This window comes from Tachypleus tridentatus, chromosome 12 (assembly GCF_004210375.1).
Source record: "Tachypleus tridentatus isolate NWPU-2018 chromosome 12, ASM421037v1, whole genome shotgun sequence".
NCBI classification, from domain to species: domain Eukaryota; kingdom Metazoa; phylum Arthropoda; class Merostomata; order Xiphosura; family Limulidae; genus Tachypleus; species Tachypleus tridentatus.
The window spans coordinates 85,358,386-85,646,743 of NC_134836.1; the positions used below are offsets into that span (position 1 = coordinate 85,358,386).

General features: G+C 33.1%; 3 protein-coding genes across 16 annotated transcripts in view; 2 read left to right on the forward strand and 1 right to left on the reverse strand.

Annotated features, from left to right (window-relative positions):
• Nucleotides 1–3,468: 3,468 nt before the first annotated feature.
• LOC143233873 (5'-AMP-activated protein kinase subunit gamma-1-like) lies at nucleotides 3,469–174,675 on the reverse strand. 12 transcript variants are annotated; one of them, XM_076470710.1, is made up of 19 exons: nucleotides 174,367–174,675; nucleotides 149,935–150,110; nucleotides 118,209–118,736; nucleotides 117,825–117,858; nucleotides 73,378–73,496; nucleotides 58,356–58,401; nucleotides 57,155–57,258; nucleotides 49,503–49,536; nucleotides 47,385–47,432; nucleotides 47,000–47,058; nucleotides 44,085–44,130; nucleotides 43,511–43,562; nucleotides 42,573–42,699; nucleotides 34,240–34,320; nucleotides 25,638–25,760; nucleotides 24,863–24,934; nucleotides 19,618–19,692; nucleotides 8,856–8,949; nucleotides 3,469–6,007 (listed from the first exon to the last, which is right to left on the reverse strand). In XM_076470710.1, exons 2-19 carry the CDS (start codon nucleotides 150,073–150,075, stop codon nucleotides 5,946–5,948), a joined length of 1,845 nt encoding a protein of 614 aa, XP_076326825.1. In that variant the 5' UTR covers nucleotides 150,076–150,110; nucleotides 174,367–174,675; the 3' UTR covers nucleotides 3,469–5,945. The 12 variants fall into 12 exon arrangements, 11 of the variants coding, with proteins under 11 accessions (XP_076326825.1, XP_076326824.1, XP_076326826.1 ...); XM_076470709.1 differs by lacking the exon at nucleotides 174,367–174,675 and adding an exon at nucleotides 162,653–162,993; XR_013018369.1 differs by lacking the exons at nucleotides 3,469–6,007; nucleotides 174,367–174,675 and adding exons at nucleotides 21,165–21,379; nucleotides 162,653–162,991 and having other exon boundaries at nucleotides 8,909–8,949.
• A 5,870-nt stretch (nucleotides 174,676–180,545) lies between these two features.
• Nucleotides 180,546–226,139, forward strand: LOC143233876 (serine/threonine-protein kinase 17B-like). Of its 3 annotated transcripts, XM_076470721.1 has the most exons (9): nucleotides 180,562–180,866; nucleotides 181,471–181,560; nucleotides 188,285–188,433; nucleotides 215,657–215,869; nucleotides 216,109–216,247; nucleotides 220,164–220,293; nucleotides 222,519–222,567; nucleotides 223,590–223,769; nucleotides 224,533–226,139. In XM_076470721.1, exons 3-9 carry the CDS (start codon nucleotides 188,312–188,314, stop codon nucleotides 224,975–224,977), a joined length of 1,278 nt encoding a protein of 425 aa, XP_076326836.1. In that variant the 5' UTR covers nucleotides 180,562–180,866; nucleotides 181,471–181,560; nucleotides 188,285–188,311; the 3' UTR covers nucleotides 224,978–226,139. The 3 variants fall into 3 exon arrangements, with proteins under 3 accessions (XP_076326835.1, XP_076326836.1, XP_076326837.1); XM_076470720.1 differs by lacking the exon at nucleotides 181,471–181,560 and having other exon boundaries at nucleotides 180,546–180,866; XM_076470722.1 differs by lacking the exons at nucleotides 180,562–180,866; nucleotides 181,471–181,560 and adding an exon at nucleotides 190,229–190,342 and having other exon boundaries at nucleotides 188,295–188,433.
• Nucleotides 226,140–287,687: 61,548 nt separating this feature from the next.
• Nucleotides 287,688–288,358, forward strand: part of LOC143235456 (basic helix-loop-helix transcription factor scleraxis-like) — a 3,043-nt gene continuing 2,372 nt past the window's right edge. The window contains exon 1 of the mRNA XM_076473650.1: nucleotides 287,688–288,358. This exon is cut by the window's right edge and continues 410 nt beyond it. Within this exon, the coding sequence (XP_076329765.1) occupies nucleotides 288,202–288,358 (157 nt within the window). The 5' untranslated portion in view covers nucleotides 287,688–288,201.

The following is a 288,358-nucleotide window of genomic DNA, read 5'->3' on the forward strand; positions in this document are numbered from 1 at the left end:
CTTGGGCTATTCTTTTACCAACGAATAGTGGGATTGACCGTCACATTATAACGCCCCCACGGCTGAAAGGGCAAGCTTGTTTGGCGCGACGGGGATGCGAACCCGCGACCCTAGGATTACGAGTCGTAACCTCAACACGCTTGGCCATGCCAGGCCTAGGTTGCGTAAATAGACAAATTAAGGAAATACATAAAAAAGGCATTTCTTACCATGGCTCTTAAGGATCTCGAGGCCTTCATCAACAAGTTTGTTGAGGGGTTGCCAACTCTACCTGTGCACTAAATTAGATTAAGGGATATCTTATCTCTTACAAAAGTAACTCCAATGGCAACATGGTTTGAGACTGTCACAAAATTAAGGAAGGAACCAGAGGTAGTAGTAACTGTAACTGTAAACGTTTAATCTAAGTACATAAAATTTAGTAAATAGTTCTACATGATATCTGGAGAGCTCTTTGCATACATTTACGGATATTTGACGCGTATTCACTCAACTCGACCATTTCAATTCATATCTAACTTCACTGAGCTGCCAACAAACAAAATGTAGACCACAATGTAGTTAGAACTACGTTCTCTCTGTATTGGAATCATCCGTACTACATTCTTCAATTTGCATTGACCAATTTTCACATTAATGTTTTAAAAGAAGCATCCATACTAGAACTGCATCCGTAAGCTGTTCTTTCTGAAGATCTGAACACTTAATCATGCTATTCTACTATGAGTAAAGTTACCTACCGTAAGGTTCTGCATTGATCTTGAAGAAATGATTTTAATCATTTAGTGTATCCATGCTTAAAGTCTCAACATGCACTAAGACTATCGATCAGCATTTGTGTGTTCCAAACCGAGGCAGTGCCATATACTTAAGTCACATGCCTCCAACCCCATTATCCAACATGTAATTATCCTTTTCATATTTTTAAGGTTCATAAAACTGCAGTAGTAGTCAATCCGTATGATGAACTTTTACCATGCAAGTAGTATCAGTAGTTCTTTCTTCCTTGTATAGCATCTGCATTTAGGATCTGTAAATATAGGAATAGTATATGTATTTACATGCAGTACTTCACCTAATGGAATTGGAACAGTTATCACAGTGATTACATATCCATGACAGTACTTTAGCTTCCACATTTGCGTGCTTCTACGATAGGAATGTTTACTTACATTGCTCACTCCATCTGAAATGCATCTCTACTTTAGTGAGAGAGCTGATAATTGTACAGCAATCTTGGAGAAGTCTACCAAGATTTAATGTCAATATGACGCAAAACAAAGACATTTCAAGTTTTGTAGGAGATTGGGAATTGTCTTGTATCACTATGCTCTCTGCAGTCAATAGGTACTTAATCCATATTAAAGGATGATGAACTCCAACCTCGACTTTAGTAAAAGAGCCGATAATTGTGACTTTGGAGGAGTTTACCAGGATTTAATACTAACATAATGTAAAACAAAAAAAATTCTTGCTTTGTCAGAGATTGAGAATTGTCTTGTATCAATAGATACATATTAAAGTATGATAAAGAACGTAAACCTCAATGTACATTAGTGCACACTTTCCTGGTTTCAGCTTTTTTATGCTTTAAAGTAACATGCTTGGATTTTTAGCAGCAAACTCAAATGTGCAGCCAAACACCAGGACATTGTTGACAAAGAGTACGACTTGCCATGTAGGACATATAAAGTCCAAAAATGTTAAACAATGATTTGAAACAATTATCTAATAGGAGTAGAAAGGCATCAATGAGTAACTGCATTCACCCATTTAAAATTAACCTATACCTTTGGTATACCTTCCTTATTCCTAACAAGCACCATTAGGGATGACTACTCCCCTAATATTGTGTATAGCAGTGAAAACAATAGGACAAGGGGGAATAAACTCAAATTTTAGCAGCATAGGAGTTGTGTACAGTTTATACAGTTCTACTTTTGGAAGAAGGTGGTTGGCTTTGGGGATTAGCTGCCTTCAAGGACGGTCTTCGCAGAAAATTTGAGTTCTAAACCTTGTCACAAAAGAAAGTATATCTAGTAGAATGATAATAGCTTTTACACTTATGTGATACTTCATTTTCTCACCAGAGTCTCTTAACCCTCTTGTTAGAGAGACGTTGGAGCATACGTCACAACGTTTCAAAGACTTACATTCAAAATTTAATTAAACTACTATATTATTATTGTATACACACAAACTTGGCAAAACATAGTTAATAAATCAAATGCTAATATGATAAAAGTTTTAAGTTCTGAAGTTTATAAGAAAATAATTTTAAAAATTCTCAATTTATTTTAATATGAGAATTATAACTTTTGTTCTCTAACTAAGGGATAACCCTTCTCTAATTTATCTCCCTCTCTGAAGTACGGAATTTAATACTCATTAAATTGCTCATTATAATACTGTTAAGGCAAAGTCTAACTTTGATAGCCTTCAATCTTATTTGTTTACAGTCATAACCTAGAAAATTGTCATTATTGTTTGTACACAAAACTACACAAAGGATTATTTGTACTCTGCCCACCACAAATACTGAAACCTGGTTTCTTGCGGTGGAAGTCCGAAAACATCTCTCTGTGCCACAATTAAAAACTACCCAGGCACAGCTCTATATATCTGTTTGTTAATTTCATAAATCCTTAAAATTATGCAAAATATTTTGCCTAAAAAACTTCATAGTTTTTTTAATGTTTATTCATCTTTGTATTATTTTTAAGACATAAATAATATGTAAAATTCACGTGAGTTGATATTTACAACTAACTACAATCAATACATTGTTGACTCTTTATGTTGATTTAAATACTAAAACGTTTTTTACTGTAAAAACTTGTGAACTGGATGATAATAGCACCAGTATTCAAAATGTTGTACCTGTACTAAAAACTAATCTTACTGCAAAAGCTGAAATTGTAATAAAACGTGCTTTATCAATAGGTAAACTCAAAACGAGACTAATTATTGATTGATTCACTGATCCAGTAGGGAAGAAATGGTCAGTGTCTACCTGAATAAGGAGAGTTTTTATGCAGCATTTTAGATAAAAGGTTGTTTAGCATTTGACACATGTCTATTCTGTTATTTAGCCTATTATTACTCACTAAATCCATGTTCACTTTGTAATTATCCTAAAAAAAAATGGCCTATTATAAAGTGCATCTGTCTAAGATTTCTGTAAAAATAAATTTACCCTGAAAATACCACACTACTAACAAAACTTTAATATTATATTAAGTAAGTGACAATGTTTTACATTTCACTTTTGAAATCACATTTTCTGTTGTTAAGGTTATTATTTTACATTTTAGTTCAAAATAACTATACTGTTGGTCAACTAAAAGAAATGTTATCTAAAAATGAAAATAAAGGTAGGGAGAGAATAAATGGTTCTTGCATACTGGTTTTGCCATAAGATCAAAAACTGTCAAAGATTCCTAATGTTCAAAACCAAACAAAGAAAAATAATTTGTCAACCTTTTTTTAATATTGCATGGGGTATACAAAATGAGTGTATTTTTAAATACATGTCACAAAAACAAAACATGTAATACAATACACTTAACTATAAATGGCATAAGTTTAGTACATTTCTATCATTTATCACTGAAAGTTCAAATTATTTAAAAGTGGCTAATGCATAACTATGTATGTATGTATAGAAACACACATACCCGTACACACACAAAATGCTTCAAATTGCTTATTTTTCAGTTATTACCAATTTACAATTTAAATTTTTTATATAGCTGTATTATACAATATAACTGTATTCTCTGGCACATTAATTGATTTCCAAAATGTTACAAACGTTAGGATTTATACTATAAAGATTTACATTTCAGCTCATCATTAAATAGTAAAATCTTGTGCCTATTTCATAATTTTGGGTTATTCAAGAATGGCTTGTGCAAGTTTCATTTATGAAAAATTAAAATTAAATCATGACATTTAAAGTATGTTACAATAAATATTTTGATTAATGATTTCAATATTTAAAAAAAATGTTAGATAATACTATTACAGGGATTTTAAGCAAGACCCCCCTCAAAAAAAAGTTAAAAGTTAGAAAGTTAAAATTTTGCAGGAACCTGAAATTCTCAAACTTTTCCAAATTACAAAAAAAACAACAACATATAATCATTTTGTACAGTTAAGAATAAAAAAATTCCACGTGGAAATGGCAATATGGCTTTACAAGATGCATGAATGTTTCATTACCACTTTTGGCATTACTATGATGCATAATTAAAATATATTACAACTGAAACTATTATTTATGAAAAACTTAAGGTAAACATCCAAGAAATAACCATACATAGAATTAAAAGGTAATAATGTAAGTTACCTAAAGAATTAATAGAGGATATGTTTATTTCTAAAGTAGATTGCAACTATCCTAGTAAGCAGTCCACTCAAAGAAAATTCCCCTCTCATACTAATATAATTTTTGGCTTCAATAACAGTTTTCCAAATACTTGTTACATATTTTAGCTTAACTAAGTAATGCTTATTGTTTGAAAAATCCGTTTTTAATTTACAAATTTATTCATTATGTAGTTTCTTTGCAAAATGTATAATCTTTTGATATTAACTGATTTTCTTACATTTTCCATTACTTTTGAAAATATATATTATATAGATATACACACACACACTTTGCAAAATATTTCAAATACAAAATTAGATAATAGTCCTTGTTAATAAGTTTTACCTACTTAACTAATCAAAACCCCATAGAATTGTTTCTTAACTTAACAATCTGAAAATTTTACAGTTTGCCAACACCTTAATAACAATTTTTATCCATTCCAATTGCTATAGTGTAAACAGACAGCAATCCAAATACACTAAGGTAATTAAAATGTTACTTTATAGATAATTCTCTTTCTTCATAACAAAATCAAAATAATCTAAGTATATAAAAAAACGAAAGTTAATGATACAAACATTCTTTTGTTGTATATATCATGTTCTATATTCAACTCACCAATAAACAAATTACCCTTGCTGACTACACATGCAACGCAAATTTACAAAACACGTACTTGCAATTCTTTGAATCTCAGTAATGATTGAGGGAAAAACAAGTCTTTTTACTTTTATGTTTTATGGTAGATTCTGTTAGAAACTTTTAAATAGTCTTGAATCTTTAGGCAGTGTGCTGACATGTTGAATAATTTCTATGTACTACTACTCCTTTCTGTCTAGTTTTAAACTTTGTGCTGATGAAAAATCCAGCACAGACATTTTTGAAACACTACCATTTCAGAGAAGGCAGAAACAGTATATATGGAATTATTCAAATAAAATTTTAAAGAACCTTGCATACAAATCATCATTTCTCTAGAGAAACAGGTTTCTCAGTCTGCTGCATTAAATATGAAAATAAATTTTACAAATTGAAAATCTAAATTTAGTTTCTGTTATCTTAATTATAATTATCATCATAACTTTGATTTAACTAATTTCAGTTTTTAATTCATTAAGAACCAGCTTTCAAATATACTAACATTTTCAAAAGGAAAAACTTTAAAAAATCACAACTTCTTTATGAAATAATTACTTGTCAAATGAATAAAATACTTCTACTTTATACACACACATGTACACAGACATAGAAACAAATACTATGAACATACATCAGAAATCTTGTAATACTATGTTAAAGCTGCAGCAAGACAAAAATTTAATTTTGATATAATTTTGCTACCTCTGAAGTACTAATCAATTGACCTTATTTACAATTAAATGACAAATGTCAGTAACTAAGAAACATCCATCAATGGTACCCCTTAATTCACAATGACTAACATTTTTCATGAACAATTCATTGGCAAAGCCATCATAAATTTTATTTTAAGAAACAACTTTTCACAATTAAAGAAAATTGTCGTCTTTTAATTTTTCAAGTCTTGAATATTCTACTAACTACGACTTGATTATTCATATGTTGAGGAACCTTTCTTGAATAGGTGTTCCTCTTTCGTTGGTTTATCTTCACCTGCAAAAATGAAATGGATGAATAAATTTTTCTTTATGACATTAATTCATACTGCAGTTGAGAGGGAAGATATCATCCTAAACAAAACTATCCATTATCTTCTCTTTCCCATAATAAGCTACTCTTTATCACCAGACTACATGCGTGTTCATGTCATTTGTAAATCCTATACATGTATTTTGGCTTTTTAAGAATGTCTAAAGTACACAATAAACATGACTTAATTTGGTCATATTATTATGATATTTGCCACCTTTAAGTTTAAATTTTGAGATAATGAAAATGTGAATCAACAACTCCTGTATGTTAAAATTGGATGATACTACCCCTTTAATGTACTGAATGTTTTTCATAGCTTGTGAAACTAATTACAAGACAGATACAGACACAGTCATTTCGATTTTTTATATTTTATATTTCTTATATATAACAAGCTAGCTAACTCCCCAAAATAATCTTCCAATGAACATTTACTTCTCTAAAAAATATTTTTGAATTTCTTTTATACTTAGACAACAAAAACAAGTTTGTTGATATTTTAATGTTTTACATTAGTAATTACATTTCGAGCTGCCACATATAAAGAATCTTTAAATAACAAATTTAACCATTATAAAAACTGCACATTAGCAGTTGTTTGTACTTAATGGATTTTGTTTTTACAGCCTTGTCCATGTTTTAATTATTATATAATTATAAAAATGTTTGCTGTGTTTAAATGTTTGTGCAAAGCTACACTAATGACATTGTGTGAATAATACCTAATTTCATCAAACAGGCAGATTAAAGAAAAGGCAACTAGTTAACAGTACCCACGTCTAACTCTCTAGCTTCTCTAGTCTGACCAAATAATGGGATTTAACTGCTCCCTTTATAATGCAACATTTTCTACTTCTAATGTAATTAAAACTTTCACAGAACATGCCTTTAAACTACAGCAGTCCTAGTACTGATCAACTATTGTTCTAGGTCCAGGATTCAAGTGAAGGACATGGTGACTGTGTGATAACAGTAGTTTCTTTGTTTGTTGTTAAGCACAAAGATACATAATGGGCTGTTTGTGTTGTGCTTAGTCCAGATTATGGCATTATAAGTCTTCAGACATACTGCTGACCTACTGGGGGGAAATTTTTTTTGAAAGCAAACTTTATTATGGCATGATATTTTAACAAGATTACTATGGTCATCAAAGTGATATCAACAAAAATGTCCCTGTGCATACAATTCTAATAAGTAAAGAAGTATGCACAAAAACACACATTAAGGTATAACACAGAAATTATTGGTAGGAATCAAGGAGAAACAGTAAAGATATATCTGTTATTTGATGCAATAACTACACTTTGGCCCATCTAAACCATCCTTTTTTGAGGTCACAATAAAATGGAATATTCATACTGAGAAGCATTTTTCTATAGGTAGTTTTCTGGATATCACATCTCACTGAACATCTGTAAAATGTCCAAACTAATCCACTTGAGGTATGCTGGTCACCGTTTAACCATCTTAAAATGAAATGATTTTGCTTGTGAAGTCACTGAGAAGACTTTAAAAATGCAAAGTATTGTTCCACCTGTCTAAACACAAACAAGATAAAAGTCCCTTTATTGTTAAATATACAAGGAAAACTACAAACAACTGAGCCAATACTAGATAAGTTAGTGGATTTTGATATAAAGGCAGCAGAAATGTTCAGTTAACTACAAAATGCTTTTTTGAAAGTAGGATCTTTCAGTTGATAACCTGTAAGCCAAGTAAATGATAACTGTTCTATTCGAAAAGTGTATTATATGCACTGCTGTATTTTAGAGGTTGTGGTCACATATGTGAAGAAGAAAATGATAAGAATTTCTTTAGAACAGTTTGGAAGCTGTTTCTATTTAAAAGAAAATAATATAAGTGATACAGTCTCTTCAAGGGCATTCAACAATAACAGCAACCTAAAAGAACAGGTAAAGTGTACCACTTGGAAAAATGCATTTGTCAAACTAAACAAAGCATTTACTATATTTCATTGTATAAACTGCTTTAAAGTTTATATTAAAACAACTGTGTGCAATAAACTCACTTCACTGCATGATTTGTCTACCTCAGACAATATCTTGTTCTGGTGAGCATTCCTTCTATACTTTAAAGCTTGTCAACAACAGGCTCCACAGCACCACGATGACAGGAATTTGATGGTACTGTCAGTTTAATCTAAATGAGTGAAATTGATCTAGCAAGAATGTTATTCATGATTTTTTTTTTCTGGAATCTCTTTGCTGTTTTGCTTTTCAGTCAAGATAGTTTCTCACTTTTCCCTTACATAATGTTTTCACAGTGTGCAGTATATGGGAATATGCCACGTGGAACATTAAAAAAATTGAATTTAGAGAAACTGATGAAAGTAGTCATACCACATTAGAGAACAGTTTCTGCACTTAAATTAACAATAAAGGTAAGAACACAGGCTGACTTCAATTTCACCACCATATTACATTTGCAAAAAGACCTTTTCTGCAGGAAAATACAGAAACAGAATATTGAACAGTTGGCTGATCCAATAAGCTGGAATTTTATCTATAGTAAAAACTTGAATTTTTGAAATAAATATTTTATTACTTGGTGGGATATCTAACTTAACAGGCCCCACTAAAAAAAAAAGAATTAGTTTTCACAAATAATTATTTTTTGGAAAAATATAGAAATGAAATAGATAATGATAAGATGGAGAACGAATTGGAGATTTTTCTATTTTGTATGTTAAAACTTCTTTTTTCTGATAAATAATTTATTATTTAATGGAATAATTAACTCAGTACATTCCATTAAAAATTAAGGTTTCTCAAAATTATTTTAACCATACCTGCTGGTTGGAGTACAAGGAATTTCAAAATGTCTGAAAGAGAAATCACACCCACAACATGATCACCAGAGTCCACAACCACCAACCTGTGAACCTATAAATGAAACATTTAAAATACTGGTATTTCGATAAAAGATTTAAAGCTTTCTTCCAAATTATAGAATCATAAAACAAACAAACAAAATATATACATAGTCATATGTTAATTAATCAGCACATACAGAAATATATTAACAAATTACATTGTTAATCCTTCCTTATGGATGAAACATACAGGTTTCAGTAATTCAGTAAGTTTTCAAATAAAATGGAAGCCATTGTTATGAGAAGCACAGAGGTTTTCAAAATCAAAACTCAACCTATGTCCTAATTATTTTGAGCTTTTAGTATGAATTATACTTAAGTTTACATTCCAGTCTGTTATCAGTATACTATTCAATTAGTATTAAGGGTGGAAAAAACTATGCACAATGAGTAATTTGTTCTATATGACAAGAGATAACTCAAACCATAAAGCATAAACTAATTTAGAACTACAGATTTCATGTAAAGCTACTACAGGGCTACCTGAGCATACTGTTCCTAATTTTAAAATAACATTATAGAAAAGATGGCTAGTTAAAAGCACCAACCAATAATTCTTAAACAACTGGCTAAAAATAAACTAACTTCCAGAAAGCTTTAACATAAATTCCTATGACCTTTATAAAAAAAACCTGTATGGTTCTATGACATCAAGCAAACGCAAACTAACATGGCAGGGGTTTAGTTTAGAGAGAGAGAGACCAGAAGATTTCTCTCTCCAACTGGGGCGTTCAGGAACGTTGTGGTTTCTCTTCGTCCCCTTTCGTGGAAGGTTATTGAGTTTATCTGGGGTTTTTTGTTTTTCTTTTATTTTAACTCTTTTTGGGTGAAGGAGTGAAGTTAGTCATAATTATTATTATTCATGAGCGAGTCAAAGGTAGCTCCAAAGAAAACAGCCAGAACTCGTCCTGAAAGGCAGATGACATAGTAAATGTGAACATAAACGCGAAATGAAATGACAAGATTCAGGGCATGGCAATAAAGTTGCCTTGGCTGGGATCTAAAGATCCAATGCCTAAGATTTTGCTGTGGGGGGAAACGGGAGTGCCCCGAGGAAAACCCACTTTCACAGGACAGGTGCCAAAAGATTTACCTGTCCTGTGCCCGAGACCTGAAAAAGAAAATACATAATATTTACGCAAGGTTTGCCCTTTAAGTACTTTGTTGTGTGATTTGTGATTCCTGAAATATGTTGTATGGTGAAATAAATTTGGTTGGTGCACTAGTTAATTTATAGAGTGATGCCGTTAGTTTGTTTCTGTGTTCTGCATTTAAATAGTATTTGTGTGACATTTCTGTTAGTCTGTTTCTTAACGTTGGGAAGTTACTGATTTGATGTATATAATTTACTGGAGTGTATGATGGTAGTCTGAATGCAGATCTTAGTATTTTGTTTTGTTGAACTTGGATTTTCTGGAGTGTGTTATCTGACATATTATATGTGACTTGACATCCATACTCTGTTAGCTAATGGATGTAAGCCTTGTATATTTGGATAATGGTTTTTGGTGAGCATTTTGAGTGTTTGCTGGTTAGAGTCATTAAGTGTGAAATGCATTTTCTAATTGATGAGTGTATGCTGTTAACATGTTTTTTCCATGTTAGTTTTGTGTCGAAAGTGATACCAAGGAATGTGATGTGTTTGCTCATGTTAATGGGCGTATTTCTGAGTGATAATTTTACTTTTTCTACAGTTTTTCTTTGTGTTTTTAGTTTCCTGTAGAAGGTGATTGCTTGTGTTTTGGTTGGATTTAAAACTACTCTCCACTTGTTACTCCAGTTCGAGACATTGTTAAGTGATTCTTGCATGCAAGACATGGCCATTACTGGGTTTCTGGCGATTCTCCAGATAGCAATGTCATCTGCATATTGTGAATCATGAGTGTATGTTAAATTGGGGAAAGGTATGTCGCTGACAAAAATAATATACAATAGTGGAGAAAGGACTGATCCATGTAAAGCTACTAAAGGGCTACCTGAGCATACTGTTCCTAATTTTAAAATAACATTATAGGAAAGATGGCTAGTTAAAAGCACCAACCAATAATTCTTAAACAACTGGCTAAAAATAAACTAACTTCCAGAAAGCTTTAACATAAATTCCTATGACCTTTATAAAAAAAACCTGTATGGTTCTATGACATCAAGCAAACGCAAACTAACATGGCAGGGGTTTAGTTTAGAGAGAGAGAGACCAGAAGATTTCTCTCTCCAACTGGGGCGTTCAGGAACGTTGTGGTTTCTCTTCGTCCCCTTTCGTGGAAGGTTATTGAGTTTATCTGGGGTTTTTGTTTTTCTTTTATTTTAACTCTTTTTGGGTGAAGGAGTGAAGTTAGTCATAATTATTATTATTCATGAGCGAGTCAAAGGTAGCTCCAAAGAAAACAGCCAGAACTCGTCCTGAAAGGCAGATGACATAGTAAATGTGAACATAAACGCGAAATGAAATGACAAGATTCAGGGCATGGCAATAAAGTTGCCTTGGCTGGGATCTAAAGATCCAATGCCTAAGATTTTGCTGTGGGGGGAAACGGGAGTGCCCCGAGGAAAACCCACTTTCACAGGACAGGTGCCAAAAAGATTTACCTGTCCTGTGCCCGAGACCTGAAAAAGAAAATACATAATATTTACGCAAGGTTTGCCCTTTAAGTACTTTGTTGTGTGATTTGTGATTCCTGAAATATGTTGTATGGTGAAATAAATTTGGTTGGTGCACTAGTTAATTTATAGAGTGATGCCGTTAGTTTGTTTCTGTGTTCTGCATTTAAATAGTATTTGTGTGACATTTCTGTTAGTCTGTTTCTTAACGTTGGGAAGTTACTGATTTGATGTATATAATTTACTGGAGTGTATGATGGTAGTCTGAATGCAGATCTTAGTATTTTGTTTTGTTGAACTTGGATTTTCTGGAGTGTGTTATCTGACATATTATATGTGACTTGACATCCATACTCTGTTAGCTAATGGATGTAAGCCTTGTATATTTGGATAATGGTTTTTGGTGAGCATTTTGAGTGTTTGCTGGTTAGAGTCATTAAGTGTGAAATGCATTTTCTAATTGATGAGTGTATGCTGTTAACATGTTTTTTCCATGTTAGTTTTGTGTCGAAAGTGATACCAAGGAATGTGATGTGTTTGCTCATGTTAATGGGCGTATTTCTGAGTGATAATTTTACTTTTTCTACAGTTTTTCTTTGTCTTTTTAGTTTCCTGTAGAAGGTGATTGCTTGTGTTTTGGTTGAATTTAAAACTACTCTCCACTTGTTACTCCAGTTCGAGACATTGTTAAGTGATTCTTGCATGCAAGACATGGCCATTACTGGGTTTCTGGTGATTCTCCAGATAGCAATGTCATCTGCATATTGTGAATTATGAGTGTATGTTAAATTGGGGAAAGGTATGTCGCTGACAAAAATAATATACAATAGTGGAGAAAGGACTGATCCATGTAAAGCTACTAAAGGGCTACCTGAGCATACTGTTCCTAATTTTAAAATAACATTATAGGAAAGATGGCTAGTTAAAAGCACCAACCAATAATTCTTAAACAACTGGCTAAAAATAAACTAACTTCCAGAATGCTTTAACATAAATTCCTACGAACTTTATAAAAAAAACAACTAATTTTTTAGAAACAAGTACTTATATGGTTCTATGACATCAAGCTCTTTCACAGAATGATCATATACATATTCCACCCCACTTGTATCATGGTGTTACATATGAAAAATTGCATTATCATGTTCAAATTTGAAACTTGATTTTTAGTCACTGAAAGAGCAGCATTATCATAAATTTGTCAGAATAGTATAATATACTGTCTGGTTCATTACAAGCTCACTTTATTTTTCTTATTTCAAAAACTGAATCATATTTAAATTGGTTTTTGTCATGATGGATAAAAGTGATATTTGTCTAAGTTTCTTGTATGAGTTCAAGCCTGGTCATAGTGCAGTGACAGCAGCTTGTAATATCAGTCATGAGTTTGATGATGGCACAGTTAATAATTGTGCAGCACAGAGTCGATTTTGGTCTGGTGAAACAAGCCTTCAAAATGAGCCTTGGGGCTGCCTTCAGACAGCCATTAATGAAGAATTGAAGGCCTTAATTGAATCAGATACTTACCAAACCATGAGAGAACTTGCTGATAAACTTAATGTTCATTATTCAACAGTTTCCCAAACTCCTGAAACAATTATCAAGGTGAAAAAGCTTGATAGATGGGTACCTCATGGTTGAAAAAAAACCCCAAAAAAAACAAAAACAAAAAAAGTTTAAATTTGCTCATCACTCCTCACTCACAACAAAAACAACCTGTTTCTCTATAGAATTAATTACCTGTCATGACAAATGGATTCTTTAGAACAGTTGAAATGATCCAGACAGTACCTTGACTATGAAGAAGTACCAAACACACATGCTAAAATTAGCTTTTCACCCTAAGAAGCTTATGATTAATGTTTGACTGTTGTCAGCAGGAGTTATCCATTATTTATTCTTAAACTGAAAAGAAATAATCATAGCAGAGAAATATTGTTGTGAACTTAAAATTATGTATCAAAAAATGTCATGGAAACATCCAGCAGTAGTCAATTACAGTGGACCCATACTGCTTCATGACAATGCTTAACATCATGTTTCACATGTTACTATCCACAAACTAAATGAACTTCATTGTGAAACTTCACCTGATTTATCATATTTACCAGACCTTTCCCCTACAGATTATCACATTTTAAAACATTTAGACAATTTTTAAATGAAAAATTTTTGCATATCAAAGGTCAATTGAAAGTGCCTTCAAATACTTTATTGCATCAAAGAATATCCAATTCTATAAAGAAGGCATTTATAAACTTACAACTCCTTGCAAGAAGTGTATCGAGTCTAAAGGAGCTTACTTTTATTAAATAAATTAAACAATAAAAAAATGTACTTGTTTCACATTTTCCTTTAAAAATTTAACATTTAATACACAACAGCCTGGATGATTCTCTAACTTAACATCATTTTGTCATAAATAACACTTGCTAAAAAAAGAGGTGGTTGGGATTATTAAAATTTTACAAACGTAGAATGGTTTATTTCTATTAAAATGTTCTTTTTTATGTCTAAAGACAGAATGACTGGCCTTACCATAACTGGCTGCAGACAGCAAAAGACAGTAGGAGACAAGAGTTTGTGGATTTAAGCACTTAACTCCTAAATGCCAATTGATCCTTTGAAGCTGCAATTGAATGATGCCTGATAATGGATTATCTTCAATGCTTCTGGGAGCTATGACCATAGACATTTTCCATTATGACTTAATGATAATGACAAAGACTAGTAGTGGACAAAACATTTTAACATGTAATGCAAACCTTTCCAAGGTACAAATTTGTTCTCAGTTCCACAGGGTATTTAGGTCAGAATAAAATATAACAGAATAATTGTTTTTGTACTGAATCTTTCATAGTGTAAATCTAAATCCAGGGTCTCCTTGAATCTACTAAAATTCTGTCATATTCTACCAACATTATATAATATACAGACAAGATCTGTATTTTCTGTTCAATTTTTTGGGGAAAAATATTGCCAAAATGGCACCATTAACATATAAATGCAAGTGTGCCAAGTATAGAGTATGTGTAAAATGCAGTTATGATGGTAAAAGCATAGAAGAGAAAATGAAATGTATAATGGATCATCAGCCTGGTTCAAAGGTACAAAAGTACAATGCAATTATGTTGAGATTCCAGGTTCTTCTATGACTGAGGGAAACAAGACTTCCTCATACAAGCCACAGATGTATAAAATTCAAAAACTGAGTGAGCTAACAACAGCATTTTCTATGAATCATTCATATTATTTCTATTTTCAAAGCAGCCAAGTTCAACAAGGAACATCTGTTGAAGAAAGCTAAATAAGATATACTCCATATTGCATACAGATGGTTTATTTTTTGTCAAAAATTTGCAAAAGCATTTTCTCAGCAGATACAAATCAACTTATAAACATGGTGCTGATTGATTACCAAAAATGCAGTGGTAAGAGTGATATTATGTCCAGCTTAAACTTTTGTCTTGACATTTGCAGAATTCAAAAGATGCTGAGTGGAGGTTCACTACAAATAAAATGTGTTGATGGCTTTGTTATGAGAAACCTCCAAGAAGGAAAATGTACACAACTGTATGGAATCATTACAGCGTGTTGGCATCTGGGTAAGATTTGGTAAAAGTATAAAGCTAAATTGTGAAATACTATACTTCCATTGTGCCAGAAGCAGCAAGATTCAGGTTGTCTCTATTAAATATTCAATTACTTTCATGGGGTGAGTATAACACTGAAATCAGAAGTGCATCAATTACATTGCTAAAAATCACCTGGAAAAGGTTTTAGAATTGATGCACAGATCATATGTGGAAAACTGTCATGAAACAATATGTAGGAGAATGTTTTTCAAACTGGCAAATGCTTTAATCTCCAATGACATGAAAGCTATAACTGATATCGAGTATGGAACTGGGATTTTGTTGAATGAATCGTTTTATTGTCTGGTTTCCATCATTGATACAATCAATCCAGGTATATGGGATGAGTACAGAAATAAAATGCTTGTTGTGACTAAACTTGTGACATATCATTTGGATAATAAAGCAGCACACTGCAGTGGTGATAGGTCAGAATATGATCCCATTGTATAAATTATACTTTAAATAAAAGTAGTGTTCACCAAAACTTGTCAAATTTCCTTTGCTTTCTTGGATGATTTGAAGGAAAAGGTTTTTGCATATCATCATCACATGCTTGATTATATTCATAACAAAATGAAATTGTACATGGGGTATCAAATTTGTGTACTCAATCAACAGGCAGAAATTTCAAAGATAAAAAAAGCAAGGCTTTGTGGGAAACAGTATATACAGTGTACCCTTTAATGGATTAGAAGATGAAGTTTAACCCATTATCATAAGAAAAGTATGGAGTATTTTGGAAAGTGAAAACTGAGTTAGCATGGTACAACATTTGAAATACTTCCAACTATGAATTGAAATGCAGATGTTGCATATGGAAGGATCACACATCTAGTGGGGATTCAAAGAGGGATTATTCTGGGGTACTCTCAATTTTTGAAGCTTTACTTACAGAGTTGCATAAAAATTTTCTGCATATCAAAAACGTAATTATCTAAAGTGATAGTGCAAAGGTGTATCAAATGTATGAGCTTATTGTTGGAATACTACAACTTAACGGAACAAGTCTAATAAAAATTGTGCAGTGTATCCATACAGATATGCAGAATTATATATGTAAAAATGGTTGGTATGGATAAAGAAAGCACTATGTAGAGGAGCAAACAATGTTTTGACACTTCTTCGGTTATTGTCAGGTTCACAATGAAAGTCGAAATGTTGTTCACTCCTCTACATAGTGCTTTCTCTACCCAAACCAGCCATTTTTACATATATAATTTTCTCTACAGTGGGTTTTCTTGTCATCACAGATATGTAGAATGATAAGAGTTTGATGCTTATTTTGCTTTACAATGGCCCATGATTTTAAATATGTGAACATGGGAAACAACGTTATATCTCCAACACAGTTATTTACAGTGTTGAGTGCAATGGGAGGTTCAGGAAATGATGTCCAAGTCTTGTATACATTCAATTGTGAACAATAAGCAGTTTAAGAGCAAGCTAATAAAAAAAGTACAAATTTCTTCAAGACGCCTTTTACTTGGCAAAATGGTATAATTTTTGAAGAAGATGGAAAGGCTCATGCCCAAGAATATTCCAGATTACCATTGGTGCAGTAGTTCAACTGAAGCCAGATGTAGTTGCAGAAAATGGATACAAAATGGAAGTTCAACATCAAAGAGAATTCGAACTAGAGGATGAGCATCCAGAACAAACTTGACCTAAATTAGAGAATACTGATGATGACAGTACAGCAATCATTAATGGGCAATGCATCCATGGCAAATATTTAATTCTTGATATGCAGGACATATGTAAAGATATTGAAGACAAAGAACTTAAATTTACTAATGTGAATGATATGGATGATACTGATGATAAGAAAAGCAATGCAAGTGATGAAAAAGATGCATCATTATCCTAAGAAATTAGCACCCCTTTTACAAAGATTATACAAGTTCCATCAGCTGAAATATGACACCAACATTTCTGGCAGATGAAAAGAAGGGGATGACAAAGAAACTCCAGATCTTGTGATGTCCACTGACATTACTGTTTGCATAGTTTGTAACAGGAAATTTTCCTCACTGGCATTTTGGGAAAGTCATAAATGCAAAGGACCATCAGATCAACATGATGCCATATAATTTGCAGTGTTAGAGGCAGTGAGACAACTGGATGGAGGTTCTGTTGGTAGTTTAGGTAATAATTTTGTTCTTCAATATGAAAAGTGATATGAATCTTTTCAGACAGGTTGGGCAATAAGGGGTGTTCAGAGAAAAACTCGTGGAGAAAAAATATTTATCATCATCATACAGATGATGTGAATCAAAGGTATGATGGTATGAAATGTAAGTGATAAAAAAGGGTCCTGGCCACGTGCTTGAGAAGTTGATAATGAAATACCCTCCTGCACTGAATCTTCCATCTGAAAGAGATTCGACTGGCAATCAGCACTTTCACTGCAACAGGAAAAAATATAAAATAAAAAAGCAGCAAATGGCCAACTTTCAACTTGTTCAAGTTTCTCAAATGTGCTTCCAAATATCGCCAAGGATATTCTTGATGCAAATCTGCACCAAGGGCATACTATGCAGTGGTCCTTGAAAATATTTTTTGCTATTCTATTTTAGTACTAAAAGCCCAATTTCACTCTTCCAATTCCATAGTTAATGTTCTGCAATTGGCACACATATCAGGAAATTTTGATACCTTGAGATGCATTATGTGTTAAGTATCATTGCAAACATTTTGGCTTTGATCTGTACTAATTTTATTATTGTCATATAGTAATGATGTCATTGCCTGTTTAAAATTAATGTATTGTATAGTACTAGAACTATGGATTGCTTTACTTTTGTGGAAAATGGGGTTAAAGTGCTGATTTAATCCCTCTTTCTTCTTTTTCAAGAAATGTCTTCCAACTTATTTATATACAAGTACTTAGTTTAGCAAGCTACTTACCAAAAATCTAAATATGCTACTTCAATTTAGGAAAAGGTTAAGTGCAATACTCCAAGATGTTTAACTAGTGGTTTAAAGTACATAGAACAAACCACAATTTTTGTTTTTTTACACCTAAGGTATAATTTATATACATTTAAAAGGTGTAAAAAATTGTGGTTTGTTCTATATACTTTAAACCACTAGCTAAATAAACTATATCATCTATTTTACATAATGGTGTATCCTCACATAAATACTGTAAATCCAGCAACTGGATAAGGTAAACATCTGGGAGTATTGCACTTAACCTTTTCATAAATTGAAGTAGCATATTTATTAAAATGGTCTGTTCAAATGCAAGTTTCCCTAATTGCATTTGAACAGACCATTTTAATAAACATTCATTTGCTACTGCTAAAATTACTATCTTAGAAAAAAAATGTCATGTTAACTTATTAACAGAAAGAGCAGGTAATTTCATTTTGAAAGAACAAAAAAAACAACAAACAAACAAAAACCAAAAAAAAACAACTGTGATTTTAGGCCAGATTTTCAAAATAAAACTCCAGAATCTTTATGTGTAAATTTATGTGTTAGATGTTTATTTCAGATTGATAACATTAAACAAATTAAAAAAAGAAAAAAAAAAGAGAAGGATTAACTTTAAAAGCTTCTGTGAAAACTTAGATTATGAGTTTGACAAGTCCACTAATATTTTGAAATTTATAATACAATAGTCATTTTAATAAAATAGTACAAAACAAATATTTGTCAAGGCTCTTTTTATATCTCTAAAGGCTAAGTGTGACTGTCTTCCCACAAATGGCTGCAGACAGAGAAAAGCAGTAAAAAAAAAAAAAAAAAAAAAAAGAGACGTTACGAACTTAAGCACTCAACTCCTAATCCCCTACCATACAATTGTATTTGCCCGGCATGGCTAGATAGGTTAAGGCATTCAACTTGTAATCTGAGGGTCACGAGTTCAAAACCCTGTTGCATCAAACATGCTCGCCCTTTCAGCCGTGGGGGCATTATAATGTGACAGTCAATCCCACTATTCTTTGGTAAAAGAGTAGCCAAAGAGTTGGCAGTGGGTGGTGATGACTAGCTGCCTTCCCTCTAGTCTTACACTGCAAAATTAAGGACAGCTAACATAGATAGCCTTCGAGTAGCTTTACGAGAAATTAAAAAAAAATAAACAACTGCATTTGGATTATATCTGATAGATGGAATATCACTAATGATTTGGAAGCTATGATCACAGGCATCCTCCATTATGACTTAGTGATAATTACAAGGACTGATAATAGAAAATTTGTTTTTATTTCAATGTAAACATTTTGGCTTTGACTTGTGTGTGTGCAGGGGGACTTGGTATACAACTGTAACATACATCATGAATATCACAATTTTATTCTTATTATTATATTTTATAGCTGTAAATTCAGGAGTCGTTTGGTGCTGTTAATTTTTAAATTTATATATTCATTCACTATGTTGTGCTTTGTTTTATTAAATTCACTGATTCCTAGAGAAGCTAGTTAAACTCATACCTCAGCTTGTACTATCCTTTCTAGTACAGCTTCAAGTGTGTCATCTACTTTGCACTTTAAAACTCCTTCAAACCACTGAAAAAGTGATAAAAACACTTCCATATGTAAACATAGAGAATTAAACAGAAACATTCTGAAAAAATAAATCAGATATATAACACAAATTATCTGATAAGAAGCAGCAACAAAATAACTTTGCATTACATTTGAAAGTGAAGAAAATTTCACAAACGTGAAGTAAATGTAATATAAACATTATAATACTCAAACCATTTGAATGTAACACACTAATCTTTATGACAGGACTAACTACAGACATGTGTAATAAAAAAGAGATTGCAAATATACTAACAATTTTGGTTTACATAGCATTTTCTTCAGTCAAAACCAAATACTTCAAAATTTTAAAAAATTAGGCAACTCGGAAAGACTAGACTACTGTTGCTAAAAGTGAAAATCTCAATATAAATGTGAAACTAAAACAGACAAGAAAGTATCACTTGGTGTAATAACCTAAAGTGACAACTCATGTAATCTAGGTTATGTTATTAATACCATTATTAATAAAAAGATAGATAAAACCATTATTTTTAAAATAAAAAGATCTACTTCTTGCAATTCTAATAATTGTATCTATGTTAAAATATGCAGTATATTGTGAATGCTATATTGGTCAGACTAAAAATATATGCTGTAGAATGAATCAACTCAAGTTTCACATTAAAATCCCACATCAGTGTCTATTAAGATGTTCTGAACATTCTTACTATTGTACATTAAGTACCCATGGGATATTACAGGAACCTTTCATTTTCCACTTTGATCTTGTGATAATAAACAACAACAAAAAATAATATGGAAAATTATTTAATAAATATTTAGTTATGTTTCATTTACACATTGTTTTCATAGACTTTGAATAAAATTAATTTATGTATTTGTTAAAAAGTATTATGCATTATATTTAGATTGGCTGAATAAAAGAAAAAGCTATACAATTACATGCAACTAACTACAGATATGAAAAATACAATATTTAAGTCTTTTAAGATTTATATATTATTGCACTTGAGAAGATCACTCTTCCTTATATAAAACTCTTTCAGAATTCGGTACAATTAGATGTATATTCCAAATATGAAGTATCTCCAGATGTATATATCAAAGATATATACACATACATAATTAAAATGAGTTTTGATATAATTATATAAATAACATACAGTAATATATGATAGTATAAGTTACACAAATTAGAAATACATTTTCTAATTAATGAATACAGGAATTGAGTGTGTTACATTGAAACTATTTCTCAACCATACCACATTATTACAGTTCATGTTACCACATCCATTCATGCATCATTCAATAACCTAACATCTTGACAACAGCCTGTGGCTAATATGTCCATAGCATACCTTTCTTTCCTACATACTTTCTACAGCCATTTACAATAAGTGTTTCAACAATTCATCCAAAAAATTACAGGCATCAGATATCTAATGACTTTAATAGGATGTTTTCATATGGAATATTATGAATACCTAAATTTTTTTCCAGCTGTTTGAGGTATGACACGGTTGAACACACATCTTGTAGAAACAATACCTTTACATGCCTTTTATCACTTTTCAAGATGGAGAATTCTTCTTTATTATATTAAGCACTGTTGCCTGGGTTATGTAGATGGCTTTTGTCATTGACTCTTATGCTTCTGGACTTTAATCTGTTAAAAGATGCTACACTCTGCTTACCACAGCTGGAAAATGAGTTATTGCAGATCTTACTATGGATAGTTTTGGTGACCCATGGAAGATGATCAGTATTTCATTTCCAATACTCTTAAGTACAATGGATATCACCCCCTTAAAAAGTCTAAACCTCCAAACTGAAGACATTTATGATTCAAGCATATAAATTGTGTCTGAAGAACCATAATATACCTTTCTCAAAGCAATCTAATTTTGGTGGCCTCAAACTACTTATAAAATGGCAAACAATGAAAAAATGTAGTTCTGATACATTATTTTCTACCCAGATCTTATAATGGTTGTGGGTGTCACATGATCTGTTGATCTGCACATTTAAAGTAGTTTTAAAACAAGACACTCAATCTTGTATATCTTAAATGTATAGTCTATAAATTCATCACTCAAAATGCTATATATAAACTTGTTTCTGATCCCTATTTAAGCAGATAAGCACAAGAAAAATTACACAATTTTGCTTAGCTCTTTCAGCATGGGCTCCAACTTAGGTTTCAACCTCAATCACTTTGTGATTGTTACAGTTTTTTATGCTATAATTTAAATTAATAAGTGTAACTTTACAAAATTTTGCAAATTATCAGTACATGTTATTAAGTTTTTGTATGCAAAATATATTTACTTTATTAAGCTTTAACATCTTTTATGTAACATTTTCCTCTTGCCTTTTTATTTCTTTTTGTATGTTGACTATTCATCATGCAAAGTAATTTTGAGCTTAAGATTAAAAATACTTTTATGAATGAGAAAATTTTCATATTTTACATGTAAAATCTTTATAACCTTCATATAATTATCACAAACATTTTTAGAAAGAACTTTATATTTTATCTGTTATTTTCACTACTGGATCTCTGTACGGGTTGGGAGGATTTAGCCAACCTAGTAACAACCATAAAAAAATTAGAAAATAAATATAAATTATGCTTTTTCATTCTAAAATAACTACAGATTTCAACTCTAAAACACATATGTTTAGTCTAAATAGTTTATATCTTATAACCCTTTACATTTATATATTTTTTATTATACTGACCTTTAAGCCTTGCCTGGCCAACATTAAAGATGAAATGACATAGCACATGCACACTCATGTTACCATATCCAAGAATATACTGGCCTTTACAAAGTCATGCATCTTGGGTGTGTTTTATTAGGTTAGTATTTTGAACAATTCAATTATAGTACTGCTGCTTGCCATAGGTTGCTAAGTCTTATCAAATTTTGCCTGTGAAGGACGTGAAACAAAATATTTTTCAGCCTTTATACATACATCCTGAAATAACCAAAAACCACTACTATATCAATAGCACAGAGGTCTACTAAAGTTTATCAAGTTCAGTAACTAAGTTTTATTTAGGTCTAAAAAAGTATATGAGTGAGTAAATGCGGCAATGTCTTAACAAATAGAAAAGATAGGAGGTTCTTATTTTATATACTAGCTTGGCAATATTGGTAACTGCTAATTCAAATGAAACTACAGACTTTGTTTTGGACATCACAAACCTCTAATTTAAACCAATGCTGCATTCAGCATAACACAATACACCAAAACTGATATTTAGGTGCATTTTTTAATATTTAATTTTAAATCAAGAAACTAATGCATAATAACGAAATATGGATTATAATCTACAATTTCATACCAAACTTACTCAACAATTCATAAAATAATAGTTGTGAAAAATTTTGAATGCGAGTCAACAAACAGAATGACACGGCCTTTGCCCCGTGTTGATATGGAAAACCCTTTTTATGATTGGTCATGGGTCAAAGGCCATGCCATCACACTTTTTGACTTGGATTCAAAATTTTATTGAACTACTATTTTATAATTTTATATTAAGTTTGGAATCAAGTTGTAGATTATAATTCAAACTTTAATATCATACAGAAGTTAATTTCTTAATCTAAAAGTAAATATTTAAAGAACCCATCTGAATATAAATCCTAGTGAGTCATTTGATATGTTGAATGCAACACTGGTTAAAATTAAATATATGCAATGTCAAAATACAAAATCTATAGTTTTGTACAAATTAGGAATTCAATCACAAATATTAACACACTAGAATATTAAATAAGAAAAACTCATTTTGCTGAGATATGGCTTGTGTATTGAATTAAACACAGTGGCTCCATTCACCTCTTTCCATTTTTAAAATTGTCCCTTATATACTCTTACTACAATATATGACATGTGAATAACCAATCCACAGCTCAGAATGTTTGCCTAGTGGTTTTCTCAATGATTTTAATCTGTGAAAAGACTAAATTACCATGTTATTTTGATCCATTATCTCAAGGTGGTAGGTTGTGTCTTCAGTCTGCTTAAATTTTCATACTTCTTAGACCTAAATAGAGCTTATTTAATAAGCTTAATAAATTATAGTGGAATACTAAGGTATCAGTATAGTTATTTATGACTTTTTGGTTATTAAACTGTATATAAAAACTTTTAAAACATTGTTCGATATCCTCCATATACAAAATTTTAAAAGGCCTAGAAATGTATGTCCAGCAGCAACCAAGTTCAAATGTTGTAGCTAGAAGAGATACTTGTTTGCTTTACTTTAGTTTTCTTAAAATGTAGAACAATAAAAAAAAATTTCATAACTAATTTCTAAATAGTAATGATCTCTCTCTCTCTCTCTCTCTCTCTCTATATATATATATATATATATATATGCATAACATAATAATTTGTTATTGTATAATACAAAATAGTAGTCCACTAAAACAGAGCCAATACTAGATCAGTTTTGTATTATTGGAGATAGTGACACGAGAGCAAATGTGCCACCTCAGTGCAAGTTAATGTTAGCTAGGCACAACTAGAAGGTCAATATAATAAAAAATAAATATACATGAATATATAACGTTGAGACTTAAGCTACTTATACTAAAGTTTTCTAGTTTTGTGTTATAATAGGAAGTCATTCTAGCATGAAGAAACAACAATTTATATTTCTTTCCTAATTTTTATGACAGTTATGATGTCAGTCAGATGAGAAACCCCACATAGGGTACAGAAAATAACAAAATATAAAATTTTACTGAAAACAAACGTTTCAAATGTATTTAGGAGGTTTTAGAAATTACACAAATAATATTTGAGACCTTGGAGACAAAGAATAGTCATTTAATCATAATATGAAATCACTTTGCATTGGACTAGTGGCCAAAAAGACTATTTATATATTTTCAAACAAACCTTTAGTAAAAATATTTCATTAAAAAATTACGATTTTTTGTGTCCAAAAATTGTAACCTTTATTAAAAGTCTGCCAGATTTTGTAAAGGTACATATTTTGTATATAAAATTTACAGGGTAATATTTAACATATGCAAATGTGTACATAAACTCATGTATAATACACTGAGCCCATTGCAAAAGTATTAATGGAATAATAAATATAGATATTAAACCTGTACAAAATTCTGTTAATTCAAACAAAAGCTGACACATTACACACCTGAACTCTATGTTCCAGTGCCTTCTTTACAGTAACATCCAAATTATTGTAAGTCTTCTCAGCAGCCAGATTCTATATAAATATTATTTTTCTTACATTTAGGAATTTAAACAGTATAATGCATCACAACAGTAGTGTTTAATATCCAATTTCTTTACAGAACACAAAAAATATATGATGTTAAAATTAGATTTAAGATATGGTCAATTTAATTGGTTTTGGAAATAGCAGAAAGATTTATATCATGCTCTTATTCAACAGTAAGTGTACATTGTTTACTCTATTTGGTCATTGAGTAATACAAGTTTAACGAAATCTACATACATGACTAAACATTTTATAATGATTGTTAAAATAACTTTACTTGTTTGCCTGGCACAAGAGACTACATTTTATGACATCTTTCACAGAATAAATTCAGCTTCTAATCAAAGAAGTATTGTTAATATTTTACAATACATATATGGACAAACATAGTTAAAATAAAAAAAAAATCACCTAATGTTTTGTACTGCTTTCATTTTATTAATTTTCAAAAAACTTCTTTCACATATCACAGGATATTCTTCATTTTTAGAAACATCAGCATCTTTTAAATAAAACTTAATATAATCCTAACCACAATACTTGGATCAATTAACTGCATTCATAAGAGATGAAATTAATGTAAGCTGAAGCAAATTATATTAAAAAATCACTGAAATTCTATTGTCACTACATCTAGTGTATATTAAATGGTGCTCATAAAAATAGTAAAAACAAAAAATACACTAACAATGACATCAAACTTTGCATATATATCCACCACTTTCCCCTGTTCATCCTCTACAGGTAAAGCTGAAACCCGTCTCTCTATGAATTGGTTCAATGCCAGAATAACTGGAGTGCTCACTTTGATCTAAACCAAACAAGTTATTTTAATGATATAAAAAATTATAATTCAATTCCAATAGAATTGGTTATTCTTCATAAAGACAGTATGTAAATGAAAACAATACTAAAACAGAACTATTTATTTTTATTTTGAAGATAAATTTTACTTCCACATATGGAAATAAAAAGTTCAAATATAGGCTTAGAACATTAAATAATTTGTAAATAGGCTATCTATACGGTACTCAACCTTCTGATAAATAAGTGTAAAAGGTTATATTTCTTTTGTAACAACAGCATTACAATTAATTTATCTTCCAAACCTCTTTAGATTTGAAACATTGTTCTCTGCTTATCAATAAGTGTTAATACCTATACCAGCCATTCTGAGATACATTTTTATTTCAAGTGAGTTTCTTCTTCATCAAGAATTCATGGAAACTGTAACAGATTCACTAATGTATATTTATTTTAATATGTATGTTTGTTTACTTCAATATATATTTAGAAATATATGTAACTTGTATTGTTAAATGTGTATTGTGCAAGTCCTACCTTTTTCTGAATTTGTAGATTCTCGAGAGCAAGAACTAACAATGTACTAAATGTGTACATACTACTGGTGATTACCAGCATTGTTGCCAAGTAAATTTTTGAGAATCTCACCTAAAGATCATAAACTAATACACTAAAAGACAAAATAATATTGTTAGTTAGCTACAGTTAGCATACTACAAGGCTTGGAAGCTATAATTGTGACAAACACTTATTAATCGGAAAACTATGGATATTTGGCCAGGAATGTGAAGTTTTCATGAAAGTTTTGCTCAACACCATTTGTCTATTTTGCATCACATGATGTTTCAAGCATCTTCAGTGCCAAACGATAATCTGTATTAGTTAGAAGCTGCCCTAGCCAAATCACCTTTGTGGAATGAGAATCTTGTACATTTAAAAATAGTACTTGTTGTAACTTCGGATTTCTTCCAGATTCCATTATATGCAGTTTTATCCGAATACATAACAATGTTCTATGGCTTACTGTTTAATCATGTATTACATCATTAATGATGTAATCCTTTAAATGTATTTTCATGTAGGAGTGTTAGATCCCGATTGTAATCAGATTTAAATGCTGCGTGTAGTGATACAGTATTGTATAAAGGAAGTGAGCATCCACATGCTGGATGAGACCCATGCGAGATTAAAACTGTTACAAAAACTATTGTCGTTATCACAAAACAGATACAAGAAACATTCAAGATTTGTATTGTCCCCCCCTTTTTTGTATTCAAACTACAACTATAATCGCCCCACAGTCGGTAAGCAACTGTTTAAGTTTTGTTGATCATAAACAAAAAATATTGATTTTTGTACAAATTTCCCCGATTCACTACGTGGGTTTGGATCTAATAACAGAATTTGCAATTTTGTTTGTAAATGATACTTTTGTGTTCAAAGAACTGTAATCTGAGAAAGTACGTGTCGATACTATTCTGAATTCTTCATAGATTGGCATGTTTTCAATTCAATTCTGAATTTATGTTTATTGCACTTTGATATGTTTTATGTAGCCTTTATGTGTTTTATATATAAACTGCAGGAAGATATGTTGTTCTTGCTAACTAGACCAAGTTGTGTATCATGCTACTAAAATGTTTTGTCATATTGTATACTTTCAATTATTATTTTTCTTTGTTATAGTTGACTATAACGGTTGTTATAGTTATTACTTAGCACTTGATATTTAATAAAAAGATCAGTAATACAACACTTGGCTTGAGTTATTGGATCAGAATACAACACACAACACTGTGGGCAATTACAAGGAACATTTACAAATTTTGAATATTATGAACCATTCAACTTCAAATAATTTACTAGGGATGTTAGTATTTGTAGGACGACATTAGGTATCTGTCGTCTTCTGTGAAAAGTAAGCTTATAAACCAAATTAGGCCAAACAAGAATACAGCTGGTTAACATTCCCATCAAGTGAAGTGCATCTGTGTATCAACACAGAATTAACTTGAATCTTTTATGAACAGTCCAGGTTCATGACTAACAATTCCAGACAAAATTGAACACTGAGATGTAAAAGTTATTATTTGTAACAAGTATATGTAAGAACTATTATTGTGAATTGTATTGTTGTTTCTATATTAAACTATATTTGTCTTAATAAAGAAAATCATGTGTATCAATCTTGTTGGAAAATATCACTGATCTGACATATTCAATTAACTTCTAAATTAAAATTTTCAGCTATTTGAAAGTGTAACACATCATGTTGGTAACATAATAAACCATAGACTCATCCAAGATAAATTATAATACATAACACAAATAAAATATATTTTTTTACCTTTTTAGGTTTAAGCAATCCTATAAGTATTACTTTCAAGCCCAAGTAGTGATACAACGAAAGAAAATTTAAAATAACTTTAAAAACTCAAAAGTGCAAATAAAATAGGCACATTGCATTAAGTGCAACAATCATTAAACACAGGAAGAATAGACAGCTAAGTTTTAAATTAACTTAACATGGCAATTTGTATTGTACAAGAAATTATCAATTGCATAAAAATATATGTACAATATTACCATTTTTTTTTCATGACAAAAAAATATAAACATAAAAATTAACACATGCAAGGTACCAGTTTTTATTTAACCTGGAATAAAAGTGGTTACATTTTCAAATACTTTTATGAAAAGATTTACTTCTAGTCTTGGTTAAGTAAATAATATCATACAATTTCTACTCTTATAGTAAGTTAGTTAGGGCAGTTTGTTTGTATTAGAGCAAAAACATGTTAGGCTATCTGCTGTGTTCATTAGGGGAATTGAAGCCTTGATCCCAACAAGTGCATAGACTTACTGCTGTCCTAGTTACTTATGAAAACCAGTTTAAAGCAATACTTAATAAAATGATAAAACACAATCAAGACATTTTAAATGCAATTTTAGGTATTTTATTCTCAAAATCTTGCATGTATGCAATGATTAGAGAATATAAAAATTCACGTCTACTATTCACACTGATAACATTGTTTGTCAAAACTGGATGCACAATTTTTTTTTAATACTTAAACTTTTGTTTTCTTTACATGTAAGAATTATGTTGAGAGTAGATGTTCCATGAAAGTTTAGGTCACAGTGGAATCTAAAGTTTTGTGAAATACAATACATCAATTTACAAATGCCAAATTGAGTGAATTAGAAAATTAATTAACTTAATGTCAGTTTCAGTCAGTTAGAGAGTCTGTTCATCAGAAAGTTTTTCAGTGTGCATGTTTGTTATGCATCAATTAGAAAGAAAGTTTGTAAATAACTGACTAAACTTATTTGTGACTCAGGCATATTAGGTTTAGGAATTTCTATTCAAATGTTATTTTTGATGTTACATTTACCAGTGGACATAGCCTGTACAGACTGCAACTTAAGAAATAAATTACTTCATTATTATGGAAACACTTTGCATTGTTTTTACCATATAACTTGGAAAAATCTAATTATTGATAGAACACTATGAAGAGAATATTTGCATTTTGTACTGGATGACAAAACTTAACACTTTTAATGTATATTAAAGCATATTCACATGCAATAATCTATTATTTAGTTTAATGAGCAAAAAAAAATAATAATGCTTTCTGATAAACTGATCTACATAGAGTGAAAAAAAAACCAAAACCAACTACACAGCAGGAAGCTCCATTACCAATACTTTATAATGGCACTAAGGTTCTTTCCTGACTGTATTAAACTATTCATAGTGTAACTATAGTCCTACCTGCCTATTAATTCTTCTCTAAACAATTTTAAAACAAGTGAGAAAAAAAACAACTTTTCTCTTCCTAACCAGCATATTTCAGATGTTCCAACACTTATCTGAACATCACAAACAAATTGAGTAAGCACCTTATACATCCATTGTGATGTGACTGCTAAGTTGCATCATACACTGTATTATAAGTTTAGACAAGATGATTGTACAAAATGCAAGTAGAAAACTTGTATGTTATTAATACATGTTGCGTGTTTAATGATATATATCATGTAATAATTCTATACCAACAGCACATCTGAAAGAAATACACCAGGTTAATTCTTCAAATTTCTTATAGCATCAGACACTAGAACAAAATTGAATAATCATACTACTCTATATTTATGGTTATTATAGTGTTTAATCTATACTTTAACAAATAACATTACTAAATCATACCAATAAACAAACAAGGCAGACTATGAAAACTTTTTGAAACTCAAACATGCATAACAAGAGAAATGTTTAAGTAAGATGTTAGTAGTGTACTATTTTCATATGTTTGTGAGTTGATGAGGTACTGCAAACTGGTACATAGTACTATCTTCACATTGATTACAACAAATTCATTTAATGAAGATATAAAAATGTTTTATAGAAATAAATTATTTTTATTAATTTACTTAAGATTTGATATACAACATCAGTTACATACAGTTTCCACTAAAGATAATTTTCAATGCACAAATAAGGGTGAACGATGTAAGTGCCATGATATGTAAAAAAAAAAAGAAGAAAAAATGCTATTCTGATCTAAATGCATTCACAATATTCAACAAAACAAGTTGTTGAAATAATTTTTTTACAAGCACAAACTTTTAGCTCTGTCATCCCTTAACAGATTCTATATCTAATCACAATTTGACTCAGGGGTCAAACCCTTTCAACTGATGTATTTGACCATATGTAAGGTCTCGCAGATTAATTTATTCTGATCCTCCCTTAAAGAACTTCAATGTGAAAGACTGGTATTGATCCTGATCTACTAAATCAGGTACACCTGTGCCACAACTGGTATTGCTGGCATATAGCTAATAGAAAACAAAATGAAGGACTTTTAGATTAATTTACTTTATAACATGCCTAAAAGCAATTGGAGATTCCTTTTTTTAATTTATTTATTTCCAACAATACATATGGACACTGTTGCATTTTAAGAAATTAGTTTTACTCTATCATTTTGATCTGAACTTGCAACTAACTTGTATTATTATTGAATCATTTATAAGAAATAACTGCCCCTCACCTGATCAGTTTGCTTAAATACAAGAGTTTAAAAATAAATATACAGTAAACATTAGAAATTTGTAGTTGTTTAGTTGTGCAACTATTTATTTGGTGGAGGGTAAGCCCTTGTGTATTGATTGCTGACAGTTTGCAGATGTACTCTGTAGCAATTGAGAGTTGCAATGCTCATATGTAAGGTAAAATGCAACTTTCATTCCTGTTTGTACAGATTTTATCTGCATCTAGAATGTTATAACAGTATAAGCTCAAAACGATACAGTGCACTAAACCTGCAGATTTAAGGATAATTTAGAGATGTAGCTTGGGGAAGATTGTGTTATTATGGGTGGATTGAGGGGGGGGGAACAACAGATAAAGAACGTAACACAGTAAATGGATAGAACTGGAAAAAGACTGTTTTGGAGGAGGCTGAAAATGAAATTTCTGGACTTACAAGAGTGAATAATAGTAAAAAAAATTAAGGTTACAGAAACAGATTCAGAAGAATTCAGGTACCAGTACCTAACATTTTCAAATCTTTGGTTGTTTGTAACAAAGAAAGAGTTGATCAAAAAGCTTCTATAGACAGGGATAGTATACACATTTTTGTTTATAGTGGAGAATATAGAAAAACAAAACTAGAATTTATTTATTTGGTGTTTAGTGTAAGACATTATGGAGCATATCAACAGGTCAATTCTTGCATGACCTCAAGATAATTATACTTTTAATATATGTAGAAGTATATATAGGGACTGCTTGGTTGGTTTGGTGTTTTATGATGCAAAGCAACTAGGCTATCTGTGCCAAACATCCTGTAAAAAGTTAAAATTAAAGTTAAATTATTAAAATTCATAAAAGGAAATTAAGGTAAAACAAGGCAAAGTTTAATTTTTGAATTAAAAATATACATAGCATTAAATCCAATTTTTACATCTAGTCTACAGAGAAAAACTATAGTAATACAACTTGAAAAGGACTTTCTGTGGCATAATTGTAATTATCATAACTCACCAGGAAGACTAACAGGTAAGTTCAATAACTACTGTTAGTCACCTGAAGTTGGTCTTTCCAGTCCTATTTGAGTTATTTGATGTTATGGCCAATTACAGAAAGTAAAGTAATACAAGTTTTAAAGACTTTTAGCAAAATTTTAATTATTATAACTTGCGAGGATGACTAACGAGTAGTTCAAACAGCAACGTTAGTCACCCAAAGTTGGCCTTTCCTGACCTGATTTCGATTTATTTGATGTTATGACCATTTTCTAATTTCAAATTGAACTAGATGGACTTTCATTCTTAAAAGAGAATCACATTAAAAAGATATAATGTATAAATTAAAAAACTTGGATAGCATTAAAAATATTAATGGCCTTTAAAAAACTAAAAACATTTATAAGGTGGACAGTGTCGCCATCACCAATAACACTGTCTAACGTTATGGATAAACCTTGAAACAGAACGTGTTTAAAATGGTGTCGTCGTTGAGAGTTGTAATGATGGCAAGACAGTAAAATGTGGCTTATCGTGACCTGAGTGTTACACAGACAACGCATTGGTGCATCAGTCCCAGATAAAAGAAAATGATGAGTTAAGAAATTGTAACCAATGTGTAGTCTAGTTAGAACAACTTCCTCTTTCTGATATTTATGGAAGCAAGGCAGCCAAAGTCCAATAGGAGGTTTTATTTGGAAAAGCTTGTTTTCACATTGCTCACTCCAAGTCAACTGCCAACTGGCATAAAGCCAAGCCCTGAATACAGGACCACAGTCCATGTATGTAACAGGCACAGTAGTGACAGTGCCAGAGCAGATAGATTTAGCTGTGGTGGTGGCGAGTTCGTTCCCGTAAATACCAACATAGCATGGTATCTAGAAAAACTGGATAGAAGTAGATGTTATAGAGAAATGGGCCAGTCGGTTTTGAATACTGGCAAGAACAGGGTGTGAACTAACATGCAGCGATTCCAGGGCCAGTGAAGAACTAAGTGAGTCAGTATAAATAGTGCAGTTTAAGTACTGCTCAACTTCTATGTGATCCACAGCAAGAGAAATGGAATACAGTTCAGCAATGAACACATATGCTGTAGAGAGGATTCTGTGCACAACCACCAAACCACAACAAACCCACACAGTCACCTGGTTTCAAACCATTTGTATAAATAGGAGTGGAAGGATGGCTCATGAGATGTCCAGCAAATAACAGACAGTATTTCCAATCGGGAGTGTCTGCTTTTCTCAGATGATTTAAAGATAGGTCACATTTGGGGACTGTAATAAGCCATGGTGGGATGGGCTGACTGGTGGATACAGCATTGTTATCCAAGAACAGACCCAATTCATCCAACTGCACCTGGATACGAAGGCCAAAAGGAACAATGATAAATCATCTGTTCTGAAAAATCATGGCCCACTAAGGAAGGAAAACACAATCCCAGGTGGGATGCTTTGGTAAGGAATGAAGTTTCGAAGCATATAGTAAAGACAGTTGCAAGAAGCAGAGGTGCAAAGAAGGTTCACAAGGCTGTGTATAAGCTCTGAGCCAGGGAAGTGCGGAAAGCCCCAGTGCAGAGCCAAAGTCCCTGATGGTGAACAGGTGCTCTTGTACATTTGACCTGTGGCTGCCAGATGTGTGGTATAAAGGTCAGCTTATGGTCAAAGATAAGCCCCAGGAACTTTGTCTAAGGGACCATAGGCAGCACAACTTCACCAATAAGAAGTTCAGTATATGGACTGAAATAAGTATGTTCTCATTTCAGGAGTGCTTCCTTGGGCTACATGCAAAGTTAATTACTTAACAGAATCCAAAACTTAAATGAAATACCAGGGATATTCTTAGAACCACAGATAGAATTGTTGGGTACCTAGGAGAGCTGTTAAAAGTAGGGATAAGTTATACAATAGAGAAGTGTTCACTTATGTAGATTAGGTAGTAGGATGTTTGGTGAAGATCTAAAGATATTCATTAAAAGTAATTTAAATGGTCAAAAATTGGGAATAAACAAATTGTAAGATAATAGCTTGGGCAATGAGATGTGTGGAAATAGATTTAGAACAAAACAAGTTAAGTAATGATTTTAAAACCAAGTGCCAGATTTATTTGCTGATGATATTAATTTTGCCCTAATCTCTTGGGTATCTCTTGTTGTACCGAGAATGTTGAGGTAATACAAAATGAGTTGGATCAATTGATGTGTTTGATAAATACTTGGCAAATGATCGTTATTATTTAGTAAAGTATAATATGTATTATGGAAAGCCTTCATATATGTGTGGTACGATTTGGACGTAACAGCCTTATAATGAAGTTTATCACAATGGAACTTGGTTGTTTTAAAATTTTATGAATTTTTAACTTTAAAACAAGAAATTCTTCAGATGTTAATAATAATTTATCTAGAATCTAAAGTCACCAGTATCAAACATTAAAAAAAAAATACATACTGTGGCAATATTATCATAAGTTCCAACTTTTAGTTCTCTCAGAGTTTTTCTCAGGTAGCTTGGTTTTGGAAGCTCAGAAAACTATCAAATATAGAGAAACGCACTGTAATGTAAGTATACTTAAAACATATAGTAGATTTATGTACTTTAACACTGTATGAAGAAGCATTTCTGAAACACATATACACCTGTGACAAAATACAATTGCTTCTAGTAATAAGTTATTATATTAATCAATTTATGTTCATAATGGAGTTAACTTTAATAGTGTGATATTAGTCACAGAGAGCACACAAATAATTCTAGCATCTAACTATGCAGTAACATCTGTTGCCCCACATGAACCCACACGACGATCACTGATGTTTAAATGGAACTTAATGGGACAAACTACATTCACACCATCCACACTGTGAAACTGTAACGATGAAAAATTTACAAGTTTAGCGACATCACCAAAGTTCATACAAGCAAACACACACATATATTCAAATCAAAGGCCCATAGAAGACAATTGTACACAAAAACCATATTGTTACAGGTACGAGCATGAAATTATGGCTTAACAGACATATCAATTCAACGCAGGATTGTGGTAAGATAGAAACAATGAATTAAGACCTATACTACATATCCTATGCATTCCAACTCTTACATTATCAAATCAAGACAATCTTTGAAAGTTTCCAAAGGATAAACAAATCAATACCTTGTTCAACCAGCAGGTACATGGGAAGACCCTAATTGAAATTCCAAAGCCTCCAGTGTCTATTGTAAGAAATCCCAAGTGATTGTAACCATGCTAACCTCAGAGTGAATCTATTTATAGGTATTCTTAGTCAGTTGTTCTTATGAGTTTGGTTGACAATGATGGCATAATTATAATGTAACAAAACTGTGAAGACATATAACATGTATGAAGGCAATAAAACAAAACACTCAAATATACAAATGCATTATCTCAATGGTAAATATCAACTTTCATATAATCACGTATTATGCATGAGAGAACTAATTGTCTATGGGGATGAACATGTGTGCGAGTTGGTTTTTGGATTATTCCCCAATCTGGATCAAATCAGATTCATTTGAAAGGGCATAAAACTTAAATATTGTCAGGCTTTAGATTCAAACAATGAAATTGAGCTAGCTGTGGCTACATTCCCACCTAAATCACCCAATTTATTAAACTGTATATTATTCACAAGAATTATTGTTCAACAGCAGGATGAGATTATGCACGGCACTTTCCAAATAGCTGGCTTTCCTAGTTGGAAGTCCTCTGTTATAATGACTTGAGTCTCCCACCAGTATCATCACTTTCCTCACCAGACCATCTCTGCTTGGCATAGTGTCAATGATTTTTGCCAGTTTCCAGCATCCTCTTGGGTGTTCTTCCTCTTTGAGTAGAACTATATCACCAACTTTAGGTTTTTATGTTTGGTTGTTCATTTTTGATGCATCTGAAGATTTAGCAGATACTCTTTGTGCTACTGCTGCCAGAATCTTTCTGAGAGATATTGTTCTTTCTTCCATCTTTTTCTGGTATACAGATCTTCACAAACAAACTCTCCTGAGGGAGGAATCACTGGCTCAGTCTTGGGAGTGAGCAGATGATTTGGGATGATCGGAATTTGACCTAGTTGAGATTTTCCACTGATAAGGTGCGACTGTTTACAATTGCCATCATCTCACAGAAAAAACTTCACAGTGATGAGCTGTCAAGTCTTCCAGTGGCATTGCAAAGAAGACCTGTAAGGATGCTTCGAATCGATCGAATCTGTCTCTCCCAAATGCCACCCATGTAGCTAGATTGGGGAACATGCTGAACAAATTCAGATCCATGGCTGATCAGAAAGTTCTTGAGTTTACCTTTCTCACATTCTTCCATGAGTTTGGCAAATTCTCTGTGGGCTCCAGTGAAGTTGCTTCCTTGGTTGGAATGCAGTCAATGCACTTTCCCCCTCAATGCAATGAAGCACTCAAACTATTGACAAATGCATCCATGCTCATGTTGTTTAGCATCTTCACATGGACAGCGCGTGATGCCATGCATGTGAAGATTAGGCCATACTTCTTTAATTCTTTATGACCTTCCTTCACAATGAATAGGCTGAAGCAGTCAAAGCTGGTGAAATGGAAGGGAGGAGTTGATCCTCTTCTTTCTTCTGGCAGGTCTGCCATCTTCTGCATTTGGCACTCTCTCTGTAAGTGACGGCAGTTCACGCATTTATATATCATGAAGGAGACAGCAGCTGTACAGCCTACAATCCAAAACCCATTGAAACAGAGCTCACTGACTGTGAATCTTCGACCCTGATAGCCAGTCCTCTCGTAGTGGTGTTGGATGATGTGCTCTGTTATATGGTTGCATCTGGAAAGGATGACTGGATGCTTCACTCCAAAGTCAAGATCTGCCCTGTTGAGGCAGCCCCCAATCCGAATTAATCCATCTTGAGCAATAAATGGATCAGGTTTGCAGATGGAATTGTTTCTTTTCAGTGTCCCTTTGGGGTCCTGCAGGGTTTGCAGCTCCTCATAGAAATGGTCTTCTTGTACCATACACAGTATTGCATGCTCTGCTGTTTACTTCCTGATGGAAGTGTCTACTGTTGAGGCAGTCCATTTCCATTGGATGACTTTCAGGAGAGTTGATACTGCTATTACCAATTTTGACCATCAAGAGAATCTCTCAAAGCATGCGAGAAGGGAGAAACCCTTTTGGGCTGAAGAGAAGAGCACACTACATCCTTTCTCAATTTGGGGTCATTTAGTGCTAGATTTTGAGCCTCTGAAGTTGGCTTGACATCACCCTTTTTCCCATAAAAAGGAAGGTCCCACAAGTTAGTTACCACCACATAGATCATGTATTATTTGACCGTGTGATGCATGGTCGACCAGACTTTGATCTGTTTGAATATAGTTCCATTGCTGATGGACCATGGCTTCTCCGATGGGTTGGACTTAGTTTACCACAAATATGTGAAAGCGATGCATGTTACTGTTGATGTAGCCAAGCACGAACTTTGAATCAATCCAAAAGTACTCTTCTACATTTTCCCAGGTGAGCTCACACTTGAGGAGTTTGCTAACTTTTGTGGACCCCACAGCTGTTTGGAACTCTAGTCTAAAGATGGTGACGAGCTTCAGTGGTGCCACTCTCGTATTTCCCATCAGAAGTGAACAGTGCACATAACCATGTTAATCAATGAGCCTTAGGTATGAGCACTTACCATACAAAGAGGTGCTGGCATCTGAGAAGTGATGTATCTCACAATGTGTGACACTGCCAAAGTTCTCTGGCTTGTAGCTTGTAGTTTATTTTAACCTGGGTCAGATGATAGAGTTCGAATCTCCATTGCTCCCACCTTAGATGCAAATCGTCACTGAGAGGGCTATTTCATTCAGCAGTATCTCTGCACATTTGTTGCAGGATCTGTTTTATGATCAAAAAGAATGAGGCAAGAAACCCCAATTGGTCATATACAGAGGCTCCTGTAGAAAAGATGCCTCATCATGTCAAGGGTCAATCAATGAGGGTCATTTGGAATTGAAGCAGATCAGACTCTACATGCCACCGTATGCACAACACTCTCTCCAGTGGGGTCCCTTCCTCTGGTAGATCAAAGTTTTCCATTTTTGGTGCCCTGTATGTAGGGGAAATTGAGTCTAGAGCCTCTTGTTTGCTAGATAAGAACTTGTGCATATGGATGTTTCTCTTTGCACAGATTTTTTTGGGTCTATTTTTATTAGATGGATGGCTTTGATGACAGTTTTCACACTTTTTAGGCCATCATCCACATAAAAGTCTTCTTGAATGAAGCAAGCAGCATGAGGGCTTTCTACTGTGTTGTCATAGGCCAGCTGCCCAAGATGGCACAGGCAGGTAATGACACTGCTCCAAAAAGGTGCACCTTCATTAAGTAGTCCACCACATCCCTGGACAAATCTTCAGTCCACAGGAACCTCAAAAAATCTGTCTTCTTTCTGGGCCCAGAACTGGTGGAACATTTTCTCAATGTCACAGGTGAAGACTACGGTTTATTCTGGGAATCGACAGAGCACTCCAACCAAGCTGTTTATCAGATCTGGGTCCTTGAGAAGATGGCTGTTCAACAACTGTCCTTGAAACTTCGCTGCACAGTCAAAGATGACCCAAATCTTACTTGGTTTTTGGGGAATGTACCAAGCCATTTTTTCAGAAATTTCTGGGTCTGGAGCTCTCTCGGCATCCCTGCTGTGAATTCTGTTGTTCATGAATGAAGCATAATCTGAGAGGTACCTTTGAAAACCTTCTCTGAAGATGGTTCAAGCGATTCAGGGCTGTTGTTCTATTGTTCAGAAGTTTAGGCCTCTCCTTGACAGGTAATGGCATTTCATAATACCCTTCTTCATTTTGATGGATGTACTGACCTATGATCTTCTTGAATTTCAAGTCATCCTGTGAGAATAGTTGATCTCTTTATGCAAGGACATCATTGAAATCTGACTCATAGGTCCTGTTGATTTTCACGAGGGGTGCACATTTCTACCCGTATGGATGTCTTGTACACGCAGTGGACTTCACGTTTGGTGCTCCCTCCATGTGCCACTTGGAATACCTCTGGGATTTTTCTCACAAGTATTCTGTGAGAAACTCCTATCATGTCTCCCAAGTCCTCTACCAGGTCTATGTGTCCTACAATGCTCCATCCCAATTCAGTCTCTATGGCATTTGGCTGGTAGGCCTCACCCGTAATAAAGTTCTTCAGGGCCAAAGCTTATGGACAGTTGTACCCAATCAGAAAGCCAATCTCACAGTCTTGCAGTAGTGCAATTTTGTGTGCTATTCCACAAAGGTGGGGCAAAGATCTAGTTGTTTTGGGGATTGAAATATGTGACACGCTCAGAGGGATGTAGTTCCTGGAGTAGGCAGTTGGCAAAAACACCTTTGTGGAAGAGTGCATACCACATACCATCAGGTTCTGGACTTGGAGGCAGCTGACCCTTTGGTTCTTAGATGTCATCATTGTAAGGCTCAAAGTTGTTGATTCTGATTGAGCTCCAAGTCCATCCACTGTGTCTTTCAGAATGAAGGTGGTATTGGACTGCATGTCCAAGAGTGCATAAAAATGTGTTCCCCGATTGTGTCATGTGCACTAGCAACAAAGACAGGCACAATCATTGAGCAGGTACAGGTTCATTCCTGGACATTAAAACATTACAGCACACTGCACTCCGAGTTCCTACCCTAACTTGGCTTCTGCCAGTGTCTCGTTATCTGACTGGGGTGTCCTTTATCTCACTAGACATTGTCTTGCAGTGAAGACTTGTTGGGTATTTCTTGTTGCATTTTTGGCAAATGTGCTTCTGGTGGCATTTTTGTGCTAAGTGTCCTGCTGTGAAACAACATCCACAGCATAGGCCACTTTATAATGTGTCCTCTTTTTTAGACAAGGCTTTGTTGGAGAAAGGCCTGCCTTTTACCATAAAGTGGCTTTTACTGCCACAGTTGAGGCAGGTTTCATGCTGCATTGCTTTTATGTGTGTGTCAGTTGTTGATACAAAAACTTTGGCAGCCATAGTCTGTTTCCCTCTTTGATTTGATGGCTGATCTCTGTTGGTCCTCAAAGATCCTAGTGAGGCGATGAGATCACAGTCCATCTCTGCTTCACTCATCATAAATTTTGCAAACTGGTGAAATAATGGGTATTCATGATTGATGTTATTTTTTGTATACATAACCTTCAGCCATCTTGTCACGACCAAATCTGGTAGTTTTATAAGAAGCTTCTGGTTCTCTCTGCTGTCTTTCAGGATGTCCAGATTTTTCATTTCAGCCATGGCTGCTTTGCACTGATTCAAGAAATCTGAGAACTTCTGAAGTCCTTCTCCATCTCTTCCTGTGATCTTGGGCCATTTGTCTAGCTTGTTTCTGAATACCTCAATTACAACAATGGATTGCCATATCGTTCTTCCAGGACTGCCTCAGCTTGCTGGAAGGCATTCTCTGAACTGAGCATGAGATAACCATTGATTGCATCTCTTGCTGCTCTGCTGACCTATCTCTTTATGTAATGTATTTTCTCTGCATTGCTCACCTTCTTTGTTTCAATAAGGGACTGGAATGCCATGTTCCTGTCGTTAGGTCACCTATGAATACTGAGGGTTCAGGACATAGGAGATGACAGAGGCTGACTTTTGCAGCCAATGCCTCAGCTAGTTTCATGATGTTTGTCTGTTCTATGCAGGAATGTAAGGTGTGTGCAGACACGGTTGTTAGTGTTCTCTCATTGTTATTTTGTTCCATATTTTGGCTTGCTGAATCAAGAGGGATAACACATGCAGCTGTTTTTGACCCAGTGTCTGTAGGAAGAACAATTTGGAATTAATCTTGGTTGCTGTCAGTTCTTCTGCATACACATGATATCTGCCGTCCTGCATGTACAGTAATTTTTGGATCCTTCATTGTTCCAATGCCTATCTTTTCCTTTTCATCAGAGATTCTGCTTCAGCTCTTCTCTTTGTTTCCTTGAGCTCCAGTGTGTTCAATTCATCTTCCCTCATTTCAGCCTCTCTTGCCTCCAGCTCATCTCTGTGGGCAGCCTCATTGGCTGCCACCCCTATCATCTTCATGGTGATTGAGGTTCTTGTCGAGCTCCTTGATGATGTGGATGAAACTGATTTCTGACAGCAAAGAGATTTGGGGCCTTGTCATTACAGGAGGATAGTCTCATCAGAAATATCCTGTGTAGGAGATCTCTATCACCTTGTAATTGGTCAATGCTTCTTCTAAGATTAAGATCTGAATTATCAATCAATTTTCTAACGTTGTTATAGACATTTTTCAACTTTGAAAATTCTGTTTCCAGTTCAGTTTTCATCTGTTGCATGGTAGTTATTTTACACACACTCTCTAGCTTGGTTTCACATTCTTTTAAAAATTGCAGCTTCCAAAACTTCTTTGTGTGCTCTTGTTCTTTGAGTGCTCTCATTTTCAAGGTTGGATTGCGATATCTCTTGCGAATGTCTGAAATCTCTGGCTTAAGTGTTGTGATGTCTATTTCCATGCTATCAACAGTCTTTTCTTGATTTTTCTGTTATTTGTTCTGTTTCCTCCATCACATCCACTGTGAGTTCTACGTGGAGTTGTCTTGGTTCTTATACATCTGTCGCTCAAGTAGGACTCGAGTCAGTTGACACGATGGCCACACTCATGCAGTTCCTATTTTTCTGTATTTGAAGGGTGTCTCAATTACCACAAGTCATAATGAATCCTAAATGAATCCATAATGTTGACCCATATGAACCCACACGATGATCACTGATGTTTATATGGAACTTAATGTGATGAACTACATTCACACCATCCACACTGTGAAACTGTAACGATCAACAATTAATAAGTTTAGCAACATCGCCAAAGTTCATATAAGCAAACACACACACACATATATTCGAATTACAGGCCATAGAAGACAATTGTACACAAAAACCATATTGTTACAGGTACGAGCATGAAATTACGACTTAACAGACATATCAGTTCAACACAGGATTGTGGTAAGATAGAAACAATGAATTAAGACTTATACTAAATATCCTATACATTCCAACTCTTACATTATCACATCAAGACAATCTTTGAAAGTTTCAAAAGGATAAACAAATCAATACCTTGTTCAACCAGCAGGTACATGGGAAGACCCTAATTGAAATTCCAAAGCCTCCAGTGTCTATTGTAAGAAATCCCACATGATTGTGACCATGTTAACCTCAGAGTGAATCTATTTATAGGTATTTTTAGTCAGGTATTCTTATATGCTTGGTTGACAATGATGGCATAATTATAAAGTAAGAAAGCTGTGAAGACATACAACACGCATGTAGGTAATATAACAAAACACTCAAAATACAATGCATGCATTTTCTCAAGGGTAAATATCAACTTTCATATATTCAAGTATTAAGCATGAGAGAACTAATTGTCTATGGAGATGAACATGTGCTTGATTGAGTTTCCGGATCATTCCCCAATCCTGATGAAAACCAATTCGTTTGGAAGGGCATAAAACTCAAATTTTATTAGGATCTAGATTCAAAAAATGAAATTGAGCTAGCTGTGGCTACAACATCTATAACAGAAACTTGTAATTTTCAAACATTCCGAAAGAACAAAACACTACTAGAACAAATTTTCTTAAGTTACTAAAATTAGATATAAGAACTTATCAAATTATCCAATGTAATAAAAGAATTAAAAGTTCAGAAAATAATTTCACAAGGTCTTAAGCATACATATAATTACGAAAATCATTTGTTCCATATAAATACAAATGTTCAATGTTACTTACATAGAGATAGAGGAACTTGAGGATTCGTTTGTGAGTTAGGATGTACAACACATTTCCAGTAAGGGGATTTATCACAGGTAAACGATGAACCTTCCCATGAATAAGAGTTTTGATGGCTTCAAATAAACTATGTTAAAGTGGATTCTTTATTTTAAAAATTAAACAACAATCAAAATTACTACAATCATGATTTGAAAATTGAAATGGAACTGACTGATATAATAGTTACAAATATACTACAAATTGTTTAAAATGTCAAACTATGATTTGAAGTAGAGTTTGAGATGTTTGAAACTACACAATTTGAAAATAAATTCCTTAAAAACAATATTGGAATGTGTATTTTTCATATTATTCTTATGTGATAAAGTGAAAATATGCAAATGAATTTTGAACAAATTAAACATATTTGAAGTTAAATCAAAGTAATGTAAAATGATAAAAAACAGATTTGTATGTATTTGAATATCCATTTAGTGCAGTCGCTTTAATGTAAGCTTATCAGTGAAACAAAAAACACATGCTCACATCATAATTATTTTAAACAGTTTTAATCAGTTACTAAATCTTAACTTCTTAAACAACAGTAACAATGACTATTGTTTGATCCAGTTTTCATAATTCATTACCTTCAACATTCTTAAAATATATCTTAAGATTTCAGCAACAGGACTTTGGCAAGTTTGTATCAATATGTGCACTTTCATAGGAAAAAATAACACCACAGTCAATATGCCAATCATAGGCATCACACTTTGTAAAATATATTTTAAATTGTTGCAAACTGTAGGACTAGTTTGAATTAAATATTTAGTTCTATAACTGAAATTCAGATGTCTAAAAATACAGCTCTATAGAATTATCAAAACTGAGAAAGAAAGAGAGACTGTATGTGCACAGCTTCCATTTATGCATATTAACTACAATTACAAACATACCTTGCATCAGGTCCAATACTAACTAATGGCTTGATCTTGGTCTTCAATACATCTGAAAATTATTTATATAATAAAAATGTTTATAACAGTCACAAATAACAAAATAACCTTCTTGAACTTGCAAAAGATGTCAAAACATAGTATGTTCCAAGATTGTTACACAACTAATCCCACATATCAAATTTAATTTAGTGAATTCAAAATATTGTATTCACACACACTTATTACAGAAACTTCTATGTAAAATCACAACTAGAAATTTTTTTAGCTTGGAATATTTTTATTAGTTATTTACACATACATGTAAACTTTGGTATAAATTCATACTTGAAACAAACAGTTACAAATGGTTCACCTGTAATGACACTAAATCAGTTTTTACTTTAGAAATCATTCAATGGTTTAAAAGTTTTTAATTAAACAGCAAAAATTGTAGTGCTATATATGGTGTTACCCATCCTGGTTTAGGCTGGGACTACTATAATTATGCATGTATAAATTTTCCACAATTAAGCCTAGTTCTTTGCAATATTTCACTTACTTGCACTTATTTTTGTGCTAAATTTCAACTTACTTCTCCAAGTCTCTAATTTGTGTTCTTCTAGTTCATCCATATGAACCTGTAGTTCATATATAAAATGTAGATTTAACACAGATAATAATAAAGTTAGATCTTTATTTCACACAATGATATATATATTTTTATTTTTACAAAGAAAAATGTATTTGTCACATCCAATTTCCAAACAATCTTTTTGTAAGCTATCAACATTATCTGATAACATGCTACACCAATTCTTTATTAATAAAAGTCTGTATCCTAACAAGTATATTCCCGATTACCTATCATCACTAAATAATCAAGATTTACATTATTCTTTTCGATGTACGACACTTTTGACATACATTTTATTACAGACCATGCTTTATATTACCAGATTCTCCTACATTACAATTATATGTGCCTAAACAAAAATCTTCAGAGTAAATCAGTTGCAGATCTAACTTCATTTTAGTTAATACCTTTGTCTTTGGATCAACAATCTTGTATGTGTAGGCTTCACTCACTGCATTTGAATTTACAGGTTAAATTTCAATTTTATGTTTCTTTCCAATGTTATTATATAAAAAATTCAGTTACAAATCTTTAGCACATATAAATTTACTCTTGTAACAGTTTCTTTGGGCAGATTATTTCAACTTATCACGTGAAAATACTTAAGACCAGCCCAACGTTAGTCTATTTCTTCCTTAACACTTCTGCATCCTTGTACACTGTTGTTATTTGTAGGACCTAAGTTTAAAAATGATATTCAAAGTGAAATGATTTGCTAACAGCACTTGGACTAACAAAAATAAACTTGCATACTTTATTTGCTAATTGATCAAATAACTTAACATACACAATCACTGATCCAAATACTCCACTGAGTTAAACTGACTATTCAATGTTCATAAACACGCTGTCCCACTACCGAGCCAATTCATACATTGTAATCCTTGGTTTAGTTTTGTTATTTCTCTTTATCAATACATCATTACAACCTGGAGTTCCCTCTAGCAAACAAATTGCAACATTAGAGATATAACTTAAAACTTACATAAAGAAATTGAAAAAATCAAAACTTCCTGAGGAAAATAAAATCCTTTCCAATGAGTATTATTAACAACATACTAGCATACACAGAGAAAACATAGTTTTAATAGACTTATCTGCAATGTATCAAAAGAAAAGATGCTGTTAATAATACTGATAGACATGTGATGTTAGTGAAGAAACTGATAAGTCCTTTTCAAGGAACTTGAATCCAGAGATAGATACACTTATCATATTTTAAAAATCAAAATGAACATTGCAAGAATTCTCTGATTTAAGGACAGTATATTGTCTTTAATTACATATAATGTAGCTACTGAATTATGTCCCAGATGCAAATTATGGTATACTGAGTTTACCACTAAATGGCTGAAAGCAGTTGTACAAGAACAAACATTTCTTAATTATGAAGAAGTCTTATATAAAAGATCACCCATTCCGACACTGATTCGTGATGATGAGAAACATACTTGAAATGAAAATGTATTCTCAAGATGGTTGGTATTGGTAGTAAAACTTTAATTAAAATAAAGTATGGAACAACGTTTTGACCTTCTTAGGTCATCTTCAGGTTAACAAAGAGAGCCTACAAACTTGAAGATGACCTAAGAAGATCGAAACATTGTTCTATAATTTATTTTAATTAAAGTTTTAATACCCATACCAACTATCTTAAGAATACATTCCAAGAATGTTTAACGTTCTATCCAAATATAGTGATGACAAGTGTATGTAAAAAAAAGATACTGTTGATCTACAGACCAAAACCTGAAATGAGAGAAACTAGTTTAGCAATTGGTTTACTGTTAAAAACTTAACTTTGTCTTCTCATTGTAAGGTAGCAGGGAAAATAAAACTACCACACATTTAGTTAAACCTGACAAAAAAAAACAAAAAAACATATGGCAAAGCAAAAACTAGTATTCTAAATTTCATTCACATATATGTTACTTAGTTGTCTAAGAATATTTTCTAAATTGAACCATTTTAAAATTAGAATTGCTTGAATGTTAATTAAAAGCAAGTTCAATCAATATATTTTGGAATCTTTTTCCATGTAACAAACGTTTCTGGTGTTCATAAAATAATTTCATAACTGCTTTGAAACTGATTAAAAAATTAAATCTTGTCTTTGGTTCAGTTCCAATATAAATAAATTATAATCATCAGTTCTTTAAACCTGTGGTTTGATATTGTTTTACAAATTTAAAAAACAATGAAACTTTTCTAAAATATATAATTACAAAATGTACATGGTACAAATATAAATTATAGTTTTCTGTATCTAAACACGTTATGTTGATTACAAATTTAAAAAAAATATTTTTCTAATCATTGATATTAGTTTAACTAATACCAGGTATATCCTAAGCAATTACTCATGAGCAGTAGAGTAAACAGAAAGTTTCCACTTACAAAACTGAAACAGTCAACTCTGATCCAAATTGAATACTTGGTATTTTAAAAATATAATTTACATTTCTAAACTGTTTTGACTAAACAATTTATCAACAATACATCCATCAAAACCACCATTTCTAATCATACTGTGCACATCTATGTAAACAAACATCTCATTACACTAAATAATGTCACTACTACACAAGTGCTGTTCCTTTTGTACAAATCTGATATTTCTCAGACTTAAATTTAACATCTGAATACTAAAACACAAAATTCAATATAAACTAATTCTGTTCTTCAAATTATATAATCAAGATTACCAAACCATTCAGTGAGCCATTTAAAATTCCAGCTAAAAATAATCGTTCTAAAGTAATAATAACAATTTAGCAAACAATAATAGACAGGAATTCCATTGATTAATAATTATATGTATTAGTAGAGAGAAAATACAAAAGTTAAGATAAAAACAACTAGCATATCCATACCATAGGTGACTTGTAATATGTTCTCAAAATGTGAATAAAGTCAGTGATTGTTAATATTCCTGTAAAGAATAAGAAAACATAAGATAAAATCAGTACCTTCTATTATGCTCCTCACTAAAATTTCTAATTTCATAGAAGATTATTTTAATGTTTCTCTATCACATATATAAAACCATAAAGCTGAACTGGTGTAATTTATACTAAGTATTAACTTAAAGGTATTATTGTTGTATAAACTTCAAAAATGCCTTCAGCTGAGGAATTTTCTAAAAATAGATATTTAGTGAGTTTGTTATAGCTTATAAAATCCAGCAAAATATTTCAAAAAGCTATATATATGTATAAAACCTGGGAAGTTTCATTTTAGGGACACATAAAAACTTACCCACAAATTCCTGTCTCGTACTATCCCACAAAGGTGCTGCTCTAACTCCTATAATGAGCAGTACAAGTGGAATTACTTTTTCTACAAATGTAAGTATTCCTTACTGTATACAACTGATACTGATGAACCAACTGCAAAATCTCTAACTATAATGTATTCAATTTGACTCATATGCATAAGCCTATATATGTATATTAATTATAAAGAAAAATTCCATAATTATAGTATCTTAGGCTACTCGTCTTTTTTTTTGGGGGGGACAATTTACTAAACGTGCATTGAAAACAACAGGATCCACAAAAGTTTGTACATAGTACTTCAGGTCTATTATACCCCATACCTACATTTTTTTATTTTTTTCAAAAATTAGCATTATTTTTACTTCTTTTTATGTCATTGAACAATATGAGAACTATTGATTTGGAAAAAAAAAACACCTTGATGGGCAGGATCTTGCAAAAATCACTGATTATTGTCCAGAACAAGTGGTATTTGTAGTGGTTTAATTGCTATTAAGAATAACTTGACAAACTGGACACCTTCTGGTACAGCATTTTTGAAACATCTCACAGCATGCCCAAACTTTCTTCAGATAAAATAGTGTTTTCATATTACTAATATGTATGTACATTTTTAAAAAGGAATTTTAGTACACACGGTAATGCTTACAACTATAAAGCAAACAGAAGTAAAAGCTACATTGGACTTCTTTACTTAATACTGATTGTATTTAAATTATAAATATTTCCAAGAAATATAAATCCAAAGCATAATACTGCTGCCACATACAACAACAGTGTTGAATGTTACTGCTTTCTTCACATATTTAGGTACAATGTAAAATACTGCTTTACACAATCATTTATATTAGTATCTAGGACGTATACAAGTAGGTAGCAAATAGCAGAGATTAGTAGAAGAGTGCAGGTGAATTGTTTAATTACAGATGCTGTCTTATCACACAGGTTCCTCCCATTAGTCTGTTGCTTTGCTATAGATGATTTGGGAGTTCAAATGTAAGATAACAGTTGTTCATGTAACAAATCACAGTGGCACAATTACATAAAAAGTCATGGATTGAAGCAAATTTTTCTTGTATGTTATACTGTATAAGATGACTTTGAGAAACTTCTGCAAGAAGTTGGGTTATGTTAGCAATCATTCAGAATTATGGTGTACAATCCAAGTAAACTGTATGCTGTTGATTGGGCAAGAGACAGCATAACTGGGAAGGTACAACTGCTTTGTAGACACTATTTTCTTTCCCTAACTGGACTATGAAAATCACATAGAAGTAACAGACTCATTGATTTCCTGGAACAGAAGTAATTGGATTTGTGTGTGTGTTCTTTGTGGATTTGTTTTACATAACAATAAATGATAATATTGTTAAATGTTAGAGTGATTCTGTGAGAAAATATTTCATATATCATGTAGACAGGTAAAAACAACAGTAACTGACAGTCTTATTAGCCAAGTTTGAAGGTGACTGGTTAATTTACCTGTACCTCATTGTTATGTATGGTAATTATGCATTTATAAAGAAGCTATAAGAAGCATATTTTTAAGTGTATATATTCACATGAGTTGAGAGATTTCATTGTATCCTCTACTTTAAGAAAATCCTTATTTCTACAGGAAAAGACTAAATTTAGAAGTGTAAAATTATTTTATTGGACAGATTTTCAATTATTTCTAACAAGCTTTGTATTTACAATTGAATAGAATATGGTGGGTATCAAACTCACTACTTTGTTCATGGTTTTGTTACTTCAGTAGATAAATGAAGAATACAATTCATTATTGTAGATATTTATAACATTTCACATAGCAGTGAATTAAATAATACTGGAAAAGTAAACAATAAGACTCACAATATTACTTATCATAATATCAATCACAACAGAAATAACATGCACTAAGAAATTCAAGACCCAATCATTTATCAGGAATAAAAGTAAAAAGATAAATATTCCGTGTAAAATGTTAAATTCTAAAGTAATTAAACTGGATGTTGGATAAAGTTTATTTACAGCTTTATTTATAACAAAACTTCACATCTTATTCTAATTGACCATTTTCAGTTTTTCTAGAAATAATAAAAAACGGTAAACTTACCATTGTGAACTAGGGCAAAAAAGGCTTTTTTAACCTAAACAAAAATATCAAAATAAGTATTTAATCCAGCTTTAAAACTATTACATATTGAAAAGCCAAAATAGAGCAAGTTTTAGTTTTTCACAGGCAAAAATATAGAGAATTTTAATTTTCTAATGCAGATTTTTCATAAAACTATTTTATCTTGAAAACATTCATTGCTTTTAAGTACTCTTAAATGAATACATCCTAATGGGGTTGTAGGACATCATGCTTGTAAAACTTCAAATTATGATTAAAATATTAGGAATTTATGATAGCACTTCCTTACTATATAAAGTACACAATGTAACTGAAATAAATTAACAAAGCAGTGTTTCTTAAATATTTCTTTTTGTGAATCACCTGAACTTTATCTCAGCAGCCTATAACAGGCTGAACAATGGCTGCAGTAGAGCATGAAATTTCACAGTAAATTAATGCTGCAGTTAGGAACTGTTGGAAATTATATGTACTACATAAACTATAATGCAGAAAAGCCTCACAGTCACATTCAATATTACCGTTTTCTGTAAATACACCTGATTTTGTGAAAATGCTGCACAATATTTTAAACAGTCCAGTTATGTTATTGAGAGCCAATAAAAGTAATGCCTTTCTTGCAAGATGTAAAATTATTAATCTAGCTATATCATCAAGCATAACTTTTTCACATTTTGGTTTTACAAAAAAATAAACCTTTATATTAATACTGACCCCATCATTCCTTGCAGGTCAGTGAAATATGTACATTTATCATTAGCTAAAATATATGGAATGATATTTCTTTGCAGTGTATGGTTGTAGGGTATTCGAATTCCAGACAACCTAATTAATTATAAATTTCTGAACTTATTTATTCATCAAACATGTCAAAGTTTTATGAAAACTTATACAGAACCTTTCATTTTTGAAATCTAAATATTTTTACAAATAAGTTTTGTTTCATTTCACCTATTTAGAAATTGTTTTAGACAAATCCATCAAATTTCATATATGGATAAACAGACTGAAAAGATACATGTAATATACATGTGTTGCTGTTGGGCTGAGGATTCTTCTACAGTAGATGTCTGTGACTTGGTGATAAATCCGATGATAAATGATAGCATTCATTTCACTTGTTTACAAAATAATGTATATGCTTGGAAATAGTTAAATGTATGTACAACAAGTTAGTTAGACTACAGATGATCAAACATTCACTTAGGCCTATTCAGTTGCTTTAGAATTTCAGTTGACAAGCCACACTATTTTTCTTTATCACTACTGCCAAACTATCCAAGCATAGTTAACTTACATTTTGCCAATTTATCATAGTTATATCCTATACTTGTAAAATAATCTGCTTTCTGCCAAAGTTCACACAAGTAGGTTTACTTACTTTAGAACTCTCTTTTGACAAAGTAAAGTATTATTCTTATTCTCTCAACACAATTAGTCTGACTGTATTGTGTATCAACTATTGGGCCTTTATTAATTGTTAGGCCTTCCCTTTTTGTCCAAACATCTTTTAACACAACCTTTTTTCTCATCTTCTCTCTCTTTGTCTGTCTCATTTCCCACTTATCTCACTCTATTTATATGTTCATTTTTGAACCATCTGCACACTGTATATTCTTGACATCAATAAATTTCATGCGATGTTCTATAAGCTTGACATGAATGAGTTATAAACACAAAGTACAATTCTTACCAAGTTAAATAACTAAACTTGTCATAATGTTTACTTTAAAACATTTGCTTCCAACTCTCTTGTTATGAAAAAACCCAACTAAATCATAAACTATTCAATTAAATAAACTAATTAATAATATCTACATTAAACAATCTTTTATATCATGGCATTTATGCTAAACATTTAATTCATTCAAATCTTAATGAATGAGATCCAAATAAATATTCACTATTTGCAAATATTCCCTGTATGCTTATTAAATTTAAAACCACTTCACAGTACAGATAGGATGAAAAGTTTTTGATAATTCTAAAATGTAATTTTGCTTTCAGTTAATTAAATACTCAAGAAGCATTACTTGTAATGTTTATTAAATTAAAAATATAAATTAGCTATTCAGTATCAATTCCAATTTTATATTAATGAACTCAATTTTCAGTTACTAAAATATTTTTAGTTTTGTTATGGATTAGCTTTAGCTTCTCTGGTACATATTAAAGTCTATTAAAACAATGAGCTAATTGAAATACACAAGGTGTACTGACAAACATTAAAGCTACTCACTAGCTAAGATGCATCTTTTACATCAAATGTTATCTTATCTACACACTGATCACCTTTATCTGAATATTAAATAAACAGATAGTATTCATCAATAAGTTTTGATCAAAGTAAGCTGCCTACATAGATATGAACTCAAAAATGACCTTGTAAATAATGTAATTAATGTTTTGTGATGTCACAAAGTAAACTTGTGATTATAATGCATTGATACATCAGTTTGATACCACTTCTCTTTTAATGATATTTTCAGCCAACTTAAGAAACTTAAATTATATTCCTAATTTCATATATTAAGCTAATAATGTAAAACACTTGTATTAAAATATTCGAATAAATGGAAAATAACAATATAAATAAAAATTAGAATTCAATTCTGCATTAGTCTTCAGACTTGTACATATTCACTCTTTTAAAGTCTGGGTGGATCCCATCATAAAAATTTAATTTTGAATATTTAAATAATACTAAACTTATTTTGAAACAAAAAAAAATACCCAAAATATTTTCCTTTATCAATCAATAAACGAACATTTAATATTATAGCCCATTTCTTTATTCTTTACCTAAGTGTACTAATTTAACACAATCTAACCGAATACTAAAGCTTCCGAGATAAACAAACATATACATGCTAGGCTTCCACTAGCCATTGGGGAAAAGAAACAGCCTGTGGCTAAAAAAACCTAGTGTTGGTTTCACCACAGTGGTGGAAGATAATTTTTCGATCTTGGATGGTTTTCCTTTATTTATTCTGCTCAAATTTCAGTCTTAACAGCTTTCGTGGTTTTTATTACCATCCACGCCATTAATGATGACAATGACCAGAGGCACCCCCCAGCAAGTTGAAGCAACAAGAAACGTCTTTAAAAACTACCACTGACTGTAATCTATATTTTCTTTATATATGTATTTTTATGATTTCAGGGATATGACAACTAACAAATTAAATTTAAAAAAAAAATTATTACTCAGCTCTGCTAATGATTTCTTTTATTTTCATTTCTTATGCTACATGTTTGATTCTGCTAGTGGTACACAAACAGTAATCAGAGAAAACCTGACTTTCGTTAAACCAACATATGGTTGTATCAAAGTGGAAATCCTAAGTTTTGTTTCACATGTGTTTGAATTGAGATCATGACAACTCCTAGATTAGATAAAAAGACTTCTAAACAGTTAGTTGCAAAGTTTTTTTCAAAAGAAGGTCAAAGCAACATCAACTGATGGTGGGAAATCCCCTTCCAAAAGAAAAGACAGCTCTGAAGAAACTGAAGCTTGCAGCAGTGTTCAGAATGTCGGTGTAAAAAAAATATATATATATACCCGCAATTTTCACAGAGTTGTTAAAGAAACTTGGTTTTCACAGTTTCCTTGGCTGGAACATGTTTCCCAACAAAATACATTTCATTGCAAATTATGCAGGGACAACAAGAAGACAAATATTTATGCTATCACTGAGAAAACTGCTATTAAGCCTAAAAAAAGACGACTTGGTGAAGCATGCATGGTCAGAAGATCATTGCAGTGCAGTAGCATCACAAGTTTTGAAGAAGGACATGTCAACTGCTGCTGTGAATGTGTATGGGGGTGTAAAGGTGACATTCAGACACAGATGGCCACATTACTTGTACAAGCAAAGGAAGCCATCACAACTGTGAAGTTTCATTCCCTCCTTTCACTACAAGTATTCAGTGTAAGAGTATTCTTCATTCTAGTATTAATAAAATACTTTCTGTTTTCTACAGTATTTTCTTAAAACAAAAGGCAATTTGACAATTTTCTAAAAGTGAAACATTTTGAAAATATCTATCAAAAATTAAGTAGCTAGCCAACCCTTCCAAATATCTTTATTTATTACTTCAATTGGTGGTCTTATTTCAAAACACAAGTTCTTATATATTTAACAGGGAGTGACCTCTCTAAAGAAACTACAGACTCAGTCACAAAGTGGAACAGAGAGCTTCATATACACCCACAGCCAGTCTCTGGATGATATGTATAGTGCCCTAAATCATGTAGTTCAGGATGAAATGCAGGCAGACTTTCAGGCATCACCTTTCCCATTTTTTGCTCTTGAAGCAGATGAAGTAACTGATGCAGGAAACACCTCTATACTGATAATTTATATCAAGTATCTTTCATCATTAGGTGAGGTTACAAGTTGATTCCTTGCTATGTGTGAGCTGATCAACATTGGGGCTGATTCTATCTACAACACAATGTGCTCAGTCATGGCAGATCAAGAATTGTTTGATGTTGACTTTGTTGGACTTGCAACTGATGGTGCAAATGTCATGGTGGGAATAAAAATAGGTGTTGCTACAAAATTTAAGGAGGAATGCCCCTGAATAATAACAAGTCATTGTTTGGCACAGATTACAGTTAGCAGCTGAAAAGGCAGCAAACCAGGAGCCATACCTTGAAGTACATTTCAGTTTTGAACCAGTTTGCAAAAAGCCTGAAATATTTTCCCAAGTTGTGTTGGGTTCTGGAAGAGAGCAAAGCATTGCATGGAGAGAAAAGCAACAAAATCAAGCAAGTGTTCTTCACACAATGGTTCTCTTTTAAGGATTCCCTCCAAGCACTAGTAAACTGTATTGCATCTGTGATAAGCTGCATGCAGGTCACAGCAATAGAACGTGGTACTCCAGGCTGAGCCTTGCTACGTGGTCTCGTCCAGCAAATGTCATATTACAGCTTTGTCTTGATGACACATTTTTTGGCTGATGCTGTTGGCATTCTTGGACTTTTGTCAAGATCTCTACAGAAAGCTGATTTATCTTATGATCAGGCTAAAGCAATTATTGATGGGTCAATTCTGTCAATTCAGTCACTGGTACACATCCTTGGTCCTTACACACAACTGCACTGAAGGAACTCCCACAAGCTCCTGATGCCAGTGGATACACTTCTTACAGAGGCCATGACGTGAAAGATATTGATAAACAACGTGAAAAGTACAGATCAGCTGCCGAGTCATTTGTTGAAGAGGTGGTCACAAGACTACAAGTAGCATTCCCAGACACTAACATCATGTCATTTTTTTCAATATTTAGCCCATGTCACAGCAAAGCAGTATCTGATGAGAATGATCTGAAGAAACTCATCCGGCACTTCTCTCCTTTCGTCAATGAGGATAAGGCACTGACTGAATGGCTGCTACTAAGGAACATAATGGAACAAGATGCTCACAAAAACAGAAACATGAAGAACTTCTACAAGGAATACATCCACCAGACCCATTAAACTTTTCCAAATCTGTCTCAGTTTGCAGCAATTGGATTAATAATTCCAATTACATCTGTTGACTGTGAGAGGGGAATTAGCAGGTACAACAGCATCAAAACAGGTGCCAGGAGCAGTCTGTCTGTGGCCAAGACAGAAATGTTACTGAACTTATCCATGGAGTTCAAACCTTTAGATCATTTTAACTTGGACTCTGCATTCAGATACTGGGTCACTCACAAAGACAGACGTGGGTACCATTCCCTGTTGAAGAAACATGCTTCGGAACCTCAGGTGTCAACTTCTACCACATCTTCTGTTCAGAATGATTTGGCTGAAGAGCTGCCATTGGATTTATCTACTTACTAGTCATGCTATCATATTCTAGTTTTAAGTCTTTTTTTTTTTTGCTTCTGTGGAATTTTGAGAAAAATATCTCTTCATTTTCCTCTTTACCATGTTTATTTTGTTAGTTTTGTTTTTTTGGCAGGGAAGATTGCTGGGGAATAAAAAATAGTACAAAACTTAATGTCTTGTAGATTTTCACAAAATTACAACTATTTTTTACTGGATGGAATTGATGCATATTAAAAGTCACACACCACACAGTTTTTGGCGACCTAAAATTGTGGCTAAACAACTGTCACTGTGGCTAAAAGAAAATTACTTTGTTTAGCCACAGTGGCTAAGAGAGTTATTTTTGCTAGTGGAAGCCCAGACATGCCTACATCTGTCTGTGTCAATGTTTACAAAATATCTGGGGTACATGAAGTCCATGGAAGACTAATGCGTGGTTGAAAATGTACAAGTAAGGATCATAAAAAATTAAAAGGAAAAAGCTAGAGATACTGTAAACATTTACTCAAACTACAAATCCCTATTCTGACTCCACCAAATGTAATTCTAGATAACAGCATGGAGCCAAAATAAAGGTTTATAGTTTGAGTAAATAATGTCTAAAGGCTGTAAGCACTTGTTTCCTTACTTTTTTTATTTTTATGATCTCCATTAGCAAATTTTTAAATTCCTAATTTTTATCTATCTTCTTGCTGGCTTTTTTATGCTCAAAGGATTACTTGGTACTATAACTAACTTTATATTGTAATGATAATAAACATAGCAAATACCTAGCTGATATAGTTCATGATAAGTTTCTGTAGCTATTGAGTATCTGATTGCATCAGTTTGAGATGTAAAATGTTAAGCTGCAGCTGAAAATTATAATAAGGATCTGTTTGGGAATATAGTGAGCATATAGTTTCTGTGTAACTAAATTTTCCATATATAATGCACAGAAGTGGGCAAATATATGCCTAAGTTAAAACAACCACCAATAAGCAGTGTAAAAGCAGCATTTTCAAATAAAACATATATGTTTAAAACATACCTTCAAATAAATCTTCATGCTTTCTAAATAATTATTCCATGAATGCATTTAATAAAATTTAATGTGTTTTGGTTTTTTTTACTATTACAATTCAAAGCACTGAATATCTACATATTACAATGATCTAATGTTCATCTCTTATTGGCTGGTAATTTCTGCTTCACTCTGCTCTTAAGCTTTTTAAAGTAATACCACATATTTGTAAGAAACCTACATTTAAGGGTAATAACTGTCTACACTAGAATTATGATGTTGTTAGCTTAATGTAAAGAATATAAGAAGAAAATCAACTTTTCAATAGCCCTACAACATTTTCAGTACCTTATTGAGTAATTTACAAAAAATTTGTGTGCAATGTACCAAGTTGCTTTTGTTGCAGTCTGGCAAAAGAATAATAAAAATAATAAATATGGGCTGTTTTAAGCAGATTCTTTTTTCCTTGCAGGTCTAACATGCATTCATTTTTTATGTATCTTTATATCTGTACTGCCTTAGAAGTACTATTAACTGTAAATATGTTAAGGTGTTGTTTGAATTGAATATTCACTGTTTAGGGTTCTTTTTATCTAAACATTCTTTTAAGGCTTTGTGCAATTCATTGTGATTCCTATCATGTTCATAATAGAAAATAACTATATTTTACTATCTGTTGCATATTGAATTTTCTAACCCTACTGTTAAGCAACCAAATAAAGAAGTAACAATATGACAGCAATTTCAATATCATTACTGATAGCCAGAATTTAATAGATAATTCATTTCAACACTAAATTTCCTTACCAAGAGTTGAGTATCAAACACAACCAATTTTGCACTTATGGGAATAATGTCGTAACAACGGAAATGTTGGAAAAACTTCACAAAAGTTAGGTCTTCATTCTCTCCTGTGTTGAAAAAAAATGAAATGAAGTTTCTATTATGTTTTACAATTTTTATTATTTTCTATAAATAAAGAAACAGATATTCTAATCAAAAACTCAAAAATTGTCATAAAAAACAAGCTTTAATCAATTTTTAAAAGTAACAGATTTAATCTTCAATTATATAAAGAACAGCAAGAAACTTGTAATTTTGTACAAACATAACAAAGATGAAAACAATTATTACAAGTTACAATCAAAATTTAAGAGAGATTTATTAGAAATAATGATTTAATTGTTACAAAAAGAAAACACTTAATCGATAGCTTAATTTTTCAGTAACAATGTCAGACTTAGTAAAATACAACTAAGTGATCATTATTTTGTGTTTTTTGTTGAATAGGAGCACAGTAAGTTTAGGTATATTTCAGGCTTTAATTGACAAACCTATATTTATTGCTTTATAAATTTATACACATTTAGCAACTAAATCAGAAAATCATCTTAAAGCATAAGTAAACATATCATGGGTAGCAGATGCAAAGACATTACAGGATAACTTTCAGTAATAAAAAGAAAGCTTTAAAATGCATCCTTAGGTAACCTTAGAGGAAGCATTGACTAGCAAATCTCATAACTGAGTTGGTTAACAAACATTCTCTGGCCAAATTAGGAAGAAAAGCAATTATCCAATTTTTTCACTGACCAACAAAGTTTACATACCATACCTGCACACTGTGAAAGTTAGCTGAAGAATAAGTAGGAATTCAGTAAGTTCTGATTTGGTTAATTATCACAAGACAAGTATTGTAACCAGATTTATATAGGCAAAATAATCATTAAAATACACACATGTTGATTTTATGGATGAGTAGCTGAAACATATTACTAAAGCGTTTGTATAGGAGTTAGTGTTATTGCAGATTCGATTACAGGACCTGGAAAACTAGAATGAGTGCAGCATAAAACCATTTTCTAGTTACTACTTTTTTATTATTACTAAAAGTACCATGGGTATAAAAAGCTTACTTTTAAATAGATACAAATTATTAAATCAATATTAAACTATATTATATTAATTCTAAAAAAAAAGTCAGGAATTTACTTCTTTTTACACATACCCAAGTCTTCAATATCAATCCTCTCACACAGTGGATCTGTTGGAAGCTGAAAATAAAGAATGTTTAGTTTAAAATTGATTCTTATGCATGAAAAGATAGGAAACATTTCTAAGCATGGTACAACAGAGACTAGAATTAAATAGACTGGTCTGTTCGATAGAGTGATACAACATTTCTACAAGTCACTGTTCTCATTTTAATGTTTTCTTAGTTATAAACAATGGTAAATGTAAAAACTTAAAATAATACATACTTGATACAAGTATCAAATAGTTTTAAAAAGCATTAAGCAAAATGCATTTAGTGTTGCAGTTTTTAATTATTCTTTTTAGTACAATAACTGGGATGGCACTGGTGTTTGAAATAACAAAAGTTTAAAAGTTTAACAATAGTTTAAAAGTGAACTAATGACATTTTGATGTAAATTAGTTTTATGACTTATTTAAAACCACTATTTTAACACTGTTTCTGGAATTATCTGTTTAAAACTGTAAATAACAAGAACTGGAGCTTTCAATGAAAGATTATGCTTAAATTGTTGCAATGTGCAACAAACAGGATATTCCCATTTGACAGTTTGTTTCAAATATTTGTTAGCATTCAACTTTATACAAATATATCATGCACAAACATTATAAAAACTGTCCAATGGTAGCACAAACATTTCAACACTAGTTATCTGATAATAAACAAACATGATATCAACTTCAGTAATACCTTAAGTAATAACTGTTGAAACTGTAAGCTTATGATATACTGATTTTTGTACAGATGATAAATAGCAAAAAAACACTGCAGGGGACAACTGAACATGTCTGTTTTAATCTTAAAGATCAAGCTGTAGAAGTAATGCAATGTCGTGAGAAACTCTCACAGAAAACGTTTTGACTTATAAGGTCAAATAAACAGTTAGTGTACCTGATTACTGATGCCAATCATATCCACTTCACAATAATATAGTTTACTTTAACAGATAAATGGCTGTCCCAATTTTCAATTAAATACAACACATTAGAGCAAACTTGAAAGTCAATCTTGCTGTAGTAATTTTCCGTAAACATTCTAAAAATTCTAATAGGATAATCTGCTATTATTGAAGCAATTATTACATATCAAAAATTCTAATACTGAACATAAATGATTTTATTCATAAAAAAACTATAACTGTAATGTGCACAAAATTGTAATCACAGTTTACTTGAAAAACAGTTAAACACTGAGCATAATATGTGAATATAAAAAAAGTTTAATTGTCTCATAGCATTATTATTATTATTAATGACTTGGTTTTATCAGCCCAAATATTAATAAGACTTGTTTGTATACCTTTAAACAATAAACCATGAGACTTTTCTCCTAATCCATCTACATTTAATGATTATCTTCTAATAATATTCTTAAGTAATAGTTATGTCAATAATATTAAATTTCAAAAACCATAAACACAGAATAAACTTCATCTGTGGAATAGTACTTACAAACAAAACTATTATTGTTAACTGTATAAATGATATGTACAAGTTGTGATATTACACTGAACCAACCAAATTTATAAACTGCATAAACATTTTGAAACAATGAGGTAAAATGACTCCTTTTTAAAATCAGATACATCAAAATCAAATATGATTAAAAAATACATCAAAACTCTCTGCAAGAAATAAGATGTTAAATCACAACAATGATAATTTTATACCTTTTTCAAAAATATCAAGTCACAAAAAACACACAAATAACCATTTCATCTCTATCCTCATAAATAACAAACACAAAGCCAATACATATTATGACCCATCTTCAAACCTAACCCTATTCAAAGAGCTACTTCAGACCAATTTCAGTCTTTCCAAACAACTTCAATGTTCACTTTTCACAGTTTAAAATTACATTAATAGAAATTGGTCTTACAATGTACATAGATACACTTCATTTCCTGTTTATTTTGATGTTTGGCATCATCTGAAAACTGTTTTTATCCTGACTCAAAATTCCCGAGGCCAGTAGACTAAAAATCTCAAAAACAAAACTCCAGGCAACATTGCTGCCATTTTCAATCTGTAGTAACTTTCTACATTTATTTTTAAATTATGGAAAAATACTAATATCTAAATAATATTTTTTTAACAAATCACAAGAATGCCTGAATCATTATTTAGTGTTTAGAGAATTAAACACCTAACAAAACTACTTTTTATAACTCAAAATTATTAATGATTGAGATACTTACATGATACTTTGCTTAACAGTTCTAGTTTCCATTGGAGAGTATTTTGAAATTGAATGCTGATATGGATTATTTAATTACATTGTTCAAAATATAAAATAAGAGAAAGTCAGTTATGGAGCTGTTTTGTTTTCTAATCACATTTATTTTATCCTTAGTTTGGGTCATAATTAAATGTGCTAAAGCGATTTTATCATTATCAGAAAAATCTATGTGGAAATCATCCTTGAGACCACTTCTCCTGTAACAAAAGGTTTAAATAAACTGAACATAGTGATGCACCCTTTTAGATTAGCACATCTGCAATTTTCTTGAGAAATTTGAAGCTTTCTGACAGTTAGAATCCAAACAACAGATTTGTGCCACATTTACTGTAAAAATCAGTTGCCATAAAATAGTAACATTGTAAAAGAAAACTCCTTTGTGCCAGTAGCACATAAAAAAAATTCTATTAATAAGGTCCATTGCTGGAAAGAACGAAGCAATATGCTTTGTAACAGTGTACTGTATAGTAGAACCAGTTTAAATATATAGCAAACATATCCTTTAAATATACAAAAAATGTATAAATTCCTGACGGACTGTCATATCGAAACACTAGCATGTCTAGTTGGATGACAGTTAATCTAGCGATTTGCCATCTATAAATTACATGATCACTGATACATACTTTTTTCCAAATGATAATTTAGTTACTTTGAGCCAGTAGACAAAAACAAACAATTTTATTTAAAGAATTTGTGTGAAATAAGTATTTGGTGAATACTGTGTATACTTAACACAAAGTTATATATAGGCATGTTCTTACCTGCTTTAGCAGCACTGAAATTTTTAAAAATTCTTCCATTGTTTAGTTTGCATACTGTTATGGCAACAACATGTGGTCTGGAAAGTCATTAAGATTACCATGTTCTAGTTGCTTCCTTTTATTGTTTTCTATGATAGGTGATATTCTGACTGATAGAACATTGTAGCAATATACAGCATTTAGACTAAGATGATTAACATTATAATATTCTTTGACAACTGATTATGATGTTGATTAAATATAACAGGAAACCAACAAAGGTCATAAGATGATGCTATCAACTTAATAAAGAATGTGGGCTTACCTGTTTGAATTCAGGCATACTTTATTTTTCTGGTTTCTATTAGGAAATCAAATGAAGGATTCTATCAAAAACAATGTGTTTAGTTGTTAATACTGAGAATGAGAGAGAGTTGTGGAGCTAAATATAGCCTAGTGAAAAGGACTGCTACTGTTATCAGATATACAGTTTCCACTTATTTGTTGTAATTTCCATTTCATTCATTTATTGAAGTTTGTCCAGACCAGTTATTTCATGCTTAAAGGAACTCAAATCATTACAAAATAATTCCCTTGTTTCTTGATTGAACCTACCATTATTTGGAGAACTGACAATTTTGTATTTTTCAAGGAAACTAATTTTACCCATAAATATCACATATAGGTAAGGAGAAAGTATGGTGTAAAATTTATTAGAAAGTTTCTAAAACAATAACACATACTAGTCATTGCTTGATTTCTCAAGTCTAAAGTTGCAGTGCATATTTCTAAAGAGCAATGAGAGATGATTATATGAGAGAGGTGTTGAGGCTAAAAGAAGTCTTCTAGACATACAACTGCTGATAATCCAAATGTAAACAACACTGGTAAGTGTGCAACCCTCAACTCAGAAACACTCGGTACTTACAGACCACTCAAGCAGACAGTACATCTTAGGATCAATCTTGATGGAAAGGAACCACAGACAAATGAGATTCATTGAAATGATTTGGCATATGGAGGATTTAAGATGAAATGGGAGAGTTAATAATAAATATCAAAGCCTGTGCCAGTCAGAGCATAGCAGCCCAAATTCTGGTTGAGACTACTAAGTAGTGGAGAGAGGCTTGATGTGCCACCTGAAGATGAGTTAAGCCAGTCAAGAATTGTCTCTAGTAGATGAGGCAATAGGCACTCATACTTGAAGACTATGATTTATAAAATGAGGCACCTTTCAGGGTGAAAAGGTTTTCCATTGTGTTTACAGCAGCTCGCAAACCCTGGAATTGTGCAGAGATTTATGATGAGGTACTTAGTATCTTGTCATCCTGGACCAGCAAATTACCAACCCTGTTTAGAATGCTAAAGTATCTACAAATAGCTTCAACCTAGAACTAACAAAAAAAAACTGGTGAAATTTCCTCCTGTGTAATTACAAGAGACTTTAACTTAGCACACATGACCCTTTCAGTAAAATGAAGCAGGTATGCTTCCAATGATCAAAATGTTAGCAAGAGAGAACCTGGTTCAGTTTGAAAAGTATTAGGCAGCATAATACCTGATACTGAGTTTAGACAGCCTTGCATTTGATGCTGTCAATTTATGGATGAGAAGCAGTAAGTTGACTGGGAAACACTGTGTATGAACAACATCAGAAACTGAAACATAGTAGAGAATTAGGCAATTCATCTGGTCAAGCTAAAAGTACTGAAAATTATCAGAAGTTGAGATAATGGCTATTTATATGGATGACCTGCATGAGTTACACATATTGAGCAGACATTCTGATTAATTAATTTAGTTAGTGACTTCCCAGTGAACTTGTGCAACATCATCTTGGATATTACTTTCACAGAAGCCATGTCTGTCATGCCACACTTTGAAGAGGTCACTTTAAACTGACTATTGAAGAAACTTTCAGAAGAATCTTTAATGTAAATTCCATCAACAGATAGCATGATTCAAGTGCCTTTTTAGATTTGGCATAAACCCAGGCAAAATGTTAGGTTAACACCAAGCCACCTCCACATAACAGTGTGCTACGGATGAGGCTAAGTTAGAGAGTCTGGTTCTCCATTGTTCAATAGCAACAAAGAAGGACAGCACAGCCACAGGTAACTTGTTAAGATCAAATCCTATCCGCAGTCTGTCTCACTTCAACTTTCAATTTCGGTCTGATTTGTTCCAGTCCTTCTCCTGTTTTCTTTGTATTGGGGTTGTGGTTTCTTAAACTTTAAACGTTTTGTCAATGTCTTTCACAGCCTTAATACACACAAGCTGATATGTATTAAGTCAGCTGGCATGAACACTATTTATGACTTGAAAAAACATGATCTACCAAGTGTAGTGTTCACTCCAAACGATGTGCTTAGGGATGGCTAAATTAATCCGTTTTTAAAGGTATACGAATAAAACTAGCCTAACCAAAAGAACAATGTTTAAGCTCCTCAAACCTAGAGCTTTAGCAAACATGACTGTATAAAATTTTAAAATACATCATGAGATTGGACCTGCAATAATGAAATAAAATTCACCATTTATAATGATAACATGAATTTGTAAAACAAATTATGGAAGTACTTTATAATATATATGATGCTAAATATGTCAAGCTTGAGAAAGCTTATACAATTTAACCTGAAGTAGTGAACAAAATTCAATATTTAACTCACTACACTCAAGCTCATCATCTATCCCAATAGATTAACTGAATGTTGACTGGCACGGTCCAATGACAGACTCCATACAAGCATTTAGTGAGATATACCAGTAGTTGTACAAAAGAAAAATTCAGATGTTACAAAAGTACTAGATATTTCTGTGAATTGATAAGTCACAGTGCACGATGATGTCCATAATAAAATGTTTATAATAAAACCAATCGGTTAGTCTTAGAAAAAAGTGTCTATGGGAGAGAAAAAAAAATAACGTGACGGCCTTACTTAAGTGACAAAAAAATTGCTTAATTAACCTTTACATTATTACTAAGCCTAAACGTTGCATAAAGGATTATTTTTATTATTTTGTTTAAGTATCCACGTTATTTTCAAGAATGGGGCCTGGCATGGCCCAGCGCGTAAGACGTGCGACTCGTAATCCGAGGGTCGCGGGTTCGTGCCCGCGTCGCGCAAGAAAACATGCTCGCCCTCCCAGCCGTGGGGGCGTTATAATGTGACGGTCAATCCCACTATTCGTTGGTAGAAGAGTAGCCTAAGAGTTGGCGGTGGGTGGTGATGACTAGCTGCCTTCCCTCTAGTCTTACACTGCTAAATTAGGGACGGCTAGCACAGATAGCCCTCGAGCAGCTTTGTGCGAAATTAAAAAAAAAAAAAAATCCAAGAAAAAAAATTCCTAAATTACAAGTGCCTGTTCTATTCAACTATATTTAAGTGAAAGCATTTTACAAAATGGAATATCAAAATAGAACTCGTATTATTCTCATATAGCCTTTTAAAATGAAGAATATAATTATCCTTACTCTACACTAACACAAAAATTTGATTAATATGAACAGTTTCGGAAAATACCATCATTATTATTGTTACACAAGATATATAATGGGTTCGGTTACATGTTTTATATATTTTTAGGTCAGGCATAGCCAAGTGGTTAAGGCACTCAACTCGTAATCTAAAGATAGCGGGTTCGAATCCCCATCACACCAAACATCCTCACCCTTCCAGCCGTGGGGACCTTATAATGTTTCAGTCAATCCCACTATTTGTTGGTAACAGAGTAGCCCAAGAGTTAGCGGTGAGTGGTGATGACTAACTGCTTTCCCTCTAGTCTTACGCTGCTAAATTAGGGACGGCTAGCGCAGGTAATTCGTTTACAAAACAAAACCTACTTGATTAACGTGATATTTATAATTACTGTATTTTTCGTACCATCACAAAACTGTATTAAATATTGGATTGCAAGTTAATAACATTTAGAGCTTCAAAAAAGTATATAATTTGTGTGTGCATGTTTGCTTTGGTATTATGCACAGAGCTACACAATACAATGCTCTGCTCAACACGGGTATCGGAACCCGGATTTTAGCAGTAGAAGTCTGCAGACATATTATTGTGCCACTAGGAGGTAATTTGCGTGTCCAACAGTCTGAGCATATTACGAGTCTGGACTTACAAAAGAACTAAAGCCATCGCTAATAGTTATTATATCAATTTTCAAAACAAGTCCTGAAATTATTCTTAGTTATACAGTGAACAGCTTATGAACTTCTTAAACATTTTAACCATGAGCAGCTATTGAAATATTGCTTTTACGCAAAGTTTACATCAAATTAACTGAAATTTAAAGTAATTATCACATCTGTGAGTTTTGAAAGTATCGGCACGAAAAATCGTATTAAAGCAGTACAAACTCATTTGAAATTTCTTCTCTACATATCACTAAAAGGTAATTATATAGACTATATATATAGAGCAACCTGGTGTAGTCACACTATCTCCAGTGTAAATGCTGCTTTTCAGCTATCCAGAACGTCCCAGACATGAAAATCGGCGAACAAAAAAATAGACGTTCCTTGTTTTCGTTTATCATCTTTCTTCGACATGCCTAGCGCCTACCTATTTCTAGCAGTAACTATAATTTTTTCATCATTTTATTATATGCTAAATTTATAGCGCTTCAGAATACACACTATAACCTGATAACCCACGTACGCCATCTTACTGAAAAACAACAAAGTATTACGAAAAGCTTTACACCCGAATAAAAAGCTATGTCGATATGACTGTTGAACTTGGAAAAAGAAAATCAAAGAAGATAGGGATGGAAGTGAATTATCATTTGATCCGGCTAATGATCGTACAGCAGATCAAATTGTTTCTACTTTACGTGGTAAATAAAATCCCTACATTATTGGTTTCTTCACTGGCAAAACATATAGCAACAAACTTCCAATCGTGAGATGTTACTCTGTTGTAAAATAGCAGTATTCTAAATTTAACTAAATGAAAAGTATAATAAAAGTTATATTCAAACACGAAGCTTTCGAAATGGTTTAGTCTGCTAAGCCATCATTAGTTGGGTAAAATAATATGTCCACTTCTAACCCCATTTTGTTTGGTTCCTTTTTCAAGTTCATTAACCAGAAAGTCCTACATGGCGTTCTTATTCAGCGACAACTTTTACCCTAATACTTTTTTAACTTCATTCTCTTTATCTCGAAAGTTACTCATAAATTAGATATACCTAGTTAAGTTACTACCAGTGTAAATCTACATCCCCCAGCAAATATGCTAATAAGCATACTGCTAATATAAACAACAAAAAAAAAAAACTTACTAAATTTCACTAATCTTGCAAAATTACACATTTAATTTTCCCATTATTGTTATGGTATCAAAAGTTTAAGAACGAAGTACATATTAGGAATTGTACAAATATTTTGGGCATACAATCTAAATAAAACTCTCCTGATAAAATCCATCGATAATAAAGGCGCTTAGCTTTTGGAATACCAGTTTGATAAACGACATAGCTTGTTTATTTAACTCATAAATAAAAAACAATACAACTTGTTCACGAACACTTTTATACAATGGGTTTTTTTAAATTAGTTGACCCAGAGTAGTATACGTATTCTTTAACTTTAATCTCTTCCACGCAGGTGTACATAAATAAGTACGGCACACAGAATAAAGAACAAACACGAATTTGGTGATAGAAATAGTGTTACCCTCACAGTTAAAGAATTAGGAGTAAGGCCTAATACCGCATTCGTATACTCGCTCAAGTTCGTTAAAATCGATTTTCTTTATTATGATTAAACAGAAATACGAAAGTTTCTCAGTATCTCAAAATGTATTCAAGGCTAAAATTAAATTTTAATAGTTGGTTCTCAGGTAAAAATTGTTAATTTTCGTTAACCAATTGAAAAAGCTAATTTTCATTTTGTGTGGGAGTCACGTTCTACTTAAAATGAGCAAATACGAATGTTTTTATTGATTTATAGTGCAGTGATAAGGCAGAAGGAATTATGTTTTGCATTATAAAGACTAGCCTTCTCACGATGGATTTAGGCTACAAATACCCTTTCAAAAGTAATACTAACCATTTTCCTTCTCACGAGCTGCCTGGAACGACGGAAAGTCGAGCGACTTGGCCTCATTTTGTCTTATACTATTCCTTGTGAACGTTATCTTCCTACTTCTATTAATGTCTCACTACTTCTTTTCACGTAGGTTTAATTAATTCACAAGCGAAACTCACCATGCTCACCTGTAACGCTCGCTTAATTACAGGCGACACTTGTTCTTCAAAGCCTTCTAAAATAAACCAGTTGCTGCCTTCGGTACAAATACAAGGTTCGATGTGATAAGTAGTTAGTTTGATCGCTAACTGCTGAAAGCGTTAAAAGTGGACTTGAAAAGCGGTACTCTTACAACCCTCAAGATCACAACAAATAACAACTGCCAACTGGAATACCGAAAACGTCTACACTCAAGAAATGCGTAATCCCGAAATGAAAGCGGAAGAACAAAGGAAATGGTACGAAACTACCGAATGGAAAGAAAATACAGAAAGAATAAAATATAGCACGGCAATCGGTGCGAGACTATGGAGTAAGACGATGTAATTTTTAAATATAACCCAGATACTTTGCTTTCAGTGCTAATATATATTCATAACACTGGAAGTTGTTGGGTTTTATTTTGTAAAAGCGAAAACGTGTAACATGTAATACGTATATAAATCTCTTTTAGAACCTATTTCGTGATAAAGATAAGCCAATCGTACAGCGATAACTGATTGATAAAATTTGGAACTCCGCCATTTATTTTTATCCTATAAGGTGGTGGGCACCGTAATCGATCCTGCGAAATCTCTGTCTTCATCGTATAGAAAAAGCGCCATCTATAGAAAACCTTTACACAAAGCACAGAGGTAATGCAAATGACAGATGAGCATGTGCTCACGTGATCTGTTTCCTAGTTGCAACACCAGCAGCAAAGAGGGAGTGGCTCCGATTCACCATTGCGTCATCATGATTATTGTGTCACAAGAAATATAGGAAAATATGTAACAACTTGATAATAAGACGGTAATGTTTTAAAATCAAAAGCATTTATTTATATCATAAATATCAGAACATTAAAAAACAAATAAACAACTCTAATTTGGAAAAACAGGCTGTTATTATTAAAATCTAATAATATTCATTTGTGCAAAACCGTTCAATATTTTCAGTCACTCATCGAAATATTAGCAAGTGTACTGCATACAAGTGTCTTTAATGATTTCATATTTGTTTGGAAGAGAAGAAAAGCTTCGTTTCTAAGCGTAAACGTGAAAGAAATAAACTTTGGAAATGATAGTCACTCTACATAACAGTTTTGTTTTACTTCGCGAGTCATTCAATTACTGTAATGAATATTTTCACGTAGCGTGTTTGTACACATCACAGATAAATAATACTTTTCCGCGTAATGTGTATATAATGAATTACACTTTTCCGTGTAACGTATCATGGATTTTTAAATATCAGCTTGTTTTTCTTCGTTTCAAATGAATAAGCAAAGATCCGGAATTGTATTTCAAAAGGAATACAAAAGCGAAACCTATTTGGATCTCACAGATGAGCTTGGATTAAAACTGGTCAGTTTTCTTTAGTCGCTTTGTTTTATAAAATACAAATTGGAATCAGAAGAAAAAAATTGAAGATTGTATGCGTGTTGTTATTATAGCAAAGTCACGTCGGGCTATCTGCTATGCCCACCGAGTAGAATCAAACCTCTAATTTTAGTATTGTAAATCCGAAGACTTCAAGACTTACCGCTGTTCCACCAGGGGACATATGGATTGTGAAGGAACGTTCTGTAGAAAATATTTTCTAACAGACTAAGGTGGCAGTTTTATTTAATAATCTTCTAAAAACAAACGAAAGTTTTGAAAGTGTTTTGAATTTGGAAGAACATTTAAGAAGCATAAATCTGGATCTCCGCTGGTATTTTCAATATATATGTATACGCAAAATGTCACGAGTACGTATCCCTAAAAGATTGTAGGTTAAGCTTTCAGTGTAGGGATTTTAGAAGTTTAATGGATGAAATTTTCACTCGGTTGCTTTCCGATTTCAAACATACACAGGACTGAAGACAAGTTATCAACTTCATTCTTAAAATGGAAGACGTGCAAAATATTTATTTATATTATCACCTGGTGTTAAAAATGGAATTATATTCACCCCCTTTCAATATCTTATTAAGCGCAGATCGGAGGAATTTGTAACCGTTTCTTCACAAACATTCTCGCTTGTTTTTTTCATTTTATTTTATTATTAGTACAAAGGTTCTAATTTATGTCTTCGCAAAAGGTGCCGATTGTTTTGCTGTCGGAGGATATTTTTAAGTAGATATATAAAGTACAATTTTCGCAAAAGTTACTTTTTATGCTGTAGATACGATGCGAGGCTAGATGTCATTTTAGTTAAAGCGACACATTTTTAATACGTACCTCGGTTCTCGAACTTAATCCGTTCCAGAAGGCTGTTCGAAAACCGAATCAATTTTTCCTATAAGAAATACTGTAAATTAAATTAATCCTATACAGACCTCCAAAACGTACGCATTATGAAGCATTTAAAGTAAACATATTGCTTATTTATACCTGTATAATAATACTTACATGCATAAAGTCAACCACAAAAACTATAAACACAATAAAAAAACAATAAATGAAAATTTAACTGCACTTTACCTGTGCTGAGGAGAGCTGATGGCGTAAGTGAAAGGTGGTGAGAAACGTGGAGAGTAGGAGGGTTATTATTCTTTGGAAGGGGAGTCACCTTCCATAAACACGTCAGGTAACTCTCCTACTGGAGTTCTTTCTCTTTTCTGTCTCTTTGCACCGCTACAACCTGCTTGAGACTCACTGGACCTATTTCTCACTAAAAACTTGTCTAATGAGGTTTGTTTCTGTCTGGCACCCTCCCCGTGTCTCACCACACTATGTATGCCACTTCTATTCCTAAATGTTTCAAACCACCCCCTACTAGCCTGAAAGGCATCACTTGTATCAGCACTCGTCCCAGGGGTGTTTCTCAGGAGGTCAGCATGCAACTGCTTTGCTTTTTCACAAATGATGGTCTCAAAAATGCTATCATCAGCTAACTGTTTTTCGTTTACCCGAATCAACAACAGTTTTTCTACCTCTTCCGTTGTTTGTGATATTTGTTTCGTAAGCACTATCACTACTTTTGCAACATTAGCTCCTTTGATGACCACTTTATTTTTCAGTATGGTGCAGACTGTAGACTTCGCCATACCAAACTGTGTAGCAAGGTCAGACACGTGAACACCACTCTGATACTTCGCTATGAGATCTTTTTCACCTCTATTGTGTCTCAAAACTTTTTTTTGGTTTGCTGCTTTCATTATCCTTCTTTGACCCCATTGTGGTTTATTTAATCAGAATATTTAGAAAAACAACAACAACAACAAAAAAGAAAAAACAAGAACGTTCACAGCAGATTTTAGCGGGGGTGTGGACTGAGCGACAGGTGCGGGTAAAATGTTTTGGGCAAGCTTAGCGTGGGCCAAAAATGGTCGAAGGGTCGTTCGGGTCATCGGTCTGGTTATTTCGGGGGTTCGGGCCACGACAGTTTGGTTCGGGAACCGAGTTTATGTTCGACAACCGAGATATTTTTTTCTCAAACAATATGTTCGAAAACCGAATTGTTCGAGAAGGGAGTCGTTCGAGAACCGAGGTGCCACTTTTATTTTATTATCAATATTTCTTGTCACACTTAACTGTCATTATTGGTACGTTTTAACCTTTCCCTTGCTATTAACTGTTATGTTCTTCCACCTACCAAAACTTTCAAATAAGTAAAGTGGTCCCTAATTTAGCAGTGTAAGACAAGAGGGAAGGCAGCTAGTAATCACCACTCACCCTCAACTGTTGGGCTACTTTTTCTTTACTAGCGAATAGTGGAATTGACCGTCACATTATAACGTCTCCACGGCTAAAAGGGTGAGCATGTTCAGAATGACGGGGATTTGAATCCACGACCTTTAAATTACGAGTTGAGCGTTCTAACCACCTGGCCATGCTGGGCCTCCCAACGAAGGAAGACGAGAAAAATAAACTATAACAATAATAATACTAGGTAAAAAGTAAAATAATCAAATAAAGAAACCAACTATGGCGAATATAGTCTACTAATTACAGCGATATACTTTTACATCTTATACAAATATAACAGTCAAATATCCATGTTCTAACTCATGCTTCTTATTTGTTTTGTTTTTATGTTTAATTGTGTAGAGAATGTGTTTTAATGTTACAGAAACTTTTGACTCAGAGTGTACACAACTGAAGAAACAGCTTTGAACATTTGGTTTCAAAGTTGTGAACCCATGCTTTTACACTCGTATAATATACATTTTCTTTTTGCAGTTTATAGATACTATACTTGATGGTGATCAATGGTATTAAAAAGTACGGCCTTATCTGAGATATATAGGGAGCAAGGTGTAAGCTTTGATTCGAGGCTGGGTATACGAGAGATACTGGATAACAATGAGAAATACAGCACCCTATAGTACTAACTATTTGGACTACAGGATTTGACTATTACTTTTATAACGCACAGTGCGGGGATATTTTGCGATACCACATGAATTAGAATACTGTTTGCATGGTCCGACAATCAGAACTTTAACATGTGGCCAACTCGGGTCTGAATCATCTAGAGCTTTGGAATATATGTGACAAAAAGAATTAAGGCTGTTCTGTTTAAAACCTGCAAGTTTATTTTTGTTACAGCTTTTTACTGCAAAAGTTCTTGTTACGCTTATCATATTGATCTGCAGCTTCAAATAGATCAAATTACGACTTATTTATAATTACCAGCAGTTTTAGTTCATGAATCAAACTTATTATTGAACATGTAAGGGTTTATTTACATTGTAGGTATTTAATTTTTATATTTTGTAAAGGCAAGATGAACAAATCGTGACTATACTGTGTAGAAAACCACGAGATATTTTATTAAATCGTGATTCCCTATATTAAAAACTGAGGATTCAATGAATACTTATGAAAAACTTAATGCGAAACTAGCATAATTAGTAATAAAAATAAATAATTATTACGAACAGTTTTAGATACTTTTACTTATGTTAAACTAAGGAACTGAGCTTCCAACGTAGTTATGTCCTTATGTGAACACTTAAATGGAAAAAGAAGTAACATTTATTACAGTCACACTTGGCAACACCATACAGATCACTGAGTTGCGTGTATTCTTTGAAAAGAAGGAAGTGACGCATGAAGAAAAACACAGTCAACTTGCATAGTTTCAGTTGAACCAAAGAACTCGAATTCAAGCGAAACACTGCTTCATATAAAACTCCATATTTTTGTTGACGACTTTCTCCACTACTTTGGATGACTCTTTACGATTTATTTTGAACATTTGCATAAACGTACATAAAGGCTATCTGTGCTAGCTGTCCCCAATTTTGAACTGATAAATTAGATGGAAGGCAGATAGTCGACAGCATCCTCCGTCAACTCTGGGAATACTCTAATCGCAGAGTGGGGTTTGCCTAACTTAAAACTACAGCCTTAAAGTTCGAATCGAGAACCATATGAACCTCACATTCATTGTGTAGCACGCTAATTACACACATACCTGATTCAATAGGAATACCTTGTTTAAAATGATATAAATTGTACTTACTAGTTTGAATAATGTTCGATTACTCCTTGAGAACCATTGTGGACACAACCTAAAAATGGCACCAATAGAACCTTCATTTTTCATGTTACTTGAGCAAACAAGATATCGGTGGAACTATATATATTTTATTTCTAATGAGTACTGTTATAGTTTATAACATGGATAGTAATGAATTATTGTATGAAGCACTGATGATGAATGGATGTGATACTCGTTCAAATGTTCCAGTGTTTTATATTATCAAAAAATTAAGGTTTAAAAATCCATGGCGATCCTTTGCAGTAAACACTTAAACAGATAACCCAGTACGTACCCCTCTGGAGTCACTCCTGTGGATTAAGGCTCTATGATGGTCACATCCTTCAAACGATCGATGACCTATAGATGTTCGTCTCTTTTCCGGATCACCTAACTGTCGCCTTAAGAAGGCACCTAGAATTAATTAATAGAAATAAGGCCTCATAAATAAGTTGCTGTTAACGATCATTTTGTTTATTTAATTAACATACAAAAACAATTTATAAACAGTTTACATCAAAAGGAAGAATATGGTGAATATTTTACACACAATATCTAAACCTTAGATGGAACATTTAATTATGTATAGAAGGAAAAGACAAATAATGAATAAACAAACATATACATGAAAAACAACAACCAAACATATCCAATACCGGGGCACAAATCATAGGGTGTCTAGGTTTTTCAATGTACCGACGGAAATGAGACCCAAATTACGTTGAGGGTTCACCGTTTATCCAGTTTAACCTCAATCTCACCGGACTCGCATGCTTAAAAGAAGAGAAAAAGGAGCAGATGTGAGCTCTCAACCCAACAAAGTTCCACAACTTTACCACTTTTCACGGTCTAGAGTCAGAAGATGGACAACAGTTACTCACACAGAGAAAAATATAGCAAGACAGACAGTAATTAAAATACTATACATCAATGAGGAAGACGACAAAACTATCCTTAAAGTTGGCATTCAAGCCCCAAATACGATACTTGGGCATAAATACCAAGATGTTAAGGCACTCGAATAAGCAAAGATCGGCACTTTACTTTTGTTTTAAAAATTATTTTGGTTTTTGAAATTGAATACCATTGGGAAAAATACATATAAATGTCACAGTAAGGTTATGTATGACTGCAGTTTGATTTTTTTTATTGTTCTCTTTGAAGTTGCCAAAGACTGTTTGTTTCTTTATATTCTCAATTATTTTATTGCTTCGAACAGCAGAGACAGGTAAGAAACAAGTTATCACTACTTACTTCACATGTATGAAACTTGTACATTTTCTTACGTTGCTTATGACGGCATGGATATTGCTGTAATATACAAGTAACATTTTTTCTTATTAAAAAACTTCTCATATTTTTATTTATTGCTTTTGAAGTTCATGTCATGCTGTGTTTAGCCTATAGTGCTTAACTCTTTTTGTAATTCATTGCATGCACACGTTTTACTGTATAAATTGTAAAGTAAAGGAACCCTTACATGACATCATTTTGGTGTCTACTGACTGACAGACAGACAGACAGACAATACATAACCGCATATTGGTGGGAGTAGTTAAAACAGGCGACTCCTCCACGTAGCCGAACACATTTAAGGTACAGTGTTTATCAATGTTAAAATATTTGTGGTAAAGCACGTCATATTCTCTAGACCAATGGTGCACAAACGTTTTGAGTCAGGGGCCACAAACAGACTTCTCGTAACCGTTGGGGGCTACAAAAAAGTGAAGATTAAAATCGTCTCACAGTTGTTTCACACAAGATGAAGATCACATTTAAGAACACACAAATAACGATTACATCAAAGAGTTTGCACATTATTCTAAAAAATGTTAAGATACGTCAACTGTCACAAAGTCAGTGCGATGGATGGTGCTGCATGTCATCTACGAGCTTAGAAATGTCCGGCTTGATATTTGACGTTGAAAGACGCAAGACTGCTTCCAGATGATCATCAGTCAGCTGATTGCAAGTGTTGTTTTTGTTCAGTTTCATATGCGAGAAAGCCTGTTCACAGCAGTACGTGCTGCCAAACATGCTGGTGTGGACAGTGCGTTCTCTTTCAGATTAGCAAATGTATCAGGCAACGTTTTGTAGAAGTCAAGCAAACTGTTTTCTCGGTAAATAGCAAGCAGTTCATCAGATGCCTGGAGATCAGTAAGTTCGAGCTGATATTCTGCTGACAAATCATCCACTGACACACTGAACGGATCAGCAAAACGTTTAATCAACAATCTGCACTGGTCAAAGTCATGAAACTGTGAGTTGAAGGATTGAATCAAAGTATCTAGCTTCCCAACATAAACTTGTGTGTCAATGTCCTGATTCTTCTGTAGCTGTGACTGAAAAGTGGGAAAGTGCACGAAGTCGCCTGATGCTGTTTGCTGCTGGAACAACTGCAACTTTGTCCTGAAAGCTGAGACGTGATTTGCAAGCTGACAGACAAGCTGATTTTTGCCTTGCAACTTCAAATTCAGATCATTCAAGTGTTGTGTCATGTCGACCAGAAAGGTCAAATCAGCTTGCCATGCTGGATCAGTCATGGAACTCACTTCTGTGTCTTTTGTTCTTGATTCTAAGGAATTTTATCACCTCATCAATCAACTCCCAGAATATTCTAAGCATCTTCCCTCGACTCAGCCAGCGTACTTCACAGTGATACACAAGGTCACCATAGTCTGAATCAATTTCTTGAAGAAGACTTCGAAAATGACGGTGATTGAGCCCTCGTGATTTGATGAAATTAATGGTTTTCGTCACTAATGTCATCAGTGCCTGAAAACCAAGTTCTTTACTGCACAGGTTCTGTTGGTGAATAATACAGTGCAACTTCACCAACTGTCTGTTCTGCTTTCCTCGATGTTTCATCAACAGTGCTACCAGACCGCTACTTTCTCCGGTCATGACTGGTACTCCATCAGTTGTCACACTTACCAGTTTCGTGAAATACAATGAAACACTACTACACAGTCGTACTGTCTCCTCGAATAGAGCAGACCCAGTTGTCTGACCCTTCATGGAACCCATGCCGATTAGTTCCTCTGTGATATCAAACGATGACGACACACCACGAACAAAAACTTGTAGCTGTGCTGTTGAATTGATGTCAGTCGACTCCTATGCTGTCAAAGAGAAGTAGACAAAGTTGGCTACTTTATTTGTAAGCTGCCTTGTCACGTCTGCTGAGAGGTGTGAAATTCTTCATTGAACTGTCACAGCCACCGTCTGTAGCTTGCAAACTGCTTCCGGACACAACTTTTCCGATGCAGTAATCATACATTGCTTGACAAAATCACCATCAGTGAACGGTCAACCAGATTTCACTATCATCAACGAAATATCGTAACTGACCTCACATACTGCACCTAAATCTGCTGACTCCTTTGAGAAAACGTTCTGCTGGTGATCCAGCGACTGGCGCAGAGATTCAATTCGAGCTGTTCGTTCATCACCGACGACGTTGTAGAAATCTTTATGCTTCGACTCATAATGACGCTTTATATTGGATACCTTCGCCACTGCTACTGTCGAATGACACAGCAGACAAATCACGTTCTTCTGTTGTTGAACAAAACAGTATTGCGCAGTCCAATCGTCATGAAACTGCCGGTTTTTGTCGTCAACTTTTCTTTTACGATTAACTGCCATTTTTTTTAACGAAATAATATCAAAATAGGGCTCGTAAGTAAATCTCGAAGAATAATTGGAACGCGTGAGATTTCGTAATTACGGAAATATTACGTCATTGCGCCAATGATTAAATATCTATACATTAACGAGATTTGCTTATTAAATTTTCTTTTTGCTCGACACAAATATGGAACCATCCAGTATCTAATCTAATGCCTCTTCTTCTATAGCGCTTAATCTTCGCGCAGGCGCCAACTCTAACCCCGCGAACTCTATGTTTGACTTTCCCGTTGGACATCGTGGGCCACTCGGCGACTCGTCGCGGGCCGGACTTTGTGCACCATTGCTTTAGACATTAAAAATTAGGTTTAGCTTAACCAACCAAAGAACGCAATTTATACGGCAATGAAATTTGATCTTAAAGCTAAAAAACAATAGCTATATATTTCAAGCATGTGTTATAGTACCACAGAATGTTATTCGACGAAAGTTGTATAGTTAAAGGATAATTATGTTTGTCTTAAACTTTTGCGTTAATGTCAAAATTAAATTTAAATGAATCAGAATATATATTAACTAATTTTCTAAACAAATCAAATGTATATTTCGTATCCGATTGTTATATCAGAATACAAATTACAGCTATTTTTTAACGTTGTGCATAAACATAACTCTTAAAATTATCACAAGACAGTCGCCATATAATAAGGCTTACACACTTCATTCCGTTGTATCTTTGCTATTTAGTAATTTAATAAGGCTTACACAACTCATTCTGCTGCATCTTTATTATTCAGTAACTCAACAAGGCTTACACAACTCATTCCACTGTATCTTTATTATTCAGTAATTGTTTGTGGAATACAAGAAGAGCATACATGTTTCACAAACTGCTGCTGGTGATCCCCACCATACTAGTAATTCTCAAAGGTTAGATAACACTATGTTAAACCAGTTGTTATTTTAATGGTAAATCTGAGACTGAAAAACATTTACATAAACAACGAAATAAATACAAATTAGATGACCAATTTTTATAACTAACTATACGTTTGACTCGCAGATTAACGACTTTGATACTGATAAATGTTCAATCAATCATGTTTTCTAATTCAGACCTAAAAACACCAATTGCAGTAACGCAGTCAGACGATTATCAAATCAGTTATCTTGGAGATTCGAAAAATAAGCATCTTATGGTGAAATTATATGTAGAAATCAGAGTTTTGCAAGTCCTACGAAAACGAACCCGAGAGAGACAGAACAGCTTGAAACTCTAGGATACCAAACTGTTTTGATTTGGAACGCAAACGTATTAAAAATATAACAATTTACAGTATTTAGTCAAAGGTTACATATATGATGATTTCTATGGAGCGAGAGTCAACAGTACGATATAAAGGATGAAGAATGCGATAAATAAATCGACTCTACATCAAATTATCCTTTAGCCAACAAGTACTGCAAGTACCCCGTTGGATATAAAATCTGTCTACAACCTGTACACCTTAGCGCTAAATTGAAGAAGTGTTTAATAAAATCTGTGACAGAAGTTAAGTTCTTTAATGTTATCAGACATAATAATCGTAAACAATAAATACATTTTATAATCTTTTACGTTTTCAGAGGCTACAGTTTTTTGTTTTTTTAAAATTAAACACAAAAGTTCCGGATAATCTGGACATTCCAACATGCCAGTCTTACTAAACGTTTAAACAATTGTAACACTTAAAACATTACTAACTGATGAACCCATTTAAAACACATGAATGGCACAAGAAGGGTGGGAGAGATCGAACGCTGACCCAGTTATGCTCCTCCTTGGCAGAGTAGAGTAGTGGTAAGGGTAGATGCCAGGTTTGGTGGCAATTGTTCCAGAGACTCACCAGTTTCAAGCGGCCACACACACACATGTCAGCTAATGGTTTTAAAATATTATCGATAACTCATTTTAGTGAAATTTCATTAAATATATTGTCAACCGGTTTTTAATTTGTATGATGCTCAATAATTTAAACTTGATAAAAATATACTTTATTAAATTGAATGTAACTATAAACCAAGCATACAGTTCTAAAAACAGCTATGTCAGCATTTACTCTGACAATGTTACACTTAATAAATTATCTAGTTCATATGTCGTCAAATATACATTTTTTGTGAACAAACAACGATTTTTTCGTGGAATAAGATCAAAACTCCCATCTTATAATTTTGCTTAAATTTTCGTTTCAAAATGGAAAATACAAAACTTAATAGCGCCTGTAGAAAACTTTTCTTTGTGTAACTCCAATGTAGTCCCATAGAAACAACTTACCTGTTAATCACACACACACACACACATGCGTTTCTTTTATATTCTTGTATGTCAAATTATAACTGAATAGCTTGGAAGTTTATTCAAGTGAGATAAACTTGCAGATTTTAAATGATGTATGTTAAAAAAGCCTTTTATGTCAATCTGTAGTTCAACACAGGTCACTTCCAACAGCAAACAATTAACTGAAGCAGATGTTTTACAATTCTAAACGAATACTATTCCGACTTAAGAGTATTACATATCCAGTACGTTAGATTATTATTTTTAATGCAAACCTTAATTTCATATTGCTAGCACCACTTAAGGAATGTTAGAAATAATCACAGTGCAGATTGTTTTGAATTTTGATTCCAAATTGTGATTTATATGAAAGTTAAATAGTGCAAACTAGATTTTAATTATCTAAAGAAAACACTGAATAGTGTAGTGTAGTTTAATGTAATGCGTTACATTATTTTCACCAGATAATGGATCAAGGGCAAGATTTCTCAAAATGCAGGTTCTATACAGAGTAATCAATCTCCTCATTTATTTCACATCGTATATTTAGTTTTAAAGCTAAAAAATATAAAATGGACCGGACATCGCTAGCGGATCGAAAAATCAGAAGTTTAAGTCTTTAATTTACTGATAGCAGCACGTTTCACACTTACAGCTATGGATTTGTAAAAACCGATGGTCATCTTCCAATCTTCAGTTATGAGTAGTTGTATGTTGTTTAGTAGTTCTGAACTGTTATTTCCGTCGGGTCAGCAGCTATATAATATAAGACAAGTATACTATGCTTGAACCTTGAGGTCGGTGACCTAGCCGTTTAGCCCATATTTTCTATGAGATGCCTTTTAGATTTGTAATAACTGCTTCTGTAAATTGTATTGTTGTTTGTATATCAAAATATATTCGTGTTAATAAAGAAAACTGTGAGTATCAATCTTGTTGGCAAATATCACAAATTTGTTATATTTAACTTCTAAATTCAAACTAAAGCTTCCGACTGTTTGAAATCATTGTTCTTAGTGTACGGAACACAATAAATGGAAAACTAATCTGAGATAATTTATAATACGTAACTGATTGAAAAGATAAAAAGTACATAATATCATAAAACATTTATGTGATAAAAGCATATAATTATTTCAAGACAATGTCATAAATATCGATATCCTGGATCAAAATCAAACTTGATCTTGGTAGTCTTTATGTAAACAAATACTCCAGGAATTTGATAACTTAAATATACATAGTACGAAACCAAACTACCTCAACACATGGACTGCTGTGTGTGTATTACGTTCAATTTGATGTTTGTACACAAAGAAACGTTTTAATTAAACTCCATAACAACCGATTTGATTCTAACGTTCGCTGTTTTTGAAGTTCACTCATCACGTCGTAATGAGCAATTTTATTATTATTATTTCAACATTGAACAAAAATAAAGTAAATTTCACTCATTTTACAACCAAAATCCCAGCAGTAATTAGAGGGATTAACTGAGATATTGGTAGTAATTTTGTTTATTTTTTTTGTATGACTTGTTATTATTATGGGCTCTGTAACAAATACCGTCATGGATCCTCATGCAATTTGGTGCATAAACAGTTTCAAAAACTAGGTTTAAAAGATAACGGATTAAGAGTTTACCGTCCCACCGCAAAAGGATATTTTATTTTTTAGCATCCTACAACTGAGAGTGTTCGATTCTCCTCGGTATGCCTTCGGTATAAGAAAACACACCTATAACTTTGCAAGCGTGATGTCTTAAATTAATAAAAACAATCAGGTATTCTTTTAATGTTCTCTTAACTAATTTTGGCGTGTGTATAGCAAAGGCATATTTTAGTAAAATTTACCTTTATAGATTTTTCTAAGCTTATAGAAAACTTAGTTTTTGTTCATCTCTCTGGGTTTCCCTACTGGCTGAACATAATATCCTAACTCATATAGCAGTAGCCCAGTTTCGCTCTCAGTTGTTTTGATTTAAATTAATAGTAAATTTATATACGGGTCATCCAATAACAATTCACCAGAAAAACAAACAAACAGACTTTTCCCAGTTCATATTTAGATTTTCTTGAAAAAATTCAAACAAACAAAAACTTCATTTTGATTTATTCAACAATGAAAACCCTAAAACTGTACTACATGAATGAATAAATCAAAATGAAGTTTTTGTTTGAATTTTTTCAAGAAAATTTATGACATGAACTGAAGTCCTTGGTGAGTTAGCATAGAATGACTCATATTCATTTAAGAAACACTTATTTTGGTTAAAAATGTTGACCTTCTGCTTTGACGATTATTGCCATAAACCACAAGTTCGTCCGTAGTTTTGGTTTTCTTTGCTGTTCCATTTTACATAGTAGCTAGTTTGTTTATTTCTGTATTAAACAGAAGCTAATTTGTCTTTTATACGAACAGTAGACAATTTATGAGCTATAACAGTACACATTTACTCCATTGCTATATACAAACATATACTTTACTTGGTACTTAAAATATCAAATTAACTATTTTAATGAAGTTGAAGTGCTTGTGAATTATTAATCACGAACCTCAGTGGACTGTATAGAGCTTGAAACACGAACTGATAAGCAGAACAACAGCTGGTTACAAAGATGAACACTACAGAATCATACAGATGTACGTTGGTCTACTATAAAGCTCCAATTACGCACCAGTGCTCTGAAATCAAAAGCTCTGTTTCGAGATTATCACTGATTACGTGAGCTTTTTATGCTTACATTCGACCCTGAAAAAAAGTACGATAATTACGGAAGTGACATTGAGTGGTATGAATTATTTAGTTTATTACATTTGAGCGAACACACTCGTTAAAAAACAAACTAGACTACAATTAATGTAATTTGTATAGGTAGTACATATACTAGTTGTTTAAAAATAAGAAGAAAACTGATATGAATGAAAACTTATCAGAATATCTTAAGGGGCAGAAGGAAATGTTTAAAAATATACAAGTAAATGTATCTGTGGTTCTCACGTGATGTTCTAACCTAATACGAACCCGTAAGTTTCAATACGTACGCAGTGCTTATCTTTCTTCACATAGAAATGTTATGAAAACAGAAACTGAATAAGGTGCTAAATATGTATGAATTCTGAAAATAAGAACATTAACGGGTATTTTTGGGTATAACGATGACTAATACTGCGTTAAAGCAACAGCTACACTGAATTAAACTTTTTAGTAAAGGCTCACAAAAATATTTATTCGACTATCCAATAAATACTAGACTATAGACTAGTTTATGTTAACTTCAGTAAAAAAATAACAATAAAATTTGCCGATAAACTGAGCACAGCAGATCTTTTTATGCACATCACGTAAAATAAATACAGCGATTTTCTTAAACGTACTAAGTAAACTTGAAATGTGATTGCTACTTTGACAACGCGTTACCGATTTACAAAGGTTAATATGTTACCATCCATGTTGGTTAATGACCTACAGGACCTCAAAGATTCGATCCAATACATTATGTACCTGATGGCTTGTTACCAGATTTGACTAAAAACTAACAAATAATTTTGCGTCTCCATTAGCACAAATTAAAGCTTTAATAAAAATGGATGAAAAGTTTCAAATGCAGAAGTTCTTCAAAACGTTACACAAAAATCACACCATATCGTGACAGTTTGGACCGCCACTGATAATTCCTGTCATGTGGCTACTGAAATAAAAGTTTAAAACGTAAAAATAAATGTTAGATTTCAGGTCCAGAGGTATTATATCTCTGTGCTTTTATTATTAACATCAGTGGCACGGCTTAGCCTTCCATGTTGTTTCTCTTAATGTAATCACAATACATTTACAGCAAAAAGAATCAATGCCAAATTATTAACGATTCCAACGTATAGTAAATAAGTTCTCCCATTAAGATTATCTAGTGTCTCGTTTGAATTAAAAAAAAAAGAAATTAAAGTGTTCATACAGTTTCAGTAAAGTTGGGCTCTCCTTTTAAAGAATGGTTGTTCTTCTCTTCGCAGACTTCTTTCCGACAGTTGTTCTGCAAGTTGTACGTTTCCGTCAATATTTCCGATAGCTCCTATACGATGTTATGAGCAAATGCTCAAGCAGATTGGATTTTTTTATATATGTAGCAACGGTTGTTGTGGATAGAGAAAGCACTATGTAGAGGAGCGAACAACGTTTCAACCTTCTTCGGTCATCGTCAGGTTCACAAAAAAAGAAAGGGTTACTGACCACACGTTTGAAGGCGGTTGTGTAATTGAGTATAGAAATGTAGAGGGCGTGCTTAGATGTTGGATACATTTATCAATATAGGAATAAAGGTGTTCTTTTGTATTGGTTTATTTTGGGCTTGAGTTGTTGTATAAGTAAGGCTTCTTTAATATTGCGTTTGTTTATGTTTGTTTCTTTATTTAGTATTTGGGTGTTTTCTATGATTATGTTTATTTGATTTGCAGTGTTCGAAAACGTGTACAGGTGACTTTTTATGTTCTTTGAATCTGGTTTCCATTTTTCTACTTGTTTCTCCAATATAGAAGTCGTGGCAGTTATCACATTGTATTTTATAAATAATGTTGGTGTGGTGTTTGTCAGTGTAGTTTGGTGCCTGATTTTTAATAAATTTGGTATTAACTGGATGGTCATATTTTGTTATTAGTTTTTGCCAAATGTTAGTTATTTTTCTGCTGATGTCGGGAATATAGGGTGTGCAGCAGTATATGGTTTCGTGATTTTTTACTTCATGGGATATATTTACTTTTGTTAGTTGATTTTACTTTTTGTCTAGGTGTGTGCATATAATGTTTTCTACGGTTTGTGGAGAAAACTTATTGATGTTGATGAAGTATTGTTTTATTTTGTCTAATACGTCGTTAATTTTATCTAGTGAGCATATGTTTATAGCTGTGTTTATTTGGTTTCTTAGTATATTGAGTTTTTGTTTTGTTTCATGTGCTGAGTCCCAAGGAATGCGTAGTCCAGTAGGGGTGATTTTTTTCGGTGAATTTCTGTTTTAAATTGTGTGTCGGTTCTTGTAATTTTGAGGTTAAGAAATGATATTCGATTGCTTTCTTTCTGTTCACATGTGAAGTTAATGTTGGGATGTATAGAGTTAATGTGATTGAAAAAATTAAGTGTGTGTTCTGTAGATGTGAATCCCGCAATCATGTCGTCTACATATCTGTACCAGTATAGTGGTGGATGTAATGCTGTGTTAATTGCTTGTGTTTCAACTTGTGTCATAAGAATATTGACTAAAACTGGTGATACTGGGTTGCCCATGCTTAGGCCATTTGTATGTATATAGTTGTGGTTGTTGAACATGAAGTTTGTTTTTATCGTGGTGAATTCTATGAGGGTTGCTAATTGGTTACTGGGAATGTCTATTGATGGGTTAATGTCTCGGATATAGAGTTCTAAGGCTATCTTGCAGGCTTCAGCGGTTGGGACTTCTGTAAAGAGGGATATAACATCGAAACTTACCATTAAGGCTTTATGATTGAGTTGATTTAGATTAGACTTGAAATTAAAAGAGTCTTTAATGAATGAGCTGGCTGATGTTACATATTTGGAGGATGCCCATGCTATGTATTTACCAAAATTGTAATTTAATGATTCATATGTGGACATTATTGTTCGTCGTGGACAATCTGGTTTATGAGGTTTGGGGATGCCTAATATTTGTGGTGTGCGTGCGTCGGTCTAGCGTAGTTAGGAATAAAGTGCTTGTGAAATTGTGTTGGCTTTCTCAACCCATACCAGCCGTTTTTACATATGTAATTTTCTCTACAAGTGGGTATTCTCGTCATCACGGATTTTTTATGTTATAATTAAAGATTATCATGAGTTATTTTATTTTCTTCAAGAAAATAAATGTCAGCCATGCTTTTGTGTTGCCATCGCTTAGAAATACAAACTTTGGTCTCTTCTAAAAGTCTTAACATAAATATCTAATATGACCATTACTGATGAGACTAAAACCCACGAAGATTCAAACAAGGGCGTTTGTTACCTATAAAGTAATGACAACAATGTTAAAATGTGAATTTGTACTGACTTAGTATGTTGAAACTCAAATAGTATGCGTCTATAAGTGAGCATCATTATTTCAGATGAAAAAAACTAGTTTGTTCTTGCATCAACGTGCGCAAGATAAAAAAAGCTGCCAGTGAAAATATAATTACGAAAATACTTAAGATAGCTGAATAAGTATTGCAAGAGTACATAGAAAAACCTTAACAATATATTTAAAACGAAAAGTTAAAACAAAACTAGGCCAAAGCAAGAACGCAATAATAAGGATAAAAATAGATAATACCATAGTAAAAAGGGTACTGTCTATACTATCAGTGATGACGAGAAAACCCACTTGTAGAGAAAAATATATATGTAAAAACGGTTGGTTTGGGTTGAGAAATTTTTTTTATGAACAACGAAACGTTGTTCGCTCCTCTACATAAAAAAGTTGTTTATACTATGTTAAATCAGTATAATTACTGACACAAATGGGGTCAGGATAACAAAGCTTCTTAGGATAATGGGATTATCTTATCCTGTAAGTTAATACTTATTAGAAAAAAAAGCCATAGTGTGTAAAATCTATTTTGTAGGAATATTTTGATCCAATAATGCTACGTTTAGGCCTTACTGGTAATCAAAAGTCCAACTATGATGTACGTAAAACTAAGTAGAATCATAGCACAGCATAACGTTTTTGGACAACATGGACTTATTGGTCCATTTTGGCTGTCCATTCCTCTAAACTAAATTAAAAATATTAATAAATAAACTTAGAAAACATTTTAAAGCAAGCCATTATTTACATACAGGGGTGAACAAAAAGTGTCTCCCTTTGAAAATATTGTTATAGTTTTTATCAGATAACAAAAATATGTAAGACTGTATGTGTTTTTAGAACACACTCGGCGAGATCTATTTAAATATGATCAGAAATCCTAATTTTAATACTGGCTTTTGTGAATACCTGAACTTTTCATGATTTTAAGTTACATTTTATCATAAACAATTGTTGTATACCTGCTGTAGTTTATTAGAACTTCTTATTCCAATTAGCCTACAAACTGATCAAACAACAATCAACCACAGAGATTATGAAGTTCTGGAAGAAATAATAGTTATGAAAAAACTATCTTTTACAATGCCTATTTTTCATGAATGGTCGGTAGAGACTAACTGCAAGGTACCAAACGTAAAACTGATAAGTAGCAAACCAACTTTTACATAGTGAAGTTATCACTTCAATCACTCTTAACATTGAAGTTCATAGAATGTTTAATTCGCTTAAACTAAAATAAAAGTTTCAGTTGACCAACATATAGAAACAAACTGTTTTAAAACCAAGAAAGCAAAAAACTTGAATGCCAAAACTTAAGTTTAACTCGATCAATATCTCAATATAAACAAGACCGTATTATTAATATTTTATAAAAATATGTTAATTAAATTCAATTTTTGAGGCAGTTTATTTTGGTTGGCTGGTTTGATGTTTTATGGCGCAAAGCAACTAGGCTATCTGCGCCAGTTTGTTTTGTAAGATTATTTTATCAAATTCAAGTGCTGGAATTTGCTTCAAATTTCGTAAGCAATCAGAAGAGAATTTGTTGTTGTTTGTAGTTACACAATGGACTATCTGTGGTCTGCCCATCACGGGTACTGAAAAACCAATTTTTGGCACTGTAAACCCGCACATACACAACTGTGCCCCTAGAAAACAAAATTTCTATTAAACACTATTACAGTTTGTTTATTAATAGTGTTTATGGAACTGGTCAAAACTCGAATTTTCACAAGATTTGTAATTTAAATACTGTATAACTAATAATATTCAAGATACTGGTACTAAGGAAAAAATTTTCCTACCATATTTAGTAGCGCTGCAACATTTATTGCAAAAGCTTTACTTATTTAGTTCTTACTTCATTAATAATAACTTACACAAAATATTTTGACAAACAAGTAAAACAAATTATAGTACGAAGTATCAAGTGAATGATTTTAAGTGTGCTTTACATATTTTCAGTAATTTTATGGCACGCTTCATTTATCTTTGTTTTTACACGTGTGTTGCATGAGTTATCTTAAGCATGTTAACATTATAGTATCGTTCAATGAAATCATAACTTCAGAACTAACAAGTTTATTTATTTAGTGTGAGTCTATAACATACATGTAACATTTTCAAATCCACAAAATTGCAGTTACGTGTCATAGTTTTCAATGTAATTTAGAATGTGGAATCGTTCTCTCCACGATCAGGCTTCCTGTTGTCAGTAAAATTACGTTAACATAAAAGTTACGCCACAATGTTGCTCTGTATTCAGATCAACCTATGTGAATATAAATACAAGGATCCGAGGTTTGCACCCATTACCACAAAAAACGACAACAATCATTCCCATACTTAGGGGATGCTTTGGTTTTGAACCTCATTAAGAACAAAACTAGTGAACTTCTAACTCTTCAATAGTTTGGAATAGAATGTGTGTTTGTGTATGCACAACATGTGTGTTTATTACAAAACGTGATCAATTTCAGGCTCATGTCCAAATAATATATCTTTTTGCTTATATTTGTAATAACTGGAGATGCCTTACCAAAGTCACTTGCCATACTCACTTCCAACTTTTAAGTAGTGCTGACAATGTGAAAGCCTCAAGAGAATCAAGCCAAGTGTGTTTATCATTCTTACTGAAACAAAAAAAATTGTGGATGTGCCAGATTTAATCAATGTTTAGTTTGTTTGTTTGTTTTTTTTATAAATCTTGGCCATAAACATAATTAGGATAAGTGATGAGTCTTATGCGACTTTTCTGTGACCGAATTGCTATGGTAAAAATGCATAAAATTGTTAATTTTTTGTTTAGTACAAATTACACAAATGGCTAGCTGTGTGTTGAATATAAAAGACTGTTTAGTGTAACAGTTACTGGTTAGTTTATTTAGTTGATTATTATTTAAAGATTATTTAGTCATGATAAGAGGAGTATTAAAAAAAATATTTTATAAGCGATATATATGGTGAATTTCGTTACGTAACTCGGTAAGAGTTGTGCGTTGTGTAGTTCAATTATTGGCATCAACTATTGAAACCTGCACGTTTTTATCGTTGTGAGTACTGTTACATCATGGTCTCTTAATTTGTAGAAAGTTCTAGGCCTCAGTTAGAAAATATATAAATATAGGTGACTAAGTGGGTGAATGTTAAGTTTAGCCAGGAACAGTTAGTTGGTGAAAAAAACACGTGAAGTTAGCCGTTATGCGAATGATTAATTCGCTATAGTGTTTCACAGCTGTATTGTAACAGATATAGGAAAAATAATTTGTGTGGTCAACTGAATTTTAGAACTGAGCCAGCCCGTATGGAATTTTGACGAAATAATGAAAATTAAAGCTCTGATCCAACAACTGTGGTAACCAACAATATGAAATCAGAAAAAGTTAGTGAAATGAAGTTACACTGTGCGATTGTTAATTTAGCTGTAACGGACGATATTTTGAAGTGAGTTTCACAGTTTAACAGAGGTAAGAAGAATAATTTGTCTTGTGAAAGGGTATTCTAAAGTAACCGAGTCCGCTTGTGTGGACTTTTGACAAGAAAATTATTTACAACTGTGATATCCTATCATGTAAATAATTCTTGTACATATGTTTTATTTGTTTTGAATGTATTATTTTAAAACAAGTGGATTGTGTGCTGTCGGTTTATTGTACAAATGTATCAACAACAATTCACAGACACTTACTGTAAAAAATCCAACCTTGTATACATAAAAACCCTGACACTGTAATGTACTCACTGCAAGGATCGAATCTTGAATATAAAAGCTATAAACTCTCAAGCTTAAGGCTGAACTACTGGAGACACAAAGACAAACCAAAAGATATTAAACAATAAACTTTTGGTTTTCATCTTTAAAGTAAATCCAGTGATGCCATTTAAATAACTTACTTCAGATTTGTTCTTTGTGGAAAGTATCATGTGTGTATATCAAAAAATAATTAATACGTGTCGAGTATTTTGTTCTGAATATTCAGTAAAAACTCCAAAAAACTTCTAAACAATGCAAAATTGAATTTTATCAAATCATTCAGGAGACATCATAATCCTTGAAATTAACAAAATCAACTACCTTGTGATAAATATTTTCCCTTTTCTTTCACTTACACACGAAAGCGCATAAATCAACCGTGAAATATTTTGTCGTCTGAAATAAACATGTATTGTGTTATTTTAATATGGATTGCATAGCATGATTTTATGAAAATTACACTAAACACAACTTCAGACAACTTACACTAAATAAGTAAAAAACAGTCACGTCTTTTAACACCTACAGGTAGTCCGAGCAATCTTTCAAATAATCAATTAAATTAATGTCTACGACTCTTCCCTAAATCATCAGGTGCTGTTGGATACACATCAGTCCCTTCAATACAATGGATACTTATAAAGTACACAGAATCCAAACACTTTTGGATACAGTTTTATCGTGAGTTTACGTTTTAACATCTACAACTAAACATCTTACAAGATTAAAACTCTTTCTCAGTCATACTTTAACATTTTAACTGCAGTAACTAAACACTTATGCGTTCTGCAACTTTACTGTGAAAGTGAAAGACTTCGAGAAAAAGCGTTGCTGAAATACCAAGGCATATTGCACCGAACTATATTTAGCACAAAAGCTATGAGGAGCAGAAAAGATACATTGAAATGTACATTACGTTTTGCAGATCGCCAAGAAATGATAAATAGAAAGCAATAAGCTCAAACAAGTATTTATAGTATAAATACAGGAGTATCCATAAAAGACAAGCATGTCGGATGTATTATACATCACAAGTTTATTAAATTAGACAGAGTTAGAATTCTTAACGGAATTGTATAACATACGTAAGAGTCATTTTGTCTAGCACGTGAATTTAATAAATAAGCATATAAAAGGGCACGTTTAACATACACGATATCGTAAAAAGCCATTAACCAGTAAGGTAAACAATGTACAACTTTGGATAAAAAAATTATTAAATGTTATGAGATTTAAAAGCTGCACCACGTCACATACTAATCCTTCAGTTTAATGGTCGCTTCCTAGTGAAAACCTCTGTTGTAAATATCTCATTAAAAATTGTTAACTGTAGTGAAACTTACCATGGCTACTCGAGTCTAAAGCGGTTGTGTGACGTCTTTTGGGAGAGAGTTTGAGCCCTTTATGATGAGATTTTCCAGGTGATCTTGGGGGTCGAAGGTCATGGGAACTATCTTCCAATGATAAATACCAGTGAGGGTGACCAAGCGGATTCATCGTAAATTTTTAAAATGAAAAGCAAGTTGTACACGAAATAAATAGCGAGTTTTAAAATGAACTTGATGCCACTCTCTGTTCACCACGTTTTTCTTATTTGCAGTAATTATGATTCAGTCGTAAAGGTCTCGGCGACTTTCAAGAAAAAGAGGAAGCATGTAGCTGTACACCGAGATAGCTTTATTCACCCAACTAAAGCATTTAACACAACTGAAAGAAATCAGCGTCTCCAACCTTAAGACTGTCTGTAAATAAGATATTCCAGGTCACGTGCACCAGTCCTTTTCAATATCGTTATAATATCGCAAAATGTAAAATTATGGTTACGAAGTTTCAACGTTCAAGACTCATATACAATATCCTTCGGTGTAGCTCGCTCGTGTAAGAACATCCTCAGTATTTCTTGTCCTTTATTTCAGTTGAAGTGTAAAGCTGGCACAAGTTCAACAGCAAACGTCCTTGCAACATCATACCTCGACGGGGAGGGATTTAGAAATAAACTGTTTCTCTGAATAACTGTTGTTATAGATAGAGGGGATCGAATACACACAGACACACACACACACACTCAATTTGTTTACGTATTATGATTTATATTTCAAATTTAGCGAAATTGGATACATTGGAGAAACAACGTCAGTATAAATTATATGATAAACCTGTCATTGCTTAATTTGCTAATTCATATAAAATATGATGTTTACTTCCAAACAGCTTGACTTCCAGTACAATTAAAACTATCTACTCAAACCAGCAACTGACGCGTGTTTAGGTTTATTTATTCATAAATATCCCTTAAACCTGAGATGTCGTTTTCCGATGTATTTTTAGCTACAAGACATATTTTAGTACACCCTCTAGAGCGGAACGTTTCTCTACCTTATGTTGATGATCAAGTAAGACAAAAAAGGAGCTAAATAAAACTTAATACCAAAAGTAGGAAACAAATAACATATTGGACGACTGTAAGAGTTATCAAATAACATATTGGACGACTGTAAGAGTTATCAAATAACATATTGGACGACTGTAAGAGTTATCAAGTCAGAGAAAATCATGATTGAAAGAGTTTGTTTCTAGTGTAAGGTTGCACAATGAGCATCTTTAACGGTCTCACCGTTTCAAAACTCAAACCACAGTAAAACATATGTTAAGACCTGTGGCCGGCACTAAGAGACTATCAGTATTTTGTAATTTAAACGAGTAAACCAAGTTCTTCAACAAAACGGACTCTATAGTAAACCTCAACTTTTCTTCTGGACTATCTTAATTTACATTGTCTGTGTGGTTCATCCGCATTCTAATAGCTCTCCGCTCTTCTTCCTTTCTTATGTAGCAAAATTTTCGTTTATTTTCACAAGACAATTTAAAATATTATCATGAATACGCTTAAAACTAATGACGATCATCTCCATGCCCCTCAACGCACTGTTATGCAAATCGGGAATTTAATTATCAGTCATGATATCATAATATTGATTGTTCTGTGTACAGAATATTACACTCTTAAGGAATAGAACACAGGATTTTAGCGTTTTAAATCCAAAAACTTAGCGTTAACTCACTAATGAGCTGTTTATACAGACGGTAAAGAATGGTGATCGAAAAATAGTTTTGTACTTATAATTAAAACGCACAAGAATTTTTTATCTTATTGTTTTCCCGCTCATAAGGACAAGTCACCATGGTAGTTACATTGTATGTTCCTTAAATATACTTCAGTTGCTGTGGGAGTAACTGTACGACAGCACATAGAAGACTAATCGACGTAGTTACTATTCTAGTGTGTGTGTTTATTCCTATATTTAACAAAATTTAATCATTTGTAAAAAATGAATAATATCAAAACTATTACCTGAAGTCTCCATTTCAAAGAACAGCTCCACAGGAAGAGACTAAAATTACATTTACAAATGTACACAAATTACACACTGAATCCAAAACCTACAGTGCGGTAGAATAATAATCTAGAGAAAACAAAAGGAAGTGGGCGTCAATATACTTACCAACTGACCAAACTTCCCTCAAAACACACAAACACCTCGACCTAAACTGGGGTAGGAGAGGGGAAATCTTTACTTCAAACTCAAAAAACGATTTCTTCAAAATGGTTGCTGTACTCCAGTTTATAAACCACTGTAAACAGGAATAATCTCGAAAGTTCTAAGAAAGCGCAACCAGTTTCTAAGTTAATTCCGCGGAAAATGTCATGATTGAAAACCAAACTTTTGGATTAATAAAATTATTCAGGTTCATTCTAATTAAAGAAAGATGCATAATTCAATGCAGTTAAAATAAATTTTGACATCAAAAGATAACAAAAATAACACTATTGATCCTTTAGTATTGTTATAAAATCACAATCATTGAATTTAAAAAAACATTGAAAATATCAGTTTCGAATACTTGTATAAAGTTTTACAAAGGCTACTTGTATTACAAATTCAAAATCGTAGACGGCTAAACTATATAGAAGGCAGCTGATCAGCAGTTCATTGCCACCTCTTCGGTTATGCAAATCGAATAGTAAAATCGATCGCCACTGTTATAATACACCTACGGTGCCCCAAAATAACAGGGTGCTAATCATGGATCCTTGAATTTATGTTTAGTTACGTTAATCACTGTGCTAGACTTAGCCCAATACAGGTGGCTAAATGTCTCCAAGAAAACAAACTTGTATACAGCTAAGTGTTAAATAATCCAAGTTTGAAAAAAAGCATTTAAGGTTAATTTATGCTATAAAGTATTACATTGGCTAATTCCCATAAGCTTGTAACATTGACTTGGTGACTACTTATCTTTGCATAGCTTTGTGTATTCATGTCTACACTGGTTCTGTACTTTTTGCCATTGTCATCCTTACATCATCTTTATTTTTATTTACTTGTCTCCTCTCTTTTACTAAACAATACTAATGAATATTTTATAACGTATGACAGTCGCTATGAAGGCAGCAGTTTTTTCCTGGCGTGATGAGTTTTCTTAATGAAAATCATGTGTTGAAGTTAGTGAACTTGGACTTTAACTTGGAAAGTGAAGAAGCAGTATTTCAGTAACTTCAGCACATGATGCCCACCAAGACAACTCATCACGTCAGGCTAAAACTACTGCCTTTAAAGTATACGTCATTTGTTAGAAAATATTCATTAGTATTGTTTAATAACAATATGGCAAACATGTAAATAAAGAAGTTCTACAACAAACAGAAACAAAAGGAACACCGATAACAAAAGTAGGAAAAGAGATGCATTCTTTGGTCATGTGATGAAGAGAAAGGTGATGGAATATCTTGTAATAAGCGGGGAATGTATGAAGGAAAGAAGTAGAACTAGACAGTGAGAGAACGAAGATCTTGAACATTTTAATAATTAGGCTACACAAACAGAGGGTGACTGATGTAATCACAAGTGTCTGGGACCTGGAAAGGTAGAGGAACATGATGATTTGCACTACATAGCACAGTACTTGATGACATTTGACCTACAACGCAAAAGGGGCAGCAGCTTGGCAACAATGTTTCATGATTAAAATCAGTGTTGCTAGTCTTGAAGAAGCTGTTTCTAAGATATTTTCAGTGTGAAGTCATTTGGCGGTATAATACATGTCTAACAACAACAAAAATACACATGATCGATGTGGCTGATGTCTGGCGATTTTCTTCAGTAAATTGCCTACCAATTTACATTTGGTAAAGAGGGACTGATGGCCAGACAAAAGGTCGTAGGATGTAGTTCCTATAGTGAGAGACAGTTTTGAGGCCACTGAAGGACATAAATATTTGTAAATTACCCATTCTTATTCTAGCTCACAATATACTCTCACCACCACCATATATCATATTACTGTTTGAAAATAGGCATATTTTTAGAGGAGTCTTGAAGCAAATTATAATAGAATTACAAAAAAGTAAGATTCTTTCTTTTAAAAAAAATGTTTACGCATTATTGGTGTTCTTGACACCTTTACAGACGAACTGTTTTGTGTTTTTCTGTGAATGGACGTTACTTCATTAAATGTCTTACATACAGGTCAGCTCTGTGAAGACTATCTAGACCCGAATAAGGTGACATTAAAATATAGTTTCTCCTCTTTAAAAACTAGTGTATAAAATTAAAGTTGAACAAAGCATTAAAAAGATGGTAATATACAGCAAATAGGAAAACTTCAGCAAAGAAAGAGAAAAAATAAACTTTCCTTACTCATAATTAGTCGGTTTAAACGATACAATTTTCTGACCCAGTAAAGCACTTAGACGTCGCCAAATCTAATTGTAAATTTCCCTACACGATTATTGTTGTCTTCTTGAAAATTGTAATGACTCACATTGTGATTTATTGTTTTACTGTCAGAGAGATTACTGTTCCATATAGCAAAATAGTAGTAATAATAATAATAATAAACACGTTTAATAAAAGAAGAAAGGTTTAAACTATAAATAATTAGTGATTTGCAAATTCATGGTGAATTATGAAAAGAAAAGTTTGTTTGTTTGTTTTGGAATTTCGCACAAAACTACTCGAGGGCTATCTGTACTAGCCGTCCCTAATTTAGCAGTGTAAGACTAGAGGGAAGGCAGCTGGTCATCACCACCCACCGCCAACTCTTGGGCTACTCTTTTACCAACGAATAGTGGGATTGACCGTCACATTATAACGCCCCCACGGCTGGGAGGGCGAGCATGTTTGGCGCGACGCGGGCGCGAACATACGAGCCTCGGATTACGAGTCGCACGCCTTACGCGCTAGGCCATGCCAGGCCTATGAAAAGAAAAGAACTGAGTCACTCAATTTATTTAATGTATTTCAATCATTCGTTATACTAAGATGATATCTCCAAATACCCTGAAATCACAGCATGCTGTTGTTGTAGAGATAACATATACAACGTTACTTAAAAAAGAAAAACAACTTAATATTCATTTAGAAGCTTTTAGAAGTTATGCAAATAAAGTATGAAAAGTTTAAGATGAAGATAAATATTTTTTATTCCTATAATGAATTTCACCTTTCATTCATAATGACTGTAAATTGTCAGAAGAACTTTCAGTAGAAATATTGTTAGAAAATATGATTGTGTACAACTTACTTTGGTAGCTAAAAAATTGCCAAATTTGGTAAAAATAGAGAAATTACAGTAATTGTTAATTCTCTAGTAAGGGCTCTGTTTACTCGATCAAGCCCGAATACGTAAGATTAAGCTGAATATAAGCCTACGCTATTTTGCAACAACTTTGACAGAGAAAGTCAACTTGACTCTGAGCACAGTCCGAAATGTAGGACGAGATCTATTTTAAAATATTGTAAAAAACAAAACAAAAACAAACTCGTCTTAAATGTACGATAATACAATACTTGGAACTTTATGCAGGTATGCGAAGTTTATCGATATGTGATCAAGCCTCAGAGCAGAATCCTGCAATAAAAGACAGCAGAATCGACAACTTGAGTGTAGGCCAGGCATACTAAAAGCTCCACCATTGGTTAGGAGGCGATTCTACAATCTGCTAACAACTGCAAGCACATAGATAAAGAACTATTGATAATTAAATAACTGTTTGATAAATATAAACATATTCTTAAAGAATCGTTTTCGCAGTACATATTTAGTTCTTTATATTATATTTCTGTTTAACATGACTTTTAGTAGTTTTTTTGTAAATTATGGATAATGTTTGTACACTGATTAAAATTATTGGATAATTATATCTTCACAAAAATTATGGATTAGTTTTTCCTTTCAGCATTGTTGGATGAAAGAAATATTTCTGCTATTGATAAATTTTTGGTTTAAATTTCTTAGTTTCGTTAGGTGTGTTTTCTTATAGCAAAGCCACCTCGGGTTATCTGCTGAGCCCACCGAGGGGAATCGAACCCCTGATTTTAGCGTAAAAGTAAAAGATACACTTGAAGTAAAAGTGTATCTCAGATGGTACCAGCCATCCGGAGATACACATTTTCTTCAAGGGGGTTTCTCGTCATCAAGAAGAAATATAATGAAACTCTTACGTACGGTCCTAGTCAAACTCAAAGTCATGTTGTTGTTGTTAAGAGGAGAGTAGTTATACTTAAAATTGTGGTCTACTGCTGTTATTTTCTGTCTGGATCTTTAATACGCAAGGTGTGAACTGTTTTGGTGTCACTCTATAGATGGCGCAATATTATATATTATTTCGGCCATATATATACACAGACACACGTATACATACATTATAGTAACAATTTTTAATAAAGTAAATTACATATATATCTGTTAGTATGTTGGGTAATTCTTATATAATATCAATAAAAATTTAAATAACTGAGAACATAGACACTGAAATAGTTTCATTTTTATTATCTTAACGAAAAGCCGTTAAAAATACGCACAGAACAATTGTAGGAAAGCAACAGTACATACTCTGAAATTAACCAATAAAAGTCTCTAAAAGACGAGAAAACTTACCTTATACATTATTAGAAAAATAATAAAAACTACGAAATTATTTCAGTTGCACATAAAGTCATCAATGTTATTTTTAGTATCTGTAATAAAGTTTGCAATTTAACGATTTCAAAAGCATGCATATTACCAGTAAATTTTAGCAACGACAACAATACATTAGTTTCATCAATTTGAACAAGTATCACAAAAGTAACAAGTATCTTTAGGTTATTCAGGTTTTTGTTCGTATTTAGACGATATTTGCTACAGCGGATCTATAAAATAAAAGGTGTGTGTGTGTATTCTTATAGCAAAGCCACATAGGACTATCTGCTGTGTCCATCGAAGGGAATCTAACCCTTGATTTTAGTGTTAATGTTGTAAATCTGTCTCACCGGGGTAATCACTTCCACCTGAAAATGATGATTTTGGTGGAGAAATCTATGAGCTTTGCTAAAATAGAAAAGGATGGGTCAGAAGACTGAACTGTTCAAATCAACAGAAATAATTCATTTGATGTGTTAATGGAAGCACAACTTGTTATGATTATAACTAAATCGTTTTACCAAAATTCAGCATTCAACCTCTAGAAAGCTCATGATTAACCCTGTTATAACCTTCTAAAGCTATTTTAAGACGATGGTCGAAAAATAGGTTTAAAACTTCTACATTTATTTTTTTAAAGTTAATGAACTGACATAATTGTTATCGTAGCCTACAAAAACGATCTAGAGACATAACATACGTTTGTCAGTAATGGTTAACTCTTTTTACTTCCGAAACAAATATACACCTTATCTCAGATATTCTATAAGGTTTTTTTAAAAATCACAGTTACGTATTTTTTATGTAAAACAACACGCTTTTGTTTCTTGAAAAAAAACCTGTAAATACAGAATTCTCAAGTTTCAACTCATACAGCAGTAACATTTATCATTAGGGGCACAGGGGTAAATTGTATTTGTAGTATTTCGCGTAATACTACTCGAGTTGCCTAACCACCAAGCTATGCCACGCCTAATGAAATGAGAATGAGTAAGAAATGTCCAACAAACAGGGAAATAAAAATTAATTTACGTCAACATTTAGTCTGCTTTTATTTTTATCAATTTTTCAATTACTACGCATTCTCAGATCACCCTGAAATACAAAGACCAAAAGGTGTTAGGATAATCAAGATTAGTATTTTAATCATACGTGATATCTTAGTATCATTAATTAATGACATTTAAATTAACGTAAAAGTGATAATTTTCTAGATGTCACTGAAAAAATCATACGAAAAAAGTGAGCTGTGCGAAAGCTTTCGTTTCTGTATAACTCAAATATGCATCCATAAATTTAATATTTTATTTTATAACAATGAAAACATTTTATTATAAATAGCAGTACGGTATACTCGTATACGGATATATATACACCATTTACAACTGCTGAAAAAATTATGTAGATACCATACTCCATATTCTAATAACATAAGTTTGTCTTCTTCAGGCACGTTTTGTTAAAGCATAAAATATATTTTGCACATAAAATGTTTCACGTTATCTTTATAAATGCCCGGCATGATCAAGTGGTTAAGGCACTCGACTCGTAATGTGAAGGTTCTATGTTCGAATCCCCGTTACACCAAACATGCTCACTTTTTCAGCCGTTAGGGCGTTATAATGTGACGATCAATCCCACTATCCGTTGGTAAAAGAGTAGTCCAAGATTTGACGGTGGGTGGTGATGAGTAGCTGCCTTCCCTCTAGTTTTACACTGCAAAATTAAGGACGGCTAGCGCAGATAGCACTCATGTAGTTTTGCGTGAAATTCAAAACAAACCATACAAAGTATATTAGCATAACCATAATAAATTAATTAGGAGTGTGACAGACAAAGTATACCAGTATAACTACAATAAACTAATTAAGAGTATGGTAGACAAAAAATACTAGTATACTCTCAACCTCCACTCATTACACTTACTCGTAGTCTACTGATACTATTAATTTTCAGACAATCTGCTCTTCATGAGAACCTTTAAGTGCGATAATGGTGTTAAATTCATGTACGAGAATAGTGCCATGGTGGTTAAGTGACTTCGTTAATAAATAAAAATATTCATCGGAAATTTAAAGTATAAATACATTCCCTACAGACATAATACTTTGTCAGTTAATAGAAAAAATCCAAAATTTGGAAGAAAAATATAATTATTTCTACAAATAAAGCTAAATGTAAATTTTGATTTATTTATAAAAAGTTCTACGCTCTACTTGTAGGCGAAATCAATAGTGCACAACATTTAGGCTTCTTAACCAATCTAAGATTACAGTGATTAACAATTTCATTAAAGCTTTAAGAATATTTACTAAAAATCAAATCCTTTTATTTTGATTTACCTTTCCTGTGACGTTCCTAAACAGCATGAATCTACTATTAAATTTAGATCTATTTTCAGTTCAGCAACAATAATTAAGAAACTGGCCATTTTACTGAATAGACAAGTAACCCAAACACTTTTCAAAAAAGAAAGTAAATGTAAGGATGGCTAATATCAATTATACGAAAACAAAACAAACAAAATAGTAGAGTCCCTAAGAATGTTTCAAGATTGAATGAAACCAAAATTAAGAGTAACAAATACTTTTATTTATTGCTTTTGAATTTTAAATGTTAAGCTGTGTTGCAGCCCACAGACTTCATCAGTATTCTAATACAGGAATGGGCAACTTATTTTTCATAGTGGCCGCAACTGTGGCTATTGAAAACAGCGTTGGCCACACTATTAAAAAAAATTGAAAGATGTTAATTTAATCAAAATAATTGCATTTCAACTAACATTCTGTGTGAAAATTCATGGTAGTTTTCATCTACAAGTTTCGTGAAATTTGGCTTAATATCTCTGCTCAATAAGCAACGTAGCTCTGCTTCTAAATTTGTGTCAGTGAACCGAGATCTGTATCTAGACTTGAGAAAATCTATCTTAGAAAATGTTGACTCGCACACCCATATGGATCCAAACATGGAAAATAATTTTGAAATTGCTATCTTTAAATTTGGAAGACTCTCATTTATCAAAATAGCGAGTCATATCTCCCTTACAGAACATTTTTGTTTACCTTTTATGTGTTTTACACTTTGCAGGTTAAACATCTCGTCTTCAAATCCACACTTATCCAAAAAAAAAAAAATGTAATTCCCTGACTGAAATTTCCTAAGTCAACTTGAAATGGATCATACAGAAATTCAAATATCAAATTCAAATTTATAAATTCGGAGAAATATGATTCAAAGTTTTGAGATAGATTTTTCATACAGTTTACATACAGATCATCTTTAGCATCTGATAAATCATAGTCAATATTTTCCAGAAAACTATTCAACTACGCAAAATGTGTCAAATCGTTCTTTTGTGATTGTTCCGCAAGAAGGTTTAGCTTTAATTGAAATTGATGAATAGACTGTGATTGCTCACTTACGATTTTACTCTTCCCTGAAGCTTCGTATTCAAATTATTCAAGTGAGCCATCATGTCGTACGGAAAGTGAAAATCACACTGCCATGACAAAGTTTAAATTTCAAGAAAATTTTCAATTCTACCTTTTTCAACAAGATACCCTTTTATTTGAGGAAATAAGAAAGTAAATCTTTCCAAAGCTTTTCCTCTACTTAACCATTTCACATTTGCAAAATCAGTAAGATCATCAAAAGTACAGTCATTGCTTTTCTCCAAAGACTCAACAAACTGTCGATAGATGAGAGAACTTCCACTTCTAATATGATTCACAATTTTTACAACAATATCCATCAAATTTTTCAATTCATCACTTTTAGACATTTAAGCACACAAATTTTCCTGATGCAAAACGCAATGGAAAGATGGCAGTGTGGACTTTATATTATTTTCAGTTAAATGCTGCTTCAAAAGAGAAACAAATACTAATTTCTCCGCGGTCATGGCGGGAGCACCATATGTTGTGACAGAAACCAGTTTTTTAAAATCCAGATTGAATTTTTTTTACATTTCAAGGAACCTTTCAAAGAGGTTTTTTTCTACATATTCGATCTCACAATCCACAAAGACCAAGTACTTTTTCCTTTACTTGAAGATCTGAAATTACATATCGAACCCAAAATAGCAACTGTGCAGTGTCACTAACATCTGTTGACTCATCTAGTGCTAAAGAAAAATACAAATAGTCTTTTAGTTGTTCAAGCAACTGATTTTGCACGTCTTTCGCTAACTATAGAATTTTGCGGACAATTGCTCTTCGACTTAATTGCAAATTATTTACCTTTTAAAGAATATCATTTTTTATTTTTGAATCATAATTCTCCAATTAAGTTTCAATCAGTACAATCAATATTTCTTTCACTAGTTCAGCATTAGAAAATATATTTTTTGAGCAAGAATCCAAGCTACTTTATAGCTAGCTAATGTAACTAGTTCTATCGATGATAAAAACATTTTTAGGCCTCCCTTTTGTTCATGAAGTTGTGCTTTCAGACGGCTAATTTCATTCATACGATTTTTGCTATCAACTGAAAATTTTTCATCAAATTCGTTTTGAAAATTGTTAAAGTGTTGCTTGAGGATGTATGCTTTATTATTCCTAAAAACTTTGTAACACAAAAAAAAAAACACATTGGTTTATTATTTGCTTCAATCACTGCAAATTTCAACTTCCAACTTTCATTATATTCTCGTTTCACGTTTTTCCAGTCACGTGCCATTATCTTTTCGTCAGTAATGCCAGAATCAATCAAATTGTCTTTATTTTCTGAGTGTTCACCATCATTTGGATTCCTTCGTTTTCGAATTATCCGCTTATCCATATTATATGATTAAAAACAAAATATATTTAAACACTTGAAAGTTACACAATAAAAATGTTTGCAAGCGCATGCAAAACAACACACACTCGATAACACACATATAAATCAGACTGACGTTACAAAATGGGCGGAGTCTGTAGCAGTAATGAAGCGCACGACATTAGCGATGGTGTGAGACAGTGAAGTTGCTGATTAGAAAATTTGAGACAAAAAATAACTGATGGAAAAAGTTGATTCCTAAACTCGAGCTGGCCACAATTGTGCTATCCACTGGCCATGGAGTTGTCTACCCCCCTCCATAGCATGCGCACGCGTTTCAGTGACATCATGACAGCGCATACTGTAACGTTAAGCGCACCTTACGTGACGTCACTTTAACGTCTACTTACAGACTGCACTACTGTATAATGATGTAAGTAATCCTCCTTCGGAGAAACTACAAGCCACGAGAAACAATTACTAGGACAGCTTCGCAGTTTACTCCATATCGGGATTTATCTCTTCCTCTCTCCTGTAGTGTGGTTTAAGATTGTTGATTAACGTGGATATTGATATGACACGAGTGTCAGAGTAAACTGCACTTACTCTGATTCCTTCTAGAGTAATAATTTTCGCGTACGTATCAACATTTGTTCTTGTGTGTATTATCACTAATGTTCGCCATCACAGTTTTACAGTTCATTATATATATATTTATATATATACATACATACATACATAAAACAAACAACACATTCCATTAGTTTTTATATCAATTAGAAACAATTTTGCATAAAATACTCTTTAAATGTCATCAACTTAGTTAAAAAAATTTCAGTCTGGTATTAAGTGGCCCGATTAATTCCTTATTTCTAAAGTATAGGTTGACTGGTGAGAGGTGCTTGTATTTACCTCCATGACATATGTAAATAGCGACCTACCTATGTGAACATAGGTCTTCTTTTGCCAGTTTATCCCAAACTAATTAAAGGAATTACGCAAGAGTCCATCGGTGATGGTTTACATGTTTGCGTAGTTGTGCATGAATTTGATGATGTGGTTATATACTGTAATAAGTATGGAGTATTGTATTTATTGATGTGCTTCGGTGTTATTTTTATCCATGCTGGAAATGCGTATTCTATAACAAAGCGTATATTTATTATCTATATTTTTGATAACATTGTGTGGTGAGCTTCCATAGTTTCTGCATAGTTTGTACGTTCCCGAAGTTTCTTTGTTAGTATATTATTGATATGTTTAGCCCACGTTAACTTAAGAGTCGTAGGTTAAACCCAAATATTTTGCTGATGTTGTGGTCTGGAGAAGTGTTCCATTTATATATAGTTTAGTATTTCATTTTTATGTTTTGTCTGTTTTGTAAAAAAAAAAAAAAAATGCTAATTGATTTTTGGAAATATCTATTTTTATTCAATATTTTTGGCAGTATTCTTCTATGTTACTTAACTTAGAAGAATTTTGATGAGAACCGTTAGTTTAGGTCTTTTAAGGGAATATTGCTCACGTACATGATGAATAGAATATTGCTAAAAACCATCCTTGACGGACGGTTACCCTTAATATTTATTTCACATTTTATATTCTTCAGGAAACTGTATTGCCAGCACATGATTCCGCGTGGTAGTTTACATTTTTTCATACGGTACCCGAGACTACCGTGCCAAATTTGCATTCTTTATGAAAAATTGCTTGTTTTCATGAACGCAGGAATTTGAAGATAGATTGAAAAGTGGCGTTAAATGTTCATACAATCGCCGAGTGCCTTTTTAAAGTTAATACTTTGTCCTAATAACATAGGAATCATTTGAAAGAATAATGCACGTAAATTGAAAGTAAAAACAATATTTTTTATTTCATTTTAAATAACCACCATTACTAATGGAATGCGTCTGCCTGCTGGACACTCCACAGCTTCTCAAACCTTGGAATCAGAATGCACAGTGCCACCCTCATTCCATGTTCCACATTGATTTTCGCGCGGTACCTGCTTTTTTATCACAGCAACCGCCGAAAACCCAGCTTCGCAGAGATCGGACATCGCAAATGGAATTAGGATTCACTAAGCTTCAGCACTTAGCAGCGAATATTAATTTTTTACTGATATCAAAACACAGTTGCATGCTGCCAAATTTTGTTTTTAAAGTTTTGTCACAAGACATCTCAATAAGATTTTATTCTTCTGCAGAGGTAAATTAAGATGGTGCCTTAGCCTTGAATTGGACTTAGATCTATGCAAACTTCTCCATATCTCCTGTAAAGTAATTTTCAAGCCAGTCACTGAGCTGTGTTAGGTGCTCCTCAAAAGCAGATTTTAGTTCGTGAGTCAAACCAACTTCACTGGATGTAACAAACTGCTACAACAGGGAAAACCACTGTTTGCCACCATCTTCATTAATTTTTCTTCTCCATCGTAGTGACTTTTCTCTGAAGGCTGAAACCTTCTCCGAGTTTCAGAATGTGTGTTGCTTCTCCACAAAGAGAGATTCAACGCATTCAGTTGTTTTAGGAGATCGCACAGGTATGCTAATTTTCACAAAAAAATCAGTATCCAAGAAATTTTTAGCACATTCGTGTTCTAATTCTTCAAGATAAGAGTAGAGTTCCTGTCGTACTTCGAACACACGGGACAGTATATTCCCACGGGAGAGCCATCGCGAGCTACAGTATTACAACAAAGATACGTGCTCGGATCACATATCCTCGCACATTTTTTTTTTAACAAAAAACCTCGACTTCTGTGGCTGAGGTTTTGTAAGGTTCGCCACTTTCAACACACTTTTCAGGACTAGGATAGGTGGAGAACTCAGGTGCTTTGACGCAAGGGCTTCCCTGTGGATTATGCAATGGACCCACAGTGCATCAAAAACATTGCTTCGTATGAGTGCCTGCAATCCTCCATAACAGCTGGACATAGAGCGACCACCATCTGTATAGACGCCAACGCACTTAGTCCAGTCTAAACTGTTTTCACACATAAAAATGTCAAGAATCTCAAACAAGTCTTGAGCCTTTGTACCTGCAGCGATACTCTTACAAAAGAGGTCTTTCACGATTTTTTCAACATGCATGAACCATGTATAGCAAATCAAATGAGCATCCCTGATACTATTCATTGCCTCATCTAGCAGTAACCCGAATTCCTTCCCTTTCATTTTTTCAATTAGCTGATCGTTGAGGTTGGATTCTACGACTAATGGTATTGTTGGATAAAGGCGTCTTTGAAAGCAGTCTTCCCACACATTCACCCTCCATAATATTCACCATATCCACCACAGCCGGTAAAATCAGTTATTCTGCGATGGTACGAGGATTTTTACATTTCGCGACACTATATGCCACCTTATAGGATGCTAGCAAAGCAATGCTTGGTATTGATGCTTGTTTCAAAAATGTATAATTTTGTTTTTTCAATTCTTTTAACCTTCTGGTAAAACAATCACGGGATTTACTAGCCATGTTAGGATAATTGGTCTCTAAGTGGCGTTTCAGTTTACTTGGAAACATGTACTCTGAAGTCAAAGCATAATACATACTGCGGACACTCTTCATGATGTACATCTACTGAAGTAAAACCAAAATCTAGATAACTATCGTCATATTTCCGTTTCTTCACAACTTTGCCACTGGTCTGTGGTTTACCATCCTTTTCTTCACTCCCACACTTCTTATTAACGTTCAAATATCTTTCCATTTTTATCCACAAGGACTAAAAATCAACAAAATAATTCACTGAACTTCGGTAGACCTCGCAGACACTTAATCACAACACCCTTCAGTTATTTCGATTACTGACGGTACCGGAGAGTCGACAGGTATTTATTTATACAATCTAAGAAACGAGAGTACGAGGAGTTACTGGCGGAGCCGAAAGTACAAGTAAACAAAAACATTCGAGAACATCGCCGAAAGGAAAGTAGCGCAATCTAATGTTAAAACTGTGAACTATTTCGAGCTAGTAGTTCGCGCGATGTCCGACAGATGTCGATATCGCTGTTTATCTCGAAAATTTGAAATATCCCGCAGTACCCTGGGGCGTCGAGGTGCACAGTTTGAGAAACACTGCCCTGAGCCAAAGTCCTATATGGAAACTTTAATTTGAAAATTTCCTAAATCAAATCACGAAACATTTTTAAAATGGCTATTAATACGCCATAAAAAAATTCAAATAAACCGATTCAGTTAAATCCGAGATCCCCAAAGCAATGTCAGGAAGCGTTGAATGTAATTTACGATCTAATTTTGGGTAGGAGTGAGGGCGGTAGTATTTGTTTTCCGTTCTTGCGTTCCATAGAGAATGATGTTATGAAAGTAAGGCACGGGAAAATTTAAAAGAATGTTTGAATTATCTTACTTTCTTGTGTCAGTTAATATTTATTAAAGACTAGAATTCCAAGTCTTAACGTCACCTCTGGTATAATAAGCGCATTAGTAACTTATCTTTTAAAATACAATCTTAGAAAAAATGCTTAAATAACTAAATCTTATTGGAATCTTTAGAGTTAACTGAATCGTTACTCTGAGTATGCGAGGCAGTAACACGCTGTTGAAGATAAAATTCCCAAGTAAAAAGGGTACAAGTTAGTCTCTCTTTTAATCACAAACTGCTTTTCATTTGTTGTTTAACATTTTAGTGTTAATTTAATTACGCCTATAACAATTGTTGATCAAAAGATCCGTATTCAGGACGTCAACAACATCTGGTGCCCAAATACATGTTTCCAGATAGAATACTGTGACGATACGAGTCAAAGCGTGCCCTGATTTGTGAAACAGTTCTAGTACACGAATAGAGGTTGACCAAAATAGTGTCACAATTACCAATTTGAAAAGTTTGGCAATGCTACAGATCTGAAGTTTCTTGGGAAGACACTTCAAGTCTATCTGTATAAACACTAGTTGATAATATTGTGTGTGTGGACGTGTGTTTGTTATAGCAAAGCCACAGCGGGCTATCTATTGCGCCCACAAAGAAGAATCGAGCCCCTGATTTTAATATTGTATACCCTAAGACTTAGCGCTGTCCCACCAGGGGACGATAATATTATAGACGTAAAATTATTTCTAACGAGTAAAGTAAACTTGTGCCTTGAAATGAAATGGCTGATTTTCCTTTGAGTTCAGCTGTGAATAGTAAATGAAGATATCGAACAGCATTCAACGATGCATATAGCCTTTGGGTTGTGAAGTTTAAAAAACAGAAAATCCTGAGCGACGTCTCAAAAATGGGCGCGTGTATGTGTTTTCTTATAGCAAAGCCACATCGGGCTATCTGCTTTTAGTGTTAAGTCCGAAGACTTACCGATGTCCCAACTCGAAAATAAAAGGTACATACTTAAGTTAAGTAAAATGGACTGTAATATCTACTCAGTTTGTTTATTGTATTCGTTTGTGTAGTGTTCCAATTGATTTTAAAAAAATGAAACCTAAAATAACCAAACAATCAGACTCAACTACAGAGATTCATTGCAGTAAAATATTTAAAATATCAAACAGTTATCAAACAAAATGTCAAATGTTATTCATAATTAGGATTATATCGTTCATAATATGAGAAGGTACCACAAAATACACAGTGGGTAAACAAAAGATATGCCCAGTCACTTCAATAATTATCTAACCACTAAGTACTGTAATCCCTCTGTCAATCTCAATCGATTCTTACACCGAAAGTCACAACATAAAGTATAGCGCATGCGTCTTTGAGCGCGAGTGTGACGTTTATGATTATTACTGCAGGAACTTGTGCTTATGTTTTTTTATGGCTCTTCGACTTTTATAGTGGAGTGGGATAAATTCTGTTTAGGGTTATTTAAAGATTTAATTTTGGCTCAGAATGCAGCTAGATTTCTATCGTTATCAAGAGTTATCAGTTTGAGTAGTTTGGCTTCTGCAGAATCTTTGTTATATAGTTTCCTTAGTATAAACTTTGTATAAATTCCATTCTTAGTTTCCTTCGTTTTAATCATGTTCATTATTTTTCTGTTAAGATTCTAATTGTAGTTTGTTAATGGCTTGATTTTAGGTATTACTTTTTATATGGTTTCCGATATTGCATTTGCAATATCTCTATAGTGCTCTATAGTTAGCCGTAGTTTTTACGTAGGTTTCCATCTCACTTCATAGTTTACTTTCAAATGTTGGCTGACTCTAACTATGTTTATAAAATGGGTCTTTGAATAAGAGTGCAAGGTCCGTAGCGGATTCATTGTAAAATGTGATGTGTAACAGCAGGTGGTCGCTTTCTAGGTCTTGGCCTACATCAAAATCGGATACCATCTGTGATGTTATAGCAAAGTCCCGTATTTTTGTTGTTTCCGTTAGTTTGTGTAAATGCGACGGTGTGTCATTATTAAAGAGGTTTAGTTTATTATGTTTAGAAGTTGTTTTCGTTTATACTTAGCTTCCTACAAACGAAAACTTTAATATGAATTTAAGTTTCCTATTATTAGTTTACTAATGTAGCTGTTTGTTTTTGAATTTCGCACAAAACTACACGAGGGCTATCTGCGCTAGCCGTCCCTAATTTAGCAGTGTAAGACTAGAGAGAAGACATCTACTCCTCACCATCCATCGCCAAATCTTGGACTACTCTTTTACCAATGAATAGTGGAATTGATCGTCACATTATAAGGTCCCCACGGCATAGAGGGTGAGCATGTTTGGTGTGACGGGGACTCGAAACCGCCACCCTCAGATTACGAGTCGAGTGCTTTAGCCACCTTGGCTATGCCGACTACAAATGTAGCAGAGAAGACTTTAGATCAGTTTGGTATCTAAAATGTGCGAACTGTTAGAGAAAAACACCATAATAGTCATCTTGCATGTTTGTAAATAGGAGTTTTGGGGTGTTTAGATTTGTCGTGTTTTCAGTGTTGGTTTTAGTAAGAACAACAGTTCATTAGATATGGGTCGACAAGTGTTTGCTTGAAAGTTTAGAAAAATGCCTTGGATTTAATGAGAACTATTTCCTTTGTACTTTGGGCATCTTGGGAGATGATACAATATGATTACCTACACAGTTTCCGCATTTGTTTCTTTCATCTTCATCATGAATAAATTCCTTAAGGTTGAAATTTTCACCACATCTGAAACAGCGTGATTACGAATGACGTGAACCAGCAAATTGTGCGAATCTTTGGCAAATGACACAGTAGGTGATTAGGTTATTTGTTCTCTTGCATTCTTTAACTTTACTCTCTAGCATGGGTGGATTCCGAGTGTAATTATGTTTTTGGCTTTTTCTCGAGTCTAAGCCTACTTTGAATAATTATGTTGTATTATTTCAGTGAAGACTGTACTTGAGACACCTTGAAAGTTTAATTTTTAAAATTTTCGTTAGTCATGTTGGTTGGCACATTATTTTAATGATGTTTATAATACTTACTATTTGTTTTGGAGCCGATGAAGACGTTTTCGGGTCCTGTGCCAGTTAACAAATGCAATCTGTGGACTTGCTAATACACTTTTTTTAGGTAAGTCATTTCTTAAACTTGGACTCCAGCTTTACAATTCAGATTTAAACTAGGTTGGACGCTATGTATGTGTTACGAACTCGTTCGATAATCACTCTTGGTGTGTATGGTGTTGCTCGATTTTGCAGTGTGTCTTGTGTAGTATTTGCGTTTTGTGTATCTGTCGCGATTACTTTAAGTGGCTCGCTATCCAAAACCTTGCAGGTGTTTCTCAACCGTGTCACGGATTTATCGTTATAAGTTTATTTTAATATCTGTGCGTTTCATACATGAGACGTATATTGTGGAATGTGTATTGCACAAGTCCCTCCTTTTTTAAATTTGTAAAAGATTTTTGAGAGTAACAATAAACAATGTTTCACAAAAACAGTAGTATGTTTTTGACCTTGCTGAAAGTTCGAGAATCTCGCGTGACTAGTATATAAAACTGACACGCCGGAATACTTATTGGTTAGCTACAGTCTGTATGCTATAAGCGTTGGAAGCTATAATTGTGGTTAACGCTTATTAATGGGAAAAAACCGAATAATTTGATCAAGAACGCTTATAGGTTTCAAATATTACAAATCTTGAACTTCAATGAATTACTTTGAACGTTATTATTTCTATGACGACTGGAAAAATCTTGTAACCAGGATAAAACCAGCCGAGGAAAGACAGAACTAACTTAAACGTGCGTACATGTGTGTGGTTGTGTTTCTTATAACATAGTCACATTGGCTATCTGCTGAGGGATATCGAACCCCTGATTTTAGCGTTGCAAGTCCGTAGACTTACCGCTATACCACGGGGGATATAGCTTAAGCGGGGTGTATCAATAAACTCAGTTAACTTTCGTATCGTGAACCTGGATCGTTGATAAAATATTCAGTTCGATATCGTATATATAACTCAGTATTGTGTGCAAGTTATTAAAACTGTTGTATATAAATCATTATTTGTAATAACTTATTATAAATTGTATTGTTGTTTGTATATTAACACGTATTTGTGTTAAGAAAGAAAATAGTGTGTATCAATCTTGTTGGCAAATATCACGAATTTGATACATATCGAAATTTAAATTAAAATTTCCGTATGTATGAAATTGTAATACATTAACATGAATAACATAATAAATTGGAGATTTGTACGAGATAAATTAATTCGTAACAACTGCCAGAGAAACTTTGCCTGTTATTAATTTGAGTGTTGTTTGGGGGAAGCATGCTCTTCCGTCTTGTTCTTTTGACGAAGGGACGTGATGAATTCTAATTTTTCTAGAGGGTGTTTACAGTTCTCGTTTGCATTGTTGTTAAAAAAAAAAAAAAAGAAAGCGCTATTAGTTCAGAAACTAAACATTATTTAAATAACAAAACACGTGGTTTATAGCAAACTGAAACTAACATTTAAACTTGCATGACGTCATGATACATAGTTTGACCCAAACTGAAAGTGTTACCGATGTTTTTATATTATTTTTCGGCTACATTTAGGCATTAAACTACTGGTGGAAACTTAATGGATTTCAACTAAGTGTAAAGTGTAAAATATTAGCGCTAAAAGGAATTTCATTTTTTTTTATCGCCTTTTGGGTACATTCTGGTAACCAAAAGGCTAGAAAAAAAAAGATTGAAAGATATGGAGCACTGCCGAATTATTATTTTTTCTTAAGCACAAAGGTATACACAATAGGCTATTTGTGCAGTTTTCATAGTGAGTAGCATTACAAATCTTCAAACTTACACCTGAGGACCACAGAACATGCCCTGTGATGAACGATGCGACTCATTTTTAGTTTCACTTTTAAAAGTACAAAATATGGGTTTCATCAACAACTATATACTGTTGTACTACGCATTTGGTTATTTGATACGCTGAGTTCCAAGCCATAATATACGTTTGTAGTCGTACTCAATTGTTTTGACATAGTTTTTGTTTCACAAGTACCGTATAAACCCTTCCATAAAATTCAACAGAAATATTAAGGAAATTAAAACTGGGCTTCGCCGATACGTTTAGACGAATGGTGAGAAAATCATGTAGAATTGAACTCACCCTACAATAAGTTGACCAGCAGGAAGTTATTACTGACATAAAAAAGGTAGTTGGGGAAGTAAGGGCAAATATAAGCACAAGTAGTACTATTCTATCCATTTGTATGTGTAAACACATCAAGTAGTACTATTCTATCCATTTGTATGTGTAAACACATCAAGTAGTACTATTCTATCCATTTGTATGTGTAAACACATCAAGTAGTACTATTCTATCCATTTGTATGTGTAAACACATCAAGTAGTACTATTCTATCCATTTGTATATGTAAACACATCAAGTAGTACTATTCTATCCATTTGTATATGTAAACACATCAAGTAGTACTATTCTATCCATTTGTATATGTAAACACATCAAGTAGTACTATTCTATCCATTTGTATATATAAACACCCCAAATTTCAAGAAATTCCCCTATCTGAAGGTAAAGATCATTATCAGTATTTTTAATAATCAATAAAAATTGTTGTGACAAACTTATACCAATAACCTCATATAAGTAAAATCTATAAAAACTTGTAATCTTGTCATTAATTTCTTAGCTATGATAAACAGGAAATGACTTTAAATGAGCACGTACGTAACTGATTCGATTAAACCCGAAATCCTAATTCATTCACGTACTTAAAATAAGTTTCACTGTCCATAATAACGAAACGTTCATTTATAATATAGACTAGTTTGTGTAAATCAATATGAGAATAGTTAATTCCGATAGTTGTTTTTGCTTGTAATCTGTTTTATAACTGACCGTATTAATCTGAGTGGATTATTTTAACGTATTACATAACATTTGTAATGTGATTTATCACAAAAATAAGATTAAGTGTCCCAAACTGAAAATGCTTATATTTTTATGTACATTTTAACGGTCGTAAAAAATGAATTACCAGAATGCATACCAATAATCAAGTATAATTATGAACAATAAAACAAAACGTACGAAATTTGTATTTTAAACACAACTACACACTTCTTAATTTATCAAAATGAAGTACTAATATAAAGAATTAAAAAAATATCTATCCGTTATTTGGTTATTAGTGAATAAGACAAAAAGAAGGCATAGAAAGAGTTGTACGAGTAGCCTGCACCAAGAAGATTCTCTTTAGAAGTAAAACAATGGTTAATGACACGACAAAATCTTAACTGGGAAACCTGGCATGTACGGTCGATTACATGATACAGCGATTAAGTGTAATGAAGATACTAGCATCGCTAGTGAAAACAAAACTTAAGTATGGGTGGCACAACCCTAAAAGTTCCAAGATAGAGAAAAAAATTATAAAAGCACAAACAGTATGACATTCACTCATATTTAAGTTTTCACACGAAGTTTCTACGTTTTCTAATTTATTCATCCGATTTTAGATTTAATGGTTTGAGTAGATTTCCACTTGCTTATCCTTTTTTCCTAAAGCTTATAAGGCTGTTTTGTTGAAATAGCATTATGAAAAAAAAAGTTTTTAATATGTATAAAAAATGTGTTAATCCAACAGAAAGATTTATTCAATGATAAAGTAACTAACTATACTTCAATCACGGCTTATAAAAACCTAATTCCCATGAAGAAAAAACGAATTTAAGCGTTATTCCTAACAATAGAGAATATTTATTCCTATGTAATTGCCGTCATCTACTTTGTACAATATGAAATGTCGTACAATATGTTCTTTAAATCACGTAAATTAGTTGTGTTCCAGATAAGATATTGTAAACTATAAGATGACAAATACCACAGTTTACAAAATCTTATCTCCAACACTACTAATTTACATGATTAACTTGGAATAGATATGAATCATAATAGTGTTACAGACTTATTCAACTTTAGACAAAACTTGAAAACAAACAAAATATTGGTTTAAAATCTCAAAGCTTCGGCTAAACAAACATCTATAACAGAGATGCCAACTATTTCAAATGACAGAGCGTAATGATTGTAGGCAGAGCCCTTTCACAGTTTTAGTCCTATTAGATTTGCCAGAAACAAGACAATCTGGTGAACGAGGCTTCCTTTTTTCCATCTTGTGAACGATCGCATTGGTGTTTCTATGCCGCTTAGAAAACGAGAAATACCCATCTACGCAAGCGCTGATCGGCTGACAAGCATGGATGACGTAACTATGGATTCCCACACGTACCCAATATGGAGAAGTACCGCACTCAAACTATTGGTAGACGTCGGAGATACAAATATTTTTTTACAATTTGAAGCACAAACAGAATTATCGCAAGTAACCATTTGGACTGTCTTTTATTTATTATCAAAATTTATTTGTATCTCACTAAAAATTTTCTTTTCACCCCTTTCAAGCCCTGGGAGAACAATTTATCACTTTATTGTATAGGCCTATATAATATATAATAATTTGGGAGTTGCAACGAGTAGTAATATTTGTCTGTATAAGAGTATAGTCGTAATGTATACACTCAAATCGTAATGGTTGGCATCTCTGCTATATTATAATTCCAAGCTGATCTCTATTTGAATACTGTATTCGAACCTTGAAGCTTATTACAAAGTCACCGAGAAGGAGAAATATTCGGAAAGATACAAGATGTTTTTTTAAACTGAACATTTGCTTGATAGTGTATTTTTTTTTGCTTTGAAGTTTAAAACAATTGATTGAATTAATTTTTTTTATCGGTTATCTAATTCATCCTGTTAAATATGAATGCCAAATTTTAAATTAAATTGTATGCCATGGAATTAATCATTATTTATGATCAAATTCGAACTACCGTATTAAAATATATCTTAACAGTTTGTATTACGATTTTTATCATAATTCAGATACGAACATATCATCACTGTTAATAATCTGTTTAGCAACATCAGCTCTTACTGATAGATATACATGTATATTTTGTAAGTGACATCAGCTCTTACTGATAGATATACATGTATATTTTGTAAGTGACCAATTCATCATTTTTCATTTTTGGCAAATAGGAAACGAAAAATTATGGATGACAAAAACTAAATAAATCTACACCATATAAAGGTGTTCTATTCTACATTACACATTTTCAAATGTCTTTTCAAAAATTTTAGATACATTTCCAAATGTGTTCACACATTTGATGGGTAATGCCTTAAAATGTCCAAAATGAACCACATTCAAATTCTCTTATCCACCTAATTATGGTTTCAACGCTTCCTTCTGGTTTCGATTTGCTTTAATATTAGAAATTTAAGATTGCTTTTAGTTATTTGCCTTTCACATTTTGTCTAGAAATATAAAATTTTCAAATATAACATATTGAAACGTATTTTTCTCACATTATAAAATTCATTAGCAACTTTGAAAATATATTTTCTTTGTTTTTTTTTTATAGCATATTATATATATGTGGTTAATATATCATCTGTTTTGATGGTAAAGGTTTTGAGACTAGTATCGGCCTTATAACGTTGTGCTGAAGAATATTAATCTTTGCCAAGATTTTTCTGGCGACCAAAAATGAGGTAAATGATCCAACAGAAAGAGCATCAAAAGAACCATTAAAGCACAACCTAAAAGATGGTCAGCATGAGAAGATATAATCAGCAGTCAACATTATCACAATAACAAATTTTAAATTAGCAGGACTAAGGAGGAATATTTGTGTGTGTGTGTGTGTGTGTGTGTGTGTGTGTGTGTGTGTGTGTGTGCGCGCGCGAGGGGGTTGATACAGAAACCAACCCCATAAATAAATTTTAAAATGTGTATGTAGTATGAATTCTACAATACGTACACATAGTATGCTACTGATCTAATAGCTATTGAACCGTCGCTATCTCCACATGTTCCACAAATTGTCAAAATGACATACACAGCGAGTTCATAGGATTCGAACAGTAACATGATTAGTGAAAAACCAAAGTAAATGAAACAAACCGTCAGAAGTCTTAATATTACAGCAACTATCTTCTACACACTTGTACATCTTCAGTCACATTATCTTCTGGTAGGAAGACTGGTTAACAATCCATGTTCACGTAATAATGGAACTCCTTTAAGCCTTTTGTTCAAGAAACTTTTGGCGATTTTTGTTTATAAAAGTTATCAGTTTTGTATAAAATTCTGGTTTATTTCCAATCGATTTGGTAGCCAGAATTTCTCATGTGAAGACAAAATGGCAGTGTTTGTTTTTCCACATTTAATATTTATGTTCAGAAAGTAGGGTCAACATATTCTCCCTTCACCTACACTTTTTTTTTTTTACAGGTATGGCGCTTTCTTGTGGATGTTGCTCTATTTGATGTCATATTTTTTAATGGTGACTCGAATTACAAGTATACCGACTCTTTTTCATGTATATAGGGGCGTAGCCAGAAATGGCCATTGGGGGGGTTAGTTTGAGTGCTTGATGCAAGCGCGCAGGCGCAAAGCCATGCTAGGGAAATTTTTTAATAAAAACATAAAAGAAAAACCTGAATTATGCATTCTGAGACCATCTTTTTGGCAAATTTCAGAATGGCACACTGAGGTGTTTGTCTTATTTTTTTTATCATAAATATATATAATAACTTAAAGTTATCAGGCCCAGCAAAGTAGACCTACAGTCCTGTCATCAACATATAGTCACTCAGGAGAGTGCAAAATATATGTAGTATCTATAATCTGTATTCAAATATCATGGACGGTGTATGTTCAGATTCCCTGGATTTCAAGAATTAACTTCACAAATAAACAGTGGGTGGCACCATGGCAGGCTGGCAGCACCATGGCACTAATCTAGTACCATTGGCGCAAACTGCAGTAAATCATTCACTATAGATGGCGCCAATGGTACTGTGAATGTGACATTGACAAACAGAGGTTGCAATAAACAATCATTCACTATGTCAAGCCTGAAAAAGTAAAAGACACTGCATGGGTTCTTTAAACCCATTCATGAGGCTGAACTTAATCAATCTGATGCAGCTAATCAGGTTGAATCAAAATTGTCAATTGAATTATCACAGAACTCAATCATTGTCTTTCCAGAATTAATCCATGCAGTTGCAGATGCCCTTGAGACCATATCAGGTTGGAAAGATAGAGATTCTGCCACGCAAGCCAAGCAATTGTTGTGTTCTATAACACAGCCATAATGCATCATCACTCTACTTACCATTGCTAAATTGTTTTCCTTTAGTTTACCTCTGTGCAATTTACTGCAGCAACAGAACATTGATTTAGGTGCTGCAATGCATCACGCAGAAATAGTGGAAGATTTAATCTGTTCACTCAGAAATAACTAAATGAATTTAACAACATTTTCTGTGAGGCTCAAACTCTGTAGTGAGCTTCAAATTGACATCATAATGCCAAAGCAGGCTAAAAGACAGATGTACCGTGCTAACCCACAAACCACTAGCCCTAGGGAGTACTTTCGTATTGTTGTATTTGTACCATTTGTTGATCACTTTCTTTCACAAATACGTGACCGTCTGTCCAGTCACAAAACTCTCCTTACAAACTTCATGTGTCTACTACCATCAGAATCTACCACAGAACGGTCAGAACCTACAGCACAACAATGTGACCAAATTAAAGAGTTGGTCAATATATACAAGGCTCACATTGACAGCACTTCACTAGCTGCAGTAGGTGAACTTAGGGTTTGGCACAAATCACTTGCGAACAGCAGACCAAAAAATGTCAGATGCATATGCAATGCAGAAATGTTCCCAGTCATTTCTAGACTGTTGAAAGTATTTGCCACGCTGCCTGTGACAACGAGTTCAGTGGAGCGTTCGTTTTCAACTCTCAGAAGACTAAACGTATTTCAGAAATACCACCACTGAAGATCGACTGAATGGCCTGGCATCATTATACATTCACTGTGATATTAAAGTTGAACCAAACTGTGTTGTAGATGTCCTGGCAAGAACGAACAAACGTTTGAGCCTTTCATAGATATTCGATTGTATTTCTCTAGTTCTGACAAAACTTGCTGTATTAAAAAAGTGTTCAATCAGAAATTTGCATTTGACCATTTGTTGTGTGTGAAATTATCTTCCATGCAATCACGGATCTTTACGAAACTTGACAGGTGGCAACTGAACTTGTCTAAAAAGTTTGGGTCCATAGGGGGGTTAACCCCAACCCCTTCGGCTACGCCCCTGCATGTACATGACTTATTAATTTGGTAATTTATGATATAGACAAAGTTAAAGCATCCATCCCAAAATATTTTGAAAAGTTGGTGCCTGTTGTCATAGTTTTATATTTTTAACAAGTTAAACTTGGCTCTAAATATCAAAATAAGTGGAATTCATGTTACGACTTCCGTTTTTTGAATAAATTATACGGAATTAATTAGGATGATTATAAAAATTAAAATGACCTTTTAACCAAGAAGAATGTATAAATAAAAGTATTTGGGTAAGATATCATTTCTAACATTATAATAAATTCAAACCTACTTTGAGTAATTTTAAAAGCCCAATTCATTTTTATTTTTCAGGAAGTGAATGCATTCAAGTGGCGTAAATGTTACAAGCCCGTTTGGAGTAACCTACCGCTTTACATTATTCAGAAATGGCTTATTAGACTTAAGGACACGGGATCACAACAAGTAACTTCAACCACTTTGTCTTGAATAACAACTCATTAAATGATTTTAGTTAATTATCTTCAAGAAAGAAGAGGTTATATTCTGTCTAACAATTTTGTTTAGTGTAATTCATGATATAAACTCCAAATGAAGTTACTGTTTAAGAAAGAAAAACAGCTTACAGTACCTGCCGATTGAGCCCCGAAGGTTGATCCAAATTTCTGTAAGAAATGAAACGAATCAAAGTTCAAACGTGAAACATATTATTCAGTAAACTTAGAAATGCTTATGAGACCATAGGTGAAATAACTGTCAAAAACTTGAGCACTTTAAAACGGAATAACTAAATGAAATCTTGTATGATATTTACCAGATTATATGGTTTGTACAATTTATATTGTTTCGATGGTATGGTATTTAATGAATAGCTAATTTTCTAAAATAAAAGTATTAAGCTATTCAAGTTGGCAAACTGATTACAATTAATTACACTTATTTTTTACCTTGCTTTTTCCTTCTGATATTTATATACATAATATTCTAACAATGACTAGATACGCCCTAAACCTACTCTTGCTGCAGTTTCCGCTGAAACTGAATGAGACCTATTTCGAATCATTCCCATCATCTTCGACACCGGTCCAGACTTACTCTCGGATCCCGATCTTGGTCGCTTAAAATCTGAGGAATCCGCTTGGTTGTAGGGACTGAAAGTACCAGGATTGCAGTATATTGGCGGTAGAGAATGAACTGGAGACTTCGAAGAGTTTCCTCCACTGACGCCAGAGGTCGGGGAAGAAAGAGTGTGTTGTACAGATGTTCTTAATGTACATATAAAAGCTGGTCTATTTCTTTTGCTATCAGATTTAGAACGTGGTCGAAATGAATCAAAAATGTTCGCCTTCCTAAAGGTACCATTAACTGCAGTAACGTCATCGCCAGAAGTTCTTCTTGATCGGCTGGTGTTAGCAGTCATTTTGGAGGCGCCACCAGAGAGAGAACGCATACGATTTCTGATGTTAGCATCTCCCTCGGCTGAGAGAGACATCTTGTCAAAATCCACAGTTAAAATTTTGGGAACAGCGAGAGACTGACTGTTCTGTAAAATGTAAAGATAAATGGTTTTTCATCCAAAATAAAAAGTTTGGACTTTAATAAACGTGAAATATATAAAATACATCAGATGTATACCATATAAAATATAGTGTACTTATTTATTTTTTCTATTTAGCTTTCTACTTTTTCCCTATCATATTAACTTTGAAGCTTCTGTAATCAAAAGTTATATCTCGCATATAGTAATTAAATTCAAATTTCGTATGGGAAGACTAAGTTATGATCTCAATATAAATATTAATTTTTATTAAGATATTATCGAAAAATACAGTTCCCCTTTCGACCTTTACTTAATTTAGTTTTTCTGCGATAAACATTATTCATATTACGACCAGGATAAGAACATTATTGGTGTAAACAAACATTTTGATATTAGACTTAGAAGAAATATATTGCAAAATACAAACCCATATTTGGTTACTACATGCATGTTAATTTACCGTTAATAGCTTATAATTATTATCGAATGTACAATATTATCGAAGGCACGTGGAGGACCTTTACTATCGATCTTTGTGTTCGTGAATTATCACGTGTTATAAGACGCTGCACTCTACGTACCTGGATACGACCTGTTGCAAGTCTTTTAGAACGATACTGGTTCACAGATTTAGTCCCTATTTTTTGTTTTCCGATGCCATAATACACAGAAAATTATATTAAATCCTTCATCTGAAGAATTAATTACCTTTAAGTGAATAATTCGCGTCGGAAAATGTTGGTATATCATTCCCTTTCTGAAAAGCAATCATTTTTTACTGGCATCACGCTATATACGTAACACCAAACAACCCAAAAAATGTAGTTTTGATGCATGCCGTTCCATTACAACTTTATATCGGCTGTGATAGTGCTTTTATATACGAAGATGATGCAGCATCACTAACTAAACATACAGAGTTGTACAAACACTATGATGTATACGTAATTATTTCCACCCCCTATTACCTCATTAATACGTGTCTATTCTACGTTAATATGAATGCAAATATGCAAGATAATATTCAATTAAGTTGAATACTAGATTAATTTACTGAATACGACGAATTGGAATTTGAGAATTTAGTGTCTTTTCGTATGGAGAAAAATTATTTCCAGGCCTTGTGACGTCAGCAATACAGCATGATTTCGCGGCTTGTTATCAGAGGAGGCAACATGTATAAAGTAAGTTAAACTAAAAATTTCTAAAAAGAACTTAGTTGTCTCGTAGATATTATAAAACGTTATAAATCAATTAAAATTAACCATTTTTGAAGATTCTCCCGAAATTAAAATTTACGTTTCTTTGTATAAAAATAATACCTGTTGAATATACAAAGGGTATTTTGCGTCGAAAACTAAAGAGGAAAACAATTTTTGTTGTACATGGATAAATCCATCAAGTAAATTATTTTACGAATAGGAACTAGAGAAATGATGGGCTAAACTAAACTGTTGTTTCCGTGCAATAAGTATATAACAAGTTATATATTGCACCATGAATCCTCCAAACACAGAGAACTAATTTCAGATTGCCACACAACTTTTGCATCTTATGTTTATTTTACCACTAAACATTTTTATAACAAAAAATAAATACTTGTTTAGTAGAACATCTTGTATAAGTTAACAGATATAACAAACTTACTTTTCCCAATGACATTCCAAATAATTCAAAACTACTGGTCTTTTAAAAATCTTGAAGGTCAAGTGTCAATAGTTTTTGTTCAAAGAAAAATGATAGAAGTTGATGGAATTTACAGAATATTTTACTTAAAATTGTACATTGAGTTTTATTGACTTGTAGATAAAATTTCAGATGTATAAATAAGATAAGTCTAAATAATCATATTTCGTTTTGTTTATTTTTTGAATTTCGCGTAAAGCTACACAAGAACTATCTGCATCACTAGCCGTTCCTAGTTTAAGTGTAAGATTAAAGGTAAAGCAGCTAGTTACAACTCGCCGACAACTCTTGGGTTACTCTTTTACTAACGAAGAGTGGGATTAAACGTCACGTTATAATGTGCTCATGGCTGAAAGGGTGAGCAGGTTTTGTCTATTTTTTTAAAAGCAGAAGTTAGGATATGAATACATTAGCAAATTCGGAATACTGTTTTATTTTCTTCAGTTAATTTTATCCATGATCTTAAAGCACTGGTCTCTTTTCGTCAAGTGCAATTTAATTACAATGACCAAGAAGGCATGAGACGAGGGGAATATTTTGTAGGATGAGAAAAAGTACTTAGTTAATAACCAACAAAATAATTGCATTTTAGGAAGAAAATGCCAATACAACAATAGCCATCTTGCATATCGCCGACAAGTAACATCTCTCCATTGTTTTATCTTTAAACAATGCTTTAATGAAAAGGTTACACATGCCAAAAATCAGAGTTCTAGGGGTCGATCCTTGTCCACGGGCTGCTTATTAGTGGATCAAGTATATTTTCTAGCGTGTTGTTTGAATGAATAAGATATTATAATGGATTAATGTTTGGTATAATTAAATGATGTATACAATGAGAACAGGTTGTTACTGAGTACAAAACTATGCAATGGGCTATCGGCACTGGGGTCACCGCGAGTATCGAAACCAGATTTTGTGTTACGTACACTCAACATTTTGCCCAATCAGCGGGAACTGGGGACAACTTAAGATTAAAAAAAGCGTGTTGCGATTAATCTCGAGTCCTTTGAGGTAGAATGTTTGTAGGAGTTTTTCCAGTCCAGCTTATTTTATTTATCTTGGGTGTGTTATCAAATTCCTCTTTACGAAGATAGCCTAGTTGCTTTGCGCTATAAAACACCAAACCAGCCAACCCTTCTTAGATAGTTTTTAATTCCCTTTATTAACTGGTGAGACAAGAATGTATGGATCTCGCAATCCTATAACGTTCATTCTGTGCCAGCCCCCCCCATCTCTTTCATGTATACTAATATTTTAATTCATTAAAAAAAGATAAGAAAATATTGGTTGTAAAACTTGAGTTTCATTTTAAATTAAAATGTACGAAATCCAGGCAACAAAGTTTGGGAATAATGTCACTCTTAATGAAAAGCTACAGCTGTTTCCAAACGTAGCGACAATGAGGATAGCTTAATAACAAAAAAAAACGACTATACTTTTAAAGTAAATTTTGAATTAATTTTCGTTTGATATTTATCCAAAGTGTTATGGAAAATGAATACTGGAGGCTTCAATGAGGGTTATTTACACAAATTAGGCTAAGTAGTCTAGGGAAAACTGAGAACTTGTACAATTATTATTTTTAATATTATAAATAGTACCATTGGGGGCGGATATCGAAATTGCATTTCCTTGTTTGGTAGAACAAGCGGTTTAAGTACAATACAGATCCGATGAAATGTGTCGACTATCTTACCTTACCAACACATAATGTAGTTTAAAATTTTGTTTTATAAATATTAAAAAATATATCTTCTAAAAATGCAAAGTAAGAACGCTCAATTTCATTATAAATAAAGTATAGAGGAAAGAAAAAATAAGTGCTACTTTTGATTTTACGCATTTTAAAATTCACTCTCATAAATATCTATTTGTTAGATTTGCAAAGACGTCAAGTTTTATTAAAACACCGCTTAACTTCAAAACTATCGTAAAGGAAATGTTCATCTTATCAGTTTACTTCTGAAACGAATCACCAAACGTTTGTTTTTATAGAAATGTCATGAGTCATCCGTATCTGTCTAATATCCTGTGAAAAATTACTACTCTACATGCAGAAACTCTTAGCGCATTTTAGTAAAATGTGATATACAATTAGTGTGGTAATGAAAAATAGAAACTGGAATTATGTTGTGGAACATCAATCAACTCCGGCGTTTATTTCTGTATTTTAAAATACCTTAAAACACTATCAAATTTTCGTTTACTTCACTGGTAGTTTTCATGTTAAACAAAGAAACAAGGTTATCTGTGGCGTGCTTTAGGAATGTTATAGTAACCAAATTTATGAAAATGAAAAATAAAACCAAAATAATAAAATCTACGAACACGTAGGAAATGTAATTTTTTGTTTTATTAGAACACTGTGTAGTACAGTTCATTAATAATTGTGTTTATAACTTCAACGCAGGCAAGTCATTCGTATAATCAATGAAAATACGCGAATTTTAAAATGTTTAAAGTTCCAGTTATATTGTCAATCGGTAAAGAGACTACTGGAAAACTTTCCCAATGTTTATAACCTTCACGGTTTCCGCAAGTAAGATTATGAATTGGACGTGCCAGAAAATACAGAACCGTGTTTCTCGTCACATACTAATTTGGATCAGAAACATCATGCGTGTTTCACTGACGCACGAGAATAAATACATGTCGAATATCTACGTAGCGAAAAGTGTTTTGATCTTTTGACATTAAACTTTTACCCCTTAGCAACAAAACAGTCACTGAATCCTACCCTTACGAGACGTCTATTTCGATAGGGCCGTCTAGTTTTTCAAACTAGTATGTGTATAAACCTCTTTTTATTGCACAGATAGCTTTCGCGTAGCTTTGCGCGAAATACGAAAGCAAAAACAACCTGTTTTGAACTGAATTATGTTTACGTTATTACATCATTGTAACAGTGCGAAGATTATTTTTGCTCTAAAACTACGTGCACAGAGTTAACGAAACAAAGTGAACGTTTATGACGAAATGAAAAATTAAAATGTTATTAGCACAAGACTTTAGATTTCCTCAAGAATTATTTCGGTCTATCTCGAGAAGAAAAGTTTTAGAGAGGGCTTTTCCGTGAAACAAACCTTGTGTGTCTCATAAAAACAAATGTTCCAGTAGATAAACTGTGTTGGATAAATGCGTCTGATACTGATTATCTTCAGTCTAGTCTATAAGCAGCAACTGGGAAAGTACTATATGAACTCTTGTAAACTGTCATAAGAGCAAATATTAAAGAACTAGTTCTATTTATAACTATTTAATACTAATATATCAAGGTTTCCATAACGTTACGTCATTCGAGCAGACTTATCCTTAGAAAGGAAGTCAGAGTTTAAGTGTCTTTACTTCGATATATGATTAAGACGCTAAAAACCACCTGAGGCTTGTCGACAATGATTGACATGCGCGTTTCCGTGGGAGACAAGTATTAAACAGTTTCAACGCTGGGCAACATCTTGTTTTAGAACTTACGTATAAGAAACAAAGAACTGTATTACAAAAAACAGGCCGCATCCAAATTACAATAAAGTTTATATACGATACGCAGTTATAAAACAAATCCTGATGTTTCGTTTTCAACCAACATCCAATTAAACTCTCCTCTATAAATTAATCAGATGTGGTGACCTCGCCAACGATTACAAGTTCGTTATGTCAAATCGTTTTTCTACTAATCATTCAGTAATGTGAGCCTCTTTCTCCCTCTCGCTCTTCTTCCAACGATTTTACACATTAACATCTTCCAACCTTCACTCAGATCTTAAAGAACCTAAAGTAACCACACGTTGTCTTCTGGTCAACACACATTCCAATACATCATTAGTTTTCTTTCTATGTAGTTGATATTCATCGCTTGTGCATAATAACATATTTCAAATGAATATTTTAAACGTATCTTCAAGTTTACCATTTCTCCTGAGCGATTCTTTCAGACTGAAATGCTTTGACATTCGTACATTTGCTTTATCCTTTTCACTCTCGATTATATTACTGACTAGCAGAGATCTGCAAAACATTTGTCTAATTAGTATCTTTATTGCAACAGCACTTCCTTAAATATAGGATTTCCTAAATAATAAAAAGAATTTCAGTCACAGACATTGAAATCTAAGTCCGCTTATTTTAGGCCTAACATGAATTAAATATTTACTCAGTACGGTTTATTTTCGACAAAGAGAAATAAAAACTATAACATGAGTATGTTTTTAGCCACAGCTTAGCGATTCATAGAATGCCTTTGAGTTTTTTTCTTTTTTAAAGTACAGGTTTAACTCTCATCTCTCCTGACCAGTTTTAGATCTAATAACAGCCGTGGCTATAGAGGATTTATTATTGTTTTGCTGTAGTATAGTTACAGCTAAACGTTACTGTACCGAATACTACCATTAAGCTAACTAATAATGTTATTCTTCGACTTAATTTTAGACATTTAAAAAAAAAAGATTTTGATAGATCGTTGTACAAAATGTTTGCTAAAGTATATTTTTCTGCGCCGTTTGTTTACGTCCGTTGAAATGAAGAGCGCGTGCACTTTCAACACAGACAGGAAAACTGGTTATTGTTATAATAGATATTCGTTCCTAAATAAATATTCTTGTTTCAGCTCATCTTTTAATTAAATGCATATTGTTGGCACTTCCCTCATGTAGTTAAATTACCACTGTAATAGTTTTGTTGACTTTTCGAGCCCATTTCTCAAATTGAACTCAAAACGCTTCACGCTTTAAACGACTTTCCTTTAAACATTTTACACCTGGATCCACATCTACACAACACACACTTAGATTTTTTCAATCACGTTAACTCGATACACTCTAGCATTAAGTTCGCCTGTTAACAGGAAAAACTAACCAAATAGCATTTCTTAACCTCAAGATCACTAGAACTGATACACAATTCAGAACAGAAATCCACAGAAAAATCATCCATACTGGATTATACGTTCTCTAGGGAACGTATGAAACAAAACAAAACAACACATTAAGAAAACAAAACAACACATTAAGAAACCAAATAAACACAACTACAAAATTATGCTCACCGAATAAAATTAATGATGAAATCAACAAAATAAAACACTTCATCATCATCAACAAATTTCCTCAAAAAACCGTTGAAAAAATTACACAAACACACCTAGACCAACAATAAATCCCAAAACCTTACACTGCTGCATACCATGTTTCTGACATCAGGGAAAAAATAACTAACATTTGGAAAAAGCTTGACAAAACATAACATTCCAGTAAACACAAAATTTATTACAAAACTCGGTACAAAACTAAAGTCTGTAAAACTACACTGACAAACACAACACCAACATAATTTATGAAATACAATGCAACATCTGCCACGACTTCTATATTGGAGAAACAAGTAGTAAAACGGAAACCAGATTCAAAAAACACAAAAAAGTCACCTGCACACGTTTATGAACACTGCAAATCAAACAAACACAATATAACCATAGAAAACACCCAGATATTAAGTAGGGAAACAAATATAAATAAACACAAAATCAAAGAAGCCTTACTTGAACACATTGTGCTTTCTCTACCCATACCGGCCGTTTTTTGTTGTTTTTTTTACACACTTTTCTCTACAACTGGGTTTTCTCGTCATCACGGATTAAGGAACACCTTTATATCTATATTAATTAATAACCTAACATCCACCTACAACGCCCCCTACAATGCGGTACCCGTTTATACTCTCGTCCCTAAGACGTGTCCGTCAACGGTCACATTCAAACATTCTTTCTTAATCTGAAGCTGACTTAGGAAGGTCGAAACGTTGTTCTCTCATTATCAGTAAGTGTTAATACCCTTACCAGCCGTTCTGGAGATATATTTTTATTTCAAGGGGGTTCCTCGTTATCAATAATTATTTCACATACTCAACTTACCTTTTTTTTTTTTTATGTCAGAAACAATGTTGGTAGATAGGTGTCCCCGTTCACTTATTCTTCGGTACATTTCACGCACTTCGTGTTTCTTCAGATCCATAAATTTATAAACATTTCTTGTGTACATACGCGCATCCTATACAAACGCACATCTTTCTTATTTACGTATTCACATTTCCGTTACCTTCTTAATAAATCTCCCCTATACATCAGTAAAACACACACATTGATATAATCGAGACAAACTGAAAGAAATCTTACTTCTGACCAGCGTTAGGTTATTATGTATAAAATACTTATTGCTTTCTTTTTTTTAATTTCGCGCAAAGCTACACGAGGGCTAATAGCGCTAGCCGTCCCTAATTTAGCTGTGTAAGACTAGAGGGAAGGCAGCTAGTCATCACCACCCACCGCCAACTCTTGGGCTACTCTTTTACCAAGGAATAGTGGGATTGACTGTAACATTATAACGCCTCCACGGCTGAAAGAGCGAGCATGTTTGGTGCAACGGGGATTCGAACCCGCGACCCTCAGATTACAAGTCAAACGCCTTAGCCCACCCGACCATGCCGGGCCTATACTTATTGCCACTGTAACTAAGGCCATTTATCTTAGTTGGAACAAAGTTTGTCAATACACTCTGTACGTAACTTCAGATTAATATGTTATGTTCATAATTAAAACAACATACTTGAGACTCCCCTACACAGAGAAACACACGCAGTCATTTTTAAACGTTACTTATAAATATTAGCAAACATATTCTGTTAGAATAAAATGCACATCTCGTTGTCATTTACTCTAACACATTGTTTCTTTGAAGTTAAGCACAAAGCTAAAGAATGTGCTATGTGTTCCCTGCCCACCACGAGTATCGAAACCCGGTTTCTTGTGTTGCAAGTCCGCAGAAATGTCGCTGTGTCACTGGTGGTCACTAACACATCTAAGTAAATCTTATTCAATGACAAACAAGTCACGTACCTAATGATAAGAGATTCGTTTGATCTGGGTTTCGGAATTAACTAGAGTATTACAAATAAATGTATTGAATGTTAAATGTACGATTATCGTGGAATTTATGAGTGTGAATACACTATAAAGGTTCATTCAATACATACACTCAAATGACACGTTTCATTGAAACGGGGAAAACAATTGTGTGCAATCAATTTAGACAAAATTAAAAGTACGTGCACTACCAGCTTATACATTTAAAACTATGCTATTAGGAAGGATAAATATTAAAACTACATACGAGGTAAAGAATTATGGATATACATGACAAAAACTTAGTCTGTAAATATTTCACTTCGTTTCAACACATTTTGAAGCATTATAAAATTTTGTAGGTAAATAAACTTCCCATCGCAAAAAAGGAAAATCTTAAATCAATTCTTACCACTGAACCAAGGGGCATGTTTCAGCCAAAACTTGATGTCGAAGTCTTCAGAACCACAATCTAAGAGTCCGAGATAAAGTTCAGCAGATTACTGGTTCAACTCCAACAATGAGAAGTCGTCAAAACAAGCCGTGTATTTCAGACAGAACAATCGACGACAAACTTTTTTTTCTCTAAAGAATTTTATTTGACTCACTCGTGTGGAAATACGAAAAAACAGTTCCTTTGATGTTAACTTAGGGACATTTTTTTTAATATAACAACAACAATAAGGTATCATATTTCACTATATAGTCATCATTCCCACCTTCATAACGGTTCCCAACAAATTTATAATTTAACCAAAACTTAAACGAATACTGTATGAAATAAATCAACAAATTCAACTGACAGTTAGAGCTTACCCTTAACACCATGCACTTATATTAAATCGTCACCAATAAATTGTGTTTGTTTGTTTTGGAATTTCGCACAAAGCTACTCGAGGGCTATCTGTGCTCGTCGTCCCTAATTTAGCAGTGTAAGACTAGAGGGAAGGCAGCTAGTCATCACCATCCACCGCCAACTCTTGGGCTACTCTTTTACCAACGAATAGTGGGATTGACCGTTACATTATAACGCCCCCACGGCTGGGAGGGCGAGCATGTTTAGCGCGACGCGGGCGCGAACCCGCGACCCTCGGAACACTTATGTACGACAAACAATTTTCAACAACAATATTCAGTTGACATTGTTTTCAAACATATTTGCCAATTGTATTTTAACTAATCAGAGTAAACAGACGGTTAACACAAATGGCCTATTTTGAGTTACAAAGTTCATATTATCAGTTACCTGCAGGCACCAAGAGATTCATTAGCCAGTAAACAATTAATAAACTAATTTCTAAATCAGTCAGTCATTCCATAATGTCAAACAGCTTTATAGCTAAAGCAAAGTAATTCAATTGTTATAAAATACATTTAGTGACCCCCCTCCCACTCCATCCAAGTTCATTGTTATGAAAATCAAACATCAAATGATCAAATGTTATGCATTCTAATAATGATACACACACACACACACACACACACACACACGAGCGCGCGCAGACGTGAGTAAAAAAAAAACAAACTTTAAACAGAAAGTAAATGTAGGGATTTCTAAATAAATATTTGCATTGTTTTTGTAAGATGTATTGTCTATTATTGGTTGGTAACTCCTATTTCACCCTTACTTAAGCCTTCTCTGAAGGAACACCAAATTTCTGTAAGAAAGCTAACTACAAAAAGGTAGCAATAACGTCGTTTACACTAAAGTACTTCTAACTAATAATAAAACTTATTAAAGGGGTACTCCGTTTTAAACCTAAGTGAAACTGGTTTATACCACTGTTTTGTTACTTGAAAAATTCAAACTTTATGATATTTACAGACATTCCCAGAACTTAACTCATCCATTACATAAATATTGTTATATTATGCAGATACTGTTATAAAAGGAAACACTGTAGTATTGTTAAGTTCTAATAATCTATTTAGGATATTTAAATAACGTTTGAATGAACAATCTGAGCCATCCATACATAGCCTGCTCGATATATTGGGTATGCAAAGTTTCGAATAATATTGATATTTAGTATAGCGCAGTTGGTAGTATAATTATGCGATTTACCGCTGTTCATTATATTAAATTAATAACTGAACACAAATAACGCTAGGTGTTACGCAGTGTAACGAATTTAAAAGACAAAGTCAAAGTTGTTGGTCGCATTTTTATTCTAAATAAGTAGAATATATATATATAAAGGAGCATTAAACTCTTAAGTTCCAGGAAAACATTTTAGAAACTGGTAATTTTGGAAAACAAATACACTGTATAAATGTCTTCCAAAAACAAGTAATCATATTGAACCCCCTACACTGTAATCGAATAGTTATAATCCAGCATTATGGTCAAATGAAGATCTTTCATATTTTGTAAATCACTCAAAACATGAAGGCACGTAAAATACACAAATTACTTTTTTTTTTAGTGTTTAGAGAAGTAATAGGCTTTGAATATTTCAAGTCAGAAAACTTATTTCGTCACAAAAATTCACGAAAACGTCATTAAGCATAGATGTTTCATACTACAAATTCAGAATCTAGTTTCATAAACAAGAACTTGGGAAACAATTGTTTTAAAATTAGCTGTTCCTGCAATTAATATTTTTAGTAGAAACAGATCGAGCATCAAGATAGCATAATGAAGTTGTCTTCACACCTGCCGTTTTCAGTGACTGTTTCATGCCCAGTACACTTTATTCCCAGCTGTGTATCTAGAAAACGAGGGGAATTGACATACCTTATATTTATTACTTACACAACACTAAGACTTTATTCAACTGCTCGATAATTGTTATAACTAGTAATAGTGTGTCACGTATGTTTTGTTTGGTGTATATTCTATACTCAAGATGTGACGCACAAAGATCAGTTACATATTACTGTGTGTGTGTGTGTGTGTGTGTGTGTGTGTGTGTGTGTGTGTGTGTGTGTGCGCGAGAGAGAGAGAGAGAGAGAGATTAAGTTTAGATGTTGACTTCTCTGCGATTGGGATTTGATATTAGTAACTTTTGAGGCTTCAAACACGAAACTCAGAGAATTCAACATCTAAACTTAATTACACAGTATGTCTCCTGCACAGCACCACCCAAGTTTAATTAGAAGAGCATTGTCATTTACGAAAGTTTGGACACAATATTTAACGTGAGTGAGTATTTTGTTTTGAAGAACACGTATGATACTAGATAGAGAAGTATCTGCATTGCGTGTGCATCTTTATCACCGATTTACAGGATGATTAAAATACTGCCCTTTAATATTGGTTTTAATATTAATGACTACAAGTACGCTCAGGACATAAGGTAGATTGCCACGAATTTATTACAGATAACAATGGAGTTGAAAATAGCACATGCATTTTATAGAATATGATTTTACAATTAACAAATGCCACCTTTTGCACAGTTGTGTTCGTCTTCACATCAGTATGATTTCACTACAAATGTAGGTGATAAATTTCGCAACATAAAAAGGACTAAATAATCACCGCAACTTTACCATACAAAGCAGAAGAACAGCACAAGAGAATACGAAAGCGCTTCGCTAATGAACCATATGACACTAGCAGAAGTTAAGGTGGAAACTCAAATATCGATTCAGGAAATTCAGAAAAATAAGATGTGGACTTGGAGGTCATGCTTGGTTTTTAACTTTTCATAACGTAGTAAATTCTAGTCGATCATGTGGTAATAAAGCTAAATACTATATCTTCAATGGCCACAAAAGTGGACATGCTGTCGCAATTAAAAGTAAATGATTTAGTAAAAAAACTACGCGTAACAACATAACGAACTACAGTGCAGCTTTGTGATACATAGCAGAACAGCTTAGCAATATATCTGCTTATTCCCCAGATTTGAACCAGATACACAATTTCTTAAACGAACTATTTGTATTCTAACTGTTTTAAGAACTTAATTTTATTACTGTTAGTGGCGTTTGAGCCTAACTGTACTTAAGACTTTATATACAAACACGCTCAAGTCTGCCACTGACTTTTACACCATTATTCAAGTAAGTTATTTTAAAGTCGCTACTAATCGACTAAACAGTCAAAAATCAACTACTAATAGTTAAGTAAACGAGGACAGCGATTAAAATAAACGATATTCCAGTACCGCAAAAATTCATTGTCCTATTTTAAAGAAAGAAAAGAAACACTTGCTGACTAAATGAGTAAATTGTTATTTAAAATGATTTCTCCCACACAAATAAACTATGATTCAATTATTACTTTTCGAAACAGTTAAAACGATTATTTAATTAATCACTACCAATATAAGCTTTAAAAATCGTTCAACCAATTTTATCCCAACTTGGTGTAATTAATGAAGTTTAACTGTTGGTATGGATACACTAATTTCATAACAATCGATAAAATGACATTTTGATAATTGTCAAATATATATTTGTCATGTCAATCAACTGTCATCTACAGTTGTATGTCCGAGTAAAAATACATTTTTGAAAACTCCGTTTCAAATCCGATACCATATAAAATTAAACATTGATTTAATTATAACTTTACCGAACAGGACACTAGACAATTTCCTGGGCATTTATTTACCGCCTTTCGTTACAAGTAATGGTTCTACATATTATAGATTCATACGCCAACAAAAGTATAATCCTTACATCTTCAACAAGCAACCTACGTCCGTTCTATCAACGATACTCTATCCTTCTGGTGGCATTAGCAACCACTCAGATTCATGCACATCGGTCAGGTTTCGTTCTGACAGAAAAGCCATTTGTTCGAGAACGCTTGTAAACCAGTTGGTTTTTTTATCCGTTTCTATATTTAAACGCCCGCAATGAAAGTTCCGCTTTTAGTTAAAAATAAAGTCTTAATGAATTGTACAAAGTTCAAACGCACACAGTTACTAAAATAAGTTTTGTAATTAAAATGTGTTTATGTGAAACCTTAAATTAACACTGCCCAAGCTTTGTATTACATCATTATTTTAACATACTAAATCTAGTTGATTGGTTTCTTAACTACACTGAATTAGATCTCAGTAATATTGCGCATGAATCTATAACAGTAAACAATTTTTTAAACTAGTATTCGGGAGCTTAAATTAATAGATAGCATAAATACGCAATGTTTTAAGGTAATCTATTATAAACAGGGTAGCCAGTAAAACCATTATCTCTCCACATCAGTATACACGTACAGAATAACTTTATAAAACCTATCAGTTAAAGATAAGCCAGTAACATATAGTGCGACATATTCCTTTAATGTTTCATATCAGACTCGACATGATCTACTATACTTGTCATTCTTGTTAAAGCCACTAGGGACAAAATATAATACAATGGTTTGTTTGTTTCAAACTTTGTTCAACTAAGACAACAGGACATGAACGTTGGATCTCCAACGGATATACTTGCATTACATTATTTCTAACTTGAATCAGGTTTAAATACTAGACGAAACGAAAAAAACTTAAACTTCTTGTAGTTACGTCACAGGTTTATAAGCAACCAGTAAGAGTTAGCTTTTTTTTTTCTGCTCGGCACCATGACAATAATAACAGAATCAAGATTACACCAGGAGTCAGAAGTTAACTATAACTAGGTTTTTGATTTCATGTTATCGATACTGTAAAGGTAAAGTACCAACACATTTTGGACAACAATCCTTTCTTACCTCCTGATGCACGTGGGAATGTTAAAAAAAACAAAAAAAACCTAAAATCTTCAGTATTCTTTTAAGTGTTAGTATTTACATAAGACGAAGACTAACACGCCCGCTAAGACTGGCGCCGGCTTTACAGGGTGGCAACATGAAGTAGAAGGGCAACACATAGGATCGAGGGTGCGGTTCCCTTATAGTTCTTGTAAAACAGTTTTAGGTCAATACTTGGAACATTAATAGTTTGGTAAACATTTTAAAAGTTACAAATTCAAATATGAGATAATTTTCCTTTGTATTCTAGTCATTCTAAAATAAGTGAATCAGTAGCGAGTGACATTTAAATCTACATTAATTCATATTTCTCATGTACTGGTTTTCAGGACTACTTAATTCGTACTTCTAAAAACATTGTACATATATCAGTTCATGGCGTTTGGTTATTCAACTCTGAAACAGTTCAGGGCACGGTAAACAAAACGGAGAAACAGGGTTGTCTGTTGCACTTGAACGAGAGCAAACGAACATCTTGTCAGTAATGAATAAACTTAGTGTTGTCCAAATTGTTTAATGTTGGGTTTTTTTATTTTCGCACAAAGCTACACGACAATTACCTGCGCTAGCCGTCTCTAATGTAGCAGTATAAGACTAGATAAAAGGCAAATAGTCATCACCTCCCACCGCCAACTATTGGGATACTCTTATCAACGAATAGTGGGATTGAAGGTAACATTATAACGCCATCACGGCTGCAAGTGCGAGCATGTTTGGCGAGACGGATTTGAGCCCGTGACTCTCATATTGCCACTCGAGCGCCCTAACCATCTGGCCATGCTGGGCCAAACTGTTTAATCTCGAAATATAAATTCAAGGGAGGTCCACTTTAATCTATACTTTGACCAACATGTTTGTTTGTTTTGAATTTTGCACAAAGCTGCTCGAGCCTAATTTAGCAGTGTAAGACTACAGGGAAGGCAGCTAGTCATCACCACCCACCGCCAACTCTTGGGCTACTCTTTTACCGACGAATAGAGGGATTAACCGTCACATTAGAACGCCCCCACGGCTGAAAGGGCGAGCATGTTTGATGCGACCGGGATTCGAACCCGCGACCCTCGGATTACGAGTCGAACGCCTTAACACGCTTGGCCAAGCCGAGCCTACCAATATATATTATTGGGTAATACTAACTTCAGAAAATTCCCTCCTCATCAATAACTCTGAACATAACCAGAGAAAAATAAGTTAGACCTACATCATAGTGAAAAGTAACAAATTAGTATAATTCAATAACAGGCATCAATCAAAGTAAATTGAACAGGACCTCCCTTGAACTTAGATTTTGAAAGTAAATACTTTTCAGAATACTAAGTTTATTATATTTGCTACTGTGCAGCTATATAACGTGAAGAACTGAATAGTGGTCAGTGACACTGCTTCACTTCACTTATCCATTGCATAGATTTTCCCCATCGTGACTATATTAGCACGTTAAGAGCAACCATATGTTCGATCTTACCAGTACGTATAAGGTTGGTAGTTTACTATTGTGTAGACTACCTATATTCAAAACAGTGGGAGAGGCTCAGCGAAATTTTACTTGACTAAGTTAATGTATTTACGATCAATTAACTAACTGGCTCAGACAGTGATAAATTACCATCAAATACCAGCGACACACGTCAAAAAAACAAAACAAAAAAACATACTAACACAGGCTTCCATGGAGCATTGGGGTAATATAGCTAATGTTGAAATAAGTAAATGTTAATGAACTGAATTACACAGCCTACAAAGTGTCCATGGTCACCTATAGTAGTGACTGTCAGAAAGAAAAATACAACAAAATTTTATGTTAATTTCAGATGGGCAGATATGACAATTCATGTTAATGCATTACCACTCTTATAGGTAGATAAACATCTGTATACACTTGAAAGCATCCTTTAATTAAGCAATTTAGACATGACTTCTGTAAACTGGCAAGTGAATTAGATGGTGAAAGCAAATAAACTTCATGTAGCATAATAGAGCTGCCTAGAGCTTAGGATATCTTGGCATTTAGTCATATATTCAAGTATCCTGCTAAGAACCTGATAAGTGGATCAATCGATAAGGAAAATGCAAGCTTAAGTTGAAACCAAAGAAGTGCGCTTTCATACAGGGGTGGAAATATAAGACCATAATGTAGTTAGAGATGAAGTCTAGGGCCGTGCAATAAATGTAGTGATGTCACTTCTTAATCCATGACCATGCGAGAGATCTGTAGTTTCTTTCGTTTTCCATCATAATAAACCTCTTGCGATAGTTGTGACAATGTTTCAGTCAATAAGATGCGGTTTAGTTGAACCTGCGGGATTGGTATACCCATAAAAAGACCATCAGTTTCTACCGAACAATATTTAGAGCAGTAGTAGAATTGGAGGATTAGTGTTCTATTTCCAGATTGTTCAGGAGTCACAACACTCAATTACACTTTTTATTTCACAGAGAAAAAAGAGCCGTTTGAATAACTGTCACTACGTGTACAAAAGTATAGTTTATGAGCTTTCTATGAGTGGCTCATTAACTTAAATCTAGGAGGTATGCTTACTTGTGTTGCAATGCTGTAACAGGGAATATGGTGTATATTCAGGCTGGCTCAAAACAAGGAAATGCAATGGTTTGTTTTACCTCATACCGAGAACTTTCTTTGTTGAGTGTCTCGATCCTGCGTGGGAGGATTAAACCATTTCAACAACAATTACACTAAATCATACAATAGATTCCCATATTAATCATGCTTCACGTGCTAAGAAAGAGCAGCTGTTGGTTGCACTCATTAAGACATTGATAAGAGGTTTAAATATAATATTTATCTACCAGATGATATAAAATTAAATTGAGGAAACTGACAGAACTGTTGGTTCTTTACAGAGATACTTTGGATATTATTGGTCCTCTTTAAGAAATTGAGTGACTTAATCAGTATATACTAGTCATTATATATTACTTCATGTAGGCTAAAAACTTTAGTCAGTACTGTATGTTAGTACAGTTCACAAGGAAACGATTATCATGCTTGAGCCTACCTAAGCCATGAAGCTAATTTCCACAGCTACAAGTAATTACAATGAAAAGTACAATTGGACGTCACAAATTATTGGAAATATTTTCAATACATTTTGTATCATTGAAAAGTATATTACTATATATGGATTACCTATATAGCTATCCCCATTTGTGTTTATAAAAGTTATTTTATTATACTTGTTTATAAAGAATCTGTAGTAGAAGATCAACCCTTGTATGAAAAACGATTACTTCTAGCATATATACAGGATGTATTTATACTTGTGTTCAGCTTATTGTAACATTTTCATTATCAAATTCATTAGGACGAATGTGTGTACATTGACACACTCACTCTTCTTTCCTTTAAACTGAATTTGCTAATGAAAGCAAAACGTTGCTACTTCAGCTTGTATAATTTCTGTTCCCTATACATACACATTCGTAAATATAGTTATGTAGTTCAGTGGTTTTTGATTTTCTGGTAGAAACTTATCACCAGTAAATAAATCTGTACACTAAAAAGTAGCATCTTTTGTCGTTATAAACATCTTTTGTGGAAGAACACATTTCGTCTTTAAAGAGTTTATCAGCAACTGACAATATTTGATAAGTCCTTGTTCTCTTTTCTTTTCTTATTTATAACTGATTATTTGTCTTCAGTATTTGATGCTCAGATATCTCGGTCTTTTGTCCTCAACAATTGATTTCATAAAATTTTTGTTTTCTTGTTGTTGTTTTTTTTACACAACAAATAATTTCTTTGATAGAGAAAGTTTCTTCTTTGGACTAAAATAAAACCAATATTCTCCTCTGTGGCAAAGTACATCCCATCGTAGATACTGTAGTAAATATTTTTAGGCTGGAGTAAATTTAATTACGCTGCATACATTCAACCTTTGCTCTTTAAACTTTCCTGGATACAGTGTGTGTGTGTGTGTGTGTGTGTGTGTGTGTGTGTGTGTGTGTGTGTGTGTTTAAGTTACACTGTTTTTACAATGAACATTTAACCTCTTGTATTCAATATATTCTGCTAATAATTTGTTTGTATTTTTTTATGGCAAAGCCACATTGGACTATCTGTTGTGTTCACCGAGGGAAATCGAACTGCTGATTTTAATGCTTTAAATCTGGATTTACCGCTGTACCAACGGGGGACTGCTAATAATGAATCCCAACCCTATTTAAGTTAAGTCTTTATCGTGTTTTATTTATCTTTAACGATATATTCTGCTTATAAATTGATATTTACTTCTTTTCTTTAACCATAACTATATATCGTCGCATATCAGTTTCCTACAGAAAGTATAGAAAATCCAATAGAAACATTACAAACTCATACGGAAAGAATCATGAAGACAAATGTTCATATGGGAAATAGCTTTCTTCGAATATCGTTCAGCGATTCCTAAAGGGAAAATGAGTACCTTTTACTGCAATGTTTTCAAAATGAGAAAGGAAAAGAGGAAAAAGGTCCGATCAAATCAAAGTAAAACCTCGTCACAAATTGACAGATGCATAGGGGTGGGTTCTGGACACTAGCGCTGTATATCATTGCCCAAATTAAAAAGAAACGTTAGATAATGTGTAGGGATAAACTCGTGGATCAAGGCCTCTTAAAGTTTGGTAATTTATATAAAGTCATGTCACATACGGAGAAAAGTATTTCGAATGTCTATCAGTTACTACATAAAGATATTCGTATATTAAATATCTATTCGACAAATATAGAACTATCTGAAATAAATACAAAAAATGGAAGTTTCCCGCATGAATGCGCTTCTGATCTAAGCAAATAAATGTGCGTTTTCATTTGAAATACGTTTGCAAACACTTAGGATTTGCACTTTGTTTGAATAAACACTACAGAGACACACAACAGTTCTTTATTTTCGTAAATACTTCCGACATATTACCCAAGTATAGTTCGCATAAAGACTAATATTTCTTATGCATTCATCACAAATTTTCATAATTATTCATAAACAATTAATATGTTTATATGTCTTTCTTGTTGGTTCCCCAGCTATATCCTAAACTAACAACAAAACATTTAATTACATCGTATTGAAATCTTGTTAACGTAAACAAGTACAGGTCTTCCAGCAAGACTATAAAAAATACTTAACAGGCAGCGATCTGCAACAGCCAATTAAATGAAACCCATACAGAGTACACAGATAGCAAGACACCGCAGCATGTCTTAATGTATCGCTTTAATTAGTGAACATGGTATCCCTACTTTTCAAGCAACCAAATCAAAGCACTTAGAAACGAGACTGAAATTCAATGGCTTCTGTTTAAGATACAACACCCAAGATGTACAATGTATGTTTAAAAATGTAAATATTAATGATATTTCACAACAGATAAAAAGCCCAAAATATTAGAAGATTAAACTGGTTCCATTCTCACCACATCAAAGCAAATTTTTTATAGACGTAAGTAAAATATTTCATTACACTTTTACATTTCCATCCACATTTTCTCGCTGGGCTAATAATAATTACTTTTTAACAACACGAATATTGCTGTTGAATATTGTTAACAACACCTACTGTCAGCCCTATTGTTTGATGGTCATTAATTGTCAAGTATTTATTCAGCAAAATACTCCGAAGGCGGAAATTGAATTCTTCGTTAAAGTCAGTGTGACGTTTTACCCAAATTGTCATCAGTATTGAATTTTTTTTTTTTGTCAACATGGGCTGCTTAAGTAACAGTTACAACTTTTTCTTTAAGGATTTCACTCCTTATAATGTCGCTTGAGAGCAGTACGTTTTTTTTTTTTTTTATAAAAATGCACTGAAAATTAACGTTTCATAAGGGGTCTCTCAAAAATAAAATAACGAGGCCCGAAGAACCAGAAAAAACTTTAAATTGTAATTCTTTTAAATTATATTTATGTCTAATAATTTGTTGTTAACCATAAAAATGTACAAATATGCTTTTAATTAATTTTTCGTGCATGTATAATACACGCACTGTAACAGATTACTGTTGTATATTTATTTTAGAGCCTACGTTTGTTTCAGTATAGTTTCCTTTCTTTGCCTATGACATATATTGTTGGTTGTGTACTGCGCAAGTCCCGTCTGTTCTCGACATTTGTTGGTTTTTGAGCGTAAAAAAATCAACAATGCTTGTTTTACAAAACGCTAGTGTGCTCGATCATTGTTGAAAATACAAATATAGAGTGTCGCTTGATTGGTATATAAAAACCGACACGCTGAAAAACTTATTGATGGAAGATCAGCTACAAATCAATATGATATAGGCCTAGGAAGCTATAATTGTGATTAACTCCTATTAGTCGGAAAATACAAAACTGACAAGAAGCGTTTATAGATTTCGAACATTACAAACCGTCCAACTTCAGTTTATTATTACTTTGAACGTTAGAGCTTCTACCAGAACATTAAATATCTCCTTCGATAAAAGTCAGCGGTGTGAGTAAGACCGATCAAGCTAGATAGCTTAAACGAGAAGTGACAACATCACTCAGAGTTAATATGTTCGTTGTGGACCTGGATCGTTGATAAAATATTCAGTTCCAGACCGGATATAAAACTATTATTTGCAAGTTTGTAGAACTCTTGTACATAAACCCTCAATTGTAATAACTATTAGCAATAACCATTATTATAAATTGTATTGTTTTTGTTTGTATATTAAACTATATATTTGCGTTAGAAAAGAAAATTGTGTGCATCAGTCTTGTTGGTAAATATATAGTTTATGTATATTAACAGTTAATGAACTTCTAAATTCAAATTTTCGGTTATTTAGAATAGTAGTACATAATAAATGGGAGACTCGTCTGATATAAAATATAATACGTAACAACACGCACACATGAGTCCCTTAATTCATAATGCGTTGTGCTCAGTTTCTTTCAATTTTTTTTGTTTTTTTAACTGTATGATTAACAATACTTAACTTGATCTCCTAATTTGGGTACTTTACATATCACCAATACATTGTTGTGTTGTTAATATATTTTTAGCCTTTTGTTCATTTAATTTCGTTTAAAATAAATAATGCATTTCACTATTTACGATAACTAAATATTTGTACCCGATTTCTGCATAATTTGAAAACAGAAGTGTTTGCTGTAAAGTCTACTGAAATGAATGAACATACACGTTATACCTATATAATCCTTCAATAATGCTTGCTAGCTTTACACGACAAATGAACAGTCACTCATCATTATGTACAGCAACATGTCTCCACAGATAAATACATATACATTTATTTTGTTTAATTAATTACTGCATTTAGTTTAACATAAGCAGCATACATTAACGAATGTAAAGAAACTGTATCGTGTTTCCTTCCTTACAATTATTTAAGAGGGTTGGGTTTCCTGACCACATTTGTATTCCTGTAGTGTCTATATCTGTTTGCAGACACTTGACACCACATACCCATGGCTCAAGAATTTAGTTTTTACTTAGATATAGGTCGACTGAATAATATATCATATCACTGGCAAATAAACTATCTGCTCGTTTCTATACGTTGAAAAATTTCCAGTAGTTTTGATTTCAGTTAAACGTTGACAAATGGTAATCAAGATTTTGCTAACGTGGCAAAACTTAAACATACACGCACACATTTATATATAAATATATATAGCACTACAGATAACATTAATTGTAAACAAACGATCAAATCAGTACTATATAACAATAATGAAATTAATGCAAATCAAAGTTATAACGAGACTTGAAACAAATTATTCATAACCATATCGTGTCAATGCCATACCTCATAATGGAAATGCTTGTGATCATAGGTTCCAAAAGCGTTGGAGATATTCAATCTATGCAGATATCAAATCAGCAGTCACAGAAAATAAATTACGAGTTAGGAGTTGAGTAATTTTATAAAACTATTTTAGAAACAAGTAATAAACTAAACTGTACAATTATATCTCTCGTTATGTTGAAGATTTAATCTGTCAATCTAAGCTTTAACCCAAATCAAATATATTCAAATGAATTACCAGACAGAAATAATAGCAGGTATAATTAATCACTATTTAGATTTAAATACTGTTTTTATGGAAGACAGGGTACATGCAAGTATTTTTGACAAAAGAAAGATTATGATTCTCTCATCCTAGATTTAATCACCTTCAAACAGTGTAGTTCCTTTTATATTATTGAAAGGAATTTTTGCACAGTTGAAAATGTTTGATAGTTTGTAATAATATTAATTCCTTTATGAAGAATGTTCACTTGTTAAATATTATGGTTACAAGGATTGGCAAATAAAAACTATACTTTTACAATATATATGATAATATATTAGAAACAAGTTTGATTACGGAAGTTACTTTCTGGATTACATAGTAATCATTAGGAATTTATACGTAATTAATTATAACCACGACGGAATAACCAATTTCATGTACCACAAGGTTAATTTTATGTTTAAATATTAGGATGGTTGCATAATTTAGTATCATTTTGTGATGCATAATACTCATTGAAAAGGGTAATGGTTGAGAATCTTAAAATTCTATGAATAAAGTGTAGTTTATTTGTATTATAAAGTTCTTTTTACATGTCTAAAGACTAGAGGTGACTGACTGCCTTACCAAAACTGGCTGCAGACAGTAAAAGCAGTAGGAGAGGAGACTCCTAACCCCTAATTAATTATCCGAGGGTGATAACTAGTTTGACATTGCGTTTATTTAATGTCTTAATGATAGAGTATCCCCAATGCTTTTGGAAGCTATAGGAACAGACATTTTTCATCGTGACTCAACGGTAAAGAAAGTGTGGCAATGGACAAAACATTTTTTGAAGGTATCATTGTAAATGTTTTGACTTTGACTTGTACATTGGTAGTGAAGTAAACGAAACGGAAAACATTACACAGTTATAGTTTTCAAATAAGACAAAGCACTAAGAATCGAGATGGAAAACGTTATTTTTTTTTAGTGCCAAAAGATGAAACCACTTTAATTTCTATAGTAGTGCTCATCAGAAAATAAAGTTAATAGAATCAAGAGCTATCGGTTTCAATAAATTTTATGTTCTATTAGAAAAAAAATCTAAAACCTGATTTTTGTAAAGTAGCATACGTGTGTACTTATTCGTTGAGCTATAAACTTAAGTACTTGATCCACTACGGATATGAAGCATTCATATCCAATAAGGCAGTCATTACATACAAATCTCTGCCAAAACAGCTTAGCCAAGACATACGATACATACAATCATAGTTTTGGACAATACAATTACCAATTAAGTACAATATTTATACTTTAACAGGTCAGTTTATTTAATTTTGAAATTGATTTAAGCCTACAATGAAGAAACACAAAGAAGCCCAGGCCTTTTAATTGCCACAATTATCCAATGAAATACAAGACTCATATCACATGAAACAACTTCTACTTGTATAGGTTTATGTGCGCATTTTCTTATAGCAAAGCAAAATTGTGCTATCTACTGAATCCAGTATAGATTCAACACAATGTCCAGGATTTGCGGGATTCCACCAACAGATGACCAGAACAGATGCCCATCGCATTTAGAAAGAATAGAGACTGACATTTTAGTAAGTGCTCACCACCCACGCAAGTCTAAATACAGTGAGGAATGTGGTCACTGCAACCAATACCATTGCATACTAAACACCCAGAAGTTTAAGATGGCTCCTTAATCGTTCTAAAGGTTTGCTAAATTCAATAAAAGATTAAAACCTCCAAACTTTGTACGTTTTGCTGCTATACTGTAAATGGTCTTAGTTCTGCACTACATGATCTAAACCTACTGCATAGAACACATGTTGAAATAAAGAAAGAAAAATTTCGTTTTATATAAAACTTAAGGCAGCATTTTAAAATGTTACGAGATGAATAAATGTTTGCGCCTAAATAAAGCCGATATAATTGGAGTACGAGATGTAAATACATCATCCTACCCTGTAATTTAATCAAAACATTAACTTCTAAAACAAACTTGCACTAGTGATACACCTATAAAACAAATAAGACTAAAAGTTAACACAAGTTAAAATTAAAAACTAAACAAGTTTTACATTCAAAAGACAAAAAAGATGCAGCTATAGATAATTTTAAATGGATGACGCTTACTATGAATTAGTGTTTCGGCTTATGACCTCAAGTTGGCGAAAACTCAATGTTTTGCAATATTAATTATTTGGAACGCTACATATTAATCTTATTACAATTTCGAAAGATTCCTTTTCATATTTGAAAAATAACCAATTTACGAAGTCTGATCATTTTACACACTGAAGATTAACGACAATTTTAATACCTTTGAATTATTTCACTGAGGATTGCACTATTAACCTCAGCATCTGGAACAGTTTACAACAACGTTACTTCTACAAACACACTGTTTGGAGAATATTTTAACATACCTTTCACCCAGTTAGTACAAGAATTATTCTAATAAAAATTATATTAGTTTCAGGTGTCTCGCACATTCCTCTTAATTTGTCTGTTGGGGATTCTAAACAAGAGGTATGTAATAAAAGACAATCCAGATCTCTAGTCTCCAACAACTCACGGCCTAAGAGACCTTTCGCCCAGTACCAAAATTTGTCAGATGGGTTTGAACGATGAGAGCCATAAAGATTCTCTTTATTTATAATACTCAATATTAAATGCGACAAAAGAGTGAAATGTTTAAGCTCTACATTTCATGAAGTAAAGAAAAACATACACTAGAAAATAAGGTGTATTCTGAGAACTGTTTAAGTGCTTTTGCATACTCCTATTTCAACGTACACTTGTTTCCAACGTTAACCAAACAAAAACAAGACTTATAAAGTCATTGTTGTGGTAAGGGCTGTAATGTTTTGAACGTGGTCTAGTAGTTTGCGGTAGTGGGACAAGAGTGATGGAACTGCTGATCCGTCACACAAAGAAAAATAATTTAAATCGCGCACCTCACTTTAAGGGTTGTAGCCAAATCCTACAAACTGTAACAAAGATGTTCATGAATGACACGGTTGACTAGTTTCATTCCTTCCACTTTATAAGCTTAATTAAGGAGGGTTAATGTGGGTAAGCCTTCGATAATATTGTTTGAATATTCGAAAATGATAAAAGGAAGTTGAGTAAGTAAAGGATGCTAATTTTGCTTAGTAAAGAGATAAATTAAACCAACATAAATGGTCGTTTTCGGGAAGGTTGTTAAAGTTAAGCAACAAGAATGTACTAATTTTAAGTAAACTGTGCTTATGTTTAATTACTAAGGAAGATGTATAAATTACATATTGTCATTGAACAAAAATAGAATTTCACTTCATAACGCAATCCAAACATTTAATGTCTTTTTAAGGAATTATTTCAGTAACAACGACAGCAGTCCACAGTTCTTATTGAACAAATATAAAGACTAAGTTATTTCGAGTCTAACAAAGCAAAATAATTAGTTTAAATCTAACACCTTTTAAGGATGTTACTATTGTGTGGATCACAGAAAGTATTTTAAAATTTGTTCTGAGCCATAATGACTCATTTTCTTCTTTAGGTTTCATGAAACTGATTCCTGTGGGCGCGGAGCTGCTACTGGATCAATACTTTAGTTTTGGAAATCAACCTTCCAACCCCCTTGGAGAGAGATTAGAATATTCTATCGATTGACTACACATTTCAAACAGAGGTAGGCTTAGCTGAAGCAAACACAGTCCGTTGCTACAAAATTTTCTGTGAAAACTAACATTTTAAATCTTATAAACACAATTTTATTTGGGAAATGATTTATAAGATGCTAGAACATGATGGTTTCGTTTTTATAACATCACTAAAAGGTAAATGTTTGAAAACCTTTCAGTCAACATTTTGGTGCACACAAGATTAAAATAGCAGAAGCGGAATTGTTTTACTAATTAACGTTTACTTTCTACAAATTTGCTAACGAGCAAGACAAAATATAACGGCGGTGATCGATCTGTTTATGTACCGATGAAATGTCTACTATTCATCGAAAATAATAGCGGGGTTGAAGTCGATTATTATTATATAATAGGAACAAACTGAAAATCTAATGTTCGTAGATTAAATATCTAAACTCGTTTTGGGTATACCTATTATGTTAGATCCAAAACATCTTAATATATTTATGCTATTCCTTTCTTTTTAATATAGGAATCTCAACATTAGTTCCAACACTATACTGAAAAGTAAAAATATTCAACCTGGATACGTTCATGTAAAAGTGTATATTCTGGAAAATTAATATATGAGCAGTAAAATTCAGCTAAAAACTAGAACTTTCAATGGAAAGCAGTCGTGTGTAATTCACTTTCAGTTAGTATGTCTCGAAAGTCTATTTTCAGAAATATCAATAATAGAACAAATAGTCAGTTGTTTTTTCTTTTACAGAAACAGTCAGTTGTTTTTTCTTTTACAGAAACGAAGAAAGCAAAATTGAATAGCACCATAAACGTTACAGTATCTTCAAACTTTTTGAATACTTTGAAATCGCCCTGACTATACTAATTATACGTGTTGTACAACTTAAAATGGTTACAAAAAAATACACTCGATGGAGGTTAAGTTTCACTACAACTCTAAATGCCCGAATGTTTGAGACCAAATGAGATACCAATGTAAAAAATAAAAACGTTAATTCTAACCTGTTAGCTTATCTAAGATCAATGAATGACGTTAAACAGCTGAAGCTAATTTATGCCTTACGTTGATTAAACAACATTATAATTAAGATACGAACATCTTTAAATGTATATATATATATAGGCTTTGTATGAACACACCAGGATACTTAGCTTAGTAACAAAAACAGCAGCAGCAACAACAAAAACATTTCACATTCATTTTGTAATACAAATAATGTTTTAACATTAATTTTAATCTGTAATGTCATATAACGACCATTCAAAAAGGTCAGTGATGGCCTATTCAATGTAACCCATACGAAATATTTAACTTTAGACTTATGTAACAACCAAATATTTCGTATGGGTTACACTGAATAGGTCATCACTGATCTTTTTGAATGGTCATTACATGACATTACAGATCTGAACATATAATTTATTACACCGTGCAGTTGAAAGAGAGCTAGTTACAGTAGTATTTATACAAAGATTGTAACAAATTTACTGAACTGATACCTTAGTGTCAAAGAACCACAAACTTGAGAAGTAGAACGACCCGAACTAAAACACTTTTGATAAAACTTACATATCCTTCGCTTTTATTGCGAAACCAAATGCCGCCAGCGACTGTAGAGTTTTCTGTGGTCACCAGTTGATTTCACAGATTCAAGTTACAAAAGTATGGGACAAAACACTTGCTGTTACGAATTTCTTGCCCAAGAATCAATTGACGCTCGAGTTGTAAAACTCTTGTACGTAAGCCATGTTTATAAATGAGCCTCTTCAGTCAAAAAATACTTCATTCCTAGCCCGTGCACCAGACGAAACGTTTATGTGGTAAATAGACAGATCATTTCTTACGTGTTATGTACGTTTTCTTTCTTGTGCGGCTAATGCGAGTCGCTATTTTTTCGCTATTAACTAAACCCTAATATCAGACACGTACATACAAGACATGGAGGCTTGATGCTACCCGAAAAGCACCCCCTACAGGAGAAGGCAGATAATGTTATTTTATCGGGTATCAAAGACGCCAAGCGGTCGAAGTTGTTTTGGGGGTACACTATACAGTCACGTGATCAATAACACCCGTACCAACGCCGCCAGAAAGCTTGTAGCTTGTGAACACACCCACTGTTGTTTTACTTCCAGACATCTGGAAATTTCTCTCCGAGTTACCGTTTCTAATAGCTTTCTTAACATCTGTATCATATTGAAGCATGCGAATTAAAAGGAAAAGGAACATTAGTATACTAGAGACACGAGCTTCGAGTGATTTTGGTTTTATTTTTATTTTTTCACGTTGCATCGATGAACTTAAACATTCCTCTCAGTTTGCCGGTGAGTGACAAATACACCATTTTAATGCGATACCTCACGTTTTTACAGAAAACAAATTTGCTGTCGATATGAACGATTAAATAAAACTCGCCTTTACAGGACTTATTTAATAAACTACTAACAGATAGTTTAAACTTGCCTAGTGCCCACACAACCCTACATAAGTAATACATAACGTACGCTTCCAAAGATTCATTTGGCTGCAAGTCAAATACGAGTTTCTTCGTGTACGTTTAACGTTTTGAACATATGATAAAGTTGTGGCTGACAACACAGTTTACAATAGCTATCGACATACCTTTATTATGAATTAAAACAAAAAACAAATCGTAAGAGTATTTACATTCGAAAAAGTATATCCATTATAAACTTGAGCTATTATTATTAGTAATACAAGGATCGAGATGGAACGGTTGTTTACTGTTAATACTGCACTTAGTGCAGAAGACTTTTGGTGCCCAGTGAATCTATAATACTCAAACCACTGGAACTAAACTTGCAGCTCTAATCGTGGTATATTAAATTTATTATTAAAAAAAAAAAAAATCACAAAACTCATTGATGACAAGTACAAATTACTTGTTTTGTCTTTTTACTATTAGCAATTTATACATTAGGCTTTTTCTATGCTATGAGATCTGCTGAGCACAACAATTTTCAGAAAGAAACTGCTGATATATTTATGAATTAAAGCAACAAGTTGCAATAAGATTATAAGTCTGGTAAACATCCCCTCAAGTGTTTTTGCGCTATCCTATCAGCAATTAAAAATATCAGCGTACAACATTGATTGTAATTTTTCTGCTTTTTCGTAATAAAAAGTAATTTAATTAAGTATGAATTATGTTATTATTTCAAAAAAGGTAAAATTTGAAACATGATTAGTTTAGTAAATTAAAATCATCAGATGTAATCATAACGATCGAATAATAACATTGGAACTTCCCCTCAAAATTCATCCACCACTGCACCAATAGAAACTTAATGACTAGTGCTTATTTTTAAAGCTTTATTGTGATCTATGCAGATATTGTGCAGAACTCCTGAAAAATACAATAATGCGCCATTTAATTATATTTTGCTACTGTTAGAGCTACAGGAGTCGTATTCGTTTTGCCAAGAAAAAAACAAATATCAGTAATTTAAGGAATTAAATATATATTTTTGGTTGAGATGTACTCCTTATCTGGATCACTATGTGCGAAGTTTGTGTTGTTATGGTAAAGAAATGAAATTTGGTTAACTTTACGCATCATATATCGTAAGCCACGTTTGTATTAAAAAAAACAAGTTCCAGCAAATATCCACACGCATAAATCCAATGAACAAATATTACTTTGTCAAAATTAGAAGTCTTGAGCCTTAATCCTGTGCTGTTTTGAGGAGTTAATTTCCCTTTTTATTACTTAATCACTTAAGCAATCTGTCAGTTATTATGACGTGATGTGTATTTGATTCAATCTTACGTAATTACAGCATTTAACAGTGACGTTTTATTTATTAAGAAGGCTTACATATTTTTAGCCCTTAACCGAAAACGATTTTGCGCGATATTTTTGAGTTTAAATTTTAAATTGTCTTTACCCTTGCTGAAATAGAGGAGTAACGTAGCATAACCTCAAATACAAATTTCTAGTTAACAGAACGTGTTCTGCAATACTTGACTATAGATTTTTTCTTCAATATATGATCATGTGATGATTACATACATATATATATACACACACACACACACACACACAAATGCTCAATATGATAAACAATAGTTTAGGATTATGAAATGTCTTTATCTAGTTAAAGGTGCAAAACAATCTAGTATGAAAATATTTATGCAATGTTTAATTTCAAAAGATCCCAGTTATATATCTCAGATAAAACAATAACAAGAAAACTAAATACAGGTGCTATCCTTCTTTGAAAAAAAAAGTAATAAATAATTGGATTTAATCCAAAACTCAGCGCCATCTTTTGACAATGATTAATATTTCTGGAAAATTATTCTCGGAAAAGTTACTTGAAGTCTGATACAATTGTCAGGAAGTTGTCTTTTGTTTTAATTTAAAAAACCAATAAGTTGTTTCACAAGATTAAGCAACATCACATTATTTCAGCTTCAGTGTTGACGAAATCAAGTAAATCACTATTCATGAGGTTTTCTGTTGGTGGTGTTATAGTTAAACATTTATGCATTCAGACACATTTTAAAAACAAGATAACTAATTCCTTTAATATTTTCTCTAATAACCTCTAACAGAACCAACTCTTTCAAGTGGAACTAAATTAATATTATACACAAAATACATAATTTGGAAATGTACATATTTTACTTTGACGTAAACCCGGTGGGAAATTAACGTTTGGCGTATCCCTCCACTGCTTCATATCTGTCCCATTTCTTACGATTTTCTATTAGTATGCACGCATCAATACTAAGTAGAAGATTCAATAACTAACAATTACTAAAGTACTATTGGCAAGTTAAAGATTCATTAAAAACACTACCCTATGAAAAAACCTGGCAACCGTATGCTTCTTAGGATAATTTAGGTAAGGTTTTTAAATTGCATCCAAATATGTAATATACAAATAAACTGTTGTTTAAAAATCTAACTTCACGCGTTTTTGATTTAACTAGTTATTTTGTTTAATCTGGCAGTATCCGCTAATTTTTTGCAACTATTTTTAGTAGCAATATCCAATAAAACTGAACAAATGGCATCCTTCGATTATTTTTTATTGTTATTTACCTTCAGATAAAAAGACTACAAATACACTTTTAAGCACCTGTTTAAAGTCAGACTAATATAACGAAGGAGTTAAATCGTATGCAATAATTGATTTTACAAACTCCTATTAAAGTTGAAAGGGTTAACTTCTTCCATCTTAGGGTGTTTTACAAACAAGTTAGTTGAATTATGTTGCACAGAATATATTGCCAAAAGATGGCGATAAGGTCGACAAACGTCATTCCTTACCACAAAGTTCTTTATCGAAGAACTCGAGTCCGTTTCTCCTTGTGATGACGTATTTTCTGACTTTTCATCCTCCTCCCTCAAGTTCAGAAGCGTCTCCTCCGATTCCTCCGCTATTTGGGGAAACTTTTTCAATTCCTTCATCACTGCTTCAACTATATAACGAATAACGTACACCCCTACAAAACAAGAAATCAACATTTTTAGAACCAGGGATTATTGATAAGAATACGAGTGCATTGTCTCCGAATATTTATTTGCGTGACTTTATTCTTCAGGCAAATTGAGCTTTATGTGAGTAAAATTATTACAACTGAGATTCAATCTTTGATTATTCAGTATATTAAGTGATAAGTGTTCCTTTGACAGCGATTTTTAATGAGAATTTTAGCCGAAGGTATATGTTTCGCTTTAATGTATCTGACACCAACATTAAGTAAAATGTTTGAAGATACAAAAAGATTCATCGACAGCTCCTACACTAACCTAATAGAGATTCTATGATTAAACGCAGGTGTCCCAAAGTGATTCAATGTTCGATACAATGAACGTGCCTAGGTCTTTATACATCTAAACCAACTTCGGCAAAAAGACAAAAAAACAAACTAATTTCTGACGGGTGCCGATTATACATATGCTGGATAAAATATTTAGTGACAAGCTAAACCTATGAAGATAGATATATTCGTCTTCCCATTACACATTACTCTAGCTAGTTTGTAAATAATGTAATTTTCCTGAAAAGTTTCTTCAAGTAACAATATTAAATAAAATTACAAATAAAAATATAGCAATAAAAAGGAATGTTTTAAATAATTATTAAAGTTATCATCATAACAGACGTGTTTATCACAAATGCAGTTAATATGAACTTCCGACCAGATAAACATTGTGGCTGACTAAAAAATCAACCTGGCAGTTCGTATACTTCAAGTACACTATTACGTTTCTACTTATAAAGATGAATAAAATGCATTATTTCATCAGTTGGATCCGTCCAACTTCGAGTTCAACCTCAACGTGGTAGACACACATCACGAGGCTTAGATGGTCAAGTTAACTTATGTAATTTGAAGTAGTACCGCATTTAAAGTCAGAATTTAAAATAATTTACTTAGAGAAATATTGTTCAATTTCTTAACAAAACTAAACGTCTAGAGTAAGGTAGTATTTTCAGCTAGTTTAATCAACACAATTTACATGTCGGCTTTAAGTAAAAAGAAACTTATTACTGACTACTCAAGTAGTAGGCGTTATAACTGGTATATAGGAACCGACTGCAAGTAAATCTATAAAACCCTAACGTTTAAAAAATAATTGATGATAGTACTAGAATCGAGTCAAACAAACGTACTTTTGTAACTAAAAATACCCACTTTTAGCAAACCAATATTTTGTGAAACATTTTCTTCCTTAGTCTGGGCATCTTTACTTGCACGCATCAGTACACGTACACGACGATCGTGCAAAGGTCACAAGCGTCAAGCTACAAGTTTTTTTTTTTTTTGTTTTGTTTTTTCCCACTGACCTTGGGCCCGCACATGGTTTTCTACTGACAATTTCTGAAGCCGGTAACGCCGAACTTGAAAGCGTATGCATTTATACGAGGGTCTTTACATATTCTACTAAACAAGTTGCAGAATTAACTACGGAACGGTAAAACAGCTCCTGGAGATTGGAAGGAAATATCTTCTTTGTATTTTATTTATTTTACATTATGCGGAACTTCTCTCCGTACAACTAATAGCCAATATTATCAGCTTACTTAGATGTTTTTCTCTTTGGAAAGTGGCCAATATATATATATATATATATATATCGTTCGCGCTGTGTAAGAGAACCTAAAGTATTTCTCTTGCATGCATATGGTAATTACTGGATAATTATTATCAGGTGCTATCCAGTTGTGAAGGCCCGGCATGGTCACATGGTTAAGACACTCGACTCGTAATCCGAGAGTTGCGGGTTCGAATCCCATTCACAAACATGCTTGCCCTTTCAGCGGTTGGAGCGGTCAATCCCACTATTCGTTAGTAAAATAGGAGCCCAAGAGTTGGCGGTGGGTGGTGATGACTAATTGCCTTTCCCCAATCTTACACTGATAAATTAGGGCCGGCTAGCGCAAATAGCCCTCGTGTAGCTTTGCGCGAAATTCAAATAAAATCAAACTAGTTGTGAACCAAGACCAAGCAACTAAACCATATAACTGAAAAGCTTTGCAAATCTTACACGCACTCCAATCACTCTGGTCTGTATCTTTGAGTTGTAAACGAATGATATAGGCACCATTTCATTCTTATTGCATGATTAGGGAGTGTTTGTGCATGATGATTAACCGAAACTTCCTTTCTACAACACCGTTTTAGTGAGAAAATTTCGAATCTACACACTACGTTAGAATATTTACAATTACGGTAGCGTAAATAACGTTTTACTTTTAAGATTGGACAAAACGTAAAGATTAGGGAAATCAACTAAATAAATGATGACATGAAATTTTGTATAGTAAACAGAGGTTCATTTGAGTTGTTATTAAATTAAACCTAACCTTTATAGGGCAAGTTCCAGCACACCTTCCTTTCTCCTTGATTTATTGAGACATACCAAGAGAAATAACTATGCCTTACAACCACTGCAAACCATTAAAAAGCAGTCCTGTTTCAAACCAAAACTTATCTCCAACAGTAAAGTTCTTGGTTGCAAATTAGTAAAGTTTAAGCAAGCATGTTTCCACTTCCGTGATGAAGACTATTACCTACTGACGACACAAAGACAAAGTTGTTGGAACATTTATGGGGGAAAGGGTTCTAATGCTTTCTTTGTTTTGTGAAAGATAGCGTGGTTTTTCTGTAAGAGACAAGCCCATTTTCAAAATTAACGAAGTTGAGCAGCACTAACAAATTAAAGGTTTAAAGTACGTTATGAACTTTTAAACAACATTCAAAAATAACTTAACACATATCACAAAACAGCCCAATAGTTTAACTCATCCAATATCTACTGCTGCTACAAATGAAATGATAGTTTTGGTATTTAATATACTTAATATATGAACTGAAAGTGGACATAGAATAGTTAATAGATTATTTTACTTATTACAAAGTATTTTCCGAAAGAAGCGCTGTATTTTAATACGAATGTTTATCAACACGATGTATTAGGTTGCGAAAGCTGATGGACGTTCTATACAGAGATACAGAGGCATTTCATATACAAGTATTAAGCATTTCTGTTATAGCGTTCTCTTTATGGTAAGAACAAGTTTATTCTTTTCATTACTTAACAGAAAGCGTCTCAAACAACTGGGGTTTACCGAATGTAAACCAGTTTTCGAAACCTACAGCATTCACAAGTCACATTTCTTTTGCCGTCAAACTATGAAGGAAAAAATATTACGAAAACACTTTCCTTCGAGAAAAGTTCCCTTAAATAAATTCAAAACAATTTAGTTGAAGATTTAAAGTAAAAATGTATAATACCCGAATTTTGTTACGAGTTACAAACACCGGAAATAAAACGAAGCAAACATTAGTACCGAGTTTGACAGCCAGAAAATTAGCATTACATGTGTGTGTGTGTGTGTGTGTGTGTGTGTGTGTGTGTGTGTGTGTGTGTGTGTGTGTAAAATATATATTTACAATAATGACTATCACAGAGACCCCCGCCCCCCGCCATCAAGTCTAAGCTATGGGATGGAGAAAACGTCTCCATTACCCCAACTATTCCTGAATCTAAAAAGTAATTTTTATTAAGAACTGTCGTGTCACACAAGTCAAAAGTTATAGCACAGATTACTCACCTTTATGTGACGTTTATATTCGTACTACTTGTAAATATAACAAAGCTAAGATACCGATAATGTTTCATCCGTAAAATTGACGCTTTTTGTTGAAGTTTATACACGTTAAACTACCTTTGATGAAAATAATAAAACATTCGTAGTTTCTCTCTAGACAAAGAGTTCCACGATTAAAAAATAGTGAGAAATAAACTTGCAGAGTTAGTAGTTCCTAAGAACTCTCATTGTTCAAAAAATAAACATTAAATCGTTTCTCTAGCTCAGGACATCATTTCAAACTGTTACGTCACACAGTGTCACATCAACCTTTGTAAGGTTTGACATTGGAGCTTACAACTTTTAACAGGTGTTAACACCTATGAGGCTAGTTGCTATTTTCTTCCGACATAACTTCACAAATATATCTTATTTGTTTGTAATTAAGCACAAAGCTAAACAATAGGCTATCTGTGCTCTAGCCGCCACAGGTATCGAAACTCGGTTTCTAACGTTGCAAGTCTGCAGACATACAGCTGTGCAGCTAGCGGTCAGCACAAATTGTTATTCAGCATTACGTCTTATTATACGTTCATACAACTGTACAGACTGAGAAATACAAAATATTACAGTTGTTGTAGCAAGCTTTTTTGGCTGCATTTTGTTTACTGCAGATCTCTTTGATGTAGCACCAAATGGTTTTGTTCGTAAAAATACTACGTGAAAGTTATACGCTTTATAGCACCGTCAAAGTGTGGATTTTGTTGTTGTTAGATCTTTATGTCGGAGTGCTTGATGAATCTATTTCGACGTCCGTTTAACCTTTACCTTTAAACAATATTTAAATCTTTATTACCTTAGAATTAATGTCTAATACTAAGTAAATTTGTTATAAACTTACCTCTTTACGTTGTTTTTGATCTTTTCCTTCCACAAGTCATATGTTTTACAAACTTTTCCAGCCTGTAATTATGTTTGAACTAACTGTGCGCTTAATTCCAGTTTCAACCTCCGTATCGTTTTGTTTTAGGCACAAATTAACCTCTGACACACGATTAAATATTATGTAAACGTCGAGTATTTTAATGTGATAGATCCCCCAGATTAAAATATTATAATGAATTGCCATGATCTTGATCTATGGCATTCAAGAGTACACTTTTTTTTTCATTACTAAAACTAAGCACACTTTGTAAAATATACATGGAACTGAGTGAAGGTCATTATTATATACTATATCTAGATAGAGAATGTATAATAATAAACTGGAGCTATTCCAAGCCTACCCACGCTCTAAATGCAAGTTAACTGTTCATGAAGTTTGCTTTTGTTTTTTAAACTTGGCCAATACATGGGAACAGCACAAATTTAAGTGCGGCCTTTTCCAGGAAACAGTAATGCACAACAAAAGACTAGAAACTTGATAAGCTTATTAACAGTACATGCATTGTTGTGAAGTGTTTATAAGATAATGAATACAAATGATGTACGAAGAACAAACATGTGGTTTGTTATGTACAACATTCAAGGCGACTTTTACCTTTTATTTTAAACTTTTTTTCTATAGATAAAAATGTAAGAAAATAAACTAATGACAAATTTCTACTGTGTTTAAAATATCCTAAGTGAGAAAACCGATAACATTTCTGATACTGGTTTGTTTGTTTGTTTGTTTTATTATGTTTGCTGCAGCTTTTGAATAGCGTGACAATATTCATAGATTTCTATTTGATAAATATATACATTTTACATAAAAATTATTCAATTAACAATTCTTGTTTACGAACAATGACGATAAACAAAACAGGTAAACTGTTACAGTAAAAATATCTTTTGACCCGAAAGGAAAATAACAAGAATACATGTGAAATTTATACGAAGCTATTTATAATGAACGTCTAACCAAAGTTACCTACACACATCAAAACTACAATATAATGCAGCAATTAATATAACTATTAAAATGATACCACTCAAACTAAGAGTAAGCAATGTGATAAAAACTTATTAGAATGCACAGATTGATCACTTGGAGACCCTTCCTACTAGCGATATTTCCAACTCTAATTATAACAGTACCTTACGAAGTTTGGAGAGTTTAAAATATTTTTCCTCCAGAATTCACATACTAGGATTACAATGAAGAAACAAAAAATATTAAATATGTATTGCGAAACTTTCGCCTATTCACTAAAGTTACAGAAGATACTCGAGTGCAAAATCAACAATATCTATTATACGAAAGTAGTAGCATATCAAAGTGTTGTTACCAGTTACAATTTATAGAACCTCACCTAAAGTTCATAAATCGACGAGCCGAGAGAAGTATATTTTGCTGGTTTGTTACAGTTGGTACACTGTAAACCTCGAAAGTTATAATCGTGATTTACACCTATTAATCGGGAAACTACAGATATTAGACCAGGAATGTTTAGAAATTCTGAGCATTACAAAGCATTCAACTTCAGTGATTTCACATCGGGCATCACATTTTTTTTATGAAAACAACTTCAGCGGCGAAAAGACAGCTTGTAAATGGCGCGAAGCCAGCGAAGAATACAGAGCTCTAGCTAGCTCTCTGTTAAGTGAATTGTATTTACGTTAACTTGGAAATAATTCGCTCATCGTGAACATCTATAACAAAAGAAGTTCCAGATCAGAAAGAAGACTTAATATTAAGTTTGTAAACCCTTTGTATGTAAATCACTATTTGTATTAACTATTTATAAGAACCATTATTATAAATTTTATTTGTATACTAAAATATATTTGTACTAAGAAAAAACTATCAATCTTGTTGGCAAATATTGTAAATTTGATGCATCTCTACATCTAATTAATTTCTAAATCCAATTTTCAATTTGGCTCAGGTTTAGACTATTTGAAACAGCAACATATAACTAATAAATTGTAGGCTCATCCGAGAAAAATTATAATACGTAACACGGTTCATGTGGTATGCAGAAATACATTGCGTTTTTTACCTTCCTTATTATTCTTATGTCTGTACGATTCACAAAACACGTTGGTTAAGAAAGTCATTATGTTCCTCTTCCTCCAGTTACTCAACATATAATCCGCCTTATCATGGGAAAGGTTTCGGCTAAGTTAAACATAGGAATATACAGCTTATTTGTTTGGAATTAAGCACAAAACTACCCAGTGGTATAGCTGTGCTCTACCCACCACGAGTATCGAAACCCGGTTTCTAGCGGTGCGAGTCGGCGAACGTACCGCTGTGCCACTGGGGAGAGGGGGTAAGTGTTTAGACTTTTTTCATGGACTGTCACGTGAGGTCTAGAAGCTTCTAGCTGCCTTACAAATAATGGGAGGAATGATGAACAGTTCCGTGGGTAGTGCACACCGCCCTGGAAAAATATGGTGTTAGTTTTATATATAGCCTACAGTTTAGGCATCTTTAATATGAGAGAACATTCATCATTCTAAACACTAACACTAAATTTAAATACCGTATTTCACATTTGTGACTAATCTATCATGAGCTCAGTCAAATTTGGAGATTTAGAACTACTGTAGTGTATCTTGGTCGAATATTCTGTTGTTTTGTGACATATGTTACTCATTATTGGAAAAAGTCGGTTCATCCGAGAATACTACACTAATGCACGTTACAAGCCATGTATGTAATTTTATGTAAAGAACGTTAGTTAAGGAATGTGGTTATATTTCCTTCGTTCAAGCTACGTAGTGTTGTACATAATTCTCTTTAGTGTCAATTTATTTATCATAGGAAAAACTGCAGAATAGTAAATTATACTACGAAAAGGACCGTTTGTTTCTAATAGCAGATTACACTACTCTTAAAAATGTATCCTACCTTAATTTGCTATTAAAATAACCAACAATGACCTAAGTACCACAAGCACACGGAGAGAGATGTTATACAATTTTGTAAAAAAAACGTTCCAGATCAAGATCACAAATTTTAAAGTCAGTATAAGTTCAATGTATTCGACGTGTGTATTTTTTGTTATTGTTTCGTGTACAGCTCACTTTGTTTTTACACCATGCATGTTGTTTTGATTCAGATTCTGCGATATATTCCTGACATTCCTCAAGTTAGTGTTTCAACCCTCAACTTTTAGGTTACAAGTGTACCTAACAATCCGACACGTACAACTACGTATAAAATTCGTAGGTTCGAGAAGTGTTACAATGAAAACAAAATCCACAAGAATTAGTACTATGTAGCCTTTATTGTTACAAAAACACTATTAACATGACCATTATAGGGCTTTAGCCTTAGGTTACCTTAACTTTTATGCACACTAGTGTACCATCAACATCGACGACACTTTTGTAGGAATGATTTAGTCTCTCTCAAAGATGTTACTTCCATAGTTCACTGTACTTTTCAGTGTAATATAATAAAGTTCAGTCAAACATTCTAAATGTTTAGACGCACAGCTACGTGAACCAGCATGCGCGCGCACACACACACACACACACACACATCATATTTTCATTTTAAGGGCAAGGCTGCATAATGGCCTATCTAGGCTATTTCGTCCATTTCGTTTTTCGGATTATACTTCTCAGTATTCATTATAAAAAACTTCGAGCTTAGAAGTACGTGTTAATCTCAATAAGAGAAATGCCGGCTTTTCTTTAAGCAAATAAAGTCCGGAAATCTCTTCTTAAACATTCAGAAAATCCATCTGTATGGATGTTATTTCAGTAAATTTGAGCAGATTAGTTTTTCGCGTTTCTACTTTATTTTTAAAAAGTTAGCGTGTAATGGTTATAAGATAAATACTACACTTTCATGACGGACTATTCGTATTTTAATGGCTACAAAACGTGTACAAATAGGCTATACGCAAAAATAAAAAAATTAATGAAGTACATAAACATTTCAAATGTTCTTACACAATCTCGGAAACGAAAAAAAAGAATCAACTCATTGCTGATAGGAGTAAAAACAGTGTTTCACTTGTAATAACCTTATTCACTGCACGGTTAATAATTCTACGCAACTTTTCACGCAGTTGATGTACGACGGTGTAATACAAAGCTGGGATTGCGTAATCCTACATATGCATCAGAAGATAGCTTTTAATTTAGAAGTGATATAGCCATATCATTTCACGTATGACACTCTTTAGGTCAATGGTAACATTTATCCAGGTCAGTTGATATTACATATCCATGACGTTTCAGACTAGCTACCCATTAAGAACAGAAACATTGAGTGCATGAGCGTTTCAGGTTTCCTATGACGGTAAATTAATCTTCAAGTGGGTCATATGCTTGCTGAAGTGAGTGCAGCCAACACTCAAGTACTGTTATTATAAAACTGATCCCTCAATACTAAAGGCTTTAAAATACACTATTGTTATACATTATGCTTATTACTGTACAACAGTATTTCCCAAACTTAAGCATCTATGTACCACTTTTGAAATTTCAGCGAGGAAGAGGGGGTTAAAACGGCGATGTCCGGCTGACAGTCACGTAATAATACAAAGAGAAAAGTACATAAAAGCTTACGAATTTTATTAATGTTGTCCATTAAATGTAACTGTAAAGTAATAATCGCTGCATTCAAATCTGCATGTACATCTCTGGACAAAGATGTTATCAAACAGTAGGACGGGGATATCTAGTTCAACGTTTGTGAGCTGAAGACGAAGATGTGGCTCTCGCATGTCGGGCTCAGGAGCAAAACCTTTTAAAAGATGGTGTTCATGTTTATTTTCTTTCCCTGCCGGATACCACATTTTGAGAAACACTGCTGTAAACGGAATCCTGTACAAAAAAGCGATTGAGTTTAAATAAATAAAATCGCTACGAAGGTAGAGTTTCAGATATCGTTTGTAGTTCTGTTCGCTACGTTATTGAAAAACAAGTTTTTCACCTACAGAAGCATCAGGTTACAAAACTCGACTTCGTTTTCCTGCAAATTTTTAGTTGGTAAGTGCAAAGTCATATTCTGTAATCTGCGGTATCTACAGCGTGGAATCTAACCCCGAATTTTTTCGTTGTGTCCTTAATCTTATCGCTGACCCACCGAGAAACGACAGTAGGATTGTTGACCAAACTTAACGTACAGTGAAAATTTTGCATCTTCTATATTAGGACCAATTTATGTGTGTAAAACAAACAAATATAAAGTACAAGTTGTACTATCAACTCACCAACGTTAACTTTTATTTCAGAAATCCTAAGTAAATCACAGATCATTACGTATACCACAATGCCCATAAAAGTACAGCGTCCTACTATTCCTAGCAATAGTGTGGTAAACGCACTTATGGTTACTAGAACAGACATGCCACATGATAAATGAGTAGAAATCAAATTTATAGCTGATGAAGGCTATGCCATGCACACAATGAGACGAAGCTATGTTCGAGTAAGAATAAGGTATACATGAAATTATTACCGCTAATAATAAAAGTAGTCAAGGTAGAAATTCGAAATTCTTCAAAAGTAATATTACGTTAAGGCACACTCTTTATGTAATATATAATGGTGAAGCAGATATATTGCCAATGACCTAGCTGTAAGTACAGGTGTAAATGTTACATCAAGAAAAGCAAGACAAATACTAACGTGAAGTGGTCTCAGAGATTACTGTTAAAAAAAAAACACTCCTTAGGAAACGTAGGTGCAAAACGGGCAGATTTTAAACAACAGGATGAGCAAACCTGAAGAAGGTCTTTATAGATAAATGTGTTGGCAACAATAAACGACAGATTGTTCAATGGCAAGTATGAAAACGGCATTATAGTCAAAGCACATCTCTCGTGAGGTATTCTGAAAACCGGAATACGTGTGAGCTACATTTCAATTAATGGTGTTAGAGAACTATACAAAACTGATGGGGCCCTGACTGCTAACTGGCACAAGGTGATTCTTTATCAATATCATTTGCTCAGGAATAAGAGCTTGTGTATGAATTCATTTTTCCAGCAAAACAATAGTTCTATGCATGAAGCAACTGTAATGAAATGATAGTAGTAAATAAAAAAAATCTAAACTTACAAATGTCAAATTGCAAAAAAAAACATCTTTGGGGAACCGTGGGAAGTAATATAACATTTGGAACAATTTTCACCATAATGCATTGATAAACCTTTGAGAGCATAAAAACACTGTACTGTTCAGTTTAAAGTAAACAAAGGACTAGTACATTATTAAACTTGTTAGCTTTTCTTTTATACTTTCTGGGATACATTTTTGCAAATGATAAGATGATTATTTCGTTGCATTTAGTTACTTTAGTGTATGTGCAATATATTCTAGAAATGTTATTTTAGCAGCAAGCAATTAAATGGTGAATTGGTTCGGCATGCGATAAAACACTTACATATATGATGTAATATGTATTATCTAGCAGAGATATAGTTTTTAAATAATTGTATTATCAAAATCTTACCAGATCCGAGATACATTGATTAATTGAAGTTTTTTAAAGCCTAAAACTACGAAGTATCTCCGATAGCTTTTCATAATAAAAGAGGCAAGTAATTACAAAGTATGGATGTCCTGACTAGACCTCCTTAATTAGTTTTTTCGACCACGTAATAATACAGGGTGTTCGGAAAGTCGCTGTGCAGGTTTGAAAGCAGCGATAACAGTATTCATTCAGTCTATTTCAAGTCAGCAACTGATAGCGGTGTTTAGAAACAAAATAAGAAGGATCCAGGCCTGTATTGATGTCAACTGGGGTCACTTTCAACATTGTTTATAATTGTCATTCATACTTACCTCCTGTATTCTATATTGAAACATGTCTGTCAATAAATATATAAGTGCACAGTGACTTTCCGAACACCCTGTACTATTTCTATATGTTGTTTAAGTGCACAGTTACTTTCCGAACACCCTGTACTATTTCTATATGTTGTTCTTTTCTTAAACACTTTCAAAACTCTAACTAGACAATTTTTTCAATGTAGAGAACTGCTATACGCGATGCTAAACATTTGAACACAATTATGATCATTTATGTAGGAATAAGGTATATTCGATCAAAATAACTGAAGGATATATTTCTGCAAAATCGTCCTGTGACTCAGAGGAAAGCAAGAGTTTATGATACTAAAAATATGGTTTCGATACTAGTGGTGGGCACAGCATGTATAGCCCATTATGAAACTTTGTAGTTAACATTTTTTAAGATAGTAATGCCAGATTAGACTATCCCTGGGGAATCTACTTCCGAATCCTAGCGTTGCTAGTCCTTAGACTTACCGCTGTTACACGAGGAGACTTAATAACCAAACCCTGAGCAACAGTGTTCCACAAATTACATTTACTATATTATTATATCACTCAAACTATTAGGTATGTTTACTGAAAATCGAATTTAATCACGATGTGCAAGTTGTTTGCTCAGATTCTTTCACATCTAAAATACGTATCTGTTAAACGGAAATCCCATTATTCCTTTCAACTCGATGATTACGAATACGGAATTAGTTTGATTTCTGTTGACATTGGGTTGAGCCGTGACTAATACTTGTTTCTGCTGCGAGAGTTTTTTCTGCTCTATCTTGTTTCTCAATTTAAAATGATTATTTCTAAAAGCTGGCTTTATTTCGAAATATGAATTATATTGGAGGAGGGGTTATTTTTTGTTCTACCTAAAAAGAAAGTCAAGATCAAATAAAATTTTTGTAGTCATTGTCACTAAATATGTTACTTGGTTATTAAGTAGCTCCAATCAAATACAGATAGCTAGTACGTTAAATACAACTCAAACTATATCGACTGAGAAAATGTTTATATAAAGTGTGTTGAAATAAACGCCGAAAACAAGGAATACAATTAAACAGCACGACCAGTGCACCACACTGATAGCAATAAACTGTACGGTTATTATCCGTTTATGGTTTAATCTGTGCTCACAATGACGAATATCTGCTCGAGTTTAATACAAGTGTTATTTTTTACCTCTACACAACTATTTGGACTTACCTTGCTGAATATCAGAACTTTGTAAATCACGATTTGTATATGCACACGATCTTTAGGAAGCTTAAACAGCAGAGTTATTACTGTTGGTGAAAGGTGCGTCTGGAATCAGCCCAAAGCAGGGCGTACTTAACATCACAAGCTCTTCACCTTGTACTAAACTTCAAACACTGCCGACAAGTTCAACACCCTGATATAACTAGTTATTACCTCTACAATGTTCTAAAATTTACTTTTATATCATCGTCAATATTATCAATTGGATGTTTACTTCTACATGTGTTGAAGAACTCGCGACGTTAGCTTCACGAACGTCGTAGCATTTTATAGGAGCAAAACTCTTCAGATTGTTTGCTAATATATAACAGATCAACTTTGGTTTCTCAACGCCATCTGTTGGCAACAAGAAATATTTGAAGGTCATTAAAACGTTTAGTTTTTAAACGGTCTTTATTATGTAAGATGTATGTGATTGATATATCAGTGTTTCAAGCACGTAATTGCGAACAGGATCATCTACGCGAGTATTTTGCAACTAATTTAAAACGAATTACAATTTGAATTTATTTTAAGATTTTACTATAGTGGATCAGCAGGAAGTCTCCGAACTTAAAGTGCTAAAATCCGGAGTTCGATTCCCCAAGATGGACAGAGTGCAAGCAACTAATTGTGTCACTTTGCGTTCGCGGCTTCGAATCCCCGTCACACCAAACATGCTCGCCCGTTCAGCCGTGGGGACGTTATAATGTGACGGTCAATCCACTATTCGTTGGCGATGGGTGGTGATGACTAGCTGTTTTCTCTCTAGTCTTACACTGCTGAATTAGAGACGGCCAACGCAGATAGCCCTTGTGTAGCTTTGTGTAAAATTAACAAAAAACACTTTGCGTTAAAAAATAATCCTTAAGATTTTGTTGGAACTTCGTGATGGAGAAAAACTACTTTTGACTAAAGCAATGTCTTGGGTAAGACTTGAACCAAGCCAATACAGTTTAAAATTTATAAATTTTATTAATAGTGACCGGGATAGAAAAACTAGTAAAAGAAACAAACTTAATTTAAACAGAACGTTATTACTCAAGATGTTGAAAAATATTCTAGGAAACATTTGTAATTAGGTAAATTTAAATTAGACATTTATTTATAAATTCTCTGCTGATGTAGTTTTCAAATCAAGCTAATATGTGAAAATAGTTTTCAGTAATTTTACAATTACAATGAAATTAAAGAACAAAAAGCTGTTGTAAGCCCTGTTTCCAGTGAACTGGTGAAATCGGTCCTCAGTTCAACAGAGTGCAACATATCTTGTGTCTAATTTTACATTATTCACAATATCTACGAGGAGTTCCTTAATCTTCTTGTCAGATTTTAATTACGCAACTTTATGTGAAAACTGAAAGATATACTGAATCAAAGACCGATTCAACTTCAAATGATGATAAACGACTATTCTTCATTTTTACAGAATATGTACTACAGGAAGAGAATTATTTACCTAGAGTTAAACTATTTTTAAATGAAATTCCTCTGTTAAAGATGTCACAATTTCGTTCACAATTAAGAGCAATTTTTTGTCCATTAATTTTAGGCATTTCTTTTCCCTGACAACGCTTTTATCAAGTTCACTAAACCACAACATTTTCTTGGAACTATCCTGAAAAAATTATCTCTGTCAACAATACGTATAAATTTCATATTCCTCTTAACATGAGGGTAAAGAAAAAAATGAGCAGAATGTCACAATCTAGGGTACATGAACGAATATAATCTAATATTTGTAATTAAGAAACTTATCACCCAACAAAACAATGACTGGCGTGATGCTTTCAAACACTTTATCTACATACTACTAGAGAAGGTTACAGTAACTAAGTCCACCTGCTTACATCACGGGATACAAAGTAGAGATTAAAAAAGAACAAAAACAGAGTTTAGAACCTTCGTAGAACAGTTATCTTTTGAAGGACCACATAAATAAATGTGGTCTAAATAGAGCAAAAGTTCTGTCTGAACACGTTTGTTTTCTATCTCCAGTAAAAACGACTTTCCTTAAATAACATTTTAGCTTGAGGACAAATATTTTATGGATAAGTTGTGGGAGTATTTTAAAAGGATCTTTTGGGATAAAGAGAAGATTAAATAACACTCAAAGTTAACATGAAAGCCATCAAATTAAGGTCAACATCACATCCCAAGATGACCTAAAATAGCTTATTTCTTAAGGTTATTTGTAAAATTCAAGAATTTTAAGGAAGATTTTAAAACAAGAAACTTGGGTTGCTGGAAGTACTGCTTTCAAACAATTAACTAATTTATTTTCTCTAAATAATCTATATTATTTTTAGCGTTATAATGTCCTGGTTTAATTAACAATTATTTTGTTCTATGTATTTGTGTTGAGGATGTTGTAGACACAATATAACATTTAATAACTTTGTTTTAAATAACGGTTTTAAATTTCGCGCAAAACTACTCGAGGGCTACTGCGCTAGCCGTCCCTAATTTAGCAGTGTAGGCTACTCTTTTACTAACGAATAGTGGGATTGACGGTCACAAAGGGCTGAAAAGGCACCCATGTTTGGAACGACGGGAATGCGAACCCGCGCCCCTCAGATTACGAGTCGCACGCCTTAACACGCTTGGCCATGCCGGGCAAGATTTAATAAAAACAAAGATGTAATATATAAATGAATTACTTATTTTAACGTTTATTCTTCACTTTTTATTCAACATCCACTTTCGGCTTGCATAACGAGCGAAATAAGAATTATAATTTATCATTTGTTGATGCTTCAAGATAATACTTTGTTATTCTGTAGACTTTAAATGTGCTGAAGGAAAAACAGAACGCGAAGAGTAAAATACCCCAACCGATTATTATAACACATTAAGATAACGTTTGCTATGATTCTTAAAAATATTTCAAATTCTGCATTAGTTGTTTTTAAAAATAAACTTCATTTTTATGTGGCAAAATACTGAAGAAAATACATTTTCCAAGTTAAAGTACAAGTTTTTACGCAAACAATATAAAACCCATACAAAACAAAGAAAACATAAGTAAAATGCAAAAAAAATTGCGAAAAACAGAATGAAACAAAAGCAAATTGCAGAATTAGCTGTAACGTAAAACCACAAGAAGAAATGAAATATAAAACAAGACGTATCCAATCAAGATGAAACTGAACAGGAGAAAATATGACTTAAAAAGAAACATGGAAAATACAACTGTCAATACAAACTATAATTGAATCACAAATAATAAAATCTAAAAGAATAAATAAGTAACATTTATAGAATAAACAAATGTGAAATAATTAATGAAATAAGATATGGGCACTCACTAACCATTTGAGGATTCAACTTAATAAAAACGAGACACCAAGTAGCAAACATAATTACTACGAACGCCAGTGGCATGAACTACGAACATCAAACAATGCACTTTTAGTTCCAGTACGTGCACCTGAAGATCTAACATATTTAAAATAATAGTAAAATTAGCAGTGGCGGACATTTTAAAAGTTTTATGAAGACCCATCAAAATCGACAGATTGAGAGTTGGAGGTGCTGAATATATATAAAAAGTAAAAGTTTACGGACCCGAATTAGTAGGACATGATTTCATCACATATAAAATGAGGTACACGTTCTTTGTCAAGGTCATGAATTTAAAAAAGGGAGGATTGGATGCTATAATAAATAACACAAAAACTCTGATTTTAATTTTAAAAAATGTTTATATTATTACAGTATTCATTACTACCTCAAAGGTTTTGAAAAAAGCTTTAACAACTCACTATGTACATATTCAAAATTGTGTCAGGATGATTTTGTTCGAAGAAATATAGACCAAAGTTGTGGCAATGAGGGTGCTCTCTGTTAACCCTTTCAACACCCACCTCTTAATATCCTTCTGCAAATACTCTTTCAACTGATAGTCACTGGTTGCTGAAGTTTCTTACAAGATTAAGCTGTAAGGCCACAGGTCAAATCAGGAAGTGGGTACAAAATAAGAAAGTGTTCTTCGTATTAGCACTATGATGGCTGTTGTAGCATCAACTTCATCCAAGTATACGTATTATTGTAATAGTGACAGCTATTTACGTCATTTTATAAAACAAAACAAATATATCCTCCCTCCTACAGTGTTTGATTTGTGTTAGAGAAAATTTAATGTGTGCGTTTTCTTACAGCAAAGCCACATCGGGTTTTCTACTGGGTCCACCAAATGTAATCGAAACCTGATTTTAGTTTTGCAAACCTAGATACTTCCCGTTGTCCTACCGAGGGATGAAAAGTTTAATAATTTTTTTTTTTTTTGTTCTTTGTTTGGTGTAAGAACGTAGTTAACGTTAACTTACATAAACTATGATAAATACTCAACAACAAATAATACAGGTAGAGGTGTTGTAAACTCCCCTATTAACATGTTCCTTGTTACAAGCTATCACCCTACAAAATTTGGTTGAGACTGGCCCAGCGATTTAATAGAAATTAAATAACGGACAGAGGCAAACACATTGTAGTGCTTTCTATATGTTTGCTATATAATAGTTTTTGTTGTAAAAACGTGGCGCTCTCTATGAACATAGTTAGCGTTAACTTAAGTTAAATAAAATAAATACTCAACAACAATGGAGTGGAGGGAGCTGTAAATCCCCCATTAGCATGCTCCTTGTTCCAAAGTATCTCACAAAATTTGGTTGAGATTAGCCCAGTGACAAACAAGTTATTAGATAAGAGGCAAAGAGACAAGCACAGAGGCGTTTATGCTGTATATTTAATATATGTACATTTGATGGTGGCCAAGCATTGATACTGTAAATATTCCAAAACTTGTATTCGGGAAACCACTTGAATGACATCTGGTAATTTTATATACCTTAAATACGGCAATGATTTCGCAAAGTGTGGGATTTGCAAAGTTTTAAGTTCAATTCAAAGATATCCAATCACCGAGGCCTATAGAACTAATATTCTAATATATGAACACTAAGTATGTGTACGCGTGACTGGGCCAATATATATTTTGGAATTTGGATCCACAGTAAAGTATGTAAGGTAGTGTACTAACATTTAATGATCCATATAATTTTCGTCAAATTAAAGCAAGGTGGTAATTCCTCTAGTCAATATCTGTCACTAAGTTATTTATTGATAGATAAACCAATGTATTTCATAAATAGCAAAGCACACAGCTCACAAATTATATTATTAACGTGATTTTTTTTACGTTTAAAATCTAAATCACACCAAGTTAATAAGATAGAGCTGTTCCACTGTTAACGATTACATGAAATTTCTCAACGATTATTTTGTAAATATTTACAACCATACCATATTCGTGAAAATAAATTTTAAAAACTCCTCTAAGTAAACGAGAGTCATCGTTGTTAAGATGTTCGAATAGGATTACAATTAGTTAAATACTACAGTGATCAAATGAGAGCTGTACTTATGTAGCTTCAGTGATCAAATGAGAGCTGTACTTATGTAGCTTCAGAGTCTAAAGGGATTGTGCGTGCCAGAAAGGCAACATATTATCCAAATAACAATTATCTTCACAAAGATACTTTGAGGAGTTAAAACTAGTTATAACCATTAATATTGGTGTATGCACTAGCACGCGCGCGCACACACGCACAAACAAACATTTGTCAAAATACAGTCAATTTAATAATAAAAAACGTGGATACCTACATTGAAGTATTGCAGCCAACTTAACACTTACAGCGGTTTTACAACAGTAAAGAATTCCACTTTAAGCATCAACTTAACAAAGGTTACTCGTTCAGTTAAGGGATTATTTTTTTTTTACTTCAGGGACCATAGGAGACTACTGAAATCATAAAATCCTACTACATGTAAACAGAACTAAACTGATGTTTGATAGTGTCATGTGCAATATGCAACTTTGATGCCCCAACCCCCAAAAAATTAGGTTATTTTGTTGGTTACTCGGGAAATAGACAAACACCCTTCCCCTAGTCGAATTGTTCTGATACAAATTGATAGTTCTTACAAATGTCAAGTTACATATAATCAATCCTCGTAATTTTTAAAAAGGTTAAATATTTATCCTAGTTACTAATTCCCCAAAATAAAATTATTCTAAGTACATACACATGACGTATAAAGACTTCAGCTCCATTTATTGTAATTTGTAGTTTGAAGACATACGTTTTCTTCCTCCTTATTTCAGATGAAAGTTTTCAAAGATTTTAACGTATACAGATGCGTAGTTTTAACAATAGAACGTCAATAAAGGAATTTGATTAAGGATTCTTTTTGCACTTGTTATTCTGGGTTAAACGTCAATGGCAACAAATGCACCTTCACATAGGAAAGATTCTGGTTGAACAAACTATGCAGCATTAGACAGCGAACATTTACAAAGGAAAGTAGGTGATACGTTGAGAATACAACCTTATATATTGGACAGACAAACAGGGATACGTTCAGCACACAATCCAAGAATAGCATTACTGTTTTGTATACATAATACTAAGTTTTATCAGTCTTGAACAGTTCTTCATATAGATTTACAGCAGAGCTTTATGGGTGCACTCAAATCTTAGTAAAAGAACTACGTTACATGTACACGCCCATTACTGACCGATTGAGAAGGAGTTTTTACTTGATTTATTTTGTATTAACCTATTTATTCACAATTAAGTTGTAAGTAAATAGCGCTTAGCGTCGAGTAACTTTCAGTTGAATCTTCCGTTATTCTCTGTTACTCTACGAATTTAAACTAGATATAACCTTGATTACAACTACCAAATTGACATCCTCCGGCTTCTAAAATAACGTTTAATGTTTGGGCAATATAAAACCCCTTGGACTGAAAAATTTGACGAGATAAATGCCGTAACAATTGAAATGAATATTTATGGCCCACTGTGTGAATAAGGTATTAGTAGTTATCACACAAGATTCAACACTAATAAAATAATGAGATGTTTACCATTGGAATCTTCCAAATCGGTTTGAACCCAAAAAACGATTATTGTATTGAAAATTTTCAGACAGTCGAAGTTTATCTGTAAGGTAATACTTCCACAATAATAAGTTATTGGGTTGTATCTTAAAAGTAAAAAAAAAAGTACTTTTGAGATTAGCCATATCTAATAAAATTATTTAAAAACAGAAAGCGTGTAAAGGCTGGTGAGTGTCAAAGATGCCAAATTTGCGCACACATTAATTATAAATTACAGACTGTTTCTAACACCGAGTCACAAAGTGTTACTAATGACATTAAACGGATGCCTATTGTCACACGCGTTTGAACGTCTGAAAGATTTTCGCTCTTCCCCATTCTTCCTTCTGCAAAATGTTATCATTTCTCTACACATGCACAACTTTATCATTAATATCACAAATAATTCAGTATGATTATTTAATATAAAACTTGTCACTATATACCTCTTCTGAGTAGTGCAGAAATCTTTTTAAAAAAAATTGTATTAAACACGTCAAGTATTTTTGGCTTTTTATTTTTGCCTAAGATAGCAAGTCTACTTTGAGAAAAAAAAAGTTTTATTTCAAAAGTGAGTATTTTACTCACTAACAGAGTAATTCCAAACCGAAAATGTACAAGTTCAAAATTAAAACGCTATCATTTGCACACAACGTTTTGATATTGGATTTTGACGATCCCGTTACAAATCAGGCGCATTATGATGGAAAATATGAATATCTAATAATCCCAATCAATTGTTCAAAATAATCTTAAACTTTATGATTCAGGATTAAATATTGAAAGGTCCTATACTGCACAACGCTACTATTAACTTGTGTAGAGTCTTTTGTCATGTAACAGATTTAACGATATAGAGATAGTTTTATTAATCGCAGGCTTTTACAATATTAAAATAGTCAAATACTACATTACACGTTGTTAGACAAACAAGATCCACTGTATAAAGGTGAAATACTACTAGGAAATTGTTACAGACTAAGAATATTACCGAAGGTAAAAATTACTTTTTAACTAACGAAACTGGTTTGAGATGTGTTAGAAGATGGGTCACGATATCCGTCCTTTGTCATCTTTCTTATCAGACGTTGGCATTAAATCAACCACGTTGTACGTTCTGTGTGAAAATAAGGTTATGCTTTATAAATTCGTGAAATTTGAAAGAGGCAAAAGGGAGCTTATTAGCTCATCAAGGAGGATATCCCTTCCAGCTTTCAACTATAATCACCCCCTTACAACTCATGTATTCATCCAACTTTTTCTTGGAATCAATTACATTTTCTGCCTTCACCACCCTTGAAGGCAGTTCATTCCAAATGCCAATCACCCTGTTTGAAAACTAATACTGTCTAAACTGGAGAAGACTCCTACGCTTCTCAAATTTGGATTTATGACCCCTAGTTAAATTGTTTTCACTCCTAAACACAAAAATAATCTTAAACACCTCAAATTTTTTTCTAAACCTTCAATACACTAGCGAAAATAAATTGAGGTTTTAGTCTCTCCCCATAGGAAAATTCCACCATCCCAGGTATCATCTCAGTGGCTCTTCTTGGAACCTTCTCCAACAATTCAATGTTCCTCTCAAGGAACGGAGCCCAAAACTGTACACAATACTCTAAATGAGGCATTACAAGTAATATATAGAATGAAACAATAACATCCCTTGTCTTGTAACTAATATCTGTATAAACGCTACGTAATATCCTATTAGGCCTACAGCCAGCTACAATACACTGCTCAAATTACTTAAGTGATTTTTCGATCACAACACCAACATCTTTTTCTTCAGCCACAGTATTTAATGAGTTTCCATTTAAGTTATAATAATAATAATTTGAGTTGTGAAAACCAACATGCATCACCTTACATTTTGGAAAATTAAAAATTAATATACCACTGCATCAGCCCGACGTATCAAATGATCTAAATGTCCCTGCAATACTGCAGTATCTTTAATACAGTTAGTCACCCCAAAAATCTTTAATATCATCTGCAAACCTCAATACTTTATTAGTAATTCCAGAGTCAATATCATTGATACAAATTACAAACAACAGAGAACCAAAGCACAGAACCCTGAGGCACGCCACTTGTAACTGTAATCTAGTCGTATCTATTCTACTCTCCAGCCAATTTTCTATCCAATTTAATAAAACTTCCCCACACCCACAGATTTCATTTTTGTAAACAGTCGTTTGTGAGTCACCTGATCAAATGGTTTCTGAAAATCAAGGTAAATCAAACACGCAGTATATCCTTATCCAGCTCTTGCAATAATATCCTCAAGGAATGTCAAAAGATTTGTTAAACAAGACTTTCCCTTAGTGAAACTATGCTGGCTCTGACACTGTGTCAAACTGTTTTAAGTGACCCTATAATATATTTTCAATCAGATTCTCCAACACTTTTCCAACTGCTGATGTAAAACTAACTTGCCTATAAGTGTAATTGCTTGAACAACGTTTATTACATCCTTTAAATACTGGATTATCAATAGCAAACTTCCAAGCTTCTAGCACCCTATTGGTACTCAATGACTTATAAAATATTTATTAGAAGTTCACAACTAAAATCTAAGTTTCTTTAAAACTCTACGATAAAAGTTATCTGATCCAGAATGATTTATCATTTTTTTAATGTTTCCCAGATTTCGTCTTACAATTTCAAAACTTAAAATAATATCTTTTACATCAGTATTTTCCCCATACATTAAGTACTCTAGTTGAGGCATAATACTTGTATCTACCTTTGTAAAAATTGAATAAAACATGACTTGATAAGCTACCATCTCAATATTCCGAGATCAGCTGCTCCTTCATTTTTAAGAGGCTCAATTCCCATTCCCACAATTTGTTTACCTAAAACATTCCTTATTTTTAACTCTCTCAGCCAACCCTTTTCATACAGTTCTGCCCTCTTTCTTTTCATCCAGTTCTCTTCATTACCTACTTTTTTTCCAGTAAGTTTAAATTTCTTTAATTTAAGTTTATCCCTAATATGATCTCAAACTTTTACTAAACAATACTCCACTTTGAGACAATTAGGCTGTTATACTCTCAGTTATTATATTTCCTGAATTCATTTGCAAATCATGTTCTTTTACTTCCGCACAGTTTGATCGTTTTGTGCAGTATGTAACTGTGGTTACAATAACTATCATTTTCCTTCTGACGCTTGTCCATCCACCAAATCTTAGGATCATTTAGCAGTATTATGCGGGGTGGGGGCAACAAATCTTAAGGCTTTCCTCATTGTTATAAGAAGATTGATTTATCCGTGCGTTGAATATTGCTTAACACCGAATACCACAAAAGTGCATCAAATGATCATCCAATCCAAATACCTTACCAGCGAAATAAAATCTATACTAACAAATTTGTTTTGTGTTTTTTTTTCAAAAGGATTACACTCTCCTTGTCGGGATTGATGATATGAAACAAAATAGCCAACATGCTAAAAGTGAAGACAAATCCTAAGAATGTGAAAAACTGTGATCAAAGGTTATTGCCAGTAGGCAAGGGTAACATTCTGCTGGTACTCACCGGTACTGAATACAAGAACTTGTTTCTTAAGGCTGTACTAGTATACTAGTACAGAAATTTATTTGAGCTACTCTGTCGTTTTATTTTTATGTTTATATGTTTTTAATTCTTCATAAACAAGTCCACTTCACCCAGACGAGTACTTATAAAATTTTGTTTTTGAAAATTTAATCCCAGATAGTATGTAACGTACATTAACAGAATAGTAACAATAACAATCATTGGTATATAAAGGCATCTACCTACAAAATGAGAATACGTTCATCTTGAAATATCTTAAAATCCCTAACTACAATCGAAATACTAATAGGTAGGTATAATAGCACACGATATTTCATTAGCTTATCTCTACAGTCTACTTATTGAAAATAGTAATTATTTTTTTCATGAAATCAAAAGGTTTGACACATACTTTTCATACGCCAGAATACCGTAAAACGTAAAAAATACACGCAAAGAAGAGTTTGTTTCCCTATTGACCGAACTATAGTAAGAAATAAAATAATCAAGTATGTATTTCATGAAACTGATAGAAACGATTGATATCTTAAAACACATCTGGTAAACATCACATTTCACAATTCTGATACAACCAACAACAATGCAAGTTACCTTTTTGAATAGGATAAATCAGAAACATTTATATAAAGCTTCAACAGAAAGATACCACTAGCTGGTCGACCTATTTTTCAGCCTGGGTGGTGAACAAATTATACTAGACTCTTTCACTATTTATCACATCATTAGGAACAGGTTACAAGCACTTAATGGTTTAGTTGATAGTACTTTATGGTCAATGTTCCAATTGTCATCAAGATCACAGGTAGAGAATTAAGTTAAAGTATATAAAAAATTATTCCCAGTTGAAGTAAATATACTGTCAACAACTAGCATTTGTAGTTGTACCACCTCAACTGTCCCAACCAATACTGTTAATAGTGTTGTTTTTATTTTATAACATGTATAGGGAAAATAAAGAGGGAGTTGTGGGTCCCTTTTCCAATTATTGTACATCAATAACATTAGGTACTTTTGGAAATTCGTAAAGTTTGATTTGTACAATAAAGAATGCTGCTGTAGAAATTGAATCTAATATATTAGTAATAGTATTACCTTGAACTATATGCTCAAATCTTTTAAGAATCTTCCGTAGGCGATATTCAAAATTTAAACAATTACAATATACGTACCCAAAAACGTCGGTGATCCACTTGCCAGAATGTTGTAAGCAATTCAATACCATGTATTGAAACTTTTACCTTACTAAGACTAATTCGAGTACTAAAGCTTGTTAAAATTCAATTTTAATTAAGAAAGACCTATATTACTATACAAGAAATCATATCAGTATCTAGAAGAACTAATATTAAAAAGAAATTCGAACATAATACGCTCTAATGCACGAACCATCCAAAACATATCCCTACCTTAAAGTCTATCACAATGCACACAAATTATAGTTGGGCAAACGTATTAACTGTAGTATATGACGCGCCCCCTTCCGGTGTCAGCAGATTATGTGTGCAAACAATATTAAGATCAATAATATACATATTTATTTATTTATTATTTAACTAAAATTATAAAAACATTAATCGTAGGATTTTTATTTATGTACAAATAGTCAAGAATATTTATAACTGTACTTTCTTGGTAATAATACTTTCATTTTCCATGCACAAATATCAACAAACTAGCCTCTTCAATTTTAAGTTTTAACTATATTTTTGTTTGCAAATAATGTGAAAAGCACAGCAAAATTATTTTTATTAAATAGTTGTATGGTGTATTATGAGATTACGTAAAGTTATATGAAAACAAACAAGGGACCACAATTTCCTAAAGTATAAGTTTTGATATGAAGGATAGTAAAATATTTAGGAAAATGATGAGAGTTTTTTTTTTTGTTGTTGTTCACTTTCTCAACCACAGCTCTGGGAATTTTAAAATATCTTACTTGTTATGAGCAAAATAGGAGTCTTCTTAATATATGCAAAATAAGTATCGTAACGATTTGTTTGTTTATAGTTAAGCACGATTGGTTATCTGTGTGTTGTAAGACCATAGATAAACTTCTGTTTCACTGGGGGCAATCAAACGAACACAATAATTTCTTTATGGGATTATAACAAATGATAAGCTTTTCATTGTAACGAGTATTATTTGTACCTATACTGAAATAAACAACGTCATTAAGATATTAGTAATGTTTACAGATATATTAGATAAAAATATTTTTAGCGAAATTTTCTTTATTCTAAAGCACTTTTTTATCCACCATAAAAAACAAACGCATATATATATATAATATGTGTTATATATTTATATATATATTTCAAATTTATGCCTAGATACAGACGCTGGGCTAATTTGTGGTTGCTGACAATAAAAAACAAACAAGAACAAAAGAGAATGTTAACTATGATTATAATAGGAAACAGTTGAGCCCCACCTATCTAAAAACAGTTGAACCTATCTCGTCTTAAATGTCCTTCTCTTGATATATTTTAGGCATTTAGATTTATATACACATTACATTTACGGTGCAATTTTGTGAAATATAAATTAAGCTGGATGAAAAATAATGCATATTAATTTACAAAACTTTCAATAACCAGCAAAATATTTGATTTAATGTTACTGACAAACGAATAATTTAGATTTAACTATTTCTCATTTACGTAACATCACAACATATGTATTATACAAATTAGGTACTCTCAACTATCAATATACACAAGGCAGCATACAAAACACTGAATGCAGATAATCTATGCTGCCATCTATCATTTAAATTTCAAAATGTTGTATCAAAATATTTTGTCTTCATCAGCATTACTGTGAAAATTTTTATTATTCTCAGCTAATGTGGTATACTTTCCGTAATCCTACTCTTTTTTAAAGACAATTTAATTTTCTAAATTTGTATTTTATATGAGTTATAGTGATTAACATTACAAAAATAAATCACACAAAGCTAGTTCAAGGTTCGGTATACTCAGCAGGTAGTCTGATGTGGCTTTGCTATAAGAAAACATGCACAGACACACAGTTCAAGGCTCTGCAAAATTTTATAGAATAGAATTGAAAACTTGATATTTATAAACGCAGTTTTACACTTTCAAAAAAGAATGTAATTAAATATAGTAAAATATTAATGAAAATATCACAGAGTCTCATTACGAAGTTGTTACAAAAGATCATTAGGTTGAATCATCAACAAACAATGGAAACTTTTACTAAAACAGGAATGGTGTCATAAATAAAAGAGTTACCTGCGTTAGCTGTCCTTAATTTTGAAATTTTAACTAGAGTGTGTTTAAGATTATGTAATCAAATGATTGGATTTTACTGTCATTCTTATAACTCTTCTACTGTTTCCAAAATGCGAAGGGCAGTTTGTGGCAATGAACTTCGAATTATAACGCTTGAATTTGTCTTTCGGCATGATAACCTCTATGACTATATGTAATTCGCGAGAGATAAGCTATTTTAATTATTAAGACTTATAAATACAAAGATATTTTATATACAAAACATTTAAAATTATTTTGAATACACACAAGAAATTATACTTAAAATATGGACAATTAGTCGTTATTCATTGATAACTATGACAGCTTATTCATTTTTTAAATCATTAATTATATACATTGGACATTAGATACACAGCTTGTACTTAGTGATATTTTACCTTACTTTTTGTGCCAAATAATTTAAGGTCTATGGATCGCAGTTATAGGTAACGGAAAACACTATTTAATTATAAAACTATGTTGTGCTTTGAGTATAGATTATATCGCTTCCAAATTATAAAAGAAACAGTTATAAACTACTTGTTTTATAGGTAAAATAGGACTTAAGATATTCTCTAATAAAATTAAGTAGGAATTAAAAAATAATTGATAATTTTTAATATTGTTTCAAGATACATTTCATAAATATTTTATAATAGATGAGTTTTAATACTGATTAAACGTAACAGCAGCAGAATTTAATCTGTCATTTAGGTTAATGTTATTATGTAACTGAAAAACTGGCCTTGAAAAGTAAAATACGTTATCTTAAGCAAGAAGAATAACTGAAAGTATACAAATATACACACATGTAAGACTTTCAGAAACTAAAAAAAAAACAACTTGAAACGCAATAACACATAGGAGAATCAATCTCAATTAAACATTAGTAAAAACTGTTATCCAAAATAATAGCCCTCCGGTAGCTTAGTGGTAAGTCTAAGAGCTTATAAAACTAAAACTAACGGTTTGATACTTGCCGTGGACAGAATACTGTTAACCCATTGTGAATCTTTATACTTTAACAGCAAGTAAAATATTATATATTTGTACGATGCTGCAAATAACATGTAAAAACGGCTGGTTTGGGTTGAGAAAATTTTTATATAGAGGAGCGATCAACATTTCGACCTCCTTTGATCATCGTCAGGTTCACAAAGAAAAAAAACGTGTTCACTCCTCTACCTAAACAAATGTTCTCAACCCTAACCAGCCGTTTTTACATATATATTTTTCTCTACAAGTAGGTTTTCTCGTCATCACTGATGCTGCCATCTGTGTTTCTAACTTAAAGCTATATAGGCGATGTTACAATAAACTTGCAAGGCCAGAGCTTTTTCTCTTTCGGAACACTGTAACATTTAAGAAAAGTCGGTACGATATTTTCAAATATCATATAAGACTTAATAATATTTAAAATTATAGTCATACACTTAAAAGACATTTGTGTATATGTGTTTTATTATGCAATCGTTTGATGGCTACTTTTTCCTTTAAAAATATCGTACTTGTAGCTACTGTATTATTGTATTACCACCAGATACTGTGTAACAGTAAGGAACCATGTTGTTTTTTACATTTTGAACTACCAATTATAATTTACCTGAGTTACTAGTATGACACATTCAGGTGAGTAGAGTTAGTTAATTGTTTTAATTTTAGTACTGTTGAGTCGATTTATAACTTGACCCATCCATTTAATTTATTTGAGCTGAAATTTAACCCTGTTCAAATATCTTTATTTAGGTTTAGATAAAGTTTTTTACATCAACGTGACTTAAGTTGTGATATATCTTGACGCATACAATTACTTTGTGCATTTCAATACACAATTTGATACATCTAAGACGAGATGTGTAACACAGTGATGTATGAGCTTGAAAGGAGTTACACCTTGGTACATCTAACTAAGGGAAGTTATGCAACACACTGATGGATCAACTTTAGGGGAGTTACACCTTGGTACATCTAACTAAGGGAAGTTATGCAACACACTGATGGATCAACTTTAGGGGAGTTACACCTTGGTACATCTAACTAAGGGAAGTTATGCAACACACTGATGGATCAACTTTAGAGTTACACCTTGGTACATCTAACTAAGGGAAGTTATGCAACACACTGATGGATCAACTTTAAGGGAGTTACACCTTGGTACATCTAACTTAGGGAAGTTATGCAACACACTGATGGATCAACTTTAGGGGAGTTATATCTTGGTACATTGAACTAAGACAAGTTATGTAACACATTGGTGGATCATCTTGAGAGGAATTATTCCTTGGTACCATTAACTGAGTCCACAGGCTTAATATAGAGTTCAGTTCAGTGAAATATTTTGATCGATGATAGTTATCACGTGTATTCAGTTATTCAATCCTAACATGTATCAAATCTGTGACTAAGTCAAGTTATGTAAGTAGAATACATCTATTTGAGCGGTGATATATCTTGGTACGTTTTGTAAAGCTTGATGTATTACTGTGGGTTAAGTTTAATTTTGTGTCATTCTTTGTTGCATCAACGTTTTTGAAATACTTCAAGTATTTACACTTCATAGTTGTTTTTTGTTTGTTTTTTGGTAACAACTCTCTTTTCTGAAACCCGTATTTCTAACACCAGCTCTACTCGCAACCTGAGTACCGCGGGCTTGAATCCCTATCACACCAAACATGCTCGCACTTCCAGCCTTGGGGACATTATAACGTGACGGCCAACCTCACTATTCATTGGTAAAAGAGTAGCTTAAAAGTTGGCAATGGTTAGTGATGGCAAGCTGCCTTCCCTCTAGTCTTACACTACTAAATTTGGGATGGCTAGTGCAGATGGTCTTCTAGCTTTTTGCGAAATTTCAAAACAAACAAAATCTAATAAATCATAATGACTAAGCAAAACATGCACTCGAAATAAATAAACCACTTATTTTCATCTAAAATTGTAAACCCACTTAAAATTCTCACTGTATTTAAGCATCTTGTTTACCGGAAAACAAAGCATTTTCATAAAGAAACATTTTAAAATAATAGTTAACCAGAAGTATCTCAAAGTCGACCAGAAGGTTATCTGTATAGTTATATTTAGACTAATATTTCCACAAGAAAAAACCGCCTGCTAATTATTACCCATTGTTCATGGCTCATTTACTTATATGTGTGTGGAAACTGTAAGGTTTCCTATATTAGAGAAACTAAAAACGCAGGAACTTAACATCATAGATTACAGGTAATTCTCACTCTGTTATATATCAACATAATAACAGTATAGGATATTCGATTAATATTTCAAACTTTAGAATTCTTACCGCAAGTTTCAAGTTTAAATTCTGAGAAAAGAAACCTTGCATATTAAAAGACATTCGGTGGAACAGTACTAAGTTAACGGAATTACAAATCTAAAACCCAAGACTCGGTTCCTCGCAGGGGACAGAGTACACACAGCTCATCTGGTAAGTTTGTGCTAAACAACAAATACAACTGACAAGCACACAACTCATTCCCTATATCAACAATACAATATTTTATATGAATTCTAATTGTTCTAATTTCAATTTCGATTTTTATATTTTTAGTTGGTGTATATATCTATCATTGTTATTATATATCTTAATATTTCTGCATATTGCCGATTATAAATGTGTTTTTTCAAAAGGTTTAATGGACATGCTTTATGCACTTACATTAGTATTTTGTTTTAGAATATATCTCTGTAAAAACAACATCTCCACCATGGTTCAGCACTAAATGTAAGAACTTATTGTTGTATGGATTTGCGCTTAACAACAAAAAAAAAAACAAAGAAATAATTGTTACCTGAAAAAAGTCAGTAAATTAGCACAACTATCTGCCTTTATTAACTTTATTACTGTATATATTTATCTATATATATATATATATTACGTCAATTATTTCATTTATTTTGTTAGTATTTCACAGATTCTACTTCTCTTTCATTGTAAATAGTTTAAATAACCATCGCTAGATGTCAGCGCAAGACTACTTTCTAGAGCTCATAATAAAGAACAACGCGTAAACAATCCACCAATGGGAGTAAATGTTCGTTACTTAAGGCTTTGAGTAGCAGTAAGTTACACTTAGTAGGTAGTCGACTCTTTGGCTTATGGGAAGAAGCGTAACAGTGAGATTGAAACCTTTAGAAACGATGTTCAGCTGTTTCTGTCGTAACAAAAATTGACTAATGTGATGCGGTGCATAACACTAAAGTTAAACCAATAGAAATTGTGTTAAAAAAGAAGACTTTTGTCGGTAGTTAAAGCTCTAAAATACTGTCACCGATTGTGTAAATCGAAGTTAGATATAGCCAAGGAAGAAGACAACTCTCACTGAGATATTGGTGGATTCTTCGACGTTGAAACAAAGACTGCATTGTAGTTATATGTAAGTAATTGATAGAAATGATTTGTTGGGTTTTTGTTTCTATTTTATAATCAAGAAAATAGCAAATAACAATCTGTATATTTTCACATATAGTTTATTAAAACATGCTTTGCAGTTTATAAATGGAAAACGTATAAAAATATATCAAAGAAATAATTATCAATAATATTATTCAAGTCATGATTAGAAGCTTTTGTAAAATCAAGAGAAGACGTGTTTGTAAACAGTACTTTAATAATCAATGGGATTCATTTGTAAACAATAATAATCAGTGGGATTCATCTGTAAACAATACTTTAATAATCAGTGGGATTCATCCGTAAACAATACTTTAATATTCTGTTATATCGTTCATGTTTATTTGTGTGAATAACTCACTCTTCATTAAACTTAAAGACACATTTAGAAATGCTGGTTCATATGTTTTTCAGTAACTAGCTTGTGCACTGAATTAGTAACTCAGTAATTAATGAAAATTCAATTCTAAAAATACTTGAACTATTATATCTATGCAAGTTAGTTTAAATGCAACTGAGATTTTTTTCTTCATGATATATCATCATATCGATTTTTCCTCATTTGTTATCGTATTATTTTAAACTAGTGAACTGCCGTTACTATAACCGAAAATTCGTAGGCAACTTCATAAGCCACCAATGAAGTTCCAAAGCGAGAATGTGTCAGTAACATTTATGTAAGTTATATTGTTATTCATTAAGTTGATACTGAATAGATATACAATATTATGTTTTGTGTTCGATTATTTGTGCCACAAAGTTTGGGCGCTTAGTCTTAGCTGTTACTCAAGTTTAAATTTTGTCGCGTAAGGTGCCGCCTTACGAAATCGTTGACGGGACAAGAAGGTGGGTCACGTGATTAAAAAAAAAAAATGAATCGATCTTAAGAGAAAATAAGGTAGTATAGTTAACAAAATCGGCATTCCTTTTAACTACTATAAATGCACCTAACAAAATTAAGTTTTTCTCTTAAAATTATGATACTTCATGTAAAATGTAGCTTTATTTTTATATGGTGTGTTTTTAACCAGTTCTACCTCTTTTTCCGAAATATAATAAATTATTAAGGTGTTCTCATCACTATATTGATTGTAACTTAGAAACATGAAATTTCGTAGAAAAATTCTGAAATGCTTTGTTAGAAATAATTTGTATGAAATTACAAATTAGTATCGTACCATGGTTAGTGGACGTGAGCAGTTGTTTCTGTAATATTATTGTATAGTCAGTGAATGTGAGATGCGGTTCCTGTAGTATTGCAGCATGGTTAGTGAAAGTGAACTCTGGTTTCTGTATTTTATTGTATAGGCAATGGTTTCTGTAATATTTTTGCACAGTCAGTGAAAGTAAGCCGTAGTTTCTTTCGTATTGTTGCTTGATTAGTGAAACTGAGCCGTGGTTATTTTGCGTTGTAGCATGGTTATTGAGATCTCTATTATAGAAAATGGCATAACCAAATCCGATTCTACTGGCTCAGTGGTATGTCTGAAGACGTATAACGCTAAAAACTGGGTTTTGATACCCGTGCTAAGCACAGCACAAATAACTCTTTGTATAACTTTTTGTAAAATAAGAAAAATGATCAAGTCCAAAATGTAAATATGTTGAGTTTGAATTATTCATGATGTGCTAAAAACACGTAGGTCCAAAAAGTCTTAATAAGTCAAGGGGCAGTTTGGGAATGATCAGTATAATTGAACGAGTGATATATAAAGATTTAGTTTAGTAACGTTATATAGAGGTAGAAGAAAGGTCCACTTTTCAAAGCGCTCCGGTTTTAAGGGTTTCTATTTCAGTTTTAATTAATTAGTAGTTGTCATAATGAGTAACAGCGCTTTTGTCCAGGGCCTTAACTGGTCATATATTTATTTGATTAAAATTTCTTCATTAATTTCTGTTAAAATGTATCAAAACATAAAATTATTAAGAGACGGCATCTCTATTTTGACGTTAATCACAGTATTATAAACACCTGCTACTGACGGTTGCTACACATTTAGTGTAATTCATTACTTTTACAGAGAAGCATCAAAGATTTTTGGGGTTAATATTCTCTCTCCTGCAGGTTTGCTGCAAAGCATCCCAGTTCAAATCTGTTGAATATAACTATAATTTCAGGGCCGTACAAGACATGTTTTGAACTTAATTTGCCTGAAAAAAATATTGTTTGATGCGATTCAGTTTCGTATTTATAGATATTTTCAAATATAATCGTCATTTGTGATGGTACGGTACTGTAAAAAAAAAAAAAAAGTCGAATTAAACAAAACATTTAAAGCTACCTAACTGTTCATAAAGAACAAAGAGCAACCAGTTAAGTTGGGATGGCACAGTTAAACTCGAAACCGCGTTTCTAGAATAAACAGTAAGTAGAAGGATTCGTTATTCCTTGTGTTTTTTATTGTGTTTTAGTGCTTAGACCACTACATGAACCAATGGTTTGAATCCATGGCTGTGATGAGAGGTCTAGTTTGTTTTTAATTTTGCGCAAAGCTACACAAGAGCAATATGCACCAGCCATCCCTAATTTAGCAGTGAAAGACTAAAAAAAAGGCAGCTAGTCATCATTGTAATCGCCAGCTTTTGGGCTACTCTTTCAACAACGAAAAATGAGATTGATTGATACATTATAACGTTCACATGGCTGAAAGGGCGAGCATGTTTGATGAAATTAGGATTCGAACATCCGCAGATTGCATGTTGAGGGTCCTAACCATTTGAGCATGCAAGGCCTAGCTGCAACCTGTTTGTGAAATGTAAAATGTTTTCTTTTCACAATACATTTGAAAGTTTCCATAAACTTAGTAGTAATAAAATATGGCGGCTCAAGTCAGTATTCAACATTAACATATGCAGAAGTTTTCTAGTTCTTCAGCAGTTTGGTATAATGTATTTAGTTAAAAACAGGTAGGATGCAATGTTCCAGATAATCATTTCAAAAATTAACAGGTCCTTTTTCTTAAAGTCCACATGGTATTTTAACTCCAACTGACTATCTTGGCAACTGTCAAATTTCATAAGACTATGAAGTAGAACACCGTGAGATTCATGATCAAACTCAGTGTAAACGGCCTCATTAACCGTTGTGGCTATTCAAGCTCTCGTAGTTTGTTGTTCTGCTTATCCTCTAATTCTTGTATCATAAAGCAAAGGCACCTTAAATACACACGCAATGAAAAGGTTTTTTTTTTTTTTAAGTTTGTCTTTATTTAATGTATGCCATACACGTAGGTTGTGTTGATTAGGATTATTTTTGAAGCATGGGGTGCATCACTACTCCAATTTAAATAGTAATAGAAGTAGGTGTTATAAATAAAGTAATAATGTTTACACTCAGTCTGGCGTGACAAACGTAAGGGTAATCTGGATGGAAAGAAACCAAATCCTTTCTTCATTTCAGACTGTGTTAATGGATCTGTAGTGTATATCGCTATCAGCAAATTTATAGTCGAAAGTTTTGATAAGTGGAGGGAGGTGCCTTTTAATAGTGAGACAACGTTAAATTCTTATGATTTTATGATAGTTCTGAGAACTTTATTATTTAATAGTTTTGTTAAGTGACCACAGTGATATTGGAGTTGTCGAAAGTATTTTTTTTTTTGTTTTACGGATTTGTTCTTGAAGGGTGACCCGACTACATATAAACAGAGAAATATACTACCAAATTTCGTATATTTTTCTCGAAAGTTGATGAAGTTTGTTAGAACATTACTGAACTACTGTTTTATACTAAGATAAACAAAAACGTGTTTTAATAAAACCTTTATGATGATATCTCATGAAAGCTTACTTTAAACAAATTTCAATAAGCTCCGTGAGTTTCGCATTAATAGATTAATACAAAATGTGCAACAATTAGGTGAATATTTTGCGCAAGTTGTGGTGTCGTTTTTATACTACTAATAATAATAAGATAAAATAAACTATAAATTCAACCATAGAAGAAAATCAAGAAAATAAAACATGAATACTTCTAACTTCATTCAAATGTTTATTATTTAAACAAACTGATAATCAGCTATGGTTTTTGAAGAATCTGTATGCATTAAACAAGCTTCTATTAATGCAGTTTGATTATTTATTTTTGTGAATATTTGAATTAAAATTTATACTGTGACAGCAACATGCTTTTAAATTAATAACCTGAGAGAATTTAACATCGTAATGAGCGATGAAAAATTCTCTATCACGTATTAGAAATAAACAAACTTAAATTATCTTTGAGTAATGGGCGAACTATTATTGTTTTGGATATTCTCACGGAACTTCTAAATAGATGTTTGCTCGAGCCGTTCTTAAATTTGAACTTCTACACAAGAGAGAAGACATTTACTTGACAGCATCGCCCACCACTATTTTTTGGGCTGTTTTAATTGAATAGTTAGACTCCATTGTTGCTCAGATAACGTATCCATAACACCATTTATTTTATTTTTTTATTAATGAGATGCAAATAAATGACCCTCGGTTTTACAGTCCAGGAAAATAACCATGCCATAACGAACTCTTTATTTCACGTGATAGATAAATATTGCTGTGATTAAAATAATGAAATTATTGCTGTTTTGTTCGATACATAAACATTGTTCGGGTTAAAATTGTAATCTATGTACAGATCGTTGTCTTGTGTAGCAGATATTTGTTTAAGCTTAATCACAAAATATATGATATAAATTGTTTTTTTAATGTGCATTTCTACATAAAAAATAACCAAAACAAAAACGTAGGCGTAAAAATGACAAAGCAATTTCTGAGAATCGTTGCTTGTCGACTTATCTAAGACAACAGTCGCTTGCCCATATATAGTCTCTATGCCAAATCTTCATACTGAACATTATCCACTCACTGCTTTATCATTCCCCTCTTCCTCTCTTTGTGAGAATATCCCCAGGTGTTCGTCAAGAGGCTTTCGCCCGCTTTGAGTCTGTTAGTTTGCTACGCAGACCATGATTCAAATTAAGACTAACATGGCTCCGTCAGTCAAGCAAAATTTATGTCTAGAATGCTTTCATAGAAATGCCTTTCTTTTTAGATATCTGTTACAAAAATATTAGATATCTTTATTTATATTATGTTAGTCACAGTTAACTGAAGTACATTTTTGTACGAAGTAACTAAAAATACCTGTTATTAATACATATGGATACAAGCTGTTAATATTTTGTTGTTGTTTAGAATTAAGCACAAAGCTACACTATGGGTGATCTTTGCGCTCCCCACCACGAGTATTGAAACCTGGAATATAGCGGTGGAAGTCTGCACACATTCTGCTGTGCCACTAGGGGGCTGTTAATATGTGCCTTACATTTATCATAACAAGAAACTATGTTAGATAAGCGGCCTTTCGGTTTTTCTGTTACTCAGGCATGATTTTGGATAATATAAGGAACCGTGCCTGTAAAGTAACCCTAGGAATGTCATTATTAGAATCATTATGACCCTATATTTACAAAAGATGTCAGTACCGGCTACCGCTTTTCATCTTATCGTGCGTGTTAGTTTGCCGTTTCTTTGATAACGCATCTGTGTCTAGAAATTGTTGTAAAATAATAGTGTGTGTTTTCGAAGACACGCCTCAAAGACAGCGACCGATTTTTTGTTTTCCAAACATCGAATCTTTATAAAATGAATTAGGCTAAAGTTTACTTTTTAACGTCATTTCCAGTTATTCTGGCTTGCAAACCATGAAAGTTTTATTCGACACAGTGTTGTATTAACTACGTAGGTGGAACGCTTTACTTTACGTATACACGAATGAGTGAGCAATATTTTATTGTTATTACCTGTATAAACTAAAAACCTTAGCCTTTCTAACATACCGATAAGCCGACTAATTAAAGCCCTTCTTTATTACTGTAATTTTAAAATCCTTTTTAACGTCTCTGGTTAAATTTTGGAACTTGTCTGGTATAACACATTCATTAAAATAATTGCGTGGACGATTGTGTTGGTTGTTAGTTTCTTTCATAATACTTTAATATGTATAATAATTTTTTAGCATTTTCTTGCATAGCGTTTTTTTTTTGCGTGTAACATGCACCTTGCAATGAGGTATACACATTTATTGTGACATGCACCTTGTAATGAGGTATACATATTTAGTGTGACATGCACCTTGCAATGAGGTATACACATTTACTCTCCCAGCTCTGGTTTCTATTTCTTAATCAAGTTTCGATATATCATCATAGCAGTATGTTTCTTTTCGTCGTGAAATCTTAAACACTTATTGTAGACCAAATTTTAAACGTGTAAAAGAAAATGTAAATAAAATAATTTGGAAGTAGTATGGGAGTACTATAAAGTAAGGAAACAAGGTTGGAATAGGCAGGATAACATTACAACACTTAGTGGTTTTTATTCAACACTAAAGTGGGTGTGGTCATCGTTCCACCCATTCTTATTTCATATGTTTTTTATAACTTGGTAATTGTTAAAACTAAATTAAAAGCGTATATAATTAATTTTCTCTATTGTGAACTTGATTTCAGCAAGTAAGTATAGATACAAATATGTAATCTAATTATTGACACTAATGAAATGCATGACTCATAAGGGGGTTTAATGTCGGAAGTCAGACAGAAAGCTCCAATAATCACATTTTGCTTATGGGAGGTATCACAGCTATGTAGCTGATGGGAGGTAAGCCAACAGAATAGTATGAAGATCATTGTTTTCATTTTTTTTAATTTGTTGAACCTTTAGAAAGGATTAGTTATTTATAAAACGTAATTCAAATTGGATCAAAGCTAAAAGTAAAACAAGAAGTAGGAATGGGAGAAATTAAGGCCACACCCACTTTGAAATTAAACTGTGTCGAAAACAACCAGCTTTTGTAATGTTGTTTCCTACCTAAAACAACCAGGTTTTATAATGTTGTCTGCTAATTCCTACCTGAAACAACCAGGTTTTTTAATGTTGTTTCCTACCTTGGTTTTAATCTACTGGCTGTCTTAAGTGCTTTCGATGTTTCTTACTCTGCAGTTGGTTTGTTTACTACTCATCAGTACTTATAAAGTTTAGTTTACATACTATTTGCAGAGTGTTTGAGATTTTAATCACTGACCCATTCTTACTATAAATACCACCAGACTTATGAGATTTGCTCTGAATGTAAGGCTTAAATAAATATCGTTGAATATCTTGATTACGTAAACTGATGGTAGGTATAGTGTTATTGACTTTATTATTTGTTATTACATACTCTTCTTCATTTTCAGTCATAAGTTCTTAGAATTTATATATAAATAAATTAGATGCTAGCTAAGGGTACAAAATTTGTCTCTTTGGTAATTATTTGAAACACGTATTTAATACTTAGTTGTGGAATGCTTACGACACAATTGCACAAGTAAAATTGTTTGACGTTTCTGAATAAGTCACACTGGAATTATTTCACAGATCCTGGAAGGAGGTCAGCAGCCCAGGATGAATGACAGCGGGAACTACCAACAGGGGTTTATCACCGAAATCCATTGCCCCTTGACCGTACCAATCCGCACTCAGCCTCTTACTGATACGTACGTGGTAGAACCAACACCTTTTGCAAGGTGAGTTTTAGCTAGTGATTGTTGTGAAAACTTTTTCTAATTTTCTGGTTTTCTGATATAAATGTGTTATTTGTTTAATTGAAACTTGTCATACCAAACACTCCTGGTTTATGATATAAATGTGTTGTTTGTTTAATTAAAACCTGTCATACCAAACACTCCTGTTTTTTGATATAAATGTGTTGTTTGTTTAATTAAAGCCTGCCACACCAAACACTCTTGTTTTCTGATATAAATGTATACAAAGCATTTTGTTTATCAGGAACGTCTGCCTTTATTTCACATTAAGTATTAAATGAATATTACAACTTATAGCAAATCAGAACCGGAATTCACTACGAACTGTATAGGTGTTTTGTCTATCAAGTGGCAATTCTTTAGTATAAAACTTGGGAAAGGTCACTAGATATCAAGTCAAGGGAGAGACTTAATATGTATATATCTCGTAGAATATTAGCTAAACACATTACAACTGTCCTAAGTATGCAAAAAAAAGGCTTAAAAATTCGTTGTAGTAATAAAGGTCTTACGACATACGTTAGTTATTTTTAAATAACGGATTAAATAGTAAATTTATGGGTTATGAAAAATATCATTAATACGGTACTTTGCTTTCACAACGTCGCTGGTGGAAACTTAAAAATATTTGATATTTACAACGGGAAAACAGGCTTCTAAAATGTATATTGTTAGAAAATAAAACAGAATTGCGCACGTTCTAGTTGTTCCAAATATAAAGTTCTGTTAATCCGTGTTTATCGCATTAATGCAGCTATAATTGTTTGATTATCTGTGAAAACCTGATATTTTCATAATGTATTGGTATACAAATGTTTGTCCAAAGAGAAGTTTTTAAGATTTACATTTGGTAAGCACACGCCTTTGTTAAAGGGTTACTTCATCCGGAAAACAGTTTGTCATGACATTCTTATAAAATTCAAGTAGCTTATCCTGATTGGGTATTATATAAAGTTGAGTGTTCATTATTCTGTTTGAGACGTTTTGTGAGCAAAATAAAATAACGTCTACTATAATGACGTTGTGGTTCTTTGTGCCACTTGTTCGTAAAAAAATTTGTTTGTTATATCATATGTTTGAAACTTTTGTAAATTTATTATCACAGCTATTTTCATAATAGAAGAATTATTATTTGGATGTTGTTTTTTCTAATAGAGTATGCGAACATAACTTATCGTCATATGATTCCTGAATGTCAACTGATAACAGTAGGATGATGTTTTGATTATAATGACGTCATATGCCGCTATAGACTTAAATACAACACATACTTTCCACTGATATCGATAACAGCATATACTACACATTCAGTTTATCAGAAATGTTTAATTAACAGGTATGACACATTTCAGTAAACTACCTGAATACAGTTAATAGTTTAATACTTCGGAAGTTGCCAGAAAATACATGTAGTATTAGCTTCATTTAAGCGTAGGTATTACGGTGTGTAGATAGTGTAGATATTGATAATGTTGCTCAAATTATGATTTTAATAAAAAATTAAGTTCCGTCCATTATTTCATACAAATGATAAATCATGTCTCAAGTTGAACGTGGACAAGAATAAAATTATGTAAAATTAAACAACTCATTTTTTTCTTTTTACTTTTCCGATCTTTTAACTTCGAATAAACACGAAATTATTACTCAATAATTACTAACTATTATGACTGATCAAGTTATGTAAAGCCACTGGTTGGTATTGCATAACTTGTGGACGTCATCAGCTTCTGTATCCTACGGTTGAGACTTCTCGCCTTCTTTTTCTTTTGTTGAGCACGCCAATTTAGGTCCTCTCTCTCTCCCCGTGTCTGGAAGGGCAATTCCTTCTCTGGAGGAAACACTGTTATTTGACTAGATGAGTTGCTCATAACCCTGACGTGTTCTGAAGGTAGGTAAATCATACCAAAGGGAGAAAAGGACAACGGTCTTCTGAGTTCTGTGTAGGAAGTAAGATATATCTGCTTGTAAATATTATGTGTATATATTCTTGTCTTGTTTCATTACTCAGTGTTGGCGCAACTAACTTACGAAATATTTCTAAAAACACGCCCTCTATAAGGACCTTCTGATTTCAAAACACCAAAACTAGATTTATAGAATTTTATACTTTAGTTAGCAGAATAAACGTAATTCGTGCGTATTTTGCCATGTAATTTTTTCAGTACGTGTTCTCACTTAAGGTTAGTTAGGCTTGACATGTTGCATATACGAATTTTTCTATAATGCTTGGAGTCTTAATCTTTAGTTAGGTTGCTTTTTGAGAAATATTTATTACACTGCTTATTTGAAGAAATGGACCATCATACAGTAATTTATGTGTTGAATGACTTTGGTTAACATGAGTAAGCGGCTCGAGTTTCATTTGGTATAGAAACGTAAGTTTTTTTTTAATCGAAGCAGTAGCGAACAGATTTTGTTTCTGAAAAAAGAAACGGTTATGGTGGTGTGTAAATCTAGTTTCCTTATCAGGTTCACCCACGCGGCATGATTCGAGAGATGTGTACCACCGCCAGGAATTGAAGCCTGATCAAGTTCACATGAGTGCGTTAGCCGAACTGTAAGAAAATCGGGCATTTTACTACTACCTCTATAAAAGGCTGCGCTGCTAGGTCTAAAGGGTGGATACCAGTTGATCTGGCTTTTCCTAGTCACGTGTGACGTGGTAAATGTCACGAGCCACAATAACGGATCCTGGTAGCAACGGCTATAGGGAAAGGCATAATTTTTTATTGTTTGTTATTTGTGAATTTCTCGTAAAGCTACATGAGGGCTATCTGCGCTAGTCGTCCGTAATTTAGCAGTGTAAGACTAGAGAGAAGACAGCTAGTTATCACCACCTACCGCCAACTCTGGGGCTACTCTTTCACCAACGAATAGTCGATTGTCCATCACATTATAACACCCTCACGGCTGAAAGGTCGAGCATATTTGATGTGACAGGGATTCGAACTCGCGACCCTCAGATTCAAACGCCTTAACCACTTGACTATGCCTGGCAGATCACACACAATTCTTGATAAAGTTAGTTAAAATGTACACGATGACCCTCTGCTGTGTATGTATTAGACTTGCAAAGCGTTTCCCACACTTAACTGTATTTCACATAATGCTTGGAAATCGATAGCGTGTAATATGTCTTGACTCCTATTAACATGTTTCAGAACTATGAAGAACATGTAAATAGCACTTACAATAAGTTTAGTAAGTTTAAAAATATTATATTTCTTTTTTGCTTATGGTCTTCGTTGTAAGTGCCTGTTCGCAATAAACTTAGAAGACGAATATGCAAGTTCATATCCCCTTCCCCTCTTGTCATTTCTCGTAGTTGGTTTATAATTTAACACCGTAGTAAGTCCAGTAAAAACTGTATGATGTGTAATATTTACAGTCTGATACAAAAACTCAAAAAATATTCTTGAAATTTCATTCAGTATGTTCATGCGTCACGCAAATAATTCAGCTAAGAAAAGGAAAATATGTTGATCCAGCCGATGTCGGATATGATATGAAACTGAATTCTAGAAACAATTTTGCATTAAAATATGTATTTAAAAAATTACGAACGTCAATGAACTTCAAATGCATTACTTTGTTTTCAAGTTCTTCAGTCAAGGAACTGCAAGAAATGTTGCTAGTTCATTCACATCAACACTTAGAAAGTGTTCTGTTGATTGTGGAACCGGGCTTTTCATTTTAGTCTTTTAAAGCATACACAACGAGATAAACAGATACCTTGATAACAATGCATATACTCTGTATTGAATAAAATACGTATAAATAATAATCAACCATATCGTATGGTTATCTAATCGTTGTAATGGTGGAATGTCAGTGACTTGTTAGGCTGAATGCTCGTATATTGACCACCTAGGTCTCGTAGACAAAAACTGTGTAGAACGGCTATCTGAAACAGAGAGAACAATGGCGTCTGTTATTGTACACAGGAATCCCAGGGGCAAGGACGTAACCTGCCCATCTGAAGGTCAGTCACTAATTGGTATACCCGTGGGACACCTGTTTCTTTCTCACGCTTAAACACGCGGATAGCGACACCATACGGTATCAGAATGCGTTTCTGTTTAGCACTTGGCCTATTCTGTATTATAAATTCAAGTGCGATGTTATAGCCTTTTTTAAAATACTCGTTTTATAAATTTAAAAAGCAGTTTCGACGAAACAATGTTACCATATTTTTAACAGTTTCATGTTATTTACTGTCTGTAAAGTACTGTTAAGTTTTTGTTTTATATATAAAATTGTCACTCTTTTTAACTGACTTACCTACATATGATACGGCTATAAGAGTTTTTTTTATATCCCTCAGATTTCTTCAAACAATCCTACATTTTTCACAATTATTTGTCTTCTTTAAACAATCCCATATATCTATCTCACCATTATTCGTCTTATTTAAACAATTCCACATCTCTCACCATTATTCGTCTTATTTAAACAATCCCACATCGCTCACCATTATTCGTCTTATTTAAACAATCCTACTTCTCTCACCATTATTTGTCTCTTTTAAACAATCCTACATCTCTCTCCATTATTTGTCTTCTTTAAACAATCCAATTTCTATAACCAGTATTTGTCATTTTTAAAAAATTCCACCTTTCTCATCAGTATTTGCCTTCAAACAATCCCACTTCTCTCACCACTATTTGTCTCCTTCAAATAATTCCAGGCGAGAATAAATGATCTCCTACAATTTATCTTTGGTAATTTTTCTTTACAATTTGGTTTGTGATTATTCTCATTTTTATTGCTCATATAACAACATTCTGTGATTCACTATCCTTTTATTTATTAATGCTGTGAGCGTTCAAGTGTCAGAGTATATAGTAAACAATGTTTAGGTGCAAAATTATTCAAAATAAATGATTAGTGATTCTGATAAGCAACTAGCCAGGTTCAAACAAGTGAAGCAAATATAATTTACAGCGTTTTGTTTTAAAGCTCATGACAAAGTATTGTTTAATGCCACTGTAAACATTAGTTGCTCACTTCGTATGACAAGAATACATTCGACATGATATCAAACTTTCTTTCAGGTCTTGGTTCCAAGATCTAGTTACACAAAGTTCATGCACAAGTACGCGAACATTGAATCAATTTAAGATAGACTCGTAGATGCTCCTTCCGATATTTTGCTAAAAATCAATATTAAAATGATCCACTAGCAGAAATAGATCGTTATATCATATTCGGTGATGATAGCCATAAGTATCTCTCTCCAGTCAATTTCTACTGTAAGTAAAAGTCAACCTGTTCTAGATCTTAAAATATCACTAGTGTATTCAAAGGGTTTAATATGTCAAACACGTGATTAATACTATTTCGAGTGAAAAAGTAACATTTTACTACGGAACTGTTTGTGATTGTAAACGACAGGATGAAGAGAAGTAGTGAAATTGCACTAAATACTATAAGCATTCTTCTCCTGGACATGGCTTTGAAGAGGGAAGTAAAAAAGCGTTTCAACTTGATATATATTAATTACTGTTAGACCTGATTTCATGAATAATTCAGTAGTACTTAGCAGTTTACTATAAATAATAACAAAGGGAAGAAGAGATCTGGTAGAACCTGACCTTCCAGGTCGCGCACAACGTATAGAAGAGATCTGGTAGAACCTGACCTTCCAGGTCGCGCACAACGTATAGAAGAGATCTGGTAGAACCTGACCTTCCAGGTCGCGCACAACGTATAATGGTATAAAACGACCTAATATTATATATTTTTAAAACTTTGATAAACTTTTAATATATTGTTATACAAATGGTCGTCTACTAAATATATTTACATCCGCCTTTTGTTTACATCCGTTGAAATAAAGGGCGCATGCGTACTTAGTAAAATGCACATGCATTTTCAGAACAAAAAAAAGCTGAATGTTATCATGAAAGATATCGCTGTAAACATTTAGTAATCTTTTAATAGATTTCTGTCTGTTTGTTTCAAAAGTTTGGCGCAAAACTACAAAAAGGGACAACCTGCACATAGCTGTCCTTATTTTTGAACTGTTATTAAAGCAGCTGGTCAAAAACACCCATTGATAACTTCTTTAACTACTTTTGCCTCATCATATATTTGCTTCGATCGCCACTCATAAAGCGCACCCACAGCCCCAAAATGCAAAGTCCGTTTTTGCGATAATAATCTACGAACCAGTCGGAGCAGGTTAACCAACAAGCCGCATCTGCCCTAATTAATTTAAAAGAAAAAGAGGGTTAACCATTATTTGTGGGGTCTTGGTTGATTTTTTTTCATAGTGCTTTGAATACATCCGTTTGCTCTGATGTGTAGGACCAAGTGTAACCCAATGCCAGACTAAATCAGAAGGTTCACGACCCGTTGGTGCAAACTCGTGCTCCACACTTTGGAACCGTAAACGCATAATAAAAGGAAAGGTCAAATTTTATTAATTGATAAGAGTACCTCAAGAATCGACGTTGGTTAATGTTTACTAGCTGCCAGTCTACTACTTCAGAATTAGTGATGGCCAGCGCAGACAACTTTGTGTGGTTTTGCGTGAATGTTTGAAATAAACTGCAGGTTTATCATAATACCTTGTTTCACAAAATGTGATGATTGGTTTGAAATAATGTCCCTGAAAAGGGTCCGAAGGCCGTGTGGGAAGGTCACCTGTTTTAATCACTCGAACCATTGTACAGCAGCGTGTTGTCTGTCAGTCAGTCAGTAAATGCTAAAATGACGTTACATAAGGGGTACGTAACGTTGCAGTTTGTCAATACAACGTCCGTATTCCATGAATTACGAGAAGGATTATGCATTCTGGGCTACAATACAACAGGGCATATTAACTTCAAAAGCAATAAATGAAAATAGTTATTACTCTTAATTTTGGTTTTATTTAATCTCGAAAGAGAACACGTTCCAAAACCTTGCGCAAGTACGTTTAGTGTATATGTTTGTTTGATTGTTTTTTTCTGTATATGTTGGAGTATAACCATTACAACACCTAGGAAAAGAGGCGATCCATTGACTTGCACTGGTAAATAGATAGTTTGGGCTTAGGAATTTAAAAACTTCACAACCATTAACTGAACGCAACCAGATGATGAAGGGCTCATTTACATATCGTTACATTCTCTGGATTTTAAGTTTGTGAAACTGAGAGTGTTTCTTTCGTAGTTTTGTATAAGTATGCACCTACGGAGATACCATCGCTACTATTGTTATAATTGGTGGTGTAATTAAAAATAAGTAGAAGTTGTGCACTAAGAGAGAAGTTTCTTTTGGTTTCCTTTCATGATGTGGAAGGTTTGTGTAACTAGAATAGAAGGAAACCTGGTAGTAATATCCAAGCAGACCAGATAATCTGTGGGAAGACTCCTGCGAGTTTTAATTCCCATGTGCTTTGTATTGGGGGTGACTTTTCAGTGGAGATAAGATCGCTATTTTGTATCTTTCTAATTGTATGTTGGGGGGAGGTATTTTTGATAATGAAGTTTATCTGTAGATTTATGATAAACCGAAGAATTGGGATGCTTTATTGGCTACTATGATCATTTCTTTTTGAGCGTATGGTTAGGTATTTTTTTGCGAACGTTTTTGATTCTTCAATCTTATTGGATGAATTGTCTTTTTTATTTCATTGAAATTCTCTATGTTGATTATGTGAAGAAGTTTTTTTCTAATATAAGTAATTGTTCAGTCTACACTGTTGTCATAATTACACGTGTGAAATAGTGGATTACTTTACTAAATATTTGGTCCTGAGATATCCTTCATTAACATAAGTGATATTTAAAGCACTGTTATTGTTGACAAGTTTAAATTATTGTAAGTTATTCTTATTCTCGTTAGGCTCAATATTTTTTTTCCCAGAGTTTTAAAGTTAACATATATACTCTTCAAAAAAAGAAACGCAAAAGGGATATTTTTTTATTTTAAAGAGAAATATATGTAAGAACGTTACAAGCTCAGAGTATGTGATGTTACACGTGTTAAGGCATTGATTGTCAGACCAAAATGACAATAAAAGTTGTGCACTTTGAAAACGGAGGAAAACATCGGATTTTTCGCCAAAACGCATTCGTGTCCAATAAATTTGTTTGAGAGATCTGCATGTTCTGCAAGTGCAACATATGCAAAATCCCTATAAAAGTGACGGGTTCTCGGTTTCCATAGCTCAGTGTTGAGCCACCGACACGCAATACAGTTACGCCAAGACTGACTGAAGCACAACGCAACAACGCCATTGGTCGCATGGAAGCAGGCGAATCTCGATCAGATGTTGCCAGAGCTGTGAATGTCCACCCAAGCACCATCACAAGGCTATGGAATCGTCACCAACAACATGGATCAACTCGTGACCGTCCACGATCTGGCAGACCTCGTGTGACCACGCCCGCACAAGATCGCTACATCCGGTTACGTCACCTTCGGGATAGGACCACCACTGCGACGTCTACTGCCTCAACCATACCAAGGCTGCGTAGGATTTCCGATCAGACCGTACGCAACCGTCTACGAGATTCTTAGGCCCCATGTGCAACCTATCATGGTGAACGTCAACGACGTTTTTCAACATGACAACGCCCGTCCTCACACAACCCGACTCACTACTGTCTTCTTGAGACACCACAACATCAACGTTCTTCCCTGGCCCTCCAGACCACCTGATTTAAACCCCATCGAACATCTTTGGGACGAGTTGGACCGACGTCTGCGACGGCGACTACCTCAACCGGAGACTCTACCTCAGCTTGCAGCAGCTTTGCAGGCTGAGTGGACAGCCATTCCACAGGATGTGATTCGTCATCTCATCGCTTCCATGGGCAGGAGATGGCAAGCAGTTATTGATGCTCACGGGGGGCATACTCGTTATTGACGTTGAGTGACGTTAAACTTCACCCAGTGAGCGTGGACGCCTTTGCAGACCCTGGATGTTCAGCAGTGAATGTGCAAAGTTTCACACATGTCATACAGAAGTACCCGGAATAAACTTGTTAACAGTTTGTCTCAAATTTTGCCTTTTGCGTTTCTTTTTTTGAAGAGTATATATAGAATTTAAGCTTGTTGGTAACTATGTATTGATAATAATCGTATTTTTGAATTCAAATGTGCCAGTAAATAGTTGCTGAAATTGTACCTAAGTTTAATATTTTGAGGTTTTAATTTGTTCACACAGTGATTTTATAATGGAAGTGCTGATGTGCACGGGTTATGTTCTGAGTGCTCAGTGATCTTTATAGAATAATACAAACTCTGAAACAAGTATAAATATATATGGGTTAATGCGAAGTTACACTTTTTTATACAAAAAGCAAAGTATTTATTTAAGAGTTCTGAGTATGATAAGTGAAAGGTACAGGATTCACTTGAAACACAATCTTTTTATATAGATGTTTTTTTGAAATTAAAAACTGTGGTTGAAAATTTTAGATATTCTCCCTTATGACAACTTACAGAGGTCGAGAGTTCAGTATAGATTTATCATTCATGACAATTGAACTAAATTCCTAATTGCAGAATATCAATTCAGTGAAAGGTAATAAGACAAAATCCCTTCCGTATATGTAATGTGATAATGCCCATAAATCAACGAGACTGTGTTTACTTTAATTAGAAGTGTGCAGTAGACATGCTAGACTAGTATGCACTGTGCTGCTTTTTCAAGTTGTGTAACATTAGTTATTTTAGACAAAAACATGTAGTTCAAGCTGTGTTGTAAATGCATCATAGGTATCTCTATATTTTATTCCATAAATACAAAAATAAATTATTACGGTAAAGTTATGACCATCGAATACCTATTGTTGCCATAATTAGTATACAGCGTATTATCACGTAAGACTATTTCTAATTAGGTACAATTTTGTTTCCATTAGTTTTATTAGTTATCCTGGCTTCTTTCATCACTACATCCCCCATAGTGGCACAGTGGTATGTCTGCGGATTCGCACCGCTAGAAACCGGGTTTCAATACCCTTGGTGGGCAGAGCACAGATAGCCCATTGTGTAGTTTTGTTCTTAATTACAAACAAAAATCACTAAGTTTTTTTAGTACTTCCTTCAATAACAGATTAGTAGCCAACAGTTAAACGTAGGATATTGGTAATTAGTATCAAATGATAATAATAAGTTGGTAATTAGACGTAGGTGATCGTACTACTAAACATGACAAGAATACTGTCGTTTGACTAGTCATCAAACCAGTTTCTACTGACTAATAACTAGTACAGGTGCTCAAACCAATTAATTTCATTATTAATACATTAGAATTAAGTAAATTAGAAGCTACATTGTCACTCCAAGTGGACCGTTTATCTTTCGAATGGAATAAAATTATATGAATTTTGAGCCACCGAAACAGAAATTTAATAGTTGATAGCTGAGAGCTGTGGTGCAAAATAATAGTTGCAACATTCATCTCTCGATAAGTAGACGTTTAATATACAGAGGTCGATTGTATATTTATTGTTTGAACGGAGGGTTACACTATAGGCCACTTGTGCTTTGGCCGCTGCGGATATGTATCGAAACTCAAAATTTAGCGTTGCAGTTCCGCAGACTGATTGATCCTTCTATATTTGCCTTACTGTTTTTGGTTTAGATGCATGTTTATGTGACATGTCTCGAAACCTTGGTCCTTGTGCTGTGCTTTTCAATGAATATTGTTATCAATAGACAAAAAAAAAAAAAAACTTTTCTACACTTGTGGAGAACAGTTTCCTAATATAATAGTTATTCTTGTTTCACAAGAGAAACCTTGTGTTAGAGGTGCTATAGTATTCCAATCATGTTTTAATGACCGAAATTAATTTGAGAACATCACACCATTGTAAGGTAGGTCAAGGAAAGTGTGTATTATCTTTAACGTGTATCTGCGGCTGTTGCTATATCCACTGTTGGCCGTCAGTTAACCCTAAAATTACAGATTGGGTCCATTCTATAGAATTTTTAAACATATTTGTATTCCAAATTCTTTGTGCACGAAATCGTTTGTGGGTCCACAATTTTATTGATTACAATATCTTTAATAGCATTCGACTGACATAAAAATGTAAATAAAAATACCGACTATATCACAGTTAATTTAATTATATTCTGCTAGATTTCCCATTTATTTTACATATAAAATCTAATTTCACACGCTTTTCAGTTGATTAAGTACGTGTTGTAGAAGGTTAAACCTGGAATTATTCAGTATAATGGAATATGTAGACACTACAGGTCGATATCTTTTTTAGGGTAAGGACTGGTAAGAGCTTATCATTAGCGTTTATTTTCAGTTTTACCATTTGGTACCGTGAATGTTTTACACAGGTAATATTTTACAAACGCACTGTAAACATCGTTTGGGCGTCTCTTGTTACTTAGTTGAGTATGGTAGCCAAACTAGAACACGAGCCGGAACAAATGCAAATTGCGTATAACTTGTGCATTGACCGTTGAGTTTTTAAGTCGGGTGCATCATTGATGTTTTGCCTTTGTGTTTACAATTTCACAAAGCGAAAAATGTAGTTATTATATTTTTATAAGTTTTTGCATATAATGTCATAGTAGAATTCTTGATAGAGGCTTCACTAGACGCTAGCATGCGGGACCTGTGCTCCTGTTGGTGTCTTGAAAAGTGAGAATCGAAGAATCACGATCGATATACTATTGAAATACCAAAAACCCTGCGGCCATAGACCCGATCTCCGAATCTTTTAAGCACCTAGCAACGCCTCTGATTCATGACTGACGTTTTTCTACGGCTGCTTTTTTGATTTATCATCCACCTACTAAATATCATTACATTCTTGTGATTTGAGATGTGTTCATTCCGTGTAATGTTCAGGTTTGGCCTCGTTAGACAGAAGTACAGCGACTAAGAACTCAGAAAAGCTGCATCATTGTTTCTGAGGCATTCTTGTCTAATAAGCAGGTCAGGGGCGAGAGGTGAATCATACACGTGTCATTCAGTTGAAGAAAGAACACAAAGAAGCATCTCTTTAATTTATCTGGTTTATATAGAAGACGACTTTAAAGATCATAACACGATTATACTAATGTTGGATGTAATTCTCATTGGCATTAGTTAACAATAACTTTAATTTTTTAAGACTAGAAGGAATGTGAATAAATTGCAATAGTACAATTTAACGGAGTTTGAACCAAAATTGGCATAAAAAAAATCTACAATGTATTCATGCAATACAAGTGCAGAAATTCTGATGAAGCCAAGAAAGAATTTAGTGATTAATATAGGGGACCTTTTATGTTTTCCTCTAACTGTAGTGAGTGTCTGATTAGAGAATTATATAGCAGGAACGTCCAACTTCGACCATATGTTAAAGAGAAACAAAGGATGTATTTAATTGAGAGAAATTAAAGTTGGAAACGAAGCAGAATTATCTCCAAGGTTACGAGATACTTAACATGAGCGTCCGTTTGTGTCATGCAAACTCAGTCCCAAGCTAAAACGTAGGAAAACACTTTAAACAGCGGGATTAACGCATACATGAGCTTTCGTTTACTTCAGATATAATCGTTAACAGTACAGCCAAAGTTTCTGTATAACTACACTAATATTTTTATAAGGTAAAATATTATTATATATTGTACTGAAAAGTGCAATGCAATTACTAAAGGAAGATAACAGTGGGTTGAAAAGCTAGAAGGCCTATGCGCCTTATGTAAGTCAGGAAAAAATGTGAATAGTTTGAGTAATACTAAAAGTAGTATTCGTTGCATGTGAAAGTACACTACTTTATTTAAAATTAAAAGATATGCAGTTATGACATATGCAACACGTTTCGATGAGCGGTTACAGATTTGTAACTCAACGGTTTTAGAAAGTTATGTTTTTTATTGTTGTTTTTTTCCTCATATGTAACCAATAACACAGTTCTGTGATGGCTTTATTGTCTTGAACTATTCACATGTTCTACGCTACTTCCTGTACGCTTAATTCGAAAATGATATCCATTTTACTCCATCACGTACAGATTTTTCAAAAACGTCATATGTACTTATACATACCTCAATCATTTTCATTGAAATTAGGTCACATTTTGTTATACTTAGACCAATCGCGACGTGAGAGTCTTATTGATTATTCTAGAACCCAAACACAATAATAATAGTAATACGTTCATTGTGTTAAAGGGAATAGTAATTTAATCTAAGTAAGATTTTTTCTTCCCGATTTAGGAAAAGAAATCGTGACGTAAAATGAATATTATTTTCGAAATCTGTGAAATACATTATTAAAACCATTATATTTGAAGTCATATAATCATCTACAATATTCGAGAAAATCGTTTTTTGTTCCAAACCTTGTCACATTGGACAATATATATAGTAAATATTGGTTACCTCTGATGTCGCCCCCCGCTAATACAGCGGTGAGTCTAGGGATTTACAGCACTAAAATCAAGGGTTCGATTCCCCTCGGTGGGCTCAGCTAATAGCCCGATGTGGCTTTGCTATGAGAAAACACATACAACTCTGATGTATGTCACTAGAAGAAGACTAAATAAATGGAATATATTACAAGGTTAGAAGTTAGTTCATGGTTTTTGAAGATAGGTTTTAAGTAATCGTTTTCGTATACCTTCCATTAATTCGACACTACAGACATACCAATTATCAAGTTTCTATATTTCAATTTAATATCAAAACACAAATTATGTCCTCCTTTCGGTCGGAACTAGTTTTTTGTATGCGCAGGAATATTAAATCTCACTTGGTAACTCCATTGCCTCCGGCGTGCTAGACAGCTGTTGTGTTTTGCGATGTGTTACGAGAAACTACTCAACTTCCTGCTATGGTTAATATCGTGCATAAGTAACGTGCTCCTTATGCAGAATTGTGGTAGTTGTCGCGAAGTTCCTTAAATTATATATATTAGACACTTCTCATTACTTGGTTTATTATATTACTTTCATTTCTGAAATACGTCTTATCACTGTATAAGCCTAGTATGAAAATTAACCATAGCTTATGAACATCTCACATTATATCCAGGATGTGTAGTATTCACACCTAGGTGTCAAAAGCAAGGCGGAAGATCCCACAAAGTCGAGGATTCGTTTATAAAGTGTTTATTGGTATTAGGCTATTTAATGAGAGGCGTGGCAACTCTCTATGATTGATTATGAAGATGAATATGTGAAGAAAAAATATCCATTTGTTGGAAGAAACAGAAGTTAATATTATTATTTAGTATGTGATGATGACTGGTGCTATTATTTTTTCAGAAAGAATAATTTACTTTGGAAGTACAAAGATTCAACTCCATAAAAATAGCGTTTCAGCAAAACATATAACGCCAAAAGTGTGTTCAATAATGCTGAGGACATCCTGCACTGTGGTTATATTATAATATTAGCCTGTTCCAGTTATGTTAGGATTGTTTCCAAAAAATAAACACCTCATGACACAGAGTAGCAAACATATAGCAGAAAATTGGTTATCTTAATGACCTCATCCTCTGAGTAGTTTATTATATGAAACAAACTTTCTTGAATGTTATATACTCATATATATATATATATATATATATGAATTATAGTTGACTGTATAAGGTTTTGGTATGTTGCTTCTCCATACTGTAATATTTAGTCAAATTTTACTTAAATGTTGGATGAATATTTCAGACTTTAATGAAAATGCTCCAAATCCAAATGACGTGTGTCTAATCTTATTATGGAAATTGAAAATTCTCTAACAGAAGCCTTAATAGCTGAAGAAAAGTTAAAGTAAGCCATTATGTAGAGGATTTTCCTTAAATTTGAGATAAACAAAAACAAGAACTCAAAGCAGAAACGAAAAATTAATTTGAGTGTCAGTTAAACATGCGAGATCAATTTGAATCCTGTACTAAGTCGTGCTGGATATTTCCTCCGATCTACGATTTATGTTATTATAGTTCATTCTCCGAAATTAAAGGCAAAGAGTGGCAAAAATAATCAATTAGAAAAAACTTATTTTTGTAAAAGCTTTGTAAGTAACTTTTAAAAATATGCACACAGTTTACTTTTTAAAAAAGTATAAAATATAACATACCTTTTGATCTTATTTCATCTCTGTTCCTTGAAGGTGTTTTGTTTTTTAAGAACATATGTGTTTTGTTGAACTGTTACATAGAATCTTTTTGGTGTTCGTCATATACTTGATTATTTGCACCAGCTGGGTATGTATTTTTTTCCCTCGGGAACTCCCAAAGAGGCATGGGGTCCCCCACAAACCCTTCACCTATATACTTTGCTCACACGCGAAGGCTGACTCGGAGGACCTTGGCGGTCTGGCGCCGTACGTCTCCCCATATATAGACTGGCTTCTCTAAATTGAGTCAGTGACCAGAAGTACCAAGTAGCTTTTTGTAGGTGGATTATAGGCGTTGCCCAATTTTCATATCAAATTTATGAATCATGGATATTACACTGTAGTTTAAGGATTATAGAAACAGAAGCGCTATCTTCATTTATTGTATACAAAAGATAAGAAAGTTAGTCGTGAATAATAATATAAAAGAATGAACAAATATGGTATGAAGTGTTCATAACAGTTAGCTATTTCATAGCTCCTTAAGAATTTGATTCGTCGGTGCAACGTTTTCTGACAAACCCGAGGATATCAATTCTTAAAGTTTTTACTTTTTCGCCGTAGGGAAAGATCAAATTTGTGTCTTGGGTATTATGTTAAAGAAATGAAAGATCACTTTTTACTAAGTATTTTTGCCTTATCACTGCGTATAAACAATTTTATTTTGTTTGTTTAAAGTTAAGCACAAAGATAGACAATCTGTGGTCGGGTCACCACGGGTATCGAAATCTGGTTTTTAGCATTGTAGACCCGCATACATTTTCATTTTACCGCATACCGTAGTGCTAGTTAGTCGACCCTACCCATAGTCTTGGCCATAAACAGAGAAAAGGGCAAAAATGTACTAAAAGCTGTACTTATTTCAAAAATGAAAATATATTTTAATATGAAAAAAAGAAGAGACTGCTACTTTTGAAAGTACAAGGACAAAATTTTAAACATCACTGTAAAAAATAAAACATAAACAATATAAACAATCAGGTTATGAATAGTCAGGCATGCCATAATTAGAATAAAATGTAAACAAAATTAAATTATTCAGCATTAGCTAGAAAAGAGTGAATTTTCTATTACTTTTTTTTAGGTACATTGTTTACACAGAAAAAAAACTTGTAGCACCAAAAAAGATTGGTGGTAAATAATTTTTCCTGGACATTTCAACCTTCAGCGTTCAAACCTCAAGGCCGCGTAAAGTTTTCTGACAACGTGGATGCACGTAATTTAGTATATAGTTAAAAGAATAGAAATAGTCACGTTACGTTGCGTTCAGTCGGTGCTTATTCCAAGACACAAAAAGCAGCTGCGCAGCTGTCGAATATACTGGTAAAGAGAACAATGTTCTCTAGTAAAGTTTACATAGGCTGCTCCGAAAATAACAAAGCTATAAAGTATGTAAATAGTGTTTGTTTGTTGTTAGGCCCAAAAGTGCTACACAGTGATCTATTTGTACTTTACCCTCCGGACGAAGGGAGGCAAAAATATTGTGTCATGATAAGTAATGAGTGCAAACTTTAACGTAAGTAGTAGGTACACTAGTGTACGTGGGATGACGTCTGAACTTTAAAAGTTGTGTTGTGGTGGATTGACATATTACCAAATAACTTTACGAAGAAATAGTAAATTTGCCCTTGTTAGTTATGTGAAAATAACCGTCCTAATTTACTGTTATGTTTCATAAAAATAAAAGACGAATCTACAGCGCAATTATAAAATTTTGCATCACCTTAAAAAACAAAAAAGGTTGCGATCACAGATGTGCTTTTGGCAGTTTGTCAAAAGTAATTAAACGTTAAGTAACACTGGTTAAACCAGAAACGTCTGTAATATGTTGGCTTGATCGAGGACAGGCTACAAAACATGTACAAATATATTTATTATGACATACATGATACAGTAACTAATGACATTTTTGTTTCAGTATAGATGCTTTTGACCTAAACATCACGTACAGCTTGTCCTAGTTGTATATTGAATTTCTGCCTCACTAACACTGGTGGAATTTATACCTAAATTAATAGGCTCATGATAGAGCAAATTTCCAGTTTGCTCCTGGTGAAGAAAGGTCCACTCTTCTAAAGCGCTTGGGTTATAAAGTTTTGTATTTTTCTATTAAATTGACGTACTCTCCTAACGCCATGTGTAGAGCAAACCCGTCAGTCTTGATCGTGCAATTTAGTATTTAATGATGTAGTGTCAGAACAAACTTGTTGATGGAAATACGGTAATGTAATTTGCTAGTTCTTGGATGATAAACTTTTGATTCTGAGTTACTTAGCAATCCCAGTACTTGTGGCTTGCGATCTGATAATTCTGTTATGTGTACAACTTCTTCCTACTCTCATTAGAAGTAATATTTGTTCCTACACAAAGTTGGACAACTTAATGCTAACTTTCGATTTTGTAGCTTACCCATTTTTATTCGTTTGATCTTACTCAAAAATAAGCTTGTTTAGGTTATTCTTGTTGGTAGATTGATATATACAGTTTGATAAAATTACATTCAAATCTTGCACTCGTTTTACTTCTCCTGTGATGACCCCAGTGAACTATTGGTTGTGCAGCAGAGCTTTCAAATAAATATTTTAGTATGAATCAAAACCACGTAAGGAAATAACAGTAAACTGATATATGTTTTAAAACTTAATTATATCTTAATAATTTAAAGATGATAAAACGCATTATAAATAAAGTAACTACACAACTTATACAATATTTCTAAAGTTTGTATAAAATGTACATAGAAATAAACAAAAATTATACATTTGAATAAATATTGATGATTGATTGTCATTTGCCTGTTTTCAATTTGGTCGCATAGTCAATATTAACATAACTTATACACTGTGAACATCGGATTCAAATCAGTCGATCATAATATCTTATCCTATCTGTTACTGATGAAATGACTGAAAGTGTTTTGATAATAGCATTCTCATTTTCACCTATATTTATTTCCCATGTCTTCCTGTGATGTCATTTTGTATGCATCATTCCTGCAAACTGTATGATATTATTTTATGTATCTAATATCAATAATATAAGTTAAAAGAGAGATTTACTTCTTCAATCAACACAAAGGTACCGTGGATTAAATTTTCAGAGCCCAACAGTCACGCAACAAAACAAAACAAATCCTCGTCCCACCAAACACGCTCGCCCTTTCAGCCGTGGGGGGTTATAATGTTACGGTCAATCCCACTATTCGTTGATAAAAGAGTAGCCCAAGAGTTGGCGATGGGTGGTGATGACTAGCCTCCTTCCCTCTAGTCTTACACTACTAAATTACGGACGGCTAGCGCAAATAGCCCTCGTGTAGCTTTGTGTGAAATTCAAAAATTCAAAAAACAAAGAAAACAAATCATCAAACAAAGAAGCCAGTAATTGAAAAATATTTCACTCGCTGAACGTCTTTCTCAGTTTCATTTACTGACTTATATAAATTCACGTATCTGAAAAGAAAGAAGGTTAGAAAAATTAGTCACTTTTTTATCTGTTATGTTAATTTTAATCAGTGCACAGTAGTATATTCGATAATTGTTCTTCGACCTTACTAATATAGGGTGAGGCTATTTAAAATTGATGTTTAAGTAAATGAAACAGCATCCCTAAAACCATCTCATCAACTCCCCCTCCTCCCAAAGTTTAAATAGTGTTTCTAGCATTCTTTCCTTACTTTACTTACTTAATTACAAAGATACGAAACACCCTTTCTCTGGTGGGTCAGCAGTAAATTTACGGACTTACGACGCTAAAATCCGGAATTCGATTCCCTTCGGTGGTGACTTTGTGCTAAAACAAAACAAACCAACAAACTAATCTCTCTTTACTTCGAAAGTCTTCCTTGGCTATGACACTGTGTTGTGCCTCGATTTTGAGCATCATAAGCTTTCAAACCTGCAGCTGAGATACCAAGGGTTGGGGAAAATTTTGATTGCATAAGCGCCTGAAAAAAACGAGCAACCCCATACTTGTTACTAACATTGCAGGCCATGTTATTGCAAGCGCGAGTTAATTATGTCATACATTGGGCAAGTGTCTACATATTCGAGAACCATCTCGATTGAACAGGTACAAATGTAAAGGGTGAAACAGAAATCAGGTGATTTATAAAGGAGGAAAAGCTCAAACCGAGAAATAACGGATCGAAAGGGAATAAAACAAACATTTGAAGTAGTAACTGTGTAAAATTAGTTAACATTTATTGATATTAATATCCAATGAGTGGAGGGATAAGAACATACAAGTCTGGTGAAGAGTAAAAAGAAAATGGAATCAGAGGATGTCCACAAATGACAACAACAAAAAAGCACCCGTACTGAGTTTTTGATGGGTGCTACATCAACCGAATACTGACAGTGAATTAAAAATGAATGACGACCATGTTAGAACAAAAACATCAAAGTAAAAGAAGAAACAGTTAACGAAGATAACAAGTTACCGGAAAACTCTATTTCGAATACCGGTTCACGACCGCGAAAAATAAACGACCAAACAAAACTTGCACTAGTAAGCCATGCACCCGTACAAGTTACATACGTTATTTATCCAGCTAACTAAAGAGTACAACTGTTTATGAAAATGAAAAACATAGAAAAGTGTCTTCTCCATGGGTTTTGTAGACTTTAACACTAGATTCTTCGCCATGTTTTTCTTCTTTTACATTGTTTCATTAGAAGAAAATGTAGTTCATTGATACACATGCACTATCTGTGATAGCTATCCCTAATAGTGAAGAAATAGACAATAACACCGATCACAGCTCCATTATTCCAAAAGGCCAATATGTCGACAATCGAGCGTAAAGACAATTACACATATAATCCTGATGTTCATTTAAGTTATTATATTACGTAAACAATAGTATGTGTATAATGTTATGTCAGGGACACAAGCAATCATTCTAGAACCTATATTCTTTCCTTTATTTAGATAGTTATTGCATTACAAAGATACCAAACACCCTTCCTCAGGTGGGTAAGCGGTAATTTTATGGGCATACAACGCTAAAATCCAAGATATGATTCCCTTAGGGGACGACTTTGAAAATTAAGTTAAAGCTTTTTAATCTCTTGAAAAATTACTTCAAAATTCGTATCACAATAATAATTTCATTATCATGGAAACGGGATGAAAAACTTCAATAACAATAAGAAGAATGTAGCAAACTCTAATACCAGTAAAGGAAGATTTTCAAAATATCGGTTTGTATCCAACAGTACCCAATCAACACTTGGTCTGTATCTAACAGTACCCAATCAAATCTCGGTCTGTATCTAACAGTACCCAATCAAATCTCGGTCTGTATCTAACAGTACCCAATCAAATCTCGGTCTGTATCTAACAGTACCCAATCAACACTCGGTCTGTATCCAACGGTACCCAATCAACTCTCGGTCTGTATCCAACGGTACCCAATCAACTCTCGGTCTGTATCTAACAGTACCCAATCAACACTCGGTCTGTATCCAACGGTACCCAATCAACACTCGGTCTGTATCCAACGGTACCCAATCAACACTCGGTCTGTATCCAACAGTACCCAATCAACACTCGGTCTGTATCCAAGAATACCTAATCAACACTCGGTCTGTATCCAACGGTACCCAATCAACACTCGGTCTGTATTCAACGGTACCCAATCAACACTCGGTCTGTATCCAACAGTACCCAATCAACACTCGGTCTGTATCTAACAGTACCCAATCAACACTCGCTCTGTATCCAAGAATACCTAATCACCATTCGGCTTGTATCTAACAGTACCCAATCACTACTCTTGAGCTACATTGCGGGTTCGCCATGACTCTTCTAATTCACCCGTGGCCCCAGAGTGTGAAGATTGACTCACTGCAACAGTACCTGAACTGTGGACCCTTGGATTCACAGTTTGGCAAGGTAGTAAAAGAGTAGCCCAAGAGTTGGCGGTGGGTGGTGATGACTAGCTGTCTTCCCTCTAGCCTTACACTGCTAAATTATGGACGGCTAGCGTAGATAGCCCTCGTGTAACTTTGCGTGAAATTCAAAAAACAAACAAAGCATTTATACAGTAGGATGCACACGCATTCTCAAGATGGGCAAAAACTGAGCGTTAATGTAACAGATGGACACTAGTCGAGTTCGATTTTAAGTGGTTAACGATAACCCCTATCGTGATAATAAATAAGTTTGCATCACCATATATAATTTTGTAACGTAGGATCGGAACAGAAGAGTTGATGTTGTGGATATAAATTATAAAAGCTTGTGTCAGGTGAATGAAACTTATCTGAAAAACGACAAGGTGCTAGTGTTTTTGTTTCATTTTAATCTTTACCATATATTCAGCTCGATCAAAGGTGAGCTGCTCTTGTTGTGTTGATGAAACGTTAGCTCGCAAACTCAGAAATGCATGTACAGATGACCAAAATTTCCTTTGCTTGAAGGCTACAGTCAACCACCGATCTTACTGGATCATATAAAGTGTTGCGTAAATCCATTCTTAGAGCATAGCGAAAGAAACTGTAGACGCTTGCACACTACCGTCTTCAGCACCTACTTGATAAGCGTTTATAAACTGCGCATTTTTTGTCTCATTTACGATTGTATAAGCACAATCTAGTGGCTGACAGGAGACATGGAAAATAAATGGCATCGGAATCTCCTTATAATTACATCACTCCTTCGTTGTTTTTGTTGTTGAGGGCAGTACTGCCATATTTAGTTATTAGTAGTATATATATTAGTTGTTATTGATGAATACCACTTTACTGTTCAACCATTTGAGTTATAAGATACGTTGCATCACACACGTATATGCCAGTAAAGATTTCTATCTCGCCTGATATAGCTATAGTGTCAGAGATAGACTATAAAGTTAACGTTTGAATAATGGTGGGAGTTTCGAGATCACGCACGTAATAGGGTAATCTATCAATCTTGATGACGGAGTAAAAAAACAGGAACATGACAGCTTGTTTCCTTCCAAAGTCCGGGAGTGGTTCCAACGGAAATATTAATGGTGGTTTTAAATCAAAGCAAAAATAAATTGCTGCCACGCAAATGTAGAAATATGCGATTCTTACACTTTTACATTCGTAACAATGACGATGTTTCATGTAAACAACAGAACCGTCACAGGGAAAATATTTAACTTAATTAGTGGCTACCTTCCTCATTTCGGATTCTTAGGATGATGACCTAGTTATACGGTGTAAACGACCAGCCTTCTTCTTTAGAAAACGCAATTTGAATACATCTAGTACAGACATGGCAAATACCCCTCATGAAAATGTTGTAGAATTGAAGGGACTGATTGTAGAGAAACTGGTAGATTATTTGTTATGTGTGGTTTTAGCATAAAGCTACACAATGGGCTATCTAAACTCTCTGTCCACCGTGGGGAATAGAACTCGAATTTTATCGTTCTAATTATTAACTAGTTCAAAATTAAAGCCCAGCAAACGACAGCTTTTATACGAAAATAAACAGTTTGCACTTATGTACTTGTGTGAATGAGGGTATTTTTTTCTTATCTTTCCATCCTTGACTGTAGTCCAGTTTGTAATCAGAAAATAAAGTAAACGGTAAGAAATAGGAAAGTACGAAATAGGTTTAATTCATAAGAGGTCTATTTCACTCTGAATTAAAAGGAAGTCAAGTTTCCATACTGTACCAACAAAAAAATATTTTTGCTGGAAATGTTTACGTTCCTACTGGTGTCAAAAAGAACAAAAAAAAAGTCAGTGTGACATTTATAAAAAATGGCGGAATGACTTTTTACATTTATGAACATTGTGTATTTTCTACCAATACTTCATATAACTACAAACATGAACCTAAAACTTAAACATATAGGGAACTTTTTGCTCAAAAAAAGCAATTTGTTCATTAGTTAAGTCAGACAAGGTTTAAAAAGGTTTTGCTTTATTTCTTAAATTAGTCTGTGAATACTTTATCATTAGTTCTTTTATAATTTTTATGCAAGGCTACACAAAAGTTACCTTTCGACAGCCATGTTGGGTTTTAAACTGATAATTAAAAAAATTATTCGTGTTCAACTGAGTAGTGAGATTTGGCTGTTACTCTTACTGTGCCTCCACAACCCCGAAATGCAAAAAGTGGTTTTTGAAGTAATTGGATATGAACCATGAATCCTCGGATTCAGATTAAGCGTGCTAATTACTTGGCCACGATCATCCAAAAAAGTCATAATTTGTGTGTGTGTCTATATATATATATATATTTGTGTGTGTGTGTGACTTACTGATTTAAAAAAAACAACTTCAATTTTAATAAGTATCAACATAACTAGATCCATCGCTTCAATAATTTCATGTTAGTTAGTGACGTATGCATGGTCCATGCAAATTATGTGCAGTTTTTTTTATGACGTTTTATAATCCTTGGTTTTATTATTTGTCCTTATGGAGGAAGATTGCATTGTTGTTTTTTTTCAATTTATTTGTTTCTTTGTTGTTGAGGACAATGCTGCAAAATGGACTGTCTGTAGTGTATGTTTCAAGAAATGTCGAACCCCGTTTTATAGCGTTGTAAGTCCACAGACTTGCCGCTAAGTCACTGGGAGGACTTAATTTTGTCGACCCAGTATGGCCAGGTGGTTAGGGCAGTCGACTAGAAATCCGTCACACCAAACGTACTCGTCTTTTCAGCTGTGGGGGCATTATAATTTGACGGTCAATCCCAGTATTCGTTGGTAAAAGATTAATCAAAGTGTTGGCGATGGGTGGTGATGACTAGCTGCCTTTCTCTAGGTAATGCCTTTTTTCTAGTCTCACACTGCTAAATTATGGACGTCTAACGCAAATAGTTCTTACATAGCTTTGCGCGAAATTTCCAAACAAACAAACTTAATTTTGTGTTTATCTCGCTGATTATGACACGTAGAGTCATAATTTTAAGCTTTGAAAAGTTATGCTGAGAGTTTATTTTTTTACACTTTCTTTTAGTTCACATCTATTTAACTTGGTTGACGTAAGTATTGGTGCTTTTAGGTTGATTTTTGTGCGAAAAATACAAATATACTGAAAATAAGGTTACTTTGCTTTATGTAAATAAGACATTCTTCTGGTTAGAAAACAAACAAAGGAAGGTTAAGTATCGTGATTGGTTCACAGGTTACCAGAGTTTAACCCTTTGAAGGAGAACAGGTAAACAATATTTTTTTTTTATTAGGAACAAAGTAAGAGTTACTCTGATAATAGTTGTTGAAAGTAGTTAGGATACCTTAATAGTATTTATAATACAATATATCAGTTGCTGTCTTCTTGATAAGAATTTCTTGTTAGTATAAGACGACTGAATTATTCTTTTTAGATTAATATTTTCAGTTGATTTTGTACTATATATTTTAAAATATATTTTTACGTAGAACCCATAGAATGGAATAGAAACATATTGCCGTATAGAAATAGGTCCGTTTATTTTAGAAACGAAAAACCACAAAAAGTACAAAATGTAATTAAGTTTAATTTTATTTCGTTTCTTAACCAAACCATTATTAATTGACAGAAGTTTTTGTGTGTTCGCTTATAACTGACGAACTATTGCACCGATTGTCATCAAACTTGGTATGTGTTCTTAAGGCTACCCAGGGAGCGACATAGAGAGAGGGATGTCAACCTTAGGAGATGTCTCCATGGCATAGAATCCTTAGCAGAATCCTCAGATAATATACAATGTTGATAATTCAAAACATATTATCGTATTATTATAGTCTTGTACGCCACATGTGATTCATTCTAGTTTCAATATTTGTGACAAACTCTTTATGATTTCTTAAATTATTTTTTAAAAAAATCGACAGTAGGGTGTATTTTTACGCTTGTATTGTTGAGGAGAACGCTACTTGAAAAATTGGTGTTTGTAGATAACAGTATTTCTCACTGTCCATTTGTACTCTATATAATTTACCAGTAACGTGAGAGAACCTGTCATGTTTTCAAACACATAGCTAACAAAACAGTTCAACTATAAACTGATTCGTTGGAGCGTGAGATGACTAGTCGGGTTGAACCCGTCTTCTGAGGACAAGACCTCATGGTCCAGTTGTTATTAGAGTAATGTACATTATTTTAAAGTCATGTTGACCTATTGAGCAGATATTTAAAATACCGTTTCGTTGAACAGTCTGAATTTAGAAAATAATGCATTTTTTAGCTTCTCAAATAGAACTATGTACTTTATAATGGAGGACATGATACGTTTATTAATTTTCTTGTAACTAGATCTTGTTGTTTTTCAAAACAAAAGGTAGATTTATTTAATTGATACCGCTTAACATCAAACAATTACAATCCCAGTATTTTGCAATGTATAAGAACATAACCACTATACACATCTGCCGAACGTTCATAAAAAACAATCAGGAGTTGTTTTTGTTTGTTTTTGAATTTCGCACAAAGCTTCTCGGGGGCTATCTCTGCTAGTCGTCCCTAATTTGGCAGTGTAAGACTAGAGGGTAGGCAGCTAGTCATCACCACCCACCGCCAACTATTGAGCTACTCTTTCACCAACGAATAGTGGGATTGACCGTCACATAATTACGCCCCCACGGCTGAAAGGGCGAGCATGTTTGGTGCGACGGGGATGCGAACCAGCAACCCTCAGATTACGAGTCGCACGCCTTTACACTCTTGGTCATGCCGGGCCAACAATCTGGATGAAGAAAAAAAAATGGTCAAATTAAAAAAACATCAGAGAGAGTGCGCCCCTGAAGACAAGAAAAAAAGTGAATCTTCTGTGAAAGATGGGAACTGACACGTTGGAAGATACGTCAGTTTTTTTTCGTTTGTTTGTTTTTTATATTGTCCAAAGCAACAAATAAAAAGAGGAAGAAAGATTACTTAAATGCTGAAATCTGACGAAGTGTTAGAAACTGATAGGTCTAATACTAATAATAAAATATATCACGAAAAACTGCAGGTCTTTCTTTTCCCATTGTCTTGTGAAGAAGACAAAATATAAACTTCAAATACTATTTTTACATACGTCTGTTTTATAGTCCTTGTTTGTAGTTAAGCGCAAGATTAAATAAGGGGCTGTCTGTGCTCTGCCCATCATGGGTATAGCAACCCGACTTCTAGCGTTTACTTGTTTGTTTGTTTGTTTTTTGAATTTCGCACAAAGCTACTCGAGAGCTATCTGTGCTAGCCGTCCCTAATTTAGCAGTGTAAGACTAGAGGGAAGGCAGCTAGTCATCACCGCCATGCGTGATGACATGCCATGCCCTAGCGTTTACATCCGCAGATATACCTCTATATCACTGGGGCACTTTGATTTGGAATCAGGAATGAACAAATTAAGAAGAATGTTGAAAACAAATATGTATTTTACGCTATATTTATTGTTTGTTTTCGAATTCCGCGCAATATTAAAGATTAACATTTCCATTTCGTAGTTTGTCACGATATGATGTTTTTGTGATATGTTCTTATTTTCAAAATAATCGTATCTCAAAATATGTAATGAATAAAATTGTTTTCTTTTTGAATTTCACACAAAGCTACATGAGGGTTATCTGCGCTACCGCCCCTAATTTAGCAGTGTAAGACTAGTGGGAAGGCAGCTAGTCATCACCACCCACCGCCAACTCTTGGGTTACTCTTTTAACTTCGAATACTGGGATTGACTGTAACATTATAATGCCCTCACGGCTTAAAGGATGAGCATGTTTGGCTAACGGGATTCGAACCCGCAACCCACAGATTACAAATAACTAGGAGGGTCGATCTTTCCTCGAAGTTGTATTTAGTGTTACGTGTTAGATAGACGAGTTTCTGTGTGTATGTATATATGTATTTTAGGCAAATAAAATACGTGTAATTTTTATTATGCTTCTCCTGACAGTAATATAAAACTGATATGCATTTTAAGAATAACAAATGATGTAAATCAGCAAAATTGTGTCATTACTTGTATTTTTGCACTTTTTGAATATATGAAATGGATAAAGTTATATCTCTCAACTATTCTGCTTTTTGCAACACAATTAAATAAATACTTATGTGTTTAAGAAAACTAGACAATCTTATAACGATCGCTTGCTGTTTCATGAGACCAATTAAATCTAATGCACTGTACGAAACAAAAGTATGTACTTTGACATGTCAGCGACTTGTCTATTTTTATCTTTCTCTAGGGGAAAATTTGCCACGGTACGTCGCTGCAAGCACAAAGAAACGGGTATCGAATATGCCGCAAAATGTATCCGGAAACGACGTCGTGCGGCCGATATACGTCATGAAATCATGCACGAAATGTACGTGTTAAAATTGAGTGAAAAGTGTCCGCGCATTATCCACCTTCACGAAGTCTACGAAACATCAACTGAAGTAAACCTGGTATTGGAATTGTAAGTACTGTTACTAACGTAGCGTCTTACAACAAATCGGACTTGTCTTTTAAAATGACTCATTCGTTGGATGCATTTCTCAAATGTTTAGAATAACTGCGTTAATATAAAATAGGTTAAGTCCAGTTAAGTAAGTTATATTAATGAAAAATTTTGGTCTTCAAAATATTGTGATAATTACATATTTTAATATTGTTTGTTCTCGTTTGTAAGAGTAATTTAAGTGTTTGTTTTGTCAGGGCAGCAGGTGGTGAGTTACAAAGAGTTTTGGAGGACCAAGAAGTCATCGCTGAAATGGAGGCAGCTCGTCTGATGCGACAGATTTTAGAAGGCGTGGATTTTTTGCATCGTAATAATATTGCACACTTAGATATCAAGGTAAAGTAAACCTACTCCATCACAAATGTTTATTAATAGACTGATTTTGTGCACGTTCATATTTCTGATTACATTTCTTGAAAGCATTTGAACCACATCAGGTTTTAATGATTGAAGATGTCGCTTTCTAATTCACATGTTTTATGAATTACTAGCAGAGAATTTTATCGTAGATTAAACCCTAAATTACAGACCTTCTTACCTACAGTTTATTACAGGCTAGGTTTTGTTCCATATATTATATTTTATGAATAAGCTTTTCCTTACCATAATATGCAGCGTAAAGAATTGGCCAATGCTTTTGGGTGACGTCACTAGTTTTCTATGTTAAGCACGTGAGAGACGTCGGCACAAATCGGAACGATTTGTTGCAACTTTGACAGTAGTTTCATTGACGTTTATGTGTGTTTCTTATATGGTATTAAGATGATTGCAACTAAAAAAATTATGGATACATTAGCAGTTTGTTTAATGAATAGTTTACGAAAATGTTTATAAAATCCAATGTAAGGTTCATATCACCATTTCTATGGTTAAAACAGTCATTGAAAGTGTAAGACTAGAGGGAAAACAGCTAGTCATCACCACCCACAGCCAACTCTTGGGCTACTCTTTTACCAATGTCTAGTGGGATTGATCGTAAAATTATAACGCCCCCACGGCTGAAAGGACGAGTATGTTTGGTGTGACGGGAATTCAAGCCTGCCCTCGGATTACGAGTCTTAACCACCTGGCAGCTATCGACGAAAACGTATCTCAGTTCACTGTTAATTAGCATATGGCCTTACATTCAGTTGTTGCAATGGGATCTTAAATCGAGTTCTAACTTCCATAAACAAACGTAAATGTCTTTATCACTTATCGATCTGTTTCTACAGAAACGAGTCCTGCACTTTCGAGCTGTGGGTGAACTATAAGAGCGACAGAAAATTTAACTATTTGCTTAGACGAGTTAGCTGTTGATGTTATTGACAAGACAAACTGCCTTTTCTTTGCTTTATCAGTTGAAATCTAGGAATGGATATGCGCAGATAGCACTTTCTGTAGTTTAGCGTTGAAATTCTGAAATAAACAAACTATTACTTAGAATCTAAAGGATATTTCATGTGAAACAGTAATTAAGATCACTGCTGTATATAAGTTTGCTGAATTGTTTGTGATTTGTAAAAATGGAGAAAATATTTAAAATATTGCTTGTATTTATCTAATACTGATTCTGTCATCCCTGTAACCTGTCATCTGAGTCACAACAACAATTATATCGACGTTTTTACTTATTTTTCCATCATACTAGTTAACATTTTCTTTGTTGTTATTTCAGTCAGTGAATAAAACATTGAATCCAGATATCTTCTTAATTATAATTATTAATTTCCAATGACCTTCGTAAAAAGGCCCTTAGGTTATCATGTTTATTCAATTGTGTTTTATTGATTTTATGACTTAATGTGTTCTCCAAATACACCATTGTCATTACTTTGTAGATGTTTTTGTGTTATTTTGATATAAAATCAGGATGTTAACTTTTGGTGATTTTTGTTCGAGGAAAGTTTCGGGTTAGCACTTAAGCTTATGCAGTTTAGTGAATCCCAAATTATTATGGTTAAAACATTTTCACACTATCTGTTTTTCAGTTGTAAGATTATACAAACTTTATTCAAAATAACCTTTAAATCTGTATTTACGTAATTTTTCAAGAAAAGAGATTCATTGAATTACTTTCAATTCGTTTTCTTTGTAATTAAACACAAATTTACACAATGGGCTATCTGAGCTCTGCTTACCACGGGTATGGGAACACGGATTCAATCGTTGTAAGTCCGCAGACATTCCGCTGTGTCACTGAAAAGGGGCTTTCAATTCTTAAAGCTTGTTATAGGTTAAAAAGAGAACGTCGTACATCATTGAAAGAAATCCTAACACTGTTTTATCAATTTATAGTACAAGTATTACGGTAACATAAATAAAAAGGTTAGGGTCTCATTGCAGCCAGTGGTTAGCGTGTCGGACTGTGGACCTAAGGATCTGTTTTATTTTTCCTCTTTACCGCCATAAAAATATCTTAACAAATAATTTACGCTTTCACATTTACACTTTTAGTTGCTTTATAAGTGACGGTCAAATCCTACTGTTCGATTAGAATAGCTCACGAATCGGCTGCCTTAATATCTTAAGAATTAGGGTCAGCTAGTGCACATAGCCCACGAGCATATTTATACGAATGCCCTCAAACAGCATCATCCAAAAAAAAAGAAAGAAAGAAAAAGGTCGAAATGGTGCCGTCGTGACCGTCTTTTCCTCGTGACATACTTTCTAAGTACTTGTCTGTCACTGATTCCAAAAATAATCCTTAACCTTTAATCCGTGATGACGAGAAAATCCACTTGTAGATAAAATTACATATTTAAAAACGGCTGGTGTGAGTAGAGAAGGCACTAGTAGAAGAGCGAACAACGTTTCAACCTACTGTTATCGTCAGGTTCACAAAGAAAGAAAGGGTTACTGACCGATAACTTAAATATATAATCCTTAACCTTTCATATCCGTCATGGCCTCGTTACGTAGAACGGGCTTAAACAACATAAGGAACGTTCGTCTAATACCATCGTGTACTATAGGATTCCATTCAACCGATTTAACAGTCGAAATTGAAGTCATCTGTACAGTTTATGAATTTGCTATAGATTAGTTTTAAGCATTTATTAGATATTTTCCTACACACACACACACACACACACACACACACACACACACATATATATATATATATATATATATTAAAATGTGAAACAAGTTTTAATTTGCTTAAATTTTCTAGTTAACGCCGGGAATGTAATGCTGTTTAACTGCATTACGAAACCTGGAATTATTGTATTTGTCACATATATAGCATGTTTGTTTGCTTGAAGTTAAGCATAAAGCTACACAAGGGGCTATCTGTGCTCTGTCTACCCCGACTATCGAAACCCGAATTGTAGCGTTTCAAGTTCGCAGACATACCGCAGTACCATTGGAGGGCGTGACATACAGCAGGAACTGAACTGTGTTATTGTAAATTTTGTCAGCAAGTTCAAGAGCATTACTTCTTCGACATTAAAATGTTAATTGCAATTGAAGATCTTTTATATTGGATCAACATTTTAAGAATTAATATTTTAACCTTTTAAGGTTTGAAACTTGTTTGTGCAACACAAATATAATACAATGGCACCTTATTATTATTCTTTCTTTGAATAAGATACTCCATTCTTCAGTTTTAAAATATTTTTGTACCATTATGGGAGTTTTTGGTTTTACAAAAATCAGATGCTGAAATAAAAACTTGTACGTTAGCTTTTTAATCCCAGTTAATTCTCCTACGTCACGTTCTTTGTATATCACGTGGCACAAGCCGCTTAGCAAGAACGGACGGAAGCTGTTAGTTTTATCCCTCTTTTCCGAAGTTTTTAGTGAATGAACTCCTTGTTTCAGTTGTGGCCACACTTACGTTCGAGCTGGATCGTATGACATGGCCCCCATTTTGGAATGTGAACTTGAGGGTTAGGGCTTACAGGCTCAATAAAACTTGACATTCCTTATGCAGTATACTTCCTGTGTTACTCTTATTTATTGATGAATTCAAACTGTTTGAATCGTTCGACTGCCATTATTAACTCCATAGTTTATTATTACAAAGCAAGTTAAACCACAGAACTTATAAAAATAGATTTTCCTTCGAAAATATTTTGATACGGTCTATGAAATATTCCACGATTCATCAATAAACATAATACAACGATACATATATTGCCGAGATTAATCTTTGTTTACAGTTTTTCTAAATCTACAAATAACGCTGAAGCTCATTAGATACACGAATCAACAATAATTCCAGTTATTACGAATGCTTAATTATAACATTGTTCTTCAATTTCAGCCACAAAATTTGCTGCTTACAGGAAGTACCTTGTCACAGTATGATGTGAAACTGTGCGACTTTGGAATTTCTAGGCTTATTTTAAAAGGAAGCGAAATCAGAGAGATCCTTGGAACGCCTGATTATGTTTGTATGTTGAAGTTTTTCAATACATTATTCTGATGTTAACTTTCTTATTTTAACATTTACAACCATGCTTTTTCTTTTCTTTTTACAGAATGAGCAACACAATAACCGCGTTGAAAGTTACCTCTACACATTTTTTTTATGTCGATATCTGTTAGTAACACAGTGTATTGGGAAGATAAATACTCAGGCTAGAAATCTCTATCAAAAGTTTAAAAGTATAAAGATTTTTGGAGCATTCTTGGACACATTCGGCCCGACATGGCCAGGTAGGTTAAGGTGTTCAACTCGTGATCTGAAGGTTACGGGTTTGAATCCTCGTCGCACCAAACATGCTCACCCTTTCAACCATGGGGGCGTTATAATGTTATAGTCAATCCCATTATTCGTTGGTAAAAGAATAGCCCAAGAGTTGGCGGTGGGTGGTGATGACTAGCTGCCTTCCCCTAGTCTTACACTGCTAAATTAGGGACGGCTAGCGCAAACAATTGGACACATTCAATTGGTTGTTTTAACTGAGGAATGGTTAAGGTTAAATACATCAAATTTATTCAAATGTCACTACATTTTGGGCATTTTAAAAAGACGTTTGTTTTTTTTTAGTGGAAAAAAATGAAATTGCTTGTATTTGGTGGGCACAAGTAGTAAGTTTAAACTAAATTAACAACTTACCTTATACTTATTGTAAGATATTAGTATCAGGCATAGAAGATATTTGAATATTGTATTATTTGTCTAGTGCCTTAGGGGTTTTTCTTGAGTCGGAAAAATGCATAATAATAATTTTGCTAACCAAACTACAATCACCATATCCATTGCTGTTATTGCAGTTTTTGCTCAATCAAGAGTTTTTTCAGACCAGCTGGGATACAACAAACACAGTAGTTGTATTTGTCATTTATTACAACAATTTCTATGATGTTAAACCCCAACTGACCTTAAGAACTCTCTATTGAGAAAAACGCTATCAGCAATGGATATGGTGATTCAATATATCATGGATGAAATATTATTATCATACATTCTAATAATTCTTAAAAATCCCTAAGAGACTAGATAAAGAGTGTAGTGTTTAAAAGTATAAGAGGCCTATTACTAATATCTTGTGACAAGTATAGTTAAAATAATGCTTTACCATCTTGTAAATGGCATTCACACCATAACACTTTAGTTTGATTTTTAACTCAAAAAGGCTAGAACTTATCAAATTGCATGTTTGTTTTGCAAGTAAGCATACAGTTATAATACTCAATAATCTATTGGTTGGAAAAAATATAGCATACAGTTTATTTAAAGTATTCTGATGTTATTATGTTTAGTAATAGCTGAAGTTTATTATATGACTGTATAAATGGTGGAATTATAATAAAATAGTAAGAAAGAAATAAGCTCTTAGCATTTTATCTAGTTATCACTAAATAATGCTACAGAGGATTGAAAAAAAAAGGACAATCAAATTAAAAATTATTTTATGAAAATTGGTTTGTGTGATTGTAATCATCAGAAACATTAATAAAATTTGAGTCTTTTACTTTTCTAAAATAAACTGAATAGTTTCTTTCCTTCATTAGACGTTACTATTAAATACAATATAAACATTTTAATTAATGTTGTAGTTTACATAGCATAGAAATGTATGGTTTTATTAAGGTTCTGAAAGATTCATAGTAGTTTAATCCAAAAATTTAATTAAGAACCATCTTTCTATATATATATATATATATATATATATATATTTTAATGCAGTTCTTACCCTTTTATGAATTAATTTCTTAGTTATGATGAAGCTTAATTTTAAATGTATGACATAATTTTAGCTAGAAATGTTGTTGTTTGAATTGTGTTGACTGCATGAACCTTATGAGGTTGAAAGTATACATTTAATAATTATATGCAAGATTGACAGTATTACAGAAACTTGGAAATAAGCAGATATTTTACAAGAATTTCTACATTTTTTTTAGTTAACTTTCTCATTTCCTGCTTTTATTTCATAATGACTAGTTGGACATTATCAGTGACCAGTTAGTACAAAATGTACTGTAATGCTTAGTATATGTTTTCAATTTTATAGATTTTTTTAATCTTAAAGATTCTTCTATTTTGTGAAAATTAGTGTAATGTTTCACTGAGAAATATATTTCAATCAAAGATTATTCTACAACCATATTGTTAACATTTAGTTAAAAGATGTGTTAATGTAAATTATGTTAATGTGTTTGATTTTAGCACCAGAGATTCTTCAGTATGAACCAATTTCCTTAGCTACAGATATGTGGTAAGTAGGAAAATATTTTGCCTGCATTTTAAAATTTAGTTGCTCATTACTGTTTACCTTGTAATATAGTGAATCACACTAAGCTTAAATGTTATAAATGGATAGAGTTTAAGATAGGTTTCATATACTTCCCTGTCTTTTGTGTGCTTTTATAATTTGTAATATGTCCATTATATTAAAATGAATGAATAATATTTTGTTGATGAAAATCATATGATTGTTATTTTAAAACATTTAATTATCACTGTATACAAAGAGAAATGAAATTTAAAGTGAAAGTAAAGTATGCATAAAGTTACAGTATACATACTTAGACCATTTGAAATTTTTGTCATTTCTGTAGAAATTCATTGTCGGTATATTTGAGAATTTGTAAAATACACATTTCTTACTAGTGTTTGAGGTTTTGAAATATTCCAGACCACCCAAATGTTTAATAATGCTTATATTACTGTTGGTATTGGAAAAGGGTATACAGTTTTAAAATTCTGTTTGAAAAATCTTAAGAATTGTATAAAGTTAGTCTTAAAAACAAAATATATTCTGTTTACTATAAACCTTTTTATGGGTAAAGAACATGTATAGTCACTAAAGCATCAAAGCATTATTTTTAACAGTAAAATATAATCTTTTGTTTGGTTTACTACAATCTTTGTTAAAGATTCACAAATTCAAAGGTCCATGCATTTCAATTTGAAAAAAAAAAAAAAAGAGTTATTTCTATGTGTAATTAAAGCATATTTAAAGTAGACCATGACAATTAAAGTTTTATTGTGTGATTTAAAGTACACTAAGATATGTCTTCAGTAGAATCTGTTTTATTAAAACATCTTAATAATTCACTGGGATTATTTTTTTCTGAAATCCTTTAATTACCAAAAGTTGATTAAGTTTAACTGTACAAATTATTTTATTGGGGTTGTCAGGTCTTTTCTTGCTACATCCAGTTATGAAAGTTGATGTTTTACTATATACATCAGCAAAAAAAAAAAGTTAAAATAAATTTTCCTTTGCATTTTTAGGAGCATAGGTGTTCTGGCCTACGTTCTTCTCTCAGGTCACACTCCTTTTGGTGGGGAAACAAAGCAAGAAACATTTTGGAATATTACTAGTGGTATATTGGAGTTTCCAGAAGAAATATTTTGTGGCGTTTCAAATGATGCTAAAGATTTCATTCAGAGGTTATTAATTACTGAACCAAAGTAAGTACTAGGACAATAAGCTGGTACTTTTCACTGCATGAATTACTAATAAAGCAATTACAAGCTTCTTTGCAGTGACCTATAAAGAAGATACTTTTGAATGCTTTAAATTTAAAGGCCTCTATTAATTAAATAACTGCAAGATTTGTAAGCAAACACTTTTTTAATTTTTTAGTTTCTTTCATCTAATTTTATGCCACAGGATTTTACTAGGATAAAGGTTTAAGCACAAAATTTAATTAGATTAATTTTAATTTTGATAATGAATAGAGCTAGAAAATTATAAAACTGAAAAATATTAATTTGAACACTTTTGTTGGCTAGAGAAAAGATAAAAAATAGTAACACTAATTTTGAGCTACAAGTTCAAAATTTAAGGTATGTGATGTTGACTAGAGAACCATAAAACTTCTATGGAATGCATGTTTTACAACAATAAAAATCGAAAAACTGTTAGTTTTTAAATAAATAATAATATTTAATTAAAAAACATAAATGGGAAGAAATAGAGACTCATAAATGGGCTGGTATTACCTTAGGATTGAAAGGTGAGAAAGAAATATCAAACTTTAGGTATATAAGATTATTTTACAAAAATTGAATTAAAACTGGATATTTTAAGTGTATTTATCATTAAGCTCAAACCAACAGTTAAATGGGTGTTTCAAATACCTTGCATTAAGGAAATAGAAAAAAACATGAACTTAATAAGTTACTTCTTTGATGTTATGGATAGTGAAACAAATCTATTCTTGCCATATAGTGAACGAATGACAGCCAAAGAATCACTATGTCACTCTTGGATTAAAAAGTTTTGTAACCCAGAGAATACTGAAGAAGATCTATCAAGGAGATCATTAACAGATGAAGCAACTATTGAGGCTTCTAATGTTTCAGCAGAGTTCAGTAAAGAATTTTCTAAAGCTTCAGGAGTGATGAAGTCAAAAGATTCAGTAACTGTTGAAGTTGTAGAGGGAACATTTTCATGTCAGCCACATCTGCTACCCATGGCTCATCACCAAAGAAATGGGATCAACGAAAAGGAGGTGGTTTCTAGTTCTGATAAACCACACTCTCGTTTATCTACTCTAAATTCTACAAAGAGCAGAGGTGTATCTGAAATGGGCAATATGATGGCTGAACTGGAAGGACTCAGTTTAAATAAATGTATCATTATTACTGATGACAGAATGAGTGTGGTTTGTTAAAGAGAAGATGAACTAGGATTATGCGGTTTCATTCACATTGTGTCCATAGACTTCGTTAGTGCCTAGTTTGACTATACAATTGAAGTCAGCAGATAAGCATCAAATAATTTGATTAAAATAGTCTGAAATAAGAATAATATAATGATTGAATTAGTTTAGTTTTAGGATTATAAAGGATCTTCTGTAGATAGATTCCAGAAGAGCAGCAGAGAGTGAGTTGTTATTGGTAGATAAAATTATAAAATGTTTTTATTGACCTCATACTGAATGATCTGGTTTTAAAAAAAATTTGTGCATACCTTTCCTCAGCTGTTGGACTGGTTAGCAAGGATATATCTACAAACATCACAAAGCTTGGTTGGTGAGGATACCAAAGAGAAGTTCACTGATAGTGTATGTAACTGAGTATACATGTACACATATTAGGCTTTCCACTAGTTGGTTTTATGAAAATTGTATGCCAGTTTATCAACTCTTAAGGGACCAACCTTTTTATAATAAACTACTCAACCACAATAAATTTTGGCATCATTCAAAGTTGCAGTATATATATATTTGGTCCAAGGGCCTGCTATAGTGATTATAGTTTCACTCACTATCTATATCACATATATGAAATACATATATATTTACTGCCTAAATTGATCACTGCTCTCAGCCATGTTTTCTCATATATATATATATGTATCTTGGGTATCTTTATCCAGCAGATAACTTAAACACCATAAAAATCCGTATATAATATTATTTGAGCTTGTTATTGAATTGTACCCCTTTTGATAGACATTATTATGTTAGTCTTTTGGTTTTTATTAGAAAAGACAGATCAGTATGTACATGAGATATCATATTCTGTACATAACTTTTGATAAACCTTTTCATGAAAGCCAATAGAAAGTGGAGTTGTGAGGATATACACAGACTATCTACAGGGTTATTTTAACCAAACTTATTAGAACTAGTGTTTTAACCCTATATTTATAGTATGTAATGTAAGAATAGTGTGAATTAAGTAGTTTGTCTTAATTTATTACTATGGCTTTCAATTCCAATGTTTAAATGGTGTATTACTTTGAGTTTTTGTAAATATAAATTTTGTACAAGGACGTTATAATAATATGGTACTCTTCCCCATGTTAAAAAATAAAAGTTTTGGGTGATATATTTTGTCAGAATGTGTTTATTTTTCAAGAGAACTTTTATAAAGTCGTCTACACTAAGATGAAAATTTATTTGAAATCTTGGGTTTATTTTTAAATATTAAACATTGTTTTTATTTTACAGACTCAACAAATCTAACCCAATCACCTTGCATATTTCTAAAGCATGAATTAAAATCTTTCGTATTGTACGATAGATGCAGTTATTCAACCAATATTTTGTTTGTTTTAGCACAAAGCTACACAATGCAATGCATCTAATGCGGAAATCAAACCCCTGTATTCTCTGCCGAATACAAGGCGTTATTTCTACCATTTCTTTAAATTTACAACCGGAACTCCGTAAAAGTATGAAGAATAACTTTATGTTGAAATTTCAATTCCTGCATGCGCTCTACAACGGATACTGGACTCTACTTATTTGGAGGTGAGTTAAAGACATTAATTTTAAGTATATTACATCCGCAAAATACATTCAAGTAAATTATAATCGGTGTACACTGCAAACATTTTAAAACATTTTTGTACATGTAATATGAACTTTTTATTGGCAATCTTCGAAAATTTCACGAGCTAACAGACAATATTCACTACGTACAGTTTTTGTTCGTGATCTCTCATTACGAACAATTATATTATCGAATTAATTGTACTTACTGGGAAACCGTGATGTAATAATAATTAGTGATGTCGAGAAAACCCACTTGTAGAGAAATATATATGCAAAAACTGCTCGTTTGGGTTGAGAAAATATTTTACGTAGAAGAGCGAAGAAGGTCGAAACGTTGTTCGCTCTTTTACGTAAAATATTTTCTCAACCCAAACGAGCCGTTTTTGCATATATATTACTGAGAAACCGTTACTTGCTCAGCCTGTACCATAATTCACAACAACAAGTTTTGGTGTATACTAGTCCAGAAGAAGAGAAATATGGTTTATTATTTCATCACGTTCGTATTACGAAATGTACGTAAAGGTTTCGATAAACCAACTGGAAACAATGATTTGATACATTATAAAGTTATTTTTTTTACTTTCTTTTATAGTCTTCAAAATTTACTAAATAGACGCTCCATAGTAATATTTAAAATTAACTTTTTTGTACATTTTGGTCTCTATGCTGAAATTAAATCTGCAGAAAAAGTAAACATAGTCGATCAACGTTTTCTGAACGGCATATGCTGCAGTTCTTAATAGTGAAATATAAAACTAATTTCCAGGCTAGAGGAATATTTTTTTACGAAAAAACTAGCAATAATCAATATAAACTTAAAAAAAAAGATTAATGAGGAAGCGTGATTAATGTTGTATCTGATGTCTTTCATACACTTATTGTAATTACAATTATGAAAGATTTTGTTTTTTGAATTTCGCGCTAAGCTACACTATGATTATCTGAACAAGTCGTCCCTAATTTAGCTGTGTAAGACTAGAGGGAAGGCAGCTAGTCATCACTACCCACTGCTAACTCTTGGGCTATTCTTTTACCACCGAATAGTGGGATTTACCGCATATTATAACGCCCGCACGGCTAAAAGGGCGAGCATGTTTAGTGCGACGGGGATTCGAACCCACGATCATCAAATTACGCGTCAAACGCCTTAATCCACCTGACCATGCCGGGACATGAAAGACTCATTTCATCTGTTTGCCTATTGCATTGGTGCTTTCAACACATTTTCAGTCGACTATTGTTCAGTTTTGAGTTTGAGAATGTGGTTTATTATTCTTTACATATTTATCAATCTATAATAAGGATATAATTATACTTGTTTCCTGAGTGTAATTCAACTTTCAGATTAAAAAATAATTTACGCAGTTCAAGTTTCAGTAATGTTGACATTATTTTTACAGTGCATGCAATACAAATATAAGATAAGCGGGTAGTTTTAAAGCTTAAAGCGCTAAAGGTTGTGGTTTTAGTACTTGCTGTGGGAAAATCACAAATACCTGATTGTGTAGTTCTGAATAATAGTCGCTACTTTTTGTTAATGTATGCATATATTTAGGTAAAATACATGCTTAAAGAATGGCTAAATGTAGTGTACAGAAACGATGACCGTTATAGAAACCACACAGACATTAAAAATATTACAAGACCCCAACCACAAATAGGAAGATAGTTCTTATTAGCATAATTGACTTTTCGAACTTTGAAGATACAGATATTTAGATGGGCTACGTGTCCAAAACAATGTGCAAAAATATTTGTTCTTATAAAGGGGAAACCAAAGCGTTGTTTGTTTTATTTTTAGTGGTGGTGTGTCTAATAAGCCCCACAAACGTTCATCTCAACTGTCGCTTTTGCAACTAGATCAAATCGTTTACTGAGTACAAACTTTCAAAAGTTTTTTGAGGTAAAGGGTTATGGGAACCAACTATTTACTAAGCAAAAGCAGCTGCGGTTTACACCTTTGATCAATTGTCAGAATAGCACTGCAGAGCAAGGCATAGATGTTCTAAAGAGTATAGGGAGGGATAGAAGAATATATGCAAGTAATTATTACATAATGAAACCGAAACCAGAATTTGTGACACTACCCTTGTGGATGGAATGCCAACCTATTGCAGGTTAATCTTGGTTACCCTCTGGAAACCACTATACAGCTAGGCAGACTAAAACAACTGCGGCAAATTTCTTGCTCAAGAACTCACAAAACGCCACGAACATGCGTCAAACTCAAAAGGTTTTGACTACAGTTCCAACGTACTATTCACTTTGACCCTGAGACGAGCATTATGTCAATAAAGTTCGAAGTTTGTACTAAGAGCATTGTACTGCCAAAGAATAGCTGCGCTGGTGTTAACACTGCCGATTTATCAATACCATTATTTAAGAGTTGAGGTGTGGTGAAATTTTTGAATCTCGCGTAAAGCTATACGAGGGCTATCTGCGCTAAACTTCTCTAAGTTAGCAGTATAAAACTAGAGAAAAAGCAACTCATCACTACCCACCGACAACGCACGGGCTACTCTTTTACCAACGAATAATGGGATTGATAGTTACATTATAGCGCTCCCATCATTGAAAGGGCGACCATGTGACCCACAGAATACGAGTCAAGCGCCCTAACCACCTGGCTATGCCAAGCCATGTGGCGAAGTTTACCAGGGTGCTTGCTCTCTTTGACCGTTTCAGAGAGCTTTTCGAAAACATGGCATTTCAAAAGTAACATTTGATGGAAAGAACACCCACTTAACTCTGATGAACCTTCCCAACTGTCTGTGTGATAAATTGGGTTAATATTAATATAATGGTTCATATTAAGTATTATAATTTATCGAAGACGAGTCACCGATTTATTATATTACGTATTATGATTTTAAACAGCCGAAAATTTTAATTTGGAAGTTTGTTTTGGAATTTCGCACAAAGCTACTAGAGGGCTATCTGTGCTAGCCGTCCCTAATTTAGCAGTGTAAGACTAGAGGGAAGGCAGCTAGTCATCACCACCCACCGCCAACTCTTGGGCTACTTTTTTACCAACGAATAGTGGGATTGACCGTCACATTATACGCCCCCACGGCTGGGAGGGCGAGCATGTTTGGCGCGACGCGGGCGCGAACCCGCGACCCTCAGATTACGAAGCGCACGCCTTAACGCGCTAGGCCATGCCAGGCCATTTGGAAGTTAATTGAACGTTCATATGTATCAAACGTACGATATTTGCCAACAAGATTTATGCACACAATTTTCTTTCCTTACACAAATATATTTTAATATATCAAAAATACAATTTGTAATAACGGTTATGACTGATAGTTAATATAAGTAATAATTTATATACAATTTTTTTTTACAAACTCACAAACAATATTAAATCCTCTATCGGGTTTGGAACTTTATATTTTATCGACAGCCCACGTCCACGATGCATAAATTACTTTTCTGTTGATACACAGATACTCTTCACTTGACGGGAATGCTAGCTAGCTTTATACGTGTTTGGCCTAACGCGATTGACAAGCTTAATTTTTACAGAGAAGAGAGATATCTAATGTCCTCATGGAAATACTTAATGTTCGAAGCTAATTTTCTTAAGTTGAACGGTTCATAATATTCGAAATCTTCCAAAGTTCTTGGTTAAATTCTGTAGTTTTCTGATTAATAAGCATTATTTAGAGTTATAGCTTCCGTGGCTTGTAGTATACTAACTGTATCTAACCAATAATATTCTGTAAATGTATCTTTGAGAGCTTTTATACAAATTAGGCGAGATTCGTAACATTCAACAATATTTAAAGTTGCTCTAGTGCAATGATTCTTAATCTTGTTGGAGGTACTGAACCCGGAAGTTTCGTACTTGCATTCACTGAACCCTTCGTAACTGGAAAAATAAAATATGATTTTTTCAAATTCAAAACATAAGTAGATATTTTATTGGTGCACAAAATGAATCATGCATCAGTTGCACACAATATCACTGTGCTCAAAGAACAGTGTGTTTGTGTTTTTCTTACAGCAAAACCACATCGGGCTATCTGCTCAGCCCACCGAGGGGAATCGAACCGCTGATTTTAGCGTTGTAAATCCGGAGACATACCGCTGTACTAGCGGGGGCACTCAAAGAACGCAACCAACAAAACATGAATTTCACACAAAAATAAAACTCTATGAATATTTACTGCAAATCAATGTGACTTTTGCTGTTGCCTTTCAGAGACAAGTTCAGAAATGCGCGGCTTCACCTTGGCAAGTGCCACTCTCATATCATTTTCGCAACAAAGTCTGTTCCTTTTCTTTGTTTTTATGTCTTCCATCCTCGAAAAGGATTGCTCGGAAAGACACGTTGTAACAAACGGTATGAGTATCTCAAGGGCTTTCTTAGCAATAAGAGGGTACGCTACGATTTGGTGACATCAAAACGTTGAGAGCGTTGTTGTTCTGAAAAGTTACTGTTGAACCTGGCTCTGCTGAAGTTCAATTATTTCGTCAAGGTATTCAACATTGACATCTGCTGTCGCAACACTAAACGTGAACGGCTGTTTCACCCATGCTGGATATGACTCTCTGTTGGGATAAGTATCTGTCGAGAGACTTCGCGAGCTCATCTAAGTGCATGGTAATTGCTTGCTTCAGTTCCCTGGGTACAGAAATGTGTCCGGTTTCAGACACATCTTCGATCTTACTTACACAGTCGTCCAGCAGGGGAAAGTTTGCGAAGTTATCCTCTGTTCGTCGTTTCCATGACGGTAGCTTTTTTGAAAAGCTTTTAGGTTTTCTTCCGCTTCGATGATATTGACTCCACCGCCCTGCATCTGTTGATTGAGAGCATTGAAGATATCGGCCATGTACGCCAAAATGAGAATGAACTTAGATTTTTCAAAGCAATCTGCATGACAATGTTAGTGCTCTCGCAAAAACAGGGCCAATTTCACACGCATGGCAAAAACACGATTCAGTACCTTTCCCCGGGATAACCACCGAATGTTAGAATGGTACAGAAGTACCTCGAATTCAGAGCCCATTTCATTACACAGCTCTTTGAAGATGTGGTGCTTCAGGGCACTATTTCGCACAAAGTTCACACATTCCACTACAATTTTTAATACTTCTGCCAGTTTTGAAGGCGAGGTTTTTGTTGCCAACGCATGCCTGTGCAGAACACTGCGTTACAATGATGTGTGGTGCATCGGCTTTCACCAGCGCACCAAAACCAGAGTTTCGTCCCAGCATGACTGGAGCTCAGTCCGAACAAACTGCGGAAACCATATCACACGAAAGATCGTTGTCTCTGAAGAAGTCATCCACAAGTTTCTTCACGTCGGCTGCCTTAGTTGTTGTTGTAAGAGGCTTACAAAGTGCATTTTTTCGTTCGGGTCGTCTTCCAACTATTGATCCTTCAGCAACTTCAAAAGGCCATGCACTGAATGACCAAGCAACAACTTGAATGCGTTAAACTATCAGAACTCTTGAACTGACTCACGAACAGCAAATAATAGTAAATTAACACGTTCATCTCAATCCTTCTCATTATCGAGACAGTAAGTCAGAATCATATTCTTCAAATCCTTGCGATTTGAGATAGTATGCACTGGATTTCATCTGTTTAGCACTGAGCTGGTAAACAACCTGTTGAAACAACCCAAATATAAAATTTAATCCCTGATCAGCCAACAAAAACAAAGAAAGTAATTAAACCCTTAGAATTTTTTTTTTCCAAAATATTCCTTAATCGGATAGCTTCGGGGAATCGAGTGTATGTGCACATGGTAGTCAATAAATACTAGTTCTCTGATTGAGTTTTTGGTAAATTCTCAACACAGCTAATAATCACAAGATTGAAGAGTTCTGTGAAAGATGAGATAGGTTTCGAAGGAGCAACAGGAATTTTTGGTAAGATTTTTTGACTAATTGATAGGTATGACAAGTTTAAAAAAACTCAGAAACATCTTGCCTAATTTTTGGCAAAAATAAATACCTCGCAATTTTGTCACATGTTTTCTTGAAACTTAAGTGATCTCTCATGAGGAGTTCATGGGCTACTTTTAATATATCAGAACGATATTCTTTCTTAACAACAATTTCATAAACCAAAGCCCAGTTCTCTAAAGCTGGTATATTTGGTGGTTTCCATTTTCTCATGAGCACACCATTTTTTGAAAAAGTAACCATTTGGAACCTTTACCAATTTATTCTTTGAAAATGTGTATTTAAATAGTGAAGAGGTCTGTGGATTCTTTTCTTGCTCATAGATCAGTTTGCTTCTCTCAAACAGAACTTCCTCCAGTTGAATCAGATTCTCCCGTTCATTATTGTCACTCACCAATGCATTTTCAGAAGGACAATTATGCACAAAATCCATTGTCAGATTAAAAAGCGTTCTTGGACAACTTTATAATATCGTCGTCTGCACAATTGTTATTTTTTTTTGTTTAATTTCTTAGCCTGAGCTTGAGTCACAGCAAACGACTCTTCTCAAAAAGTGCATCATCTTTAGATGAAACAGTGATCTGCTCAATATCCACTTTGGGTTTGGCAACAACTTTTGTCCTAGCCAAATCTTTTTCCAACAATAAGGATATACCATTAACTGGTTTTACTATAACTACAACTGGTCTTGAGACTAGGTCTGATGTTAAATAAATGTTATGAAGAGGAACATTGACTAAGCCACACTCAATACCCTAAGCACTAACACACCCAACAATGGCAGAACTCGGATATAAGAACAATATACCCTCTAACAACAATGGTTAAGTCGCCCAAATACCATGTAAAATATGCATGGGTATGGGATTAGCAGTGTCATTTGTCAAAGACACAGAATAAACAGACACAAAAGGTCTAAATTCCATCTTAACTACATTAAATTTTTTATCAGTGGCCAAATCAACAATGTCAGGTGATCTGGTAAAAATTACATCCATATGTAGACCGAACGTACTGGATGTTGCCTTCTTTTCCTTTTTTCTTTTTAAACCCCAACAAATGGTTATAACATAACCAGGATATCTTCAAAAATAGCAGAAAGGTATTGAGGATGTTGATAAAGTTTTATTCTGACTGTCAGATGATTTCGAACTAAAGAAGCTGGATTATTAGATTGAATAGATAAGGTTTTTACTTAGATGGCAGGAATTTATTTTAATGAAAAGTGGTTTTATTGTTAAATTGTAATCATTGAAAAGAGTAGCTTCTTCCTGTTGTGTTTCAACTTTCTTTTTACCCAAGTAAGTTTTAATGTTGTCATTTATACGGTATTTAATTTTTCTAATTAAACATAGTTATTTTAATTTGTCAAATGTGTTGCCAATATCTGTAGAATAACACTATCAATCAAATAATACTCTTTTTGTTGGTGAATTCCATATGAGTTTCACTAACTTGCTTGTGATAATCTCGAAACTTCTAGCGATAAGCTTCCCATAGTAACTGGTATGTTTGAGAATAGCTGCTTTAACCTTATTATAATCTGTTCAATATTTTAGAGAGAGAGAGAAGCTTTTTGTGATTTACCAATTTAAACACTTTGTAACAATAATGACCATTTTTATGTGGGCCATTCCATAGTTTTGGCAACTATTTTAAAGTGTTGAACATATTTGTCAACTTTATTTTCGACTTTGTTCAAAGAGGTCATTTTGCCTTGACCAATCGGCGTTGAATCTGATTTCCATTTCATTCAACCTAATTTCCTTCTCGGCTTTAATAATTGCTTGTTTAACCTTAAAACATTTACTTTCTCTTTCAGCTTCGACATGGGCTTAAACTCCTTCTCAGCTTCGGACAACAAATTATCATCGACTAATATTTTAACAATATTTTTTAGTCCATCTTTTCTCATTGATTTTTTAAACTCTATTTCCAAGACTTTGACAAAATCAAGAAATTCACTTGTGTTATATTCTTATATAAGAGAAAGAGGGTGATTCAAGAAAACATCCATAATTGAACAGGATCAAGTCTTGTTGGCACTGATAATTTAGTAATAATCCCTAGGAACTTTGTAAGCGTGTGTGTTTTATTACACCAAAGCCACATCGGGCTATCTGCTATGTCCATCGAGGGGAATCGAATCTCTGATTTTAGCGTTATAAATCAGGAGACATATCGCTGTACCAGCGGGAGACACTTTGTAAGCATTAAATAAATATGAATTATATGATTTTAAATTGAAAGTTAATATGAAGTATGTCATTTGAAAATTTATGTGTTTGAAGTTACTTTTATCATACACAAAGTAAAAAAAATATCTTCTAGAATATGCAAAATAATAAATATTTCTACAGCTTGCCATTATTTGATGTTTTCAAGATTTATATTTGCATACCTTGGGATAAAATGATAATATATAACAACAAAGGTCTGTGTTGTTTTAATTTCATACAAAGCTACGTCAGGATTTGCCCTTTAATTTAGGAGTGTGATACTAGAGGGAAGGCCACTCGTGTCCACGACCAACCGCCAACTATTGAGTTACTCTGGACGAATGAATAGCAGGAGTGATAGGCACGTTATAACGCCCCCACGGTACAGGAATTCGAACCCACGATCTTCAGAGTGCGATTCGAGCGCTCTAACCGTTTGGCCATGGCGGGGCGGCCACAAGACTTAAGGTCTTTAGTAGTATACTAGTTACTCGACTGCATCACAGGTGGAGAACATTTTACTATAAAAGATTTCGCCGAATCTATGCGTATTTTCTATGCGCAAATGTCATAGAGATGTGTTTATTTACATTCCTATTTAGAACATTTTGAATTAAATATCTTCTGTTATGTCAACTTAACTGCAGTACTTACCAGAAGTATAAACATCGTAGACGTTATTTTAGCAGGGCCTGTAGTAATAAAGCTAGTGTTAAAATTAAAAACTATTGAACAAAATGTCATATGTGTAAAACTTATTAGCGTCACATCTATTTCATTTCTTTATGTTGCTTAATTGTGTTGAAAAATATTGCATTTGTCTTATAATATTCATTATTTGAACTTTTTTCTGTTATTTTGGAGTGCATTTTGTTGTATGTATGTAGCTTGCATTCATTCCAAGGCTAAAAATAAAATATGTGCATTAGTTATCTGTACGTTACTTGTATCTTCTGTGCAGGCTGTCGTTTTGCAAGCGTCGATTACTCGTAAAACTCTAGATTCTTAGAAATAATATCACTCAATTGAACCTAGCTTTGTTACTGTGCCAGAAAAACAACAACAAAAATCTTACACTTATACGACAAACATTCTATATATGCAAAAGAAACTTGACCTGTAATATGTTAAATGATACCATGAGCCTAATAAGTGTAGAAATACAGGTAGTCTGCAAGATAATGGGCGAGACTTAAATAGAGTAAATATCGTGTGATTGTCTAGCATGATTATCATTGTTATAACGACATCATCTTTCACTTGGGATAACTGTAGTTGCTGACCACTATAAAATGTAACTAACAGACGGTACTTTGAGACCTAGTTGAAAGATTTGATCAATATTATTATTATTCAACCATCTTTAATTGTACCATGAGAAGAATATTGTTAAAGATGCCCGAATATCGAATACCTTAAGTACAAACAAGACAACGACTGGAAATGTTTACACATATCGCTGGTCTGAAGAGTCATTTATTCCTTTTCCAGTGCTGATAATAGGGTAAAAGATCGGAGAAAATCTCCTGAAACACTTGGCTCTATTTATGCTGTTTCAACAATACAAACAAGATATTAGAGGTGATGTAATAGTGTGGAATATATACATTTGTTTGACATGAGAGAGGTTCTTTAATTTCTTTTGAAGAGTATAACACGCAGAGAGCATCGAAAGCTAGTATTGATTTACTTTATCATATAGTGCTTTAATTCAACGTTAATGGACAAAGGCTCTTCCAATATGATATCGAGAAAATCCAAGGAGGTTGTTTGTCAAATGCTATTACCAAGAATAAGAGTATGTCAGTAGATTCAATTGTGTTTTTTAGTTTGTACAAACACTTGAACTCATTCCAGTTCAGAAACTCTGGAATTAACTGGAACCTTACTTTACTCACTATTTTCCTTTTCCAACTACTGTCAAACAGCTCCTGTCCTTATCCAGGACGAATGAACGACTATCAAACAAGACTTATTCAATTATATTTTATTCTTTCCTTTATTTAATCCATGATATATTGTTACGAAACTTAATTCAACCCGATATTAGATGGTAGTCCTAATAGAATGAACAGTCATTATATGTTCATTACCTGTAACACTTGTATCACTGGAAATTTACACGAGTTTATGAAAAAGAAACGTACCAAATAGATACATTTTATACGGAAAAAGGGATAAAAACATTTAACTTTTTAACATTATTTTTAATAAAACGGAATAAAATAATATGAACATCGAAAACTTAAAACAGTAAATTAGATTAGAATTTCCAACCATCAAAATGTAAAACTGCCACGGTCTCTTTCCGGTAGTTAGAGTCCAAATAGTTGGCACTTTCAACATAAAATTGTTCTTCATAATGAAATTCCCTTTGAGATAAAACCGAAACACAATTCATATGAAAAAATAAAATCTGAATTGAAACTGCCCATTAGAGTTTTCTTAAACATCTAGATAAAATATTTTAGTATTTTACGTATTACATCTACACATTATTTGACACACGTTTCGGATTTCTTATCTCAAATACAAACTATTGTTTAAAAAAAATTTCGCTCCATGAGTTAGAAAATTGGTAGTTATAAACATTGTGCGATCTGCAACCGTTATATTAATGAGAATGTTAAAAGGTATACTCTAGTCAAATGTATGGATAATACTTTAAAATAAGTATGAAATACATTTAACCAATTTGCAATGATCTATAAAGTCTCTTTTATATGTTGTCATTTTTATTCAGAATTCACGGTTGACTAATTTAAATTTCGTATTAATAATAATAACGTGTTTTGTCAATGCGTTTTTGTTTGATATCTTCAGTTGATACTAAAAGAACAATAATCAATACTATATATATAAGTGTAACCTACTGTGTGTTTACTGTTATATAAAATTGTTTTTTTGAACTGTGAATTATCTGAGTGAAGCTAATAAAACTCTTACTACTCATGATAGTTATAGTAATATATGTTAACTCTTTTATAGTTTAAACATAGATATATGTTTTTAAACGTTTTCTCACGTGCTTGTTTAACCTTGGTATTTTTCCTGTATTTTTTCATATGGTAATTATATTTTATTGTAGCCATTATCATTCTCATGGTGAGACTATTTTGAAACCAGTCAAATGAGAAAGAGATATTCTTGTAATCTGATTTGTGACTTGCCAACTACAGAGAAATGTGATGTGTGAATTCAGTTTGGCATTTCTGGAAGAGAGATATATATCCAAAATTCAAGAGGCCTAGGGCCTGTTATGTTTCGCCTTTAGCCCTTATTTTCGTATATGCGCACAATACATTGCTATAATTTCATTTGATTTAATTTTTTCATTCATGTTTAATTATAAGTCACTCAGTTTTTCTTTTAAATTTGTTCCTCAAATTTGTGGACATATGAGGCTGCTAGTGTACAAAATAAATTGTATTTGGTTGTGTTTGTTAATCCTTTTTATCTCTTCCTTTTTGCGCTTGTTTTGACATCTCATAGCAAATATAGAACCTTTTGTTAAGCATGAATAGTTAATTTTTTAAGTCAGAACACCACAGTGTAAGTATCTAAGAATCTTTGCACTGAAACCATGATTAAGTCTGATTTAAAATGAACTGATGAGAAACAGAAGAAACATGTAGGTTTGAGTACGCATAATCTTTCAGTAATCGTGTGTGGCAGAGAAATAGAATATATAGAACGTAAGAAAAAGAAAGAACTAAAAATATTAAGTATATTATACTTAGCTTCAAGGGCTTCGAAAAGTTATCTACTGGATATAGAAATGCTTTTCTTAGCCCTGTGTCAATCTCTACAGAGCATGACAATCTGGCCAATTACCAATGTCTTGATGAACTGCCTGTTGCCTGGGCCACTATCCTTGGTACTGCATGCACTAGTGACAAACCAAAAGCATCCTTAATCAAGGTGGAAAAAAAAAAGTTGCATGGTAAAGAAATATGATTCATATACGGTAAGTGTCAATAATATGATCAGTCATGACACACTTGATGAGCAAGGGGCTAATGCGCACGTGCTACGTTCACAGAATACATAACATGTAGCATGTGTTGAAAACATGACAAGCGTAGAATACATTATACATGTCCAATATGTTTAGAAAAACGGTCTTCAGTAACAAAGCTATTACAACAAACGAAGGACTTACAAGAATTTAGGGCCATTATTCTCGCTAACATAGTCTTGACATGATGTATAAAGGTATTTGAAAGGATTTTGATGTTGCACCAAAAAGTCTCTGAACTGCTTCAAAACTCGCTGTAATTAGACTTAAGCCTATTTATTTTATAGTTTACAGCTGTTACGATGAGTGTATGAATTGAGGATGAAAAGGACGTCTAAGTTATAGGTAGATATTTCATGGTATAATATATACAGAACATTTTATGAAAGCCAATTAATTATAATAGTTAAGACGTTGTTACTATTTCTGATTATTTACAGCTGAAACTGTTCTGTAACCCTAGCTTACCTAGCATGCAGATGAAAGCCCGTGCTTAACATTTATTTCTGAACTAGATGGTAACCACCTATGAGTTACACAGTCGTTCAAAGCTGACACTTAAATATTACAAAAGCTGAATACGTTATATTAAAACAGTTTAGAGTTTCAACACGTCGTTACAGTTTATTTCTCCATGTCCACTCTTTACGATAGCTTTGTTGTTATTACAAAAGGCTCCTCTGTAAGCTTGTCGTATCCAAAGCATACCACTTCTTCCCGTGTGCTTCCCATAGTACATCTAGTATATGAGGACGACAGTTTTCCATCGTCTGTTACAACAGTCTCATCTCACATAAATAAATACGTACTGCGACTTGACTGGTATTTTCTCGTTTGGAATTGCATGAACACACATTTCATTCTCTAGATGCTTGAGATATTGGACAGTTGAACTGGTATGTTGTATAAGCAGTTTGTGTATACATGACTTGTGTCGCTTTTCCATTCGGTGATCTTTCTTGATTATATTGCACACAGTTATTTTGAACATGTAAATAGCTTTTGCTACTTATCCAGTTTGAATACATCTTTATGACTGGAACGTATGAATGCTTTGCGTCGGAAAGGGACTCAACACATTCCTTTTATAAACATTAACTACTAAACACCAATTAATGGCAAACTGTTCAGACACAACTTTGTATTGACTATAGTTGTCAAGTGACTCGCTGATTTGTGTTTTCAAAGTCCTTTAAAAATCGTAATTAACCTTCTTTGTAATTAGCAGAACTGAAAGAGAAAAACAACCAAAAGAAGGATATAAATGCAAAGTACTTAATTAAGAGATAATATAACACTTTTCATAATTGTGTCATATACTGGATGTGATCTACCCTGGAAAAATAGGACAGAGAAAACTAACGTTACATTTCTCCAAAATGCTTATTATGTACTGGGAGTGGGCGTACTTATAGATAGCAATAGTTTGGAGTAAATGGTAAGGTTTTAGTTTTATACTGGTACTAGTAACGGTACTTACAGGAAATATTATTATAAATTTGTAGATATTAATATAATGTTTTATTTTCTGTAAAATTTGTCCAGTATGGTTAAATATAATAAGAACAATTAATTACTTATGTGATATCCTTGAATAAAAGTTACTGTGGTTCAAATAAATGTTTTATGTTCAGTGGTGCTATGCATAAAATGTCGATTTTAACCATATCATAGTAAATGCTTCATAATTATTTTCATGTATTCTGTTCCAAGCGATCCAAGGATTCACTTACGATATAGTACTTTTATAACTACAAATTATAACTGCATGTCGTGTTATGAGTCAAATGTCTGTTTTACTTTACATTTCAATATCACTACTCATGAGTGATGTCCGGTTCTGTATATGTATACAGTATTGTATGGGTCATTTCAAACGTTTTATCATATATTTGGTATTATAACTTGTGGTTTACATATTTGTTATCTACTTAAAAATTATATTTTTAGATAAACGAATTTCACATTATTATATTATATATTATAATTTTAAGTTCACTTTTCTTTTACCGTTTTACGGGATGGGTTGCTTTGGTATATACAGTTTTCGCAAATGTTATTATATCGATGTAGATTTTTGTTTGTGCCAATTGCATTACAGTCTCTTTACTTACGGATGTTTATCGTATTCTGTCAATAATAAAATTTAAATATATTCTCACGTTTGAAATGTCGTCGCTTAGTTTGTTTCACGTGTGATTTTAATTAGTTTTTTAACCTATTTAAAATTAACTTTTATTTTTACTGTAATGTTGATTATTCCTGTATGCTCATTACTTCACCTCCATATAGCCCAGATTAGTCTAATCCAATGCGTTATGCTTATTTTTAGTTGAAAAGAGCAATTCTATTTTCGGGTGCATTAATCAAACTGTTGTAACGGTCTATAATAAATCCGTCGCTAAAATCATGGTTCAACAAAATAAATTTATTCAATTATAACAACACTTAGAAATGAATTCACTCTTACAACAGTTAATAAACACATATCTGGCCAGGACCTGAGACCAATTAATGAATAATGTATCATAAATATCAATGTTATTTCAAATAATGGACTCGGGAAAAAGAACCAGAAAAAAAAAACAAAAAGTAATTTCAATAAAACACAGCAACACAAAAATAACTTTCAATATTAATATTAAAAACGTGATAAACAACAATAATTCACTAACTATCCCATGATTTTCTCCTTGAGTGACATTTACATAACACTATAACGCAAATTTTGTTCCTGGATAGTATGTGCTACTTCATAATTGCTTATGTTGTATAGGTACAGAAAATTACCATTATTCCCTTCAAACCTTTTTTGTGACCTGGATAATGAAATTTAGTAATTAACCTATTTTCTATGTAAAAACTGGAAAATGTGGACATTTTCATTTACATAAGGTCTGAATAAAACAACATATGAATCAAGATTTACATGTATTTATACTAAAGTTGTACAAAAATGTTTAGAAGTGAGTAGTTTTTCGAGATTTGCGACTGTAATGTACATCGCTTTCACATATAAGCCCCAAATATAGTCTCTCATCATGTTTTCGTTATACGCTCCTTGGTAGCAGCGTTCAAAATCCAGTATATCCCGATGGAAGCGCTCGCCTTGTTCCTCTGAGTATGCTTCCATATTCTCCTTGAATTTATCAAGATGAGCGTCAAGAATACGTACTTTCAGGGAAATCCTGCAGCCCATTTTGCCGTAGTTCTTCACCAGAACCTCAACCAGTTCCACATAATTTTCGGCTTGTGATTGCCCAAGAAACCCCGAACCACTGTGACAAAGTTGCCCCAAGCTTTTTTTCATTCCTACTGAGCTTCTTGGGGAATTCTGTGCACTCCATAATCTTCTTTATTTGTGGTCCAACGAAGACACTAGCTTTTATATTTGCCTCAGACAGCTTAGGGAAAAAATTTCGAATGTACTTGAAGATTGCCGACTCCTTATCACGAGCTCTGACAAATTGTTTCATAAGACCCAATTTTATGTTCAATGGTAGGACCAACAACTTCTGGAGGTCCACTAGTGGCTCACACTTGACATTGTGCCTCCCCACAGAGAACTCGTTCCGTTGTGGCCAGTGCTTCCTGTTCTAGTGCGCTGTGGTGTCTCTGCTGTCCCAAAGGCAAAGACAACAGGGAAACTTGGTAAAGCCTCCTTGAAGACCCAAGCATGCCGAAATATGCATTGTAGGGTTTACACATTTTAGCAGATGCTGTCACAGAGTACTTTTTCTCTCTCCTCTCTTGATAAATTGGCCACATACACAGTAGAATGCGTCTGGAGAATGGTTGCAGCTCCTTGAAGCCATCTCTGATAAAATCAAATAGGCCTATGTGTTCACTTAAGCAGTTAGAGCTAAACTGAAGTGGTGAGTGGCGAGCCTGAGCCCCTGTATATATATATATATTCCTATGGAAAGTTCTAGAAAATTTTAAAAGTTTTTGAAAATTCTCGTAAGTTCTACAACATTCTAGAAAGTTCGAGAAAATTCTCTATCAGCTACTCAGCACTGAATCTACCTGTAACGTTCTGAAAAATGTGTAAATTTGAAAATATCATTACCCAGGTCACAAAAGCAAAGTTTGAAGAGAAAAAATAGGTTTTTTTCATGTACTTCAGGCATAAGCAATGGGGAAATAACACTTTTTGCCCAGGAACGAAAAAAAAGTAAAAATGTTGTTACATAGTGTAATCTGCTGCTACATTAATAGTATGCGTAAGTCACAGCTAGAAAAATTTGTATCCGTTTCATTATACATGTATATTTACTCAAAATGAAAATGATTAGCTGGAATGTGAGTTAGCATTTTAATGCAATCAAAACTTCACAGATAAACTTGTTTGTAATTTAGCACACAGTTACATGAAGAGTTAATTGCTATCTAACATTGTACTCATGTCTCCTTGGCTTATCGTAAATTCTTACTTCATGTAGTGTTACTTTTTTTTGTAGGAACTCTTTGTCAGTTTTGTTTATTTTAAGAATGAGTTTTAGATTTATTGCAACAATGATTTTTTTAGTGTGGGTCTAGGGAGTGGCTCAAGAACATTATGAACAATTGTTTTTTAAGATTTCATCATCTTTAAATTATTGTTTATTATCTGACTAACAGTAGTTCTGCTTACTGTCTTTTTAACAGTGCTGGAATATACGCTCAGCTTCGTCGCTTTAGTTTGTTTTTTTTTTTTTTGGTCTGATGGTTCATTTTCGTAACCACAGCCTTAGAATAGTTTTGTAGTGTGGTTTTTCAGAACTTTTCTGTCTTAAATATTCTGTTGCGCATTAAAAAAGGGCTCTTTTTTTAAAATATTGATCCACAATACTAATATCCTTTATCGCAAAGGATACTACCTCAGTCATCGCATCTAATTTCTGATAATTCACCAGAAAACAGACAAGTTATATGATAAAAAATGTTATCCGTTCTCTATACTATTTATTTACACAAAGTGAAGAAGTTTTCTGATGTCTCTTTATCAACTGTCCTTCATTAGTGAAAGTCATTTTTCATGAAATTTAATGCCTCGTCCATGTAGTTGGGTGTGGTCATATCTTTTATGCAACCCACGTCATTGCTATCATTACTTAGCCTAATCAAAAGCGCAATTTTCCTTTGATTTACATTAGTCACATCTAAGGCAAGGAGAAAACCTTCAAAGAATATTAATTATATTCCAATTTCTTCTCTAGGGTCCCCCGCTAGTACAGCGGTATGTCTCCGGATTTACAACGCTAAAATCAGGGGTTCGATTCTCCTCGGTGGGCTGAGCAGATAGCCTTTGTGGCTTTGCTAAAAAGAAAACACACAAACATTCTTCTGTAGGTTTTAACATATTAGATTTAAAGTGTTACATTTTCCTGTGGTAATTTAGCTGTCGGTGTTGTTCTTTACAGCAGGAGTCTATATAAAACGCTGTTATCTTCAATTTTAGGAAGCAGTTGTTTCTAATCAATATTATTCTGACTCTAAGGCTATTTTAGACTACCATATGGATTGAGACACACACAGCTTCATGGAATTTATTTTATTATTTCCACCTGTAGAAAGCTCGTGAAATAGTGAAATCAAGTTTGTTGCTTGAGAGCCATTTTATACTTTATAAGAACCAAAACCTGTTATAAAGAGTGATGTTTTAAAAAATGTTGCTGTGTTACATAAGCCGATCATGCGTCGTAATATTGGTTGAGGAATAATTCGTGAGCGTTTTTTCAAGTTAAAAAAATATATTCATAAATGAACGCTTTTGCAAAATATTTCATGTCATTTGGTAGATAATTTTTTGCTCTAATAGATGGTGTGTTTGATTTTCATATGTCTTTAATTTTTGCTTTCATTTTCAGCTCATTAAATGGAATGTCAAGTGGACAAAATCGAGCATTTTCGACACCATCTGCTTTTCGCATTTAATTTCTTGCAATTTCGTTTAAAACAATGCATACTATATACCTAGGTATTAAATGAAATAAAGTATCATAATAAATGTTTTGGGTGTAATGTGTTCATGCATTGAAGTATTGTATAGTCTTGCATGTAATGCTTGAATGAAATAATTAAAAAGCGCTCACGAATTATTCCTCAACCTAATATTTTCATTTTAGTTTTACAGTCACCTATATGGTATTTTATTTGTACTCCATTTATTTAATACTCTGATAAGGATTGTTATTTATTCTAAATTTCATACTTGAATCCAGTGGGAATGTAAAGTTGAAGTGTTCCTAAAACTTGTCTGACTTTATTTCTCAGATCAGTATTTCATCCATAATGTCAAACCTGTCGTTATGAAAGAGCGATTTAACTGTCCATCTTTATTCTATTAAATCATGAATACGACGATGCTACACAATGTATGAAAACTTTTGCTTCATGTAACAATTTCTTATTATTTTATGATGTACTAATTATATTCCAAGTTATAAAGTCATTTATTTACGGAACAAAATTATCAGTTTCAATATAATTTAAAAAAAATATTGTATTAAAATGTTCTAAACTTCTTTTTCAGACAAAAAATACATTTGTTAGACATTTTAACAATAATGGTGAGATTGATTTATGTATTCAATATATTTGTAACATAGTTGTATGATTAGTTATAAGGCAAAGCTCGGATGATCATATCTTTCTCATGAGTATTATTTTCGTTCATTTAATATAGGATTGGTTGCTTATCACAGAATAATTGTCACGGTATCATTGAACGTAGTATTTCTTATGTTTAGGAAAATGTGGATTTATATATATTTATCATTTTGTGAATGTACAGTTACGACAGAAAGTGTTCGTACACCTGCGTCGTGAGTAATTTGTTCCTCATAACTTAAAAAGTATCACGATTAGGATAATGAAAGTATAGTGTATCATAAATATTATACTAACAAACATAAATTTTAATGTAAATTGAACGACAAATAAACTGTTTATAAACAAATAACCAAACATAAAAGAGGCAGAAAGTGTTCGTGCGTCTACTTTAGTCTATCCTCATAGCCCTCCATGATCGTTTGATAGTACTCGACTGGTATTTTCTTCCATTCTTCTTTACAGAAGGCCTCCAACTCTTGCAAGTTTTTCGGATGACGCTGATGAACCCTGGTCTTCAACGCATGCCAAACGTTTTCAATTGGGTTGAGATCGGATGACTGCGATCACCACTCCAGAACGCTTATATGGTTCCTCTGCAAACAGGATTGCACATATTTCGATCTGTGCTTAGGGTCATTGTTGGAAGATCTAACGACGCCCAAGCCGCAAGTTTCGAGCATTATTCTTGATATAAGTGCCTAATATATCAACGTACTCTTCTTTTTTGTGATTTTGTTGACGCGGTGAAGGCTGCCTACACCAGAAGAGCTGAAGGAACCCCATAGCATGATCGAGCCACCTCCATGTTTAACTGTAGGGACGGTGTTCTTTGGAAGATTTCGTTCCCCCTTTTTACGGAAAATATAGCGAACATCATTGTGGCTGAAAAGCCACGTTTGACCAAAGAATGCTCTTCCAATAGGTAAAGGATTTATCTACATTTTTTATTGCTCACCTCAATCGTGCTTCTAAATGAACAGGCTTTAAATATAAAGTTCTACGAGGACGGCATGCTTTGAACCCAGAAGAGCGTAATATGTCCGTAACTGTAAAGGTGCTTACTTCAACCCCAGTTTCCCTTACCAGTTTTTGTACGTCATTACGTGTTAAACGAGCGTTTCTACTAACTTCTCTGAGAAACTTCCTCTTGGTTCTCTCTGGAATTTTGGTGGGGATCCCAACGAGGGAAGTTAGGAGTTGATCCTGTAAGCTTAAACTTGGCAATTATGCTTTGAACAGTAGATTTTTGGCACATTACGTTGTGTAGCAATACCGGAAAGAGACATACGAGACTTGTATTTCACAATAATTTGGTTTTTTAAATCACTGGACAGTTGTTTCCTGTTCGCCATGATGACCAAGCAGATAATGACGGAGACGGCGCTAAATTGCCGGAAGTACATTTTTTGCTGGCTAAATTCCAATAATTATGAACCAAGTGTCTAGTTCTGGAATGGTATAATGTAGTTCACACGCCAAACTAAACAATTTCTTTACGGGAATATCAGTTTTTCACACGTTCTGAATTGTACTGGCCCGGCATGGCCAAGCGTGTTAAGGCGTGCGACTCGTAATCTGAGGGTCGCGGGTTCGCATCACCGTCGCGCCAAACATGCTCGCCCTTTCAGCCGTGGGGGCGTTATAATGTGATGGTCAATCCCACTATTCGTTGGTAAAAGAGTAGCCCAAGAGTTGGCGGTGGGTGGTGATGACTAGCTGCCTTCTCTCTAGTCTTACACTGCTAAATTAGGGACGGCTAGCACAAATAGCCCTCGAGTAGCTTTGTGCGAAATTCAAAAAACAAACAAACAAACAAACTGAACTGTACGAACACTTTCTGCTCCTCCTATTTTTGGTTATTTGTTTATAAACAGTTTATTTGTCGTTTAAATTTACATAAATATTTATGTATATATGTGTTAGTATAATATTTATAATATATTATACTTCTATTAGTCTAATCGTGATACTTTTTAAGTTATGAGCAAAAAACCACTCGGAACACTTTCTGTCGTAACTGTAGTTCCAAAGTGTGATTAAGTAATTCTAAGACACGATAAAATTGTAAGATAAATTGTTTTTCACAATCTAGTTGCAGTTTAAAGGAAATACTAGGTTACCTAGATGATGAAGCAGTAGGAGATATGTTATAATGTTTAACCAATCAAATATACTGACTCTGTTTTAAACCATTCTCAATTTAAGTCGATTGCGAACCTTCTTCAGGTCATGAATTTATGATGCAAATTAGATGAAGAAAAAAAACAAAAATAACGTTTCGTGAAATGAATGATAGTAAGGAAAAGTGAAATGTGATAGTAAGAAAAGAAACAAGAAGACCGCAAAAAACTGTAAGAAAACACAGCAATAAGTAAAATGAAACAAATAAAACAACAATAGCCTAGTCATTGGGAAGGAAAATAACAGTGGTACAAAAGTAATTAAATTACTGTTGGATAATTAAGAATGTTCTACTCTTTGTATAAGAAGGGCGGTCCGATTGAAGCTGAAAAAGAACATTAGGTGATACTTATTTTAAAAGTTCAACGAGGAATAGGTTTTGTTCAAGAACAGTGGAGCTTCAGGGCCAGCCTCAGGGTGAGAAGAATGTTAGCAAGATAATGATGTACTTCAAAGAAATTTCTGAGAAAAAAGAATTACAGTGTGGTGCTTGAGTTGTCTTGCCTTGATTTATTTTCAGAAGAAGAGATGGGTTTTGATCCTGTTTGAGTAAATGACATGACTGAGTTTCATTGTAAGTGCTAGATATTAATTTGTCGTAGGAAAGTGGTTCAATGTATTTCAACTGATTTCGGCCTGGCATTACCTGGTGGTTAAAGTTCTCGACTCCCAATCTGAGGATTAGTGGTTAGAATTTGCATTAATGAACATGCTGGTATTTTCAGATGTGGGAGCTTTATAATGTAACAGTCAATCCCATTACTTTTAGCTAAAATTTAGCCCAAGAGTTGTTGATGGATGGTGTTGACTAACTAGCTGACTTCTCTCTAGTTTATCACTGATAAATTAGGGAGGCTAGTACAGAAAGTCCTTGTTTTGACGAAATTCAAAACATGTCCAACAGATTTAACAACTTAATTAGTTAGATAATGCATCCAGTCCCCCCCCGTGACACAGTTTTAAAGCTGAAGGCTTATTATGCTAAAAACAGGGTTCGATACCTGTGATGAGCACAGCACAGATAATTCATTATGCAGTTTTGTACTTAATTACAAACAAACATAGTCCAAACAAAAATAATAAAACTACACACTGCATCAGTTTTTGGTCATTGAAAGTTAATTTTAAAATTATTTTAGAAAATTGATAATGTTTCTAAGTGTTATGTTGTGGTGTGACACGAGGTTGGTAGATATTTTAATTATGTGTATGACACATTATTCGTTTTCACTACTGGAAAAGTTATAGTAGTCTTACGATTTACCCAATGCATTCAAAACCTCTCCTGGAGTCTGCATTAAGCTTTCTACAAGTTAAGCAAATATCTTTACTAAAATAGGGGTCAACCAAAATTTCGCAATCTTAAAATGTCAGTTATAGGTATATTTGTTATTTTCGCTTTGTATATTACTTTCTAAAACAAAGAACAAAGTTTTGCTAGACTATTTATTTCTTTTGAATCTTCCTTTACTTTTCAGAGTCACGAAACTGTTCAAAATATGTAATGAATAAAATTGTTTTGTTTTTTGAATTTTACCGTATTTTCCTAATAAATATACATATGATATAACAATATAATGGTTTAATTACAGTTCTTAAATAATGGTACAACAATACATGGGTAATTCTCATACAAGCAAGATATTTTAGTAAATATTTATCAATTAGAAAAATAAATAATATTGTTGCCTATGACACATATATAACTTTGAATACAATTAAAATATAATTAATGTGTTTAAATTATCCCAGTACACTATTGTAATAAAAGACTGTTTTAACACCTTTTCAAATTAGAGTAGATCATGATAAAATACAAAAAGTTTGCAAATTGCAAAAGTATCTTAATCCTGATTTTCCACAAATAGATGATTGTGAATATTTGTCATAATTAACAAAAAGGACGTTCTACTCCATAATGTTCTAATTAATTATTTATATTTTGTACCTTGCACTATTTATTTCTTTGTCCTTTACTTTTCAAACATTTACCGTATTTTCCTAATAAATATCAACTAAATATCTTAAATTAAATGTTCTAATTAATTATTTATATTTTGTACCTTGCACTGTTTAAAACATTTAGTTCTTACTTCAATTAAATACTTAATTAAATGGCAGAAATATTTCTAGAGTGAATAAAACAACAGATCAAACTTCTCAGATCAGAAATAAATCAGTTTTCACAAATATTTCTTACATATGTTACCACCTGTATGTAGTTTAACTGAGTAAACGTTTCAGTTATGAATTTTTTAGTCTAACTTTAAACTATTTTCTGGTTTCAAAACAACAATTTTAACTAAAAAATTATTTTTTTCACTCCTGTAGTGCTTTCATATTTCCCTATCACCTGAATTTATTTTATTTTGCACTTTCTCTTAGCAAGTATTAAAGTACTTTTCTAGAAGTTGATGATCCTTATAAGTACTATGGTTTTGTAATTTATTTTTACTTGTTGCTAACAGCAGTACTGGTAAAAGAATAACAATTTTTACCTTATCCTCTAATCCAAGATTGGTAAGGCAATATTAGATAAATACAACCAGAAGCAACCATAAAGGTCAAAGCTCTCTAACGCTAAAATAAGTTTATACATAATTTAATTTATATCCAAGAGTCATCAGCCATTTCATAACATTCCATCAATAATCTTCCATTAATAATATTAGTATGTAGTGCAAGAAAAACCCTCCATCTCAATAAGATCAAATTTTAAGAATAATGTCACATATGAAATATATAAATATAATGATTATTCTTAATTAATCAAACAATGTATAATTTAATAGATTTATTTACATTAGTGTTAAATAACTATAGTTCAGTTACATGTTTATTATAAATGATTTAAGATTCACATAAGCCTGCCCCTGCTGGTTCAGCGGGAATTCAGCGGGATTATAAAGTTAAAAATCTGATAAACTTTGTGCCTGACAACAAACAAACATCCAAGAAACCTAAACCTTAAGATACACATAATAGTGCTATCTGGTAAAGGAACAACAATTAACCCAGTCACAGTTTTGAGAACTATCATTTGCGAATTTCTCACTATTCAGATTTGGTGAATGGTTGCAGCCACGTTTTAATTTTCAAGGAAGCATTCTGTGTGACTCAGACAACATAAATAAGCAATAAATCAAATAATTCCTCTATATGTCATCTAGAGAAAATTAACTAAAACTACTTCTTCATTCAGACATCATTCTTTGGTTAAGTCATCTAACTTTTGTTTTGTTTCACACCACTTCAAACGTAGAGGTACAATGGGCGGACAATGCTTACCAAAACACTGAGGTAAACCAATTGAACACATAGTGTGGTTTATTAGGCTTTCACCACTGCTAGGGATCAAAGGTCTAAAGTTTGAAAGTCATTGGCATTAACCAAAGACACTTAAAGGCAAATATTATTAATAAGGTATTTTGTTTTTATTTTCATAATTATAATTTTACTGCATTTTTTGACCTTTTAGTGGTAAGTAAGCATCCTTAACATAGCATGATTTGAATCACTCATGAATGTTTGTTTTCACAACCAAGTTATCATGTAATGAGAGCATCTTATGTGGTCAAATTTTCGATGAAACAGTATATGTTTCATTCATTACTGTTTAACAGCTCTAGTTCATCATATTCATCTTCACTCTTTAATTTTTATTTGGTTTGCGTAATAAGGTCATATACGAGTTGTTGATAGAATACGAATCATTTTACGTGTTGTTTCTTTAAATACTAAACAAAATTGTTTTCGAATATTCAGCTAGTTAGTTTAACTCAGTGTGTCTTCCTTGAATACACCCTTGCTAATTATTGTGCTTTATTCTGTTCTTATAACCTCATCTGTGGTTTGTCAATAATTGTCAAACCAAGGATTGCCTCCACTAAAACACCTCATTATTTCCAATACCCATAGACTATATATCTTCTGAGGGCCATCGTCTGTCTTACAGCTATTATTTATTTTGGAACTATTATCACTCCATATATTATCATCGTATTCTGTTTTCTTAAATTATTTTCACTAAAAGCATCAACCTCACTATTTTATATTTTTATATGGAGACTTTTCACTCTGAATGACATCCTCAATGGACGGACGTTTCTTTTGTTTCATTTTATCCATCACATTTCCATGAATGTCACAATTAAATTGTCGATTAAAATACTTTGTATGTTCTCTATAATTTGAAATAAGTATAAGACAAGATTTATTTGCTACTACTGCTGCGAATATAACAGAGATGTTATATTTATATTACAAGCATTTATGAGCTACTGATGACGTGTTTTAAATAATTCGTAGTTTCTCACGAAATCTCTAAACCATTGCTACTTACTGGAGGCAGTTTGGAAGTAATTATTGTTTAACATATTACTAGAATAGTTTTGTTTTTAGTTATTGCTTAAAGGAATATAGAAATGTATTTTAATTCACCCTTTTAGTTTTTAACAACCAATTAAATTTAAAATTTTCTTTGTTTCCTATTCATTTTATGTTTAAAATTATCACATTTATATTTACAGAAGAATTTACGTTAGCAATGCTGTTTTTATTGTAATGAAGTTACCATCATATTTCATCAGATTTTAACTTATCACGCCAATGAAGCTAAAACTTGAAATAGCTCCAATTTTCAATTAAAATAGGTCACCTGAGACACAAGCGAATTAATGTTAGTTTAAAGTGATAGTTTTACACAGAAAACCTGGATATTGGCTTGGTTTGGATTAACTGTTAAAAATGTAGGCCGAACCTCATAACTACGTATTATATGTTTATTCTTGATCACATGACGACTCTAGCAATGTGATAAGTATACATTGTTTAAGTTTTCCGTTAAGAAAATAATGATACTTTATAGTCATGAGCTGTCCGTCAGTAATAATCAGTAATACTCACGATATATACTGTCTATTGGAATAACATTTAAACACGTATCAACCCGTTGGGTTATTATACTGAGTTGTATTTTGTCTTTCAAACACAGCAAATTCACATTAGATCCATTTTATGTACCTATACCTCAAACAAACATTTCATGTAACCACTTTCGGTGAATACAGATTGAAGGTTAATATATCCAGCAATAGACCTTTGGACTTTTTCTTTATGTCTAGGGAAGGTACCAAACAATTATATATAACATATATGTGCTTTACAAAAGTAACCAAAGATCAAGGTGCAGCTGACAAAACTGATAACTGTGTTTCCTTGTCACTAAGAAAATATGTTATGGAACATCTTGTGATTACTTAAAACCTTGAAATTAAAAGTTAAAAGTGTAGACCGAAACTTACGTATTTGCTGGTGATAAACATAATAATTCTAGCGATAAGATAAGTATACGACTTAAGAGTTGTTTTAAATTATACAATAACAGTTTAAAGTGTTCTTTGAACAACTAGCAAAGCTCTTGTTTATCAAAGGCTAAGTAAATTGTATTGTCTTGTTTAGATAATATTTAGAATACTTCATGTTGACCATGTGTAATTCAAGAGTGAATTTTATTTTATAACATGAATAACAAATTACCGCTAACTAAGAACACTTCAATGATAAACTTGCATGAATAATAATTTGATGTTAAGTGTTGTTTGTGTTTTTGTGTAAAGTTACACAAAGAGTTATATGAATTCCGTCCACTGCAGAGAATCGAACCACAGATTTCAACGTTGTATGACTATAAATTTAATTCTGGTCCAAGTAAATATGAAAGGCAAGCACGACCATTTCGTAAGTATAATCGAACGTATTGCAGTATTTTAATGTCTTGATGACGAGAAACCCACTTGAAATAAAAATGTCTGTCACAACGCTGGTATGGGTATTAACAATTTTATTGATAAGCAGAAAACATCGTTTCGACCTTATTACGTCGTCTTCAGGTTAACAAAGACATTTTGCAACTATCCGTTGCCGGACACATGTTTTAGGGACGATATTGCAACGCCTCCTACAATCCCGTACCCGTTTATACTTTCGTCCCTAAGACATGTGTCCAGCAACAGTCAGTTGCAAACTCTCTTTGTTAACCTGAAGATGACCTAGGAAGGTCGAAACGTTGTTCCTGCTTATCAATAAAAGCGTTAATACCCATACCAGCCGTTCTGAGATACATTAGTATTTTAATGTCTATATTTTTAATCTGAACAGGTCCTTAGGTAACAAGTGAACAAAAGCATCAGTTCAGAGAAACTCCTATAATTTATAGTTGTTGACCAGAAGAATGTCAACCAGCCAGCAGTCACCAGCTATGTGGCTGTTCTTAACTGAGTAGCTCTCTAGCAGTTTGGAGTGTCTCCTGTGGCATATCAGGCTCAAAACTTGGACCTTCCGATGCTACATTCCAGAAGTTGGCAACGTTGTCTTAGGGAATGTAATTGGTAGAATATTAGGAATAACAATGTAACAACTCTTATATTTAGAATCACCATTTCTGGTGGAAAGTTTTCTTGTTGTTGAAACATGGCATTTTTTACACTTGAAACCATTAATTTTGTAAAAGAGTCTCTTTCGATTTATTGTATATTCACGTTGAATAAGTCAGAAAGAACTAAGCAGTTAAATAAGGTTTGAAGTTTTGACATGAGTCTATTCTATTGGGTTGAGGAATAATTCGTGAGCGTTTTTTCAAGTTAAAAAAATATATTCATAAATGAAACGCTTTCGCAAAATATTTCATGTCATTTGGTAGATAATTTTTTGCTCTAATAGATGGTGTGTTTGATTTTCATATGTCTTTAATATTTGCTTTCATTTTCAGCTCATTAAATGGAATGTCAAGTGGACAAAATTGAGCATTTTCGACACCATCTGCTTTTCGCATTTAATTTCTTGCAATTTCGTTTAAAACAATGCATACTATATACCTAGGTATTACATGAAATAAAGTATCATAATAAATGTTTTGGGTGTAATGTGTTCATGCATTGAAGTATTGTATAGTCTTGCATGTAATGCTTGAATGAAATTATTTAAAAAACGCTCACGAATTATTCCTCAACCTAATAATTAGGACAGTAAGTTGTGTTGTTCAATCATCATTCGATACTTTGTCAGATGGATCTTAGGAATTAGTTTATCTAATACTAATATTATTTATAAGTTATTTAACTATAATTATTTAGCATTTTCTCCTTTAATAAAACGAATAAAACTTTAATTAAGTGATTAAGGCTGTAATTATTAAACATACTAAGTTGATCAGGTCTGGTAATATATTAAAAAAATGAACATAATCCCCAGATCTATCTACTAGACGTATGGCACCACTCCAAGATTCCATTTTGTTTCTGATTGGCCAAGTGGTTAGGACGCTTGACTCGTAATCTGATGTCAAGTATTCGAATCCCCCGTCACGACGAATATATTCACTCTTTCAACCGTAGGAACGTTATAATGGTACGGTTAATTTCATTATTCGTTGGTAAAATAGTAGCCCACGAATTGGCGGTGGGTGGTAAAGACTAGCTACTTTTCTTCTAGTCTTACATTGCTAAATTAGAGACTGCTAGCGCTGATAGCCCTCGTGTAGCTTTACGCGAAATTAAAAAAAAACAAATGTACTCTTTTCTAATATACTACTAATAATATTGTTCAATAAAAGTTATTAATAAAATGTTGTTAATTAATTCAATGATAATTCTGATTCATTATCGTTTTTCTAAATATTACAGCGTTTATGTTATTTTGTTTACCCTCACTTTCTTTACTGACATTATAAATATATACTTATTGTGAGATAGCAGTTAATCTTTAAAAGTGCTCAATGTTCTCGCTGGCCACAATTGTAAATTAGTTGAAATTCATAGTATATTAGTTTGATCGAGATGTAGAAGGATTGCAGCACATTTACCATTTTTATAACTTAATGCAAATAATGATTAAGATTTTAAAAGTTCTTATCTTCCATACCATTTTCTGCAAATAACATTAACTTGAAATTCAATTTTCGCCAAGAGCTATATATGTTTTCGTATAGCAAAGTCGCATCGAACTATCTGCCGAGTCCACCAAGGGGAATCGAACCCCTGATTTTAGTGTTGTAAATCCATAGACTGCCTAGAGCTTAGTGCCTGATTATAAATCTGAGGGTTTGCACTTTGCGACTTATAGTCCCAAAAACATGATACGCACTTTGTAGGCATGGTTTTGTTATATGAATGTCTATCAAATTTTACTAAACAATTAGAGTAGTATAAGAGTTGGTAGTTGGTGGCGATTACTAGTTGAATTTAAGCTAGTTTATTACTTTGGAATTAAGCATGTGTAGCGCTATGATCCTTGTGTACACTTACCCGAATTTCTGAAGCAAATAAAAAGTTAATTACTGAGATATATTGCTGCGATTAGAAATACTATTATAGAGAGATGATTAATATATATATACACTGCTGGCCAAAATCTTAAGGCCAATGAACATAAAGAAATAATATGCATTTTGCGTTGTTCCACTCAACCACTAATTTGAGTGGAGCTTCAAAAGATGAAAATAAGAAAAGGGAAAATAAAAATCAAAATCATTTTAGCATTTAATAGGGAAAATGTGAACACTATGAAATTAGCCTAAATACTAGCTTGTCAAAAGTTTAAGACCATACCAAAAATAAGTCATAAACAGGGTAGGAAATGCCCTACAAGAGGTATCAGTAGTGAGTTGCACGACCGTCATTGCGAATAACTTCAAACATTCGCTTTGGCATGGTTGATATAAGCGTTTGCAGAAGGTTGGCTGGAATGTTATTCCAAGTGGTGAATATGGCTTTACGAAGATCATGGACTGTTTGGAATTGACGTCCGTTTCTATAGACTTCCCTTGCCATCCACCCCCAAACATTTTCAATGGAGCTCAGTTCTGGCGAACACGCTGGATGGTTCAAAAGAATCACGTTAGTCACCATGGAAAAGTCCTTTGTCCTGCGAGCTTTGTGGATTGCAGCGTTGTCCTGCTGAAAGATCCAGTCATTTCCACACAAGCGAGGGCTTTCAGTCAATAAGGATGCTCTCTCCAACATGCTAATGTAGTATGACGCCCCTGTATAACCTGAAGCTGCATTGTTCCGTGGAAGGAGAAAGCACCCCAGATCATGATGGAACCTCCTCCGCTGTGTCGTGTAGAAAATGTCTCCGGTGGGATATTTTTATCGTGCTAGTAACGTTGGAAGACATCTGGACCATTTAGGTTAATTTTTTTTTCATCAGAGAACAAAACCTTCTCCTAAAAAAGTTTTTTAGCATTTAATAGGAAAAATGTGAACACAATGAAATTTGCCTAAATACTAGCTGGTCAAAGGTTTAAGACCCGATTGAAACAAAGCGTTAATCGGTAAACACATAACGAAATTTAGTCATTTGTGTTCAAGCTTTAACGTTGTCAACATCTCCCACTGACATCTCCTGTGTTACACTTGGTAAAAACATGGTAAAGGCTAAAAAGGTCATATATCAGTTTGGATAACTACCAAATATTTTCCAATGCTTAACAATATGCTTAAAGAGGGTCTTTTCATGGTTTTGTTGGTATAACTCCAGTTATAACGGGATATATCAATTGACTAAACCTACCAGTGACAAGCAGTTGGTAATTAAGTGAACAATGGTAAAAATAATTATAACTGATAAATTTAACAATCATTATTAAATTTATAATCACATTAATCTGCGGCATATTATATTTTGTTGTAATAAGAACAAGTTGGTTATTGGATAGATCATGTAAATATATATACATACAAAAGCAATACAAAATCCCTAATAGAAATAAGGAAGGAAAGAAAATAAAATTAACGAGTGTAAGAATATGCACATGTGCAAATATGGATTTGTTTATTTAGAGATAAATCTCCAGCATTTTAAGATTAACAGTGTCCAAACGTGTATAGGAGACACCAGAGTGTCCTTTCATGGAATACATATAAAAAGGAGGACTCTAGATAGGATTAACCAGATTGTTTCTCGTGAAAGCTAAAATAAGAAAAAGAGTTAAAATAATAATACTTAATAAAAATAAAAATAGTTATTATTACTGTACTAAATGAGTTTTTTGGTTGTTTTTTTACATTTTACATACTTTTCTTTTTGTGTACAGCCTTACTGTGTCTTTTGTCCCTGTGGGCCCGGCATGGCCTAGCGCGTAAGGCGTGCGACTCGTAATCCGAGGGTCGCGGGTTCGCGCCCGCGTGGCGCTAAACATGCTCGCCCTCCCAGCCGTGGGGGTGTATAAGTGACGGTCAATCCCACTATTCGTTGGTAAAGAGTAGCCCAAGAGTTGGCGGTGGGTGGTGATGACTAGCTGCCTTCCCTCTAGTCTTACACTGCTAAATTAGGGACGGCTAGCACAGATAGCCCTCGAGTAGCTTTGTGCGAAATTTCCAAACAAACAAACAAACTGTCCCTGTGAGGTTTTGTATGTGGTCTATTTGCAAACTAACCGACATATCCAGATAAGACTTCTAATTAAGAAAAAACCTGGAGTAATTCAAGGCAGGTTTTATTAATAATCATAATAATCATAATAAAGTATTTGTGATTGCATAATTATTAACATATAATAAATGGATGGAGAATATAAAATTACACTTAATAGATGGCGCTATATACATACTGGCGTTTCTCTCAGCGGTTCCTCTGTTTGGTATCTTTCTTGTATTTCGAAGTTATTACCATAAATAACTATGGAAGGTTGACTTATCCAATGTGTGCAAATCAACAGAGGAAAGTAGATATTGTACTAAACATTAATTAGTAACGTTTTACAGGTGATCAGGGCGGAAAATAACCTGTAACAAAACAATTTTGTTAAGCTTTGTTAAGACACTGAATTCTCTTTCTAAGGCACGGAAAGCAAAGAATAAACCGTTAAACATTTCTATTAATGTATATGTATTTGATGAAGCTATTAAACACAGATATATATACAAAAAATAAAGAAATTCTTTTGAGAATATTTTCTGGTGTATCTTCATAAAATTAATGTTAACTGTTCATTTCACTAGGATCAGAACCTATAGTTGGTAATTAGTTTCCTGACATTTTGTTTTCAGCGACGAAAATATTTCCTAATTAATTAAAAGAAACTTAGATATAAAGTGGACAATTTAAAATCAAGTTTCGTGCGTGCGAATTATATATCAAATGTTATCTTTTATAACGTGTGCTTTTGCTAATTACGAGAAAGGTAATTTGGAAATGAACGGAAAACAACTATTTTATATGTTCATTTTTAAATAAAAGTTATTCAGATTGGCTAAGTGAATAATGTGGAAAAATAATACTTATAATTTCATCTTACAATTTAGGTTTTTTGTCAAAGCACTATGACAAAAATTAGCTTTAGAAAACAAGATGAATAAAGTCATTATATTTTTTAAATGTAGCAGTTTCAGTCCTGTAAGCCTTAACCATATTTTGAAACGTCATTAATCTTAAACGAAAACATAGATTTGAATCGCAAGCCAAACAAATAAGATGAACTTTTTGAAATACTCAAAGATTTGTTGTTTGGAATTTCGCACAAAGCTACTCGAGGTCTATCTGTGCTAGACGTCCCTAATTTAGCAGTGTAAGACTAGAGGGAAGGCAGTTAGTCATCACCACCCACCGCCAACTCTTGGGCTACTCTTTTAGCCACGAGTAGTGGGATTGACTGTAACATTATAACGCCCTTACGGTTGAAAGGGCGAATGTTGGTGCGGGCGAGCATGCTAGGCCATGCCGGGCCCGCAGGGACAGAAGACACAGTAAGGCTGTACACAAAAGAAAAGTTGGTGCGACCGGGATGCGAACCCGCGACCCTCAGATTACTTATTTTAGCTTTCACTAGAAACAATCTGGTTAATCCTATCTAGAGTCCTGCCAGGCCCAGTACTCAAAGAAGGATGGCAGCTAATTGTTCAGGAATATCTGTACAAACTCATTGAAAGCATACCACGTTAATGTGAAGCAGTACTGAAATCCAAGGGAATGCTTACTTATTATTAACTTGTGAAACTGGATTTTGGAGTTTCATTTTTACGTTCGATTACTACAGAGAGACTTGTTTGATCATTTTGTAGGCTACTTGAAATAAGAAGATCTAAGAAACTACTGCAAATATTGTTAATGAGAAAATGTAAAAAAATCATAAAAAGTTCGGGTATTAACGAAAGCTAGTATTAAATTTAAGATTTAAGATCATATTTGAACAAATCTTGTCAAGTTCGTTCTGAAAACATATAGTTGTGCATTTTTGTTTTTGTTATCTAATAAAAATATAACAAATTAACTACATTTTCAAGGAGAGGACACTTTTTTGTTCATCTTCTCTAATTTGGCAGATAATAAAATTCAGCTGCAAATTGAATAGTGATTCGGTACCGTAATATGAAGTTTGCGAGTTTGAGGCTTGTTTGTGATATGTTGTGGCCTTGAGAAAGACACATTACATCTCTTATTTCTGTCTACTCACCTGATAACGGATATCAACAGAGAGCTGGGCTTAACCTGCAATGGATTACATGAAGTTTCAACAATTGAACAGGCTTCACTTCAGACCATGTTTTCCAAAACAATGGATTTTAACTTCATCATTAAAGTCGCTGACGAACATCAGAAATATGTAGGAATAATTGCATATTGGATAATGTAACTGCATAACTTCATCGAAGTAAGTAGCATTGGAAGACTGATTAACCATTAAATCATCCTGAAATAGTACATATGTTTACTGAATGGTCAATTCATGGATACCGCTGGTGAGTGGACTCGAGAAATGACTAATAAAGACAACTTGGAAGAGTAGTTGAAAGATCTATATTCATGGCTTGGACAGTACTTGGCATTTAGCAAAATAAAATGCAATTGTCGAAAACTACTACAGTACTGATATGCATAACTTGTAGTACTGTTTGACTGGTCAAAAGTGTAGGATGGTAGCTGGATCATCTTTATGAGTTTCATAGGTGTTACAACTGATAAGAAGTGCAGCTAATGGTTCCCAGAGTTTTGAGGCACAGAATATCTCAGACGTTGCTTAATACAACTACTATAAGACACGGGGAAATACTAAACAATATCTGAAGAACATAGAGAAGTTTCTCTTGACTGCACTTACATAAAAGCAATGACCAATAGTGAAGATATTGCACTGGATTATTTTTTAGCCTGATTTATCTAATTATTGTTCAAGATGTCAAGATTTACTTTATAGTGATTGTGGTTAACATTAACTGTACGACTAGTCGTTATAACTGAAAGGAAATGGTGGTCTTTACTTTCTTAACAAGTTTATTATGTTTATTGCTCCGACTATTGAACTTTTCCAATTAGCTGTACTGGTAGTCTTGCCACACAAATTATGTGAAAGATACTCTTTAAACAAGCACAAGTAAGATTGCTGAAGTCATTAGAATTGGCTTGAAACATTGACTACCAAGACTGAGTGATGATGTTCATTAAGAACTCTGCTGTTTATGTAAGCTTAAAAGTTCTAACAGTTCGTGCTTTTCACAGTCATGGGTGACGTCTGTAACAAATATTGACAGATATTTATGTGTAGAATTTATTTCAGGAAGACTGTGTTAGCTGAGTGCTCTAACACAGAATAAGAAATGGACATGGATTGTATGAATCTTATCAAAATACTCTTACTTTTGTTATTTTAATATTCTGACTAATGTAGCAAGTTTTCTCAATCTTTGAAAATAATGCAGTCAAATTAATCGTAGTAACTCAGGATGGTTGCTAACTGAGATGGTAAAATAAACTTCACTATCGTTTCTGGTACATCTTCCTTAGATTGTTCATGGATTTTGGAGTTAACAATGTGACAATGATGGTGAATTATGACATAAATGACCGTTTTCCCTGATTTCTTACTATGATATTTGGGATAAAAGTTAAGTTGTCATTGGTTTCGATCTATATGTGGTGAATACAAGAAATGTGTGAAGTTCAGTGCGTGCGTGTGTGCCATGAGAATGAGGTGTTTGTTCCCTGGATTATCAGGTTTATTTCTGAATGGTAAAATCATTTACTGCAAATATTCACTGCCTAATATGTCACCTTTCTCAGCCATACAAATATAAGACGTAAACAGTGATGAAAATGTATGCTAAACACATGACGTCACCTGTGTTTACTGAATGTTATTATGCTTCTATGATTTTAGTATTAAATATACATAATATTGCAATAATAATATACACCACACTGAATGAAAAATATCATGGATCCATTGTTTTTAATAGATGTTGTTGATAAAATACTGTGCAGGTATGACAAAAGAAATACTCATAGACTTATTGTCTTTGTCTAAATTTTATAAACTGAAATCATGATTTGTGCCTAATTGAGGAAAACACAAAACGCTTATAGTTTTAGTAATATTGATCCAGTTATTAAAAATATTTTGTCACGAAATTATTTTCAAATAAGATAGCTGTTAACATACACGTTTTGTATAAATCACAATTACTTATTTTATTTTTCATTTATTACAGAAATGTAATTCTGGATTTAAGTAAATTAAAACATCTAGGACATTTTAACTTATTTGTACAGAGAACATTTACCTTGTTTCAGAAGAGAAGTTGTTGTTGTGAACGCATCAGTTATAGAAACTTCTTAAATAGAAACGTTACAGAAACGTCCTAAATCCAACAACTGATGGAGGGCATTAGCTTATAGTTCTTATCTCGTTTCCAGTTCGAAGCGAGTGTTTACTGTAGTAACAAAACCATGATAGAAGAAACTTATGTTTATGAGAGAAGGCTGTACTCACTGAGCAGTAATGCACGTGTACATGCAGTTAGATTTTTGGTCAACATAGCTGTATGTGCAGTTTCCCATAGAAATACAGTGTATTTGACATAAAAAGATGCATCGAAATAGCATGTTTATACTGTAGATAGGTGAGTGCATGTAGTGAATAGAAGCATTTACACTGCGTGTGAATTATGTATTTTTTCTTCTTAGACATAGTTGGATTACGGGATGATTATATGTGAACTTTAACTCTAGCATACTCTTAGCTAGTAATGTCTATATAAGTATATCAATTTTGCCTACTGGCTATCTTGATTTTCAACTAGGAACCTTTCATTTCAGCCTAATATTAACATAAGGTATGGAATAATTCTTACTTGTCAAGTTTGTCATGTTAATCCATACGTCATCAACTCTAGAAAAGAGATTGGTATTGATTTAACAGAATGATTAACCTTTTAATGAGAAATCATCTCTTAGAGTAAAATAACAAACAAACTGGATTTCAGTTAGTTTTCTGCTTGAATGCTATGCCATGAGGTAATAATGACAGAGTGACGTGATAAATCGTGTCCAATGACATTACCCCATCTCTAACCTGAAGTATATTTTTCTTTATACTTACAGTTTAATTATAAATGAAGCATGCAGTAACAAGTGCAATCATCCACTTCTATCATTGAGAGTGTCAACGACAGTAGAAAGGCGATGTTGGCATAACCATGTCAGGGTTATTAAGTGGAAAAAGGTTCGAAACCTATGCTTTTGAGAGTTGGGCCATTGACAAAGGAGGAAAAAGTAGGGACACAGAGCTAATAAGTGAAAACTCATTAGTGATGTCGAGAAACCCACTTGTTGAGAAATATATATGCAAAAACGGCTCGTCAGGTGTGAACCTGACGATGACCGAAGAAGGTCGAAATGTTGTTCGCTCTTCTATGTAAAATATTTTCTCAACCCAAACGAGCCGTTTTTGCATATATATGAAAACTCATTAATTTCATAAGGAGTTTCTTAATTAACATTTCAGCAATAACTATGAAATTGAAAGAGGCCATTGATAACCTCCTATCACCCCTTCAAAGCGGACTATATGTTGAGCCCACCGAGGGGAATCGACCCTCTGATTTTAGCGATGTAAGTACGTAGACTTACCTCTGTACTAGCGGGGGCTATTTCGTCAATTATCCTGCAATAACTTCAGTTTAGTCTTGTTTCACACTTGTCATATTTAGTTTTTACTTATTTACTTCATTGGTTACTGAATGTGTGAACAAAATTACTAAACATTTCAATAAGAAAAAACGAAAATGTAATTTCATCTAAATATTTTATTAAGATGTATCCGTTGTTTTAGTCACCAAATCCCTGACTTTAGCGTTATAACGCCACATTCCTTCGTTTGAGGCATGTTTGTTGTATTATTGGCGATAAACCCACATCTTTTGATAGTCCCATTGCCATCAGTAATCTATCACAAACATTTCGACAAAGTAAGTATTACACTGACATATACTATTCTCAACTACTGATATTTGAAACAGTTAAATCCCTCGATAGTAAAATAATATTACATAATTATGGATTCAGTTGCTAACAAGTGAATTATTTCATTTTTTTTCTGGAATGATATAGAAACAATGATTAGAAACAACACTCAGTTATATAATTCAGATTTTATGTACCGAAATGGTGAGGTTTTAATAGTTTTTGTTGTTGTTTCTTTCTCATTTGGCTGGATTTGTTAGATTAATTCAAGCAACAATAAAAAAAAAAAGTTTATTTCTTCCTTAACATTTCTACAATCTTATACATTGTTATAAATTATAGATTTAATTTGCTTTTTGTGGACTCACACCACCAGAAACCGAGTTTTGTTACCTCTGATGGAAAGAGCATAGATCGCCCATTGTGTAGTTTTGTGCTTAAGTTGAAACAAACTAATCGGGTTTACGAAAGACCTGTCTTCGAATTTACAACACTAAACTCAAGGGTTCGATTCCTCTCGGTGGACATAGAAGATATCTGATATTTGTTTCTTTGTAACTAAGCACAAAGATACGGAATGGATTGTTTGAACTCTGTCCACCACGGATATCGAAACCCGGTTTCTAGTGTTGTAAGTCTGTAAACATACCCCCGTGCCACGGGCGGGGAAGCTTCTTGGAGGTAAAATATCTAATGGTAAAGCTATGATCAACTGTGGAATTGAGCAGAATATTACCAAAATAGAATTTGAATTATTTATTGATGTATTGTCTATATTGCACCGTGTAAAATTGGTAGCAGAAAGGATAAGGAGCAAAGAAAGGGGATGGGCAACACTTTTAGGTGCAAACTGAGTGTTTGCAGTTTTACATACACACATAGAAATGTTCCAACGGAAATTCCTCTATAATACGCCTTCTATCTAACATGCGACTAAATTAAGTAAAACCTAGCCAATAGTAATAATGTGTTGTATTTTAGGAAATACAAGCCCCCCAGTGGTATGTCTGCGGACTTACACACAAGAAACCGGGTTTAGATACCCGTGATGGGCAGAGCACAGATAGCCCATTGTGTAGCTTTGTGCTTAATTCAAAAACAAACAAACTAGGAAATACATATACACTGACCAGTTTATTATATTTATATACATTGTAACAAAATTTATACTTAGAAATGTATTGTTGGGGGAATTTTTAGATTTTCATGAATATGTATTTAACATTATAAATTTTTATACTGAATGTTAAGAATCTAAATTTTAAACCAGCTTCTATTTGTAACTTCAAAACGATAGCATTTTAAGAAATTAATTAAAACTGAAAACTCTTCTAAAACAAAGTTTAATATGGCATTTTATAGATAAAGAAATATAGATTTTATTAGTTATAATACAATGAAAGTATGATTAAGTAGAAAAATAAATATATTACCCCTGTACTATTAGCTGGAGTAAATAAATATTTTAGATTAAAAAAAAAGTTTTAATACTTTCTATGGCATTATGTAACTGATAGTTTAATGTAGTACAGTAATAATAACTGTAATTCTACATTGAAAAATATTAAAATTAGATTTTTAAGTGAATACTACTTTCTGCCAATTAACCAAGTATAAAATCCATACAACCCAAGCGGTTTGTGCGCGTGATAGAAATATCGACAGAGATTAGTGCGTGTTGTTCAAATAGGCTTAACCTAGGCTTAAAAGAATTGCTATGCATGTGTCGGTTGATTAACTTTAGATGAGGTAGAAATATCCGGAAAAAGAGAAATTGTTGAGTCCATAAAAAATTCTTAGTTTACACGGAATTTCAAAAATGCTCAATCAGATTTTGAAGTAATTTATATTAGTAAATCAATTCTTTATATATCGATTATTGTAACGCAAAACTGAGGCCTAACATTGAAATTACTTCTATTATTGAAGTAGCTAGAGACCAATGCCATCGCTATTTGTTTTGATGTGTGGAATACCAATTTTGAAGGCTGTATATCCTCTTTTAAAGAAGGTTCCATGTTTAAAGTGTTGCCCATTTTCACTTTTTGACCAGCTTCCAGTTATTAGCCAGATAAATGAAGAAAAATCGAAAAACAATTCTGAAGAACTTTGTGAAGATAGAAAAGGAAAGAGCTCTAAACATAAAAGTAATAAAGGAAAACGTAGAAAGAAAAGGTATAAATAAAACAAGAAGTCATGAAAAAGAAAAAGGGGTCTAAGAAAAGAAAGTCATTAAAAAAGGGAAGAGTAATAAAAACAGGAAATAGCCTGAAGAATGAAAAGGTGACCTTTCCATTGTATTTTTAGGTTAAGTAACCCTTTAAGTAACTGAACATCATGTCAAGTATACTTAGTATATATAGTACAGTATGAAGTTTAAGTTGAATGTTAATTTTGTTTACAATTAGTTTATAACTAGCGTTATATTAATATATTAATTTTAAGACATAAAACAATTGAAACAATTTTTATCATAGTACAATGAAGGAAAAGCTCAAACAATTGTGTTATAATACTCACAAATAAATAGCAAACTTCACAGAAAACAACTAAACAAAATATTTTGCCCGGTATCTTGTTTTCAACGATTACGTATGTTTTATTTGTTTTTTAATCAAATCTTTGTTGTCAATTTTGATACTTCTGTAAAAATCCCTAATCTTCAATATAAAAGTTTAAACACAGGTACTTATAATGAACAAAACTTTCTATGCGAATACAATTTTTACATAAACTCACAGGAGCTCAAAGTTTTAATTTAGATTATTGGTCTAAACGGATCCAATAATTAGTGCAGCACTTCACAGTCTAAATCTAAAAAATGCTGCATCATGCTGATTTGAATGCATCAGACAGTAGAATGGGAGAGGAAGAGATTGTGACGTTATAGATACAGCTTGTATCAATAGAGGGATCGTATTTAAGGGTTTGTTTGTTTGTTTTTGAATTTCGCACAAAGCTACTCGAGGGCTATCTGTGCTAGCCGTCCCTAATTTAGCAGTGTAAGACTAGAGGGAAGGCAGCTAGTCATCACCACCCACCGCCAACTCTTGGGCTACTCTTTTACTAACGAATAGTGGGATTGACCGTCACATTATAACGCCCCCACGGCTGGGAGGGCGAGCATGTTTGGCGCGACTTGGGCGCGAACCCGCGACCCTCAGATTACGAAGCGCACGCCTTAACGCGCTAGGCCATGCCAGGCCGTATTTAAGGGTGAAATCGTAGTTCAAAACCGCGTATTTTCTGCGTATTGGTAGAGAATAGTAAGATGAGCAGGTAATTAATCTATAGTGAGCATTCAGATAGGTGGTGAACGAACCACCGGAGAGTGGTATGGTACAAAAGATATTGTGTCTCAACATTATGAACTTTATATTTTTCACTTCAGGAACAACGATTCTCAAAATTAAGATTTTATCTAATTTCCATAATGTTTTTTTATAAATATCAGTGCTGAAAGTTTTAATATTTATCACAGTTACAGTTTCATTTAAAAGTAAATCTTACATTGAATCTGCTTTTTTTAATCTCTAGTTTTATCATTATTGTCAACTTTCAACGCTTCACTTGTATATTCAATTGCATTACTCATGTGTTGCAAAGACATGTTTGTATAGAGAGATAGTGTTACTAAAGACAGTGCTACTATAGTTCTGTAGGAGTGCATAGAGACTTCAATTTGTCCCAAATTATGTTTATAATTTTAATTTATATATGTATTTATTTATATGTCAAAATGAATGATGTTTCTGTAGATGAACATTGTTACTATTCCTACGTAGGATTGCTTGCAGATTTCAGCTTGCCTCGGTAAATATCTATGGTCTTCATTTATGTATTTAATTGTACTATATTACACGTGTTTTAAAAAGGATGATATATTTAAATAGATGTGTTTAACCATAATTTAACTATGATATTGTACAATAGTGATGGTTAGATTATTTTTTTTTATGTAGATCTTTGAAAACTAAAGTTTAGTACGGCAAATTAGGTTATAAAGCTAAACATGAAGTTATTTATTAAGTAAACGTCTTTTTCAAGGCAGATAGATGTTATGTAATATATTAATTGTAGAAATGAAAACTGATGAAATAGCGATAAGTATTTGGCATAAATCTTCAGGAAGTACAAAAATTATGTCCCTTAAATTAAACATAGAAGCATAAAATATAATCAGTATGTTAAATGATTATTAAATCGGTACTCAAAAACATAATTGTTCATGGAATAATTACGTAACTAATCTCATTCAATATTTATAAAAAAAATTAACATTATGTGTGATAAAAATTTTCCAAGATATATATTAAGTGATGGATAATTGTAAAAGGTAAATTATTTGTATTCCTGTAATATTTGCTTTGTTCAAGTAATGGATAAACTAAGATAGTATATGTGATAAAATCTTTTTTTATATGACATGTGTAATACACTGTGTTATTTATAAAATAACAGTTTTACTTGTAAAGTATTTAAAACATTTTTTGCACGTGGAAATTAACTGAAAACACAAACAGTTACAGTGACTGTTTTGTTCAAATATTAGTTTTACATTAAATTTTTATAACTTATAAAAAATATACATACTACAGTGTTAATGGTGTAATGACATATTGAGACACTGTCATTATTTTGTTGAATGGTTTGCCCTAGTAGCAATGGTCGTAATAACACAATCTGCCTAGTAACACCATCCGCTTATGGAAATACAGTTCTTAGTAACATCATCCTCAAAAAGTCCCAACATCCATTCACTTTTGTAAAGTGTATGTAATACAATTAAATATATAAATGAAAACTATAAACATAAGTTGAGACAAGTCAAAACTTGTATAGAGTCCTATGGGACTATAGTGGCACTGCCCACATATAGTAACATATTTCATTCTAAACTCTTTTTAATTTGATCGCCTCCAAGTGGCACGGTGGTATGTCTGCAGACTAACATTACTAGAAACCAGGTTTCAATAGTCGTGGTGGACAAAGCACAGATAACCCATCGTGTATCTTTGTGTTTAAACTCCAAACAAACAAACTTAATATGGTTAAACATATAATAACAAAAAGTATAAAGTCCACTATAATGATAAGAACTAAAAGCTAAAATAACAGACTCAATTAAAGTTTTACAGGTAAAGTTAATTTATTTATGATAGAAATTAAAAATTTTCGCTACTGATAACTGTGAAAATTATGCTAATCAAATTAGTTTAATTATTCTTTACAAGGCTGTGATTGTTAATGAAACGAAAACTATAAAGTTGGTTAGATGGTGAGACACGTTGATACTCGTTGATCTATGATACATTACCCTGGTGGTTATTTTATCGCAAATTATCTGCATGTCCATAGAACTTCGGTGTCCTATACATTCTTCTGCTCACACACTCTCTTAATATCACTTCTGTTCTGGCAACACTATGATGTCTTCCCATCTTGTGAGACGAATTATAATTATGACGTCGTTGCATCTACTCCCCTATCTTCCCATCAACTGATTTTGGTAACATACTTTGGTTGCAGGAGTGCAGAAATAACTATTGGTGTTATGAATTGATGGTAAATCCCACTATTTGTTCATAGAGAGTAGTCCAACAATTCACAGTTGAACCCGTTAACTAGTTGGTTTCCATCTTGTTTATCATTTCAAGTTATGGACAAATAACTGTTAGATATACATGAATGTTTCATTTTATGCTCTATGCACGTGTTAAAATTAATATGTTTTGAAGAAATAAGTTTATCACATATTTGTTTACGTTTACGAATTATACATTATGTAATTCTACTGTTGTGAATTGTCACTTGTTATACTACATATGTTACTATAATCTTCTAAGTTTTTCTCATTGTTTTAGTCGAGTATTATTGCATCGTGATATCTCGTAGTGTGTAGAATATTGTAGAATGTAGGCATTGGTCAGGATATAAATATGTGTACAAAATGTAGTTTAAATTAGTTAAACCTAGATTGTTTGGTTGAGTTCAGCCATGGAAAGTATATTATGACGCTTTTTAAAGTGAAATTATTACAGATTGTATTACGATAACAGATCAAAGAAGAATATCTTCACAGTGGCACAGTGGCATGTCTGTGGACATACAAAGATAGAAATAGGGTTTCTATACCCGAGGTTGGCAGAGCACGGATAGTCCATTGTGTGCTTTTGTTTTTAATTTCAAACAACAACAACAGAGAAAAATTATTATTGATTGTGTTCTAAAGTAATTGAACAACCTCTCTGAACTTTGTCAAGAAAAAGAGACTTGCTATATCTGTGGTAACTAACACTGAGAGTTGTGATTCTAAAGTGAAATTATAACATTCTTAAAACGAATGCTTATCGAACGATGGCCACATCCAATTTGAGGTTGAATCCTTTAAAAAAACTGTCATGTATTTTAATGTTATCCCACCCACTTCTACTTTATTCCTTATTTTTTGATACTCTTATCGCTTTATTTGTTCTACGCTGCAACGAAAAACTCAAACATTTGTTGAAACACATACTTGATTGAAGCATGTGTAAATATACGTAGTTTTAAAGGTGAAATGATCTAATGAAGAGATTTTGGGAACTTGAGTGTTAATGAAACTTATATTCAGGAATAATATTTGTGATAATATTAATATTTTCAGTAATTTTGAAAAGGCGTTCGTGAGACAGAGGTCATCTAAGATTTTATAAATGTTAATACGCTGTGCTCTTTTCAAGGAACTTAATTATTTTAGCTTAAAGCTACCCATTGAACTAAATGTAGCATATATAATAAAATATTCCCCAAGATGATTTCAGAGAAAAGAATAAAAATTAAAATATGCTGCAGTTATGTATGCTATCGTTGAGCTTTAAATAAAAGCTTATTACATTATTTCTATCTAATGCCATCATGTAAATGCAGTTTCTTGTCAGAAAGTGAAAGCAGTTATAAAGTTGATATTTGATGAAATTATTTTATTTTTCAATTATTGTATTTATTTTGCATTGATTTTCAAAGATTTATAAAAACGGTTATTTTGTTTTCTTTTGTAGCACAAGCAAGTGGATGAATTGGCACTTAAAATTACACACACAAAATTAACCTCGTTAGAATCCGTATATTTGTCCGTTCAAAATTACTGAAGGACATCTTTGATATTTTTTATGGAAGCAAGAGGCATGCAAATAAAAAAGAACCGTGTCTTATACTACAAAACGTTTTGATGCACAGGAAGTTAATTTTGTCATCAACATCCTATAAATTTATTGTTTTATGTCCATTGTTATAATTATGCACATTTCACTCTGAAATTTTGTATCACAATGTGAAGAAATCAGAATAAAGATTTGTTTTAAACATTGCTTTTAAACTACTATTGCCTTATTTTTTGTTTGTCGTACTGGAATTATTTAAATAATTCTCAAAAGGTTATGCTTCTTAGAAGTATCTGATTGCTCTGATTAGATATATATATATACACCAATGATACAGGCAGTGATTTCCCTCTGGCACGGAAAGGCTCGTTTTAAAATATATAAGCTTTCATTTTTTCATGTTTTCCTTGTATAAATAATATTCACTGTGAACAGTAAGTTTGGTTTGTTTTGAATTTCACGCAAAGATACTCGAGGGCTATCTGCGCTAGCCGTCCCAAATTCAGCAGTGTAAAGCTAAAAGGAAGGCAGTTAGTCATCGAACCCACAACCCTTAGATTACGAGTCAAGTGCCTTTACCACTTCGCTTCTTTCTATTTTTTTACAACCCTTATTTTATCTGCAAAGTTCTTTCTGCACAAGTTAACTTTCAGTATAGATCAACAAGTAAAATTTAACAAGAAATACTTCATTTTAATCTTGTATGAGTTCTTGTGGAAATCAGTTCCATGTTGATCACCACTTCTTGTTTTTTTCCCTAATGTACTTAATTTGGTCCTCTTTTTATTAGGAATTCTCTTTATATGAGCAAAGTCGAAATAACTATAATTGGTTCACATACAAATTATCATAACTGCCTATTTTGTAAACTTACAACATGCTAAAAAAGTATGATTTTTGGAAATCAAAATTTTGGTTTACAATTCATGACAGCGTGAAAAAGAATTCCACTGGAAGCATTTTTATTTTCATTTATACTTATGTACCTCAAAGCTCCTGATGCCAAAGAGTTTGATAAAAATGCGCATCTAAGATGCTTCCAAGAATGTTGTGAATGATAATTGTGAGTACATACATCAGCAGAGATGCCAACCATTACGATTTGAGCGTAATCATTACGATTTTGGTGTATACATTACGACTATACGCTCATACAGACAAATATTACGACTTGCTGCAACTCCCAAATTATTATATATTATATAGGCCTATACAATAAAGCGATAAATTGTTCCCCCTTGAAAGGGCTTGAAAGGGGTGAAAAGAAAATTTCTAGTGAGACACAAATAAATTTTGATAATAAATAAAAGATATAGTCCAAATGGTTACTTGCGATAATCATGTTTGTGCCTGAAATAGTAAAAAATATTTGTATCTCCGACGTCTACCAATAGTTTGAGTGCGGTGCTTCTCCATACTGGATACGTGTGAGAATCCATAGTTACGTCATCCATGCTTGTCAGCCAATCAGCGCTCGCGTAGATGGGTATTTCTCGTTTTCTAAGCGGCATAGAAACACCAATGCGATCGTTCACAATTTGAAAAAAAGAGGCCCCGTTCACCAGGTTGTCTTGTTTCTGGCAAATCTAAAAGAACTAAAACTGTGAACCAAAAATTTAGGAAAGAGTATAGTGCAAAATATCCGGTCATTGCATCAAAAGTCAGTGACAGTCATGCGTTTTGTACAGTTTGTCACATCGATTTTTCTGTGGCGCATGGTTGGATAAACGATTGTTCCAGACATACAAAATTGGCATCTCACCAACAAAAGGCTGAGGCGAATATAAAAACGATGCAGATAACGACATTTATGAGTAAGAATTCAGAATATGAAACCATAAATGCAGAAGTGATGTTCACGCAATTTGTCATTGCTCATAATTTACCTCTAGCTGTAGCCGATCATGCAGGACATCTATTCAGAAAAATGTTCCCAGACTCTGATATAGCGAAAATATATGGCTGTGTAAGAACCAAAACTACAGCCATTGTACAAATATTGGGTTGTGAAGGTGACAAAATGATTTCAAGCATACTCACTAACAATGTTTACAGTTTAGCCACAGATGGATCCACAGACATGGATGATTCAAAACTGTATCCAGTGGTTGTACAATATCTGTACGGGATCTGTCTACAATCATTACGCTCAGTCATTTGAAATAGTTAGCATCTCTGCATTAGTACTGAAAGAAGTAGCAAAACGATATGTAGAGGGTAATAAATATAATGAATTATATTTCATGTTTAACGTTAAGATAATTACTTTGGGAAAGAAAGTAATCTTACTTAAATGACTTCTTTCTTTCGGTCGAATTTACATATCCATATAAATTTGGCAAACACCAACATAGATGAACTTTAAAGATCGTGTTAACACACTGAAAAGAAAATTTTAATGAAAATTAAGGATGATTCGTTCAAATTGTTGTCTCGTAATTTAGTACTGATTTTATTATTTCTTTTATTTGAATAAACAAAATTTAGATTTGACTGTATTCCATGTATAGGTCGTTTTATTTTCTAACCCTTGCTTTTATACGGCCCAATATGAATGAAGCTAATAACATATAAATTTTAAAACATCCACTCAAAGGCGTTTACATCAGTCGGATCTGCAACTTTAGTTATATGTGATATAAAAAAAACCTTGCTACTTGAATGAACCTTTAAATACATTGTAATAACGCTGAGCTATCCATGACCTACCAACAGTTTGTTTGTTTGTTATTTTTGAATTTCGCACAAAGCTACTCGAGGGCTATCTGTGCTAGCTGTTCCTAATTTAGCAGTGCAAGACTAGAGGGAAGGCAGCTAGTCATCACCACCCCACCGCCAACTCTTGGGCTACTCTTTTATCAACGAATAGTGGGATTGACTGTAACATTATAACGCCCACACGGCTGAAAGGGCGAGCATGTTTGGCGCGACGGGGATGCGAACCCGCGAACCTCAGATTACGAGTCGCACGCCTTAACATGCTTGGCCATGCCGAGCCGCTACCAACAGAACTTTCAAAATGTTTCATTAAAATTATAATTTAATATCGTAGACAGCTTTATAGTAGTTGATTAATTGGAATAATGCACAAAGCTACACAATGAGCTATTTGTGCTCTGCCCACTACGGGTATTGAAACCCGATTTGTAGCGGTGTTAGTCTGCAGACATGCCGTGGTGCCACTAGGGGGGAATTTAGAGTGGGAAAAATTGCGTTGCTCTTGGTCACAGAAGTACCTTATCATAGGCCACTGAGTGTATGATTAATAACAGCTACAACATAGAGTCTCTTCATACTTAATAATATAAATTTCTTCTCTAAACTCTTAATAAATCAGGTTGTGTACTTGAAACTTTTAACGTTACCAGTTCAACTTCAGATAATTTTATTCTAGCATTATCGTATATTTTTTTTTATTTCAGTTTAATTTAATATTAATGCCTATTTGTTTAGTGTCAATTAAATCCGACCGTGGAAGAATATTTTACATTAAAAAGAACGGTATTTTACATTAAGAAAAAAGCAATAGTTATTTGATTTAATATACGACACTTCTGAAATCTGAAAGAACTTAAAGCACAAAAAATGAAAATAAGAAATATCCCAGATCTAAAAATATCCAAAAGTCACCGAAAACCAGCCTTCAGAGAATATTTATGATGTATAATCATACTATAGTGGAATTCTTTCTTGAATGATATTGGAAAAATCTTTTTATTACGCAATGTGCAACTCCCGACTTCGCAAAATTTGTATTCTGTGTGCAAGTAGATTTACAATAGGGATCACGATTTTCTCGTTTCTCCTTTGTTTCCTGTCATGGAGAACTTTATTTTTCTCTATTCTCAGCGTACGGATACGAGAGGGCCCAGCATGGCTAGGTGGATAAGGCACTCGACTCGTAATCTGAGGGTCGCGGATTCGAATCCCCGTCACACCAAACATGCTCTTTCAGCCATGGTGGCGTTAAAATGTGACGGTCAGTTCCACTATTCGTTAGCTTTTCATATTTGGAATTCACAATTTCGATTTGCAAAACATTACAACGTGAACAACAATTTCAGAAGAAACATTTTTATTTTTTGTGGTTATTATGTACGTCAAAACCCATGATGCCAAATAATTTACTAAAAATGCTAATCTAAGGCCCTTCCAGGAATTTTGTAAGCAATAATTTTAAAACAACAGTCTTCCATAAATTAACTCCTGCATTCCACCGCTAATACACTGGACTCACAGAGATGGATGCATATAAGTTTGGTAGTTGAATTCAGGAATGGGGATTACATATTTTTCTTCCATTTTAAAATGTCTCTAGTTTCTGATCTTTCTCCATTAGGTTTCTCCAATTTTATTAGGTTATCTAGAAATAAATGTCAGAATTCTCACAGTGACATTTAGAAGCTGAATATTGAGTAACTTATCTTTGGTTGGTTTAATCCAACTCTTGTCGCTTACAAGGTGTCTTAATTGTCTGCTGTTTCAGCTCTACTCAGAGTAAGTTTTACAAACTCCAAGGCAGCTTGGACAAGACGAACCTTCGTCTGATTATTGTCTACGACTTCAAACTTGAACGAAAAGCTACCAAAACTACAAGAAACATCAACCAGGCATTCGGCCATATATCTATTACTAAACGTACAATTCAGCGTTGGTTCAAAAAGTTTCGACATGGAGATGAAAGTGTTGAAGACCACGAAGATCGTGGAAGGAAAGCAGTTGAGACAGACCCTCCCACAATGACAAGTGAGCCTGCAGAAAAACCAGGCACAAGTGAATCAAGCATTATCAACCACCTGAGTGCGATTGGAAATACGAAAAAGTTGGATAAGCGGGTCCACATGAGCTGACTGAAGATCAGCAAAATATGCGTTATAGAAACTCTTATTTCTCCAGCAGGAGCATAAACAGGATTGTTACACGTTATTAAAAATGTGTTGAAGGAAATGGAGCTTATTTTGATTAAAGTGTGTTTTACAACACTGGTTTATACTTTTCCGAACATCGCAATTCAAAAAACGACATTTATTTCAGGACAACCTAATGGAATAACATTTTTGTTTCTTGTTTTTGTACTTTTTACGAGTCGAAGTCTTGGCCTCCAGTGAGGCTGTAGTCTCTAGATAAAAGACATCATTTCACTAATTTAGTAAATTTTATTATAGAGATAGCTATAAAATAATCTGTAGACATTACTTTTTGAAGCAAGGATACCGCATGGCGCTCGCTGTAAGAAGTATACGATATATTTTGTTTGCAAGCTGGCCGTGAGAACTTCGTAGTTTACTACTTACAGCTGACAGAGAAGAATAAAAGTGATGTTTTTGCGGCTCGAATTATTGACATCAAAGAAAGTTAGCCGAAATTTAGAAGCAATTTTGCACTAGATTAGTGAAGGGAGTTTTGTCTTTATCCCTTAAAAACAAAGTAAGCTCATTCATTAAACAACTCTCTCTCAATCGAATTTACATATACATTTGGAATTTGGAAAATATTATGCACGCACTCTGAAAAAGAAAATTTGACACAAATTAAAGATAAATTTCTCTAAAACGTATGTGTAGTAATTAAGTTGGCGTCGAGGGAGCTGATGATGATGAGTTACATTCACCCTAATCTTGTACTCCTAAATTAGGGACGGCTAACGTAGAAACCCCTCGTACATTTTTACACGAAATTAAAAAACAACAACAACAAATCTTTATCGTTCAATATTTAAAAATATAATTTTCTTCTCTCAACTTCTAAATAAGGTTTTAACGTATATGATGTTAATCGAATCTAATTTTCTCTATCTTCTCAATATATTATTATATATTTACTTATATTTTCTTTTGCTGAATACATAGTTTTTTTTAAATATCTGGTAATAAAATAATATTATATTATTTTGCAATTATCTTTTACTTAATATTAATACCTATTTTTAGTGTTGAGTGTCTGTGTGTGTGTTTTTCTTATAGCAAAGCCACATCGGGCTATCTGCTCAGCCCACCGAGGAGAATCGAACCCCTGATTTTAGCCATGTAAATCCGTTTTAGTGTTGATGACATTTGTTCCTGGAAGAATGTTGTAGTTGAAAAACAGTATTTTATATTCAGAAGAGACAAGTAAGGATAATACTTTGATAGAATATACCACACTTTTAAGAATTGAAAATACAAAGAAATGAGAACAAAATATATCATATAACCAAATTAGAAAAGTATATATTCAAAAATCACTGAAAGTAAATCTTCAGAGAATATTTTCAATATTACAAGTATAACTATAATATATTATTGGGCAAATGGTTCTCAAATTCGATGATAAATAACATTAAGGCTTTCACTAATTTATAAAAACACAACCATAACTTAAAACTTACAGAACAAATTTCACTATTCCTAAAATGTCATTTTATTTTTAAATAGAATGAAAATCGACAATACAAATATTCTCAAATTGAGAGATCAGTAAAAATAAAACAGTTCGCAGTGATGTAAATCTCAACAATAGTTTGACTTAACTCGAACTATCCAAGTATTCAATTTGTTAATAAAAGATTAACAGCGGCTTATAAACAGCGCCATTTGCGTTGCACGTGACTTACAGGTTAAGTCAAAAACGAGAAAAATTAAACTGTAAGAGTAACTTGTTATGTTTTTCTTTCAAGTCTTCTCTCGAAGGTATATAAAAATAAACCATAACAACATTTGATTTATCAAGTCTTCTCTCGAAGGTATATAAAAATAAACCATAACAACATTTGATTTATCAAGTCTTCTCTCGAAGGTATATAAAATAAACCATAACAACATTTGATTTATCATCTTCCATAAAATAAAAGTTCTGAATTTTCATGTGAAATCATTATGAAATTTAACTTTAGATTGCTGACTTCACTGTACCTCCGTGCACAGTTGCACGAGGTACGTAGGAAAAATATTAACATTGTTTAAAGTAATAATTTGGTTCAGAACATTTATCGTCCTCGTTACTTTTTTCACTAGTTCTTTTCAGTACTAGTAGCTTTCTTTCTATTGTTTTAAAGTTTTATTCTTTCGATTTACAACCTTTGGACGACATACTTCATTTTATTGTATTTTCTCGAAGTAACGGCTCATTTGAAACAACACTTTAAAACATTCATTATCGACTACCAAGGTTGTGCACTTATAGAAATGAACAACGAAAAGCGCGTGTTAGACTCACATGAAAATCCGCTCAAGATGCACATTTGTAATTCTTCTTCACATTATTATTTTCTTGCCAGTAAGTCCTCCAGCGATAAAACTACGGATTTACAACGCTAAAATCAGGGGTTCAATTTCCCTCTGTGGACTCAGCAGATACCCCGACGTGGCTTTGGTATAAGAAAAAAACCCACACACATACCAGTAATCAACAAAAAATAGCTTAGTATATTGCTTCCAAACCTGTTGTATAATACTAAATAAGGTTCTTCAAAGGTCGTATTGGTATTGAAAAGTCGATTTGTTTCTTCTACAATTTACATAAGTTAAAACACACCATAATTCTAGTGTAAACGATGTTGTCATTATCCCTTTTAGTGAGCTTTAGTGTTATTTGTAAAGATTAACTACAGGGTGAAACAGAATTTTACCAGACAATAACAGATGGACTTCAGATGGCTGTAACATTTCAATATTCAATGTCTTGTGCACAAAACAATCAATGTTTTAGGGAGCCAAACCTTATATTATGTATGAAGTGAAGGTTTGTTTGTTCAAAGCTAAACACATAGCTACACAATAGGTTGTCTATGCTATGTCAACCACTGGTATCCAAACCTGCTTCTTAGCGTTTAAATTCGCAGACATACTACTGTGCCACTAAGGGGCATGAGGTGAAGGAGTAAAAATATCAATACACGTAATATTAACTTTTATTACACACATTTGTAGAATAATTACTTTAAAAGACACGTAGCTTTATTTAAAGCGACTTTTTATATGTATACGTTTTATTTGAAACGGTTTCTTTTCTGCTCGTATAATTATATACGTACATTGTGGGAGTGCTGTTTAGGCATATATCTGCCCAGTGCTATGTATTATATATATTAATAGATAATTTAGTTACACAGAAGCTATGAATGCTCACCATATTCTCGCAACCAGACTTCCATGATAATATTCAGCTGCAGCTTAACACTTTATCAAATTTAAGTAATTTGAGTAAATAATGTCTACAGTATTTCTAGTCTTGTTTCATCACTTTTATGCGATTGCTAAACGTAGGTTTTAAAATTCCCAATTTTTATTTATATTCCATATGCAACTTTTACCATTCGAAAAAAATATTTTCTTCGTTTACAAAAAGGATTAAATATTATGTTACAAAATAAAAAACAAAAAACCTTTGCAAAACAATTCAGAGAGAAAGACAACAAAACAAACACAATGAATTATAAACTCACAAGTACAATATTAACTTTTTTTTTTTAAATAGCACTATAGAATGCAAAGATAATCAATACTACGGTCATTAAGTTTGTTTCCATTAGCTCAAAGTGCTTTTTCAGATTCTATGGATGTTGGCATAACGGACATCAAAGCATCTAAAATTGGTGTTTTCGTTCTCCCGTTGCTTTGAACACATCAAACTATTTTATGAAAATTTTTGTTGTCTTCAAAACTTGTAGTAAAGACTTACATACTGTAAGTCATTACACATTTACGCAAAGACGAAACGTTCATTTTTAAATAAAAATATATCATATTTTATTTATCTGAAATTTAAAGGCCGTTTTTCTTAACTTTTATTTCCTGAGATGTTTACTTTTGTTTTCCCTCTTGCTTTAACTTTTTACATCGTTGCATCAAGTTTTCCTGCAAGGGCCGTTGTCTGTTGTTGTGATGAAATGTCCTCTGGCTCTGATTGGCTGTAATCTTCAGATCTCACTGATCAAACACTTTTGCTGGTACCTTCCTTGCCGGCGCTAATAAAGTTACTTTGCAGATTACTCTGGTAGCTCTCCTTGTCCCATTTTGTGGTTATTGTTAAACTTTCCACAACTCAAGTGTGTTATAAGACCAACCAATATTTTGTTCCTCTTTTCTTTGGTTTTCTTATGGAGAGATTCTTGCATTATTTTTTAAATAGAGAACTTTACTCACTCAGCTTATCAAGAATAACTGTAAACTCTCTTTGCACTTGAAAGTACTGCTCCTCTGCTTTACTTCTTAACCTCTCTGCTACTAATTTTATTGGCTGCAATATAAACAACATATCAACATTTGCTTCAAATTCTCTTTTGGCGATACTCTGCTAGATTCAACAGTCGATCATAGCTTTAGAAATAGATATTTTTACTTCCAAGAAACCCCAAGTGACACAGTTGTATGTTTTCAGACTCGCACTATTAGAAACTAGATTTCGATACCCGTGGTGGGTAGAGCACAGATAGGCCATTGTATAGCTTTTTGCTTAATTCCAAATGATCAGTCAATCAAAACATTCGGTAAATGCTGTAACATATCCAACAATTTGTTCCACGTTATTTTTTAGTAGAGTTTCAACGTAAGTTCCTTATCATGTTGGCTCGGCGTGGCCAGGTGGTTAATATTTTCTAATGACCCTACTTTGTTATGGCGTTTATCGGAAATTTAGTCTGTAAGTTTTCTCGTAATTTTTCCTTTTTTTCCTTTCTCATGAACGTAGTTATTTTATGTTGAACACTTTTCTCATCTCTTAATTCACTGTCATCTTCAGCAGGATGCTTAGCTGTAGCAGGCCTCTCAGTTGAATGTTTTTTCGTTAAATGACAAACTAATACTCTCGTGGACCATCCTCTGTACAGAATTATCGTGTTACATTTTCCTGGTTCTTGCTTTTCAAGTTGTTCAAAGGTTGTCTTGAGATAACGCTATTTCTAATTTCTAAACCATTAAATTCTTCTTTTAGAAAGTCTAGATGTTCATTAATAAGATCTTCTATTGTGTTCAATAACATAGAAACAACATTAGTTAAGTTATCAATTAAGTTAACATGAGAAATTCCCTACATCATGATCTGTTTAATTGCATTACCTTTTAGTAGTTCTGTGATAAGCGTTATATACTATTTCTTTTACTACAGTAGGTACCCTCTTTAGACATTATACATTATTGAACATTCAGTGAAACACTGTGAGGCTATATCTCAATAGCATACTTAAGTTTGTGCGATAAACTTCTTGAAGAGTTTAGATTACTGTCATCTTCCGTCTTCTGGAGCTACATCGTATCCCCATTGCAAGAGTGTAGTCTGAGTGAAAAACACGGAATTATATACACAATTTTTACTGTTCTATTCGGTTTTTCAAGAAGTTCAGCACGTCCACTTTTGAAATACTTCTTCTAACCCGATTGGTACAAATGGGATCTTCCATCAACAAGTGGACTATTCCATCACATTATAACCAAAATCTGCTTTGTCCTTACAGGGCTTATTTCTGTCATTTATCTGGTATATTTTGCGAAATTATCCAAAATGATTGACTTAGAGTGTAGAGAGATAAACCGTATAACGTAGGTTTCTTCACTGGTATTACTCGACTCATTGATTTTCATCGGTCCTGTGAAATGTTTTTGGTGACATTGATTCATTTTGTCATGTGCAACTGTTTAATTGTGGCTTTAATTCAACGTCTATTCGGCATCGCTAAGGTCAAGACGTGGAATGTGAGTTTAGCTAATTCATACAACGAGTTCCAAGTGTGACTCTTTCTTATTTGGTATGTGGATCACTAGATAGTGTCCACTTTTTTTAAACAGTATTCGATCTGTTGCTTTCCTATACTATATGTTATGTATGAAATTAAAATGTACTTCTCGAAAATCTTTAGATATTTAATATACTTAGTATTTGTATTCCACAAATACGTCAGTATCTGAAACTGTAAATGGTTGTTTATGATATTACACAAAAAAAGGTTGTGTGATTTAATAAACTATATTTTATTTCAAACACGTTTAGAAATAATATTAAAAAAACGAATTTTCTGAATCTGTGGCACTTGTTTCAGGATTTAAATTTATTATTTAGTGCTCGGATTCTGCTCTAACATCAATGGAAGCGCAAAATAACCTATTATGTACAGTACTGTTTAAAAGTGTTAGGACAAGAGAATGTTTTGACATTTTTTGAATTTTATCTAGCTAATTCTTCCTTGCTATTAGAAAATGTAAATTTCACCACTATGGCAATGCTTCAATAATCCCGTTCACAATTGAATGATCCAGTGTAAGAATACTTATCATTCTTTAGAATTCCCATATACTTGTACCAAGGGCATATCATAAAGTTTCTGATTGGGGGAACATACTGATTAAATCTAGGGTCTAAAATAGCTGTCATAGTATCTCATGTAGTATCTTAACTATATAGAAAGAAGCTAGGAAGAAGCTAATATATAATACCAGTATATGCTTGGAAAATCAATTTAATAGCACTCCACAAATAAGCCTTGATAAAAACAAAGTTTGACACTATATGTTAAGTTTTATTTCCATGTCACTTTCAAATATCGTAGAGAATTGTCGGTAGAGTAGAAAGTACGCATAAAAGCTATACATGATGGTGGTTGTACTGTCCAACAAATTGCTATAGACTTGAAATGCTCCCCAAACACTGTCAAGCACACCTTAGATCGTGAGACCGAGGCAGGTAAATTTGAAAATAGGAAAGAAAGAGGCAGAATACCTAATATCAATGAGACTTATATGCATCTTTTGGGACAGAAGGAAGAATGGCACTGATCTCAAGCATGAGATAAGAACACATGTACCAAATAACTGAAAAATTGTCCATACATACAATATCAGGAAGACTTGGAAATATTGATCGTGTAATAGTTAAAAAAACCTTTAGTTCGATCTCCAAATATTGTTAAGGTACTGTAATTTGCTAAAAAGTAAAAAAAACAACACAAAAACTGGAGTGTTGGCTATTGGAAAATGGTGTTATGGACGTATGAGTTCAAGTTTGAAATATTTGGTTTAAAGCGTAAATTGTATGTTCGGCGAAAGAAATTATAAAGCATTACAGAGGCAATGTGATGGTTTGGGGTATTTTCTGTTGAGGGGGGAGGACGTATTTGTAAAGTAGATGGAATAATGGATCAGTGCAAGTACCATCAGATTTTGACTCGTCATGGTATACCCAGTGGTTTGTATATTATTGGTAAAGGAGTATACTACTAATAAGAAATGCAGAAATTAATTAGCTGAGAAAAAGTTGCTGGAGTCATTCAAATAATATAAAGAACCACACTTCGACATGGCCAGGTGGTTAGGGCGCTCGATTCATAATATGAGGGTCGCGGGTTTGAATCAACGTCACACCAAATATGTTCGCACTTTCAGCCGTGGAGGCTTTAATCGTGACGGTCAATCGTTGGTAAAAGAGTGCCCAAGAGTTGGTGTCGGTGGGTGGTGATGACAAGCTGTCTTCCCTCGAGTCTTACAATGCTAAATTAGGGATGGCTAGCACAGATAGCTCTCGAGTAGCTTTGCGCGAAATTAAAAATAAACCTAACGAACAAAATAAACAAACAAAGACCACGCTGAGTTCCAATCCCAACCCAGATCTGAGATTTGATAGATCGAAAACTTAACAAATCAAAGGTTGCTTTCAAAGAAACTTTATAGAAATGTATTGAGACATTTTAACAAACGACACTTCGATTAAATGTGTTGCAACAATGCCTGAAAGACTGTCTGCAGTTATTAAAACAAAAGGGAGACGCGAAATATTAACTGTTCACTGAACTCAAGCACTTCCACTGATCTTTTATTGTACTAAGCGTGAAGATTAATAAAGTTTAATGTTTTACATGTGATTTATCTTCTATTCCTCTTTTAAAGTAGCCTGAAATCTAATTTTTCATTTGTCGTAACATTTTTGAACATTGTTGTATGTATCATTATACGACTATGTCATAGTAACTGCCAAGAAAAATGTTTTTATAGACAACTTTAAAGCACATTTTTAAAAGAATTCGTTTGAAACATAAAGTTTAAAACTGTCACAATATAACAAAGTTGCATGGTTAAAATATTCCTACTCATTACGGAAGGATTAATATTGTGAGGATCTTTTTGATAATTTAATAGACTTAAAGCAGCTCCAGGAAGTTCTTATTCGCATAGTTATTTCCTTTTGTTCTGTTTTTCATGTAGATTGTTTGTTGGAGGTATTCGTAATTGTTCTCTATTTCAATAGTTTCATTTTCTAATTTAATTTCACAGCTGTCATCTAAGTTTATCATATACTTTGTTTTCGTCTTATGTATTTTAAGGTCGATCTTTGGGCGTTCTTCATTCAGCGTGAGGAACTGATTTTCCGTCTGCTATATGTTCTCCGTAAATAAAGGCTCGTCATCTGTAAATTTAGGGACTGTTAGATCTTCTCTGTCTATATTGATGCCGTGTTCTTCTAGTTTTGATCGTTTTAAACTTGTAATCTTGCTGTAAATAATTTAGGTGATATAAGGCCTTTTTGTCTTACGCCTCTGCCAATCGAGAAATCGTGTGACACACGATTATCTAAGTGGATACTTGTTGTTGCCTCTGTGTAGATGTCTTTAAGATTACTTATATATATATATTTCGTTTATTCCAATTTTTCGCATAGCTTCAAAGATGGAATAGTGACCGACTGAGTCAAATGCCTTTTCATAGTCAATAGAGGAATATAGTCTAGACCAATTCACATTTTCTCTTCCCTCTAAGTGTGAAATCTCCATGTGGTAGAGGTTGTCCTTCCCTCTTCCAATGGAGTTTGAAGTACATGTACGTGTAGTTATGTGACTAACTTGTTTATTTTTGCAGAACATAACAGCTCGTACATTTGATGCCTGCCTGTACAGATCACTTTTCATCGCCGGGAATAGAACTCTGAAATTTAGCGTTTAAGTCCTTAAATTCATTGCGACCTAACTGGGAACTGTTTGGTTTCCCTAAAATAATATCTTTAAATAGTATAAAGGAAGCCTGTGTTCTTCAAACAATATCTCTTTTCAATACTTTCTAAATTAGGAAAACAAATACTAGTATTTTCAGATACTTATATTTTTAGGACTGATATTTCCCCATAACTTTTTCAGAGGCAAAAGTATCAAACAATGTTCAAATTATCAATTATAAAATGACTTAGTGTAAACAGCGCGTTATTAGCTGAACATATATAATTTTAAACTTTCTCTTCATATGTAATTATAACTAGCGTAGATAGTATGTATGAAAATAATCTTATTCTAATGGACGTAGCGTGCATGTCTCTATTTATGAATGCAAACCAGACTGCTTTGCCATCTATTGAATGACAACTCAAACAAATAGCCATAAAAAATTCACATTTTGGATATTAACGATTCAGACAATTAGACAAATAACTGTGGTATGTGCAACAACCATTTCCTTATAATAGAGTACAACTTTCGCTAGGCCTGTATGTGAAGGTTTGATTATATTTTTGTTGGTGTAATTTTTAAATGTACTACTGAGAAATTAGACTTGTTAAAAAAACTTGTTTTTTTTCAATAAACGCAACCATTTTTAATATATAATGCATTACAGTTCGCATCAGTAAAACTTTTAAAGGTTTCAACTCTTTACATTGAATCGTTTTGAGGCGATGAGTTGCGTACGACTAAATTCGAACACTTTTCTCGTGAAATACTTCCCAGAAAAGAAATCCATTTTTAGAAATTGTTCACTTTTAAAAATATTATAAATGTTATAACGGTTCAGTTCAGGTAAATAATATTGAAAACTCATGTCTACAAATTTTTCAAGAGTAATTTAAGATATCTATAACCACAGGTCCCACATCCTAAAGTATTCCGAAAAAAATCTAATTGTTTATTATTCACATGTTTTCATGAGTGTTTTAGCTTACGTTTTCACTGAAAAATGCTTTTAATTAACTTATACATTTTAACTGAGTTTGGCAGTAATCAATCGGTAGACAATAAGAACATGATATGTATAGTTTTAAATTTTTTTATCTTGTGTTTAAGTTTTATTATTTAGATTAAATATAAAATGTATTATCATTTCATGCTTGTTTTCTTTCTGGAGAGTAAATACACATTTAAAGACATTTCCATTAACAATGCTCGGGAAAGTTTGATGTAGATTTTTAATTTTTTCCTAAATATTTTGCCCGGTCGTTAGTCTTTTAATTATTAAAGTATGGAATGCAACTTCAAACTTTATAGTTCCACATGTGTAGTTAGAATCGTGTGTCTTAATTTTAACACACCAGCTAAGAAAATTTCATTTTTGAATGTTATCCGTGCAGTTCAAACAAAAAGAGAAGTAGTTTTAGGGAGTTTAATGCTTGAAGTCTCTTTTATTCCTCGTCTTTTCAGTGTGGCCACGTGAACTCTCTCCCTCAGTTTAGTTTTTATAAAAGGAGCGTGAACAGTCACCAGTGGTCGCCATGATGTTTTCAACAGTAGAAGAGGTGTTTGTTGCCACGGTAATCGCTGGTGAGTTGGATGTTTGTTTGTTGTATCAAAGGCCCCTCATGTTCTCCAATAGGGTGAACTTTAGCTAGACTCTTAAATTATTGCTTGACATAAAATGTGTTCAGAACATGTCGTCTTCTGTTCATTCCAATTTGTGAGATATTGAGTGACTGTATTTTCTTATTGTTTGGCTCGTGTTTGTAATTTGACTAAACATTAGCATAATTTCTTATAACTTGAACTTAGAATTTGTTAACTAACTGAGACATAAGCACATGTATATGTACTAGCCGAAACTCACAAAACATTTGCGGTCAAATTGGTATCTTTAGTACAACAGTACTTCTTTGAATACAGCATTTCTAAAATAATATAAAATATTTCTAATTGCAGACACTGAAATCTATAAGTCCACTTCTGTTAGGTCGAACATTAGTTAGGTTTTTATTAAGTGCTGTTTATAATTATAAACAAACCAATAAACGTTAGACCCTTTTAAAACTTTGATAAGCTTCTAATATAATATTGTACAAAATGTTTAACAAAGTAAATTTGCATCCGTTTTTAGTTTACGTCGGTTGAAATGAATTATGTGCTCATGCACGTTTAGATGGTAATGTGCGCGCACATTTTCAGGACCAACAAAAACTGGGAATTGTGACTGAATAGAAAGTGCTTGATTAAAAATTAAGACTAAATATAGAAGTCTCAAGTGGAATGAAAATATTAGTTGTGAAGATAACTAAAGTACAATTATATTACATGTTTCGAATTTCATTCAAAATAAAGATGGTGCACAGAAAAATAAACTTATTTCCGGAGTGATAACATCTGTATTGTCACTTTTTATTTCAACTAACAAAAATTCTGTGAGATTAGTGTTAATTAGTGTAAAATTGTGTAGTCTTTTGAAATAAACAATTCCTAACCTTATCTAACAACAACTTTAAAGGAGCCAATTTTATGATCTTCTAAAATGAAAAAAAATCTAAACATTTCAGCTCTTGTTACAATAACTAAGAATATTAAGGGAGCAAATAACCATATTTTACTTTATGTAAAGAAAAATTTCTTTATTCACACATGCAAAAAATAACTAAATGTTCATGTTTCGAATACAAAATACTGTCCATTGTTCTGACTTTTCTGAAATTGTTCTTTCGCCCAGGAGTTTGAATGTAACCACGTGCACCGAACTAAGTCACTAGTGTAATCTATCAATCTCTCTTACTCTTGCGCTATAATCAACAAAATCCACGTTCACCACTCGCTGGGTCCCTGGTTTCTGTTTACATTGAAAGAAAAGTGTCACACGACATCTTAAACCCATGGAGATATACCAGAAGAAAGCGATAGTTTCTCCTTAGTAATGGTGAGTGAGTAAAGACGCTTGGCTAGGGATGATTCCAACCATTCACATTCTAAGGGATTTTGACGGGTGGGTTTGAATGTTTTAACTCGCCGTTTTCAATATCCTCACTTCTTACTTGTGTGATAAAAATAGAGTGAAATCACTAGTACCATTCACTGTGATTTAGACGATGGTATGTTAAAGGAGGCTTCTATATTGGTAAAAAAAAAGAAAGGCTGGAGGTGATTTAGGTTGCGTTTTGAATGTGGATGGGATAACTAAATTTAGACCAGCAGCTGCTCATTATAAACATAGTGTTCAAACCTGACTTGTAGGTATATCTGATATGTATATATATATATACTGCCATTTTTGGAGACTTCGTCAGACACTTAGAGTATCAAACTCATACGTTCTGTAGGAACTGAAAAGTATTTGTTTTTCTTTAAACTCTTATTTGAAGTTCATCGAAAATCTGTAAAAATAAAAGATGGAAGAAAATACCTCTGAATTGGTAAATATTTATAGTTTCAGTAGTCTTGAAAAATCTTCAAACATCAACCTAGGAAACTTTGGGTCTGTAAAATCCCAATACTATACAAGGGAGGAATGTCATAAAACACTGGACTTTTCGGGACCCTTGTGTA

Bases quoted from the DNA above. Each gene is read 5' to 3' on its own strand.
- LOC143233873 (XM_076470710.1), bottom strand. From the start codon at position 150,075: ATGAAGGAATTGAAAAAGTTTCCCCAAATAGCGGAGGAATCGGAGGAG. The intron at 118,737-149,934 runs GTAAGGAATGAC...TACATTTTACAG, and splicing joins CTTCGATAAAGAACTTTGTG to AACAGTCAGTCTCTCGCTGT. The intron at 25,761-34,239 runs GTATGTATTTTT...TGTTTGGTTTAG, and splicing joins CTTATGATAATATTGCCACA to ATCAAAGTGAGCACTCCAGT.
- LOC143233876 (XM_076470720.1), top strand. From the start codon at position 188,312: ATGAATGACAGCGGGAACTACCAACAGGGGTTTATCACCGAAATCCAT. The intron at 216,248-220,163 runs GTAAAGTAAACC...CTTCAATTTCAG, and splicing joins TTGCACACTTAGATATCAAG to CCACAAAATTTGCTGCTTAC. The intron at 223,770-224,532 runs GTAAGTACTAGG...CTTGCCATATAG, and splicing joins TTATTAATTACTGAACCAAA to TGAACGAATGACAGCCAAAG.